Source organism: Ceratotherium simum, chromosome 13 (assembly GCF_057802395.1).
Source record: "Ceratotherium simum simum isolate JZ-2026a chromosome 13, ASM5780239v1, whole genome shotgun sequence".
Lineage (NCBI taxonomy): Eukaryota > Metazoa > Chordata > Mammalia > Perissodactyla > Rhinocerotidae > Ceratotherium > Ceratotherium simum.
In genome coordinates, this window is record NC_141912.1 from 22,681,866 (window position 1) to 22,940,430 (window position 258,565).

The 258,565-nt window shown below is 40.6% G+C and overlaps 6 protein-coding genes across 17 annotated transcripts in view; 3 read left to right on the forward strand and 3 right to left on the reverse strand.

Annotated features, from left to right (window-relative positions):
- Positions 1 to 5,309: 5,309 nt before the first annotated feature.
- ALDH5A1 (aldehyde dehydrogenase 5 family member A1) lies at positions 5,310 to 38,107 on the forward strand. Its single transcript, XM_004432074.3, has 10 exons — positions 5,310 to 5,686; positions 10,164 to 10,247; positions 10,959 to 11,129; positions 12,842 to 12,958; positions 19,889 to 20,032; positions 23,436 to 23,579; positions 25,328 to 25,486; positions 29,036 to 29,205; positions 32,446 to 32,504; positions 34,128 to 38,107. Exons 1-10 carry the CDS (start codon positions 5,333 to 5,335, stop codon positions 34,331 to 34,333), a joined length of 1,608 nt encoding a protein of 535 aa, XP_004432131.1. The 5' UTR covers positions 5,310 to 5,332; the 3' UTR covers positions 34,334 to 38,107.
- Positions 38,108 to 41,806: 3,699 nt separating this feature from the next.
- KIAA0319 (KIAA0319 ortholog) lies at positions 41,807 to 146,290 on the reverse strand. Of its 7 annotated transcripts, XM_087438091.1 has the most exons (22): positions 118,448 to 118,563; positions 113,824 to 113,989; positions 104,039 to 104,199; positions 97,776 to 98,554; positions 91,627 to 91,819; positions 88,369 to 88,467; positions 87,121 to 87,218; positions 86,066 to 86,153; positions 84,993 to 85,085; positions 83,247 to 83,379; positions 76,020 to 76,248; positions 72,962 to 73,085; positions 71,036 to 71,168; positions 69,910 to 70,058; positions 61,013 to 61,164; positions 59,210 to 59,348; positions 58,361 to 58,520; positions 53,935 to 54,077; positions 51,649 to 51,771; positions 50,049 to 50,139; positions 47,662 to 47,753; positions 41,808 to 44,807 (listed from the first exon to the last, which is right to left on the reverse strand). In XM_087438091.1, exons 3-22 carry the CDS (start codon positions 104,091 to 104,093, stop codon positions 44,629 to 44,631), a joined length of 3,252 nt encoding a protein of 1,083 aa, XP_087294217.1. In that variant the 5' UTR covers positions 104,094 to 104,199; positions 113,824 to 113,989; positions 118,448 to 118,563; the 3' UTR covers positions 41,808 to 44,628. The 7 variants fall into 7 exon arrangements, 6 of the variants coding, with proteins under 6 accessions (XP_087294221.1, XP_087294220.1, XP_087294217.1 ...); XM_087438095.1 differs by lacking the exons at positions 104,039 to 104,199; positions 113,824 to 113,989; positions 118,448 to 118,563 and adding exons at positions 145,906 to 146,047; positions 146,174 to 146,290 and having other exon boundaries at positions 41,807 to 44,807; XM_087438090.1 differs by lacking the exons at positions 113,824 to 113,989; positions 118,448 to 118,563 and adding an exon at positions 145,906 to 146,027.
- A 3,197-nt stretch (positions 146,291 to 149,487) lies between these two features.
- Positions 149,488 to 165,020, reverse strand: TDP2 (tyrosyl-DNA phosphodiesterase 2). Of its 2 annotated transcripts, none has more exons than XM_004432070.3 (7): positions 164,822 to 165,018; positions 164,660 to 164,745; positions 159,804 to 159,977; positions 158,993 to 159,084; positions 155,469 to 155,587; positions 153,598 to 153,768; positions 149,488 to 150,689 (listed from the first exon to the last, which is right to left on the reverse strand). In XM_004432070.3, exons 1-7 carry the CDS (start codon positions 164,984 to 164,986, stop codon positions 150,408 to 150,410), a joined length of 1,089 nt encoding a protein of 362 aa, XP_004432127.2. In that variant the 5' UTR covers positions 164,987 to 165,018; the 3' UTR covers positions 149,488 to 150,407. The 2 variants fall into 2 exon arrangements, with proteins under 2 accessions (XP_004432127.2, XP_087294222.1); XM_087438096.1 differs by having other exon boundaries at positions 150,466 to 150,689; positions 153,591 to 153,768; positions 164,822 to 165,020.
- ACOT13 (acyl-CoA thioesterase 13) lies at positions 164,992 to 183,676 on the forward strand. The gene is given in 4 exon segments (XM_087438099.1): positions 164,992 to 165,422; positions 181,438 to 181,622; positions 183,421 to 183,574; positions 183,577 to 183,676. Coding segments are annotated over 4 exon segments (471 nt in total). The 5' UTR covers positions 164,992 to 165,341; the 3' UTR covers positions 183,628 to 183,676.
- Positions 183,677 to 186,802: 3,126 nt separating this feature from the next.
- Positions 186,803 to 201,691, reverse strand: C13H6orf62 (chromosome 13 C6orf62 homolog). 4 transcript variants are annotated; one of them, XM_087438098.1, is made up of 6 exons: positions 200,692 to 201,691; positions 197,415 to 197,591; positions 196,388 to 196,510; positions 194,984 to 195,013; positions 191,416 to 191,550; positions 186,803 to 188,194 (listed from the first exon to the last, which is right to left on the reverse strand). In XM_087438098.1, exons 1-6 carry the CDS (start codon positions 200,731 to 200,733, stop codon positions 188,069 to 188,071), a joined length of 633 nt encoding a protein of 210 aa, XP_087294224.1. In that variant the 5' UTR covers positions 200,734 to 201,691; the 3' UTR covers positions 186,803 to 188,068. The 4 variants fall into 4 exon arrangements, with proteins under 4 accessions (XP_087294224.1, XP_087294223.1, XP_014644199.1 ...); XM_087438097.1 differs by lacking the exon at positions 200,692 to 201,691 and adding an exon at positions 199,341 to 200,648; XM_014788713.2 differs by lacking the exon at positions 194,984 to 195,013 and having other exon boundaries at positions 200,692 to 201,689.
- A 52,544-nt stretch (positions 201,692 to 254,235) lies between these two features.
- GMNN (geminin DNA replication inhibitor) overlaps positions 254,236 to 258,565 on the forward strand; it is a 9,429-nt gene continuing 5,099 nt past the window's right edge. Inside the window, exons 1-2 of one of the 2 annotated variants that reach the window (XM_087438100.1) lie at positions 254,236 to 254,399; positions 256,166 to 256,223. In XM_087438100.1, the coding sequence (XP_087294226.1) occupies positions 256,173 to 256,223 (51 nt within the window). In that variant the 5' untranslated portion in view covers positions 254,236 to 254,399; positions 256,166 to 256,172. Of the gene's footprint in view, positions 254,498 to 256,165; positions 256,224 to 258,565 lie in introns of both variants that reach the window. The other variant, XM_004432068.3, reaches the window with a different exon arrangement.

Here is a 258,565-nt window from a genome sequence, read left to right on the forward strand (position 1 = left end):
GCCTGTTGCACGAGCAGATTCCTGCAGCCCAAGCAACGATGCTGATTCCACTTGGCTGGCGGGGATGGAGGTGGGGGGGTGGTGGATTTACGACCAAGTAACAAGGATTCAGAAAACGCTAGGCTCAGAATATACCTGTTATGAAGTATCCAATTGATAGCACTTAATCCATGGGAAAAACTAAGTTAAGCTCTTCACAGAAATGATGGTGATCTTAAAGCTCGAATTATGCATATTCCATATTAAAAGCAAGAAAGGAGATCCTGAAAGAGTGGGAGGAAATGGTATTCATTGTCAGGTTAGCCAAATGGAAGAGAAGAATAGAAGAGGGGGTGATCTGAGACCCTTAGATGTCTGCCAAGTGTCACCCGTAACCTTAAGTCAGCCACCTGCAAAGCCCCAAGGAAAGGAACCCCCAGCTCTCCCTCAGCCCTCACTGCTTTTAGGCCAGAGCCCATAAACTTATGTGTTTTGTTTGGCTAACAGGGTGTTTTATAAACTTAGGCCAACTTCTTTTTAAATGGGAAAATCCTCATAGAAATCCAGATTTCTAGCTCTCTTTAAAAAAAAAAAACAAGAATGGGCTTCCTGAACTGACATTCCCATGTGATATGACAACCAGCTAGCGCCGAGGAGCCAGCTGCCCCCCAAGACAGAACGTGCCCTCCCCATGTCCCCCAGACCCCACCATCCACACCCTGTCTGCCGATTTCCACGCCCCTTCTGGCCAGCAGAGGCCATGGAGTTTGCCTCCTTCTCACTCTGGGCCTTCTAAAGCCTGCAAGTAAGGTGATGGTAATTATAGCTTGGGGCTTTGGTAAACCCAGAACATCCAGGAGTAGTCAGTCAATGGTAACCGTAAGAGGGATGCAGAGAGTCGACAGGGAAAAAACAATGCTGCCTGGAAATGATATCTAACCAGACTTAATAAAACAAACCCCTCCAAAAAGCACGAGGGAAGGAAACGGTTTCAGTAACTAAGCAATACTAAGCCCAAATTTTTCATTACGTATTTTGTGTTTAAGGTTCAGAATGACTTAATTTTATGCACGTAATAAAATAGGAGGGAATTATTTGCTTAGGGATCATAGTGTGATGGTCATGAATATGGTCTTTATGTGACAATATTGCTTGAATTTTTATGAAGTTTGTATTTTACAACCATGAAAACATCAAAGATAAGGCTTTTAACAGAAAATTAAAATATAGCTTGCAATATTAAGAAAACTACTTGACGAAAATAAGTATATAGAATTATTTTTCTTTCCACCCACACCCCCTTTCCTAATACAGGTGGCTTTGTTATAAAGGAGGCAGCATGATTCTACCACTTAGAGCTTTTCTGGAAATAGACACACAAGTTGAGAAGTAAATATGCAGTTACATTAAGGAGTGGGGTGGGGGATATTTGCTTGAGAGCTGTGGGGCCTCAGGCTCCATTTGGATCCCTGTTCTGCTACATTCTATCTGGATGACCTTGGGCAAGTTATTAAAAATTTCTTTGCTTCAGTTTCTTTACCTATAAAATTATCCATAAAAATAGGGACAATAATAGTCACCACCTTACAGGGTCGTTGTTGAGTCAGAGGATTAACACGTGTAAAATGCATAGAATAGAGAGTGGTATACAGTAAGTGTTCAATGCATGTTGATTATTATCATTCAAAAGAAATTTTCGCTTTCCAAAAGAGTCACCTTAGATTTCTATTGAGTAACTCTTTTCCTTACTGAATTTCAAAAGATTAAAAAAATTTTATACTCAGGCATTCAGTAATACATTTTATAACCATTTAGATGTGTATAAAGAAAAAGTGGATGGGATTTTTGAAGTGAAGGTGGATCTTATGTGCATAAATGAGATACCAATTATTTATTTATTTTTTTTGGTGAGGAAGACGGGCCCTGAGCTAACATCTGTTGCCTATCTTCCTCTTTTTGCTTGAGGAAGATTGCCTCTGAGCTACCATCTGTGCCAATCTTCCTCTATTTTTTGTATATATGGGAGGCTGCCACAGCACGTCTTGATGAGCGGTGTATAGGTCTGCTCCCAGGATCCAAACCGAAAACCCTAGGCAGCCGAAGCAGAGCATGCAAACTTAACCACTCCACCACTGGCCCAGTCCTGAGATACAATTTTAATGTCCAGAATCTTTTGAGATAAAACAGACAATTTCAGCTCACTTCTATACAAGTCTAATATGTTGCTGTCACCATAGTGCCCTTTTAGCAAATGGAGGATAAAACGGAGAAAGGTAAGAATTAGGAGAGGGAGGTGCCCAGGACAAGGGCAGGCTAAGAAGATAGGAAGAAAAGGTCCCTGTCGCGTAGTGGTGTTGTCCTCGAAGGCCCCGGTGAGCATACCCAGCCAGGCTCTGGGGGGCATCAGGGCAGCCTAGAAGCAAGACAGGAACCAGGAGAGAACTGTTCCCACTCTGAATGGGGGCTTGCAGAGGGCACAAACAGTGGGAAAGATGGCGAGGGCGACATCGTGAATTTCCTTGGCTCTAGGCATGTTTGCCTTTGTGGGTCCCTTCCTTCATTAAAATAAATAAATAAAAATCACACTTTACATCCGCATTGGTATAAATATTAATATACTTATATTCAACCTAAAAGTTCATTTTTTTCTTCTGATCTTAGAAGAAGTAAAACATTTTTGTGTGCCCCTAAAAATACTGTGGGCCCATTGTATCTACTGTGTGTAGTGAAGTCAGCTGGGAAAGGGAGTGGGCACCGTTTGAAACAGAACCTTAAAACGATAAGCAGACTAATTTAGTATCAAGAGGGGCACCCATAGTCGACTTCACTTTTCTGGGACTCGGTTTCCTCTAAAGAACTATTTCCCCCGAGCCTGTAGAAATCAGCTCTCAATAGAGCTCCTTCTGCAGGCAGTAGGTGGAAATACGCCAGCTCCCTAGTCCCGAGTGTGATACCCACTGGCAGCGGTCTCCCTATCAGGACTTCTCCTCTTTCCCCAGTTCCTCCAATAGAATACAGAACGAAAGAGTGAATCCACACAAAAGATTAAACTCCACTGTTCCCACTTCTGCCAGAAGTGACTGACTCAAGACTGAGTGATGCTGACTCAACCAAAAGCAAAGTGAAAATTTAAAGTATTGCCTCGGTGGGCCAGCCCTGTGGCACAAGCGGTTAAGTGTGGGAGTTCGCCGGGTTCAGATCCCGGGCGCCCACGGGAACACCGCTTGGCAAGCCATGCTGTGGTGGCGTCCCATACAAAGTGGAGGAAGATGGGCACGGATGTTAGCCCAGGGCCAGTCTTTCTCAGCAAAAAAAGAGGAGGATTGGCAGATGTTAGCACAGGGCTGACCTTCCTTACACACAAAAAAAATAAAAATAAAAAATAAAGTATTGCCTCAGCATTTTGCAAATAAAAATCCAGTGCCCTACAGAGGAAATGAACAGACACTTCTCCAAAGAAGATATAGGATGGCCAATAGGCACATGAAAAGATGTTCAACATCACTAATCATCAGGGAAATGCAAATCAAAACAACACTAAGATATCACCTCACACCCATTAGAATGGCTATAATCACCAAGACAAACAACAACAAATGTTGGAGAGGATGTGGAGAAACAGGAACCCTCATACACAGCTGGTGGGAATGCCAACTGGTGCAGCCTTTATGGAAAACGGTATGGAGATTCCTCAAAAAATTAAAACTAGAAATACCCTGATCCAGCTATCCTACTACTGGGAATCTATCCAACGCACCTGAAATCAACAATCCAAAGAGGCTTATGCACCCCTATGTTCATTGCAGCATTATTCCCTATAGCCAAGAAGTGGAAGCAACCTAAGTGTCCCTCGACTGATGATTGGATCAAGATGATGTGGTATACATGTACAATGGAATACTACTCAGCCATAAAAAAAGACAAAACCATCCTATTTGCAACAACATGGATGGGCCTGGAAGGTATTATGTTAAGTGAAATAAGCCAGAAAGAAAAAGACAAACACTGTATGATCTCACTCATATGTGGAATATAAACCAACACATGGACAGAGAAAACTGTATTGTGGTTACCAGGGGCAATGGCGGTGGGGGGTGGGCACAAGGGGTGAAGGGAGACATATGGTGATGGACAAACAAAAATGTACAACCCCAAATTTCACAATGTTGTAAACTATTAAAACATCCATAAAAAAAAAAAATCCAATGCCCTAGAAAAAGGTGAATAGCCCACAGTCTCCAGGAAAAGCCAGGAAGAGACTCTCAACTCAGTAGGAATGGAGAAGAGGAGATGTGTCGAGACTAGGGATCCTAAATCAATGCTTAGACTTGAGCTTCATTTGAACCCAAAAATTCGGAGTATAGGTCTGCTATTTTTATTTCTATCCTCATTCAAGTCGAAGCTTCCTTGCTGTTTCCAGAGTTTTAGGCCCAAGTCTCATTATGATTATACTTTGGTTAATTTAATTTTGACAAATGGTCCCATTGACTAGTTGGCGGCCTAACTTTAACCCCACTAGTGGCTTGACCTAGGGCAGCTAGTATGACTTGGAACGTCGCACTGAATTTAAGGTAGCTACTGTACTGAGCATTATTCTCTCACTGCAAACCCATGGGGTAGGCATGCTCCATTTTACGAAGGAGAGGACTGAAGTTAAGTAAAAATTTGTCGAAGGTTACAAAGCTTGTTGACAACAGATTCTGAGTTTGGATCCAAGTCTTTTTGTCTCCAAAGGCGCCGTTATGTATCAGGGGCACCCCTGCTCCCAATTAACGGAGAGAATACCTAGACACACACCCAGAAAAGCATCGAAGCAGACGCTGAGCTACACTTCACCCCCTTCGAGAACCCTCGTCCCAAATCGTAAGCGCGCACGAGCTGCGGCGATGAAGAAATGTGATCACGTCCTTAGCATCTGGGGCAGACACCAGCGCATCCACGGACCAAGCGCAAATTCCAGTGGTGGGGGCCCGGTTTGGAGGGATGACGTGGGGGAGGGAGCGGTTCTCCTGCAGCGGTTGGGAGGATAAGGAATAGTTACAGACAAATGAGCACCCGAGAAGGGGTAGGGTGACGGCAGCCTGCAGGTGCATCTCCCCGCGAGCCTTCCCCTCCCCTGCTCCAACCCTTCCCAGGTCGCGCAGGGAGCGAAGCCGCCCGGCGCTCAGGGCAAGGTCGCGAGTGTGGCGCGGCGGTGCGGCGCGAAGGGCGCGGGAGAGGGCGCTGCTCCGCGTCTCCCCAACCTGCAGCCTGCGTCCGCCGCCTCCTCGCTCCTCTCGTTGCCCGCGACCCCTGCACTCGAGGGAGGGCGCTCGCTTGCCTGCTTCCTGCTTCCGCTGCTGCCTCCCGGGCCATGGCGACCTGCTTGCGGCTGCCGACCTGCGGGGCCCCGCGCCTCCCGCCTGCGTCTCCCGGCCGCGGGCTCTGTCCCCGCGCCGACTGGTCGGTGCCCGCTGCGCGGCCCGCGCCCGGCCGGGCCTGGCTCCGTGGCTATGCCGGGGGCCCAGGGGGCCTTTCCGCCGCGCTGCTGCGCACAGATGGCTTCGTGGGTGGCCGCTGGCTCCCGGCCTCCGCCACCTTCCCCGTGCACGACCCAGCCAGCGGCGCCAACCTGGGCATGGTGGCCGACTGCGGGGTGTCCGAGGCCCGCGCCGCCGTGCGCGCCGCCTACGAGGCTTTCTGCAGGTGGAAGGGGGTCTCGGCCAAGGTGAGTGCGCACCGGGTTCAGGGGGCGAGGGGGCTCTGCCCCATGGTGAAACCAGCTGCGTCGCCTCGTCCCTCCCCAAGTCTGCGGGATACACCATGCGGAATGTCATAGAAACGAGATGATCAACAAATAAGTTTGGAGCGTCGGCTTTGTGCCAAGCACTGTGACAGGCGCTAGGGACACGGCCCCGCCTTCAAGCCTCAAAGTGTCCTGTAGGGGAGGTATGGTGAACAAATAGGCATGTCTGTGTCTGGGTGTGATGATGATGATGGCTGGAACTAGGGTGGTAGCAGTGGAGGTGGTAAGAGTGGTCCAACAAAGGATATATTTTGAAGGTAGAGGCACCCGGATTCCCTGACAATTGCGGGGTGTGAGAGAAAGAGAGGAGTCACGGATGACCCCAGGGCTTTTGGCTAGAGCAGTGGAAAGGAAGGAGTAACCATCCACTGAGATGGGGAAGGGTGTGAGGGAGCGGCATTGGGGTGAGAAATCAGAGCTCAGTTTGCACACGTTGAGTCTGAGATGTCTGTTAAGACACCCAAGTGAGGATGTTATGTAGGCACTTGGCTACCTGAGTCTGGAGGTTGAGAGGGAGGCCTGAGCTAGAGATGTAAGTGTGGGAGTCAGACGAGCAGGCACTGACAGCTGTGGGAATGATGAGATCCAGGAAGGCAGTGGATCAAGCACTGATTGCTGGGCCCTCTGGCATCATTTTGGAGTACCCACTAGCGCCCAGTGTCACGCCTGCCGTACAGGGGTGTTACAGCGCAGTCTCCAGAGCTCTTCCAGCCTTGTCTCTGGTTCAGTGGCTGTTGGGAGCCACAGGGCTGGTGTTGGGGCCTCTCGCTGATACTGGCACCATCACCTGTGTTCAGATCACAGCTCATGTATTCGTGTGTTCAGAGGTCTAGCTCGTGTATTACTTCTGCGATTGAGCCTGTCAGACCACACAGCCTTCCATTATCGTCCCTTCTCTGAACACACCTTGGGTCCATTGTCTGGCGTTTCCTGTTGACATCTTTTGCGTTGCCTCGTGTCTTTCTTTTCACGTGTTTTCTGACCTCCTTTTTCCCGCCTTGTGAACTCCTGGAGAAGCTCTTGGAAAGAAGGGAGTTGATATTTATTAACCACCTCATAAGCTAATGTATTAGTCTCCTATGACTACTGTTAACAAATTTCCACAACCGTAGCACCTCAAAACACAACACAAACTTATTCTCTTACAGCGCTGGAGGTCGGAAGTCCAAAATGGGTTGGCAGGGCTGCGTTCCTTCTTCGAGCTCTGGAGCTTTCTTGCCTGGTCCAGCTTCTGGAGGCTGCCCACAGCCCTTGGTCTGTGGCCCCACATCACTCCAATTTCTGCTCCTGTTGTCACACCACCTTCTCTGGCTCTGACTCTCCTGCCTCTCTCTTATAGTGATCCTTGGGATTACATCCGGCCCAGCTGGATAATTCAGGATCCTCTCCTCACCTCAAGATCCTCAACTTAATCATATCTGCAAAATCTCTCTTGCCATATGAGGTAACATACTCACAGGTTCCGGGGATTGGGATGAAGACGTCTTTGTGGGCCATTTTTGTGCCTACCACAGCTGAGTACTGTTTACACATGTTCTATTTAGTCCTTTCAAAGGCCCTGGGAGGTAGATACTTGATCCATGTTGTGGAGGAGGAGGAGGAGGCTGGCTGAGAGAGGCTCATAGTTCACCGTCCGTAACTTCACTCCTGCTCAAGTGGAGGGTCTGGGATTTGAGCCCCATGTGACTCCATCCACCGTGAGCCTCCCAGGACCCCTGGCTGGCTCTTGCACATTCACACAGCTCCTCATGAAGGCTGTAGTAGTTTCCTGAGGCTGCTGTAACAAAGTACTACAAACTTGGTAGTTTAAACAACAGAAATTTATTGTCTCAGTTCTGGAGGCTAGAAGTCCGAAATCAAGATGTTGGAAGGGTTGGTTCCTTCTGAGGGCTCTGAGGGAAGGATCTGTTCCACCCTTTCCCCTGGCCTTGTAGATGGCCGTCTGCTCCTTGTGTCTTCCACATCATCTTCCCTCTGTGTGTGTCTGTTTTTGTGTCCAAATTTCCTTTTTTTCTAAGGACACCAGTCTTATTGGATTAGGGCCCACCCTCACGAGCTCATTTTAACTTGATTACCTCTGTCAAGACCCTATCTCCAAATAAGGTCACATTCTGAGACAGAGAGTTAAGACTCTAACATATCTTTTTTGGGCGGACACAATTAACTGTAACACGGGCTCTGCGTACTTGAAGGTGATTCGTTGCCTCTGCTGGTTTCTCTGTTCAGCCTACACGTTGTTTTCTGTCAGCAAGCAGAATCTACTTTTTATTCTTCTGGTTCTCGTGCTGTTTCAGGTTCTTCTCTCATTCTCTCTCAGACTACGTATGTGCTTTCTTCCTAGCAGGCCATTTACTCAGATATTTACTTTCTTTCTGTGAGCCAGGCCTTCTAGATTTTCATCTGTCTCTCACCCAGAATAAACCACAGCACACTAGCCTGTAGTCATCAGATTCTTAACTGGGTAAACAAAATGAAATTACGGTGGTAATGTTGTTTGAAGAGCTGTCAATGCGTCGTCTCTGGGGGGCTGAGATATAGAAGCCGTCATCTCAACAACACCCCCAAGAGGTGAGAGACCACAGCTTGTTAGCCTCTCCGAAACAGAGAACGGAAAGTACCCAGAGAAAGACAGTTAGAGGTGTTTACGCAGGCTCAGGCTCTCTGCTCACGAGTGGAATGAGAAAATGATTAAAATCTTACACCTGCTGAATGGATTGGAATGTCAGAATGACAAACCAGGTTTGCTCATTACCCTGGGCAGCCCTTCCGGCAGGTAAGAGGAAACCAAAGATTTGTCTTTGCTTCAGATACACCTGTTCAGATGCAGGAGGTGGGAGCTCTGGGGCACATCTTTCTTTAGAGGACCTCTGTGTGTTAACCTGGACTGTCTGGGCCCTCTTTTTTTTTTTTTTTTTTTTGTGAGGAGATCAGCCCTGTGCTAACATCTGCCAATCCTCCTCATTTTTTTTTTTTTTTTTTTTTTTTTGCTGAGGAAGACTGGCCGTGGGCTAACATCCGTGCCCATCTTCCTCCACTTTATATGGGATGCCGCCACAGCATGGCTTGCCAAGCAGTGTGTCGGTGCGCACCCGGGATCCGAACTGGTGAACCCCGGGCCACCACAGCGGAGCACGCGCACTTAACTGCTTGCGCCACCAGTCCGGCCCCTCTTTTTTTTTTTTTTATGCTTTTATATAAACGAATTCCTTTGTTTTCTGTTTTTTTTTTTTTGCTGAGGAAGACTGGCCCTGGGCTAACATCTGTGCCCATCTTCTTCCACTTTATATGGGACGCTACGACAGCATGGCCTGCCACGAGGTGTGTTGGTACGCGCCCGGGATCTGAACCAGCAAACCTCGGGCCACCACAGCAGAGCACGCGCACTTAACCTCTTGCGCCACCAGCAGGCCCCTGAATTCCTTTTTGAAAAAAAAGTTTATTTATTTTTTTTTAAGAAACCCATAATATTCTTAATAGTCTTAATAATCCAATCCTTTTATCCATTTTTCATGATTTGGAAATTTTTTTAAATTGTAGTAAGATATGCATAACATAAAATTTACCATTTTAACCACTTGTAAGTATACAGTTCAGTAGCATTAAGTACATTCACAGTGTTGTGCCTGGGCCCTCTTTTTAAGTGTGTAAAACTCTTTCTTATGCCTCACACACCCCATAAACCCCACCCCAGTCTGTGGGAGGAATCAAACTTGCCAGTGAGCTGTTAAAATAAGGAACTATACTTGAGGACATTATGTTGAGTGAAGTAAGCCAGTCACAAAAGGACAAATACAGTATGATTCTGCTTACATGAGCTACCTTGAGTCGTCAGATGCATAGAAACAGAAAGTAGAATGGTGGTTGTCAGAAGCTGGGGGGAAGGGACCTATTTAACGGGTACAGAGTTTCAGTTTTGCAAGAAGGAAAGAGTTCTGGAGATGGATGGTGGTGATGGTTGCACAACAATGTGAAGGTAATTAATGCCACTGAAGTGCACACTTAAAAATGGTTAAGATGGTAAATTTTACATAATGTGTATTTTACCACAATTAAAATAATAATTTTTAAAAAGTAGGGAACTATCCCTTTGTGTAGTGAAATTAAAGTTATTCATATTTACCATAAACAATAACAGCTGTTCCATAATTTATGACTTGGTACACCCCTTTAGATGCAAGTTGAAATTGCATCTTTATTATTACTTATCAGAAAAAAGTCTGTATACCTGAAACTGATATAATGTTATATGTTAATTATATCTCAATAAAAAAAAGAAGGAAGGCCAATGTGTCTCCCTAAGAATGAGGCCACACAGCAAATATTTTAGGAAATTGAAGATTATTTGACAGTCTCTCTTATGCTTGGCATTTCACTATTTCTCTTTTTCTTTCTTTTTCAGGAGAGGAGCTCATTACTTCGGAAATGGTACGATTTAATGATACGAAATAAGGATGACCTTGCCAAGATAATTACAGCTGAAAATGTAAGTTCAGGGTCCTAACTTGCTACCCCACAAAATTGAGGAATTCTTAGAATTAAGAATTCTGAGCCTAAAGCTTGGGGAAGCCTCTAACTTCAGTGCTGTTCTGTAGCTAAAGAAAATGTGAATTCCTTGCCTAATGATCAGATATCAACTAATTATTGTGCCAGGTACAAACTTTTTCTAATGAAGCCAGGCACTCATATTTCCTAAAACAAAATTTTTATGTACTAATTTACTCTTTAATAATATGCAAGGAATAGATTTTGAGTGGAACTAAGTAAATCCTGCTTTTTCACCATTCCAGTTTTTCTTTTTCCTATGTGGCTATTTTGGTTGACTTTTCATGTTGTTTTTGTACATTTAAAAATGTACCAGTAGTTGCTCTGTAGCTACAGTAAATTACACCATGGTCACAACATTTAGAAGATATTAGGAGGAAAAACTAGAAGATACAGTTCTGGTTGTTCCCTCCTAATTTTTAAACGTTGACAGTGCAAATGATGATCAATTGTGGTCTAAGGTGGCACACGTGCCAATTAGTTGTAATTCTGCTTTCTAAAACTCACACTGCTTAGAAATTTCTCAACAACCCCGTGGGTTTGTAACGGGAGACTTTTCTACTCTGCTTGCAGCCTCGAAGAATTTAGAAACACCGAGTCATGCTCTCGTTATTGGAAAGTAATGAATGTGTCCTTTTTTGATTTAATTTAGGGAAAGCCCCTGAAGGAGGCACAGGGAGAAATTCTCTATTCTGCCTTTTTCCTCGAGTGGTTTTCAGAGGAAGCCCGTCGCATTTACGGAGACATTATCAGTGTGCCGGCAAAAGACAAGCGGGCCCTGGTCCTCAAGCAGCCCGTGGGTGTGGCTGCAATCATCACCCCGGTACGTGCGGGATCAGAAGATCCCAGAGGAGGAGCTTGAGTAGGGACTTGGGAAACACCTCATTCTTCCCTGTGAAGAGGTGTCCTCTGCCTGATAGCTGTGTCACCTGTTCTTGGTTTCCTGATTCCTTTGCTGGAGGTGGAGGTGTGTTTCCTGGTCCTCTGTGATAATGTGAGGTGTGGTGGTGGCGAGTGGGAAGACATGTTTTTTAATGCCTGCAGAAGTGGGACGACTCACAGGAGGACCCAGGGGCCTTTCTGACTTGGCATGAAGGCTTCTTGGCATTGCCTAGCACATCTGAAAAGATCTTCTGGTATTTATCATTTTTTTAAAAGACTTAAGATATGACACATTTTTTAATGTGCCATAGTTTTAGGAAAATTTGATGCTTAATTTATGGTTATCATCAACAGTAGAGGGTTTGTGTACCTACCAGCAGGCACTGGGTGGGGTTCTGGAGGTAAAAAGGCTGAAAAATAAGGTATTGTGTTTGCCTGGATGGGGCTGCAGTATACTTGTGGAGTGACCAGCCTTCCTTGGACCTACCTTCTACCAGGGCCATATTAACTTCTCTGCAGTGTCTGCCAGCTGATCTCAAGACTGCTGTTCTTTCCCTGCTCAGCATATTTATAGACATCCCTCCCTTTTACTGCCTAGACTACTAGGTTTGACTCAAAGCTCACTGTTTAGCTGTGTGATTTTGGGCAAGATACTTAACATCTCTGTCTCAGTTTCCCCAAATCTGCAAAGGAAGATAATAATACCAACCTCATTGGGTTGTAATGAGGATTTAATTAATTATAATTGAAAAGTGATTAGAACAGTGCCTGGTACAGAATAAGCATTATACAAGTATTTGTCAAAATAAAATACTGTTAATATACATAGATATCGATAGCTGTCTGCATGTCTATTAGTATATAGAGGGGGGAAGTAATAAACCATCTGCTATTTTCCAAATCTCGTTTGCTCATATTTTCTCCCAAAGGGTCAACAAACTGTGGCCCTCAGGCCAAATCCAGCCTGCTGCCTGTATCTGTAAATAAAGTTTTATTGGGACAGAGCCATGTCCATTCATATACATATTGGCTGTGGCAGCTTCCAGATTACAACCACAGAGTAGTTGCAACAGAAACTATATAACCCACGAAGCCTAAAATGCTTATTATCTGGCCCCTTACAGAAGAAGCTTGCAGACCCTTGGTGTAGATAATTTTGTACTGTTTTAAATTCTGAAAATATTTCCTGTCTTGATGAACCCTTGTCTCCTGAGTCCCTCAAGTTGACAAGTGTTGGGTGTTCTGAGAGCTCACCTGTGCAAGAGCCAGAGAACAGCTTTTTTTTTTTTTTTCTGTGAGGAAGATCAGCCCTGAGCTAACATCTGATGCCAATCCTCCTCCTTTTTTGCTGAGGAAGACTGGCCCTGGGCTAACATCCGTGCCCATCTTCCTCCACTTTATATGGGACGCTGCCACAGCATGGCTTGACAAGCGGTGCATCAGTGCGTGCCCGGGATCCGAACTGGCGAACCCTGGGCCGCCCCAGCAGAGTGCATGCACTTAACCGCTTGCGCCACCAGGCCGGCCCCCCAGAGAACAGCTTCACCAGGCAGTTGTGCAATGGAATTTGTTGACTGGCTTCCTGACCTATCTTGCTTTGAAGTATGGGGCAGTCCTTCCTCTCACCTACTTCTTCTGCTCTTCTGACCCCAGTGGAATTTTCCCAGCGCCATGATCACCAGGAAGGTGGGGGCCGCCCTGGCAGCCGGCTGCACTGTGGTGGTGAAACCTGCAGAAGACACGCCCTTCTCTGCCCTGGCCCTGGCCGAGGTGAGCCTCTCTCCCTGGGTTTGTGCAGAGCCGACAGAGTCTGAAAAACGATATTTATCTGGGACAGAAAGAAGCAATTTCGAAGCCTCTGTCTTTGCCTACATCTCATGCTGGATGGTGTTGTGTTCTAATTTACTAGCAATTATTTTAAGTCAGATGTTGGTTTTCTTAGAAAAAACAATGGATGGGAGATTTTCTGACATCTGTAGGCAGTGTATGTTTTAGGCTACCCTAAAAATGATCTCTCTCCATCATTTTTATTAAGTAGGCAGCCATAGCAACATGACTAAACTGGGAGCATTTCTCACATTTAGGGAACCTCATTTACCACTCCCTTCTCCAGTTCAATCTTAATTCAGTCAGATCTTGTCCTTCTGTTTAAAACCCTCTAATGGCTTCTCATGTCACTCAGAGTACAATCCAAACTTCCTGGGGCCGGCCCTGTGGCTTAGCGGTTAAGTGCACGCGCTCTGCTACTGGCGGCCCGGGTTTGGATCCCGGGCGGGCACCGACACACCGCTTGTCCAGCCATGCTGAGGCCGCCTCCCACATACAACAACTAGAAGGATGTGCAGCTATAACATACAACTATCTACTGGGGCTTTGGGGAGAAAAAAAAAAAAAGGAGGAGGATTGGCAATAGATGTTAGCTCAGAGCTGGTCTTCCTCAGCAAAAAGAGGAGGATTAGCATGGATGTTAGCTCAGGGCTGATCTTCCTCACAAAAAAATAAAAAAAATAAATAAATAAATAAATAAATTTCCTACAGTGGCCTTCAAGACCCTAGAAGATGCCACCTCCCTGGCCCCCAATGCCCCTCTGCCCTTAGCTATCACTCCATAGCTCTTTTCTTGTCTGCTCTGGCCACTCCGGCCCCTGCTGCTCCTCAGAGCACACCAAGCTCACCCCTGACTCAGCTTTACACTTGCTTTTCCTTCGGTCTGGAAAGTTCTCCCCCAGGGACGCCCATGATTTGCTTCTTCAAGTGTTACTCAAATGCCAGCTTCTCAGTGAGTCCTCCCCTGGCCACCCTATGTGAAGACCACAGCCTTGAACTCTTGTGCTCCTGGTCGGCGTCCTGGCTTTATTTTTCTTCCCATAGCACTTAGCAGCACCTAACCTACTAGATATTTTACTTAGTTGTTTTGATAATTATCTGCCCCCACCAGAATGTAAGCTCTGTGGAGACAGGCTCTTGGGTCTGTTTTGTTCACTGCTGTGTGCCAGGGCCTAGAACAGTGCCTGGGTATAGGAGACAGTCAGTATCTGTGGGAGGGAGGGAAGGAACCAGGGCAGGATGGAGAGAAGAAAGGGGGGAGGGAGGGAAGGGGAGAGGGAGGGGAGGCTTGGATTGGTGGGCCTCGTCCTCTTTTGGGTCCCTTTGCTGCTGTTTTTGCACTTTGCCCTGTGGTCAGATAAAGGAGCTTCTGAAAGACCAGACCTAACCATCCCCAGGGCAGTGGCAGTTACCACGCTTGCTGTTCTAGACTCTTAGGGACCCGGTGCTGCTCCAGACCCAGTGCCTAGAAGCTCCTGTCCTAGAGGGCACTTCACCAAACGGCACCTTATTTCAGAGGCAAATCAGTCGTTTTAGTCATACAGAAGCATAAACTGAATGGAAGGCTTTTTTTAGATGGGCTGTTATAGTTTTACCTGAAATCATTCTTAATCTGTGCGATGTGTGTAAGTTAACCTTAGACCCCAAGGCACAGATAGAATTAATGATGTATTTCCTACAGATTATAGTGTTTAGAGCCAGTACCAATGATTGTTAGACCCCACCTGCTTACAAAATTTGTCTGAAAGCACACATCTATATTGATTGGAAAGGTTAAGAACCACATTTTTTAAAACCTCTATAAACTGAGAGATTATCTCAAAGGAAAAATGCAGCTTCTTAGACCTACAGAAAATAATAGGTCCTTAGTGAAGGCCTAGAAACTCCAAGGATCTCTCTTTGCCCTGGACGAGGCAGTTTATCCTGCTTTGCCTGTGTCTTCGTTCAAAATAATCATAAAGTATTTGCATCCAGTCAGTGTTGTTTTCCGTTTTTTATTGTAAAATAAAGTAGATACAGAAAAACCATACAATACAAATTTACAGCTCCATGAATGATTCTAAATTGAATACCCTTGCAACCACCACCTAGGTAAGAAATAGAACTTTGCCAGCTGCCCCAGAAGGACTCTTTGTCCTGTCTGAATCCCACTGCCTCCTTCCCTCCCTCCCTCCAAGATAGCCTGTCTTGATTTTTATGGTAATAACTTTGTGGGTTTTTTTTTTCTTTTTTTGAGGAAGATTAGCCCTGAGCTAACATCTGTTGCCAATCCTCCTCTTTTTTGCTGAGGAAGATTGGCCCTGGGGCTAACATCCGTGCCCATCCTCCTCTACTTTATATGGGACGCCGCCACAGCGTGGCTTGACACGCGGTGCATATGTCCACCCCCGGGATCCGAACCTGGGAACCCCAGGATGCGGAAGTGGAACGCATGAACTTAACTGCTACGCCACCGGGCTGGCCCCAACTTCGTGTTTTTTATAGCTGTATCACCCAAGTGTGCATCCCAGGCACCATAGTCTTACTTTTTAATTTGGAACATCTTGTAAGTCTCTTTTAATCGGCAGGTTCCCCTCCATGCTTTTCTTTGCCTTACAATCTACCTTTTGAAGAAACTGGACATTTGACCGGTAGAGCTTCCCATAGTGTGGATTTTGGTGGCACACCACGTTCCTCTGTCCGCTGCACCCAGATGCTTCCTCAGACTTGGACTCAGTCCCTTTTTTGTGTCCTTTTGTCAGGAGGCACGTACGTCTGGTTGTCTCTGCTTTCATGATATCAGCCGTTGCTGCTCAATGCTGCTCAGTCTCTTAATTCATTAGGAGTTGTGAACGTGGTAATATTTGAATGCTTTCATTTCTGTTTCATTTATTCACTAGACTCCTTCTATAAAGCAAAGCATCCCATCATCTCCCATTTGGTTACCCAGTGGTCAGTTCATACAGGAAAGGCAGTACAAGTGCTCGATTCTTTCTCTTTATTTACCAGTTTTTCAAGTTAATGAAGCTATTCCTACCATCTGCCGAAGGTTACCAATTAGTTTTTTTAAGTATCATTATGTGCTAATAGATGTTAACATATTTGATGAGTTTCAGTGTGTTGTAATTATTATCCTTAATGAAGCTCAAATTGCCCTCATGTTTGGCCGATGGCAGCCCCTTCAAGTTGGCTCTTGTATCTTTTAACATAATTCAAACAGTCTTTGAGAAGTTCTTTGCTATCTAATATGACAAGATAGTTCAGGCTTATTATATATATTTCCTGCCCAGCACCTGGAATTAACCTTTTCTGCAGAAAAACCTTGTTTCCTTTAGCAGGAGATGATATTTTAGGTCTACACTTGGGGCTCTAAGAATGGTCATTGCTACTAGTTGGTCATTTTTTCTAGGCCTTTTCAGTGGGCAGGGCTAGGAAACATACATATTTGTGTACACATACACTAAAATACTGCATAAATTCATCCAGAAACTTCCAATTCAAATTTAGTGCTACAGATACTCCTACATTTTATTTGTATCTCCTCTTTTCCTGGGACCCAAGGACTCAGGCAGTGACTGTATTAGAGTACCCCACTGTTACTCATTTGCTTTGTCCCGCATTATACACACCACAGCTTCTGAATATTCATCCTAGTATCATCATCACCAGTATGCCTCCTGAAAATGGTTGAAGTTTTTTGTATTTCTATATCCATTCTTGTCATTTTTATTAATTAACCTTTTTATTTTAGAATAGTTTTACATTTACAGAAAAATTGAAGAGAGAATACAGGGACTTGCCACATACCCCCTATTATTAGCATCTCACCTTAGCATGGTGCATTTGTTACAATTAGTGAACCAACATTGATACGTCGTTATTAACAGAAGTCCATACCTTATTCACATTTCATTAGTTTTTGCCGAATGTCCTTTTCTGTTCCAGGATCCCATCTAGAACGGCACGTTACATGTAGTTGTCATGTCTCCATAGGCTCCTCTTGCCTATGATGGTGTCCCCGTATTTTGAAATAGTTAACACCGTCTGTCTCTACATTGTCAGGGCTGTAACCATTACATATACTGCATTGTCTCCCTTTCAACCCTCACTTAGACCTAGCTCACAAGCAGCTATCGTTTAATGCTTACCACCAGTGCTTCTGTCAGGCCTCTCCAGTCATTTTGTTCGTATGAACCTTGTTCCCTGGTAGATTCCTCAGGAAGGCCTCACGGAACAATATCCTCGTTCTTAAATGTTGACAACAGTCCATGCCCATTATGCTTGTGAATCAGGGCTGCTGGAAGTAAAATCCTTGGTTCACATTTTCTTTACTTGATTGTCTTCAATGTGTTCTCCATTTTCTTCTGATATAAAGTGTTGCTATTGAAAAGTCTGATGATGATCTAAGTTTCTTGCCTGTGTAAATCAGCTTATCGTTTCTGCTAGTTACCCCAAAGCGGGTTTTTTCACTTTATTTTTAAAGACCAGTAATATCACTAAAGTCTGTCTTTGTGATGATTTTCTTGGGTCAATACTCCAGGTATACAGGGGCTCTTTCAATGTGTAGGTTCAGATCTTTTTTTTAAATCTCTGGAAAGTTTTCAGAATTTGTTCTTTACCCTTGGTTTGGTTTTCTTCTTCAGGAACTCCTATTATCTATGTATTAAATCTTTTTTGTCACTTTCTCTTGTATCCATTTCATCTTTTCCCTCATTTTAAAAAATACCTTCTTTTCCACTGTCTATTTTTGTTAAGGTACTATCTGTTGTGTTTCTTCTTGTGTTTCTTCTAGTTTGCTTTTCATTTCTGAAATGATTTTATTCTTTTATTTCTAATTCTTTCCTATGTTCCTTCACCTCATTTCTAAATTTTTCTAATTCTGATTCATGTTGTTCTTTTGTGTACTGGTACAATTTTTCTATCATTTTTTCCCCTCATAGTAAGTTATAGTTGGATCTGTTTTGTGGGCATGTCTTTCTGTTAAGCTTTTGTTATCTATGAGGATGTTTTTCTGCTCTTTATTCTATTTTTTCCTTTTAATAACTTTGTGTGAGATTTGACTTTGGCATTTTTCTGAGAATTTAGTTTATTTTTATATGAAGTTCATTTTCCTAAACTTTTAGGAGGAAGTAGGGGTAGCGCTATCTTCTCTAATTTCACAGAGTGCCTTTGGGTTTCTTGCTTTCTGAGATTCCCCAGCTCCATTCCCTTCTCCACTTTTATCTGGGCCTTCTCCTCCTCCATCCCACAGTTCCCAGGTTCCCAGGGAATGTACCCTCCATGCCATTCAGTCCTCATCGCAGAGTCCCTTGCGCTCACCTACTATTGCGTTGGGCAATTATAGTTGCTGTTCCAAATTTGCCTGCCCTGTGTTGCATGAACACCTGTGGGCTATTTGGGGTTCTCTGTTATCAGGTGCATCAGACAGCCTATTACTTCCCTCTGTGTCTTCTTACGAAGGTGCTGGTGTTCCCCAGCTGTCAGTGGTATGTTCCCACCCACTTGTAATTTGCAGTTTGTGGAGTTGCCTTGTCATCCAGTGTTCTGTGCTGGTCTTGGTCTGTCAATAGCACTATCAGCTAGAAATGCCTGGGCGTGCTCACCTGGGCCCACAGCAAGCTGCTCACAGATATTTCTCCTTTTGGAACCAGCATTGTGGCTGGACCAGCCCTTGTGGTTCTTATGATTGTGAGACACCCTCAGCAATAACTGGGAGGAAATGTTGAAAGATAAAGTTCATTCCTCACATGTCCTTTTAGGTACATGGCACGCCTAAGGCCACACAGTGAGGCTGTGGGCAGAGGGAGAGAGAGAGAGAGCGCATGCATGGGCCTGGGGTTCTACTTTTATTGGGGTCCGGAATAGGGGCCCAGGGTTTTTCGGATTCAGTCTTTATTGGTGGATTTAAACCCTAAGAGCAGAATTAAACATAGGAAGGCAAAAACAAGTGGCCAAATGGTCAGTTATCTAAGCCAACCAGAGATCTCTAAAGCAAAAGGAAACTTCAGGGGGAGGATGGCCTGGCTCTCCACCTAGTCGTGTGGCTGGCAATGTGTTTGTGAGATGGCCGTCTTTGAAGTGGATGCAAGCAGAGCTAAGTCAGGCACTTGCGTTACAATTGGGGGGAAAAAAAACAATTCTCTGGCACTTACACTACATCCAGTCTTGCAAATGTGGTCTCTGATATTTTGGTTTGGCTATCTAATTGCTCTCTTTCTGTTTTTTTGAGGGGATACAGAGAGAGATTCGAAAACGGCTGCTCCCATTGTCTTCCCAGAATCCCCAGTCAGATTTGTGCAATAAGTTAATTGTTAGTGGGATTCAGAAGTCACAATAATTCAAGATATGCCTTATCCAGAGAGAATCGCCATGGAAAGAGCACAGGTTTCCAAGTCAGGCAGCTGTGGGTTAGCGTGCTGCTTCTGTTACTCTCTAGCATGTGGTCTTGGCATGATTCTTCCCTGCTGGGCCTCCCTTTCCTCTCCACTGCTCTGGAAATGACCTGTGGGAAGGCCTTGCCCACCGCCCTGCACCTCGTAGGTGCGCGGCAAATGCTTCTCTCCACTCACTCCCCTGATTCTGCAGGTGAATCAAATAACTTTTCTTGAGCTCCTCTGATTTTTTTTTGGGAAAGAAATCCAAGGTGTGGTTTTTTTTTGAACAGAAATTGGCATTGAAACTTATCCTTTAAAAAATTTTAAGTTGGTGTAACAACATTAATATCACTTTAGCACTATTAGGAATCTTATTTCAGTTCCAAATATATTCTTATTCTGTCCCCAAAGTCAGCTTAATTTTTTTCCATTCCTTTGTGGATTAAAACAAATATTTATTTCTTTTCCGTTTTTTCAGTTTGATCATTCGCTGCCACATGTTTGCTGTTTCTCTTTATAGCTGGCAAACCAGGCTGGAATCCCTCCAGGTGTGTACAATGTTGTGCCCTGCTCTCGAAAGAAGGCCAAGGAAGTAGGGGAAGCGCTTTGCACTGATCCTCTAGTGTCCAAAGTCTCCTTTACTGGCTCCACAGCTACTGGAAAGGTACGTGACTTAAATCTCAAAGCACACAAATGTCATTCTAACATTTTCTGTTCGTAGAGTCTAAAAATACGATTTCCTCTTGATCACCATTTGTAGCAAGATTTCCAGCAGAGTGTTAAAAGCTGTCGAATAAAGTCATGTCTAATCATCCTCTGGAAATATTTTGGATGGTGTTCCTTATTGTGACATGACAGAGGCTCGTATTCAACCATACTGAAGGAGTCAGGGCGGTGAAGCTTCCCATTTTTGTTGTATGTGAAGTGGCCGAAAGCTATCCATTGCATTCCCTCAATTCTGGAATGCATGTTTCTTCCAGAATCTAGAATTAAAGATTCCAGAAACACACAATTGATGTTGAAATGGATGTCTTAGAATTGAACGGAAATTGTATTTAGTATCAAGGTCCTGACAGAAACAGAAAGGTGTTTTGTTTTGTTTTTTTTTTAGATTTTTTCCTTAAATGTTTGAAAGTTGTTTCCCCAAAACTTCACGTGTGCGCCTGTGACTGGATTTTTATTTATCCTTTTAAATGTTCAAGAGACAAAAAAGGCAGAGTACAGCAAAAGTTTTTGTTTATGCTATTTCTCTCCAGATAATATACTTTTTTCTGCTGGTATATGTACACAGTTATACATATATGTATATGTACTCATGCTAGACACATACATAAACACATATCAGATAAAAATAAAATAAATCGGAAAGTTTTTGTGACGTTGTGGTCATTTTTAGTCACCATGAGAAGCAGGAAGGAATAAAGCAATTTTAATAATTCCCCACCATAATCACTTTTGTCGTGCCATAAACTCACACTCGGAGTGGCCCTTTGGGAGCCTTCCATTCGTTCATATCAGAAGCAGGGATTTTTAGATCCATAAACTGCTATAGCTCTCATCAGTGGATCTTACAATGCAAACTTACCCTCAGAGGGTTTCAGGCGTGACTATGAAGTAGTTAAGAAAAAGAGAAAAAGAAAAAGAGAGAGGCCTAGGAGAAAGGAATCTAAAACCTTTGCTGTTCAAGCCAGAGAAGTTCCCGGGATGCTGGGCAAAGGCCAGCAACTCACTGCTCTTCCTCACTTGGTTCAGCAAACTGTCACCATCTGACAGACCCCCAGGAAAATGCCAACCATGTTCCTGCCAAGTCCAACTTTGCCTCTTAAATTACCCAGGACAGTGATTCGCTTCAAGTGACTTAAAGGGAAGAGTGACAGGAATCACCAATAAAGGAATAACTACTCTGTATGTCAAGGGCCTCTTCTGAGCTGATCTTTCAGAGAATCGGTGGCTGAGCTCCTGATCTTCAGGCAGAGAATCTCGCCTCTGACTGAATGAACCCCATACAGTGAGCCTGTTCTGGAGATGCCTGCCCTGCCCTCCCCTGCTTCCGGGGGACCACCCCTCCTGGGGCCTGCTGGGGGGACAGCAACCATGTTTCATAGCACATAGCTGTTTTTCCCTTCCCACACAGAGAGTTGAACCATGAGTGAGCATTTGACCCAAGGTAAACAGACTCATAGGCTGGCCAATGACCTAGGGCAAGTGACCTGGCAGAGAAGGATGAATGGGACAGTCACGTTCCCTCTCTAGGGCTTTGGAAGCTGAGGTCCTGAGAAGGTCAGTGGTGGGAACCAGAGTGGAAAGGATTCCTTAAGGGTGACAGGAGTGCATGCAGTACTGCGGGGCCATGGCAGGCCAGTGCCAGTGTCAGGCCGTTGTCCTGAGGGCAGAGGGGGAAAAAGACGTGGTCAGAGGACAGGGCAAGTTCGCATGGAGGAAGGACACCATGAGACAGGTCCTGTGCCCAAGGCTGGGTGGATGAACGCAAGGGACCCAAGAGTGAGCAAATTCAGGAAAATCAATGGCCTGGCAGAATTTCTTAAAAATTCAAAATGGACATAGCTATCTTGAGTCCAATACAGAAATATGTGTAGTCTTAAAACTTGTGCTACCTTGTTGAATAGTAACATTTCAATGAGAAGATGGTTACTACTGTTTAATTGCTGGAATATTAACATCTTGGCATATAGAGAAGTACCGGCATAGAAGCATTTTTCCAGCTGTTCTGAATTTTGACCAAGAGCCCTAACACAAAACCCACAACCTCAGGGTGTATGGCACTGGGGGGCCATTCCTGGAGTGACCTTGAGCTTGTGAGTACTCTCTGTTTCAGTTGAACCATTCAAGTGGTTCCATCTACCTTGTAGCTATGACTGGACAGATACCTACTGTCCTGTGATAAAGCAGTTAAATGTCCCCGTGTAGCTTTTCTAGGCCATAAAAATTTCTTACGCGACATATAAAGCCTAATGGTTCTATGTATCAAAAAGCCTTCCAATCATGCATTGAGCTAACAATTCTACTTCTACAAATTTATACTGAGGGAATAATTGCAGCGTTATTTAAAATAGTAAGGAATTGGAAACAACTTAAATTTCCAACAGATAGAGGCTGAATAAAATTATGGGAGAGCCATGCAATAGAATACTATGCAGCCATCTAAATGAATGTTCTAGAAACAAATATGCTGACATGAGAGAATCTTCACATTGTAGTGTTACATTAAAGGAGCAAAGTATAAAGTGTCGTGAACATGTTAAGATCTTCCAGATATGTGATTAATTAGGAAGATAAAGCAGGTTATAAAACTGTATAATTCTACCATCCTGTTTTCTTCAAAAAAAAAAAAAAAGTACATATACATGAACCTGTGTGGCCAAATTCTGGATGGATATACCTTAAAAATTTTTTTTTTTTTGAGAGGTTTTGTTCTTTTTTCCCTTTTTCTCCACAAAGTCCCAATAGATAGTTGTATGTCATAGTTGCACATCCCTCTAGTTGCTGTATGTGGGACGCCGCCTCAGCATGGCCAGACAAGCAGTGCGTCGGTGTGCACCCAGGATCCGAACCCAGGCCGCCAGTAGCGGAGCGCATGCACTTAACCACTAAGCCATGAGGCCAGCCCCCATATACCTTAAAATTTTATTAGTGATAACCTATGGGTTGTGGGATTCTGGATGATTTTATTATCTTATCTCTATATTATGATTTTTAAGTCTATTATCACATGATTTTTTAAAATGGGCAGTACACTTATATGCTTCAAGGATCAAGACAGTATAAACAAGTTTACACGGGAGAGTCTCACCCTCACCCTGTCCCTGACTCCCTCCCTTCTATAAGTAATAACTTTTAGTTTCTTTTTATCGTCTCAATGGCTGTTTATCAAATACAGGCAAATATGAATGTATATTCTTGTTTTTCCCTTTTCTTATGCAAAGTATCAGCCCGTCTACACTCCTGGGCACCTGGCTGTTTTCACTGTTGGGTACTTTTTTGAAACAAAGGCTTCCAGTCCTGGTAGTTGTTTTGAGTGCTTACAGCCCTCTCTCCTCTGCCTGCAGATCCTCCTGCACCACGCGGCCGACTCTGTGAAAAGGGTCTCCATGGAGCTGGGCGGCCACGCCGCGTTCATTGTCTTTGACAGTGCCAACGTGGACCATGCTGTAGCAGGCGCCATGGCGTCTAAATTTAGGAACTCGGGGCAGGTGAGTCCTGGAGCATTGTTCAGGGGTTCTGTGTGTGTGTGTTTCACAAAGATCCCACCACCCTACTCATCCCCTGGAAGGTTCCTCCTATCGTTCATTCGCTCTTTCAGCAAATGTGTAGTGAGTGCCTTCTTTTGCTAGGACTATGCTAAGGTTGGAGGGTCCACAGAGAGAGAAGGTAGAGTCCCCGGCTTCAAGGAATTTCCTGAACAGCAATGTCTTTTAATAAAATTGTTCTCTCTTCTCTTCTTTCCCCTATTGTTTGAATCTGGTTATTTTCATAGTTTTCCCTCATTGGGCTTTTCTCTACTGAACAGCTATAATAAATCTCCTGAGGCACAAAACAGCCTTGAACAGCTAGGGTCTGAGGCCTCCAGTCTTAAGGAAAAGAAAGTGGGAAAAGGTTGAGATGGTGCCATGAAAAACTCAAAACCCTGCTGCCTGGGATTCACTCCTCCTGAGTTGGGAGGGCATCCTAGACACCCACCACAGGCTGCACGCCCAAGGACCAGCAGTGTTCCCACGGGTGTCCAGGTTGTCACTGAGAGTGTGACAGCCTCAGCTCACGCCTTCATAGGAAATCCTGGAATATTAGATCTGGCAGAGACCTTCAAAATTATCTGATACGAGTCTCACATTTTACAGACGAGGAAATGAAACTCTAGAAAGACTAACTGACTGGAGGTCACACATCCTAGGGTCCTGTCTCCCAAGGTCTATCCAAGCTGTTGCCAGGATCCTGGCTTCTTGCAAAATATTCTTAAGCACTTTGTGTTAAAGTACCATCAATAAGGAGTTTTAAATGCATTCCAGAAATGGAATAAAAACTCCTGAGAGGTTATATTATGAAAAAAAGGTGAAATGCTGTATAATATTCTATATTAAATAGTTTTCATCCTTGTGTTGGCCTTTGGTAATTAGTTTTCTCCCTTTCACATAACCTAAATAAGCTTGGTTATTTCAGAAATAGGTATGTTGCCATTTAGAAACACAAAATGCCAATGTTTGTAACCTTCAGAGTTATACAATAAAGCTACAACTTTGGAGTATGTTGCTTTAAGGCAATAAAAATGCATAGGACACAAAATTGACTATATACCCATTTCTATTAGAAAAATACACGATTAAGAAAAAAGACGAAGAAAATTTATCGATGTTAACTACATTTCCTGTAATGTGGTTATATTTTATAATTTAGAAAAGAATAAGCAAGGGTCTTTTCAATAATTTAGGCTGACATGGAAGAATGGTCTTTTGTCCATTTTCAAAATGTCAGATTCAGCCAAACCGTTGGAAGGTTTAATAACCTAAAGGATGTAAGTTAGCCTTTGACCGCACCCCTTCTAGCCCCTGCGCTCTGTCGCTGCAGCATCAGTCTAGCAGGGTTAGAGTTTTTTGTGTTGGTCTTTTCTTTCCCTCTTTGTTTCATAACGGCTTATTGAAGCCATTTGAAAAAACTTGGGTTAGTTGGCTTTTTTTTTTTTTTTGGCACACAGGTATTTATACTGGCTTACTTATTGAACCACAGAGGTGTGGCGGCTGTGCAGGGGGCTGGAGGAGAATGCGCACTTACTCAGTGCATTTATCTTTAGCGCCAAGTCCACATAGGAGGAAAACAGCAGGTTGGACACCTGATGAGAACCACCTGGGAAAGTGTTTTCACGTCCAGAGAGGCACCAGCAGTCACACATTTATTGGTTGGGTCAGTAGCTTCCAACAAACGTCTGCGTTTGTTTTCTTCTGTCTAGACTTGTGTTTGCTCAAACCGTTTCTTGGTGCAAAGGGGTATCCATGATTCCTTTGTGAAAAAATTTGCTGAGGCAATGAAAGCACACCTGCATGTGGGTAATGGATTTGAGGAGAGAACGACTCAAGGCCCACTGATTAATGAAAAAGCAGTAGAAAAGGTAAGTTCGTGTTATTATCTGTTAAAGCAGATTTCATGGTTTTGGTATCTGAAGCTTAATTAGCAAAAAACTTTGATGATGTCTCAGCAAGGCTATTTTGGAAACAATGAAGAAATCGGGAAAAAGTGAATTTCTGCAATTTGTATGCCTCGAGTGGCATCATCTGGTCATAACCTTTTCCAACTCTGTCATTACGCTGAGTCCCCAGGAGATCCGTCACTTCAGATCTTTTACCGCCCTCCCTAAATTTTCTCTTATGGTGGTGATAATTCTATCCCTCGCTCCCTCAGGAATTAGGATCTTGAAATACAAAGTTCTTTGATCTTTTGAACACCTAAAAGGAAAGAAAGACCGGTTTTGTTTTTGAAATTGTTTATATTTCAGCTGAAATGTTGGCTGACATTGACAACAAAATGCCCTTCCAGAAGAATCCTTGATGAAAGCATCCGGTAGGGAGACGTAGAATAGCAGAAGCCACCTTCAGGATTTAGACATGGCGAGAAATGGACACTGCCTTTAGGAAGGATTTGTTTGTTCAAAAAATATCACAATCTAGACTACTAGCTAGGTGAGCGTTCTCTCCTTGTTCTACTGTTTTAAAAAATAATCCTTTTTAGAGTTGCTTACAAGGAATATTCTTGTAATACCAAACATCCAGTATGTTCCCTAGATAAGTCTCTACTAGTAGAAAGGATTTTAATGGAATAATTTAAATCAGAAAATGGAGGCTGGAGATTGTGTGTGGGAAAGAAGGGAGAAGCGGTGGCCAGAAGGTGGGCACGGCCAGTCTCCTGGGTGTCACCTGAGGAACCACAGTGAAGTGAGAGCCAGGTCAGCACCCAGTGGGAAGCACAGCCTCACCGCTGTTCATCCGCCTCCTGAGGGCCACGCCCTGGAATGGCTTCCCTAACCCACTGGGCTGTCAGGTCTGCTGAACCCATGTCTGTTGCCTTCCCCAGTGGAAACCAAGGGAAGCATCGAGGTTTGACAGACCTGCACTTTTGAGGTGACGTTGGACCCTGGGGACTTGATTGGCCAGTGAAGACAATTTGGGTTTGTACCAGCTGTGGTTCAAGTCCCAGCATGGTGGTTCTTAACCCACCAGGTGCCTTGAACAACTACAGATGCCCAGGTCCCACCTGAGGAGACTGGGTGTGAATTTGTCTGGAGTAGGGTCTAGGCATTGGTATTTTTTAAGTGCCTCAGTTAGTGCTAGTTCGCCAGGCTGGGAAACCATTGTCCTAGAGATTTTCTGTGTCGTTGTTCTTGCCAAAGTGAAGATGCAGACATTGCTTTCTAGAGGGCGCTGTTTTCTAGGACTTCAAGCAGCTACGGTTGAAGGATTTCTTTCTTTGGAGAGTTTAGTAGAAAACGTCTTGTCTGAAAACAATCCATTGTGCTGGCTTTAGTATACACACAGTCATAGGGTAAATTCCAGGAAAAAAAATTTGCACATCACATTTAATATGACAAGAAAAGGGTAGAGCATAGTCTCTTTGGGTACAAAGAGGTAGGTCCTTGTTAAGTATGTTAAATATAATTATTTTTACGGATATAAATCATAGAAAGCAAGCATCCTGGCTAATGGGGATTTGTTGCAGACAGTGGACTATGAGAGTGTTGTAGGGGGTGAGGATTTAAAAAGGGTGAGTCAGGATGGCAGAATGTGCCCAGGCCTATATTTATCTCTTCTGAAGTCCTACAGAGCATTCAGCTGAGAATGGGAGGAGCAGGAGGACTCAATGGACCAAAGATCATGATGAGCTTCTGGAAGGCAGAAGGGATCATGTTAATAGAAAAGTCAAAGCAGCCGAGGTGCCCAGGGGAAGCCTGCAGAGAAATGGGTGCCAATTTTTAGGATGGAGGCTTATCTCGAATTGGCTGGGGTAGAGAGTAGGAATGGGAGTGAGGGAGAAATGGCGCTCATTGGTTATACTTTTCAGTTTTCTGGGTCATTCCCACACCGCTCCTTTCCATCACCATCACCACCAGTACGTATAAGACAGCAGAGGCATTTGCTCTGGGTAGGAAAATGCCTCTGAAGAGATATAGCAGCCTGCCTCGGAGGGTACAGCTTCGAGAGTAAGAGGAGGCGCACCAGAGTGGGTCTCCCCTGCCTTTGCCCTCTCGGGAAGGGGTTGCCCCTAAAGTGAAGTGTGCCAAGTCTGCATAAACCTGAGTTTGCAGTTGTCCCTCTCGTTCAGGGAAGAGACTGGAAACAGCAAAGGCCACCCATGCCACCCACCTAAGTTAATCAACCCAGTCCTTCATCAGAAAGTTGAACAACCAAGGATCATGACACCTTTGGGGCAAACCCTCAGCATATGAGAGGAAGGGTCAGGAAGAACAAACAGAACAGCCAGCCCTCAAGGAGGCAGGTGAATCTGGGAACAGAAAGGAATTTTCTAAGAATCTAATAGTATCCTCCTAGAGTTTTGAGAAGATAGTACATCTATGAAATAGAAGCAGTGTCTGTGAACATGAAGCAATGAGAACAAGAAAGAGTTTTTAGAAATGAAACACATGATGGTCAAAGTTTTTTTAAAAATCAGTAGGTGAAGATGGGAGACAGAATCAAGGAGAGCTCTTAGAATGGAAAGTAAAAGACAAAGATGAAAAATATGACAGAAATGCAAAAGAAATCAGAATCTAAGGTGAGGGGGCTATCCATTTTAGTAATAGTTCTAGAAAGAAAAATTGAGAAGCTGGAGGGAAATGGCATTATCAAATAAATAATAAAAACGTCTTAGAGCTGGAGGAAAATAATCCTTCAGATTGAAAGATTTCTCTAATTGTCAAGTAGAGTGAATGAAAAGAGAAACCCAGATATATTTTGCTAAAATTTTAGAATGTCAGGAACATTAAAGAAGATCCTAGAAGCTTCCAGAAGAGGAAAAAGCTACCCACAAAGGAGTGAGAACCATTTTTGAATCACACTTTTCATCAACAACACTAGCAGTGGAGAAGTGCACTCAAGGTTGTGAAGGAAAATTATTTTGGATCAAAATTCCATTGCCAACCAAATTGTCAATCACATAGAGGACAAAGTAAAACATCAGACACGAAGTGTCAGAAAATTCAGAGAGTAAACCACTCTCAGGGAACCTTTTTCGAAACAACTGCTTGAGGAGAATGTATTAGAACAAAATGAAAGCAAATTCCAGGAAAGAGGACAATGTGGGATTGAAGAACCTGGAAGTAACCCAGGAGTGCAGTGAGAGCAAATCCCAGGGAAACAGCTGAGCATCAGGCCTAGAAAGACACCAGTATATACGTATTAGACCATCCAGCCAATAGTGAGATCAGACAACTGAAAAGCAAAGAGCAGGGAGAAGGCAGCATTGCACACACCACGTGCCTCCTTAGTGCCTCTGTATCTCTGCATATTTGGTTCTTTCTACCTAAAAGGAACTAGGATACATTGTTTTTAACCTATTTTCTTTTTTAAAGTTATAGTTTTCTGCAGTTTAAACATTCAGCGAGATTGTGTCATTTCCAAAGTACCCTCAACCAACTTTCCCAAGGGCTCTTCTCGTTCTCTTCACACAGGTAGAAAAACACGTGAGTGATGCAGTCTCCAAAGGGGCCACCATTGTGACAGGTGGGAAGCGACATCAACTGGGAAAAAATTTCTTCGAGCCCACCCTGCTCAGCAACGTCACCCGGGACATGCTCTGCTCTCATGAAGAGACGTTTGGGCCTCTGGCACCAGTTATCAAGTAAGATCATGCAGCTGGTAGGAAGAGAGGAGAAAGAATAGAAAAGAAAAAGGAAACCTATAGAGAAATCCAGTTCATGTGCTGTTTTCTGGCCTGGGTGGGGAGGAGGCGGGCTGGAGAGGCAGAGAGCTGTGTTGTGTCAATGGAAGAGCCAAGTTCGATTTATGATTTAAGAAAATTTGTTTTTATCATTGCCTAGGTAGACCACAACATTTACCAGATTCTTGGCTTTCTTCTTGCTTTCTGCTGAACTCATTTTTCTTCTTCAGGGAGTACATCCTCAAAGAGTTCTCTCAAGGGAGTCTGTGGGACTGAGCTTTCTATGTTCTCGTGTGATCTTTTATCTCACGTTCACAAGTAAATAATAATTTCCCTGGATGAAATTCTAGGTTCCACACTTTGAAGATATCACTCCGCTGTCTGCTTATTTCCAGAGTTGTTACTGAGAAACTGCTCTCTGGTTCTTGTTCCTTTGAAAGGGATCTGCTTTTTCTCTTTGGAGACTTTTGAAATCACTCATGGTCTTGGACATTCTTACATGTTACTGCTGTGGCACTTGTGAGTTTTTTATTCTGAGGTCCTAATGTCTTCCTTTAATATCTAAAGGGTTTTGTTTAGTCCTGGGAAATTCTTGGTCATTATTTCTCCAAATATTTCTCTTCCCTCCACTGATCCTTTTCTACCCTTTTAAGAAGTCTATTGTAGTGATATTTCCACTGCCATCTTCCACTTCTCTTAACTCTTGTTTGTTCCTTCCATCTCTTCATCCATTCCTGATGCCCTCTAAGAAACTCCTTCCCCTCCATCTGCCAGCTCAGTAATTCATTCTTCAAATACATCCATTCTGCTATCCAACCCATCCACCAGGTTCTTTATCGCAACAATTATTTTTTTCATCCTTGATCTCTCCAGTTGGTTCTTGCCTATAACTGATTCTTCCTGCTTTATTATTCCCCCTTATTTTGCGTGGATGCTTTTCCTTTTCTTACGTTTTTATTCTGTTCCACTATTTTTGCCTCCTCTGGTACAGGTTGTTCTGTTTATCTTTCTTAGTCTTGGAGCCCTCAGATGTCTTGTCATTTTCCCTGTGAACTCATCTTTAGCCCCTTGAACTGCTGGCAGCCTTGGCTAGTAATGTCTGCCTTAGGATTGTAGTAAAAGGCTTAGATGGTAGTTTGTGCTCCCTCTGATACATTTGGAGGGCGGAGGGTTGAGCCTCAGGGAGGGAGCTTCTAGTATTAAAATCTGGTCTCAACACCACTCCCCTGCCCTAGGCATCCTTTGCCCCCAGGGCTGTTTTACGTATAGTAATGGGTGGGGAGAAGACGCGTCTGGTTCCTGGTGCTCCTACACTTGTTTTGGATCGCTCGCTTAGCCAGCTGGGCTTGAGCACTGCCTGGGCCCCCGCTGCCCTGAGTTGGCCCTGCTGCTTTTCTGCCCATAGCAACATAGCATTGGTCCAGGGATCCAGGTCTGTGGGCAGCAGCACCTGAAATGCCCCGGTGTGATGGGGGAGGTACAGCCCCACCTCCGCAGGCTCCGTAGAGCTCTGGCCCTTCCACCCCCTCCATGGGTGGCCCCCAGCTCCCCCCCTTGAGACTGTCATTCCCCCCCAGGATCCAACCACTTCTTGGCTTCCGGAAGTGTCTTGCCCTTTTGGCGTTAGTTGTTGATTGAGGTTTTTTGAGCCGTGATTCTCTGTCTCTCCTCTGGCATCTCCAGCATCGGATTGCCAGAGAGAGCCGGCAGCTCTCTGTGCTGCCTGTACCATCTTGTGCAGGACAGAAATCTTTCTTACATACTTTGCCGGCTTTGTTACCATCTTGCTAAGGAAGTTTACATGTTAGTCCACCACTGGGGAAATGAACCACTTGAAGGACTTTCATCTTCTTTGTTTTAATAAAACTTTTTTACCTAGACTGTGAACTTGATGTTTTCACAGGAAACGTCAAGGATGTAGTGGTTAGAAGGCAGGCTTGGGAGTTGAATGGGGTGTAAATTCAGGCTTTGCTACTTCATACCTTGTACCCTTGCACGTGTTAACTTCTCTGAGCCTCAGGGTCCTCATATGGGAAACAGGATAAGAACTAGTTCCTGCCTCACAGGGTAGTTATCAGGTTATATGATAGAATGTACATAAAGTGCTTAGCACATTGTCTCATAATATTATGGTGGTGGTGGTGGTGGTGGTGTAAATAAAATGTAAGTCAGGGAGGGGACCCAGTGGACTCCAGTGTCACCACTCTCTCCTTCTGGGGCACAGAGTGGTGGGAGCACAGCTCCGATGTTAGCAGATACAACGGAAAGGTGAAAATCCTTAATGATGTCACAACTGATGATGTGATTGCTATATTTTTAGGGCTAACTGGAGAGTAGGGACATTGGGGATGCCCTGTTTTTCTGTTCTCCTGTGGATAGCATGGCTTGCTTTGTATGTTCAAGTGGAGAGAGAAGCCCTAGGAGACACAACTGGTCATCCTCAGAACAACCGATTCTCTTGGGGTCACCATCCTTGACCTTCCCTCCCCCAAAGCTGCCTTCTTCTCTCCCAGTCTTCCGATTGTATTGACTGGGGCCCAGAGCAGCCCAGCCAGCTCTGCCTGGTGCCTCCAGAGAGATGCTGGTCCCCACTGCTGGCAGATCTCTGAATTTAGGAATTGGGGTGCTTAGAACCTTTTGTCCCGGTTACAACTCTGGGGCAACAGAAAAATGCCACTCAAATCTTGTTCCAGAAATAAAATGATAAAGCTAGAAGAGACTGCACAGGGCTTTGGTGCTAGCACTCTTTGATTCCAGAAAGGAACAGACTCCCAGCACCATCACTGTAAGTGGTAAAGCCGACATTAGAACCTTGGCCCCAATTTCCTCTGGACGGTCTTCATTCTACTACATTATGGTTGCTTCTAAACTATGCAGGTGTTATAATTGTTGTATATTCTCAGTAGGGAGCAAGAGCAGTAATCCTTTTCAAGGCATTTTGTTTGACATTCTGGGTATGCTGCAGTTCCCTGCACGTCAGCCTCCCAGTCTCCTGTTCCCTTAGAAGAGAGAAGGCCAGTCTTGAACGCTGAGTCATCGCAGCACGTGGTGCTGTTTTCCTCTGTACTCTGCCCTGCAATCTCTTTGCAAAACTCCCATTTGCCCCTTGCTGTTATTTGGAAACAAATTGGGAGAAAAGACAGCTGGGTTTATTTATTCTCCCTTACAGATTTTGCTGACGACCCATCTTGACTTTGGCAGGTTCGATACAGAGGAGGAGGCGGTGGCGATCGCTAACGCAGCTGACGTTGGGCTAGCAGGTAGGCAGGCGGTGGTCCCCCTCAGTGGCCATCATGATCATTTCTGGAGCTGGTGCTGGGGTCTGCCTTTTAAACATCGCCCTGGGTTTTGAGAAGGAAACTTCATTGGAGCAGATGTTTTGTCGCTTTCCCAGGGACAAGGGCAGATTTGTGCAAGTTCACGTTCCTTTCCCTTGTGCCCCATGATGCACTTTGTGAGCTCCTTGGTTACTGCTGGGTGAGCAGTGGGAGAAGACGCAGTGCAGATTGTTCTAGAATCACAGATACCCCATAATTCCCATGTTCTCAGAGGCTTGATGCCTGGAAATTCCAAGGGCTTTTCTCCCATTTTGCTTGGCTCCTGGAAGCCTGAAGAGAAGAGGGAGTGCTAGACTGAGGGCACCAGCAGAGAGCATCAGGGATGGTGAAAGGAGCAAAGACAGTGCATGCGGATGCAGCCTCACTGAGTGGCCGCCCTTCTTTTAGTTCGGAGATGGTCAAGGTGGCCACAGTATGTACCCTATTACCCTGACAAAATTATACGTGCGTAAATGCACTCAACAAAATTTATTTAGCATCCACAGTGAATGAAGTACTGAGAAAGCTACAGAGACATAAAGATAGAGCTGTAACTCTGTAGAAGCTTCCCCTCTGGGTGTAAGAGAACTGTTTATAACCAGAGGAAGGATAAGCTGCTGGGAATCTCTCCCCACGCTATCTACTCCAAGAGTTCTCATAAAGCCGGGGTAAGGTGTGTGCACAGGTGCCTCTGCAGTGCTGAGTCAGTGTTCCTTTCTTCCCTTCTCAATGGGATGATGGTGGAGGAAGCCCCACCCTGAACTAGGTCATAAGTGATGGGCAGGACTCTGACTGTGCAGAGATTGGAGGAGAGTGATTCTGGGCAGGGATCCAGAGAGTTTAGAAGTGAAGTAAGAAAGGGCGAGGAGAATTTGGAGAGGATGGTTGGTGATTGGAGTAATGGAAGGTAAAGCTGCAGATGTTGATTGAAACCACATTAGGAAGGGTTTGAATACCCACTAGGAATTTAACCTTATTTTGTAGATAACAAGGAGTCCCCGGAAGGTTTGGGCAAAAATATCACAAGAGGTGTGCAGGATGGGTGGAACAGTAGACAGCAGGAGCTGGGGAGGTTGTTGGTACAGTCCTGATGGGAGATGGTGAGAGCACTAGGAAGAGTGGAACAGAAGCAGAGGGATGCTTTCCAAAGGTTTGAGATAAAGAAACAGACAGGACCAACTCGGGGCTCTATATGCACAGGAGCAGGGAACATTCCAGGCCCGAGTGACTAGACAGACAGTCATTAATGGCATCCTCAGCTTCAGACCTGATTTCTTTTTTTTTTTTTTTTTTAATTTTTTTTTTTTTATTTTGTTTATTTATTGTTCCCCCAAAGCCCCAGTAGACAGTTGTAGGTCATAGCTGCACATCCTCCTAGTTGCTGTATGTGGGACTCGGCCTCAGCATGGCCAGAGAAGCAGTGTGTCGGTGCACGCCCGGGATCTGAACCCGGGCCGCCAGTAGCGGAGCGCGCACACCTAACCGCTAAGCCACGGGGCCGGCCCCAGACCTGATTTCTTTAATGACTATTCTACGAGCCATCTATGTCCTTTATCTCTATGACAGGTTATTTTTACTCTCAAGACCCGGCCCAGATCTGGAGGGTGGCAGAACAGCTGGAAGTTGGCATGGTTGGCGTTAACGAAGGCTTGATCTCCACTGTGGAGTGCCCGTTTGGTGGGGTGAAACAGTCTGGCCTTGGGCGAGAGGGGTCCAAGTATGGCATTGATGAGTATCTGGAACTCAAGTATGTGTGTTTGGGAGGCTTGTAGGATTCTTCGGTTCTTTAAAAAATAAAAAAAGAAAGCTTATCTACATATATGAGGACATGCCATCCATTATTTTAAGTAAACTTGTAGGTCACCTGAATTACGAATTTTTTAAAGCTCATCCGGTCCTCGTAATCTTAAGCAGATGCCCCTCCCCTTACCTCACTAGGGACCAATAGATGCCACGTGCCTGTGGCTGCAGAATTCCTGAAAACCAGCATTAGATTTATAGAATGAAGCCCTGGGACACCACCATAACCCCATCTGCCTCAGAGCAAGATGCAGCGTGAGGCAGGCTGGCCCCTGCAGCCTCATCACAAGGGCTTGATCAGTGCCCATGGGCACTGACACGACCATCTCCCACGTGGCTCTGGAGCTTAGACCCAGAGGGCTGCAGGGGAGACCCCTGAGTATGACTGACGGGCTGGTGAGGGGCACAGGATCCCTGGCAATCTGCCAGCTCAGCACTAAAGATGCTGTGTATTCAGAGGTGTTGCTGCAGAGGTTGAATTAATCATTTTTAAGACTTCTGAAATAGCACAGAATTGTCTGTGCTTCTGTGAGGAGTGAAGGGGCACTTCTCCCTTTTTCTGGATGATTTTTAATTTATTTTTAATTAATTTATTTTTTTTGCTGGGAAAGATTCACCCAGAGCTAACATCTATTACCAATCTATCTTCCTGTGTTCGTTTTTTTTTTTTCCCCTCCCCAAAGCCCCAGTGCATAGTTGTATATTCTAGTTGTAAGTCCTTCTAGTTCTTCTATGTGAGCCGCCACCACAGCATGGCTACTGATAGATGAGTGGTGTGGTTCCATGATGGGGAAATGAACCCAGGCCACTGAAGTGGTGAGAGCGCTGAACTTGAACCACTACGCCATCAGGACTGGCTCTGGACGATTTTTTAACCTGAAGTCTTCATTGTCCTAAATTTACTGCTTAAAGATTATATTTTCATTTCTGTCCTGTTTTCCATTTCATCTTGTTTCCTTTAGGAAACAAGCCCAAGTGTAAAGCAAAGAGCAGCAGAGGCAGCCTGGTAGAATGGCAGCCCACACAGGATGGCTCCTTCACTGAGTGGTAGCTTTGTTCTGTGGACATGCCGTTCAGCAGCTGCCCTCCCTCATGTCGAGTGGAGAGTCTGGATACCTTATATAGCTCGATGGGATACTGTGAGCCTAAGAAAAAGTACCAGTATTTGCAAAAAAATGAAAATTCAGTGTAAGTACAGGAGCCATTATTGTTATGAGCAGCACCACCCAGCCCTGCTTGGGCATCCAGCAGTGGCTTTGCCAAAAGAAAGGCCACCCGCCCACCCACCTGAGCCTGAGTAAGTGGTTGTCCCCTGCGGCCTACTCTTTCTGTCCTCATGAGGGGCTGCTGCTTCACCCCCAAAAGAGCAAAAGCGCTTTCCCCACCGTAATCTCAAAAGGAAAAAGGATTTCCATCGTGGCCAATTCACCTTGTGGGAGAGGCATGAAGCCTTGAATTTCAGGCATCTCTTATCCAGTACGAGTTTTTACAGTTCATCGTTTTAAAAAACAAAAAGAAAAACCCTATGACCGGTGTTTCCTGTCACTCCAAAGAAAAACTCTGATTAAGACAATTCTGGGCTTTTCTCATATGTCGCCCATCTGTCCTGATATACTGAGGAAGAGGAATAAAGGCTGTTCCAGGCTGAATAGGCAGAGACGAAGCTCCTTCCTTTCCTACTTTCTCATGTGCGGAATCTGTGACATTCTGTGATTATTCTGGGTAGTGGAAGGAAAACGTGAGAGAAAGTAGTGCTAGAGGCAATTGCTCCTGAACCCCACGCAGTACTTAGCACTCCTCCCTGAGCCGTGGGGCAGCTGTGGATGAGGAACTCAAGCTCTGGAATATCGCTGTGCACAGGAACAACAGCCAGTCCTGGAGCTGCCTGACCTGGATTATACCAGCCGGATCTCCGAGGCCCAAATCCACCTCCGAGTGACATACATTGCCCAGGCCCTGCCAAGAATCACATACATAGCATGTTGACAGTTAATTTCTACTTTTTGTTTTAGTTTTTAGGTTGTTTTATAACATTCTAATTACTTAAAATTTCAGTGTGTCCATCTGTTTTCTATTAACAATAAAAATGCTCTAACATATTTTAGAAGTCTGGAGTACTGATGTTTGGAGGTATTTGGAGGAATACATTCAAATAAGTTTGTAACTTTGTAAGCCAGTGGATTCCTTGGTCGGGTGGCAGATTTTCAGTTTTCTTGTATATTTGGCTCACTGGGTAGATAAATTGAAGGCCAGAGACTGTGCAATAGCTTTGATTAATTTTGTAATTAAAATAATTTGAAAAGGAAATAGCTTACTGTTTAGTAAAATTGTTCTGGGTTGGGGGAAGAAAGAGAAGTGTTGTTCAATGAGCATTTTTTTGGCTGTTTTTGAATAAGGTAACCATATGTGATGGAGGGGATTTTTTTTTTTTAAATATATTTTACAACATGAAAAGGACCATTAGACTGGGAGCTGGCAAACTACGACTTACAGGCCAAATCTGGCCTGCCACCTGTCTTTGTACAAGCCGGAACTAAGAATGGTTTTTATATGTCCAAGTGGTTGGAAAAAAATCAAAAGAATAATATTTCATGACACGTGAAAATTATATGAAATTCAGATTTCAGTGTCCATAAATAAAATTTTATCAGAACACAGCCACACCCATTCGTTTACTGTATGATCTGTGGCTACTTTCTTGGCAGAGTTGAGTATTTGCTATAGAGACAGGATGGCCCACGAAGCCTAAAATATTTACTCTTTGGCTCTTTACAGAAAACATTTGCCAACCCCTGATCTACACCAACAGGAAGAGACTGACCTTTCTGAGTTTGTCAGGCATTATTTCTTTTTATTGAACACCTGCTGTGTAAAAAGTACTTTTCTGGGCATTGTTCCAATGAGTTCTCACCGAGAATTTCCTAGCAATTATCACATAACTCAAGTGAAATTACCCAGATAATGTATCTATTGGCCTTGAAAAAGCACTTTCTCAATTTACTTCCCCAGCTAGGCAGTGATTCTTATTTAAAGAGCTCATCTGGGGCCGGCCCGGTGGCACAAGCGGTTAAGTGCACGCACTCTGCTGTGGCGGCCTGGGGTTCGCCGGTTCGGATCCCGGGCGTGCACCCACACACTGCTTGGCAAGCCATGCTGTGGTGGTGTCCCATATAAAGTGGAGGAAGATGGGCACGGATGTTAGCCCAGGACCAGTCTTCCTCAGCAAAAAAAGAGGAGGGTTGGCAGATGTTAGCACAGGGCTGATCTCCTCAAAAAAAAATAAATAAAGAGCTCGTCTGTTATCTTTATCCCTTTGAGTGGCTTTTAAATATGGTTTTAAGTCAACTGCTGTTTCTTCTACCTTTATTCTTATGGAAAGACTCAATGAAAATGATGATCAGAAGCACAATGCAAATAAATCTATTTTATTCTTAACTTACGTTAGTAACTTTAAATTGTGCCACGTGACTGCCTTCTCTGAAGGCTGGAGACCAGGGTTTTAATTAGTCAGGTACAGCTATTTTAGATGGCATCTTACTTGAATAATATTTATGCTGTGATTTTTTTTGTGCTATATTTTGTGAGATAAAACTTGAAAATAATTGTAGTGGGAAGCGTGTAAACATTTTTGCTTTTCAAACATGTGCCCATTACTCATTTAACAGTTTTTAATCATTGTGTACGTGTATTGGTGTCTTGTCAACAGAGTTGTGTGTGTGTGATTAATAAATGTTGAATTAACAGAATTTCTTGTTTCTGTGTTAAGGTTTCTGATTGTGGCTTTTTTCTTGCCAGTTCATCATTTGAGTTTGTATTGGATATTATTAGACCTATTCAGGTATGTGTGAAGGGTAGCAGAATATGCCACCCCCAATACGCCTCTTTGGCATAAGGATTATTGTGAGCCGAAGGCAATCGAGAAGAGGCAGAGACAAGAAAAGCTCTCTGCCCTCCCCCTATTTGCCTAAAAGCAGGACATAAATTTACAAAAGTGTCCCCCCACTCCCCAGGAGGGACAAAGTTTAATCACAGAGACAACTCTAGACCGTGTCAGGCTGGAAAGGGCACCAGAAGAATCTATATAACACATTTTACTAACTAGGCTTTATCTCCACCCCTGGAAGCCTACAACTGCTTTCCTTTGTCCTGTCATTTCTCCACAAATTTATTGTTCTTTGTTGAAGATGCTATATAAGCTGGAGTTTTAAACCACCTCTTTGAGTTACTCATTTTTCCCTGCATATCTTCCATGTATACATGAGGTATACATGTTCATAAACTTCTATTTGTTTTTCTCTTATTAATCTGTCTTTTATTACAGGGGTCTCAGCCAAGAACGCAGGCGGGCAGAGGGAAAATTACTTTTCCTCTCCTACATGTGTAAATGGTGCTCCCTCCCCTGAGAGCTGCTGGGCAGTGGGTGCCTTGGGCCAGGAGCCTGCATGTGAAATTTTGTACCTCGCATCTACAGGAGAGCCTCTCCCATGGTCATGCTCATTAAACGTTTGCTGAACTAAACTGAGAATTTACCTGGTTTGCAGATGTGGCTGCCTAAGAAAGGAGTATACCACAAATCTTTTAACTTTTTATTTTGAAATAATCATAAACTCACAGGAAGTTGCAAAAGTAGTAGATTCTTGTGTACCCTTCACCTAGCTTCCCCCAGTGGTTAACATCTTACATATCTAACAAAACATCAAAACCAGGAAATACATACTGTTAATACAGACTTTATGCCGATTTCAGCCGTTTTTACGTGCACTCATTTGTGTGTGTGTGTGTGTGTGTGGTTGTACCCAGTTTTATTACATCAGTAGGTAGATTTGTGTAGTCACCAGCACAATCAAGATACAGAGCTGTTTTATCACCACCAAGGAAATCCCATTATAGTTAGTTGGCTTTGAAAGTAAAGTCACTTGGCAAGGTTTTTTTTAACTTTTCATTTAAGTGTAACATACATGCAAAAAAGGGTACGTGAGTGCATAAGTGAACAGCTCACTGAATTTCCACAAACTGAACATACCCCAGAATCAGCACCCAGAGCAAGAAGCAGAACACTTCTGGAATGTGTTATGCCCGTTCTGGAATGGCTAGTTTGCTTTTCAGTGAAGTTTTTGGACTGCAGGTCTCTCTTGAGGGTAAGTGCTGGGAAACATCTCACTTTTCCCCCAAGATCAACAGGATAATACTTCAGCTTTGGGGAAACTTCCAAATAAGTTTTATGCTAAGTCTTAGGCTAACTCAGACATCAAAACTTTTTTTAAAAGTAATGGAAAGCCATCACTGTTGAGATTATAAAGCTTTGGTTCATTTACTTTAGAAAACACAGTTTTGGGGGCCGGCCCGGTGGCACAAGCGGTTAAGTGCGCGCGCTCCGCTGCAGCGGCCCGGGGTTCGCTGGTTCAGATCCCGGGCGCGCACTGACGCACCACTTGGCAAGCCATGCTGTGCCAGCCTCCCATATAAAGTGGAGGAAGATGGGCATGGATGTTAGCCCAGGGCCAGTCTTCCTCAGCAAAAAAAAAGAGGAGGACTGGCAGATGTTAGCTCTGGGCCAATCTTCCTCAAAAAAAAAAAAACACAGTTTTGGTCTCTCACTAAATGAATACAGAGCTCTTACAGGACTGAGAATGATCTAGGAGCCATTTAATTAGTTTTGCTAACTACAATAGTCCTACTCCCATTACCAGCATCTTTACCTCAACAAGTATTTACCTCATCAAAGTTGCTAACGGATTAGGTTAAATGACTTGGGAAGGAGGGAACTTGTTCAAGGGAGAAAAAAGTCTCCAAAAATGGATATATTGTATGATTCCATTTATATGAAACTCTAGAAAATTCAAGCTAACCTATAGTGACAGCAGATCAGTGATTGTCTGGGGAGGGAGAGATGACAAAGGATCCCAAGGAAATTTTATCTTGATTGTGGTCATAGTTTCACAGTTGTACATACTTCAAAACTTAATCAAATTGTACTCTAAGTATGCAGTTCATTATAAGTCAGTTATACCTCAATACACTATTTTTTTTTTAAGTCAACAAAGCTTCAATTCCAAGACTTTTAACCCAATCCGGTAGCTCTTTCTCTCCAATCAACCCCTACTAGCTGCATAACAGGGTGGCAGCACTTATAACAGCCAGGCATGGCTGTGAGGTTTTAGGGACTCAATAGCTAACACCTTACTCTTCCCAAGTTCAAAGCTGAGAAAGTGATGTAGGAGTCACACAGATGGAATACAAAATGTCACCCTGATTATTGATAGGCATTAGATTAGGGGATGTGACTTAAGCACGCACGCCTTTCAGTCTAATTTGCATTTCCCCCAACTGTGGGCCTTCTCCAGCAGGGGGCAGACTGCCCATTAATATCAGAGCGCCCTAGTATGTACCTACCGTCTCTGCAGAGAGAAGGCAGGCAGAGCTGAGCATACTCAGTTCCTCCCAAACCCCTGGCATCCCACGGGAAGAAGGGAGCCAGGGGTGTTACTCAAGGCTTCAGCAAATTTTTTCTATAAAGGGCCAGATTGTAGACATTTTGGGCTTAGGACACAGTCTCTGTTGATTGTAGCACAAAGCAACCATAGACAACACGCACTTACTTTCCTGTAAGTTCCACGTGTCACAAAATAGTCTTAAGATTTTTTTCAACCATTTGAAAATGTGAAAATTATTTTTAGCTCATGGGCCACCCAAAAACAGGTCATGGGCCAGTTTGCTGACTCCTACTCAAGGGAAATCCCACTACACGGAAGTGTGGGAGATCAAAATTGACCACCCTGAAATATATCTATCTCTTTACCTTGATTATTTTCTCTGACGGACATTTGGCCTCCCCCAAACTGCCTAAAGAATTTAACATAGAAGACCTGTTCCAGGAAGGAGTTACTATCATATGATGGCTGTAATATAATGTAAAATAGATGTTACAATAGTAAAGGCACCACAAACCCCCTTATCAAACATTCTGTCTGTCTCTGGCCACACTCTCTAGGTGGCCCTGCAAAGAGTTGCCAGACAAACATTTACATTTATAAGGGAAATCTCTATTTGTAAAGGTATTTCCGTCTCTGTACTAGGAAGAGGAGGGATGACTTCATCTCTAGAAACTTATCAGTACGGAAGGAGAGGACTTAAATTTGCATACCATTGATTACTGTGATTTCTGTCTCCCTTCTGTCTCCCTCCCCACCCCCAACATCCTCCTTTCTCTTTAGCCGAAGATGGTATTTAAGATGAAAATTGCTGCTATTGTGTTGAGAAACTCAGTTTCCCTGGTTTGTCCCATGTATAGATGTTATTAAACTTGGTACTATTTTCTCCTGCTAACCTATCTTTTAATTATTGGCCAGCCAGAAGAACCTTAAGGGAAAAGGCGGAAGAGGATTCTCCCTCTTCCCCAACAGAAGCATAAAGAAAAAGTATTTCCCCTCTAACAACTAGGAGTTACAGAAAATACAGACACCTTTATTTAGATTAGCACATATGTTTAATAGTGTCATATTAGAAATGATACATGGGGAAAAATAATACATTTAAAAAAATAAAGCCAAGCTTTAAGTCAAAGTCCATGATAGCTTGGTCACACACAAAAAGAATGGTGCTGCCCCCTCCTCCCTGCCCAAAAAGGAGGCATCATTGACGTGCTGCGTGGATGTTTTCTTACCTCCAGCATATTCTTTAGTCATAAACATGCTTGGGCTCTTAATGTGAGTTTGAATCCTCCTTCATTGATTTTTAACCAGCAACTAAGAGTCTTGTTAGCCTGTAAGCCCTACAAATGCCCTCTCCCACATTCTAGGGCCCTGCTTTTCTGTCTATCGAAAGCTCTTGATGAGATTTACCTTCCAAAGGCTCTTAATAATGAGCACACCAGACAAAGAATGCTGTCTGTCATTCTGTCTCGTGCTCTGCTCCTCTGATAAGTAAGTGGGATAACGAGAGAGGACCCACTTTCTGATCACTATTGTGTTTATTTTTGATTCACCGTAGCATCAAGATCCTTTTGTGTGGAAGGGTTAGACAGGCCAGTCTGGGAAGGCCAGGGGCAGAAAGGAGTGGCAGAAGCAGCACTTTGCAAACCAGGAGGGGTGGCCCAGGGCTGATCCCACAGAAGAGACAAAGAAGCTTCTCTCCCTTTGTCTTTTGTTCTCTTCACACATCAAAAGCAATTCCTCTTAGTCCTAGGAGCAGATGGTCCAAAAGGTCCACCAGAATTTGCCCTCCAACAGTTGAGGCCGGAGTTCTTTGTGTAGTGGAGGGAGGTGGGTGGAAAGCATGAACTTGGCAGCTTAAAAATTTGCATTCAATTCCCAGATCCACCACTTTTTGGCTGTGACCTTGGGCAAGTTACTTAACCTCTCTGGGCCTTTAGATCATTATCTGCAACAAGAGAACAATAACATCTCCTTTTCAAGGATGATTGTAAGGATCAATTGAGTATGTAAGATGCGTGTATTATGTACATAAAGCCCTTAACAAATGATGGCTCCCTTCTTCATTGTACTCTACTGACCTCATATTTGGGCTGCCATCCTCTATGCCAGAAATTTCGTTTTGCACAAAAATAACATAACCCTGGTCACTAGGTAGGACATATTTTAAGTTTATGAAGATAAATATTGTAAAAAGCATCACATTTTCCTCCTAACACCATAGGTAGTGTTAAACTGGCTAGCAATACAGAAAGTATCAGCATAAGCAAAGAAAATTATTTTAAAAATATATTACACTCCTATACTTTTTAGTTCTGCCATTCCCCATAAAGTACAACAATTGAAAACAAGATGGTCTCATGAGCATGAATATTACTGGAGAGAACAAAAGCACCTGAAAGCTTATTTTTTTCAAGGGCCCACAGGAACTATTTTCTTCTTGGCTCCAGCCCTGGTGATTTAAACCTGATGGTTTAGTCGCTTTGCTTCTTCACTTCACCATAGCAAAGGAATCTTAGTTTTTCCCTCATGTTCCAGAAACTTGTGCAAGAGAATATTGTTTAGGTGCGGTCATGCCGGACGCCACAACACTGGCTCTATCCGTGATGGGCCCCGCCTCTCGTCCCAGTCTTCTCACAAAGAATGCCAAGGGCACCACCCAGGCCACCAGCCTCAGGACCAGGGGTGGAGGGGGAACTATGATCAGCCAACCAACTTGTCAGGCTACAGTTAACTCCAGTTCATTGCTCTGGGGTGCTGCTTTGTGGTTGGGGATGGGTGTTTTTCATACATTTAAAATGACTTATTTAGTAGAAAAACTGTTTAATAAATATTTTAAACATATGAAGTGAATGTCTATGTCAAGTTGTTATTATGGAAAGTACCTGTAGGGGCCGAGGATCAGGAGCGTACCATCCTAATGAAGACATTGTATCTCCGAGGTGGGAATATATACAGAGTTGCTGAGTCCTTATCCCTACCTATGGCAATATGGTACATACTCAGTAAACGTTTAATGAATGGATAATCACTTTTATTGTGTTTCATGTAAACTGGGGCTAAGGGAGGCCTCAGTGTAGTTTGTTCTTCTAGGAGAAAGAAAAGGCAAAGGATGTTAAAATGCCAGTTCAACTTTCAACCTACAGGTCATTGAACCTCACCTCCCTTTCGATTGCCTCCAGTTCTCAGAATACAATTCTTATTGAGCTCTTGAACTTGCCGAGAACTGCTTTCTAGAAAGAGCACAGAAACGGCGGTTGGCCACAGCAAAGGAGCGAAAACAGGAGGGCTTTGCTCTGTGCAGGGGTCACGTTCAGCACAGAAACGCTGCTGCACGGAAGACAACCCGCACCTCTGATGAACTCTTTAGTACACACAGCCATCTGACTTTATGGGTCCTACCAAGGAAACCATGTTCAGAAAGTCGTCCTTAAAGGCAATCACAGCTCCTAGGAGAAATCAGCCCTACTTAAATTCATGTGTAACTAAGGGTCTGCGGATAGAAACAGGTATGAATCTTTACTTTAACATAGGCAGTATACTACTGTGCCAGCTACAGAAACACAAAACTCTTCTAAGTATATACCTTAGCGTCTTACTCAGCCTTTATTCCTATTAACAAGTGTCCCAGGTAAAAGAGCAAGGTTTTTGTTTTGTTTTGTGTCTCAAAAATCCCAAAACAGGTCTTTTTAAAATATGGGGACGCACACCGAGCCCAGCGTGAGAGGACGTTAATGCGCTGTTCTAACAAGAGTTAGCTTTGTGTTTTAACTCCTATCGACTGGTCCTGGATTGAAGGATTCCTGTGGCGGTCCTTCTGTTTCACAGCTGCTCCATTATCTGTCCTTTGAGCAACAGCTGAAGGAAGCTCCGTTTCTGAGGGAGCCATTCATGGAAACCTTTGGATTCCCTCTCTCCATCCTTTCTCGGCTGAAGATTGTGTCCTGATCACTGTCAAACTCAGACTCGGAGACCATCAGGCTGGAGTTGTGCTCTGTGCTTCGGTGCTTAATGCCTAGGGAGAAGCGGACAGACACAAAGGGCGTTTTTCACTCCCAGCTATCATCCTGGTTGAAGAGCACGGAGTTGTGCTCTCTGCACCTTCAAAGCAATTGCTCACAACACAGCAGGAGGTTTGGGTTTCCTAGTGAGTAATAACAGGGCTTTGGAATCACACTGGAGCTTGAGCCCAAGCTTTGACACATACCAGCTGTGTGACCCCGGGCATGATACAGATGTGTAACCTCTCTGGGCTTTCAGGCTTCTATTAAGTTGGGAGATGAAGCATCTACTCCATGGGTTTATGGTGAGTGGAGGGATTCAGAACAGGCATCCTCTAGATGTGCCACTCTGGCATGTGAAATATTTTGAGCTAACGGAGACCCTACGGGCTCAAGAGAAATTTTTACCTTTCCCTTGAATTTAAATTGGAGGCCTTGCCCATAATAAGAGTTATTACCAGAAATAACTTTTTATGACCTATCTGTATGGCAGGGCAAACCTCTAACTGTTACAGAACATCTGCTCTTCTTATCATCCTGTGAATTACCCTCCTTCCCTCTGAAGCCTCAGGCCCCTATCCCATTCCTTAGCTCAAGATGGCATATAGACCTCACTTTACCTTTCTGTCTCTCAACCTCTCGTGTATGTGGGGTTCCCATATGTATGAAATTAAATTTGATTTTCTCCCATTAATCTGTCTCATGTCAATTTAATTCTTAGACCAGCCAGAAGAAACTAGAGGGTAGAGGAAAATTTCTTCCTCCCCCACATAAGGAATAAGTGAGGTAGTGCGTAGAGAGCTCTTGGCCAGCATTTAGCACACACTAAGCACTCAGTAAATGAAAGCTGTTATAATTTTACTGTTTGGTTCAATTAAATATTTTTGGTAGAATATGTGATTGCAGGGGTCAAAATAAGAGACAGAACAGGTATAAGATATGATCTCTGCTCTCAACGAATTTATAATGTCTAAGCATTTAAGACAAAGACTCATGAGAAGATGCTTCATAACAGGCAAGACATTTTTAAAAATAAATCTTATATGAATCAAGAAGAGATAAGCACACACTTATCAGCGGGGGTTGCTTCAGTGATGGTTCACATAGGACAGGATTTGAAGATAGTAGATATGGACAGGAGAATAAGGGAAGGGCATAGAGTATACAGAGGCATCCAGAAATATTTGAAGAAAACAGTCTAGAGCCAATGATTCCTGGAGGAAATAATGAAAGAGAGGCTGGGACCTCACAGAAAAGCACATGAGTACAAGGTAAGCCGTGAAGTGTGGATTTTATTCTATAAGCAAAGGAGTAACGTGATTATAATGTGGTTTTAGGAAATTACTACATAGTGTGCAGGAGAAGGAAGACGGACAGTAAAATGGGGATAATCATAGCACATATCTCAGAGAGCTGTTCATAGGATTGGAATTAAATGGGTAAAGTGCTTAGAAGAGTACCTAGTACATATTAAACATTAAATACCTGTCGACTATTATAGTTAGTATTAATAGTCCAGAAGTGAGATTACAAGGATCTAAGCTAGGGTGGTGATGATGCGAATGGTGAGGAACGAGGGCAAGACTAGGCAAGATGGGATGGTTGAAGCTAGAACAACACACCCTGACCAAGTACTAATGACCGAGGTTTAGAACCTGGTAATAATAAGAATGGGGCTCTGTGGATAGAAACAGGAACATCAGAAGGATGAGTGTATTTTAGGAGGAAGATAGTTTGGATAACGCAACCTAAAGCACTTTGAGCTCTTAGGTATAAAGTCACTTTATAAAACCTCTGATATTAAATTATGTAAGGTAAATGGTGAGCCCTCAATAAATGTACGCAAATTTTTGTATTTCCTATGAAGCTTTTTCTGCCAAAGTCCCTAACTACACTCTCCATACACGATCAGTCATCCAGCCTGTGTGCCCACAGGATATCATCCCTGCTTCTGTAGGACTCCTGGGGCTCTGGTATAATTACCCTCCCCTGGGCTGTGAGCTCCCATGAAGGCAGGCATGTGCTCCATTCTCCTCTCCGCCTCCAGGGCTTAACCCCGAGTCAGGGCATAGGGTAGGCCCTCAGCATTTACTGTGGACACTGGTGTGCATCTCACAACGTTGAGAAAGTGATTATGGCCCTCTGTAAGAATTAATTTAGTTATAAATCCAGAATTATAACAAATCCATAGAATCAGTGCGAAGCAGCCTCAGAGGGCCAGAGAGGGTTTAATCAGTCTCCAACAGTTAATAAACGAGAATCAAAAAGTTAACTGAGGTGGACAAGGTGGTTCTAAGCATAGAGACCCATTCACTTTGTGAAGAATGTCAATTTTCTGTAAAAAGCCCTTTGTGTGCATCTATATAGACAGCTAATTGGCTAATGCAGGTGCTGGAAAATGTTGATTTTGAAGTCTAAATGTTCTTTTGCTGCGTTTCTGTGTAGCAGACCTAAAGGGAACAGCATTCAGATGAGCTGGGGTGAAACAGCATCACAGACCCCGCACCCTCCAGCCATGCATAGAGAAAAGCCAGGCCCTGGGACACCCGTTTGAAACGCAGTCTTTGTCTCGCAGTCATTGGTCGGTGCTCAGTTGATAATAGGCATTTCATATCCCTCACCCATTAACATCTCAAAGCTCTTTGCCAAAATGACATTAAATTTATAATACATCTACTCTCTCCCGGTGAGCATATCCTTGGAATTGACATAGGTTGTTTTCTTCACAGAAGCCCAGTCTCATTCTTCCTCCCCAGTTAAAGTCCTGACTACAGCCTGCTGCTCTCCCTTCACCCTGGAAACTCTCAGGGAAATGCCTGGATTAAGTCATTTCAAGATATCAGGAAATCATCTGGGCTATCGTCTTACCATATTTGGGCCTCAGCTCCATTCTTTCCTGGTCATCCATATTATCCAGGATGGTGTACTTTGTTTTTTTCCTTATTTTAGTCCTTTTTCGTCTGAAAGGAACAATGAAAAGCTCAACTCAGATTCTCAGAAAGGTAACTGGGATCCAGGATTTAAAACGTGGAGGACACCAAAGGAAACATTTTGCGTTCAGAATGTTAGTACATTCTATTGATAGGCATCTTTTACTAATGATATGCATACACGGCCAGGTCTGAGCTCAGTGGGACTGATATACATCATGCATCTTGAGGAAACACTTTCAGGAGTAGGAACGGCCACACCACCATGGCCCACTAACTGCAGGCTCTCAGCTCAGCCTCGGGCTGGGGCACCAGGGACCTCTACAGCAACCCTCAATCCCTGTGTGTCGGCCCAGCGAGCTTTTCTGCTTGAGTAAGTCTTTCCTCAGAGACACCTGGCTGAGCAAGTTTTCCCCTGAACCTATACTACCCTGGAATATCCAAAGATGCAGGAATGAAAAGATGACATCCACTAGCAGTCAGAAAAAAAAAAACAAAAAACAGAAATTGTAATAAATTCCCAAAATTACTTAGCAACAACTCAGTCTCTTATTTTTTCACAGCACATAAAACAACTGGGCTGGTTGTTTCATCCTATGTGCTTCATCCTATGCTTCAGAGGATTATTTGAAAATACACATCAAAACCATGGTAAGGTGTGTAGAGAACGAACAGTAGTTTCATAGCACAAAGGCAGTTTTCTGATAGCGTGGTGGGTCAGAGCACGGGCCTCTAACTCTGGGTGTAGCACTTACTAGCTGGGTGACTTGGAGATAATTTTTTGATATTTCCATGACTCCATGTTCCCACCTGTAAAATGGGAGTAGGAATAGTCCCTTTCTCATATGGTTGATGGGAGGACTAGATATTACATATAAAGAACTTAGAGCCATTAATCACAATGGCCAACTTAATAAATATTCACAGTCAAGCATTATCATCTCCTTGATACACATGTAACAAAGCTGCAGAATTTTTAAAGCCAAGCACAACAGCGTGACCAGCATCCCAGACGGTTCTAGGAAAACTTAATGGAATTTAGTCCTGTGAGGTCTGTGCCTGTGCTCTCCATCACCTACCTTTGGGAATGTAATCACAGAACTAAAATAATTTATAAGTGGTCTATGAAAACTAAGGATTAACTATGGTTTACCATTATTTTTTTTATCCTGTCTTCTTTGGAGAGAATTTTATAGTGTTTCATAAGTGGACCCAATGCTGTCTTCTAAGGACTTTGAAGGACTAATCACTATCCCTACGAATCTCCACACAGAGAGTTGGGCACAGAGTTCTGGAAGATTCCAACAATGAGGCAGCTCTGGGTCTCCTCAGAGGTCAGCTCCATGGAAAAAGGAAGAAGGAAAAACCTAAAGCAAACTTCTCTTTGGTGATGGTATCGCCTCGCTTAAAGTTTTACATTTATTAAATAGAACCAGGTAGATTCGATTATTGCCTCACACAGATAAAATAATCAAAATCTACAATTGGTATCAGCACACTTCTAGGACTCCTTTCTCACTGCGGGCAGATCAGTCAGGCCACTTAGTGTTCTAGTGAACATAATGTGAGACTGATAGAAAATAACATTAGATTTGATACCGAATCATTGAACCTTCTAGAAAATATGAGAGCTGCAATGAGAAAAAGCTGCCCCCAGTATTATTCCATTCTCTAGGCACATATACCTTGTGGGGAAGAATGCATTATAAAGTACTTTTTTCCCCAGTTTTATTGAGAAATAATTGGCATTCACCACTGTATAAGTTTAAGGCATACAGCATGATAGTTTGATTTACATATATTGTGAAATGATTACCACAATAGGTTCAGCTAACATCATCTTCTCATATAGATACAATAAAAAGAAAAGAAAAAAGGAAAAAAATGTTCTCCTTGTGATGAGAACTCAGGATTTACTCTCTTAACTTTCCTGTGTATCATACAGCAGTGTTAGTATAAAGTCCTTTTCAAGACTAGTATGGGGCTGGCCCGGTGGCGTAGTGGTTGCGTTTGTGCACTCTGCTTTGGCAGCCTGGGCTTCGCAGGTTCGGCTCCCGGGTGTGGATCTGCACACCGCTTATCAAGCCACGCTGGGGTGGCATCCCATATATAAAGTAGAGCAAGATTGGCACAGATGTTAGCTCAGGGCCAATCTTCCCCACAAAAGAAATAAAATAAAATAAACTAGTTTGTCTTCATAAAAAAAGTGATTGTCAAACAGTTCAGCAGTTTAACAAACCCAAGCAAAAGCCACTAAAGCTGTCACATCCCATTTAATGATGTGTCTTGATGTCAAGTAAGTAAATAAACAAGCCCACCAGGTACCTCTTGCAGCAGCAGATGCAAAGCCAAGTTAAGCCCCCTGTGAGCACGACGAGAGTGAGAGCCAGCACTGTCACATAGAATATACTCCACTCTGAAAAACAAAACCAGAGTGGACACAGTTACATACTTGCTGCAAAACAAGTTTATGTCAATGATTCACAATGCATATTTCTGAGTCCTTGCAACCAAAGGCCATCTGAGGTGTTGATCACACCTCCTTGGGCTGGCAGCAGAGGATAAGCAAGGTCACATACGGGTAATTGAAGAACAACCTAAAAGCAACCTATTTTTGTCCAGTTGGTTCACGGACCTCATGGAGCACATATTTATGCTGACTTGAGAACAGAACAGTCGGAAAAAACTAAAATTAATCACGTAAGAAGTAATGCCTCTGAGGGGCCGGCCCCGTGGCTTGGTGGTTAAGTGAGCGCGCTCCACTGCTGGCGACCCGGGTTCGGATCCCGGGCTCGCACCGACGCGCTGCTTCTCTGGCCATGCTGAGGCCGTGTCCCACATACAGCAACTAGAAGGATGTGCAGCTATGACACACAACTATCTACTGGGGCTTTGGGGGGAAGAAATAAATAAATAAAAAATCTTTAAAAAAAAAAAAAAAAAAAAAGAAGTAATGCCTCTGAAACACCCGTGAATGGCACATCAAAATATTTAATCCAAAATCACAAAAATCACAACCCTCCACCCCAAAATAGTTCTGGCTTGATTTTAATAAAGCAAATAAAGTATCTGTATGGCTGCATGAAGCCACTTTTCACAGAGCCAGAAGACACTTTTCACAGAGCCAGACAGCAATTCAGAAATGACCCAATCTTCATTCCTTCCACATCCTTGCGGAAATCCAGTGTAAAAAAGCTTCAGAGCAGCAATTCAGGAACAGAGAAATCCAAAGAGCAAAGACACAAGGTTTAACTCTATTAAATGTTATACATGCTCCTTGGAATAATGATCCAAGGGCTGGCTATCTTCACATTTTTATGGTAGTGAGTGGGAACATAATTTGGCAGTCAGCTCTTAACAATTTTTTCTGCAAATTATGCCCATCTGGGTCTCCAAGACAATAAATTTACTCTTAGAAATAGACTGGCATTGAAATAGTCTAGTCTTCCCCCCCAGAAGAGACCTAAGGGCACTAGCTTGGCCGGCTGAGGAGGTGGCTCCCATTTCTGGCGCCTGCCTGGGCAGACAGCCTGGAAGAGTGGGCCAATTCTCACGTTGATCTGATTCCAGCAGGCCCACACAGGGGCCACTTCACCAGAAGGCCACGCTGAGCCCGAGGCAAGGCAGGTGCAATCTGGACACGACCCACGTGACCCAAAGCAACTTTCTTAGCAATGCCAGCCATGGTTAGCCAAACCTGCTCTGCCAAAGGGAATTTCCTCATCAGCAAGTTTTACAGAAAAGCCTTAAACACACACCCAGAGGTGAATTGTGGGAGGATCTTAACTCACCGCCAAGTGAGCTGGTTCACTTGGCTCAGGTGAGAAAAGGGTTGAATGTTTACAGCTGCAAAGCTAGGCAGCTATGTCTGATATTTCAGAATGAGCTGTCTTAAAGCTCATGCCACCACCACACCAGGACTCACCGCAGTTGCTCTCGCCATCCTGGATATAGCGCTGTATCAGGTTCTCCATCCACAACTGAGAGCAGATGCAGCGCTTTGTGATGGGGTCACAGTGACCGTGGCCAGAACAATTCAGAAGGCAACCTGTGAGGGAGCAAGCGAGGCTATGGTTATCATGGAGGAAAGAGGAAGCCCTGGCTCCAGCTTGTGTATTTTCATAGCGTGGGCCCTGAATAGATGCATCTTGTTGAATCAAGAGCCTCTTATGGTGTGGACAGGGGTTCCAGGGATCATCTCTCAGTATTGACAATCTCATCAGGAAGCATCAAAATGCATCAGGTAACAAAAGTCTTAAAAATTTGGCAAAAACACCCTCTGGCCTAAGAAAGATGAATTCTAAGAATTTATCCAGTGAAAATAATTGGGGATATGAACAAAGATTTATCTACACTGTAGCATTATTTAAAATCAACTTCAAAGACTGAGTAGAAAACTGGTTGCATGAATTGTGGAACATATCCAGGATGGAGTACTTAGTGGCCCTAAGTATCTTATTGAGGGATAAATTTGAAAAGATTTGAGGGCCCGGCCCGATGGCACAGCGGTTAAGTGCGCACGCTCCACTTCAGTGGCCCGGGGTTGGCAGGTTTGGATCCCGGGTGTGCACCGACGCACGGCTTGTCAAGCCACGCTGTGGCGGTGTCCCATATAAAGTAGAGGAAGATGGGCATGGATGTTAGCCCAGGGCCCATCTTCCTCAGCAAAAAGAGGAGGATTGGCAACAGATGTTAGCTCAGGGCTAATCTTCCTCCCAAAAAAAAAAAAATTTAAATTTGAGAAAATGATCGTAATATGATTTGAAGTTAAAAAGCAGATTAAAAATATATATCAAATTATCCTGATTGTGTTAAATGTTTCTAGAGATGGGGAAACTGGAAGGAAATACATCAAAATATTAACAAAAGTTATCTTTGGATGGTGAGAATTCTAGACTCAAGAATCTAGAGGATTATTTTAACTTTTTTGCCTTTATGGATATCCCAAATTTCCTATAATAATTAAATATTACTTTTCTAGCTAGAAAAAAGGAGTTATTAAAAAATTAAGTTACTCCATATTACAGTTGAGAAAGTCAATTGTGGGTAGATACATATCTGAAACAAATTAAATTTTACTACCCAAACATTATCATATTCCTTGTAACTCTCACATTCCTCGGTGTCTATTAAAATAACCACTTTATGATAATAAGGGATTCATGTTACTCATAAGATGGGGACAGAGACCTTGGACAAAGACCACATTTCCACATTTGGTGCCAGGAAGGGGTGGCAAGCAAGGGGCTAAGAAAAGAGGTACAATGGAAGAACTTATAAGCTCTCTTAAATATTCAATAGTCTACACAACACCATCATCACAACCTAAGGCATGATGTCCAAGGTAAATAAATTATATAAATACAGCTTTTCCAGCCAATATTTATCTGTCTTTAAAACCGTTCTGACAGTTTAAGCATGAAATTTCTGACAATGACCATTATGTGAGAGTACAATTTTAAAAATTGACCCATGAGGGGCTGGCCCGGTGGCGTAGTGGTTAAGTTTGCGTGTTCTGCTTCGGTGGCCCAGGGTTCACAGGTTCGGATCCCTGGTGCGGACATATACACCATTTATCAAGCCATGCTGTGGCAGCGTCCCATATACAAAGTAGAGGAAGACTGGCACAGATGTTAGCTCAGGGACCACCTTCCTCAAGCAAAAAGAGGAATATTGGCAACAGATGTTAGCTCAGGGCCAATCTTCCACATCAAAAAAAAAAAAAATTTGACCGATGACTGTTGTTGCTCTCTAGTTTCCCTCAAAGACAAAGCATAGTTGGCAAACATGTGTTGCAGGGAGAAACAAATGCTAAAACAAGTCCCTGGATGCTAAAGTGAAAATCTTTCCCTGCCAGTAAAACTTAGCCATGATTAGCTAGTCTGAGTCTTTTAGAATATTTCCACAGGAATAATCCCATTGGAATACTCCCATGGGAATTAAGTTATATATTTAATTTCTAATCAAAAAAGTCTATGAGACCTGGCTACCGTCCTGCCATATTGGAACCAGATCACATTTCAGCTCGTCTCAGAAATCTTTCACTTTAAACTCAATGGGCAATTATTTATGTTTCTCTAAGGTTCTCATTGTACTTAATTTGATGGGATGTCTAGCTCAGTGGTATCCAGTTCTGAATATACAGCAATTAAATACTTACATTACTTGGGCTCTAAAAAATAAATAAATAATATTTCGGTAGGGGACAGACCTGCTGTGTCTATCCTCAAGACTTTGAAAAGCAAGAAATCGGTCTTCTCCTTTGAGAGCCGCCTGTGCAGATTTCGCGCTACTTCAGCAGCTTTGAGGACCTTGAAAGGTGGCCCACTTTGCACATAAAACACAATCACGGTGCTGCAGAGGAGACAATGAGAGAGGGCAGCCACATGGTCAGGCGGTGACTGACATGACGTGTCCACTCCGGCCAACCTGTGAAGTTGGCAAGGCAGACTGCCACAGCTCTGGGGCGAGGACACAAGGGGGTATCCTGTGGGCCAAGGAACTGATCTGTTTCTGTTCACCAATAAAGGCTCTTCAGTCTCAGAGTCCAGCTGATGACAGACAGACAGACCTTCAGAGAAAAGGAGCAGTGTGTATATGCGTGCAGACACAACCATACAAAGAATAACTTTCAGACATGTCTTTATTTTTACCTTCTTATTGAGATATAATTTAGCTACCATAAAACTCACCCTTCTAAAGTGTATAATTTCAGTAGGTTTTAGTATATTCACAAAGTTGTGCAACCATCACCACCATCTAACTACAGAACATTTTCATGACCTCGAAAAGAAACTCCATACTCTCCATTAGCAGCCATTCCCCAGGCCCCATAGTTCCTGACAACCACTAATCTACCTTCTGTCTCTACAGATTTGACTATTCTGGACATGTGATATAAACGGAATACACATGAGGCATTTTGTGTCTGGCTTCTTAGTATAATGTTTTCAAAGTTCACCCAAGTTGTAGCATGTATCAATACTTCCTTTTAATTGCCAAATAATATTCTCTTGTATGACTATATCTCATTATATGTACCCATTCATCAGTTGATGACTTTTGGATTGTATCCACTTTTTGGCTGTAGGAATAACGCCACTATGAATGTTTGTGTGCAAGTTTTTGTGTAGACATAAGTTTATCATTTCTCTTGGGTATATACCTAGGAGTGGAATTACTAGATCACGTGATAATTCTATGTTTAGCATTTTGTGGAACTGCCAAACAGTTTTCCATAGAGGCTACATCCTTTTACGTTCCCACCAGCAATGCATAAGTGTTCCAATTTTTCCACATACTTGCCAACATTTATTATGGTCTGTCTTTTGGATTATAGCCATCCTAGTGGGTGTGAAGTGGTATCTCAGTGTGGTTTTTTTTTGTTGTTTTTTTTTTTTATGAGGAGATCAGCCCTGTGCTAACATCTGCCAATCCTCCTCTTTTTGTGATGAGGAAGACTGGCCCTGGGCCAACATCTGTGCCATCTTCCTCTACTTTATATGGGACGCCGCCACAGCATGGCTTGCCAAGCAGTGCGTCGGTGCGTGCCCGGGATCCGAACCGGGGAACCCCAGGCCGCCGCAGCGGAGTGCGCACACTTAACTGCTTGCGCCACCAGGCTGGCCCTCAGTGTGGTTTTGATTTGCAATTCCCTAATAGCTAATGATGTTGAGCATCTTTTTATATGCTTATTGGCCATTTGTAAATCTTCTTTGGATAAATTTCTATTCAAATCTATACTAGTTTCCAAGGTTGCTATAGAAAATTACCACAAACCGGCTGTCTTAAAACAACAGAAATTTATTCTCTCACAGTTCTAGAGGCTAGAATTCCAAGATCAAGGTGATGGCAGGAACATTCTCTCTCTGAAGGCTCTGGGAGAGAATCTGTTCCATGCCTTTCTCTTAGCTTCCGGTGTTGCTGGCAATCCTTGGTGTGCTGTGGCTTGTAGAAATATCACTCCAATCTCCGCCTCTGTTATCACATGGCCTTCTCCCTGTGTGTCTGTCTTTGTATCTCTCCTCTTCTTACAAGGACACAGTCACACTGGATTAAGGGTTCACCCTACTCCAGTGTGACCTCATTTTAACTAATTGCATCTGCAACGACCCTATTTCCAAATAAGGTCACATTCATAGGTACTAGGGGTTAGGACTTGAACTTATCTTTTAGGGGGACACAATGCAACCTACAACAAGTGTTTTTATCATGAAAATTTTGTCAAATGCTTTTTCTGTGTATATTAAGATGATCATACAGTTTTTGTCCTTTTTCTATTAATATGGTTTACTACATGTATTGATTTTCATACGTTGACTCACTCTTGCATTCCTGGGATAAATCCCACTTGGCCATGGTGTATAATCCTTTCAATATGTTGCTGGATGGATCCAGCAATTCCACTCCTAGGTATATGTCCAAAGGAAATGGAAAACAGGATATCAAAGAGATATCTGCACTCCCATGTTTATTGCAGCATTATTCACAATAGCCAAGATATGGAAACAACCTAAGAGTCCATCAATGGATGAATAGATAAAGAAAACGTGGTGTGTATATATATATACACAGTGGAATATTATTCAGGTATGAGAAAGGGGAAATCCTGCCATTTGCGACAACATGGATGGACCCTGAGGGATTGTGTTAAGTGAGATTAAGCCAGACAGAGAAAGACAAATACTGTATGATCTCATTTACATGTGGAATCTAAAAAAGGTCAACTGTAAAAACAGAGAGTAGAATGGTGGTTACCAGGGGCTAGGGAGTGGGGGAATCAGGGAGATGTTGTTTTGGTGTACAAACTTGTAACCAGTAGGTAAATTGGTCCTGGAGATCTAATGCACAGCATAGTGATTACAGACAATACTGTATTATAAACTTCAAAGTTGCTCAGAAACTTGATCTTAATTGTTTCCACCACAAAAAAGAAATGATAATTATGTGACATGAAGGAAGTGTTAGCTAACGCTCTGGAGGTAATCATACTGCAATCTATAAATATATCAAATCAATATGTTGTACACCTTAAACTTACACAATGTTATATGTCAATTATATCTCAACAAAATAAATAAATAAAAATACATGCTGTTGGATGCAGTTTGCTAGTATTTTGTGGAAGATTTTTGCTTCTATATTCATAAGGCATATTGGTCTGTAGTTTTCTTTTCTTGCGATGTCTTTGTCTACGTTTGGGAATCAGAGTAAACTGTCCTCACAGAATGAGTTGGGAAGCGTTCCATCCTCTTCTGTTTTTTTGGAAGAGTTTGTGAAAGTGCTGTTAAATCTTTAAATGTTTTGTAGAATTCACCAGTGAAGCCATCTGGCCCGGGGCTTCAAGGGAAATTTTTTGATTACTGATTCAGTCTCTTTACTTGTTATAGGTCTATTAAAGTTTTTAATTTCTCCTTGAGTCAGTTTTTATAGTTGTGTCTTTCTAGGATTTTGTCCATTTCATCTAGGTTAACTAATTTGTTGACATACAATTATTCATAGTATAATCCTTTTCATTTCTATAAGGTTGGTAGTAATATCCCCTTTCATTCCTGATTTTAGCAATTTGAGTCTTCTCTCTTTTTTCTCTTGGTCAGTTTAGCTAAAGGTTTATCAGTCTCGTTGATCTTTAAAAGAAACGACTTTTTGAGCCAGCCCTGATGGCCTAGTGGTTAAAGTTCGGCATGCTCCGCTTTGGCAGCCAGGGTTCAGTTCCCAGGCACGGAACCACACAACTTGTCTGTCAGTAGCCATGCTGTGGCTATGGCTCACGTAGAAGAACTAGAAGGACTTCCAACCAAAATACACAACTATGTACTGGGGCTTTGGGGAGGAAAAAAAAAAAAAGGAAGATTGGCAACAGATGTTAGCTCAGTGGAAATCTTTCCCAACAAAAACAAAAACAAAAGCAAAAACCAAAGAAGCAACTTTCGGTTTTGTCGATTTTCAGACACGTTTGCTTCAGTGTTTGATATTTTATAAGTAAGGGAAATGTGTGATCCATTTTACAAAGAGTTCTATAAAAAATAACTAGAATTTGTTTTAATTTAGTACTTTTCTATGTAAACTTCTGTTATCGGGAAAATAAGCCTAAACAGAATAGCTGACAATAACTGGCAAATGGATTTACTATTAATGGTAGGTTTTCAATCCTATATTCTTTCTTTCTCTCTCCTCTCATCTCACCCTACTATTCATAAGTTGGATAAGAGTTTATAAATAAACACTCAATTAAATATATAAATGTTATAAGAAATAAAGGTAGAGGTTGAGCCTCATAGACTCCCAGAAGACAGCAATGGTAATCAATGATCCTCTCACACTGGGATAAGCCTCAGGCCCATGAACATGGGGCATGGATGAAGTCTGGCTGTGAAACGTCCTCTGTGCATGCCCCAGACCATTTGCATGCCCTCTGGAGATACCAGAGCTAAAAACTAGCTCCCTCTGATGTTTGCTAACTCCTTCATTCAGAACATTCTCAACCAGCAAACATTTACTGAGACTTATAGGAAGGACCCAGAATGATGTGGTCCTTACTGCCGTCCTTTGAGAAAAAAAGTATATGAATGAGAAAACAGTACAGAACAAGCAGAGGAAGTTAACAGCTTCATGCTGGGTTGGTGTGCAGCTCATACCTGAGGTCCGAGTGGGCCTGAATCTTCTGGACCTTAATGTCTGAGTCCAGCACGTTCAGCAGCACTGCCAGCTGCCTCACAACGGTGTCCTTCTGCTGCTCCGTCAGCTGCGCAATGCCAACCTGCAGGATGAGCTCCACCAGGCCACTCTTCCTGGGGTCTGGGAAAGAGAAGATACGGGATTTCCACTTGCAAATCACGGGCTTGACAAGATAAGGAGCAAGGCCTGTATGCAAGTTAGAGTTTTAAACAACCCCTGTGTAATGTATACATTTGGGTTTCAGGACTCAGATAAATTTTTCCAAATGCCACAGAGGCCCCTATCTGAGAGTACTTTTTCCTTGTTTTATCTCAGGTTGTTGTCTATTAATTATTTTCCCAGAAGATAATCAGGTGTGCCTAATCGGCCTCTGGGCTACCTTGAAATTTTGGCACCTCATACACCCTGGGAAGGGAACTCAGTCTCCGAGCTCTGTGGGCACTGCCCAGCCCAGTCTACACTGGGGGTCAATATGGCCGCCTCATTGGAGCTGCCCCCCTCAGCGCTCCCAGTAGTGAAGCCCTTGTGCCCATTTGACATTAGGTCCTTGTCTTCTGGCAGGAAAACAAAAGTGAAAAGAGATTCTTGTTGCCACATCCAGTTCTTAATGAGTTATGAGGCTGTATCTGTTTGAGGATATGCAACCACGTGCAGAGAAAGCCTCAAAGTGGGCCCAGCCAAGAGCTGAAGCAGCCACAGGAAGCCTCCCACACTGGGTTCCACCCGTGAACTGCAGAGAGCCCCAAAGGCTGACCACCCCCAGCACAGACCAGCACCACTAACCCGGGCACAGAAACCTGCGCGCACACCTGGCCGCACTTCCACAGTGGCAGTGTCCGTGTCTGAGGCCCCCTGACTGTCAGCAACTCGCAAGTGGAAAGTGTAGGCTCCCTCCACCAGATTGGTCAGCTGCAGGGCTGCACTGCGGTCAGAGCCGTCGATGACATCCTGTGAAATAACACGATTCGTGATTCAGTGCTCAGCTCTCAATTCTAGGCTTCTGTTGATCCCAAACCTCGGTGTCCCATCTTTTGAACGTATGCATGTTTTTAAGGGGCTAGCTGGAGAGGAACAGGGTGGTGGGTGAGCTGAAGATAGGAGCACTCCTTGGCGTCTCTTCCACATAAGCACCAGGAGAAACAAATTCCTCAGACAGTACTTCTGAGCTGAGATTCCCAAGGGCTTTCTAGCAATTACCAAATTATTAATTTCATCCAATAGAATGAAAATCATTGAAATTAGGGTGGAGAGCCCAAGGGTGAAGCATCCTCTCTGAAGAGTTTTCTGGGTCTTATTTTCAAACACAGTTTTACAATACTCTTCTCTTGGGTTCCCTCATACTGTATACCATGTTCACCTTCTCAAATGACCCAAGAGCCTGAATAGAGATGTCTCTGCTCTGTGGGGCTCAAAGCTCCAAAGAATTAGACAGGAACCTCCCAGACCCCTCCTCTGAACTTGCTAACTGGAAGCCGGTGGTAAAAAAAAAGGTGACAAGTGTGCTGATTAGAGAGATGTTATCATTACACTTAGAAGTTAATCCACTATCTGGCTGAATAGCATTCACTCTAGAGGTACTTTAGAAAGTATAAAGCATTTTCAGTTCCTTCCCTGTGACCACTCCTTTGGTACATCTCCAAGAGTATATTTGCATCTCTCAAGTCCTTAGCAACAGCAGGAATGAAGATGTACCAAATTTATAGCCTATGAGGCAGAGTGATCTAATGGGGGAAAATGCCTGCCAGGAACTAAAAACCAGTATCTATGTGGTTTGGTTAAGGATGAGTTAGTTGACCTTGGCCAAGTCACTTTCCATCTCTGCATCTCACTTTCTGTACTTGTGACATGGGAACAGCAATCCTTGACCTATTGACCTATCTGGTACAATGTGAGGAAAGGAAAGAATCCACTTGGACCAAAGACGATTGATTCCTATGGAAAGAATCAATCTTTCCATAGGAAAGATGATTCCTATGGAATGATTCCTATGGAAAGACTTGGCTTCAAAGTCCCTCCAGGCTATGGTTTCCTACCCCACCCAAAGTCTGGTCAGGGAAAAAGTCAGAAACGACTTCAGCTTTTGTTTAAACCCAACAGCAGCCTACTGCCTCCAGCCCTCAGAGGAAATCTAGAAGCATCAAGACCTTAGTGGGGAACATGGAAAGGGAGATGAGGTCATAATAGAACTTATGCTATGCTATGAACTTATCTGTGTCCCCTCCAAATTCATATGTTGAAGCCCTAACCCCCAATGTGACTGTATTTGAGACAGGGCCTATTAGGAAGTAATTAGGGTTAAATGAGTTCAGAAGAGTAGGGTCCTGATCCCATAGGATTAGTGTCCTTATAAGAAGAGACACCAAAGAGCTCTCCCTCTCCACCATGTGAAGACATAGTGAGAAGGCAGCTGTCTTTGAGCCACAAAGAGAGCTCTCACCAGGAACCAAATTGGCCAGCACCTTAATCTTGGACTTCCCAGCCTCCAGAACTGGGAGAAAATCAATGTCTTTTGTTTAAGCCACCTAGTCTGTGGTATTTTGTATGGCAGCCCTAGCAAACTAATGCAGATATAATGACAAGTGGTCCAGCGGCAATTCTTTTCAAGTACTCACTCCAGCTGCTGGACTCTGGCCATCCCGGATCCACAGATAGGACACAATTCCTTGGTCATCAGTAGACCTTGAACCATCCAAAGTAATGGAGTTATTGGGAAGCACAAGAACATGTCTGCCACCAGCCTGGGCTCTGGGAGGACTATTATTTTCTAAGTCAAATATAGCAAAAATGAAAGCAAAGAGATTGATTTAAAACACTGGTGATAGAAGTATGTCATAAAATACCCATGACTGTTCCAGCTTGCAGATATGTAGATTTAACATAACCAAAAGGCATTATTTTCTGCTCAAAATACCCATAAGATAATACATAGACTTTCTTAAAGCTCTGTTTATGCTTAGCTAGTTGTAATTTGGCAGCCTATACAGAGGAAATTTTTCTAATATCATTATGCTTTTTTTTCTTTTTAAAAAAGAGAAATAATGATTTTACTTATGTTCAGGGTCTAGAAAGTGAAAATATTTTGGCTTAAAACACACTCTGGATCATTTTCTACTTGTCTACACTATCTGGCCACAGAAATATTTTTATTTCAAGTAGTGCCAAATCTTGCCTAAGTAAAATAAAGAACTTAAGTCAAAAATAATTAGACCTTCACTCCGCTGACTGGGTGTTTAATATAAATGAACAATGTAAGAGCCATTTCTGATAAAACAGCCTCAGGAGAAAGGGGCCAGGGAGAATCTAGCCAGATTGGGATGTGGTGGGGAGACCATCAGACGACATGGTCCCAATTTGGGGATAAGGCTGCGATGAGGCAAACCCTGTGTGTTCAGATGGGTTTCTGGGACTCAATTTGACCCCTTGCAAATTCCCCTTAAAAACAAGGCATGCAATAGAAAATGGGATGAGGACAGTCAAATGTTGATCGAAGAAAGTAATTAACATCACAGTGGTCACCAGCCACTTTCATCCTGAGAAAAGACACTAGAGATTGGAGCAGAGACCATTGGTGCCATCACTAGCTTCTCCATTTTGTCCACCACACTCCCTTTTGGGTAGTACAGTGGGGAGAATCTGGTGTTAAGTTGGCTTAATTCAATTGTGGATCTAGAGAAAGGCTAGAAAGAATAGAAATAGACCAGCAATAAATTGAGTAGGCCCAAAAGTCCTTCTGTAAAAAACATTATCTAGACCCTATCTAGCTTCAAAACTGGGACTTAAGACAGCCACTCCCTTTTATGCCATGTCTCCACACTCTTGAACTTTAGTCACATTGCTCCCCTAGGTACCTTGCCCAAACACTCCATTATCACAAATTCAATATATCCAAATCTGAATTGAAGCCCTCCCCCAAACCTACTGCTGTTCTTCTGTGAACCCAAATCCAGATAATCACACCATCATCCATCCATACACTGAAGTCAAATTCTTGGCATCACTTTAGACACCATCTTTCTTCCCTCCAGACACATTAAATTACCAAGTCCTGAGAATTCAGGCTCTAAAACATCTTTCCAATCTATCTTTTTTTCCCCTATTCTCCCTGTGTTGGCCTCAAGTAGGACTCATATCATCTCTTATCCAGCCTATTGCAGTTGCCTTCCAACCATTCTCCCTGCTTTCAGTCTCTCTTCCCACCAATCTATTATCTTTTAAAAAATCCAAATCTTTCAGGTAAAATTGCATGATGCTAGGATTTGTTTTAAAATGCTCCAACCAAAATAAAAGAAAATACGACTTGATAGATGAAACAAGATTGGCAAATGTTAATAACTGTTGAAGCTGGGTGATGGGAACATGATGGTCCATTAAGGCTATTCTCTCTGCTTTTATATGTGGTTGAAAATTTCCACAATAAAATGTATGAAAAAATCCAAATCTATGTCAATTTGCTGATAAAATTGCTTCAGCCTCTCCCACATTCCAAACTCCTCAGCACAACACATGACACATACAGCCCTTCATGGCTGAGCTTCTGTCCCAGGCTCAGCCACTTTCCGCCATGTACCCACGCTCTTGCCAGTCCACAATACTTGAATTTTCCCATCTAGCTGTGTTCTTTTACACCTGTGAGCTTCAACACATTGTAATCATGCCTGCATTCATTCATCCAAGTAACCAACATTTACGATTTGCCACGAGTCTAGCACTGTGCCACATAGAGGATACAGAAATGTCTGAAACAAGGTTCTCAAGCAGCCACATGGAAAAGACAGACAAAGAGACATATCTAAAGCAGGATGGCACTAGACTAGACTACAAATTTCACATTAAGAAACAATATGGAGGAGTGACGTCAGCGTCATGGCGGAGTGAGCTTTCCCATAAACTCTTCCCCTGATAAGATACAACAAAAGGAACAGTCACAGACCAACAACGGAATCCCAGACAGTGATAAGCAAGATCGGAAAGATCCACACTACCGCACATCTGAGAGTGGAACGTGCTGGGCCCCCGGAGGAAGTGAGGAGAGGTAAGGAGAACTCCTCTCCCTCCCCATCAGATCAGCGATCCCGGTCCACGTGGCTCCCAGAGAGGGGGGACGGGCGGCCCTCTGCGGGGAAACCGTAGCTCTTCAGGCTTTCTCAGCCAGTGGGAAACTCCCACACGGGGGACTCAGAGCTGCTACGGGGTACCATCAACATCTGAACACCCCAGAGAGCGGATAATGAGGGGCGAATGAGAAGCCCCCCACGCCAGGGACCCAGCGGGCAAAAGACAGAGTGCCCCCCACCACCCCGGCAAACCGGACCCTGCAGCTCAGCGGACCAGACCAGACCAAGCAACCGGTGGATCCGGATGGCAGCAAACAGCTGTGCGGCAGAGCACAGAGGGCTCAGATTACACAGCCCTTTACCCCCACACAGTGGCAGCGAGTGGAAATTGCAACCAGAGATTTCCAGGGTGAGGAAAAACTAAGCCAATACAGGAACCACAATGCAAAGATACATCAAATCACCAGACTAGAAGGAAAATGACAAGCACCCAGAAACCAACCCTGAAGACACAGAAATCCATAACCTAAATGACAGAGATTTCAAAATAGCTATCATAAAAACACTCAACGAAATACGAGACAACACAGACAAACAATTCAATGAGATTAGGAGTTTCTTCACAAAAGAGATTGAAATCATAAAGAAAAACCAATCAGTGCTGATGGAGATGAAGAACACAATGGAGGAGATAAAGGAGAATCTGGAATCTTTAAAGAACAGAGCTGACAATATGGAGGAAAGAATTAGCGTTTTATAGGATAGGAATACAGATACGCTCCAGATGGAAGAGGAGAGAGAACTAAGACTAAAAAGAAATGAAGAAAGTCTCTGAAAAATATCTGACTCTATTAGGAAATGTAACAGAAGAATTATAGGTATTCCTGAGGGAGAAGAGAGGAAAAGAGGAACAGAGAGCCTATTCAAGGAAATAATAGCTAAGAATTTCCCAAATCTGGGGAAGGAGCAGGAAATACGAGTAAGTGAAGCCAACAGATCACCTAACTACGTCAACAGGCAAAGGCCCACTCCACGACACCTAGTGGTAAGGCTGGCCAAAGTCAACGACAAAGAAACAATATTAAGGGCAGCTAGACAAAAACAAAAAATAATGTACAAAAGAACTCCCATCAGGCTCTCAGCGGATTTCTCAACAGAACATTTACAGGCTAGGAGAGACTGGAATTATATATTCAAAATACCGAAAGAAAAACTTTCAGCCAAGAATACTCTATCCAGCAAAAATATCCTTCAAATATGATGGAGAAATAGTAACTTTCCCAGATAAACAAAAGCTAAGGGAGTTCACGAGACCCCACTACAAGAAATACTCAAGAAGGCCCTCAGGCTTGAAAAAAAGAAAAGAAAGGGACTACAAAGCTTGGAGCAAGGAGAAAAATAGGTAAACAAACTCAGAAAAATAGTAGATCTTTACCAGAATAGGTTAGCAACCACTTAAATACCAAAATCAAAGATCAAAGGAAGGAATTCACCAAAAATAAATTTAACCTCATCACTGTAAACACACAGCCACAACATAAGATAGAATAAGGTATAACAAGAACGACTTAGAAGGGGAAGAGGAAAGTGATTGAATTGACTTAGTATAAGGAAATAAGAGGCCATCAGATAATGGACTATCTCACACACAAGATTTTTTACACAAACCTCAAGGTAACCACTGAACAAATAATCAAAACAAAAACACATATGATAAACAAAGAGAAAACTAGAAGAGTCATAAGACAGAACAACCAAACTGAATTGGCAGTCCAAAACAAATGGGACAAGAAACAAAGGAAATGCAAGAGAACCAGAAAATAAGTGACAAAACAGCAACATTAAGCCCTCATATATCAATAATTACCCTAAATGTAAATGGATTGAACTCTCCAATCAAAGACAGAGTGGCAGGATGGATTAAAAAGCAAGACCCAACAATATGCTGCCTCCAGGAAACACATCTTAGCTCTAAAGACAAGCACAGGCTCAGAGTAAAAGGATGGAAGACAATACTCCAAGCTAATGGCAAACAAAAGAAAGCAGGTGTTGCCATACTCATATCAGACAAAGTAGACTTCAAGATGAAACAGGTTAAGAAAGACAAAGAAGGGAAATATATAATGATAAAAGGGACACTCTACCAAGAAGACATATCACTTATAAATATATATGCACCCAACATAGGAGCACCAATGTACATAAAGCAACTATTAACAAACCTAAAAGGAGACATTAACAACAACACAATAATAGTAGGGGATCTTAATACCCCACTTACATCAATGGATAGATCATCCAGACAAAAAGTCAATAAAGAAATAGTAGACTTAAATGAAAAACTGGACGAGATGGACCTAGTAGACATATACAGAGCACTCCATCCAAAAACAGCTGACTACACATTCTTCTCAAGCGCGCATGGAACATTCTCAAGGATAGACCATATGTTGGGAAACAAAGCAAGCCTCAGTAAATTTAAGAAGATTGAAATCATAACAAGCATCTTTTCAGACCATAATGCTATGAAAACCCATGAAAACAAAACTGGGAAAGTGACAAAAATGTGGAGATTAAACAACATGCTACTGGACAACCAAGGGATCATTGATGAAATTAAAGGAGAAATCAAAAACTATCTGGAAACAAACGAAAATGAAAATATGCCATATCAAACCATATGGGATGCAGCAAAAGCGGTCCTGAGAGGGAAACTCATAGCGATACAAGGCCAGCTTAACAAACAAGAAAAAGCCCAAATAAGCAACCTTAAATTACACCTAACAGAACTAGAAAAAGAAGAACAAACAAAGCCCAAAGTCAGCAGAAGGAGAGAAATAATAAAAATCAGAGCAGAAATAAATGAAATTGAGACCAAAAAACAGTGGAAAGGATTAATGAAACAAAGAGTTGGTTCTTTGAGAAGACAAACAAAATCGACAAACCCTTAGCGAGGCTTACTAAGAAAAAAAGAGAAAAGGCTCAAGTAAATAAAATTAGAAATGAAAGAGGAGAAATTACAATGCATACCACGGAAATACAGAGGATTATAAGAGAATACTATGAGAAATTATATGCCAACAAATTGGACAATCTACAAGAAATGGATAAATTCTTAGACTCATACAACCTCCCAAAACTGAACCAAGAAGAAATGGAGAATCTGAATAGACCAATCACAAATAAAGAGATTGAAATAGTAATCAAAAACCTCCCAAAAAATAAAAGTACAGGACCAGATGGCTTCTCCGGTGAATTTTACCAAACATTCAAAGATTTAATACCCATCCTTCTCAAACTATTCCAAAAAATAGAGGAAGATGGAACACTTCCTAAATCATTCTACGAGGCCAACATCACCCTGATACCAAAGCTAGACAAAGACAATACAAAGAAAGAAAATTACAGGCCAATATCACTGATGAACATAGATGCAAAAATCCTCAACAAAATATTGGCAAATCAAATACAGCAATGCATTAAAAAGATCATACACCATGATCAAGTGGGATTTATACCAGGGACGCAGGGATGGTTCAACATCCGCAAATCAATCAATGTGATACATCACATCAACAAAACAAAGAATAAAAACCACATGGTCATCTCAATAGACACAGAGAAGGCATTTGACAAGATACAACATCCATTTATGATAAAAACTCTCAACAAAATGGGAATAGAAGGAAAGTACCTCAACATAATAAAGCCTATTTATGACAAACCCACAGCCAACATCATACTCAACGGGGAAAGACTGAAAGCCATTCCTCTGAGAACAGGAATGAGGCAGGGCTGCCCAATCTCACCACTCCTGTTCAACACAGTACTGGAGGTTTTGGCCAGACCAATTCGGCAAGAAAAAGAAATAAAAGGAATCCAAATAGGTAACGAAGAAGTGAAACTCTCACTATTTGCAGATGACATGATTTTATATACAGAAAACCCTAAAGAATCCGTTGGAAAACTATTACAAATAATCAACAACTACAGCAAAGTTGCAGGGTACAAAATCAATCTACAAAAATCAGTGGCATTTAGGGGGCCGGCCTGGTGGCGCAAGCGGTTAAGTGCTTGCGCTCCACTGCGGTGGCCCGGGGTTCGCCGGTTCGGATCCCGGGCGTGCACAGATGCACTATCTGGCAAGCCACGCTGTGGCGGCATCCCATATAAAGTGGAGGAAGATGGGCACAGATGTTAGCCCAGGGCCAGTCTTCTCAGCAAAAAGAGGAAGGATTGGCAGATGTTAGCTCAGGGCTGATCTTCCTCACAAAAAAAAAAAAAAAAAATCAGTTGCATTTCTGTATGCTAATAATGAACTAACAGAAAGAGAGCTCAAAAAGATAATACCATTTACAATTGCATCAAAAAGAATAAAATACCTAGGAATAAATCTTACCAAGGAGGTGAATGAACTATACAATGAGAACTACAAGACACTATTGAAAGAAATCCATGATGACATAAAGAAATGGAAAGATATCCCATGCACGTGGATTGGAAGAATAAACATAGTTAAAATGTCTATATTACCTAAAGCAATCTACAGATTCAATGCAATCCCAATCAGAATCCCAATGACATTCTTCACGGAAATAGAAAAAAGAATACTAAAATTCATATGGGGCAACAAAAGACCCCAAATAGCTAAAGCCATCCTAAGAAAAAAGAACAAAGCAGGAGGCATCACAATCCCTGACTTCAAAACATACTACAAAGCAATAGTAATCAAAACAGCATGGTACTGGTACAAAAACAGACACACAGATCAATGGAACAGAATTGAAAGCCCAGAAATAAAACCACGCATATACGGACAGCTAATTTTCAACAAAGGAGCTAAGAACGTACAATGGAGAAAGGAAAGTCTCTTCAATAAATGGTGTTGGGAAAACTGGACAGCCACATGCAAAAGAATGAAAGTGGACCATGTGCTATCGCCATTCACAAAAATTAACTCAAAATGGATCAGAGACCTGAAGGTGAGACCTGAAACTATAAAACTCATAGAAGAAAATATAGGCAACACACTATTTGACATTGGTCATAAAGGAATCTTTTTGGATGACATGCCTACCCAGACTAGGGAAACTAAAGAAAAAATAAACAAGTGGGACTTTATCAGATTAAAGAGCTTCTGCAAGACAAACGAAACCAGAATCAAGATGAACAGACAACCCACCAGTTGGGAGAGAATATTTGCAAAACATACATCTGACAAGGGGTTGATCTCCATAATATATAAAGAACTCACACAACTGAACAACAAAAAAACAAACAACCCGATCAAAAATGGGCAGAGGAAATGAACAGACACTTCGCCAAAGAAGATATACAGATGGCCAATACGCACATGAAAAGATGTTCAACATCACTAATCATCAGGGAAATGCAAATCAAAACAACACTAAGATATCACCTCACGCCCATTAGAATGGCTATAATCACCAAGACAAAAAACAACAAATGTTGGAGGATGTGGAGAAACAGGAACCCTCATACACAGCTGGTGGGAATGCAAACTGGTGCAGCCTCTATGGAAAACGGTATGGAGATTCCTCAAAGAATTAAAAATAGAGATGCCCTATGATCCAGCCATCCCACTTCTAGGAGTCTATCCAACGAACCTGAAATCAACAATCCAAAGAGGCTTATGCACCCCTATGTTCATTGCAGCATTATTCACTATAGCCAAGAAGTGGAAGCAACCTAAGTGTCCCTTGACTGATGATTGGATCAAGAAGATGTGGTATATATATACGATGGAATACTACTCAGCCATAAAAAAGACAAAATCATCCCATTTGCAACAACATGGATGGGCCTGGAGGGTATTGTGTTAAGTAAAGTAAGCCAGAAGGAGAAAGACAAACACTGTATAATCTCACTCATATGTGGAATATAAACCAACACATGGACAGAGAAAACTGTATTGTGGTTACCAGGGGCAATGGGGGTGGGGAGTGGGCACAAGAGGTGAAGGGAGACATATATATGGTGATGGACAAACAAAAATGTACAACCCAAAATTTCACAATGTTAAAAACTATTAAAACATCAATAAAAAAAATAAAATAAAATAAACAATATGGAACTTGAAAACATCTCTGCTCTTAGATTCCCAAGGAAGAGAGGAAGCAAAGCATAATGGTGTCGCTTGGACATGGATCTTTAATTGCCAGTAGTCACAGAAGGAGAGCAAAGCCACTGGAAGATACACTCGACAAACAAAAGGAAACGCTGTTTCCTTGGAGAAGGAGATTGGAAAACAGCTAACGTGCACAGAAGAATGGCTTTTTCTTGGCCAACCAGAGTTTGGCATCTGCTGTGAACAAGTAAGCAAACACCATTTCTGAATCATCATGGCCTAGCTTAGGGTCCTATGAGACTGAAAAGGAGAACGAGCCCAGACACCCTCCACCAGCAGACCCACCCGCCAACGCGCTAGTACTCACCCTTCTTCACGGCCACAGTGAGGGTGGTCGTGCTGCCCAGTCCCTGCTGGTCTTTCACTGTTAAACGGAAGTGGTAGGTACCCACCTGAAGACCGGTTACAGTGGCTACAGCTTTGTCGGTATTTTCCATCTCCACTGCACTGGGGCCTCTATAAAACAGGAAAGTGATTAACAAAAGGCAGGGGGCGTGGGATTCTGATTATGGTAGGCACGATATTTATGTCCTTATAGATGCTTCTTTTTACAGCTATAATATATACACTCTAGAGCATTCTAAGATAACACTTTATTCTCTAGTTCAGTGTAAGAGTCATAAGATAAGCCTATTTCAGATAGAGCCCCCTGAATGCCTGGGAAGAGGATTTTTTTTAATTGAGCTGTCAGTGAAATGATCTATCTTTGGAAAATAGAGCCCTAGATACTACTCCTATTTCTTCTTTGAATAAAATTAGGTTAAATTTTCACCTATCCTTAGGGAGAGTATGGAGGAGGAGGGAATGAGCCAGATATCAATCTCCTAAGAGAGGAATTACAGGGTAGTCATTAAGGTTGTGGGCTTTGTGATCAGAAAGCCCAGGTTTGAGTTCCAGCTCTTTCTCTCCCTATCTGGGCAACCAAAGGCCATGTGATCTCACTAGCCTCTGACAGCCTCAGTTTCTTCAGCTTTAAAATGGGAATAATATTATTATTTACCTGTAAGAATTGATATAGGAATCTATGAGATTAAGCATGTAAGGCACAGAAAATGTTAGATAATACAGATATTCCCTTAAATTCTGTACTTCTGTTGTCCACACTCACTAGATAGTTTGAGTGAGTGTAGAAAGGAGGCCTCGTGAGGACCACACCCAGGTTTCCCTGCACCCCCCCTGTCATGAAGATCCCCTCCCACCAAGTCTGCTCTATCCACCTGCCCTGGCTCCACCTCTCTCCACCGCCAATGAAGTCTATCTTGTCAATCCACACTTGACATATTCTTCAATCAATAGTGCCCTGCTACTTCCAGGAACGTGCTTAAATCCTGACTCCTCAAGTTGGTGGTTTAATTTAGACCCTCCAGAGAAGAGGTAATATTAGCATTTAGCTGTGGACGTGAACCCAGCAGTTCAGTGATAAGAGTGACTACCTGACATGCTCCCAGTGGTAGAAAACAACGCCATGGTCATCACTGCTCCGGCTCCCATCCAGGGTGGTGCTCTCCACTGGGTAGACAAGTTCCTTATCGGGGCCGGCCACAGCTACCGGAGGCCTGTTGTCTTCTAGAATTGCAGAAACGGTGTGAAAAAGTATTATCTCTTTGCATTAAGTATGCTATCCCTTGGTTTCTTGATTTAAGCAAATTATTCATATTAGACCAGGTAGTTACTAGAGCATGTAGTGTCCTCTGAGAAACCTGAGGTGAAACACTGCAGTCTTCTAGCTGACCCAGGAGTTAAATATTCTGAGTTTGAGACTGGGGTTACAAGCAGCAAGAAATACTGTTCCCTAATATACACATCTTTAGTTTCTTTAACAGATCTTAAAAGTCAAGGAGTCAAGAGAGAAGGAAAGGGAAGAAGGATGGGAGGAGGGAAGGAAGGCCATGGGGAGATAGAGAGAGGGAGGGAGGGAGGAAGGAAGGAAGGAAAGGAAGCAGGCAGGAAGGAAGGGAGGAAGGAAGGAAGTTAGAGAGTTAGTTAGCTGACATCAACGTGAAGAGACCTACTTTGTTAGGTAAGGCTACTTCCTTTCACCTTGTGGCCCCAGTGCCGAATGTAATACCTGGTACATAATAAATGCTCAAAACATTTCAGTTAAATGTCGAACAAAAGTAAAACATATGAAGTATCACTGATATCAATATTGATATAAATAAACAAAATTTCTGATTAAAAAAAGTCATGTAGTCAAAAACCGAGACATATGTTTGGACCAGATCCCAGCCTCGCTGTCCTACTCGATAAAGCCCAGTGGTCTCCTACTGCCTTAGGATTAAGTACTTACGTGAACATACACTTACAAAGCCCTTGATGACCGAGCCCCTGCCTCTCTCTCCAGATCATCTGTTGTCATTCTAACCCCTGCCCCTCACACTCCCATATCCTCACCTCTTTTTCTCTCCCTCCAGTCACACTAAATTCCTTTTAATTCTTTGAACCACCAGATCCTCTTTCACCCCATGGCCTTCATGCATACCGTTCCCACCGCCTAAAAACTCTTCCTCTTGCCCTTCACTGCCCACCCTTCACCTTCTTCACCTGGCCAACTGCAACTCATGCTCCAACCCTTAGTTCACGGAAGAGCTCTTTGCAGACACCCCAAGCCCAGGTAGGTGTCCTTTCTGTGGGCTCTCCTAGTACCCTGTCCTTCCCCTAGAAATACACTGATCATGTGGTTTTATGTGTACTGGCCTAGGAGCCCTGTGAGGGCAGAGACCAAGTCTATTTTCTTTCATTCCACATCCCCAGGGTCTAACTAATAGCACTTATTACATATTAGCTGGATAAATAAATGAAAAGATAAATGCATTGTTTATAAGTTGAGTAGATTCTCAGTTGCCAGGACACTGGACAGTTTCTGGGACTAGCAGGCATGTTCTAGCAAAGTTGTAAAGCAAAGACCATTGTCAAGCAAAAGCCTAACTATCCTTAAGGTTATTTAAATCTGGAGGAAGGCAGAGTCCTGGGTTTTCAGGAAACCATTAATGGACTTTGAGCTGAACTATAGTCAATTCCCCCACGTCTGGCTACAAGCCACATGTAACTAGCAGCCTCTTCAAGAATCCCCTGGAGCTCTTCAGCAGAGTGGGACGAGGCATCAGAGCCCAAAAGTGAGTCTGTGGTCGCTCTCATTTTGTCCTTCAGGCTATGGTTTAGAGACACAGTCAAGACAGGAGTCAAAACCACAAAAGAAAATTAATTTTGTATTAAGATTCAGCTTCTGCAGCCCTGATTTCTCGACAGTTCAAAGATTTAGAGAATTTGCACCAAATTTGGCTTGTCTGAAGCCCAGAAGCCGAGGCGTCATTTCTGATTTCATCTCTGGGGCCAAATCCCTTTTCCATCTCACCTACCAGGCTGGACAATCACAGTGACCATAGCAGTGGACTGTTGCCTTGAAGAATCTGTCACCATCAGCTGAAATGTATAATCTCCTTCCTTCATTGCAGACAAATGAAGGTATGGGGTCTCTACTCCCTAAGTAATAGCAAATAGAAAAATGAAAAAGAAAAGAAAACATAATGTTAAAGAAGCATAAGTAATTAGTAGGACATAATGAAAAACTAATGATTTTACTAAATATAAAGATCCTGCTTGAAACAGAAATGTGTGTGCCCCAGGAAAATGCAATCCAAAGTTCACTGTGTATCCTCATACACTACTGAAGGAGGATAAATTAACACAGGCTTTTTAGAAACCAGTCTGGCAACACTCATTCAAATGTTAAATGAGCACACTCTTCAACCCAGCAATTCCACTTCTTAGTGTCTACACTAGAGAAATGCCCACATGCACAAGGAGGTTTGCACATGGATGCTGACTAAAGCATTGCCTAAAATAGCAAAAAATGAAAACAATCTAATTGCATCAACAGGAGAATGGCCAAATCCACCACAATACACTATGGGATGCTGGTTTAAAAGAATAGCGTAGATTTATAAAAAAATAAAATGGAAATATGTCAAAGACATATTATGAAGCAAGAAAAGAAAGTCATGGAACAATGCATACAGTGTGACAGATATTGCTACATGCACATACACACAAAGAAAAGATTCTGGAGGTATACACATCAAACTGAAAATAGTGATCATCTCCAATAAGGAGACTTGGATGAGGTCAAGATGTATTTTCACTTTGTCAGAATTTATTTGACTTTTTCTTTTTACTACAAGAAGCAATTCATGTATTACTTTTATAATCAAAAATAAATTTTTCAATAAGGCATTTTTTCAATTGAATATATAATAGTTAACTACTTGTTGCCTCCAGGTTAATATCCTTCCGTTTTGTTGCTGCTGTGTTGTTGGTAATATTTCCAATTGTTGCCTATGTTTGAAGTTCACAGCATCAGGAAAAGAATTTTTAATTTTAAGTCCCATTATAACTTATTTACTTTTATAGATCCCAAAATTGTCTAAAGATAAATGTATCTGCACGTATTTTTTAAAGATTTTAATGGAAAAAGAAAATTGATAGGAAATCAACTGTGCTGTCACAAGGGGAACTTCTGAAATTTGAAATGCATACTTTTATGAACTTTTTAAAAAAAGTGCTTTTACCTACTTTGATTAAATAGAGCAAGGCACTTTTTTCTGAAAAGTTCTATAGAAAAAGTATAATTTCCTATTTGTTGCCTCAAAATTAATACGGTTACATGAATGCTTATGCACATGATAAAAAGGAATGCTGTGGCAGATGGGAACTGAGCAGACTAATGTCTTGCTGAGCACCCCCAAAGCAGCCATATGTTCTAGGTAATTGCACAGGCTTCCATGACCTTCCCTAGCACAGAGCACAGCCTCAGAAGGCTGCCTTGCACATTTTTTAGACTATTGTAAATGGTCTGGTTTACAGAGTTCATCTTTGTGACTGCCCCGGTTAATAACAAGCATCACCCCTTTTGACATCTTAATCAATCACAAGGCAATAACATTGTTACTGGGGATAATCTTAGAGCGTCTGCAGCAGGTAGACAGGTGTGGAGAGCTGTCCACAGCTAGCTCTGTGGCCCAGCACCAGTGACTTCCTTTGGATACATGTCGATTAGACATGAATGAATTCTGGGGTACTAGATTTGGGCACATAATTCTCAATAATTAAGGGAAAGAAAATTTGGAATATTTTTTAACCAAGGAAATACAACACATCCTATCTTCCTGTTTTGTATCCAAAATCAGAATTTTCAACACAACAGAAGCAAACATAGCACTTGCCGCAACCCTTAGGTAAAGATGGACACTACACGGAGAGCTCTCCGAGGATATCTAGAGGACTCACGGCTCTTTCAAGTTCCATAAAAGCAATCAGTCATTTTTAATCCATCATAATTGCAAAGCACTTTCCAGAAATATCAGAAAGTAAAGTAGGTAAGTTTTCATGGAATGTCTGATTTCATCATAAATACTAATGAGAAATTATCTTGGACTGGTGAGATAAAGTTTTAAGGAGAAAAGGAGGGTGGCAATGTAAAGTCCTATCTTTTTTCCATTAAACTCTTAAAGAATAACATAACTTCAAAAATACCAAGAATGGTTAGCAACAAAAACAAATAGTTCTGGCCATCACCAAAAGATCAAGCAAACAGCTCATACACACTCACGCGCACACACACACACACACACACACACACAGAGCAAAGTTCCAAGGTTATTATGTCTTGAAACAAATATATTTAACATTTGAACAAATCAAAAGGCAAATACAAGAAGCTCTTAAAAAGAGACCACTGGAGGCCGGCCCCGTGGCTTGGTGGTTGAGTGCGCGGGCTCTGCTGCTGGCGGCCCGGGTTCGGATCCCGGGCGCGCACCAATGCACCGCTTCTCTGGCCATGCTGAGGCCGCATCCCACATACAGCAACTAGAAGGATGTGCAGCTATGACATACAACTATCTACTGGGGCTTTGGGGGAAAAAAATAAATAAATAAAATTAAAAAAAATAAAAGAGACCACTGGATCCAGAAAAGATAGCAAGGAGTTTCTAAAAACAGGAGAAACAAAATAAGGAAGAATTTTCTGATGATGAGGTTTAGGTTAGACTATTTCTAAGGTTACTCCGAATACTAAAATAATATTTCTGTAGTAATGTTGGGTCAGACTTTTCCCAAACTAACCTCAAGGTCAAGTTGTCAACACAGGACCTGCTTAGTTGCTATTCTGCACTTATATAGAGTGGATGAGGGGCAACGATGTAAACTTGGAGGATTTGTGCTGTTCTAATAGTTGTAATATATCAGACAACTTTATAAAACATATTTTCTGAATTTAACTGCCCCCCATGCACCAATACTTGATAGGTAGTTACCTATAGATATGTGGACAGACAGATAGATGGACGGACAAACGGATGGATGGAGGGACAGGCAGATAGACAGACAGACAAAAGTCTGAAGGCAGGATAGAGAACTTGCCTGCATGGCCACCTCTTTGCTCTCACTCCCAGGACCCAGGGACCACTCATAAAGGACAATGTGGTGATCATCACTGCTCTGGTTTCCATTCAAAGTGATGGAGTTTTGGGGCAAAGTTATGGTCTGATTTGGTCCCGCATTGGCAACTGGTGGATGGTCCACAGGATTGTTGACTATTAGGGCTGCAGTTGTGGAGTTAGTGGCTCCATCTGAGTCTGTAACAGTCAACCTACAAAAAGGAGAGGAAGCCATTACACTGCAAGAATATGCCAAATCTTAAGGCAAGTGGTCGATTTAGTCTGCCCATGGTACATTTCTCAGAACAACTCAGGACAAGAGTAAACAGAAATTTGAGTATGAAGCTGAGAAAAGAACAGAGATCTGAGGATATTTTTCTATTTGTTGCTGTTGATTTACTTTGTTTTTAGCTAGTAATATTGTCACATGATAGAGTTTTATCTCATATGGGTTTCTGATTAGTCTTTGAGATGCTGGATGAAGAAACCATCCTCAGCCAACATAGAAGCCTCTCTCTAATACCTGAGTCTGAGAACGCATCAAGTTTAAGTCCTGCCTTCAGGCCTGAGCATGTAGAGACAGTAAATCACTCATGAATTTTCAGCTACAAAGTCTTTTAATGTTTTGATTCTTTTCCAGAGGACTTAATATAATGAGTTTTTCAGGACACTCCTTGCAAAGCAATTTTAGGATTAAGCGCTTTCAAATACAAACAATACTCAACCTCCACAAGCAAACAACAAAGAGAAGTGGACTGACTCTCCTTAGTAAACTCATTCCTGATGTGGCAATTGGATCAGTGAAATGAGGTCACTCCATCCTTCCGGGGTAAAGATGTTAGTTCAGAGCAGAGATGGATGCTAACCGGGTGTAAACAGGAATATGAGAAGGAAGCTATGGAGCGATCACAGGCCTTATTTGTAGGTGAGGTACATATACAGGGGGGCCTATGTATTCTGAGCTTCCTTTCACACTACCCCACATACTCCACACAACCAAGATCCAAACTCCAGTCCTGGCTCTGACAGCAAACCAAACACCTAAGGTTCCCCCTCCTCAACCAGGCTGAGTCAGCACACATTCTGGGCCCTTAAGGGACTTTCTTCCTGGTAAAATGGGGATAGCAGCAGTAACCTGTGTCAACCAGACGGTGAAGAATAATTAAACAAAAATGAATCAAAAGCACCTTATAAAGTGACATTTCACTATATATAAATTTTACCCCAATAAGTAAGTCAAGTGCTATAGAAAGACTTGCAATAATAACTTTTCTGAAGTCCCCTTAGGTTTTTATATCATAAAGTTCCCACAAGTATACTTGAACAAACCCTCAGATAAAAAGTAGACAATAATTTGGCAACTTATATCAAACTCCTTAAAACATACAGGCTTCTGACCTAGAAATTTTACTTGTACTCCAAAATTTAACTATAAGGATGTTGACCCAAACAGTGAATAATGGGGCTGAATTAATAAACTACAATGTATCAGCACAGCACCAAACATGATGTTGCAGAATATTTAATGACATGGATATTCATGATAAATGGGGAATCCAGAAACAGACCCACACATCTATGAAAACTTGATATAGGAGAGATGTGGCCTTGCAGAAGGAAAGGATAGACTAGACAATAAATAGTACTGGGACAATTGGCTGATTATCCACATGAGGAAAAATAAAATTGGATCTAACCACAGTAGATATACAATCAATTCTAGATGGGTAAAAATTTAAAACACAAAACTTGTAAAATTTTAGAAGAAAATATAGAAAGCAGCTTGCAAAACATCCTATACTTTTTGATCCAAATGAGAAAAAAATGTTTTAAGTTTATGTATGTATAGAAAAAGGACCATAAATATAAATAGATATATCTGCTTAGATATATTCTGTTTTTTATTTTTATAGCAAACATGCATTATTCTTATTATAAGATGAAAATATTATTTTTTTAACTCCTGCATTGTTACTTGTCTCTTGAAACCTATATTTCTTCTGGATCAAGCTGTGGCTGCCAACGCGGTAAACCAAAAACAAAGACACAGACACCCCACCAAAGAAGATATACGGATGGCAAGTGAGCATATGGAAAGATGCTCCACACCATATGTCATCAGGGAAATGCAAATTAAAACAACGAGATACCACTACACACCTATGAGAATGGCCAAAATCCAAAACACTGACAACTCCAAATGCTGACAAGGATGTGGAGCAACAGGAACTCGCATTCATTACTGGTGGGAATGCAAAATGGTGCAGCCACTTTGGAAGAGTTTGGCAGTTTCTCAGAAAACATACTCTTACCATACAATCCAGCAATCATGCTCCTTGGTGTTTGCTCAAAGGGGTTGAAAACTTATATCCACACAAAAATCTGCACATGAATGTTTACAGCAACTTTATTCACAACTGCCAAAACTTGGAATCAACCGAGATGTCCTTCAGTAGGTGAATGGATAAATAAACTGTGTTATATCCAGACGATGGAATATTACTCAGCAGTAAAAAGAAATGAATTATCTTGAAAGCCATGAAAAGACATGAAGGAACCTTAAATGCACATTGCTAAGTGAAAGAAGCCAATCTTCAAAGGCTACATACTGTATGATTCCAACTATATGACATCTGGGAAAGGCAAAACTATGGAGACAGTAAAAAGATCAGTGGTTGTCAGGGGTTGTGAGGGAGGGAGAGATGAATAGGCAGAGCACAGAGGATTTTTAGGGTAGTGAAAATACTCTCTATGATATTATAATGAGGTATACATGTCATTATACATTTGTCCAAACCCATAGAATGTACGATACCAAGAATGAACCTTAAGATAAACTATAGACTTTGGGTGATTATGATGTGTCCATGTAGGTTCATCCTTTGTAAAAAAAAATGTACCACTCTGGTGGGTGATGTTGATAATGGGAGAGGCTATGGATGTGTGGGACCAGGGAGAGTATGGGAGATCTCTGTATCTTCCTCTAAATTTTGTTGTAAACATAAAATTGCTGTAAAAAAATAAAGTCTTAAAAAACAAACAAACACACATGAGCACTGAATGCCCCATATGGCTGTTCATTCTGCTTCCACAGAGCCTATAGATTCCCAGGGATCTACTCTTAATAACAAAATAAGCTTGCAGAGTTGGTAAATTTCTTTTTGTTTTTATTGTGGTGAAGTATACATAACATAAAACTTACCATTTTAACCACTTTTAAGTGTGCAATTCAGTGGCATAAAGTACATTCACATTGCTATGCAACCACCACAGCTATCCATCTCCAGAACTTTCTCATCATCCCAAATCGAAACTCTGTACCCATTAAACACTAACTTTCCATTTCTCCCCTCCCACCACCCCATAGCAACCACTATTCTGCTTTTTATCTCCATGAATTTGACTATTCTATGTACCTCATACAAGTGGAATCATACAATATTTGTCCTTTGGTGCGTGGCTTCATTTACTTAACGTAATGTCTTCAAGGTTTATTCACAGTGTAGTATGCATCAGAATTTCATTTTTTTTAAGGCTGAGTAATATTCCATTGTGTGTATACACCACATTCATCTGTTGATGGACATTTGGGTTGTTTCACCTCTTGGATATTATGACTAATGCTGCTGTGAACACTGGTGTATGCTATAGACAGAATGTTTGTGTCCCCCTAAAACTCATATGATGAAACCTAATCCCTAATGTGGTTGGTATTTGGAGGTGAGTCCTTTGGGAGGTGATTAGGTCACCAGGGCAGAGCCTCTCTGAATGGGATTAGTGCCCTTATAAAAGAGACCTCAGAGGGATCCCTCACCCCTTCTACCATGTGAAGACACAGTGAGAAGAGGGCTGGCCATAAACCAGGAAGTGGGCCTTCATCAGACACCAACTCTACCAATACCTTGACCTTGGACTGCCCAGCCTCCAGAACTATCAGAAATAAATTCTGTCATCTATAAGCCACTATAAGTTGTTATAGTAGCCTGAATGGACTAAGATAGTGTACAAATATCTGTTTGAGTCCCTGCTGTCAATTCTTTTGGGTGTATGTCTAGAAGTGGGATTGTAGATATGGTAATTCTATGTTTAACTTTTTGAGGACTTGCCAAACTTTTCTACAGCAGCTGCACCATTTTACATCCCTACCAGCAACGCACAAGGTTCCTATTTCTCCATATCCTCACCCAGACTTGTTACTTTCTATTTTTTAAAAAATAGCCATCTCAATAGGGTAAATTGCTTCTTAAGCTGAGATTTCAAATAAACCAAAACAGAAGTTTTTACAACCTGTGTAAAATCTAAAGCATTCTAGAGCACCTCCATGGACTTTTTAGTCAAAGATGAATCCAGTCAGATGCTTGAGAGTTTCTTAACCTCGCCAGACTTCAGAGGATTCATAAATACATATATACGGGCTCCTTCTCTGAAATCATGGGATTCTTAAAGGGGTACATGAGACCTTGAAATTATAATAAGCCAAAATGTGTGGGTTGCAGCTAAGCAGTACTTAAAGGAAAATTATAGCTTTAAAAGCTTTATAAGTTTTTAAGGAAGATCTAATATGAATGACCCAAGATTCTACTCTAAAAAATTAGAATAAGAAGAGCAAAGTAAATACGAGTAAAGAAATAATAAAGATAAGAGCAGAAATCAACAAATTAGAAAACAAACAAAATTAACATAGCTTTAGTAAGGGGTTCTTGGAAAAGATAAACAAAATTAACAAACTCGTTAATTAGACTGATCAAGAGCAAAAGAGGGCCGGCCCAGTGGCGCAAGCAGTTAAGTGCACGCGCTCCGCTGCGGCGGCCTGGGGTTCGCCAGTTCGGATCCCGGGCATGCACTGACGCGCTGCTTGGCAAGCCATGCTGTGGCGGTGTCCCATATAAAGTGGAGGAAGATGGGCACAGATGTTAGCCCAGGGCCAGTCTTCCTCAGCAAAAAAAGAGGAGGATTGGCAGATGTTAGTACAGTGCTGATCTCCTGACACACACACACACACACACACACACACACACAAAAAGAGCAAAAGAGAACACAAACTACTAGAAATGAAAAGGGGGTTATTACCACAGATCCTACAGACATGAAAGCATAATACGAAAATACTATGAACAACTTTATGCCAAAAAAATTAACAATTGAGATAGAATGGACAAATTTCTTGAAAAACACAACTTACCAAAACTGATGCAAGAAAAAAACAGAAAATCGCCTTATATCTATTAAAGAAATTTAATTTGATACCAAAAACTTTCCCCAAAGAAAACTCCAGGCCCAGATGATTTTACTGGTGAATTCTATCAAAACTTTCAAGAAAGAAATACCACCAGTTGTTCACAAATGTTTCAGAAAATAGGGAAGGATGGATCACTGGCCAACTTGTTTTATGAGGCCAGTATAATCCTCACACCAAAACTTGAAAAAGACATTGCAAAAAAGAAGAGAAAGGCATAGGCCAATATCTTTCATGAAGATAGACACAAAAATCCTTACCAAAATATTAGCAAGTTGAATCCAATGCTACATAAAAATGATATAATGACCAAATAGAGTTTATCCCATGAATGCAAGGTTGATTTAACACTCAAAAATCTCACATATAACATAAAAATAACTCAAAACAGATCTTAGATCTAAATATAAAACCTAGAACTATAAAACTTCTAGAAAAAAACATAGAAAAATCTTTGTAATGTTGGGATAGGCAAAGGTTACTTAGAACATAAAAAGCATGAAACATAAAAGAAAAAAATTGACAAATTAGACTTAATAAATATTTAAAACTTTTGTTCTTTGAAAGATACCATTTGTTGATTGATTTTTTTTTTCGGAGAGGAAGATTAGCACTGAGCTAACATCTGTTGCCAATCCTCCTCTTTTTGCTGAAAGATACCACTTGGAAAACAAAAAGTCATATACTGGGAAAAAATATCCATGACACATATACAAAATAAAAAACATTTCAAAACGTACAGAGACTCTTACAACTAAATAAGACAAACAATTGCAATTTTTAAAATAAGAAACAGATCTGAACAGATACTTCACAAAAGAAATTATATGAATGGCCAATAAGCATCTGAAAGTATTCTTAATATCATTAATATCATTAGTCATCAGGAAAATGCAAATTAAAACCATAATAAGATACCACCAAGTTAGATAAATTAGATAAAATTAAAAAGACTGACTACACCAAGTTTTGGTGAGGATGTGAAGACTGGAACTCTCACACGCCGCAGGTGGGAATGTAAAATAGTACACCCACTTGCGGAAAGAGTTTTCAATTTCTTGAAATGTTAAACATAAACTCACTATAGGACCTAGCCTTTCCACTCCTGGATATTTACCCCAGAAAAATGAAAATATATGTCCACACAAAGACTTGTACACAAATGTTCATGGCAGCTTTATTTGTAATAGTTCAAAGCTGTAAACAACCCAAACGTCCATATTAGATGAAAGGATAAATAAATGTGGTATATCCATACACTGGAACAATACTCAGCAATAAAAAGGAACAAACTATTGATACAGACAACAACATGGATGAATCTCAAAATCATCTGCTGAGTGAAAGAAGCCAGGCAAAAAGGAGGACATACTGTACTATTCCATTTATATAAAATTCTAGAAAGTGTAAAATAATTTAAAGTGACAGCAGGTCAGTGTTTGCCCAAGGACAGGCGTGGAGGGAGAGATGGATTGCAAAGGGGCATAAAGAAACTTTTGGGGATGATGGAAATGTCTACTATCTTGATTGTGATGAGGGTCTCGCAGGTGTACGCATATGCCAAAGCCCATCAAATTTTATACCTTAAATATGTGCAGTTTATTAGACTTCAGGTATATCTTAAAAAGTAGTAAAAAGAAAAAGATTAAGAAACAGATAAATCATACAACTCTGCCTTACTCTGACTCTGCGAAGATACAAACTTTCACATAACAGCAAAAAGATGCCGTCCTCACCCTATTCCTGACAACCAAACCATATGTTTCCAACAAACAGGCACTTATCGTTCATACTGATTGATTTAATTGATATCAGAGTCTAAAGTGGCTGCCAACCAAAACCCCCAAGGGAACTAACCCTGCCTTGCCTCTTGACCAAAATGAAAAGAAGCACAGTGTTTTATAGGCATCAATTTAAAGAAACAGTCAAAATATAAGTGCCGGAAAGCACCATAAAGGTGGGGAACCCACTTACCTGAAAGTATAGTTTCCAGGAACAAGGTTAGACAAATGTAAGACAGGAGAATCAGCGGAGGTCTTCTTTTCTCCTAAGGGCCCGTTAATTTCTTTCCAGTGATAACTCACTATGTTAGTATCATCTGTACTTTCTGGAAAGATTGAACAATAAATGAAAACTAGAATGAAATGCAAGAATATTAAAACATAAATTTTGTACTTGATAATTTTGCATATTTAAATGTTTTTTTGTGAAATTATATAATCACATAGATTTCAACAGATATGTATTATGTGTTAGAAGGAGGATTTCTTCTCTTCTCTAAATTATCATCACTATTTTTCTCCTGGATTTCCACCAGATTTGAGTGAGGTTGTCCCCACTCAGTTGTGAATTTAAAAAGCACAGTGACAGGTGTTATTGCGTTTTTAAAAACAGGGAGTCAACCATGTGCAGCACATTGAAATACTACTTCTACACACTCAACTACAGCATATGATATCCTACTGATAATTTTAAATAGATATCTGAACTGACAGATTCATAAAGAGCTAAGAGATACTTACATGTAATTTATAAAACACCTTCACCACTCTAATCATTAAGAGGTAAATCCAGAGAAAAGTAGTATCCTACGTAAAAACTTCCGTTTTCTACTTTAAAAGAGAGCAAACAAATGTACCATATAGAATCACAGAAATTTAGACCTGAAGGGAGCCAGTTTCTTCTAATTCATTTAAGAGAAGAACAAGTTCATGTGACAGATTAATAATTCTGAACAGTTTCCTCTACCTAAGGTATACTGAATTAGAGAAATCAAAATGTGATGCATTTTCTCATGTAAATATTTTCTTTTTTTTTGTTTCATTTTCATGCTGTTATGGGGGAAATGTGGACATGTATAGTTGAATAGATGTAAGTAATCATGTCAATGTAATTTCTGTATATCTGCAGACTTGCAAAATGGAGCAGCATTAGTGGCTGACAAGTATTCTTCTCCCAACAACCAAGACAACTATTCTTCACTCTACAGGATTTGGTGTTAACTTTGTGAATAAATGCACATAAATGCAAATACTGGTTACATTGCTATTGTTGAACATATTTTGTCATATATCTATACAAATATTAATATAGTGTCAAACATAGGGTATGTTTTCAATCTATTCTCCTTTGCATGGACAGCTGTAGTTACACTGGGTAACTATATATAAACAGTATATATATAAATAGTTACCCAGTGTATATAAACCCATATAAACCCAAATAGAAGCAATGAACTCTGAATTAAATTAATAAAACATTACCCACCCTCACTGAAGGCAACCTTCTAAAATTTGTTAAAAAAAAAAAAAAAAGAGGAGGGTTGGCATGGATGTTAGCTCAGGGCTGATCTTCCTCACACAAAAAATAATAATAAAAATAAACAAAAATAATAAAATTTGTTAAAAGTGATTTTCCAACTACTCATCATACATACTACATCAAAAAGAGATTCTTTAATAATTACTTTAATTCCAAATCAAGTAACTAGGCCCTAAAGAAATTTTTCAGACACATGAGACATTACTGAAGGGAGAGTGAGCACAGGACAGAGAAGTTGTGAGGAAGGAACTGAAGAACTTGAAGACACAAGACTAAAGAGGGAGATGCTCGTCTATCAGTGTATTAGTCCGTAAGTCCTCCCAGCCTTGATAGAAAGCACCCATTCAATCCCATAGTATGTAGAGCAAAAACCCCCCTAAAATATCACAGGATACACACGGCTGCCATCAATGAGGGCTGACGTCAAAGGCAGAGTGAGCTCTTGTATCTGGGGAGAAACGACTGCTACGGGCGGCAGGTTGACTCTTCTGGCTGTGTGACAGAAAAAAAGGACACTGCCTGAGGCCACATTATGTATGCATATGTCATTACCCAAATAAAATCATCTGCTTTTAAAAATTAGTTAAAAACTTGTCAAGAAGGTATTTATCCTACAGCCTCAACTATGGAGAATACTTTTTAAAGGTTTGGAACTTTCCTATAAATTTTAGGAGCTTGTCTGCAGGTTTGCGTTTGTACATAAGCTCAGGCTCAGTGAACATGTATCATCGTAACCAAGGGGTTAGTCACAGAATGTGAGCAGTAACTGCAGAAAAGGAGCAATGGAGTATATTCCAGCTCCTGTGATTAACTGGATCTTGAGTCTTTGACTGAAGGCCCTCACCGCTACCACCACGCTTCAGCTACAGTAATAACCAGGCAGAAGGAGCAAGAGGCAGAGCTGTCAGCCCCAGCGGGAAAGGCTGGGAGGTGGCGCCGGCACAGAGGTGGCCCACATCAAGCGCAGGTTGTTCCTGCAGCCCAGCTCGAGGCCAGCCCATGTGACGCTCCCTGAGCCAGACAAAGGGCCACCTGTTTCTAATTCACACACAGACACGGCCCTATGTGCTGGCAGTGGCCTGAGAGGACCAGTGGGCTTGACAGCCCACAACATACATTTTCCTTGACCCCTCGGTTGCTCCGTTGAATGCTCCTTCCCCTAAGGTAAAGCTGAGTCATGGGGAATGGAGGTAGAAGAATGCATAGAGTAAATGTCAGCAGGGAAGCTTAAGGGACAATTTGCCACCATTCAGAAACAGCAAGCAATAACCTTGTATAGAACCTTAAACAGCAGTGTCAAGCAAGTACTAAGAGTTACGCAGAAAGTAGAAAGAAAGCAAACATAATCCTTGCATGTTTTCTCTATAATAGAGACTAATGCAAAAATAAAAAATATATTACCATGTCATTCAGGCACTAAAAAATTGAGATACACCAGTTCAACAGGAGGCTGTTCTCTTACACAGGCTTACCTGGTTCAACAGTGACATTTACAAATCCTTCTCCAAAGGCATTGTCACTAGAAACCGCCACTTTGAAGGCATAAAATCCTACTGACAACTGCAACAGAAAGAAAGGTTACACAGGGAAACACGTGAAAGACTCACTAGGGTCATTGCCTAGAAAGTGTAAAATATTCCAGAAGCCACTCTCCTAAAGTCAGTATAGAGAAGGGAGAGTGTCTCATCTGTGGAGACAATGCCATATGTTTGAAGCCTGTGCTCTGGAACACTAAAGATCACCCAGAAAGACCTTTAGCTTAGTCACAGACGTTCATGGGCCTTACAGAGGCACGAGTGAGATGGACCAGCCAAGGGCAGCAGTTCTTAAACTTGTGTGTACGGGAACCACACATTTTCGGCCACTACCTATAGCTCTGGTGAGCCTGCTGTCTGTGGTCTGGGTACCACACTTTGAGAAATAGTGCTCAAGGACACGAGGGTGATGCACACTTGTATTGCACCATTACCTGTGCAGTCTCAGGAATAAAGACAATATAATTGCCTGGTGGGAAACCGGACCTTTAGTAGCTAAGTCAGCTTATTTATCTTTATGGGCCAGGAAGAAGGTGTGTTTCATCTCATGAGGTGCTTACATCTTGGAGAAATATTTGATAGTCAAAGCATTTGTGAACTGGAATGGAAGTATTGGCAACTCTAGAACTGTGCCTAATTGAGAAGTAGAGATAACCAGAATGTCTCTACCACTGTAAAGAGAGCAAAAGCTAGAACACTGACGTTTAACCTCACCACAGAGACCCTTGGACAGCCAGCCTCTTTGACCCGAGCTGATATGCCAAGTAACTCAAATAAAGAAAAGCTATCCAAAAGCTCCCTTATTTAACCTTCTGCCCATCTACTTACATGGTTGAAACTTGATTCATTTATATCCTTCTTTTGATCTTAATCATGAGAGAGACTTCTGGGTTCAACAGCTAAGAAGGTGTTAACTGAATTCTGTGGTATGCTGTCAAATACAACCACTATTTACCTGAGTTGGTGGTACCTAAGTACCTCCAGTTACTTACTTGAGAGAGATTAAGAGTTTGAGTGTGTCTTTGTTTTATTTCATCTTGGTAGTCTACAGGGTGGCTTATTAAACTCCATTCATAGTTATAGGTTGTTTCTGAGAGCAAAAAAGAAATATGAGTAGTTACAAATTCTGAAAAGTCACTACATATAACCTGGGCAGAGGAAAGGAGATGACAACCTTTAATCCACCAGTAGAGATTAATTTAGAAATACTGAACTCAAGTTCAACTATCACCCAAGTGAGGAATAACAAGGTTTCTATATCTTTTTAATGTAAAATTTCTTTTTATTTTAAGAACATAGAACCTACAGAAAATTTAGAAAAAAAAAAAACTCCCCTATCTCTGTTGGCATTTGATGACTTTCCTTCCAGAGTGCTATATCCGACTATAAATATAAGTTTTTACATAGTATAATCCACTGCACTTTTTCTCCTTTTAATAAAGTCAAGGAGATTTCAATTCATTTCATCTGTTGTAGGGGTTTGTTTAAGGATTAAACAAATGGATTAAACCTCTCTATAGTAAGATGAAGCTGTCTCTACCTTGAGATACTAGCAAAGTATGAGGTCCCTCAGTTGAAAGAATTAAATGCAAATGCCAAATATTATCATCTCTGCTTAAATTTAAATCCATATGTGATAGGGAGAAAATGAATAAAGGAACTAACCTGAATGAGAAATATTTAAGCACCTTAAGAATGGATATACCTTAAGAAAGAATGCATTGACAGGTCACAGGGATAGGTCAAATGTTTGCTGAATAGCAGAGCAGTGGACAAGCAGAAGAAAGAGCATTTTGAACAACACTTTTTAAACAGCTGGTGTGAGGAATCCTGAGAACCTCAGAGCCGTGTCATCAACACTGCAATTTCTGCAAACAGACCTTTGTGCACACACTACTTCCCTCTCCTAACAGTGGAACCTTCCTAGGCTCCATGGGTTATCACAAGTCAAAATCTGGTATGTGGAAACCTCTCCTGCTCTCATATGTCACTCTGCTGTGCATCATCAGAAATGTATGACTTTCCATCCTGACCAATTAAAGGATATGTACTGTATTTAATTTCCTATCCTCTTACTCCATTTTTAACTATTTCAATAAACTTTAACACTTATGATCATCAAAGCCTTGTCATCCACTCCAGAACCTTCATTTGTGACATTAATACAATGTTGTGAAAATGAATCAATGTTGTAAATAGTAACAGCCACTAGTGGTCACAGAGGAAAATCAGTCTCTCACCTGCAGGGGGCGCTGGCACAACAAAAGCCTTCAGTTCAATTTCAGTTTTCGGTAAAGTTATCACAAGGTTATCACCAGCAGACACCAGGAGCTCTTTCACTAAAAGTTAATTAGAAATAGTATGTTCCATTATATACTATAACGATGTTAAGTTACTTCCCTACAATAGATTTGTTTTTAGTATCCATAAAAGAACATATTTTTATAATAGTTCTTCATATGATTTTATCTAAGACACTTTTTTCCTCCAGCTAGTAACTGAACTGTGCCCCATATTATGCTGTAGGGTAGACTTCATAAATTTAAAACTGTCTATGTGAGGGGCTGGCCAGGTGGTGCAAGCGGTAAAGTGGACGCACTCCGCTGCGGCGGCCGGGGTTCGCCGGTTGGGATCCCGGGCGTGCACTGATGCACTGCTTGTTAAGCCATGCTGTGGTGGTGTCCCATATAAAGTGGAGGAAGATGGGCACGGATGTTAGCCCAGGGCCAGTCTTCCTCAGGAAAAAAGAGGAGGATTGGCATTGGATGTTAGCTCAGGGCTGGTCTTCCTCACCAAAAAAAAAAAAAAAAAGAGTAAAACTGTCTATGTGAGCGGGCACGGTGAAGAAATAATGATTCAGATTGAGCAAGCAAGGTGATGAGTGACAAGAGTTTGTGAAACAGGTGGGGTACTATGGATTGGGTCTATTTTCTCTCTTGCTGCCAGCTTTTCTTGACTCCTTGGTATGTGCTATTTTTAGTCATAAAGAGACTGAGTATAATTGTAAGTGTTTCTGTATCATTAGTCATACACAACTCAGTTCTTCTGATAGTAACCACATGAATTACCGCTAATGGCCTTGCTCTTGGAACTTTTCCAAGAGAAAATCTAGTTAACCTCAATATAAAAAGGCTATTTTAACTCAAGCAGCAGGAACATTCACTCTTATCAAAAGCACTTATCCACTAAATCAGCATTCAGAACAATGCTCGTTTACTTTCTATAACCAGGATTACAGTGATATATTCAATTGGCTTGACTCAACTGGACATTAGTTTCATTTGTAAAATACAATTGAGATATGTCAAGATATCACATAGAGAAAAGCAAAGATTAAAAAAAAAAAGCTGAGTGCTCTCGAGAGGTCTCAGCCGCTTGGAGATGTTAGAGAGACATGTGGCTCATTTAAATCTGCTCCTCTCAGTGAGTACTTGGTCCCTTGAGTGCCTTCTTAGACCAGCTGCAGAGGCTTCGCTGCCTTCTCTGGCTCCTCTTTCCTGTCACTTTCACAGACTTGGTCCCTGAAAGTGAGCAATCGTGCACCTGGAAGGGACACTGGACCAAACCTACCATGTTATAAGATGAGGAAATTGAGCTCTAGAAAGGCAAAGCAAGTCGCTCAAGGCTATATGGGTAATTAGGAATAGATCTACCAATATTTAACTAACTTAAATGTATTTATTTCAACAACCACTTATATATCAGATTAAACTGTGCCAGGCACTGTTCTAAGGGTTTTAAAATTATCAATTCATTTAATCCTCAAACAACTCTATGCAATAGGTACTATTAGAACCCAAGGATCCTAATTCCCAGGCCAGTTTCCTTTTCAATAGACTACACGGCTCCTCCTCCACCGTTATCCTTCTCTCTTCTGAAGCTCAGGATCAAAGTAAATAACCAAGGCAGAGAGGGTAATCCTCAAAGTACATTATGCACAGAAAGGCTCAGGAAACCTGACAAAAGTCTGAAAACTTCTTTATTAGTAAATCTAATGGGAGCTTTTTGGTCCTCCCCATGACCTCAGCAATACATGGCCCTTTCATTCCTCCTTCCTACTTGGAACTCTCTCCTCTCTTTCCTTCCCTCAGAACATGCTCTCCTCTTTATCTCCTACCATCTCTGTGGCACGGCCACTCAGTCAGCTCTGTAGGCCCCTTCTGCTCTCCTAGCTCTTAGTCTAATGATGTCTCCAAAGTTCCACCCCTCAGGCCTCTCCTCGGCTCATCCCACCACTCTCCCTGGATGGTCTCATATGCCCCCAAGTCTTCAACTATCACCTCTACACTGATGACTCCTAGTCCTTTATCTTCAGCCCAACTGCTCGTCTAATTTTCAGTTCCATATGTTGATTTATCTTAGGGTTCTTTTTCCTTCATCCTGACATTCAACCACTCATCAAATCCTAATGATTCTATTCTGTTAATATCTCTTGAATCTGGTTCCTTCTCTCCCTCCCTACAACCATTCACTACAGTCTTTTAACAGATCTTCTTGCCTCTGGTCAACTCTATACTATTTTCTTGATTGAAATCTGATCATTTCACTTTCCTGCTTAACATCATTTAGGGATTCTCCATACTCATCCAATAAAGCACAAATTCCTTAGCATAGAATACAGGATCCTTCAAAATCTTGCTCTGCTTACCACTCCAGACTCATAACTTGCCATTCTCAGTCCATTCACATGATCAGTTCCAGCCATATGAACTCCTTACAGCTCTCCCAAAATGTCACAGGAGCTCTTTTTTTCTTGTGAGCAAGATCAGCCTTGAGCTAACATCAATGCCAATCCTCCTCTTTTTGCTGAGGAAGACTGACCCTGAGCTAACATCTGTGCCCATCTTCCTCCACTTTAGGTGGGACGCCACCTCAGCATGGCCTGACAAGCGGTGCATCGGTGCGCGCCCGGGATCCGAACCTGGGCTGCCAGCAGCAGAGCGAGTGCACTTAACCACTACGCCACCGGGCCGGCCCCTGACATGAGCTCTTATACTTCTGTTCTCTTGCACAGGCAGTGAATGATATGACGCGTGGGAAGTGCCAAGCATGGTGCCTGGCACTCAGAAAGTGCTCAGTAAATATAATTATCATTATTGATACACGTTACTGCCTCGACCTGTACAACATACCAACCCCATTTTAGCTGGCTCACTCTACCTTAGCATTCTCACCTCTGGAAAGGCCTCTCTGGCCCCTCCATGTGGGTCAGGCGGGGTGCCCCTCTGCTCCCATAGCAGCCTCTCACAGCACTTACCATATTGTATCAAACCATCTATTTACCTGTCAGTCTCGTCTCCTGGACTATAGAGTCACTGAAGGAAAAGACAATGTCTATTTATCTTTTTATTCCCAGTGTGTAGCACCATTTCTGGCATATGACAAATGCTCAAAAACATGCCTGGAGGGAATGAGTGAACTTTAAAAGTTGTCACTACTATATTCTATAGCATATCTTCAGTACACTCTTTCCAGTTCTATTTTTTTTTTTAAGTTACCTGTCCTGGGAGCAGTGGTAGCAGATACTGGTTGCTCAGGTGTGGTGGACTCAGCGGCGATGATGCTAGTAGGAAGGGTTGGGATACTATGCTCTGTGCTCTGTGGGATGACAGTGAGAACTGGGCTTTTCTCCATGGTGGCTGGGCTGAACTCCAGGCTGGCCGGAGGAGGATTACGGGAAGGCATTAGAACCTAGGAAATCAATTACGAGGATAAGTTGTTACGGAAAAAAAAAAAGATTGAAGTCTTCAAGTCAACACAATGTCAGCGACCTTTTTCATAAATTAGATTCAGTAGCATTTGAAACACCATGTCTAATATCACAAAACTCTGGAACTCTAGACCATCTCTTTCAAATATTCTCTCTGCTATCTATTAAAAATGTAAGGCAACGGGGGTTGGACAATTATTACAGGCAAACACACACACAAAACATTCAAGATAAAGAGAGAGAAAATAATTACAGTAGCCCCCGAACCAATCAGTAAGACGATAATTGAAGACAATCAGATAATTCAACAGCAAACAGGCTTCTAGAGTAAACGGTCTCTCTTCATACCATCCATTGTGTATAAACTATAACTTGAAGTTATAGTTATAGAGTTAGCCAACTTAAAGTTTTCCAATTAAATATGTGCAAGAGGGCAAAGTCTCACAATACGAAAATAAAATGCTCTTCTGAGCCTCAACTACCAGTGCCTATGTGGAGCGAGGTAAAAAATACTCAGGCTAAGAAGATAGGAGACCCGAAGGGGAAGTTGCAGTGAGAAATCCACAGAAAGAAAAGCTGTAATTCAAATGTAAACTGGAGAGGTGGCCATTGGTGTTTACTGAAAATACAGCTACCCTTTCCTGCAGTTGACAAAGGAGAGTAAGGATATGGCAGATGTTTTTGTGGCTGGAGACCTGATAACTGACATCACAGATAATATTAACTGAATACCCACTGAGTTCCAGATATTTACTAGGAAACTGCTGAAACCTTCAGCAACAAATTTCAGGAGCCAAGGCAAAAAGAAGATGAAGCATTAAACTGAAAACATATTGATCAGACTAAGAGAAATCAATTGACCAACATTTTAAAAAATCAGGTAGTGAGTCTACCATAATTTTAACATGCTCGATTTCCTTGAAGTTTCAGGCATCTGAGTTTGTGAAGTGAGTGCTAATACATGAGGCTGTGCGTTGCATCCCTAGCAACTATAGTGGGGCCTCTGCAAATTCCACAGGATGAACTGGATTTTTTTTTTAGTCTTATGGAATCTTGAAAAAATATTGCCAAGTTGAAATAAAGAATGAAGTCTGTAGAAATTAAGACACTTCTGATCAAAGTCTCAAAGTCACCAGGAAATGGCTGAGAGAGAAGAAAATCCTACTCTTGCCTCCTCTCTAGAACATTCGCTTCCCCACCATGCTGCCTCTCGAGGCTGGAATCACATGCCAGTTCTTCACTTTCACTATTCAGTTATCTCTAAATGACCTCCACATAGAACTCTTTGCTAAGTTATCAGGATACAGGTTCCCTTTGATATACCCCACCCAAAGAAAATGGATCTTCTATGGAAGCAACTGAGCACCAGCATCCCCCATTTCAGCGTTTTGATTTAAAGCCTAGCCTGGTCAAGAAAAGTCTCAAATGGCTCTTGTTTCATTTCTCTACTCTTATTTACTTTGAAACAACTTTAGGTGAATCTGTCCAGTCTTGTCCACCTGAAAACAAAACTGCAGAAAATGTATCTTTGTCCTCTACAAATTCAATCTTGATTTGTTTCCAATTCCTTGAATTTGTCCTATTCAATTGCACTATTTTATGAATAATGCTGCTATGAACATTCATGTACAAGTTTTTGTGTATATATATGTTTCCATTTCTCTTGGGTAAACACTAAAAACTGGAATTGCTGTTATAGGCAGCAGAATTTGCTACCCCAAAATGTGACTCTTTGGCTTGATTATTTTTAAGAACAAATGACTTAGGAAGGAACTTTGACCTCCCCCCAACTGCCTAAAAGAATTTAAAATAGAAGGCCTATTCCAGAAAAGAGCTAATACTGTAAATAACTACAGTATAATACGAACCAGGTGTGGTAGACAGGGAGGAACCTAGCAAGGCCCATTTGATCAAAGTCCTCTCCATGTTCCATTGTCTTTGCAAGGCATGGCGAACATCTGTTTACCAAACATTTGCTTTTCCATCTCCATGTGAATTGCCTTCCTCCCCTCTGAAGTCCCAAACCACTACCCCCAACATCCTCCTTTGTCTTTAGCTGAAGATGGTATTTAAGATGAGAGCCTCCACCATTTTGGCGAGTTACACTGTTTTCCTGGGTCTCTCCCATGTATACATGTTATTAAATCTGTTTGATTTTCTCCTGTTATTCTGTCTCATGTCAATTTAATTCTTAGACCAGCCAGAAGGACCCAGAGGGTAGAGGATTTGTTTTCCTCCCCTACACTCCCTAGCAGAACACATTTTGAATTTCTACCTGAATCTGTGTCTTCCAAACTGCAATTCTAACCTGCTCTTTAAATTGTAGTGATTTTTCCTCTGTTGACAGGCCTAAATTCATTCTTTCGTATGGTAATATCGCATCGTCCCAGTACCATTTGTTTAAAAGACTATTCTTTCCCCCATCGAATTTTCTTAGCACATTTATCAAATACAATTGTACTATTTTAAACATTTTGGTGAGAGAAGAAATCTTTGTTTCTGTCATTATTCCAAACTTTGCACTTCATTAGAATAAAATTATAGTTCTTATTATGGTACCTATCTGTTTATCAACACTTGTTCAAGGATTATCTACAACTCAGTGCAGCTCGAAAAAATTTAATGTGACTGTAGGGGGAAATTTGTATTTCACTGGAAAATAAAACATTGTCTACAGGATATTCCTCCAGATTATCTGATTCTAGTCTTTCTTGTGTTTGAGCTATCTTACAACTCTATAAGTTGTAGATAACTGATAACAATGCAAAATAATTCTTGTCTATAGACATGTAGCTTTTACCCTGTTTGGTAGAAAATTGAAATTGAGCCCCCCCGCCCTGCTCCAAGGGAAAACCATTTTTGCTTCCATTTGCACATTTACTTCAATATTCTTGATCCATTAATGTGTTTATTCTTTGGGTTTTTTTGTGGAACAATTATAACATCTGCTTAGTTCCTTCATTGATTAGTGAATAGAACAAAATCTCTAACACATGTTCATTGTGTATCTATGCAATTCATGATTTTACCTTTTTTTGATAATTATCTTTTTATTTTTTTTATTTTTTACCCCAAAGCCCCAGTAGATAGTTGTATGTCATAGTTGCACATCCTTCTAGTTGCTGTATGTGGGATGCGGCCTCAGCATGGCCGGAGAAGTGGTACGTTGGTGCGCACCCGGGACCCGAACCCGGGCCGCCAGCAGCGGAGCGTGCGCACTTAACCACTAAGCCACCGGGCCGGCCCGATAATTATCTTTTAACATAACCAACCTAAAGAACTAATGAGCCAAAAGATTTTTTAGTAGAGCTTGATTTGAAACACTTCCATCCATAAAAGCTAGAAAGTAAATGACTTAGCAACATAAAAGACAGTAAGTTATGTTACTCTTTAGTGATATGAGAAAAGAACATGGTTAAGCTTTGATACTTTCAGACTATTTTTTAACTGAAAGTTTTTAAAATTTTAAGACAATTACAAGTATAGAAAAATACAGAAACTTTGAAAAGTACAGAAAAATATGGCAAAGCAGAAAAAAACTTCTGATAATCTCACCAGTAAAAAAGAATTTTTAGCAATTTGTTATGGTTGAGATTATAATGTATAGTCAATTCAATCCAGCTTTCTTCACTTATTCTAAGCTAAGCACTGATATCTTAAACTGTATTTTCCTTTAAAAAAAAAAACTTAGGGGCCCGACCCAGTGGCGTAGTGGTTAAGTTTGCATGCTCCGCTTCGGCAGCCCAGGTTTTGTGGGTTCGGATCCCGGGCGCAGACCTACGCACCGCTCATCAAGTCACGTTGTGGCAGGCATCCCATATAAAGCAGAGGAAGGTGGGCATGGATGTTAGCCCAGGGCCAATCTTCCTCAGCAAAAAAAGGAGGAGGATTGGCAACAGATGTTAGCTCAGGGCTAATCTTCCTCACACACATACAAAAAAACAAACAAAAAACAAACAAAACAAAGGGTATATTTAAAAAAGAAAAATCTTCATTGGTTTATGTCCCTTTACATTCTGATTGCCCTCTTGTATCTTGAAATACAATAGTTTCTCCCATGACCTGTCCTTTTGTCACTTCATTTCCAAATGCATTCAGCTTCCCCTGGTCAACATGCTCATCACATTCTCAAGTCCTGGCATTTCCCAAATGAGTAGCCTCTGAGCTCTCCAGCTACACTCTCCTCACAGCTCAGTCTCATTGTCCATCTCCCCGACCTTCTGCCTTAAACCTTAAACCTTCCCCCTGCTTTTGGGATGTCTACTTTCCCAAAGATTACCATGCTGTTTCACCTGGGTTTTTCATGGAAAGCTCTGGACAGATTACATTCGCTCCTTAGTATCTCTCTCCTCCTATCCAACTGATTCACGTCACTGATGAGTTTCTAGCAACCCAAGCACCTGTTGGGTCTTGAAGAAACTGTAGGGGTTCAGAATATGACACCCCAAAATATGGCACTTGACATGTTGATTATTTTGAATTAAAGGTACTTGAGAAATAATCTGGTGCAAGAAGGACACTCTGACCCCCCTCTGTCCCCCTGAAAGCAGAAGATAAATCTCCTATGTGAAAGGTACCCTCACTGTAACAGGAGGATAGAAGGCATCCTTATCACCAGAGATAGAGAATTTAGGGCCAAGGAGGCTATATAAACAAATCTTGTGTTAAAAAACAAGACAACAGGCCCAAAAGAGACTCATTTATGCTAAGCCCCATGTCACCAAACCAAGACATGCCTCAATTACAGTTTCAGCTCTCCCAGAAATGGAATCTTAAACCAGTCAATCAGAAATCATCTGACCAGCACTAGGTAAGTAATCTGCCTGATAGACCCCTATCATGCCCTAAAGAAAAGTGACCTGGCAATAACCAATTGGCTCTTCTGTCTAGTATAACTTCCTTGTTCCTACTCCCTTCTGGCTATAGAAGTTTTTCATTTTGTACAGTTCTTCAGAGCTCCTTTCTACCTGCTAGATTGGAGGCTGCCCGATTTGAATTAATTTTTGCTCAAATAAACTCTTAAAATTTGTAATATGCCTCAGTTTATCTTTTAACAGTTCTTACTTCCTTTTTTTCTTTTTGGTGAGGAAGATTCACGCTAAGCTAACACCTGTTGCCAATTCTCCTCATTTTTTGTTTCAGGAAGATCAGCCCTGAGCTAAGATCTGTACCAATCTTCCTCTATTTTGTATGTGGGATGCCTCCACAGCATGGCTGATGAGTGGAGTAGGTCCGCACCTTGGATCCAAACCTGTCTTGAACCACTTAGCCACAGGGCTGGCCCCCAGTTCTTACTTCTTCACCAAGCCCAAACCCCTTTGTCTTGTCAATTCTTCAAAAATTTATTGTTTCTTAGTCTAAAAGGTATAAAAGCTTCCTCCTTTGGTCACTTCTTTGAGTCTCATATTTTTACAGGGCTCCCCAACATCCAAAATTAAATTTGTTTTTCTCCTGTTAATCTGTCCTATGTCCATTTAATTATTAGACCAGCCAAAGAACCTAGAAGGGAAAATTTTTACACCCCTACAAAACCTACCATGATAGATTCTCAAAGCCCCTGGGTATATGTGCTGTGTATATGGGCTGGCTCCTGGGACTTCTATAAAATCCTCATTCACCTTAGACACTGGTAGAGGCATCTCCAGGGAGAAGTGCTAAATCATCGTTAGGTGACTCACTTGTGAAGGCAGAAAAACTATTTGTTCTTTTAAACAGTCTGGTCATGAAAGCATAGCAGAGGAACAAGATGTTTTGTTTCCAGGAAGGCTCTGAGTCATCTTTCTTGCTGACACCTGAGACAGGTGCTCCTAAGAGGAACCTACTGGCTCTGAAATGAGTGCCTGGCTCATTTCAGCATAACGAGTGCCCGGCTCTGAAAAGTAAACTCAGCCTCCTGAGCCCCTCCTACTCCCTCAAGCACATACCAATCACACCTACCTCTTTTCCAGAGCTGTTGTTGGATTGTTCCCGGAGCTGAAAAGTCTCTTTCTCCAATACTTCTCCTGAAGATGGAGTAGTCACCAAAGGAAGCAACACCCTTCTCTCAGGAGAGCGTTTTGGGGCTGGGGTCCACGCGGACTCATTCAGCTTATGGAGCTCCGGGTCCAGGGAATGGAGCTCAGAGACCTCTTGCTGCTTCTCCACTGACGCTGCTGGACTGTCTCCAGCAGAGGAGTTGAAACGTCCCTCGGGTCCCTCGCGACCTGGCAGCAAGCCCCAGTCAGTGTACTCGGCACTCCCTCTGGGCTCCTGCTTGCTGAGGGGCTGGAAGAGGTCCTGCTCCAGCTCCCGATAGTCATCCGAGTACTCAGACGTCTCCTCTAGGCCCCCGTCTTTGCCTAGAAAAGGCAAGTCCTTTCTGATATCCTCAGGTGAGTCCCCCCAGATTCCTGACGGGGCACCCCTGTTGAGCATCATCTCCCCAAAGTCCAGCAGCTGTGTGGGCCTCTGGGCAGGCCTGAGCACAAAGGTGAGATAAGACCTCATGGAGTCCATCTTCTTGGGCTCACAGTTCTCTTTGTGCGGGCAGCTCACCAGGTAGCAGCGGCCCTCAAACCACCAAGCCAGGTCACAGCTGGACAGGTCACAACAAGCGGCTGTGCAGTCTACCACCGGGGTGGGTTGAGGCACCCGCATGATTCTGGTAGTTTCCAAGTTCGGTAAAATGATTGCATTGGAATATGTCCTTCCTTCACTGCACTGCGTACAGGCGCACCCTGCAAACAAGGCAGATTCCAACAAGACGAAGAGGCATAATCACATCTGGGAAGCAAATAAACAACCGGCATTTCCCAGAGAAAGTCCATTGCGTTATCTTACAGTCCATCCATCAACACACCTCTCCATACGTTTCTCTTCCTGTTCTTCCACCCCCACCCAACCAGCCTTAGATCCTTCCACCTGTCCATCTCACCTTCCCTTCTCTCTCTTCACATAATGTTACTCTACTTAGTGAACAGAAGCATTCTTTTCCACATGGGTGTTGCTTTTATATTATTAATAATATTTTGCTCCTTACCCAAAATTCAGTTATAAAAGTTTACTTTAGGAACTATATCACATCGTTGCTGTTGTTATTTGAATTTTTTTTTAATCTCATAGGTTATTCCGATAATAGATCAATTGACAGGGAAATATCAAAGGAGACAAAAACTTGTCCTCAGTACAGGTCTATAACGACTAACTTGAATCTGATTCTAAATAATGAACTACAAATGTCTCCAATCAGCAAATACAGCAGGTATTAGAGTGCTGCTATGCAAGTGTGGGTCACAGACACAGTGGTGCAGGGCCACAAAATCTGTTACCAGTCCATGACAAAATAACAGAAACTGAGGCTTTTAGAAACTTCTGTAGCAACTTGTCATTGCCTGAAATCCAAGTGCAAAATTACTTTTCTTCTTTTTTGTTTATTGGTTTGTTGAGATTTTACAAAAGAATCAGTCTGTGTTGGATTGGAAATAAAAATAAATTGGTCCCTCACCACATATAGTTTGAGAAGCACTGTATTAGAGCTCTGCTGCAGAACTCAGAATGGCAAGAGAGGGGCCAGCCCGGTGGCATAGTGGTTAAGTGTGCACTCTGCTTCTGCGTCCTGGGGTTTGCGGGTTCGGGTCCTGGGCGCGGACACCGCTTATCAAGCCATGCTGTGCCAGGCTTCCCACATATAAAGTAGAGGAAGATGGGCACGGATGTTAGCCCAGGGCCAATCTTCCTCGGCAAAAAGAGGAGGGTTGGCAACAGATGTTAGCTCAGGGCTAATCTTCCTCATCAAAAAAAAAAAAAAAAAAAAAAGAATGGCAAGAGATCTTCCTAGTGAGGGCATATCACTGATAGTTCTTTTAATAACTGTTACTTTTGTCATGGTGACAGTCAGAGGTCACTGGAGGTAAGAGAAATGGTTAAATACAGTATAAGAATTATCTTTATTTTTACCTGTACACACGCCATTATTGTTATAAATTTTTAAGAATCATTCAGTGCCAAACATTGACTCTATAGGAAAGTCGAATCGGTCCAATTTAATAGGAATTAGATATAGTAGATAAGCATCTTTCCTAATGAATAAGCTAGCAACAAACTAATTCAACTGAAATGACATTTTCTCAAACACAAATCTCCTTTTTAAAAATCACCTTAATAGTTTTAGCCTTTTACTTTCTATGGAAAAGCTTAATCTCAGATATGAAGGAAAAAAAAAAAAACCCTCCAGCTGAACACAGCAAAATAGCATTTCTAATGAAGGTCAAGAGGTGATGCAGGGTGGAGAACAGAGAGATAGGTAACCCCCAACTCTCAACTCTACTCTCCAAAATATGGCCTTTATTTGTAAAGACACTGCTACATCCCTGAGTGGCCTTTAAATGAAGATCCAAGCTAGAAATTTCTTTCAAACACAAATGGCAAGATATGCTTTATTTCTCTTGAAAAACTGTTAGGTCATCTCCTTTGGGACAACGTGACTCATAGACGGTCCTGTTCCATTTCTGGCTTTGGCTATTAGCTCAAAAGCTAACTTGCAAAACTGTGTCACAGAAACGCTTGTACAGGAAAAAGGCTGTGATCCTAAAGCAAGCAAATTGTTACAGGTGGGTAAGGAGAACTTTCCATGGCAGAAGCCTTCAACACAAAGCTTAAAGCAATCTTCAGTCAGGTTGGAGGTAGAGACTGCCATATACCTCTGGGGCAGATCATCCCTTTGTTCTGCAAAAAATCACTGAATGGTGGGGCCGGCCGGTGGCGCAATGGTTAAGTGCACACGCTCCACTGCGGCGGCCCAGGGTTCGCCCGTTCTGGATCCTGGGCACACACCAACACACCACTTGGCAAGCCATGCTGTGACGGCATCCCATATAAAGCAGAGGAAGATGGGCACAGATGTTAGCCCAGGGCCAGTCTTCCTCAGCAAAAAAGAGGAGGATTGGCATTGGATGTTAGCTCAGGGCTGGTCTTCCTCACAAAAAAAAAAAAAAATCACTGATTGGGCTGTTTAGATATATATACTGTGGGAGATCAAAATTGGCCACCCTAAAATATATCTCTTCACCTTGATTGTTTTCTCTTATGGACATTTGACTTCCCCCAAACTGCCTAAAGGAATTTAACTCTGGGTGTAGACAGACTGGCAGGGTCCTGGCTAAGCCCATTCTTAACAAAGTTCTGTTTATCAAATATTTACATTCGTAAAGGTATCTCCCTCTGTGTAGTGGGAAGAGCGGGGGGATAGCCTTATCTGTGAAAACTCTTATCAGGACGGAAGAAGAAGACTTAAATGTACATACTCATGATTACTATAAGTCCTGTCTCTCTGGCCACATTCTCTATAAGTGGCCCTGCAAAGCATTGTCTGACAAACATTTACCTTTCTCTCTTCATGTAAATTGTCTTCTTCCCCTATGAAATCCCAAAACACCACCCACTCCCAACATCCTCCTGTGTCTTTAGCTGAAGATGGTATTTAAGACAAGAATCTCTGCTATTGTGTTGAGAAACACAGTGTCCTTGGTTTCTCCCATGTATACATGTTATTAAACTTGGTATTATTTTCTCCTGCTAACCTGTCTTGTTAATTATTTGGCCAGCCATAAGAACCTTAAGGGAAAGGGCAGAAGGGGATTCTCCCTCTTCCCCTACAATATCTTTTTTTTGTGTGTGAGGAAGATCAGCCCTGAGCTAACATCCATGCTAATCCTCCTCTTTTTGCTGAGGAAGACCGGCTCTGAGCCAACATCTATTGCCAATCCTCCTTTTTTTCCCCCAAATCCCCAGTAGATAGTTGTATGTCATAGTTGCACATCCTTCTAGTTGCTGTATGTGGAACGCGGCCTCAGCATGGCCGGAGAAGTGGTGCATTGGTGCATGTCCGGGATCCAAGCCCGGGCCGCCAGTAGCGGAGCGCGTGCACCTAACCCCGAAGCCACGGGGCCAGCCCAACCCCTACAATACCTTAACCAAAGATCTTAATGCTAAATAAAGAAGTTTGAGAAGGTGGGGTTCCCAGCAACCTAACCATTCTTCCTTTGGGCTAAGTTGCCATAATTACTTCAAAATCTATTAAACTCACTCAAGAAAGCTCTTGAAGAGACCAGAGAACACTCACCCGTGTCTATAACTTCTACACATTCCTAGCCCAATCCATGAACATAGTAGGCACTCCATGATTGTTGACATCAATAAAATCACTGGTTAGCGTTTTTCAAAAGTAAAGAGGACAGAGAGGGAAGACAAGCAAACTACAAATAATATTACTGGGGCTCAGTCATTCGAGGATTCTGAATTAATGGAAAACATCTCACAAGAAAAAGACAAAAAGGAATAAACAAGTGGGGATTTGAGAGGAAAAAAAATGAGTGCTCAAACATTACTGACAGTATTTTCCAGAGTACGGAGTACACTAAGCATGGAATAAAGGAACATTTTGTCACGCACACTAAACAGTGATGAATTTAATAAGATGGATGGATGGCCTGGGGAGACTAATCTACAGGGAATGACAGGGATTTTCCAACGGTAGCATTTTCTAAAGTGGCCCTTGTATAATCTAAAACGATGCTTATAAAAATCTAGATGCTTCAAAATCATATCCAAGTGCTTGTTGACTCCTGATCCACACCTACTAGGAGTTCTGATTACAGTCAGTCTGGATCGGTCTAGGAAATTACATTTTAACAAATGTTGCTCTCAGGTGACAAGATTTTCACATATTGAGGTATATGGGGTAACTATTCGGGTTCAAAACTGATACAGCTTGAACTAAAAAGCCTGACTTATGGCCTATCAAACATACATTGTACATCTGCTTAACTATTAAAGTAAAGAATACACTCTCTTAAGATAAAAATGCATACTTCCCCTCCTATGCACTATTGGTAACGCCCCATTGGTAACACCCAACGCCCTATTGGTAATGCCTGGATTAGGCCCTTTCCTGACATCAAGGTCACATTGACATGTTAATTTGCAATTGAATACCTCTTTGAAACTTTGACGAAAATGTATCCTGGGTGTATTTTTTTTTTTTTTTTTAAAGATTTTATTTATTTTATTTTTTCCCCCCAAAGCCCCAGTGGATAGTTGTGTGTCATAGCTGCACATCCTTCTAGTTGCAGCATGTGGGACTCGGCCTCAGGATGAACGGAGAAGTGGTGCCTCGATGCGCACCCGGGATCCGAACCCGGGCCGCCAGCATCGCAGCGCGCGCACTTAACCACCAAGCCACAGGGCCGGCCCTCCTGGGTGTGTTTAATGTATATTCTTTGTTCTAAAAAGATATAAGACTGGACTGTAAACCATGCTTCTCCGGAACGCTTTCTAAGGCCTTCCAGGGTTATAATCCTCACTCTGGCTCAAGTACACTTACCTTATTTCTCTTATCTATAGGACGGTTATTGGTTATTTTGCGTCGACACAGGTAAGCCTCATTATGGTTTCATCACACTTTGACAAACCCTGGACATAAAATCAGTTTCCCTGGCCATATCTCCACCCTCAGTCCTTGGTAAGTTCCAATGGGCTTGGCTGGCCTCACCCAGGCATGGATCACCAGAATTGATGCTCGCCAATGATTTTATGCCATAGGTCTGTCCTATGGCATAAATAAGCAAACAGAATATATAAAAGTAAAGATTTATGATAAAAGAGAGCCTGGTCATTTGCTTTCCAAAAAGACCTACTGTGCAATCCTTTTAAACAAATACATAAATAGAAAGTTTTCCTAGTATATATGAAATGTGATTTTATTTTCCCAAAAATAGTCATGATATTAAAAAACAATTTAGGGCCGGCCCCGTGGCTTAGCGGTTAAGTGCGCACGCTCCACTGCTGGCGGCCCGGGTTCGGATCCCGGGCGCACACCGACGCACCGCTTCTCCGGCCATGCTGAGGCTGTGTCCCACATACAGCAGCTAGACGGATGTGCAGCTATGACATACAACTATCTACTGGGGCTTTGGGGGAAAAATAAATAAATAAATAAAATTTAAAAATAATAATAATAAAAAATAAATAAATAAAAAACAATTTAAATTCCTGTTTCTAGAAGACCACTCATGCATGAGGTCTGCTTTTCATGCCTTTTATACATAAAATAATTCTGTTGGAAAGTAAACACACAGCACCCTCATTTCAGGTCGATCTGAGTTGCTTAAGCCAGACAGGAAGCTCAACTATGACACTGCTGTCTCCAGGGAATGGTTTCCTACCTGCAATGGTCACCAGCAGCAGCAATGAAGAAAGTGTACCTCTGGGGGCCGCCATTCTGCCTCACACAGTGCGGGGAGGCAGGCTTCTGAGATGGCCCTGAGAGGCCTTTGGTGCGGGGCTGCCTTTGGTGTTTCTTAGGAGCCAGATCTGGCCTCAAGAACTTTAAAGGAAAAACAGAAAGGAGACAGGAGGGAAGAAAAGAATAGGTAAATACGAAAACAAACCAAGTTAGTTCTATCATTTATTCATGTCAATGGGAACGCTGTCCTGTTAACAGCACAGGGCCATATCCCAGGCAAACCATCCAGCCAAAGTTTGGCTGCAAGTACAGTTCCTAAGAAGAAGCAAAGGGTCTCATGCTTTCTCCCCTTACAAGCCCAAACCTATGAAAAAAGATGGAATCAATCATACTACTATATGACATCAATTCTAACATGTACATATTTTCATACTTTACCATCTCTAAAATCAGGATATCTTAAGTTGGCCAAGCACTGGGCAGGAAATAGATGCCAATGCATGTGCGTCATATTGACTAAGTAGAACTGGCGTCAGAGGCTTGGAAGGAAGACAATCTGAAGCACTCTTTTAAGAAATGCTCCATCCCCTCTGCTTGTGATGGCACAGAAGCAATATTGTGTGGGAAAAAACACAGATATCACTAACTGCCTTGACAAGTGATTCAGCATAAATGGACTAAGATTGTGATGAAATTTAAAAATACATTAATTTATATTCACTTATAGTTCCTTTTTACATATGCACAAGAATGATTTATGATAAAAATGTGCCTAAAGAAATCTCTTTCATTGGGTAGAAATATTCCAAACAATAAGAAAGTAATGTACCATGGTATAATTGACAGGATTTTTTCTTCTTTAGTGGTATTTAAAATAATGATGCATCTTACAATCACTAGCATCTTAGATTCAATGAAATATAGTAACAGTAGCATTGTATTTTTGCCTGGCAATTTCTTTAGTGTGATCTTGACAACAACCCAGGCAATAATATTATCTCTGCCTTAAAGATGATGAAACTCAGGCTCAAAAAGGTTCACTGATTTGCCCAAGGCTGAAAAACCAGTACTAGAAGGTCTGGACTCCAAGTATTTGTTATTTCAAATCCATAACAAAGGCTCCCAGGATGAAGCACACCTAGGTAAGGGCTTCCTAATGAGTGTGTCAGAACCTTGCTGTGTGTTGCAAGTTGCTTTGTTACGGTAAACTAGATTTTAGTTCCAGTTCACACCACTCTCTCCACCCACCCCTTTGTTCCCTCCCCATCCACACTTACGCTCAGCCTTTGATGAGAGAACAAGACTCCTCACCTCCTCCCTCCTTTCCTGAAGCATCTCAGTACATTTAGAAATTTACAAGTGTACTAAGGATGACAAAGAGGGGGACACATCCCGATAGCGGCCTTCCAGATAGATTCAAGAATGATATGCCAATCTGGGGAAGGTGGGAAGTATCAAAAGACAAATCTAGAACAATTTAGTAATCAGTTTGGTGTCCTTTATTCAAGGGAAAACAATCTGCGGAGTGCAATCTTCACAGCAGTGGAGCACTGTTCCTGAGGGATTTTGAGCAAGAAGGAATTTATAGAGCATCAGAGGAGGCAACAGGGAAACAGGGCGTGATGGGCTAGGAGGTCAGGGATTTCCTGATAAGGCTCTCTGGTCCTGTTTCTAGGGTAAAGTGAGCTGGCTCAAGCTGAAGTGGAGGATTGGGATTGGTGTACGTTAGGTTTCCTTGACAGCTGTTTCCCATAAGTGCACGGTGACTTAGGTTTAGATTTGTGACATGGGCCTTGCCACTGGGGTGGCCTGCAGGTTGTGGGTCCTCATATACAAATTAACTTTATCAGAGGCAACTGGAAAGGACAAGGAGCCCACAAACAAAATCAAATACAGCATTCTGTGGAAGGGATGTTTTGGAACTGCCAGACCTCGCTTTCGAGTCTTCATCAAAAAAACAACTCAAATGACCAGAATGCCTCCTGTTGAACTGCACTGACGGCTCTGTCACTGACCACGTGGAACAGGGTCGCTGCCCACCCTACAACCATCACTGGTCAGTGCTCAGGGGAGGTCAAAGGGGGCCTCCAAGGGCCTAATGTTACTGAGCTGAGTTAGACCCAGAGACCGGAAAGGAACCAGAGTGAAGGTGACTTAAGGTAACGTCAGGAAGTGGGTACAACACTTCTCACCGTCAGGATGACAAAGCCCATCAGAACACCAGCTTCAATAAGGTAAAGTGGAGAATGTAAACGTTCAGTAAGTGTCCCATCAGCTTCATGCCTAAAACCAGAACACCTGGTGGTGCAGTTTGCCACCAATAACTTCTTTTGCTCCAACGAGGAAAGTGTGGTCTGAGATGGGAAGAGGGAAGAAGGGAAGATTGGCCAACTCCCGTCTACAGTAGTTGACCACTCCCTACGCAAAAGAAAGAGAAGAGCAAGTGGCCCTCCAGTAATGCGGTTCAGCCAGCTGCCCAAGACACTGCCCCAGAAAAGCAATGTTGCTGTCGGCCAGAGACAATTGGTCAAGAATCCCAAGGATAAAGACTGGGCCTCTACCTACCATAGGGTACCTTTGGGCAAAGTAAGAAAAGGCGCCTCTCTGGGCAGACACCACTCCAAAGGCACACAGCTTGGCAAATGGACTGTGGGCCATTTCCCACCCCTTGACCCTTTGGCAGATGCCCTTGTGCAATGTACCTTCACAACCATATTGAACCTGAAATGCTTTGGAAAGCAATTCATTGTCATTATCTCAGTGCAAACTTACAGTGCTCAGCAACAAAAGCATTTCCTATCCTCAATATCATACTTAAGGTTCTTCAATTCAGTACATTAATACAAGCAAACAATGGATCTCCATTTCCTCAACATTAAAAGGCACATGGACTAGATGTTATCAAAAGTCTTTTCAGCTCTAATAATTTACAGGCTTTGCTTTTTTAAATACACATTTAGTATCTCATGGGTTAAATTATGTTTTGACATATATTATCTTATTTGATCCTTATAACAACTCTCTCTGAGGTAGGAGTTCTTATTATTCCCATATTACATGGAAGGAAACCGAGTTTCAGAGTCAGTCATTACACTCTAGATCTCGAGTTCTCCCTGTCACAGCCCCAATCCTCCTCTAGGGTTCTGGAAGCACATTCCACTCTGGATTACTTAAGAGGACCTTCCTTACTTATCATTCAGTCTCTGAATTGACCAATTCTCTTGACAGAGTTATGCTTTCTCCTGCTGCTTGCCTTTTGCCACCTTCCTGATGTTTCATGTCCTCATTAAAGAGGAAGAAAAATATTAAAGAATTCACATAGAAAGCCTGTCTAGTTTTCTAAAAATTTTGATCAAAGGTAAAGTTAAATCTGAGTGGTAAAATAGGGCTTTAAAAATAAGGCTTAAGTTCAAAACGTTATAAATAGCACAAATCTGTATAGCCGTACATAAACTCTGCTCGGATCAACTTTATACATGGAAAGATCTGAAAGAGATGCTCCTCCCAAGGTGAAAACTGGTGAGTATAATTTATCTCTTCCATTTAATGATTTTTTTCTCTTCCTTTTTTTCTTCCTTTCTTATCTGTTTCCTACTTTTTAAAAAACTGAACACATCTTACCTTTGTATTAATAAAATACAATTATAATTTTTATATTTAAAGAAGGCTTAGATATTTTGACATGGTCATTTAACACAGCAACTTTTAAAAAAATTACCAAGTGGTGTGTAGAATGGATATTTCTGACTCCTGATATTTCTGGCCTGATCTTGTTCCTAAATCTCACTCCATCTCTGAGCTGCCTATCATGCATGACCTCTAGATCATTCTAGAAGGCTCACCCCAATTGCATTCTTTCTCTTTGGATGGGAGTGATGCCATCACTGATTGAGAGATGGGGTAAGTAAGGCTCAGGGATGGGGTCAGAGAATGAATGAGATATAGGAATGGGGTGAGCCCGGAGACGCACAAAGCACAAAAATGTATTCAACAAGTCATGACGGAGCACTTCTTGTGCCAGGACCTGGACAAGAAAGGGGTGAGGGTCAAGGATGCAGAGAGAATGAGGCTCTAGAATGAGGTGAGGGTGACTGTGGCAGATTGCTGATTGTGTATTCAGTGCACATTCTCCCCTTATTCCTTAGTAATGAGACTCAGATAATTATTTGGGGCACCAGGGTACCCAGCTAAAAGACTGTATTTCCCAACCCCCCTGCAGCTTAGTGAGGTCATGTGATTAAGCTCTGGTCAATGAAATATAAAGGAACTATTGCATAGGACTTCTAGGCAAAAGCAAAGCAAAGAAGCTCTTTTTGGTCTCCTCCTTTTTCCGTCTTCCTGCTGCCTAGAACAGGCACAAGGGCTAGTGTCCCAGCAGCCATCTTCGACTATGCAGACGCTTTGAGAATGCAAGTCAATGCTAGAAAGATGGGAGGTCCCCGATGACGTGGAGCTGCCATACCTGCCCTGGACTGCCAACCTTTCAGTTTTTCTGAGGAGAAAATAAACTTTTATCTCATTTAAGCCACTACTTGTCTTAAACTTTTTACTATAAGGAGCCAGTTGTCATTTTAATTGATAAATGACATTACTTAGTCCTTTTTTTTTTTTTTCAGTGTATAGGTTGTAAAATGCCTAGGTTCAGGTAAACTCACAGCAGAAACATATAGTGAGTAACAGTTGCTTTATGGAGATCTCAAATACTATAAAAGGCCAAAACTTTATGATAACTTAGTTATTTTTTAAAGTGGCAGATATGTCCATGAATTCTGAAACCACTTATATGATAGCTAGCATATGCTTTCTTATAGGAGCAATTAATTTTTTCTGTATATGTGTACATATATTTTCTCTCCAACCAAACTGTAAACTTCTTGAGGAAAGAGATCAATCTTAAAACATATATTGTTTTATTGATATCAATATATTGATATATATATATCAATATATAAAATAGAATGACTTCTATTTTACTCATTTCTCACCTACTAGTATTAACAATTTTAGGTTTTAAAAAGCTAATGTTGGGCCGGCCCCGTGGCTTAGCGGTTAAGTGCGTGCGCTCCACTGCCGGCGGCCCGGGTTCGGATCCCGGGTGCGCACCGAGGCACCACTCCTCCAGCCATGCTGAGGCCGCGTCCCACATACAGCAACTAGAAGGATGTGCAGCTATGACAGACAACTATGTACTGGGGCTTTGGGGGAAAAATAAATAAATAAAATCTTTAAAAAAAAAAAAAAAAAAAAAGCTAATGTTTAACACAAGTACACAATTTAAATAAAAATGTTTCTTTAATTAAAAACATTATTTTAAGTGACAGATGATTTCAAAATTGCTGGTATGGATAACAAAGAACTTTGCAGTCCCTAACTGTGAACAAAGTGACCGTGTAGTAGAAAGAAGTCACCTAAATGTCTATTTTTAAACTTCGAGGAGCAAATTATTTTTTTTTAAAAAGTAGAAGTGGTGCTGGCCCAGTGGCGCAAGCGGTTAAGTGTGCAAAGTGCACGCACTCCACTGCAGCGGCCCAGGGTTTGCCAGTTCGGATCCCAGGCGCGCACCAACACACCACTTGTCAAACCATGCTGCGGCGGCGTCCCATATAAAGTGGAGGAAGATGGGCATGGATGTTAGCCCAGGGCCAGTCTTCCTCAGCAAAAAGAGGAGGATTGGCAGATGTTAGCTCAGGGCAGATGTTAGATCTTCCTCATAAAAAAAAAAAAAGTAGAAGATTAAGTTCTACCTAGTTTTTCTTAAAATTTTTACCATTAACAACCACCAGTTAGAAGAAATAATGGAAGACTATAGCAACAAACAAAGAGCATAGATGATATAATAGGAGAGCATAGCAAAAACAGCAAACAAAAAAATAAAGAATAGGGGCCAGCCCCATGGCATAGTGGTTGGGTTCACGCACTCTGCTTCAGTGGCACGGGGTTTGCAGGTTTGGATCCTGGACGCACACCAACACACTGCTTATCAAGCCATGCTGGGGCAGGTGTCCCACATATAAAGTAGAGGAAGATAGGCATGTATGTTAGCCCAGCGCCAATCTTCCTCACCAAAAAAATAATAAAATAAAATAAAGAATAGAAAATCTAAGAATGAATTCAACAAGATATTTGCCTATCTATTTTAAGACAACTTTAAAATGCTACTGAGAAACACAAAGAAATTTAAATAAATGGAGAAAAACATGAGTAAATGTTCTTGGACAGAAAGACCCAACATCAGAAATATGTCAATTTTTCTTAAATTAACCTATAAATTTCTATGTTCCCAATAAAAATGATACTGGCAGTAATTATATACGGGGAAATGGGAAATGAGACGAAACTGATTCTAAAGTTCACATGGAAGAATAAATAAGAAAGGAAGGCCAAACAATTTTTGAAAGAGAAGAGAATTAAGGAGAAACTAGTTCTACCAGGCAGTGAAACATATTATAAAGTAATAAGCATTAAAATAGATGATACAGGTGCAAAAATAGATCACTGAATGGAACAGACATTCAATAAATGAATCCAAATATTTACAAAACTACAGGACATGATTAAATATGGCATCTCAAATTGGTGGAGGAAAAATAGATTATTAAATAAATGATATTGGAAAAATGAGTGGCCATTTGAAAAAAACGATGTTTTATCCCTACCTCACACCTTACACCAAGATAAATACCTAATGTAAAAAAACCCAGGACTATAAAAGCACTAGAAGAAACTGTGGGATTGATGTTCAACAGAGATGCTGGGACAATTTAATGGGAAAAGAACAGCATTCCCAACAAACAGTACTGCAACAACCAGACATCAACAGGCAAAAGAAAGCAATTTGACCCCTACCACACACCATATACAAAAATTAAGTCAAACTGGACCAAAGACCCAAATGTAAGAGCTAAAACTATAAAACTATTAGAAGAAAACATAGGCGTAAATCTTCGTGACCTTGGATTAGGCAATAGTTTCTTAGATATGACACCAAAAGCACAGACAACAAAAGAAAAAACAAATAATGGACATCATCAAAATTTTAAATCTTTTGTGATTTGAAGGATACCATCAAGAAAGTAAAAAGACAATCCACAGAATGGGATAAAATTTTTGCCAATCATTTATCTAGTAGGCGACTTGAATCTACAATATATAAATAACTATCACAACTCAATAATAAAAAGACAAATAATTTTTCAAATGGGCAAGGATCTGAATAGACAGTTGTCCACAGAAAATATACAAATGGCCAATAAGCACATGAAACTATGCTTAACATTATTAGCTATCAGGGAAATGCAAATCAAAAAGACAATGAGATACTCCTCGCACCCACTGGCACAGCTAATATCAAAAATGCAAACAATAAAAAATGTTGTCAAGGATATGGAGAAAGTGGAACCTTCATACACTGCTGGTGGGAATGTAAAATGATACAGCCACTTTGGAAAACAATTTGGCGGTTCCTCAAACAGTTAAACATACTTACCATATGATCTTGCATTTCTACTCCTGTGTATATATCCAAAAGAAACAAAAATATACATCAATATAAAAATTTGTACATGAGTGTTCATAGCAGCATTATTCATAATAGCCCAAAAGTAGAAACAACCCAATGTCCATCAACTGAAAAATGGATAAACATAATGTGATATTTCCATATGTAGACTATTATTCAGCAATAAAAAGAAATGAAGTATTGATACATGCTATAATATGGATGAACCTTGATAACATTATACAAAAAACTTAAAACATTATACTAAGTGAAAGAAGCCAATCAGAAAGGACCACATTTTATATGATTCCATTTATATGAAATATGAGGAACAGGCAAATCCATACAGACAGAAAGTAAATCAGTGGTTGCCTAGGATTGGGAGATTAGAGAAAAATGGAGAGTGAATTCTAATGTGTATAGGATTTCCTTTGAGATAATAAAAAAGTTCTAAAATAGATTGTGGTAATAGTTGTACAACTCTGAATATACTAAAAGCCATTGAATTGTACAATTTAAACTGGTGAATTGTTTGATATGTGAAGTACAACTCAAGAAAACTTTTTTAAAAAAAGAAAAAAAACTATGGGAGATTATAGTCTTCAAGTGGGAAAGGCCTAAGCATGATATGAACTCAGAAATCATAATAGAAAAAAATGAATAAATTGTATCCATTAATAAAAGATATAAATAAATAAAATTTTTCATGGAAATATCACCATATGTAAAGTCAAATTGTCAACAACAAAGTGGGAAAAATATTTGCCATTCACATGCAGACAAAGGATAATTTCCCTAATATGTAAGAGTGCCCTCAAATCAATAACCATCCAATAGAAAGAGTCCATCAACAGACAGAATACAGAAGAGAAAATATAAACGCATTTTCAGTAACTCAAAAGATGCTCAAAGTCAGTCAAAAAAAGAAGAACACAAAAAAAACTAAGAGATACCATTTTTTTACCTATGAGATTGTCATATATGAAACATCTTTCGCATTTTGCTGTGTTGGTGAGAGTATGGCTCCTCAGGCATTCCCACTGCTTTCTGATGGGAGTGTAGATTGGTCCAACCTCCATGGAGAGCAGGGTGGCACTATGAACATTTCAGCAATTCCACTTCTAGGAATTTAATCTACAGATATACTCAAGCATTTATGCAATGCTGTGCACACTAGTTTATTCCTGCGTGCAATATTGGTATTAGCAAACAGACTGGAAACAACCAAATTTTTATCAGCAGGAATTGGTTAAATAAATTACAATCTGCCCATATCATGAAATACCCTGCATTTGTGGAGAAGAAAGAGGAAGCTCTCTGCATGCTGGTATGTACCAAGAGTTATGGTTATGTGAAGAAAGCAGAGTGCAGAATAGTATAAGTGGTATTCACCATTTGTGGGAAAAGGGAATGGGGTGGGGAAAAATATAAATACGAATTTGCTTGAAAATGCATTAAATATTTCTGGAAGAATAAACAAGAAATCGTTCATGTCTGTTATGACGAGGGAGAAGGCTGGAAGACAGACTTTTTATTTTTTAACAAATAGCCTTTCGTACCTTTTGAATCATGTGAATGTCTTTAATATTTTATAAATAAATTAATTAATATTCTTGCCATTATCTTGGTCACTGGAGGCTTAGATCTACTGAGCATCAAGAGCTTCAGTAAATAACATGAGAGCGATAGAGAGCCCACATGAGGTCACACTCAGGAACAGAATCCCTCTGCATATAACACAGAGGGGGATGGGGTATGAGTAGGGTGGCCAGATTTAGCAAAGAAAGATACAGGATTCCCAATTAAATGTGAATTTCAGACAAGTAAGAAATAATTTTTTTATTATGCAATATTTAGGACATATTTATTACTATATCTTGTCAGGCAACCCTAGCTCTGAGAAAATGCCCAGGCTGCCCTGGGCAGCTAGTTAGAACTAGAACTAGTATATGTCTCTCCCCGGAAGAAGGTCTACACACAACACTATTGAGAGAAAGAGCTGACATTTACACTTCACTCATAGAAGTAACAGTTGGACCCAGATTCAGTCGATATGCTGAATCCCCACTGATTTATGAAATCATTTCATGTAAGCATGAACAACTTGTTAAGAGAAAGAACACAAGGAGTTACCATCATTCAAGTGAAAGAAAGAACCAGAGAGGGACAGACCTAGAAAACAAGTCACTGAAAAACAGAGATGTATTTGTATTTTAATTTTCAATTTTTAAATTCAGTAAACCCTTATTTCAAAGAGATAGAATTACCGTGGTTCTCTGAAACAAATTATTTTTCAAAGCCAGCTGACAACTTTCATCTCAGCTGGAGCTGAGTGTATGAAAAAAAATCCTGTAGGTGACAGCCAGAATCCAACATTTCTGATATTTACTTCTTAACTGCCTTGTTTTTTGATAAGGTTTGCCGAGAACTATCCTGTGGAGAATAGGAGGAAATAATAATATTACTCATGTATTTCTCTTTGCATTTCACTGCAGTCGAGTTCACTTTTGATCTTAGAAAAAGTCACTGTAGTAGCTGCGACCAGTAAACTCAGGCCAAGTAAGTAAGAACAGCCCCCTTGCCCCATGGCAGGTCTCCTAGGACTATGGTGAATCGAGTTGCACAGATGGATTCAAGTGATGACAGGAGTCAGTGATAAAAATTTCTGAAATATGCCAGGACAGACACCTCAAGAGAGGAGAGCAAATTCGTCACACCAATCTCCATACCCTCCTCCTCCCAGCCTTCTTTCTAACACCCACCAATCTCCCTGCACTCTCTCCCCTGCTCTGCCAATATCCAGCTCAAAAGCCAGTTCTTCTAAAGAAGGCTTCCTCACTTCCCAAACATAGCCTCCAAGCTGAAGTTATTGCTCTCTCCTCTGGAGATGTCCCAAGGCTAGATTATCACCACAAGTATAAGATTGTATTAAAAGTACAATTAACATTTGTAAAAATTACCATTTATTTCATAACGTACCCAACACTTTGCATGCACTAGTTTTAATCCTCTGAAGCCCACTCCCAATTACATTATGTCCCCATTTTACAGATGATGAAGCTAAGGCTCAGACAGGCTAAGATGTCCAAGAATTAGAACCCAACCCAGTGTGTCTGACACCAGAGAATATGTTCTTTCCACTATTCTGTGCTGCCTTATGTGTCTGCCTCCATTAAAAAAAAGTTAATTGGGTTTTCTTCTAATTTACAAGTAATAAATGTTTATTATAGAAAATCCAAGCAATCAGGTATAGCAGAATGAATGACCTTGTTTTACCAGCCAGTCCCTCCCAGCCACTCTTCTTCTCTGCCAAGTGACCTCACAATGCCATCATCCCTCAGCATCTCAAAGCCTAGTTCCCACACAAAACCATGTTGTGAACCACGAGGGCAGGGACTGGTTGCAATGCCATCCCCAGCAACTAGAAGATGGGTTGCTACATGATAGGAGCTCGAATTTATTGGATGAATGCATACATGAATAAGTGAATGATAAATCTCCCTTTGAATACATAAAAGTTAACTGTGATACATAATTTTTATATTCAAGTTATTATGAATTTTTGACACTAACTACTTTACATTATACATCTTTTTTACTTTGGTCTTATTTGCATACATGCAAAATGATATATTTACATTGCAGCATTGTTAATAATAACAAAAGATTGGAAACAACCCAAATGTCAATGTCAATTGACAGGAGACTGGTTGAACAAATTATGATATATCTTACTTGGAATACTATGCAGCTTTAAAAAAGAATTTTGTATACACACACATATACTTATATATGTATATATACATATATACTATATATACACACACATACTATATGGATACATATATGTATATTTATAAATATTCATATAGTATACATATATAATATATAATATATATGCATGGATAAATATGTATATATGTACTTGTATTATATATGCATATATACAATATATAATACATATATAATTATATATATATACACATATACATATATATACATTATACACACACACTGATAATATTGAAAGATCTTTAGATATTAAGTGAAAAAAGCAAACAGGGGCAGTGTTTATAGTATGACACCTTTGAGAAGAAGATGGGATTCCTATTTGCTTGCATGTATTTGCAAAAAGAGATCATGGAAGAATATACAATAAACTGAGAGAAGTGGTATATGTGGAGGGGAGGACAGGGGAAATTGAGCAGGCGGGAGACAAGGCTAGGAGCAAGACCTCTGACGGAGTATGTTTCTATATATTTTTATTCTAGATGATGTGACGTTGCCTCTTAATATTTTTAAGTTAATCAGTTTTAACGGCAAATAGTGCTACAAAACAACAGTTTCCTGCCCACCCTCCCCATCCTCAAGGCCTACTCTGAAGGTACAACCAGCTACTTTTAACACTTCCAGCTCTTCTCTCTGGTACTTGCCTTCAGCTTTGTAAAATACTGTTTATATTATTATTTCTTGAGTTTTCCATTTCAAACTCTCTCTTCGGCGTCTTTACGCAGACACACATGCACTTTCCCTTCTCTGTATTCTCCCTCTTGGCTACCTCACAATTTTTTATTCCATTTATATTCAGTGTGTCAGAGAGGTAGGCCCTCTTAATGCAAAAAAGAATATGATAGAAAATACGAGTTTCTCCTGTAAATATGATGCACAGCTTCTTAAGCATGACAGTGCTTTCTAGGTGGACCAAAAGTCCAAGAAAATATTGTCAAAGCAAATAATTTCCCAGACTCTTGCACAGAAGACATTATTTGCTATTGTGAATGTTACTGACCCTTTGTCTTATGTTGTGTTATACTCCTTTGAAATATTGTTCGGATACAAGGCTTTACAAAAATGATTGGTATGAAAATCAAGGACATTTGAAAAATCCTATCAGTTAATACAAAAGATTCAGCATGATCCTCTCCAGGTATTCTTAAAAATTCATTGTATTCAAACACCATGGAAGCTCACTTTATCTTGATGTTTTTAAGATGAATAATTTAGTTGATAATGTCTTACTGCAGTAGAATTTTTAATAAGGTTATTTATGACAGCTTATTTTCTAAAAACCCGTACACAACGCAAAGTAGACTTTTTAAATAACTTTTATTTTTCACAAGTGTTTACTTTATTATAAGTATTTAAATAGTCTTCACTAACGAATCACATATAATCATACATATTTCTTTTAAAAAACTTTTGTCCTTCTCGTGGTTATTAAACGTCTCAATTGGTTGCTTGCTTAGTTTTCTATATATTATCACTATTTTTTCCCAAATGTAATGACAAAACTATAAAATGTTTCTCAGTAACTGAAACTTACCATTCATATTATGAAGAAATAAATAAAATGCCAAAGGAAAAAGGACCTTAGGGGCTGCCCGGTGGCGTAGTAGTTAAGTGCACGTGCTCCGCTGTGGCCGCCTGGGGTTTGCAGGTTCGGATCCCGGGCGCAGACTGACGCACTGCTTGTCAAGCCATGCTGTGGCGGCTTCCCACATAAAGTGCAGGAAGATGGGCACGGATGTTGGCCCAGGGCCAATCTTCCTCAGCAAAAAGAGGAGGATTGGCCATGGATGTTAGCTCAGGGCTAATTTTCCTCACAAAAAAAAAAAAAAAGGGACCTTAATAATTAGGGGCTACTTGGGCCGGCCCAGTGGCTTAGCGGTTAAGCGCGCACACTCCTGACTGGCGGCCCGGGTTCGGATCCCGGGCGTGCACCGACACACTGCTTCTCTGGCCATGCTGAGGCGGCGTCCCACATACAGCAACTAGAAGGATGTGCAACTATGACATACAACTATCTACTGGGGCTTTGGGACAAAAAAGGAGGAGGACTGGCAATAGATGTTAGCTCAGAGCCGGTCTTCCTCAGCAAAAAGAGGAGGATTAGCATGGGTGTTAGCTCTGGGCTGATTTTCCTCATTAAAAAAAAAAAAATTAGGGGATACTTGAAAGGATGGTCAAGTAAAGATATTTAAACAACTAAATCAAAAACCCAGTTTACCATCATTTCCATAAAAAAATTGATATTTTAGTAGCATAAAAGTAGGAAGGATATAATCTCATAATGAACAATCTTTTAAATTGAATACATTTAGTATTATTAATAATTAAAAATATAATACTATTAATAATAAATTGGAATCCCAAATGTCCAATGTTAGGGTATGATTAAATAGTATTGTACATCCCACAGATCTATAACATCCGTGTATTACCGTGAAGTCCATGATTCAGTATTACCTGAAAGATGCAGATTACAATCAGAAAATGCAGTATTACAGATGTGAGGGAAAAGCCTGGGTTTCTGTGTCTAGCAAAATGGCAACACAGTAACATATTGAGATTGTTGAAGAGAATATAATAAACACCTTTCTAAATAGGAGGAAGTCAAGATGGCGGTGTAGGCAGACTCTGAACTCACCTCCTCCCGCGGACACAGCCAATTTACAACTACTCGTGGAAAAATTACCCCTGAGACAGAACTGAAAACTGGATAAGAGGAACTCCTGCAACAACGGACAATCCTAACTGAGGCAGAAGAGGCAGAGACTCCCTTCTGGAGAGGAAAACGCCGCCCTCACAAACCGCCAGCTTCACGGCCGCGGGAGCAGCTCACAGGTACGCAGCCTCCCTGGAGGCGCGGGGCCCTGAGCCGGGGAGCGCCCCCGCTGTGGGCATTTTTTGGACCCAGCACAATCGGAGGAGTGGCATAATATCTGACTTTGCCTGCTACTAAAACATTGGGGAGCACCCCCAGAAAAGCTGGCTCACAAAGAAACTAAAACCGGCTCTTAAACGGCCCGCACGCAAACTCACCCATTTCAGAAAGCATCCTAAAATCACCAGAAAGAAAGGTGCACAGTGCTGTGGTGAAAAGACACTCACCTAATAGGCCCTGAGTGCATCCCGGTGAGGGGTGAGACCTCTCCAGGGACTGGGACATTGGCGGTGGCCATTGTTGTGGCCTGGTGTGAGCGTGCTGACATAGACGCCATTGGAGTTCTCCCTGAGGCCTGCTAGCCCAGGGTCTGCCCCACCCGCTAGAGCACCGATTTAATCCAGCTCAGCCAGGGCAGGCAGCCCACCCTAGAGACTGGCCCCACCCAACAACAAGCCCTCAGGCAACTTGTGGGCCTGCATAGATTGGAGACTGGATTCTCTGCAGCCTGGCAACTGAGCCGACTTCAGTGGGGCAGGGCGGGAACAAGGAGTGGGTGGAGAGTGTGGGGCGGCAGTGGGTGTGTGGGGCTCCCGCCGTGGAGAGACTGGGTCTGCTTCGGGAGGTCGGGGCGCGCACACGGGGCAGGACTGTGTTGACTGTGTGTGTGGACCTGTGGGCGACAGGGCTTGTCAGCTGCAGAACACTTGTGCTTCTCAAAGACCCACATAGGGGGTTTGCCCCACCTTCCAAAGCCTGAAACAATTGGGTGCTCCTGTGCCTGAGGCCAGCCCCACCCAGCTGCAATCCTCAGAGAGCTGACAAGAGACCTAATAGGCTAGAGGCTTACAGCAATTGTAAAGCCCTGAGCCTAACAACCTGCCACGCTGGGGGCCTACTCACTTAAAAGAAATACTGCAACACAAATGTGGTATTAGAACTTACAGCCAACTGTGCTGGGGCTCCCCACACCTGATAAAGAGACTGAAGGGCCCACAACAACTAGAAGCAGCTGAGCATAACAACAGCTGGCCAGGAGCATAACTCAGCCTCCCTGGGCGCCTATAGGGAGAGCTAACAGGCCACAATAGAAGGACACACATAGCCCACATAGGGGTCACCCCTGGAACATTGAGAACTGAGGGAAGCACACTGGAAGCCTCCTAAGTCATCGCTTACATAAGGTCACCTATCCAAGAGCAGGAGACGTAGCTGACCTACCTAATATGTAGACACAAGCACAGGGAAAGAGGCAAAATGAGGAGGCAAAAGAATACATTCCAAGTAAGGGAACAGGACAAAACCCCAGAAAAGGAACTAAGTGAAACAGAAATGAGCAACCTACCTGACAGAGAGTTCAAACTAAGAGTGTTAAGGATGCTCGCTGATCTGGGGAGAAGAATAGATGAACTCAGTGAGAATGTCAACAAAGAAATGGAAGATATAAAAAAGAACCAATCAGAAATGAAGAATACAATACTGGAAATGAAAAATTCACTAGAGGGACTCAAAAGCAGCGTAGAGGATACAGAAGAACGGATCTGTGAGCTGGACGAAAGACTAGAAGAAATTACACAAGCTGAACAGGTAAAAGAGAAAAGAATTAAAAAGAGTGAGGACAGTCTAAGGGACCTCTGGGACAACATCAAGTGCACTAACATCCGTGTTATAGGTGTCCTGGAAGGAGAAGAGCAAGACAAAGGGGCAGAGAATCTATTTCAAGAAATAATAGATGAAAACTTCCCTAACCTAAGGAAGGGAACAGACATCCAGGCACAGGAAGCACAGAGAGCCCCAAACAAGATAAACCCAAAGAGGCCCACACCAAGACACATCATAATCAAAATGTCCAGAATTAAAGATAAAGAGAGAATCCTAAAAGCCGCAAGAGAAAGTCAAGTTACATACAAAGGAAACCGCATAAGGCTATCAGCTGACTTCTCAGCAGAAACCTTACAGGCTAGAAGAGAATGGCATGATATATTTAAAGTGCTAAAAGGAAAAAACTTACAGCCAAGAATACTCTACCTAGCAAGATTATCATTCAAAATGGAAGGAGAGATCAAAAATTTCCCAGACAAGCAAAAATTAAAGGAGTTTGTCACCAAGAAACCAGTGCTACAAGAAATGTTAAAGGGACTGATTTAAGGGGAAAAGAGAAGACCACAAACAGGAAAAATTATCTATTTCCATGATAAGAACGTAATGGATACAAATGCACATAAAAGAGGTTAGATATGATATCAAAAACATAAAATGAGGGAGGAGGGGAGTTAAAGAGTAGAGCTTCCAGACAGAGGTCAAACTAAAGAGACCATCAATTCTGTATAGAAGAAGGAAGGAACAGAGAAGGACTACTAAAACACTGAGGGAAAAAAGTTAAAAAATGGCAGTAAGTGCATACTTATCAATAGCTACTTTAAACATCAATGGACTAAATGCTCCAATTAAAAGGCATAGGGTGGCTTATTGGATAAAAAAACAAGACCCATATATATGCTGCATACAAGAGACACACTTAAGACCTAAAGACACTCACAAACTGAAAGTGAAGGGATGGAAAAAGATACTCCATGCAAATGGCAATGAAAAGAAAGCTGGGGTAGCAGTACTCATATCAGACAAAATAGACTTTAAAAAAAAAACTGTAAAAAGAGACAAGGTCATTACATAATGATCAAGGGAACAATCCAACAAGAGGATATAACACTTGTAAATATCTACGCACCCAATGTAGGTGCACCTAAATATATAAAGCAATTATTGACAGACATAAAAACAGAACTAGACAGTAACACAATAATAGTAGGGGACTTGAACACTCCACTTACACCAACGGATAGATCATCCAAACAGAAGATCAATAAGGAAACATTGGCTTTACATGATACACTGGAAGAGATGGACCTAGTAGATATATAGAGCATTCCATCCAAAAACCGAAGAATACACGTTCTTTTCAAATGCACATGGAACATTCTCCAGGATTGATCACATATTAGGCCACAAAACAAGTCTCCATAAATTTAAGAAGATTGAAATAATACCAAGCATCTTTTCTGACCACAATGCTTTGAAACTAGAAATCAACTATAGGAAGAAAATCAGAAAAGCCACAAATACGTGGAGATTAAACAAAATGCTACTGAACAATGACTGGGTCAATGAAGAAATCAAAGAAGAAATCAAAAAATACCTGGAGACAAATGAAAATGAAAATACGACATGCCAGAATTTATGGGATACAGCAAAAGCAGTTCTAAGAGGGAAGTTTATAGCAATACAGGCCTATCTCAACAAACAAGAAAAATCTCAAATAAACAATCTAACAATGCACCTGAAGGAACTGGAAAAAGAAGAACAAACCAAGCCGAAAATCAGTAGAAGAAGGGAAATAATACAAATCAGAGCAGAAATAAATGAAATAGAGAAAAAAAATAGCAAAAATTAATAAAACCAAGAGCTGGTTCTTTGAAAAGATCAACAAAATTGACAAACATTTAGCTAGACTCACCAAGAAAAAAAGAGAGAAGGTACAAATAAGTAAAATCAGAAATGAAAGAGGAGAAATTACAACAGACACCTCAGAAATACAAAAGATTATAAGAGAATACTATGAAAAGCTATATGCCAACCAATTTGACAATCTGGAAGAAATGGATAAATTCTTAGAATCATACAACCTTCCAAAACTGGATCAAGAAGAAGTAGAGAATTTGAATAGACCAATCACCAGTAAGGAGATTGAAACAGTAATCAAAAACCTCTCCAAAAATAAAAGTCCAGGACCAGACGGCTCCCCTGGTGAATTCTACCAAACATTCAAAGAAGACTTAATACCTATCCTTCTCAAACTCTTCCAAAAAATTGAGGAGGGGGGAAGCTCCCTAACTCATTTTATGAAACCGACATTATCCTAATACCAAAACCAGACAAGGACAACACAAAAAAAGAAAACTACTGGCCGATATCACTGATGAACATTGATGCAAAAATCCTCAACAAAATACTAGCAAATCGCATACAACAATATGTTAAAAAGATTATACACCATGATCAAGTGGGATTTATTCCAGGTATGCAGGGATGGTTTAACATTCGCAAATCAACCAACGTGATACACCACATTAATAAAATGAAGAATAAAAATCACATGATCATCTCAATAGATGCAGAGAAAGCATTTGACAAGATACAGCATCCATTTATGATAAAAACTCTGAAGAAAATGGGGATAGAAGGAAAGTACCTCAACATAATAAAGACCATATATGACAAACCCACAGCTAATATCATCCTCAATGGTGAAAAACTGAAAGCTATCCCTCTAAGAACAGGAACCAGACAAGGATGCCCACTGTCACCACTCCTATTTAACATAGTACTGGAAGTCCTAGCCAGGGCAATCAGGCAAGAGAAAGAAATAAAAGGGATCCAAATTGGAAAGGAAGAAGTGAAACTGTCACTATTTGCAGGTGACATGATTTTATATATAGAAAACCCTAAAGAATCCACCAGAAAACTTTTAGAAGTAATAAACGAATATGGTAAAGTTGCAGGATACAAAATCAACATACAAAAATCTGTTGCATTTCTATACACTGACAACGAAGTAGGAGAAAGAGAAATTAAGAACACCATTCCATTTGCAGTTGCAACAAAACGAATAAAATACCTAGAAATAAACTTAACCAAAGAGGTGAAAGAGCTATAGACCGAAAACTATAAAACATTGCTGAAAGAAATTGAAGAAGACACAAAGAAATGGAAAGATATTCCGTGCTCTTGGATTGGAAGAATTAACATAGTTAAGATGTCCATACTTCCTAAAGCCATCTATAGATTCAATGCAATCCCTATCAAAGTTCCAACAACATTTTTCACAGAAATCAAACAAAGAATCCTAAAATTTATTTGGAACAACAAAAGACCCCGAATAAGTAAAGGAATCCTGAGAAAAAAGAACAAAGCTGTAGGTATCACGCTCCGTGATTTCAAAATATACTACAAAGCTATAGTAACCAAAACAGCATGGTACTGGCACAAAAACAGACACACAGATCAATGGAATAGAATCAAAAGCCCAGAAATAAACCCACACATCTATGGACAGCTAATCTTTGACAAAGGAGCCAAGAACATACAATGGAGAAAAGAAAGTCTCTTCAACAAATGGTGTTGGGAAAACTGGACAGCCACATGCAAAAAAATGAAAGTAGACCCTTACCTTACACCATACACAAAAATTAACTCAAAATGGATTAAAGACTTGAATGTAAGACCTGAAACTATGAAACTTCTAGAAGAAAACATAGGCAGTATGCTCTTCAACATCGGTCTTAGCAACATATTTTCATGCACTATGTCTGACCGGGCAAGAGAAACAATAGAAAAAATAAACAAATGGGACTACATCAAACTAAAAAGCTTCTGCACAGCAAAGGAAACCATCAACAAAACGAAAAGACAACCTAACAACTGGGAGAAGATATTTGCAAACCATACATCTGATAAGGGCTTAATCTCCAAAATATACAAAGAACTCATGCATCTCAACAACAAAAAAAACTAATAACCCAATTAAAAAATGGGCAAAAGACCTGAACAGACATTTTTCCAAAGAAGATATACAGATGGCCAACAGGCACATGAAAAGATGTTCAAAATCATTAACTATCAGCGAAATGCAAATCAAAACTACAATGAGATATCACCTCACACCCGTCAGAATGCCTATAATTAACAAGACAGGAAACAACATGTGTTGGAGAGGATGTGGAGAGAAGGGAACACTCATACACTGCTGGTGGGAGTGCAAACTGGTGCAGCCACTATGGAAAACAGTATGGAGATTCCTCAAAAAATCAAGGATAGAACTACCATATGATCCAGCTATTCCACTGCTGGGTATTTATCCAAAGAACTTGAAAACACCAATGCATAAAGATACATGCACCCCTGTGTTCATTGCAGCGTTATTCACAATAGCCAAGACTTGGAAGCAACCTAAGTGCCCATCAAGGGACGAATGGATAAAGAAGCTGTGCTATATATACACAATGGAATACTACTCAGCCATAAGAAACGATGAAATCCAGCCATTTGTGACAACATGGATGGACATTGAGGGTATTATGCAAAGTGAAATAAGTCAGAGGGAGAAGGTCAAATACCGTATGATTTCCTTCATTAAGTAGTAGATAACAACAACAATAAACAAACACATAGAGACAGAGATTGGATTGGTGGTTACCAGAGGGGAAGGGGGGAGGGAGGAGGGTGAAAGGGATAATTCGGCACAGGTGTGTGGTGATGGGTTGTAATTAGTATTTGGGTGGTGAACATGATGTAATCTATGCAGAAATAGAAGTATAATGATGTACACCTGAAATTTATACAATGTTATAAACCAATGTTACTGCAATAAACAAAAAATTAAAAAGAGAAATGAAAAAATAAATACATAAATAAATAAATAAATAGCTGCACTCACAAGATAAGAAGGGAAACCCCCTAAGGCTGGAAACAAACAGGAAGCTGGGAAGCTGATGCTGAAGTGGCAGCTGCTAGAGATATCTGCAGATTTCTAGAACCCAGAGATGTGAGTTTGAAAGATACAGTGAGGACAGAAGTTAGAGCCTTGGGTCCATTCACGTTGAGGGGTTGGAACTAAAGTGCCTCGTAAAGCAAGGGACCTTTAAGAGAGAGATCCTTGTGGGTGAAAGGGTGAACTAGAAAAAAATTGGGGACACTAGGCTCTGAGTGGAGAAAAATTTCTCCCTTGGGAACTGGCAACCACAGGTTTGCTTCTCACAGGTTTGGGGTCAACTGTTCATTACAAGTTTGGTCCAGTAAACCCCAACGGGAGAAATTAACTTAAAGTGGTTCTGGGTCGGTAGTAACCACAGGTACCTGGCAGAGGCAATTATAAATCCTTTCTGGAAGAACTCTCCTTAACTCCCAGAGGGAACCCCGACAAACCTGAGCTTAGAATTCAAAATTACAAAACACAGAGGCATCATGAAGAAAGGCAACAGAAAAGATAGACAAGGGAATTAGGTCCCTAAGATTTTCAGATAATGAAATTCTGGCATACAAATATAAAATAAGATGCTTAAAATGTTTAAGGAAATAAAAGAAATAATAAGGTTTAAGATTCGTATAAAAAAAAAAAGACCCTGGCAGATTTGAAAAATAACCAAGCACACCTTCCAAAAGTAAAAAGACAACACTTTTGCTATCAAACACTCAATGGATGGGTTAAATAGCAGATTAGACACTGCTGAAGAAGTAATAACCTTGGAAGGTCACATTTGAACAAAGACTTAAAAGAGATGAGAGAATGAATCGTGTGGACGTCTGAAAGAAAGGAGTTCCAGGCAGACAGAATAAGAAATGCAAAGGCTTTGAGGAGGGAATGTGCCCGTGTATTCCAGGAACAGCAAGGCCAGCATGGCTAGAGAGGGGAAAGCACCAGAAGGTAAGGTTAGGGAAGCAATGGGAGGCCACACCGTAGGGTGTGGGTCAATATCAGTGATCTTCCGCTTCCCTCTGAGATGGGAAGTGTTGCAGGATTAGCTCCCTCGGCTTGCATGTTGAGAAGACAGTGTGGGGGGCAAGCGCCGAGGCAGAGAGACAAGGCAGGAGCCCCTGCAGGAATCGAGTGGGAGGAGGGTGTCTTGCACCATGGTGGTAGCAGTGAAGGTCTTGAGAAGGAGTCAGATTCTTGATGTATTCTGAAGGTAGAGCCTACAGGATTTGCTGATGGATAGGATGTCGGGTCTGAGACAAAGACAAGAATCCACGATGACTGAGCAGCTGGAAGAATGGGGGTGCCATGACCAAAAATGGGGAATAATGCAAGACATCCAAGTGGAGCTGCCGAGCAGGCCACAGGATCAACATATCTAGAGCTCAGAGGAGAGAGGAGCTGGAGATGTAACCTGGGAGTCATGATCATATACGTAGTTAGTATTCAAAGCCACAAGACTGGGAGTAAGCCACCACCAAGGGAGTAAGTGTAAACAGAAAGGAAAGAGAAGAGAGGGGAGAATCGCCTGAGGGATGAACTAGAGCAGGAGAGAGGGGATGTGTGTAAGGGGAGGGACTGGCCTATCTTCAAACAATTCTATAAACAACATTTCTCACCTAGTCAGATGGACTTGTGGGGAGGCCTTAACGTGCAAGGAGGAAAAACTTAAAATAAAATTATGCCTTCTGACCTTGAGAGTGCCACATTTTGCTGTCAGTAGGGTTGCAAATCACACTAGATAGGTAGCAATTTCCCAGCTGCTTCAGCCAGAGCAAACCAAACACAGTTCCGGCCTGATTCACAGTAGCAACCGACTAAAACAGTAAATAAGTGGATTCCAATAACTGTTAATTCTAACACTGCCAGATTAATTGGTTTAAAATCCTGTTCTGTATTTCCTTGGTTAATAATATACCACTGGGGGAAAAAAGCTAGCAATTTATTTTCAATATAATTTATCAACGCTGTGGTAGGGAGCAGGAGAGTCAAGCTTCTTGAACTCAACATTCAGACATGCAAAAATATGCAATTCTACTTCGGAAATTTTTTTAAAAAGTCATTTTCGTAACCAGGGCTGCAGCACTCCAGAGCTTGGTTTTAATCTTAGCTAGGAAGATTCCAAATATGAGGGCCTCCTCAGTTTTACCCTGAAGGAAATGCTGACAATCCATAATTGTGTTTTCGCTTTTTCTATCCTCAACCTATCCCTGAAGAACTGCTATCCATTATGCCTGTGCGGGCAAAGAACTTACTTCCTACTGCCAATTCTCGTTGGTATTTCATTTCAGAGCAAGAAACAGAAGCAATATGATACCAGCCAGAACTGACACATAGAAAAACTGAGAAGCATATAATTATGCCTATCTCCCCTTTTAGAGAGTCTCAGTTGGGTCCTCTGCATCTCCTCCATTGATTCCCTTCTTTCAGGTTTCAGTAAACCTAAGCTTCCAGGCAAAGCTGTTGGCTGCTATCAATTTATTTAAGTCTTAAGGTCTTATTCTTTCTGAGGATGCTAGCATTTTCATATGGAGATCCCTGATGATCAAAGGGTATTCTAGGCACCTTTGACAGATGGTGTGATGGGAGATATTTGGGGACAGATGCTTGTCTTTATGGTTCTCTAATCATAGCTACTTAACACACCTACTTTATCATCAAAGCTTGAGAGAAGCAGGATGCTTTAGTAATAGACCAAGCCCCCAGGTGTTCATTGAAGAGGGACGGTTCTATCCTTGCCGTTCAAAGTATCTGAGCTCTCCAAAGAAGCAGATCCTGGAGACAAGGGTCACCATTATCCCAAGGACTGTCCAGAGACACAGCCCACCCAGCAAATATATTCACATTAATCTTTCTGGTGAAAATTAGCTTCATTAATAGAATTTTGGCAAGCTAAGAATAAAAAGAAAACTTTCTAGTTCAAGATGGCAGACTGGTCATTCTCTTTACTGTCTTTGCCATATTCCCAATGAAAAATAAAAAGTAAAAGAAAGGGGGAAGGCAGGCAGGACTATGAACAGATGAAAGAAAATAAACTATAGCACTAGAAAAATAAGAATGACAACTACTAATAGACTAGAAATCTCAAAGAATTTCTGGAAGATTGAAAGCAGATGGCACGGAACTGATGGAGAGAGAGGAAATCCATTCCCTAGAAACTGAGGGAGCACGGGACTATCAGAGGGAACACTGGAGACACTCCAAGCCCTGAGCCAACGAATGCAGAGATGGAATGGGCCTACACACAATCTTTGGAGAGATGCCTTAAAAGAAAAACAGATCTTAAGTAAAGCCAGAGAACTTCTCTCTTAAGAGATAGAGAGATCTGCCTGCATAGAGTCTTAGTGGCAGTACTGGGCATCTAAAACGTGGAGAGCCAACAGAATCTGAGGACACACAGCTCTGTGCTGGAAGGAAACATCCTCTATTCCAAAGCACTGTATCTCTAAAGCTGAGCCCTCCAGCGACCTGGAGAGTCCCCACCCACCCACACCAGAGGGAAACCTGCCCAGACACTGCTCACCCATGTACTCAGATGCCACAGTTAACCTCCCATTCAATCAGTGAGAGCACAGCTACAGAGGAAAACAGCAAAATATCCTAATCAGCAGAGTCCTTCATAAATCAAAAAGAATAGACAACCAAGGATTGCCAGACATTTGAGAAATAAAAGAACAAAGCATGAAAGAGAAGGACCATGATAAATAAACAGGTCAGTTTAAAGAACAAAGAAAAATTTTACACATTGTAATTAATAACTTCAGAAAGAGTTGAAAGGATACTGCCCCCATAAAATAAAAATAGGCTGCTACAAAAGAGGCAAAAAAATCAGAGAATAATAAAAAGTTCTTGGAAGTTCAAAATAGGATTGTTAAAATGAAAACTTAATGAGCAGGTGGAATAATTGCTGATAATACTAACAGGTAATATATATTGAGTAGTTCCTATGTGCCAGGCCCAGGCTGTTCTTAGCACTTTAAATCTACTAACATACTCAATCATCAAACCAACCTGGTGAGGTAGATATTCTTGCCATTTTACAGACGAGGAAACAGAGCCAAAGACAGTAAGTCACCTGCTCAAAGTGAAACAGCTGGAAAGTGGCAGAGTCAGTATTCAAACCCAGGCAATCCGGTTCCAGAGCGCCTGCTCTACATGGCTGAAGGCACGTTAAACATCTGATAGGTAGAGTGGAAGAAATTCCCCTAGTGTACAAACACACACACACACACACACACACACACACACACACACACAATGACAAAGTGGTAGAAAATATGGGAAAAGTTAGAAAGCATGCAGGCAAGTCTGGAATTTCTACCATCTAGCTAAGAGGCATTCTGGGAAAAAAGAACAGAGACAATAGAGGGAAAGAAGTAAAGAAATAACAGAACAAAATTTCCTTGAAATGAAAAAAAGTCTTCAGATTAAAAGGGCCCACAGAGTATAAGCAGGATATGACCCAAGACATCTTGACAAAATCTAAGAACTCTAAAATCTTCCATAGAGAGAAAAATAGGTTATCTTCAAAAAAAAAAAAAAAAGAATTCAGAGTAACATCATATTTCTCATAGATGAACCTTGAGTGCAATGAAGGAATTCAAAATTCTACGGAAAAACTATTTTGAATCTCTTTATTGCACAAAACTGTCAAATGTGAAAGCAAAATAGATATATTTTTGGACATTCAAAAACTCAGAATGTTATCACCTTTATACCCATGAAAAAATTTCTTGAGGAGAAACTCCAGCAAAATGAAAGGAGAATCGGAGAAAGATGAATGACATGATATATAAGAAACAGTGGCAGCTAAGTGTAAGGCAGAAAGGGGAAAGGTTGGAAAGAAAATAGAAATTGACCCATTAGAAGATAATTGGAAGAATCTTGACACTCAGAATCCGTTTGCACATCTTCAAATATATCCCTTACCCTCACCCCTCATACAGTAGCGATGGAAAGGTAAAACTTATATTTCTCAGAGTTCCTTGCACTTAGGGTTCTGGATTCAATTTAGAACCAATGAAATACTCTCAAGTGAGATTCGGAAGTTGGAAGTGAAGCTTTGAGTCCCTTTTGATTTCCTTCTATGTGCAATGCACTGTGGAGTGGACAATGGAACCTGCGGTAGTTCGCCACATGGTCCTGTCCTATTCAAAGTTTCTGCTCGGTCCTAAGGTTTATACATTGTGGCATCCTGTAAGAATTCCTGTTTTCTTTTTATGTTTCTATCAAATCGTCCACCAAGTAGAATGAGAATTAAAATGGCGCTGGGAAAATTCATACCACATACAACCCCACACCATATACAAAATTTTAGATGAATTAAAGACCTAAGTGTGAAATGCAAAGTTTTAAAACAATTAAAAGAAAATGTAGCAGGAGTATCTTTGTAACTTGTGATTAGGGTTGGATTTATTAACAAGTCCCAAAAAGCAAAAAGTGTAAAGAATATATAAATGACTATATAAAAATTTATTCATTCTCAACTATTTATTGCTTCCTCAACCTGATAAACAGAATCTATGAAAACACAGATCTAACACCATACTTAATTGCAAAAGAGTGAAGGCTTTTCCCCTAAGATCAGGAACAAGACAAGGATGTCCACTCTCTCCATTTCTGTTCAACATTGTATTGGAGTTTCTAGCTAGGACAACTAGGCAAGAAAGTGAAATGAAAGCATGCAGTTTGGAAAGAAAGAAGTAAAACTATTTCTATTTGCAGATGACATGATCTTGTATATAGAAAATCCTAAGGGTCCCCAAAAATACTGTTAGAATTCAGCAAGGTTGTAAGATATAAGATCAATATATGAAAGTTAATTGTATTTCTATAGCAATGAACAAGCAAAAATAAAATTAAGAGAACAATTCTATTTACAATAGCATCATAATTAATAAATACTTAGAAATAAATTTGACAAAGGAAGTATAAGACAAGGACAATGAAAAGTATAAAACACTGTTGAAAGAAATTAAAGACCTAAATGAATGGAAAGATATCCCATATTTATGGATTGAAGTACTTACTATGATTAAGATAGCAATAGTCCCCAAACTGATCTACAGATTCAACATAATTCCTCTCAAAATCATGACTGCCTTTCTTGCAGAGATTGACAAGCTGATCCTAACATTGATATGAAAATGCAAGGTAACCAGAATAGCCAAAACAATCTTAAAAAAAAGAACAAAGTTGAAAGATTCACATTTCCCAATTTCAAAACTCACTACAAAGCTACTAATCAAGACTGTGGCCCTGGCATAAGGATAGACAAATAGATCGACAGAATAGAATTGAGAGTCCAGAAATAAACCCTTACACTTACGGTCAACTGATTTTCAAGAAGGGTGCCAGAACAATTCAATGGGGAAGGAATAGTCTTTTCAACAAACAGTTCTGGGAAAACTGGATATCCACATGCAAAAGATGAAGTTGAACCTCTACCTCAGTATACACGAAAATTAACCCAAAATGAATCAGAGACCTAAATGTAAAAGCTAAACCTATAAAACTCTTAGAAGAAAACAGTTGTATATCTTGTGACCTTGGATTAGGCGACGATTTCTTAGACATAGCATCAAGAGCACGTTAAAAAAAAAGGAAAACTAGATAAAATAGACATCACCAAAATTTTAAACCTTTATGCTTCAAAACACATTATCAAGAAAGTGAAAACACAACTGACAGAATGGCAGAAAATAGTTACAAATCATATAGCGGATAAAGATAAAGGACTTGTATCCAGAATTACAACTCAACAACAAAAAGACAAACAGCCCCATTAAAAAATGGGTAAAGGGTCTGAATAGACATTTCTTCAAAAAAGATATATAATTGACCAATGAACACATGAAAAGATGCTCAACATAATCAGTAACTGGAGAAATGCAAACCAAAACAACAATGACATACTATTTCACACCCATCAAGATGGCTATAATCAAATGTCTAAAAAAGACAGACAATAACAATTGTGGAGGATGTGGAAAGACTGAAACACTTGTACGTTGCTGGTGAGAATGTAAAATGGTATAGCCACTTTGGAAAACATTTTGGTAGTTCTTCAAATGGTTAAACATAGAGTTACCAATTCCACTTCTAGGTATGTACTCAAGAGAACTGGAAATATATGTCCACACAAAAACCTGTAAACGAATGTTCATAGCAGCATTATTCACAGGAGCCAGAAAGTGGAAATAACCCAAATGTCTGTCTACTTAAGAAGGAATAAACATATTGGGTTTTAATGGAATGTAAACATTCCATTCATACAATGGAATGTTATTTGGCAATTTTAAAAAATAAGGTACATGCTACAACATAGATGAACCTTGACAACATTATGTCAAGTGAAAGAAGCCAGTCACAAAAGGCCACACACGTATTGTACTATTCCATTTATATTAAATGTCCAGAATGGGCAAATCCATAGAAACAGATAGTAAATTAGTGGTGCCAACGACTGATGGGAAGGATTGCTTAGTGGGTACAAGGTTTTTTAATGAGGTGATGAGGATTTCTGAAATTAGATAGAGTGATGGTTGCATAACTCTGTGAATATACTAAAAACCACTGAATGGTATAACTTAAAAGGGTGAATTTTGTGGTATATGAATTGTATCTCAATAAAGCTGTTATTTAAAAAATAGAATATTGAGCACCTACACATGCAAGGCAGTATTCTGGGTTCTGGGAATATAGTAGGGAACAGAAACCTCTCTTGAAAAGCTCATATTCCAGTGGGAGGCCCAGATAAAGTAGGTCCCAAGATCCACAAAGAATTTGCAGGTTTGACTGTACAATTAGTCTTAGTAAACTGTGTAGAATTATAGAAAAAAAAGGAGAGGTTCTAGGAGGAAAAAAGAGGTTCTAGGGAGGCTTCTGGGACAAAAGTTCTGATTTTTAGGAAAAGAATAAAGGTAATTTCTAGAAATTGCAGATTGAAACCTGGATGCCAAACTCCAGCAACATTCTAGAGTGAGTTATTGAACAGATAACTCATATGAGCACTTCAAAAAGGAAGCAATGACCAATTCATTGCGCGGTCTTTCAAAGAGCAGGGCAGGCCAGAAGAACTCAATTGTTTTTCTCCTTTCTACTTGCCTGTGTTTTCCAAATTCTCTATAATGATAATATGTAATATATCTTTAGCAACAAAAGAGGACTTCCTCTTCTTTTTAGGTAGCTACTGTTATGATGCTGTTAGATCAACAGAATGCTATAAGCATCATAAGCTGACAGGCTCTCCCAAGATATTCTGATGTGTGCAACGGAGAAATGCACCATGGATAATATAACAACTAGAGATCACTGTCAACTGGAGGTAGTGATTTCCTGTTCAAAATTTCTGCTGAGGACTTAGAGCTCAGTCATAGCCATGGAGAGAACTACATTGAGAACAAACTGGGAGGGAGGGTGGTTAGGTCTTGATGAACATATTTCCCTCCCTCCCACCCTCCCTCCCTTCCTTCCTTCTTTTCTCCCAGAAGACATAATCATTGTCTGATAAACAGAGATCAGAATGAGGCAATGAATGATAGAGTGAGGGATCCACAGCAAAGTGCCTACCTAGGTCATGAGCTGTGGCCCTGGTAGAATGAAGAAATCAACAGGATATGTAGCCTGAAAACTGGGGTTTACATCAAGGAGCATAATAAGCTTGGTTGCTCTGTAACTGGAGGAAGAGGCCAGGACTTTGAGCAATCTACCTGCTAGTTCCAGTTCAGGGACCAACACCATGGTCTTAAAAATACACACCATGAGGGGCTGGCCCAGTGGCATAGTGGTTAAGTTCGCGCGCTCCACTTTGGTAGCCCAGGGTTCGCAGGTTCGGATTCCAGGCATGGACCTACGCACCGCTTATCAAGCCATGCTGTGGCAGGCATCCCACATATAAAGTAGAGGAAGATGGGCACAGAAGTTAGCTCAGGGCCAATCTTCCTCAGCAAAAAGAGGAGGATTGGCAACAGATGTTAGCTCAGGGCCAATCTTCCTCTCACACACACACACACAGAAAATACATACAATGATCTAACAAACTGTTAGTTAATACCTACAGAAGATCTGGAAGAGGAACATTTAATTGTGTAGGTCATTTATATTCACAATTCAAAAATTATTAAAGACCACAAATAACAGCATAAAATGTTCACCAGTAGACTACTGAAGAGGTACTTTCAGTGTAGGAGCCTTCCAAATACAGCTTATACTATAGTGAAATGAACTAATTGTCCTACTGAAAAATTAGACAGTCATCATTGTGCAATTCTAGCACATGTAGTGCTGGAAAGCATGTCCCAATGACTGGAAAACACAGACAATAAAAATATCATACAATGGCATCTAGCTTCCTAAAAAACAATATTTTCAAAAATCTAAATTTCGTATATAAATAAATTAGTGGGTTTTTGCTTTTATAAAATCTAACTTGTTTTAGAGTAAGTACTGGTTAGAAATGTCCTGTATTGTAATTTTCTAAATTTTCCCACTTTTTATTCTTTTGGTTTTAACGCAATAATTTTTCTAAGTAACCTTATGTTTCCCTGTTTCCTAGCCTGTAAGTTCTCTTCTTCAAATTGTTTTAATTTTAATGTCACATTTGATTCATACAAAAATTTTGAAGCATAATTATCCTTCAGGTTCTTAAAAGCCTGACTAGGTCCAAAATGTCCTGTCCATTTCTATGCCCCCATCAGGTGCTCATCAAAGTGCTTCTTTATTGAGTACAATTCCTGCATTAACCATCTGTACTGGTTTCCTGGAGCTGCTGTAACCAAGTACCACAATTGGGTAGCTTAAAAACAACAGAAACTTATTCTCTCATAGTTCTGGAGGCTAGAAGTCTGAAATTAAGGCATCAGCAGAGGGCATTCCTTGGCTTGCAGCTACACCACCCCAGTCTCTGCCTCTGTTGACACAAGGCATTCTCTCTGTATGCCGCTATGTCCAAATTTCCCTCTTCTTATAAGGACATCAGTCACATGGGATTAAGGGCCCACCCTAATGACCGCATCTTAAATTGATTACATCTGCAAAGACCCTATTTCCAAATAAGGTCACATTCACAAGTATGGGGGGATTAGGACTTCACCATATCTTTTAGGCGGGACACTATTCAACCCACAACACCATCCTTTGTACATTTCAAAAGAAGGACTTTCTGAAATGTGCCCACCTTGTCGCATTACTGACCCCATGGAGTACCTAGAGCAGGGGGCATTTTTTAAGTTTAAGGGTGAGAAAAGCCAACCATATTACAGTGAGAAGAAAGAATAACCCAGGCCTTCAGATACTGGGGATTTTCTTTCATCGGCCCAAAGGAAGCCAGCCAAGTCAGAACCAAGGTGGAATCAACGACAAAGGACCAGAACATGTGAAACCTCCATCCCAGGATATGGTACGTTGTAGCCAGAATTTATAGATGTTGAACGCTTTATCATGGCTGCTACTAGTTTTTGAACTAAAAAGCCAAAATGAGCTATGCAAGACAAAACTTGTGACTGAAACTTTGCTGTCCCTTGGCTGCTGCATTATATCTGAGCTAAAATTTGTGATCAAGGGAATAAGTATGATTTTTAATATTATATATTGCAAAACCCTGGAGCGGTACACCCCAGAAGAACCACCTTTTATTGGTTATATCTGTGTCCCCAACCTCTGGCACGCTGCCTGGATGGAATCTGAGTGAATGAAATACATCATTCTTTAAATAGCATGAAAAAATGTACACTAAAAAAATTACAATCAAATCATACTAATGAATGGCTATTTTCTTCTTTTAGGTTCTCCTTCAACTTATTCAATATGTATACAAATACTTTAGCAAAGCTATCATCTTAGAATAACATAGTTCTTATTTTCATTTAATATTCTATCATAAAAATTATCCTTCATTATTACACTTTTCTTTAGTACTCTTTTTAGTTATTTTGCAATCTCCCATTGAGGTTATTATTATAATTTACTTCACCATTTCCTTATTGTTAGACAATTAGGTTGTTTCAATATTTCGCTTTTATAAATAATGCTGGAGTGAAATGCTTCTGCAGCCTCAGAAAAGAGCAAGTTGCCACTTTCTTGTCTGAAGGAAATGAAAATAATTCAAAGGGAGCCTAATTTCAAAGACCCAATGGAGCTTCTTCTGGACTGCATTTCCTGTAGGCTATTAAGAACAGGCTGTATTTATGGTTTGTCCTGTTTGTGGTTAACTGACTAACAAAACTAAGTTGGCATGGGCCAGCCCCGTGGCTTAGCGGTTAAGTGCGCACACTCCGCTACTGGCAGCCCAGGTTCGGATCCCAGGCACGCACTGACACACCACTTCTCCGGCCATGCTGAGGCCGAGTCCCACATACAGCAACTAGAAGGATGTGCAACTATGACGTACAACTATCTACTGGGGGGCTTTGGGGGAAAAAAAAAAGAGGATTGGCAATAGATGTTAGCTCAGAGCCGGTCTTCCTCAGCAAAAAGAGGAGGATTAGCATGGATGTTAGCTCAGGGCTGATCTTCCTCACACACACACACAAAAAAAACTAAGTTGGCAAACTCCTGCTTTTCAGAGCAAGTGAACTCAAACAAGACAGCTGTATTTCTATTTCAACTTGGCCACTAGGCTTGCCAGGGATGTTCTCTTCTTTTTATGATTCTTCCTTCCTTGCTTTATCAGCCACTACTTTGACAACAACTGTCTTTGCTGAGGCAGCCTTCAACCTCAGGGGTGACTGTAGGCCACGAGTGTACCATCTGAGCATCTTGGACTCAAGGAGTCAAGGAAACTGCTAGAAAGGAACATGGTGATTTTCTGTTCATTTTGGGGGTAAGTGGATAAAACAGACAAGAGAACAATTCAAAGGATGGATAGACAGCATTTAGTGAAAGGGTACGTGCTGGGAGGAAAAAAAGGTAAAGGACATTTACATTTATATTTATTTATGCACCAATTGCTAGAGTAAATATTTTACCATCTTTTCTAAACTCCCGCAAATTAAGACACCGTCTCACAGCCCTTGTACTATAAATAACACCCACGGTTTATACTCCTGGAGACACTGTTCCTACATTAAGAAGAAAAATTTCAGAAGGTGAAATCTTGAGTGTACATTGTGGGGCTGTAAATAGTCTCCTTAATTATGGGAATAGCTTAGCTTTCAATTGGCTCAGCACTTTTATTTCTCCCTAAATTCAATTCTTACCTAATAGGGAATGAAGCCTAACTGCTTTGTCCTGCACCATAATAACTAAATTATCACCTTTAGAAAACACGCGAAAGGGAAGGCCAGTGAGAGTGTAGACGCTGTCCACCATCTGTGTGGGAGAGCCCAGTCAGTGCCAGAGGCCAGATGCATTGTGTGTCAATGAAAGTGAACCTGCTTTGTGCCAAATTCTGAAGACAGCTGGTAATTACTAAACTTCCAAATCAGGCAAACGTTCGTCAATTCTGAGACTGCTCAATCTTTCCATTCTATTTATCAGCAGGCCTATGATAGGCTGGTCAAAAAGTTTTCCTTTAGAATTTAACTTTCTGGCATTAAGTAAATAACTGTTCACTTATTCCCCACGAAGGAAAAGGACAAAATGGAAAGCAGGTAGAATATTGTCAGTAAATAATCTATCCTACTAATAACAAGGAAATAAATGGTTTTTGATATTCATCATCGCCATCATCAACATAATAGCCATTTATAATAGTCCTTTTATTCACAAGGCAATTTTATGTATTTCATATTATTTGAGCCTCCCAATAATAATTTGAGAGAGGTAAGACAGATATTGTTATCCCCAACAGGTATACAGAATATTCCGGTTGAATCGGTTGAAGTTCTGTGGCTCATCAATCAGAAGTTAGTTTCCAGTTTCTCCAAAACAAACCTCTAAGTTTCAATGGGTAAGGAATTTAAAGGTGATGAGTCAGGGTTGCTTTTTCCTGATCTTTCTCACTTTCAGCACTTTCTCTTGTCAAAGCGATTGATAAACTATTCACAGGTCAAACTCCTTCTCCCTCAACCTGCCTAGCCTGGAGAGCGGTGTTGAAAGGAAAGCAGCTCAGAAAGTACCTGTAGGAGAGACTTAGACCTGCTGCTCCTGCATCTACGAAGGCCTCTCAAGCTCCAAAATCCTCACCAACAAACGAAGGAGGTAAGGCGAAGGAAAGCTGGACAATGCATTTAACTAGGTGTCAAGCCAAGAATGTAAAAATCTGGCAATCTTTCAGTCCCATATTCTGTGCTTTGACTTTCTCCACTGAAAGCTGATGAAGTAAAATAAGTTCTAGAAAACCTGTGCCAATCAACACAGACTACCCAGGAATTTACTGGCAACAGAAAGCACTGGCCTTACAATTAGAGTGTAAAATGACTCCCTATGAGGAGATCAAGCAGAATTAAGGGAAACACGATCCAGCAGTGGTTTTTAAACACAGAGAGGGCATTCGTGTGGAATGGGGAGTAAGTAGATTCTGTGAGGCTCCAAAGGGTGGATCAGGGAACAACTAGGAGAAAATACAGGCCAGGAAAAAGTGCCAAATCCCTCCTTTATCAACTTTCTAAGAATCACATTATTAGAAAGATGATGGAGAGAGTAACACAAGATGTTTCCTCAACATCAAACCATCAAGCTAATGAAAGAAACATCAGCATTAGGGTTCGTTCACTTGGCTAGTGAAGACTAGCCAAGTTCTTAGAAGCAACAGCATCACTGTATATAGCAGGCAAATATACAGATAGAAAGTGCACTAATGAGAGACAGCTCATTCCCAGGCATGGCCAGAAGCATTACAAATATGCAAAATGACCTAAATATGACAGAGAATCTCTTTTTAAATACAATTATAAAACTGCATTGGTAGAGATAATGGAAGATATGAATAAATGGAGAGTGAAGGCTTGTTTAACCTGGAAGGACAATAGAGATTAAAGATAACAATATGTTAGGTTAATAAAGAAACAAAGAATGAATTAAAACTCAACAGAATGCTTTAAAGTACTTAAAATTCGTTTGCAAAAAGTATGTAAGGATATTTGGGAAATGAGGAAAAAAGGCAATAATAGATTCTAAAACTCATTATAAGGCAAAAATCGTCTAAAATATAAAAACTAAAATGACTTTTTATTAGGGCTTACTCTGTAACAAAGTAGGAGTAACAAAACAATGGGATGGGAATTACTAAATAAATACCAACTAGGAGGAAATTTTACTTGGATGTTCAAAAGACAAACAAAATGTGAACAGTAAAAACAAATGAGAGAGAAGGAGGGAAAACACAATATTAGTTTCAAATGCAGGGACAAAATTAATTTGGGTCAAGGATTAGGTATTAACAAAGACAAGGTAGATAAACACAAACATATTCAAATTCCACACAGAGAAAAAGAGTGTTCTCCAAAAAATATTTATTTAACACCTATTATAAATGAATTCAGTACTAAATGCAAGGATACAAAGATGAATAAAGCAGGTTTGACTGGGACCAGCCTGGCCGACTAACACAGGGACCCTCCTTCCAACAGACTAATGGGCGTGCAGGATACAACACACCCACACCTTGTAACACACACTTCTCTGAGTCAAGTGAGTTCTACAACACATTTTGTTTAATTTGCCATAACCTCTTTTTCTGTGGTGTATTCTGTGTTCTAGGGAACAGTTTTGACCCATAAAGGATGACAAAAGATATACAAGTAATATTTCCAGACCTATTGAAACCAAAGAAAGAGCATTACAATGACTGTCAAAATGCAAGTTTTACTGAGGTTCAAGGTGCAGTCAGGAAAATGGTCAAGGAAACAAACAATAATCGGCAAGTGTGACAGGCAGAACTCTAAGATGGCGCCATGACCTTCATCCCTGGGTGTTACTCCCATGATTATGCTATGTTTCACGGCAAAAAGAATTTTGCAGATATAATTAAGGTTACTCATCAGTTGGTCTTAAGATAAGGAGATCATCCAAGAAGTATTAACCTATCTCATGAGCCCTTTAAAACAGAGTTTTCTCCACCTGGTAACAAAAAGGAAAGTCAGAGAGAAGATATTGGACACGACAGAAATATTCCATTGCTGGTTTTGACCATGGAAGGTGCCACATGGATAGAACCTCTAGGAGCTGAGAGCAACCCCCTGAGACAGCCCGAGATCGCAGTCCTACAACTGCAAGGGACTGGATTTTGCCAACAACCTGAGTGAGCTGGGAAGCAAACTCTTCCCCAGAGCCTCCAGATGAGAATGCACTCAACTGACAACTTGATTTGGGTCTAGTGAGACCCTAATAAATGCTAATAAATGGGTATTGTTTTAAGCCACTAAGTCTGTGGTATTTTGTTTTGCAGCAATAGCAAACTAATGCAGCGGGAAAGTAGGTGGACATCTATGACATTATAAAATATTATGAAGAGCCTCACCAACACCACTGCAGCCTAGAAGAACTAATGAATCATATGAATTGAGGCTAGAAAAAACCAGAGGCATGTCATGATGAGATTGAAAAGAAACAGAGGAAGGATTGCCAAGGTATGCCTCTTTATGGGGACTTTGCTTTAACAACCCAGTACGGTGCTAATTTCTAACTTCCGTTTCCAGGCTAAATGGAGCATATGTATATTTACAAAAAAAAATTTATTAACATATAGCTAAGCTCTAGGCAGAAGCAATGCAAAATTTGTCTAGAGAAACAGTTTCCTGACACAGAACATACAACTCTAACAGAAAAACAATTTCTACTGAAGATGAGTCACCCTAAAATAATGTAACACACACCAAGGAGCAAACTAGTACAACGGAGAGGTGGCAGAAGTAACAAATGGGAGCAAGAACTGAACATAAAAGCATACCTAAGAGACACTACAAAATAAGTACAGCCGTGCACTGCATAACAATGTTTCGGTCAACGGCAGACCACATATACGACAGTAGTCCCATAAAATTAATACCGTATAGCCTCGGTGTGTAATAGGCTACACCATCTAGGCTTGTGTAAGTACACGCTATGATGTTCACACAACGATGAAATCACCTAACGACATATTTCTCAGAACATATCCTCATGGTTAGGCAACAAATGACTGTATGTTTGAAGCAGTGAAAGATTAAAGTGAGGAGAAGAGACAAAAATCACAATAAAATAATAGTACGGTAAGATTTTTCTAAAAGGGCATAGTTTAAAAGACCCAAATCAGAAGTTGTGTAATTAAAATAAAGCCATTGAATTGTCAAATTAAGTAAACTGAAATGGAAGCAATATCTGAGGAAATAATCCAAAATGCAATTCAAAGAAATAAAAAGTTGGAAATGGAAAAGAGAGGCTAACAGTTATGAAGTAACAAATGGTTGAATGTACATCTCCAGATGGCTCCAAAAGGAAAGAATTGGGAAGAGGGCAAGACATAATGGCCAAGAATTTTCCAGAATTGATGAAAGACAAAAATCCTCAAATCCAGGAAGTACCAGAAGTTCTGAGCAGGTAAAAATAAATCAATTCCTATACCCACTGAAATAAAACTGCACAACACCAAAGACAAAGAGCAGATCTTATAAAGAACCAGAGACAAAAGACAGATTATCTTAACAGGAACAAGAATTAGACTGACAATATGATTTTCTTTTTTGTGTGTGTGAGGAAGATCAGCTCTGAGCTAACATCTGCCAATCTTCCTCTTTTTGCTGAGGAAGACCAGCCCGGGGCTAACATCCGTGCCCATCTTCCTCCACTTTATATGGGACGCTGCCACAGCACGGCCTGACAAGCGGTGCATCTGTGCGCACCCAGGATCCGAACCGGCGAACGCTGGGCCACCGCAGCAGAGCACGCGCACTTAACCGCTTGTGCCACTGGGCCAGCCCGACAATATGATTTTCATCAGCAATAACAGATGACAGAGCATACTGGAAATAAAATCTTCAGAGTACTGAGAGACAAAAACTGCCAACTTAGAACTTTATACTCACTAAACTATCATTCAACAGTAACAACGAAATAAGGGTTTTTTAGATAAACATTGAGGATACCACCTATAGACCCTCACTAAAAGAGTTGTGAAAGGAAAATTGACCAGAGGGGATGGAAGAAGCATTGGTAAGCTAGAAATTGACCAATATATTGGTAAATAATAATAAAAATCTTATCCAAACTAAAGTGCTAAAGAACAATAATGTGAAAGATGAGAGAGGGGGAAATTGAAATTAAAGTACACTAAGGTCTTACATAGTTTTGGAGAAGAATGGAAAAATTTATTAACTTTAGGTTTTTTTAAAGTAAATATGCATTTTTAGAATAAAACTAGTCCCTGCTCTATAAAAGCTTATACTGTACGGTAATGGGTTAAGTGGTATCACAGAGGCACACTCACAGAGCTAGATTCTCATCAAGGAAGGAGAGACTGAGGACATTAGGGAAGACTTCAGAAATGTGACATTTAAGCTCTAGCCTGAGGGATGAGCAGTTGCTTGGTGAAGAAAGAAAGGCATTCCAGGCTGTGGGGATGGAATGCACATAGAAAGCATGGAGTCTTGCAAGAGGTGGCTTATTTTGAGTGGTTCCATATGGCTAGAATGTAAGGAATATGTGTGGAGAACGATGACATAAGAGGATGAAAATGTAAACTCAGAAGAAACAGTAAAGGACTATTTAGGTCACACCAAGAGGTCTGCACTTCATTTAGTAGGCAGTGGGGAGGCATTGAAGATTTTTTTGTGTATGAGGGAGACCAGCCCTGAGCTAACATCCATGCCAATCCTCCTCTTTTTGCTGAGGAATACTGGCCCTGAGCTAACATCCGTGCCCATCTTCCTCCACTTTATGTGGGATGCTGCCACAGCATGGCCTGACAAGCAGTGCGTTGGCCCATGCCAGGGATCAGAACCACGGGACGCCAGCAGCGGAGCGTGAGCACTTAACCACTACGCCACGGGGCTGGCCCCATGCATTGAAGACTTTTAAAAAAATTTTTTACTGTGGTAAAATATGTATAACATAAAATCTGCCATTTTAACCATTTTTAAGTGTACAATTCAGGGCATTACGTACATTGACATTGTTGTGCAACCACCATCACTATCTATCTCCAGAACTTTTTTGCCATTCCAAACTGAAACTCCAGACCCATTAAACAATAACATGCTCCCTCCCCCCAGTTCCTGGTATTCACTATTCTAGATATTTCATATTAGCAGAATCATACAATACTGTCCTTTTGTATCTGGCATATTTTGCTTAGCATCATGTCTTTAAGATTCATCCATGTTGTAGCATATGTCAAAATTTCCTTCCTCTTTAAGGTTGAATAATATTCCGTTATATGTATACACCGCATTTTCTTTATCCATTCATCCATTGATAGACATGACATTGAAGATTTTTAAGCAGAGGTGTGACATTCATATATCTGCTTTAGAAAGACAGCCCTAGAAGAAGATTGAAGGATGGTACTTGGGAACCAAGAGAGGAACTTGTTTCAAGAAAGTAAGAATGGTCAACTGGGTGGAAGAAGTCTGATAAAATGAGGTAGACAAAGTTTCTCCAGATGTGGGAAGAGCAGCTGCAGCACAGCAGTGGATAGGAAAGCCCGATGTAAGGGGGTGAGGACTAGTTAGCCAGTAGCATACTCCTAAACATGTATGTGTACGGGAAGAAGTCCTTTCCCATACTTACAATAAAATGTTAAGCATCTGGCACCTAGAATTTGGATGTTTTCTTGCTTTAAGACAAGGAGCTTGAAGATACTGAATTAATAAAATATTTCAACCTCCTGATAAATATAAATATACTGAGAGAGATGGTAAAGATAACGGCTTTATTGAAGATAAGTCATCTGAAGACGTTATTTTGAAAAAATTTTGAAGAAAGACAACTATGTTATATTGACCCGCAGACGGTGCAGCTACACATGCTACTCTTCATTTCAATGATGAAAGCAAAAAAAATGGTTAGGTATGCTGATAATCACGGTCTGAAAATAACAGGATGCTTACCCTAGAAAGGAGCAACCCATACTTCCGCATCACCACATGGAAAAACGTACTACAAACTGTAATGCTTAAAATTTGTGGGTGGCAACACTGCAGTTAACTTACCCTCAATACTCATAATTCTGGTGCTTTAAATTATAGCATGGAATGACCCCAGCTTTGAAAATTCATTTTAGGGTCTGAGTTATCCTCTTACTCTAGCTACATTGCTTAAATTAAATAGATGTTTACTAGAATCTCTTGCTTTTTTGAACTTAAGGAAAAGAACGCACAGCAGGTTGGATGTACTAAAACTTTCCAACAGGTAACATAATTCTACCAATGTTATTTGGAAGGGAACAGAGCTAAAACTCCAACACCATATCTTTATCTACGTGTGTGTCATTTCTGTAAGAAGCCTTACTTTGAAACTCAAATACCAATTGTTAAAAAACTCTGCCAAATGATGCAAAAACAGATGTTATTTTGGTCTAACCATTTTTACTGCTTAATAGAAATAAATAAGAAAATTTCTCACTATTGAATTCACATGAATAGTGTGTAAAAATACAGATTTAAAAAAACAAATAGAACAATAACCTACCCACTATTCTAGGCCTGTTGTAAATATGCTGCAAGGAAAAATTTATGCATTTTATGATGATTTGACATTATAAATCAGAACAAGTTTTGGTCACATCAAAATAATTGTATTTTTAATGCCAAATTATTTTGAAGATATAGAAAATATTTCCTGAAAAGAAATTTATCTCAAGAATAATAACTAACTTGTATTGAAGTGTTACTACATGCTAGGCAATGGGCAAAGAGCTCTTATATGTATTATTTTACTTAATTCTTATAGGAATTCCATTAAATAGGTCCCATTTTATTATCCCTATTTTACAGATGAAGAAACAGAGGCTTAGCAGGGTTGAGGCATTTGCCAAATGTGACAGAGCCACTAAGTGGCAGAGCCACAGGCCTTCTGACCTGGTAATCTACATCACTGCCCCAGAAACAGTCGTGCCTGGTTCTACATATAAAGAGAATGCTTCTTCTCTGTTTGGTTATAAAAAAAATTAAGTCAAGAAAATTTAACAGCAAATCCATTGTTTTACATTAATAAATCACTGAAGCTGTCTTTTGACTTTTTAATACACAAAGATTTTGGCTGAATTATTTTTGTAATTCTGAAAGGAAATTAAGTTTCTCCCTTGGCATTTTACACAGCAAAGGTGTGATGGTCTATCATCTGTAGTTCTAAAAAGTCTTGATACAGAAATGAAAACATTTCTGTTTTTCAAATTACAGAGGAATTCAGCTTTCTCTATGACTCCTAAGTGTATAAACTAAACTGGTATCTCCAGTTTTCCTCATTTGTATGTAAAATAATAAGCACAAAATAAAATTTTACATTTGGCATAACTTCAGTAGTCTCCACGAATGTGATGTCCTTATAATAAACAATTCAAAGCATCTGGACAGTGAACACGAATTTCAGGAATAAAGAAATAAGAACTAACACTCACTTCAAAAATTCTTGGTTTTGGGGGGAGGAGTTGTCTACAATTTACTTTTTCTATTATTATCAAAAACATCATTCAACTTTTCTATTTAAGCACTGGAAAACCACTAACATTTAACCCACAAACAAAAATGTTTGGATGAGCAAACTAGCAATAAAAATGGACATGACTGTATATCATATTCTTTTCTCTCTCCATATAATTAAGAGAACGAATGATCGAAAGAATGATGACTTGCATAATTTCAGGTTTATGCTCTTGATTAATAATATCTTATTAATATCCATTTCATGAAGGAAGTTCAAAGGGAATAAGAGAAAAGCCATTAAAAGGCTTTAAGCTTCAGATTATGGTAAGGTAGAGAGACAAAATGAATTTAGCAAATGGCAGCAAGATCACTTAAATATTACTAAACGAAGTTTAAAGAAAACGATTCTACAGGTCTAAGAAATGCCATTCATAAGGTTGGGAAAATATGCAAATTTCCCCGACCCCACCCTACTAAGAAACAATCAATCAATGCAGCAATCAGGAAATGCCCTTTCCTAGATGTCCAGAAGAACCTTCAGAAACTCACCTCCTAAACTCAGGCGTCCTGATTCTATTTTTCTTTGGCATAACCTGCCTGCTTGCTGCCCTCCCTTCCCATCACTCCGCCAGCCGGGCTGGGAGGTAGGATACTGTACCTGGGGTCGCTGCTGGCGACACTGAAGCTCGCCCCAGTCGATGCAGCTGGCTCGGAGCTTCACCGCCGTCCCACCTGCTCTTCGTCGTCGTCATCTCCCGGCCTCACACACACCCACATTCACACACTGGCGCGCGCATCTGCTGTTAGAGAGGAGGTTACCGCCCCATCCGAGCAAAACCCTCGCTTTCTCTTCCCCAGGACGTAGCCCCGGAGGAGCGACTCTAGCTCAAAGCCGAGACAGGTGGAGGCTACTGCTGCGCTCTTACCTCCAGCAGTGACAGCGATCGCGGCCACCGCTCCCGCGCCCGGCTCTGCGCCGGGCAGGTCAGGCCCGCCGGGGTCAGCCTGGGTCTAGTAAGGATGCAACCCCGGAGGACCCCCGCGCGCCCCCCGCGGCAGCTTCTGCAGGAGCTGGAAAAGCGCGCGCCGGTGATTCAGCGCCTTTCCGCCGCCGCGGTTACCACAGCGACGCGCGCGCACGCGCAAATACGCCCCCGGGGGTGGGGGGCAGCAGTCCCTGCCCAGCTCCCAGCTCCCAGCTCGAGCTCTAAAGATGGGCACCCGGGCGACACCTGTCCCGCAGGGGACCAAGCAGAAGGCTTTCGGGAAGCAGGGCGGCCTGCTTGCCCCACCTTCTTTCCTTCATCAACCTCTTCCCTATCACCACGGTCCTAAACAGCCTGGGGGATGAGCGCCCCTCCCAAATGCCCGGGCCAGAGTGGCTCAAGGGAGCCGGGAGCGCACTACCTGGGCCAAAGACCCTTTGCGAAGGTGTCCCCAGAAGCTAAGTCATCCCACATGCACAGGTCCCACTTTTTATGCCCTACTATGTTTTGAGCACGTGCTGCTTGCTGACTGAGGATGGAAACCGGTGCCTGGAGAAGCCCAGATCAACTCCATGCTTTTCAGGTTAACTAGGTGCCCAATGTATTTCATTTAGACTACATTTGCGTCTATGGGAAGGTGATAATTTGAACCACAGAAAACTCACGCGAAAGACTCTTCCTTGCATTTATACTGTCTTCTTACAATAAAGATGCTCAAGCAACTAGGTATGGTACCATAGGGCAGAAAAAGGAAGCCAGGGCATTCCTTGCACATTCCCACGACTATGAAAGTATAGTGCAGTGCTGAGGACTGAGTCACACAGACCTGATGAACAAGCCCGTGAGGCTGTTCACTAGCTATGGATGGGCCTTGCACGAGTTACATAATCCTGCTAAACCCCAGTTTCCTGAATTATAAAATAGAGATAATAGCACTCATATAGGATAACCGTGGGAATTAAATTAGATAATGCACATTAAAAGACTAAAAACCTGTCCAGGACGGAAAGAGAAAAAATCAATTTGGACTAAAAAGAAAAAGGCAACCCTGCCAATTGATCAAGCTGGGAGGGCAGACACAGATAAAACCAGATGCAAAGTTAATAGGAAATATTGTTTCTCCCAAGGTCATGCAGCTGTAAAATTACATAACCACCCCCTTTGACTGACTACAGCTTTCTTACCACTGATCCCCCCTTTGCTTTGCTATTCTCATCTGTAACTGGTGATACCCAATTGCTGAACTCTCCTCCCCTCAAGACAGCACCCAATCCCTAGTTAATCCCTGCTTCTCCCAATCTGCCTCCGAAACAGGAACCCATCTGCAATTCCAAAACCCTCCTTAGACTCCTTCAACCAGAACCCAAACCTTACGAAGGACACTTCCCTCCTTTCTCTTCTCACGTGGCTGTCCACAGTACCCTCAGAGTGCCCTCTGACCACATCAATAAATCTGATTTAGGGCCAGCCCCGTGGCTTAGCGGTTAAGTGCGCGCGCTCCGCTGCTGGCGGCCCGGGTTCGGATCCCGGGCGGGCACCAACGCACCGCTTCTCCGGCCACGATGAGGCCGCGTCCCACATACAGCAACTAGGAGGCTGTGCAACTATGACATACAACTATCTACTGGGGCTTTGGGGGGAAAAAAAATTAAACAAAAATTTTAAAAATTAATAAATCTGATTTAGTCAGACAACAGGCCTGTTCCCAGTGGTCTTTAAATATAGTACATATGGGCTTAGTCCAGAATGTTAAACCATAACATCTTTGTTAACTTGGAGCCATTACAAGGAATACCTATTTTGATACATATAATGAATATATCTATTTTGGTACTGAATGAAAATGTTAGCAAAAATGTGAGGCTGCTCTCTTCCACTTCTCTTCAGCATTCAAAGGGCATGTATTGAGCTCCCGCTACACGCCAGATACTGTAATAGACACTAAGGATAAAATGATGTATCCTTAGTAGAGTTTTTCTGACTTCCTCTGCTCTTGTTAATATGCTGTTGGTTTGGGGCATTTGTCTTATTAAGCTGCACAATAAAAGACAAAGAACTATCCTATTTTGAAGGTGGGAGAAACTGACGTCTAGCAAGGTTCAAGTACATTCCACATCAGTGGCCAAGATGGTGTGTAGCTTATTGAAATTGAAGATTTCTTAGTTAGATTTAACCAAGAAGAGAGGTAAGGTATGCAAAACTATACTGGAAGAGCTTGAGATTCAAAGTAAAAAATTCAAGATATTGCAAATTAGTAGGTTCTTAGAGAACTACTGCCCATGAAAGCAGACTAAAAGTGATTTGACTGTCCCTATTCACTTCACTTATACCTTGTTTCCTAGATTTTGACACTATAAGCAGTCAATGGGAAAGTATTTTACTTGGGTGCTCTGAGTCATATAAAGGAAATGATACTCCTTTCATGGTTTTAAAACAATTTGATAATTTTTTATTTAATCTAATACACACTATGACATATTCTATTTTTTATATTTAGCCTTTCACTCATCTAGATATTTTTTGTAATGTGATGTGAGGTGGGGTTCTTCCAGCTTATTCTTCCAAATGAATAAGCAAGTTATGCCTGAAACATCCTTTTTCACAAAAATGAACTATTGCCTCCATAATTTATAACGTATTAGCATTATTTCTCATCTTATTTTTAATTATTAAAATTATGATTAACATATAAAACTCCTTTCCATTGTCACTACAAAGGGAATATTATGTATAAATTCAGCTTGTCTTTTTTTTAGGTGTTTTAGTTGTTATCTTTGACACCCCTGATGAAAATAAAGTTCTGCTACTTCTCATTCTAATTATTCCCACTGGCTTTCCTTATATATTTATTTTTGCTGAGGAAGATTGGCCCTGAGCTAACATCTGTTGCCAATCCTCCTCTTTGCTTGAGCAAGATTCACCCTGAGCTACCTTCTGTGCCAATCTTCCTCTATTTTGTATGTGGGTCACTGCCACAGCATGGCCACCGACGAGTGGTGTAGGTCCGTGCCCAGGAACCGAACCAGTCTGCCGAAGTGGAGTGCGCTGAACTCAACCACCTGGCCATGGGGCTGGCTGCAGCTTTCCTTTTTTTATACTGAGGATGTCAATATATTCTTGGTAATTCTTGGCAGAGTGAGAAGCAACGTGGAAAGCTGTTTTCTTCCACACAGAGGTGAAGCAACAGCGGTAGAGCCAGAAACAGGAAGCAGGTAAAAACTTCAATCCTATCATGAGCACTAAAACAAACTATAAACAAGTAAAATTCTTTATTTAAAGTACATTTCTCTGAGGAAAAATTCTTTATCTAAAGTACATTTCTCTGAGAAAAAAATGTTTCCTTAAAGCACATGTAAAAGTGTTCCTTATTCACCTCTTGTAAAATAATTCAATTGTAAAATAATTCAATTTTGTAAGTAGCAAAACTAGAAGGCTATTTCTCTTTACACATTTATTTTTCTCTTAGGAAAAAAGTCCAATGTCACCATAAAACTGACTTTAATCATTATCAAGCCTAATTTGCCTCTACTGGTGACATAACTACAAACATGAATCTTAAAAAGATAAGGAATTTTAAATCACAAGAGTTCATTTATAGCTTACTAATTATGTTGTTAGCTGACAGAAATAAAGTCTGATATAGGATAGTTGTCATCCACTTAAATGCAGATGATCATGGCTTTTTCATTTAAGATTATCTGAATTTGTAAAATATTATTAAAAGATCCAGTTCCAAGGACTCAGTAACTTATTTTTTTATTTGAAGACTTATGTAAGGTATTAACTATTTCGGTTCCTGATGTAAAAAATAAATCAAATACAAAGGCTAGCCCAAATACAAAGGCTAGCCCAAAGACAATGTGGCCCAGCTTGAAATCCAGCTGGCACCTATGAGCACTATTAAAAGCTCCAATAGCCTTTTGTTCCCTTTCATTAAGAGGCCTCATACTCTGAACACAGGTATGCTTTAGTCTAAATAAACATTAATATTTAGTTCTGAAATCTGAGGATGCAATCCACAAAAGAAAATCACAGTAGCTTTTTCTTTTGTTACAATTATCCAGCATATTAATTTCTCCTATTAAACCTACCTTTCTAGGCAGCTACAAATTGTATTTGCAAAAGTCCAGAACAAAATTACTCAGAACACTGAAACTCGGATTTGAAAAGCATTTCACAATATTACATCTAAGTTACACAGAAGACCCCAGTGATCACTAGGAAATCTACCACAGTCCAGTTTTTCCAACCCAAGGAGGTCCAAACTTCGGGGAATAACGTGGCCACCTTCTGCTGCTGCTCTGAAAAATATTCGATCAAAACGAAGCTTACAAGTAGCAGGTATTCCAAGATTAGAGTTCATTTGTGTATCCCATGTATACTGGCAATGCTTAGGTTTGCCCAAAAACTCCCAGACATCTAAAATGTTGTTGGGTAAACCACCACATTTGGTAACCTGAAAAGAAAAAGAAAGAAAACTGTAAAAGTCACAGTCTTTTTTCCTTTAATTTGAAAAGCTGTCTTTAGTACTATCACATCGAAGTGCAACACTTCAAATCAGAATGTCATGAATTATTTATTAATGCACAAATGCAAAACTAGCTATGTTAGTTATAACCAGATATACTGTAAAAACTATTTTGCTGCATGGTAATAAATAATATTAAAATATCAAGGTAGCCAAGGAAGTCTGGAATCTGCCATTTCTCTTCTGCCATAAACAGTTCCTGAGTGTCAGATAAAACTTAGAAGGCTGAAAATCCAAGGCCTCAGTTATTGCTTTTAGTAGTTTGTAAAAAAAGGAACACAAGTGAAAAGGCGGCAAAACTGTTAGTCTATAAATTTACAAGTATACCGTTTATGTATCCAATAATGTCAACTGCCTTCAGTTTTATCTGAAATTTACTAATATTAATCCTTCCTTCTGCCATTCACTCTCCAGGATTTTTTTAAAAATTTTATTGTGGTAAATATACATAACATAAAATTTACCATTTTAATGTGTACAGTTCTACGGCATTAAGTACATCCACATTATCGTGCAACCACCACCACCATCCATCTCTAGAACCATTTTTTCCACGTTCCCAAACTGAAACTATATATCCAATAAATACTAACTCCCCATTCCACCCTCCCCTCATCCCCTAGCAACTACCATTCTATTTTCTAACTGTATGAATTTGACTATTTTAGGAAACTCATTTAAGAGGAATCATGAAATATTTGTCCTTCTGTGACTGGCTTATTTCACTTAGCATAAGGTCTTCAGGGTTCATCTATGTTGCAGCATGTGGAGGTATTTTCTTCCTTTTTAAGGCTGAATAATATTCCACTGCATGTCAGTGGAATATTTTGTTATCCATTCATCTGTCAGTGGGCACTTGGGTTGCTTCTATATTTTAGCTATTGCAAATAATGGTGCTATGAATATAGGGGTAGAAATATCTTTTTGAGACTCTGCTTTTATTTGTTTTGGGTATACACCCAGAAGTGGAATTGTGGAAATTATGGAAATTCTATGTTTAAATTTTAGAGGAATCCCCACACCACAATAGCTGCACCATTTTATATTCCCACCAGCCTTGCATGAGGGTTCCAATTTCTCCACATCCTCACCACACTTATTTTCTGTTTTTCTGATAATAATGACACTAATGGATATGAAGTGGTATCTCGTGGTTTTGATTTGTATTTCTCTAATAATCAGCAATGCTGAGCATCTTTTCATGTACCTATTGGCCATCTGTCTATCTTCTTCAGAGAAATGTCTATTTAAATCTTTTGCTCACTTTTTAACCAAGTTTTTTTTTTTATTGTAGGAGCTCTTTATATATTCTGAATATTAACTGCTTGTCAGGTGATTTGCAAATATTTTCTCCCATTCCACGGGTTGCCTTTTCACTCCATTGATAGTATCCTTTGATGCACAAAAGTTTTTAGTTTTGATGAAGTCCACCTTACCTATTTTTTCTTTTGTTCTCTGTGCTACTGGTGTCATATCCAAGAAATCACTGGCAAATCTGATGTCATGAAGCTTTTCCCCTGTTTTCTTCTAAGAGTTTTATAGTTTTAGCTCTTACCTTTAGGTCTTTGATCTATTTTGAGTAAACTTTTGTTGTAAAGTTACAAACTTTAGGTTGTAAAGTTAGGATCCAACTTCATTTCTCTGCATGTGGACATCCAGTTTTCCCAACACTATTTGTTGAAAAGCAGGATTTTGTTTTTAACTTTTTTTTTTTGGTGAGGAAGATCGGCCCTGAGCTAACACCTGTTGCCAAGCCTCCTCTTTTCGCTGAGGAAGATTAGCCCTGAGCTAACATCAGTGCCCATTACCCTCTATTTTGTATATGGGCTGCCGCAACAGCACTGCTTGATAAGCAGTACGTAGGTCCACGCCCAGGATCCGAACCTGCGAACCCCAGGCCACTGAAGCGGAGTGCACAAACACAACCACTGCATGACTGGCCCGACCCCTGAAAAGCAGGATATTTTTTTAAGTAGGTAAGTTAGTCAACCAGGTACTAAGAAACATAGCTGCCATAAAGTTACTGATTTGCAAATAGTCCAATCGAAAGCTTGACTTTTTAAAATAATCTGTGTACAAATACACAAAGTCACTGAGGTAAATAGAGCACCATTTCCTTGATTTGGGATACTGCCTTCATTCTGGCAGTAAGTCTTGTCACGCTTTCACTTTCCATTTCACTTTTTCCTCCAGTCCTGGACCTTATAGCAGTGAAAATAAACAGAATCTCCATTTCAATTCACTTTACTCTGATATGAACTCAGCCAGAACGAGGAGAAAAGGCAAGGCAGGCTTACCATTTAATATGTTCTAAATAAAAGCCCTGAAAAATCCCAACACGTCTCAACCGAACTAAGAGGAAAGACTTTGTTGTTTCAGACCTGGACATGGTGGTAGCAGGAAAAAAAGCTAAAAAAGGTTGAAAAAAGAAAACTCGAGAAGGAAGTGAGAGTTAGGGACAACTATGATGGTCAAATCTTTCTGTTCTTTTCACCTTTTGCAACTAGAGAAACTGCAAATAAACCTGACCTTTTCTAAACTCTTCCAATCATTATTTTCTTTCTACCTCTCGTTAATCAACATCTACTGTTTTGTGTTGTCTGTTTCACGTGCAGTACTTGTTTTCCCCAGTAATGTAAGAGCCCCTCCTGCCTCTGCTTCCCCTAGGCACATTGCATGGGCTAAACAGATATTTGCTCAATTGCATCCACAAGGTCACTTACACATTTTGAGTGAATTAAGGTCCTACTTTTAACAGCTTTGGTCAAAAGGAACCTAAATTAGTTTCCACAGCAATAATCTGCCCATAAACATTTGAAGTGACTTTACCACTCACTTCTTGATCCCTTAAATTTGTATCTCCAGCAAATATAATGGTAGCTGACTCTGGAGCCTCTTGTATTTTCTTCAAAACAATTTTTAACTGATTTATTCGTTCCTTAGCATGCCCTCTGGTGCTCTCCAAATGGGAAGTCATAAGGCAAAGTTCATTTCCTGACACATTCACCTGCAACAGGATAAATAATAATACTTGTTACAATTATCCTCTAACCACTAATGCTTAACTTTGAAAACAGAATCAGCAATTATTCAACTGAAACTAAAGCAAAAACTATATAATCAGCACTGTGCTTATCCTTCTAGGTCAAAGAAGTATAAAGCACTAACCCTGCTCCCCAAGAAGACTACTTAGCAAGCACCCACTAATACTTCAAGATCTATCTCAAATATCACCTTCATTGAGAGCCTTCCCCAATGTCCCCAGGCAGTCAGTGGCTCCCTCCTCTATACTCCTATAACATGCTGGAAAGACTGTTTTGAAAGTCCCCTAGACTGAATTACAGCACCATTATTTCTCTCCTACAAAGCCATGAGTCATTTGAAAGGAAAGATGCTTCTTTTACTTACTGCTATATTATCAAGAGCCTGGCACTGATCCTACATTGTTGGTATCTTAATTGCAAATGGTAAATGATTCTCATTCATTAATTTAACTGACCTTTTTTTGACTAATTGCCTACAGAATCAAGTCCAAATTCTTTCATATTGGGCACTCATGATCTTCTATAATCTGGATCCAATCTACTCTACCTACTTCCTGTCACACACCCCTCTTTGTGCCCTCTACACCCAACTGAACAGAATGCTCATTTACACCCATTTATGCCCAGTTTGATTTATACATACCTTGCCACTTGCAATTTGCAAGTATGCTCATGGTGGTTCTGCCGTCTGGACTGTTCTTAATGTCCACATCTTACACATTTTTCAGGGCCGAATTCAAATACAACTTCCTTCATGAAATTTTCACTAAACAACCTAGCTAATCTCATCATAGGAAAAAAAAATTTCTATGTATGGTGACAGATGTTAACTAGACTTATTGTGGTGATCATTTTGCAATATACACAAATATCGAATCATTACGTTGTATACCTGAAACTAATATGGTATGTCAATTATACCGCAATTTAGAAAAAAACAAAAAAAAAATCTAGCTAAGTCACCTCTCCTTTCTCTAAACTTCCATGGCACATCATTATACCTCTCCTGTGGCATTTATGCCTTTCCTTTATTTTAGTAACTACATATATAATCTTTCCCTTGCTACTCTATGAGAGCAAGTTCAATCTGACTCATTTTTGTAAGCCTCACAGAGTGTACAACACAGTACTATGTACAGTGCATTTAGTAAAAAGACTACCTTAGGAAGGAAATGTGGAATGTTAGCAAACTCTTAAATATTCTTAGGAAAACATCTAATGGATCAAGGATTTTATTTTTACAAATTTTGTCTGTATTTGAAATTTATGTAAAAACAGTTTACAAAGCTCTTCAAGACTATTTTTAAAAATCTATGAGTGTGAGGGGCGGCCCCGTGGCTTGGCGGTTAGGTGCGTGCGCTCTGCTGCTGGCGGCCCGGGTTCGGATCCCGGGCGCGCACCAACGCACCGCTTCTCTGGCCGTGCTGGGGCTGCGTCCCACATGCAGCAACTGGAAGGATGTGCAACTATGACATATGACTATCTACTGGGGCTTTGGGGAAATAAATAAATAAAATTATAAAAAAAAAAAAAAAAAATCTATGAGTGTGGAGCAAATTTTTCTCTACAGGAAATGGTTTTTTAAAAAAGACATCACCATGTAACTATAAAAAACAGCGCATTCTTTTTTTAAAAAAACAATCAATTTAAAAAAATCACTTACATGCACACACAAAAGATTTCTCATCATCTTTGTATCTGGAAAAGGTATAATCTCTTGGCTTTTAAATTTCACTCTCGATTTCTTCAACATTATAGCTGTGAAATATCCTTCTTCATTACCTTCAAATGTTTGTGGAAAAGAATTTAGGCTGAGAGGTCAAGGGCATTTTGCAGTTTATCACAAGTTCCCCTGAAGATTTTACAACAAACAGGTATAGATATTTAAATGGATCTAAATCTTAAAAGTAAATTATTATTTCAAAATAGTTGAAGATGGTCAACCATGTCCTTATGTTTACCTGCTCCTTCCCAAATGTAACTAGAAGTATGGAAGGAATATAAAAATAAAAATGAGGGCCGGCCCCGTGGCTTGGTGGTTAAGTGAGCGCGCTCCACTGCTGGCGACCCGGGTTCGGGTCCCAGGCTCGCACCGACGTGCTGCTTCTCTGGCCATGCTGAGGCCGCGTCCCACATACAGCAACTAGAAGGATGTGCAGCTATGACACACAACTATCTACTGGGGCTTTGGGGGGAAAAAATAAATAAATAAAATCTTTAAAAAAAAACAAAAAATAAAAAAATAAATAAAAATGAATTCACACAGTGCCAAAAATAGTTAACGTTGCCAATACCAAACAAGAAAATTTGAGAAATTTCTGAAAAACAGAGTAGACAAGACTTAAACTGACGCAAATTGACGTGCATTTACCTCTCACTCTGGAAGCACCAGAAAAATTATAGTAAATGAATAAAAAATTTAGAAGAGTATAAACCCGCAAGAAGGAAAGAGAATAGAAGTGGAGGGGCAGTGAATGAAAGCTTCCAACAGTTTGTCAGAAAACAAAGTAGACGGAGAAGTAGTGACTGGTTTATCACAACAGAGGGAAACGGCTTGGGTGCCGGTAGCAGAGAACCACAGACAGGAAGCAAGCAGATTTGTTCCACCAAAGCCTGGAAACTAAGTACTTGAACACAAAGGTAAGGTACTAAAACAGGAGGGCTAGTTCAAGGTTCAACACACCCCAGGTCTCTTCCCCAACCCCTGACAGCCAAGTGATCACCGCTCTGCTAAGAGCAGACTACAGGTTTAAAGAGAAATGGAATCTTAGAGGCCTCAGAGTCACCAGTCACTGGAAGGCGAGATAGAGAAAAGGCCTGAGGTGTGAGACTGAACACAGAGATCAAGTGAAAGTGTGCCTCCTCGAGAGAGGACACCTCAGCTCCCTTCTTCTACCCTCTTCCAGCCGGCAGGCTAAACAAGCACGCCACCCCCGCCCCACATCCAGAAGATGGAAAGCTAGAGAGGTTTTTTTTTAGAGAAACGGAAAGGCCTCAGATTAAAAGGCTTTTTTATCCTGCCAGACTGACACTTGGGGGTCTCTCCCGAATGAACAAGCAGTTTGCTCCACAATCAATCCCTCACCCAGCTGTGGTGAGGGCACTGCATCCACCGCCCTGGGATACTGAACTGTAATTGGCTTTTTAATACCTGGAGTATACAGGTGAACCAAGAACTAAGAACCCCTATACATTTAGGGAACAGCTCTAATATGAAGGACAGACACTAAAACAAACAAAAAGAAAGATTGAAAACAATGCAGGGAAAGAGATTAAAACCTAAAACAAACAAAAACACTAAATTAAAAAAGCCTGATATCCTCAGAGATAAGATGCTGCACCCATAAATCAAGAATAGAAAGTTCTAAAAAAGAGACATTTGGTGAACATGAGCACTGGGAAGTCAAAATAATGATATCTAAAATCAAGACAGTTGCCAAGAAAGTAGAACAGATAGATAGTCAAGAGATGGGAAAATAAGAGAGAAATATATGAAAATTCAAGGATCAACCAAGGAGGTCTACCATTTGACAAAGAGGGATTCCAGAAAAAGGGAAGGGGTAAAGAGAGAATAACGAAGGGAAGAAGGGAGGAAGAGAGAGGGAGAGAAAGAAAGAGGAAAAGGAAGAGAAGGGAGGAAGGAAAAAGGAGAGGAAAGGAGAAAAGAATGAAAGGCAAAGGGAAGGAGGCAGGGAAACTAGAAAGATGGTAGGTGGGCCAGAAGGGGAGAGGAATTTGGGAGAGGGGAGGGAAGGGGAGAGAGAGGAGGCAGAAAGGGAAGAAGGAAGGAGAAGGAAGAGGGAGAGGGAGGGAGGAAAGGAGAGAGAGAGAGAGAAAAAGAAGTTTCCAGAAGTGAAGGTCACAAAATCCAAACTGAAAGTCTCTACCAAGCATTCAGCACAATAAATAAAAAAAGACCCAAAGAACACTAGGGTTAAAAAGAAGACCCTCAAGGTTTCTGGATGGGAGGGGGGAAGAACAGGAATTAGAATGGCATCAGACTTATGATCATCAATAATGGAAACTAGAACACTGAAATAATGCCTTCAAAATTCTGAGGGAAAATGACTTGCTACCTAGAAATCTACGTCCAGCCAAACTATCAACCAACGATGAGGATACAACACAAGCATTTTTAAAAATGCTAGGACTTAAAAACTTCATTCTCCAAGCACTATTTCTTGGAAAGTGATTAGAGAATGTGCTCCAATAAAATGAGGAAGTAAACCAAGAAAAATGAAAGCATGGGATTCAAAAAACAAGAAATCCAAAACAGAAGAGAGGCAAAAAGAATCCCTAAGAGAATGCACAAAAGTCCTACAAAGAAAGAGAAAGGGAGACAGAGACTGAGAGAGAACCTTCTCCTTAGCAATTCTGGATTAAAGAATAAATCAAAATTAAAATCACATATTATGTAAAAGAAGTGAAAGTCCAAGAAAGGATGAGATTTAGCCAAAAACCATGAAATGTAGCCAAAGTGGTATGTTAAATGCACTTTAAAAACAAAGTAGATGGAAAATCAAAAAACTAAATTATTCAGGGCAAAAAGCTGGAAAAATAACAAAATAAAAAGGGATTTTTTAAAGATAAAGACTTGTTGAAAAAGCATAACTGCAATGCAATTATCATGCTTAAAATTTTTAACAATTTAACTTCACCAAAAAGCTACTCAGTGTCTCAAATTTTGGCAATTTATATTTTCCTGAAAAATCATCCATTTCAACCACTTTTTCACATACATTAACATTAAGCTGGGGCCGGCCCGGTGGCTTAGTGGTTAAGTGCGCGTGCTCCACTGCTGGCGACCCGGGTTCGGATCCCGGGCTCCCACCGACGCACTGCTTCTCCGGCCATGCTGAGGCCGCATCCCACATACAGCAACTAGAAGGATGTGCAGCTATGACACACAACTATCTACTGGGGCTTTGGGGGGAAAAATAAATAAATAAAATCTTAAAAAAAAAAAAAAAAAAGTGGTTGCACCATTAAAAAAAAAAAAAAAAACATTAAGCTGTATAACATATTCTCCTACAGTTTTTTTAGTATCCTGTGTCTGGCTTATCGTTCTCAAATTTCTTTTATCTGTGCTTTTTCTCATCTATGCTCCAACAGGCTAACTTTGATTTATCTTTTTCACTGACTTCTTTTTCAAGAAAAAGACAAGTTAAATAACAGGAAAAATGTTACCTGTAACAATCTCATAACTACTTGCTTTCTTCTTTAGGTAGCTATAATATGGAGGAATAACTTCTTGTAGAAATATCACATCTGGGCTGTACCTAATTAAAAACATCAATTTATGATAAACACCAGGTATACTATTTGTAACTACCTAGATTAGGAAAATATCACAACATAAGAGAAACAAAACTATTACTCTCTAGGACACTTAATATTCAATGTTTATACCAATCTTTGATAACTATAAAATGAGAAATCTGTGCTATTTAACAGATATTGTAAAGATCAAATTTTTAAAAAAACATATACATGACAACACTTTAAAATTAAAAGAAGTGGAATCATTGACAATCAAAACCAGTAACATTGAGAGCCTACAATGGTCCTACATCTAAATACATGCTTTAAATGTTATGATCTCTTTCAATTCTCTTGAAACAGTTGTTATCCGTGATGAAGAAAAGTGAGCTCCAGAGAACTTAAGTGGCTCACAAGTGATTACACAAGGTCAGAGTCATTATATGGCGGATACAAATTTTTTTGGTAATTTTATTTTCATGGCAATGATTATATACAAAGTTTAATTAGTAAAATAGTACTAGAAGGTTTCCAACAAAAATTAGTGTTCTCTCTCCACCACAACCCACAATCCTGCGCTCAGAGGCAATGACTCTCCATTCTTTCTGAGATGTTTCTTCTGAGAGCTGGACTGTCAACTCAGGTCTGATTCGAAAGCCCAAAACCTTGAACTGTTACCCTCTTTGTAGATAGGTAAGACATTATCATGCTACCATCAAACAGAAGTAATAATACTTACAAAGATAAATAGGAACACACTCCTTGAGCCCTCTCTTGCAGATTGTTTGAATCCAATCCATCAACATTCCAGGTAATGAAAGAGAACATGCTGCCATCTTCTTGCTGAATATTTTCAGCTGTGCTGGTTTTAGAACTAACGGACTCAGTTGTTTCCTCATTGGTTAGGTCAACACTGGCAAGATCAGAATGAAACACAACTTTCCAAATAATCTATAAACTGATTAATTTAAAAATTATTTTGTTGGGGGCCGGCCCTGTGGCATAGCGGTTAAGTGTGCACGCTCTGCTGCTGGCGGCCCGGGGTTCGGATCCCGGGCGTGCACCGACGCACCGCTTGTCAGGCCATGCTGTGGCGGCATCCCATATAAAGTGGAGGAAGATGGGCATGGATGTTAGCCCAGGGCCAGTCTTCCTCAGCAAAAAAAGAGGAGGATAGGCATGGATGTTAGCTCAGGGATGATCTTCCTCACAAAAAAATAAATAAATAAAAATAAAAATTATTTTGTAAGTATTTGTAGCCCTCATCTTACAGATAAATTTTAAAAGAGCCCTAAAAGCATCTGCCTATAGAAAAGCAAAAGTCACATGACTGAGGAAAAAGATTCTTACTGTATTTTCCAAATGTTTGCTCACTTACACAGTTAGAGCCAACTCAATATCCTTTACTGACATGTGTTGTTAAAATGATTTCATAAACTACAACCCCAAATTAGACTAAGTATGTAAGATTTCCAAATTTATTTGGAAATCATACTAATCATTTTAAATATTTGAAATAAGATCTCATTGTGGCAGATAAAATAATGACTGCAACTTCTTTGTTATTTCCCTCATTGAGAGGTGAAGTCTAACATCGCTCCCCTTGAATTTGGGCCTTAGTGACTTGCCTGACAAGTAGAATATGGTGAAAAGAATATTCTGGGACTTCTGAGGCTTCATCCTAAGAAGGCTTGCAGCTTTCACTCAAGCCTTTTGGAACACTCTCTCCAGGAACCCTGAGCTGCCACGTAAGAAGCCCGACTACCCTGAGACTGCCAGGCTGGAGAGGCCACATCTATGTGCTGCAGTCCACAGTCTTACCTGACCCCGCCTTCCCCTATCCCCACCAAGGCCCAGACATTTGAATGCAGGGACAAAATATTGTCAAAAGGTGACTGCTAAGCATTTATAAACTTACATAAATTTAAGAAATAGGTTTTTGCATTTATAATTTTAATAAATTTAAGGCCAACATTTTAACTTCTTTTTTAAGTTATTTTTTAATTGAGGTATGATTGACATAGAACATTATATCAGTTTCAGGTTACAACATAATGGTTTGATATTTGTATACATTGCAAAATGATCACCACAATAAGTCTAGTTAACTTATCATTTTGAAATAATTTCAGACTTTCAGAATTGCAAAAGCAGTAAAAAGAACTCTACTCACCATTCAACCAGATAAATGTTAACATTTTACTTACTTTAACATTTACTTGCTCTATTCTTTTATTCTGAAACGTTTGCATAAATACTTCTGTATATATTTCCTAAAAACAAGGACAGGCTTACATATACACCCTAGTAGGGTTATTGAAAGTCAGGAAATTATCACTGATACATTACTATATAACTTAAAGACCTATTCAAATTTCGCCAATTATGCCACTAATGTCCTAATCCAGGATCACACGTTGCATTGAGCTGGCATGTCTTTTTCAATCCCCTCTAATCCAAATAGTTGTTCAGTCTTTGTCTCTCATGACTTTGGTATTTTTGAAGAATACAGACCATTTATTTTGTAGAATGCCCTTCAGTTTGGGTTTATTCGATGTTTTCTTACGATTAGATTCAGATTTTGCATTTTTTGGCAGGAATGACACAGAAGTGATAGTGTGGCATCCTCAGTGCATCATATTAGGTGGCACCTGATATGGATTTGCCCCCAGGACTGCTCATGTTAACCTTGATCATTTGGTTAAGGCACTATCTACTAGATTTCTCCACCGCTAAATTTTTTTCTACTAGATTTCTTCCCTTTGTAATAAGTATTTTGTGGGTAGGCACTTTGAGACTACATGAATATCTTGTTTCTCATTAACATTCACCTTTTAGTTTTAGTATCCATTGATGATTCCTGTCTGAAATAATTATTACTATGGTGGTTCCCAAATGATGATTTTTCTCTAATTCCTTTATACCTCTACTTTGAGTAGTTGGAATTCTACTGTAAGCAAAAGCGCTCCCTTCTCTCCTCGGCCAATGTATTTATATCAGTATAAATCCTTATTTTATTCTATAGATAAAGCCTCACTCTCACTTGATCTGAGTTCCAAGAGAAAACAGACCACGGCCTAATCGACCACTTTGCTTGTTTTTGCCAATTTATGATTCTAGGGTAGGGGACTCCTAATGGGCCTCCATCCCACTACTACTCAGCTCGATCCACACTTTTTCTGAGGCACTACTTCAAGGAATCCACCTCTTTGTTGCAATGTCTTTATTGGTTACAATTTAGGTTGCAGCTAACAGACACCAACTCAGGCTAGTTTTAGCAAAACAGGAATTATAAGAAAACAGAAACACGGCACAGAGCCAGGTACAAGAACACAGCTATGCGTAAGGAACTGCAATCAAGGCTTTCTCTCAATCCTACTCAACTTTCCTCAGATTCATTCTCTCTCTGCGGACCAGCATTCTCAGCTTCCTCATACACAAAAAAGGATGGGTACAGATCCCAAAAGGTACTAAGTTAACAGGTTACAGTTCCAGCTCCGCAGGAAGAGTCAGACTTAACTGTCTTGGTCCTAATCTCAAAATCCTAGGAGAGAGGATCTAACTGGCCAGCCTGGGCTAGGTGAATACCTACTAATCTAACTGGCTCTAGCTATTACAACATGGGAGCCAGAGATACATCACTGTGGGTGAGTGGACAATTCCCCAGTAAGAGGCTAGGCAGATGGAGAAAGGAGCCTAATGAAATGATCTTGATAGGCCAGTGCAAGTGAAAAGAGCAAAGAAAGGAAAAGAGTCTCCACTACGAACAGTTACTATACAGGCTGCCCATATAGCTGTAAGAACTTTACACATTCAATACATATTTATTGAGAGTTTATTACATGCTGAATATCATATTACACTCTGGAAAATCAACAATGTATAAAACAGAGACCATCTTCACCAAATGTGTAATCCAGTGAGAGATATAAAATATTAAACAGCAATTATAATATGAACTAAGTTATTATGACAGGTGTCATGCAGGATGCTATAAGAGCATCATGTCTAAACTGGGCCTTTAAAGTTAATATTACTTAGTAAGGAAGGAGGAAAAAAAATTCTAGGCAGAGGAAATAAACAGGCTAAATGAATACGTTTACAAAAGTTGAAAGGGAAGCGAAAATGGCCCACTGGAGAAAGTGAAAAGTCTGATATGCCTGGAACTTTTTCTGGGGTAGGAAAGAGAGGGTGACAGGTGAGGAACATGTAAAGACAGGCAGTGAGTGGTCAAACCATGGAGGGACTTGTAAAACATCTGGACTTTAAGAACAGCAGCGCTTGGGCCAGCCCTGGGGCTTAGCAGTTAAGTGCGCGCGCTCCGCTACTGGCGGCCTGGGTTCGGATCCCGGGCGCACACCGACGCACCGCTTCTCCGGCCATGTTGAGGCCACGTCCCACATACAGCAACTAGAAGGATGTGCAACTATGACATACAACTATCTGCTGGGGCTTTGGAGGGGGGGAAAAAAAAAAGAAGGAGGATTGGCAATAGATGTTAGCTCAGAGCCGGTCTTCCTCAGCAAAAAGAGAAGGATTAGCATGGATGTTAGCTCAGGGCTGATCTTCCTCACCAAAAAAAAAAAAAAAAAAAGAGCAGCAATGCAGGAAATGGGGAGGGAGCGTTGGAATTGTCAAAATTAAATACAAAATGGACATAGGTCTTGAGAACTTCCTGAGCAGACAAAACCATTTAACCCAGGAAAGCAAAACTACATCCAGCTTACTTCATGAATATAAGTGAAACTTAGATTATTTCTTATAAATACCTCTGAAAACTAACAAAAGAAACTTAGGTCATCTTCCTAAAATGGTATGAGATAATCACTTTTAACCAAACCCCTGCCTTGCAGGATATTTGGTCCTGTCCAAAACCATTTGGCGTGGACCCAATACGCTCATGGACGTTTTGGACAGGACCAAATGTCTGATGGACGTTTTGGAAGGACCAAACGTCTGCTAATAATCCCTTGCGGTCTGGAAATCCTCATTGTAATAAGCAATCATTGTAAACATTAAACAACTTCCCCGTTTTTACTTTATAAGCCAATCTATAACTTCATGCCCCTGAGCTTCATATCAGTCTTTGAATTTGGAAGCTCCAAGTTCGTGAACTGTTGTTACACGCACAATAAATTCCCATTAAATACTATTTATTGATTGGTGGCTTTAATTTTGCTGTTTCGGGGTTTTTGACAGAACAACAGAGGTGGGTGTGCATTTCACAAAATTATTCTGGCTGACTAGCAGACAGTAAAGAACATAGGAAGCAAAGAGACTTCCATGTTACCATTCCTCAATAGAGGTTTTTCCCTTATTCGTTTCGAACCTCTTCCTTACATAATTCCTATAATTCGAGGCAAAAATTACATTTCCGATTGTTCCTCCTTGAGCTCCAAATTACGTCCGGACCTCGGGAGAGAGGCGTGAGCCCTGCGGCACCAGCACAAACCCTCCGCCTCTGGTTACTGGGCCGGGAGACCTGCCTCTCCTCAGCATCCCCGCCCAACGCCACGGCCAGTCCCAGGATGCGCGAGGCAACCCGCCAGTAACCCGCCTCCGCCCGGATGGCTCCCGGGCCCCGTCACCACTTACCAGGACTCGGGCGCAGCCGGGGGCTCCGGGGGGCTCTCTAAGGCGCTCTCGTCCACCGGCGGCTCGAAGTAGGAGTTCAGCGCTCTCTGAAAAACAAAGACCCAGGGATGGAACTCGTGCGCTCCACGGCCCAAGCGGGAGGAGAGAACAGCGAAAGCGTACTTCCATCTCCCAGTCGTTCTCGGCCAGGTAGCACTGCGCCACGGCGGCGTCGCAACTCGCCACCGAGGCAAACTCCACACACAGAAGCCGCCGCTTCTTCACCGCGGGCTCCCCTTCCTCCCGCTCCGCCTCCGGCCCAGCCTCCAGACCGCTGCTCGGCTCCATCGGCTCCCGGCCGGCTGACCGCCCCCTGGCACCGGCCCGGCAGCCGACGCCCGGCTCTGCGCAGGCGCCCGCTGCCCCGGCGCTCCCGCCTTAACAGCCCGGCCAGGAAACGTGCTGGGCTCTCGCAGCGTGATCCGCCAGCGCGGGCACAACGGGGCGCGGAACGTCAGTGAGCGAGCCGCGGGGGACGGTGGCGGCGGGTGCGCGCGACGTCTCACCTGGAGCGCGCCGCGGGGCGGAGAGGCGTGCCGGGTCTTTGCCCTCTGCGTCCTTGTTGTCTTCTTAACTTCTGGGCTTCCCGCCTCTTCCGAGGTTCGTTCTTGCGTAGGTTCCAGGAGCCGGCGAACGGTCCACGATGAGCTGCATGACAAAGAATCTGCAGGAGTTGGTGAAGGCCCTCGGCGATGTTCGCGGTTTTGATAGACTTTTGCAAAAGGTATGGGAGGCGAAGCGGCGGCTTGTAATGAAGGGAAAGAAAGCCCCGTGCTTGGTGCGCGGTGAGCGGGGAATAGTATTTCCCGCTCGATTCTGTGGGACTGCGCTCGTGAGTTCACCTCAGTAACTGTGATTACCACTGTAATGGAGCTCCATTTATGTGCGGGTCGAGTGCATGGCTTATCCCATTTAAACGTATGTAAATACGGTTATCATTCCTGGCGACAGAATTGCTCGGGTCTAGAGCTAGAAAGGACTGGAGAGTTCGATCCTTCAACAGACAAGCGCCTGCAGTGGTCCAGAGAAAAGAGTAAGATGCAGCCTCTGCGTTGAAGGCGCCCTTGCAGCCTAGAAGATTAAAAGATAAATGATTGCAGTAAGGTAGGAAAGCCAAGTGCTAGGTAGAGTGGTGCTCGAGTTAGGTAGCGCCAGTCGCTGCCCCTTTTGCGCGTGAAAAAACTAGCTCTGACTTGTAGCTTTCAGTGTCTTTGCAGAAGAACGTCATGTTACGTAGGAAGCCTTTATAAATAAGCATGAATAACAAGAGCCCTTGGTTAGGTCAGATTTGGAAGACATTTAACAACCTAAGAACTTTCAGGTTTTTCTCTAAATGTTTTAATGCATGCGTGCCTGTTTTCCTTCTGATTAGGATAGAATATTGGGAAATCTGGAAGTAATTTCGAAGTGGAGTTTAAAGGCGGATCAGCTGCGGCTTTTGTAGAAAGAATGTAGGACTTGGGAGCAAGGTCTCCCTCTTGGAATGCAGCATTTGGGCTGTATTTTCAAAATGTGAATAACTTTCCCTAATTATCTCTGAGAGCTTTTGTGAAAAACAGAGGAAATAATACTTAGACAAATGTATTTAATGTTTTCAAATAGCAAATACTACAAAATCCAAGGACACACTACTATTGAATAGTAACTTTTTTTTTTTGTTTTTTTGCGGGGAGGGAGATCAGCCCTGAGCTAACATCCAGGCCAATCCTCCTCTTTTTGCTGAGGAAGACTGGCCCTGGGCTAACATCTGTGCCCATCTTCCTCCACTTTACATGGCACGCCGCCACAGCATGGCCTGCCAAGCGGTGCGTCGGTGGCTGGCTGGGATCCAAACCCAGCTGCCAGCAGCAGAGCGCAGGCTTAACCGCTTCGCCACCAGGCCGCCCCTTAACAGTAACTTTTTGAAAGATGTATTATCCAAAAAAAGAAGTATTGGTCTAAGAGGAAGTTTGAATTCCTTGAAGAATCTGGAGCCATTTTCATTGTTAAGCTTGCAGCACCCTATAGGCTTGTGTCTTCTCATGATAATCTTGCCACTGGTTGTTATTTGCCTTTGAGTGTCTAATTACAATTCTCATACCTTGAACAGACTTACTGGAACTGCCATGGACTACATGCATGCCTGAGTTGGCATTAGTGGTAGCTTCCCTTCCAAAAAGATAAGCCTGTTAAACCAGATGTATAGTTTGGCAGAAGTTGCAGTAAGATTGAATAGTGTCATAACCTGTGTCTAGACCAGAGCTGTCCAGTAGAGATACAATGCAAGCTACATGTGTAATTATAAATTTTATATTAGCCACTTTTTAAAAAGTAAAAAGAAATAGGTGCGGTTAATTTTAGTGATATATTTTAAATTACTCATTATATCCAAAATATTATTTTAACATGTAATCAATACAAAAAGTATTAATTTTTTTGTACTTAATGTTTGAAATCCAGTGTGAATTTTACATTTACAAAACATCTCAGTTCAGACTAGCCATGTTTTAAGTGCTCAATACTGACATGTGGCTAGTTGCTACTGTATTAACTGCATAGGTCAACACCATAGTAGGTGCTGTGTGTTTGTTAATTTGATCTAAAATGTTTTGTGGTTGTTTATGTTTTGTGGGCAGAGTTGCTAGGGCCAAAGTATATGTTTATGCATAGTGATCCGTAAATCCAGTTGTGGACATGGTTCCTTTCCTTTCACTGTAAATTTTAAGGTGACATGACCTAGACCAGTGGTTCTCAGTTGAGGGTGATTTTGCTCCCCGTGGGACATTTGGCAATGTCTGGAGACATTTTTGATCATCACAGCTGGAGCTGGGTGGTTAGAGGCCAGGGATGCTGCTAAATATCCTACAGTGCACAGGTTCCCTCCCCTTTGTCCCCACAAGAAAGAATCGTCCAGTCCAAATGTCAACAGTGCTGAGGTTGAGAGACTTTGACTTTGACCATCTTCTTAATCACTTACTTTGTCTTGAGTCAAAACTAGTTAAATTGCTACTCTCTGTTCTTTCTAAATATAAACCACATCTTTCCACTGAACTTTGAGTTGGTTGTTCAAATCACATGGGACTTCCACATGTCTTGGCATGGAACAGAAGGTGGTCTTTCCCTAATCTCTGGTTCACAATTCTTTATATTAACCTCCCTCTGTTACAATAACTAGTGTCTTTTTTGTTGCCTGATTGGACCTTGACTGACAGAATTATTTTATGTCAAGTAGTTGTCCCTCTGGTTATTTAAATACAACACCAGAGATTTTTCAAGGCAAGAAATGCTCATTTTTCGATGCCGGATTTTTAAACACGAGAACATTGCTAAAACTAAATTGAAGTGAGGATGTATATGGTCTCCCAGACCCACCTGTGCTCTTACTTCATTGCTTTTGCAAAGAAGAGGAAGCATAATGTTTCTGAGTGTAAGAAGCGAGTGAGATGTCCGGTACTGTCACTTCAAGTCTGCCCCATTACCCTCTCCCATAGTGGCCCTACTGGCTGACTTTATACCCTGATAGAACCATCTCACCAAAACAGCTGCTTTTTCTTCTTGGTTGTATAAGAAAGACAATTCTATCCTGAGCACTAACCTCTGATTCTTTTAATGATTGTTTTTGAGTCAGTGAGTCAAGTAGAATAACACTTGAAAATTTGGCTGATAATATTCCAATGGGGGTTTTGTTTTTTGGACAGATGTTTTGACTCACCATATAGAATCTGGTAAATGATGGTGACTATCTAGTCCTCCAAAAATGATCTGTTGAAGAAGGCACTTTCCAATCAGTCCTGGTACAGATGTCGCGTTAGTGCATGAGATCTTACAGTGGAACTTTTTATTTTAGCCTGTTCTCTTTTTAAAACCTCTGTTTTTATCAGTGTTTATAGATACCCACAAAACCTCTCTTTTATAAAACACTGATACAGAAAAACTAACACTCAACACAAATGTTCTGTTCTTGCTATAAGGTCACTTTAAAATCAGTCAACAAATTAAGTACTGTGAAATTATAAAGAAACACCAACCACAGTTCCCTGCCCTTTAGGAGTTTATCATCTAGGAGAGGAGAAAAGTGGATTCCAAGGAACCGTTCCATTAGATGTGCCCTGAGAAAAAAAGAATAAGTTCAGGAAACATTGAGGTTTTACCCCTCTTTTTTTTTTTTTTTTTGGTTTCGAAGATCAGCCCTGAGCTAACATCCACGCCAATCTTCCTCTTTTTGCTGAGGAAGACCGGCCCTGAGCTAACATCTATTGCCAATCCTCCTCCTTTTTTTTTCCCCTTTTTCTCCCCAAAGCCCTAGTAGATAGTTGTATGTCATAGTTGCACATCCTTCTAGGTGCTGTATGTGGGACGCTGCCTCAGCATGGCTGGACAAGTGGTGCGTCGGTGCGCGCCCAGGATCCGAACCCGGGCTGCCAGCAGCGGAGCACGCGCACTTAACCGCTAAGCCATGGGGCAGGCCCCACCCCTCTTTTTTTTAATTGTTGTAAAATACACATAACAGAATTCACCATCTTAACCATTTTAAAGTATACAATTCAGTAGTATTTATTGCATTCACATTGTTGTGCAACCATCACCACCATCCATCTCCACAACTCTCTTCATCTTGCAGAACTGGAACTCTGTACCCATTAAATAGTAACTCCTCATCCCCCTTTTCCTCCAGCCCTGGCAGCCACCTTCTCCTGTCTGTCTCTATGAATTTGACTACTCTACCTACCTCATATAAGTGGAGACGGTCTATTCCTTTTGCATATTAAAACTTTTGACTAGTTCTGCAATAAATAAACATGTTTCACTTTATCATGTTTAAGTTGTTTGCCAATGGAACTTTTCCCCCACAATAATACATGTGGAGGAATATACCTTGGGACTCTGAAGTGACAGGCACTGTGCTAGGATCTGGAAATACTATGTGGAATCCAACACACAAAGAAATAAGGGAGTGGAGTTCATAAGCTAGGTAAAATTGTGTAGAGTCATCCTTATGGAAATGAGAAATGAAGATATGTAAGTGAATGAGATGTCTTAAGAGGAAGAACACAGACAAGGAGAAACATTAAGGATTTAGGACTGAACCTGGAGCACGTACAGGATTGAGAAAGGCGAGGAGTCTTTGAAGATGCTAGAAATGGTTAGGAAGGTAAGATTAGACCTTATACTTTCTAGAAGAACTTTGAAGATTTGGATTGACCACAGAAGGGCAGTAATATTATTTAAAATTTATTAACGTGATATGCTAACAGATTTTTCCAAATTCATTATTGGCCATTAAAATTGCCTAGGGACAAGAAATGCACAAGAAAATAATAAAGCAAGATTTGTTCAAAGACTTATGTACAAAAATATTGATTGTAGCATGATTTGTGATATCAAAAATGGGAAATAACCTAAATGTCCAGCCATAGGGACACTGGTAGAAGAAATCACTGGAGCTCCGTGTGAAGGAGTCATGCCTTAAAAAATGATTTACTAACATAGGAACATGTTGTTAGATGATGTGTACAACTTTATAAAATTAGAAATTTTTTTTTTTTTTTTCTCCCCCAAAGCCCCAGTAGATAGTTGTATGTCATGGCTGCACATCCTTCTAGTTGCTGTATGTGGGACTCGGCCTCAGCATGGCCGGAGAAGTGGTGCCTCGGTGTGCGCCCGGGATCCGAACCCAGGCCGCCAGCAGCGGAGTGCTCGCACTTAACCACTAAGCTATGGGACCGGCCCATAAAATTAGAAATTTTTATGTTTAAAAGTTTACATAGCATTTACTCTGTGTCAGGCACTGTGCATTTTGCTAATGTGAATTCATCTTTTTATGGTAAAAGAATGAAAGTCAAAAACAATAATCTGGAAGAGAATGTCACTATTTGACTAGGTGTTAAAATCTGATGTGGTAAGAAGAGCTGTGGAGACAGTCTCATAGGTAAGTGGGCACAAAGGATATAAACAGGCTGTTCACAGAAATGTAGACAGCCAATAAACATGAAAGGATGCTCAGTAATGCCCATAGTCTGGCTATCTCATTTAAACCATGAGATACCATCAGATTTTGCCCATCATATTGTAAAATTAAGAGTAATAATATGCATTACTGATGAAGAATTAGGGAATGAGGCACTCTTATTCATTGCTTTTGGAAAGTAATCTGGCAGATTTGTTAAAAATGTACATACCTTTTACCTAGCTATCTAATTTTGCCAATCTATACAAATGAAAGCACCTTTGTTTATAATGATAAAAAACATGAAAAGAACACGTATATCAAGAAAATAGTTTAATAAATCTAGTATATTTAATACCAAGGAATACCACGCAGCTATTAGAAGAGATCTACAGTCAGGTGCCACATAATGATGTTTTAGTCGATGACAGACCACATATATAATCGTGGTCCCCTAAGATTATAACGGATCTGAAAAATTCCTATCGCCTAGTGCATCCAGAAGAAAACACTCAAGAGGTTTGTCCAAGACTTCAAAGGATTTGCCAAGGATGAGGAGGTTGCAGAAATCAACAAGGCTGTGGTTGAGATGGCAAACAACTTTAACCTGAGTGTGGATGAGGATGACATTGAGGAGCTCCTAGAGGTGGTTCCTGAGGAATTGACCAACGAGGAGCTGTTGGAACAGGAACAGGAACGCATACCTGAAGAATAGACAAGAGAAAAGGAAACTGAGGGAGGAAAAAAAGAAGAACCCCCAAGAAAATTCACAGTGAAGGGTCTCACAGGACCTTTTGCAGACCTCAACAAGCCCGTTAAAAAGTTTGAAAACGTGAACCCCAACACCAAAAGGTTTTCATTAACAGAGAGGAATGTTCGTGGTGCATCATCTGCTTACAAGGAAATCTATGATGAACAAAAGAACCAAGCAAACAACCATGGACATATTTCTGAAAAGAGTGACACCTCCTCAAGAAGAGCCTTAGGTAGGTCCTTCAGGAGGTATTCCAGAAGAAGGCATTGTTATCGTAGGAGATGACAGCTCCCTGCACATTACTGCCCCTGAAAACCTCCCAGTGGGACAAGATATGGAGGTGGAAGACAGTAATATTGATGATCCTAACCCTGTGTAGGCCTAGGCTAATGTGTCTGTGTCTTAGTTTTTAACAAAAAAAGTTAAAAAGTAAAAGAAAATTAAAAATAGAAAAAAGTTTAAAGAATAAGGATATGAAGAAAGAAAATACCCTTGTATAGCTGTACAATGTGTTTGTATTTTAAGCTGTGTTATTACAAAAGAGTCAAAAAGTTTTAAAAAATTAAAAAATTTATAAAGTAAAAAAGTTATAGTAAGCTAAGGTTAATTTATTATTGAAGAAAGAAAATTTTTTTTTTATAAATTTAGTGGAGCCTAAGTGTACAGTGTTTTTAAAGTCTACAGTAGTGTACAGTTATGTTCTAGGCCTTCACCTTCACTCCCCACTCACTCACTCACTCACCCAGAGCAACTTCCAGTCCTGCAAGATCCATTCATGGTAAGTGCCCTATACAGGTGTACCATTTTTTATGTTTTATATCATATTTTTACTTTATGTAACTTTCTTATGTTTAGATACACAAATACCATTGTGTTACAATTGCCTACAATATTCAGTACAGTAAGATGCTGTACAGGTTTGTAGCCAAGGAGCTGCCTATACTATGTAGCCTAGGTGTGTAGTAGGTTTGTGTGAGTACACTCTATGATGTTTGCAGAAAGACGAAATTGCCAAATGAGGCATTTCTTAGAATGTATCCCCGTTGTTAAGCAATACATGCTTCTATATGAATTGAGCTGGAGGAATAGATGTGATATACTGGGAAGAGAAAAATGAACATTGCAAAGTAATGTGTATAATATGGTTCCATTTTTATAATTTTATAAAAGGAAAGGAGAAAAACCCTATATATGTGTACATGTTTGAGCCTTGAGAATGATATTGAATGATATACAGCACTGAAGGATAGTAGGCAGGAAATTGCATCTCTGTACTGTTTGATTTATTTATTCATATAAGAATTTATTTTTGTAATTAAATATCTAATGAAGAGAAGTGATATGGCAATTTAAATGGCTCAGAAATAGGATTTAAGGAATCAAGATATGATTAGTGAAATAATGAATTCAAGTCGAGTTATTGGTGTTGTAGAGGAAATGGGTTTGGCATCAACTCAGTAACTATAAATATTTGGGAAAATTAGTAATTTTAGCGGTGGGGAATGGATGACCAATGTCAAGGGAAATGATGATGAATTCACATTGCTTCTGCCATGGAAGCTCTCTCTGTGTACACACTCTGAAATGAAGTGCTGCTGAACTGTTACAGCACCTGTGTGAGTAGCCCTTTTAGTCAAGTCCTGAGGTTTGTGAAGATCTCAGAAAGTTATAATCTGAGAGCTTTAATAGAAATTAAATGTATGTATTTTAAAAATTTAGAACAGAACACTAAACAAAAGCAGTGTAATTTTTACCCAGCCACCCTAGGAGTTCCAGGAATTTCTGGCATACTGTTCCTCAGTGAACAGAGATTATTTAAACTTCTTTGTTGCTATTTGATTTGTGGTTTTATGTGACAACTAAGCTATTCCTCTGACCTTGGCTCACCATGTTTGCATTCCTGCAGGGCATCATCCCTTCCTGGGAACGACTGTATTCAGGTACTAGATTCCAAACTGTAGATCAATTGCAAATATTCTACACAAGTTTGTGCTTTCCCACTTGAGAGGAGAACTGGAGGTGTGAATAGACGTTGTCCAAATCCTGAGTCTGTAGGGGATGAGGAAGCTCCTTCCCTGTCAGCCTCTCTTTTCCAGGTTTAAAGCAGCAAAGAACCTGTGTATGACAGAAATCTTGCCAGTGTGATTAATGTGATAGAGGCCTTCATAGTATCCACCTTTACAAGCATTCCAGAATGATTCAATAAAATCTTCCATTTACCAGCCTTTGGGAAAAGGTCCAGTGATTGCTTATATTCCTTCATAGCACATCTCTCATCACCACCACTCCAATGAACAAGAGTAGAATGTTACCTCAGCTGGTTAAATCTTCAAGGAATATTTAATTAAATTCCTCTTTGCTCTTCCCCAGGGCTTTGTTTTACCTCCCATGTCACTCATTTGCTGACTTATGTTATGTTTGGCCTTCTCTTATAACTTCTACTGGTTTGTATACTCCCTGAGGACTAGACAACATCTTACTCCTTTTTGGATCCTCTGCCCTTGCCCCAGTTGCCCCCCATTTACACTCCTATCCTTCCAAGTCCTTTTCAGATGGCATCCACTGTCCGTGAAAAGCCTTCCCTGACATCCCCTACTGTCTTCCTCTGATCCACTTCTATACCTTGGCTAACTTTTGCTATAGGACTTAGTGTATAGTGTTAAAAATATCTGTTGATTTATCTACCTTCTCTCTCCATACTGATAGTTCTTTGGGAGTAAGTCCATAGTAGATGCTTAATAAGCATTTGTCAGTGCCTTGTGGAAGGTGCCTATAGAATGCCTTTCACATAGAAGATGCTCCCTGTAGTTTGTTCTGTCAGTTGCTGAAGCCCTAAATGTTAGGCATATTGTTATAGAATGCTCCTAGTTGACCTTCAGATTTGAATGTATTCATTCATTCAACAAACATTTGAATGCCTACTGTGTGCCAGGCACCATTCTAGGCACCGGAGATATACCAGTGAACAAGACTGACAAAAGTCCTCCCACTCATGGAACTTATATTTCAGTGTAGTAAATCAAACACTAAACAAAAGAAGTAAATAAAATATATCGTATGTTAGATGGTGATAAGTGCTATAAAAGCAAATAAAGCAGAGACCAAGGATAGAGAGTATTAGGATAGGAGAGTTTAAATATTTTTTCCCTCAAGTTTTTATTCTTGTGGAGTTCTTTTTTGAAAGCTCAATTTTAAATAATGTGATAGTCAAAGGCGAGGAGTGTTCCCCTTCAAGGCCCTAGAGAAGAGCAAAGAGGAATTTAATTAAATATTCTCTGAAGACTTAACCTGCCCCTTCAAGGCAGGGGAACAGCAAATGTGAAGGCCCTGAGACTTACCACACTGCGTGCTTGTGGGATTTGAGGGGGAACCCCAAGGGAGCGAGTTAGGAGGTGACCATTAGAGGGTTTTGAACAGAAGAGTGACATAATTTGACTTGTATTCTTTTTTTTTTTTTAAAGATTTTATTTATTTTATTTTTTCCCCCCAAAGCCCCAGTAGATAGTTGTATGTCATAGCTGCACATCCTTCTAGTTGCTGTATGTGGGACTCGGCCTCAGGATGGACGAAGAAGTGGTGCCTCGATGCGCACCCGGGATCCGAACCCGGGCCACCAGCATCGCAGCGCGCGCACTTAACCACCAAGCCACAGGGCCGGCCCTTGACTTGTATTCTTAAAGGAGCATTCTTGTTGCTAATATTGAGAATAGATATTAGGTGGGTAAGGGCAGAAGTAGGGAGATAAGTTGGGGGGCAATTGTAACAACTGCAGAGAAATGATGGTGGCTTGGACCAGAGTGGAAGTATCCTGAGTAGGTGGATGGGGGCTAGGGAAGTGACTGGGATTCTGGAAATATTTGAAGGTAGAGCTGACAGGACTTACTGATGGATTGGATAGTGAGATATGAGAGGAAGAAGAGTGATGACTTCAGGGTTTGGGGCAGTTTTACATATTAGGCTGTTTGCCCTGAGAAGACCTTTTACGCAGTCATTTTAAATTGGTCACGACTTGCATCACCCGTTAGATACATCCCTCTCCCTCTCCCCGCCTAGAGCTGCTTTATACTACATCCATCTTGAGCACTAATATTAGGGGACTTTGCTGTTTATCTGGTAGCTGGGATTTGTACAATCAGGTACACGGGGGTATGCTCAGAGAGAAACTGAACCAAAGAGTGGAAGGCAGGGATCTGACAGGATCATATTCACCTTCAGAAAAGCACCTGGATATCCAGTGTTTCCTCAAGCCTGTAAAGCAGAGTGAAAGTTCTGATTGCAAGAAGAAAAGCAGGTGGGCAGGAGTCACTTGCACAGTTTTGGCATTTTCAGTAATAACTAACATTTATTGAGCACTTTGAGCCAGACACTACACTAATACTTTATTTTACCTAGATTATTTCATTTAATCCTCACAAAACCCGATGAGGTAGGTACTATTATTATCCCCACTTTACACGTGAGAAAATTGAAGCTTAACTTTCTAAGGTCTGATAGCTGGTAAGTGGGATCTAAACCCAAGTTATCTGCTCCAAAGTCCATGCTGGTAACCCTACATTATAATGCCTAACTGTAGAGAACCTGACCTCTACGCTTCTGAGTGAAAGGACACAGAATGTGGCCTTTGGTCGTCTTGCGAGTCTGAATGATTAGTTGCCCCTAAGACTCCTGGTGGGCATCGCGGAGTAAGAGCCAGCAAAGGAGACTGTGGAGGCAGAGGAAAACCAGGAGAAGGTGTCGACATGGGAGTTAAGGAAAAATCAGGAAAAGGTTTAGATGTCATGAAATGCTGAGAGGTCAAGTAAGGGAAGGGCTGAAAAGTATCTGATAAATTTAGTAATTTTGGGTCATCATTGACCTTGACAATAGAAACCGTTCGACTTGGGCAATTTTAAGAAAACCCAGGGCAAATCAACTTTCAGTTTGATGGTTGTGTTCTAGAGTCACAGCTTTGATAAGGATGAGAGTTAAAATGTTTTGATTGCCTATGATACACCAGGTCTCATTCTAACTTCTGAATTTGAATTTTATCTTAATCTTTACAAAACCCTATGAGGGCAGCGCTATTACCTCCACTTTGCAGAGGGGGAAGCCTCTTTTAAGGATCTTGCCTAGGCCGGGCTCCAGAGCTAATGCTCTTAACCATTGGTCTGTAGCCACCTGTGTAATGAAACTGCTAAAACACACATTTATTATGAAACCGAAATGTTGGACTGATACAGCAACATGCTTGAACCACAGTACTTCTATAGCATATGCCCCTTTCCAGCCCCTTAACATAATTTTCATCTTTTTGTGTTGCTGTTTCCACCCCATTACACTGCACTTCCTGTCTTCTTGCTCTTTTCACCTCCTTTCCTGCTTATATGAAGGTGCGCATTCATACGCTGTCCTTCTGGTATCTGCCCTGTGTCGTAGATGATGTCAGCAATGTGCGTGCGTTGTCAGGGCAAATTGCTTGAAAACAGCCTCTTTCACAAATACACAGTTCTCATCCACTAATAATTGTCTGTTCTCTGGGCTTTTGTATATATGTATGGTCTTTCATATTCCGTCTCCTTTCTTGGTTGGCTCACTTTTTTTTTTTTTTTTTTTGGTGAGGAAGATTAGCCCTGAGCTAACATCCGTTGCCAATCCTCCTCTTTTTGTTGAAGAAGATTGGCCCTGGGCTAACATCCATGCCCATCTCCCTCTAGTTTATATGGGACGCCACCACAGCATGGCTTGACAAGCAGTGTGTCAGTCCACGCCCGGGATCCAAACCTGTGACCCCCGGCCTGCCCAGCAGAGCGTGCAAACCCAACCACTATGCCACCGGGCTGGCCCAACTCACTTTTTTTTTAGATTTTATTTATTTTTTTCCCCCCAAAACCCCAGTAGATAGTTGTATGTCATAGCTGCACTTCCTTCTAGTTGCTGTATGTGGGACTCGGCCTCAGCATGGCCGGAGAAGCGGTGCCTTGGTGCGCACCCGGGATCCGAACCCAGGCCACCAGCAGCAGAGCGCGCGCACTTAACTGCCAAGCCACGGGGCTGGCCCCCAACTCACATTTTTATATACAAACATTTTCTCATGCCATGTGCCACTCCTGCCCCTTAGACCCATTACAGACAGACACCCTTACTGAGCCAGAGACATACATTTCTTTATCTGTTAGCAGAGGCAGTGTGGTGAGCTGCACGGCAATCAGCAGCAGTCACAGTAAGGGTGATGATTCTTAAAGACCAGAATGATCTGAAACATTAAGGCCTAGGGAGAATTCTGGGTTCTGGACAGAGCTTCCTATTAGGGACCATCTTCTTCATTGCTGTTTATTATTAGGCATCCCTTCTCACTGTCTTTACTTTTCAGTAAATTGAGGAAAGGGGAGACTGTGTGTTTGTCACCTGAAGTACGTCTGTCTGTGATGGAATTTAAGCCTAGATATGTGGGGTTGGAGAGTAAGGTGCTGTGGTAGCATGAGTGATATAAACTCATGTGAATGCATGAGGTGCAGGGAAGAGACAGCACATTGCAGGCCATATAGAAAAGGGACAGATGATTGTGTGTGTGTGCACATGTAACACAATTTTTATGATAAACTGAGGAGCCCACTGTGTCGGGCTGGGCTGAGCCATAAAAGTTCTTGCCAATCTACTGCAGTCACCCAACCTGTAGGATCCTGGGAATGGAATGTATCTAGGCAATTCTCTGTATTCTTGGGGCCATGGCAGATATATTTCTGGCCCCATGGCATCATAAAATGTTACACACCCATCTTCCCACAAGACACTTAATGAATCAGGGCCTAGTTGTCTGCAGCAGTCCAGGTGAGATGTGAGGGGAGGCTGTTTTGCATAGTGGTTAAATCTGAGACCTCTGAGTCAAATGGAGATAGTAATAGTATCCACTTCAAAGATTTGTGAAGATTGAGACAGTGCTTGTCAAGTTGCTGAGCATGGTCTCTAACACAAAGTTAGCTAAAGTTAATAACCAAATAAACAAGTGTGCCCCCTGTGGCCCATATCTTGACTGAGACTCTTGGATTCCTGGACCCAGTTCCAACATGGGGCAGGGAGCATTCCCCACACCTGCAAACCAATGCTTCAGGTACCACTTGGGTATCCTAACAATTCAGCTCAATTCTGACGCTATCTGAGACAGCATCAGATTCCGCAGGTTAGGGGTTCAGTCCTACAAGACTACCTGCCCCCTTCAGATGCCAGTCCCAAGTCCAGATTGTTACCTGTACTTCTGACCAATTGGCTATAAATCGAAAATTCCCATGACCTCCTCTCCTTGGGTTTGATTAATTTGCTAGAGCGGCTCACAGAACTCAGAGAGGCATTTTACTTACTAGATCACCAGTTTATTATAAAAGGATGTAACTCAGGATCAGCCAGGTGGAAGAGATGCATAGGGCAAAGTATGGGGAAAGGGCGCAGAGCTTCCATGCCCTCTCTGGATGGGTGGGCCACTCTCCCAGACCTGCATATGTCCACGAACCTGGAAGCTCTCCAAACCCCATCCATTTGGGGTTTTTTTGAGGCTTCATTACATAGGCATGGTTGATTAAATCATTGGCCATTTTGGGGATGGAGCTCAATGTCCAGCCCCTCTCCCCTCCCTGGAGGTCAAGGGGGTGGGACTGAAAGTTCCAACCCTCTAATCACATGGTTGGCTCCACTGGCAACAAGCCACCATCATTAGGTGCTTTCCAAAGTCACCTCATTAACATGCAAAGGACACCTTTGTCACTCTCAACAATTAGGAAATTCCAAGGGTTTTGGGAGCTATGAGCCAGGAACTGTGGACTAAGGCCAAATATATGTGAGAAATATATTTTGATCATCTGAATGATCAAACATATTTCTTATAAGTCACAATATTGCAGAGGCTAAGATCTATTTTCCTTTTTACAGTGTTCTTCCCCCTACCCGCCTTCTTCATCAAAGAGAGCTTAGCTCTGCATTGGCCTCTTCACCCACAAGAGTATTTATTAGTTCTGGGAGGTTGGGTAGGACATTCCTTTATCTTTATCTTCCATTGGCTTAATTCCTTTATTTTCTTAGGGAGACAAGAATTGGCAACATGTGAAGGCATTTCTCTTGCCATATCAGGCTGACCAGTATGAAATTATCTCTATTCCAATGTACATTTTAAACCAATTTTGTATATTAGTATGTCCTTTGGCCTTTCGAATTGGGAAAACGAAAAATAAAAACAATTAAAAACAGTATTCTGCAGTAGAAGATCCAATTGACCTTTGTTTTACTTTTTGTCATCCCAGCCAAAGTTAGATGATCAAATGAAACTTTAAGAACTGACCTCTACTAAACACACCGTGCCTTAAAATTACACTAAACTCCCTTTGGTGTCTATGAGGCTTTCATATTTGATTCTATTTCCTGAACTGCCTGGTTTTTTTCCTGCCTGTCCTTCAAGACTTGAATGTCATTCCCCAGGAAGCTGCTCCTAATGTCTCGTCCCTGACAATATATACTTTTCTAAAGTTAGATAGCCTCACTTGAAGCACCCGGTATTTATCCTATCTGTAGTAATTCCCTGCACTTCAGTAGTGTGTGTATGTCTCTTCCTTTAGACTGTGGACCCCTTAAGAGCAGGGAGTCAATCTCATTCATCTTTACATTGTCAATGCTTGATATGCTCACGCAAACGCCTCAGTTAGGTGAGTTAAGCCTTAGGGCTGCTTGGTGTGTGTTATTAGTTTATGAGGACATCTTGTGGCTAAATCATTTATTGTATAAATAGATTTGATCCTGTTCTAACATTTATTTTTCCGTTGATTTATCTGTTAGGCAAAACATAACCTGATATTGTTTAGGATGGTTTATATCATATGGTTCAGTTTCTGTTTTATTTCAGGGCCTTCTAGGGGAAAACAATAGCAAAACCACTGAAGTTGTGGTTTGTGAAACTGAAATGTGTTCGTGGTGGGTGACTACAGACTTTATAGTTAGCGACTAGGGAAACGTGAAGGTAGACAGACCTAGATCTAAATCTCAGTTCTGTCACATCCTGGGTGACCTTGAGAATAAACCACTCTGAATTTGAGTCACCTACAAAGTGGAAATTGTCCCTTCCTTATTATATAGTATGTGTAAAGTGTTTGGCACAGTGCCTGGCATATGAAAGTGCTCAATAAATGGTAGTTACCTAGAATCTAACTACCCATTTAACGCTTGAGACATTGCACCACCCCCAAATACAACAGACACACCAAATATTCATCCATGTTCTGCCTGAACACCTCTAGTGATGGCGACAATTACTGTTGCTGGACACAGCACATTCCATTCATAGTTCAGCTCCAGCTTCTAAATACACTATGATGTTTTCTCCTAGTAATTTAGATAGGATGTAAGGAACACATTTCTATTCTTTTTCTATAAATGTCCTTTTTAAAGATGTTTGATACAGAATTTTAAATTCAGTGTTCCACGTTTTATCTTTCATGTAATTCTTTTCATTATGATACTCTAAATGGGGCAGGACCTTAAAAACAGCAATTTAACTTTGCTGGATTCTGCTGTTAAACTTTTTATTTTATATTAAAATGGATTTATGGTATAAGCATATTAATTCTGGTAACTCATTGAATTACTGAATGTCTTCCAGTCTGTTTTTAAAATTGTTTTAAACCATTCAGTATGGAAGTTATTTTAAAAAGTACTCTGTGCAAAAACTTAGGAACCTGCAAATTAAAGCTGTGATGACTTAACAGATCACAGGGACCGGCTGGTTTTGTGGGTGCAAAATTTCTAAGGAGACGTTAAGAAATGCCAAGTTGTTGTACATAAGGCCGAAAAGCTCAGATGAAAGGTTTGATTTCTGCAGAGGAGTGGCGATTAGTAAAAACTACTATTTTTCCCTAAATATTCCTTAAACAATTTACATAAGTGTTAGTTTCTACTATAGAGAGATTGGTAACATACTTGAATTTCTGAATCAGTTTTTTTGAGGTAACTCAGTTTAATCCAATGATAGTTCTTGATGGGCTGTTTGGGCTTTTCTAATACCACAGAATGTTCAAAATTCTTTTTTTTTTTTTTTCGTTCTAGATAACTGTTGTCTCTGCTACTCCTGGGAAAGTGATTTGTGAAATGAAAGTAGAAGAGGCGCATACCAATAAAATGGGCACTCTCCATGGGGGTATGATAGCCACCTTAGTGGATAACATATCAACAATGGCTCTGCTATTCACAGAGAGGGGAGTCCCTGGAGTCAGTGTCGACATGAACATAGCGTATGTATCCAAACTGTACTCCAAGTAACTCTTTTTAATGTGATAACTCATTTCAAACAACTGAGACTAAACACATATATAACATAAGGCATGAGGCGCCCTTAGTTGGTCATCCTGAAGTGTGGCTATAGATTTGCCCTGAAATATTCCATGGCCTTAGAATTTAGAACCAGAAGAACTAATTTCCAAGTGTAGTATATATCAGTAGTAAAGGGGGGAATGATCTAAACATTCAAAAAAGCAAACATTCAGCTTCTAATATGTACATGGGTGGGGAAAAAAATCATCACAAACTCATGCCTCGTCACTCTTAAAAGTGCCACTTGTACAGATGTCTTATGAGGGTTGTGTTGAGTACATATAGAGAAAAGCCTGAATAAAATTCACAGAAAAGTTGGAGAAACCTTCATATATATGTTGTCATCTCCTTGTGACAAGGTGAACACAAATGTCCAGTTAGTTTTGCAATTCTGCATCTCTCCCTGCAACTGCACAGACATGCTCTGTAGGTTTAAACTACATGATCAGAGAGCAGAACCCCAGAAGTCAGGGTGTCACTGTTGTAAAAATGCCTGCATGGGTCTGACGTTTCCAAATGTACAAAATTCAATTCCAACGTTAACTAGTACTGTTGCCAGTCCTGTTCATTAAAGAGTGCAGGGCCCAGGAATTTAGTTTCAAGACAATTGCTTTTTCCACCTAAGCAACAGAAAAATGATTTTTGTTGAGGGGACAGGCAGGGGTTAGGGTGGGAAAGCCAGTTATGTGACATAAGGGCAATGTAAATAATGTCAGTTATCAGGTTTTTAAACAATCTAAATCTTTTATTAGTTTAACTTAAGAAACATTCAGTCCCTCTTTACTATGGAAATAAATTGAGGGTTGCAATAAGCAAATCACAGGACAAGATGCAAGTGTTCTTTTGAAATTAAAATGTACAAAAAGGAAAGGGTCTGCTTGTCCTGGTGAGCATATTCAGCAGTCCTTATGGCATGTGATGAAGGGTAAGACCAGAGGATGACTCTGCTTTGCCACAAGAGCCTCAGTTAAGAGCAGAGAGATCTTCAAACCTCACGCTGCATTTCATGATCTTCTAAGATACTGCTGGTTTCACAACCCTAAGAATTTTTAATAAGCCAAACATAGTTTAGGCCTTTCAAAGTATGTGTTGCCAAAAGTACTGGTCACCATCAAGAGCTGCCTGAGCTGCAAAAATCAATTCACTTGAACAGAAACTAGGACATAGTCTCAAAGATTTACTAGAGATATTTCAAAAGTAAATGAATGAAAGCTTATTACAAGTGGGTAGGAAGTGGATATAACATATGCATGTATATATGTATGTACAATTCATCACCAGGATTGTAAGGAAGGAGCTCATATTAATTCCCTATAATTCTTATATTAAGCCATTTTGGAGTTAAGTAAATTCTAAATATTGATATGACAAGATGTAGACATCAAGTAATACTTCACCTAGGAAGTAAAGCAGATTAAAATGAAAGCTAGAGGAAATCTTTCACCAGCCCCAAATAAATATGAAGTGGGAAACTTAAAAGAAAAAAAGGGGGGTGAAAATCCTTTCTCATATTTATGGGAAAAGAAACTTGTGTGGATAAGGAATGGGTAAGATGGAACTTGGTCAGGACCAGCCATTCAAATTTGAATATCAGAAAGCTTACTGAAATTAAATGCTTTTTAGGAGTAGAATACGTAACATAAGAAGCCTGTTCTGTGATGCACACAACTTTCCCTTTTAAAAGTTATTTGCTGTTAACTGTATTTGTTTCCTTTCAAGGTACATGTCACCTGCTAAACTAGGAGAAGATATACTGATTACAGCACATATTCTGAAGCAAGGAAAAACCCTTGCATTTACCTCTGTGGATCTGACGAACAAGGTCACAGGAAAAATAATTGCACAAGGCAGACACACAAAACACCTTGGAAACTGAGAGAACAGCAATGTCACCTGAAGAAACCCAACAATGAATATCAAGTGTAAATTTGACTTGAACAAATGTAATTTTCAAAATAAATTAGCACAACCAGAAGTACCTAATCCTTTCTTTGGGGAAAAGGACATAGAGACCATGTGAGATACAGGGTGAGGGTGTCTGTTTTTTCATTTTAAGCCTCTTCAGTTTGTTTTTTGGTTTGTTTTTTTCTGTGTGAGGAAAATCAGCCCTGAGCTAACATCTAATGCCAATCCTCCTCTTTTTGCTGAGGAAGATTGGCCCTGAGCTAACATCCGTGCCCATTTTCCTCTACTTTATATGGGACGCCGCCACAGCATGGCTTGACAAGCTGTGTGTCGGTCCGTGCCTGGGATCCGAACCTGCAAATCCTGGGCGGCCACAGCAGAGCATGCAAACTTAACCGCTAGGCCACCAGGCCAGTCCCTCTTCAGTTTGTTTATGATACTTACATGAAAAAAATTCTTAGCTGAGTGTTTTAAAAACTTAGGTAAAGCAAAGAAGCAGGCAGGGCCGTTTTGAGATAAGACTACCTTAAAACTCAAGCCTATTATTAAGCTAAAGGAGAAATATAAATTAATGATCAATCCTTAATGAATTTTAGGCCCCCTTAGCTCTAAAATGCCATGCTACATTTCCATTTTTTTAACCCAATTTCAAGATTATGGAACTTCAAAACAGATGAACCATAGCCCATATTGGAAAATAAAATAGAGCCATATGACCTAAAATTGTCAAGAAAGTTTGAGGCAAAGCACATTAGTGCTATAGGAGAGTCCAATGGGTGTGCTGCTTTTCTGATAGAGAACTTATCACAGGACTGGTATATTTTATATTAATGGAAGCAGAAAAGCATACTCTTATTAGCCACTTTTCTAGTACCCAGAATAAAACCAGGCAGATCTTGAACCTCCCAGTCTACAGTATGGAAGAGACCACGTTCACAAATTGTTTAGTCCATTTCTCCAAGTTCTCGTGACCACAGCGTTAATATTTGATTTCTGCATCAGGGAGTCTTAGTGAACATTCTGTGACTAAACATCAAACAGGAAGCAACTTTAAATAATGTGGAAACACAGTCAGTAGTTAAAGGTTGATTTTCCTTTGCTTGTATTAGAATACATGCTGATCTGTGCTGGATGGACAGAAGCAGACTTCACAGGAGTAGTGAGCACAGAGGGGACCAGGATCTTCATTTCTAATGTTTCCCACTGAAAGGAACCTGGGCTCCTTGGAGCAATAGCTGATTCCAGGGCTGGAAGCTAGGATAGGGAAGTTACAAGATGAACGTGTCTTGTGCTGGGAAGTAAGGAAGTGCTCAAGAAAATCACAGAGGCATGCAAATTATGCAGCATTGGAAACAAAAGGAATTGTTGAGTCTGTACTGTTCGGGTAGATAATAAATGGCAGAGACAGGATGCTCTTCCTTATAAATGAATGCTAATAACGTGGAGGAAGGGATAGACGTGGAAAATTACCATTTTGCACCATCATAGTGCCAACTGATTATGGCAAAAATCAACAATGGTGGAGCCAGCCCTGTGGCTGAGCAGTTACGTGCTCGCGCTCCGTTGCTGGCGGCCTGGGTTCGGATCCCAGGCGCGCACCAAGGCACTGTTTGTCAGGGCATGCTGTGGCAGTGTCCCACATGAAGTGGAGGAAGATCGGCACAGAGATGTTAGCTCAGGGCCAGTCTTCCTCAGCAAAAGGGATTGGCATGGATGTTAGCTCAGGGCTGATCTTCCTCACACAAACACACAGACAAAAATGGTGCTCTTGATAAAGAGCAAGTTATCTGCATGTTGTTTCCCACAGATTGCTTCTTAGTTGCCAGGGGTAAACTATACGATGCAGAAACGGGATACCACTTTGACGAATCAAAATTAACAACAAAGCAAACCAACAGTGTGCTCCTGGATAAACCTGAGAAGAGCGTAAGGTCACTTTGGGCGATGGCTAGAATACGTAATCCAAGTCTAACCATGAAGAAACATCGCTCAAATGCAAAATGAGGAACACTTGATATTTTTAAAAATTGGCCTGTACTCTTCAAAAATGTCAAGGTCACTAATCAAGGCTGAGGAACCATTCCAGATTAAAGGAGACTAGAGCCATGACAACTAAATGCAATGATCCTGTACTGACTGCAGGAGGATAAAAAAATACTACCAAGGATATTATTAGGACAATTAACAAAACTGGAACAAGGATGGTAAAGTATATCAGTGTTACATTTCCTGAGTTTTATAACTTTACTGTGGTTATATAAGAATATTCTTATATTTGGGATATATGCCAAAGTACTAAGGAGTAAGGAATCAAGATGTATGCAAACTCAAATGGTTCAGACAATATGTAGAAAGACAATGAAAACAAATGTGCAAAAATGTTAAAGACTAAATGTGGGTAAAGGTTTATACAGCTTTCTATATTACTCTTAAAACTTTTCTAAATTTATTCTAAAATAAAAACCTAGGGCCGGCCCCGTGGCTTAGCGGTTAAGTGCTCGCGCTCTGCTGCTGGCGGCCCGGGTTCGGATCCTGGGCACGCACCGACGCGCCACTTCTCCGGCTATGCTGGGGCCGCGTCCCACATACAGCAACTAGAAGGATGTGCAGCTGTGACATACAACTATCTACTGGGGCTTTGGGGGGGAAAAAAAATAAAATCTTTAAAAAATAAAATAAAATAAAAACCTAAAATCAAACCAATGGCTGCTGAAATGCCCAACTTGTTGAATATAACAGTGTAATTAATTCAAAATAGTAAAACAGCTAAGAGTTTGGAATCTAGCCTGGTTTAAATCCTCTCCTACTCATGATGTGAGCTTGGGTAAATTATACTAAACTTCTGCATCGGTTTCCACTCAGGATTGTTAGATAAATTAAAAGCTTAGAACAGTACCTAGCCATGATAAACATTCCCAGTGTCATTTCAAATAAATTCTAATTGGTCAGAAAATATGTGCAAGTATTTTGAAATTAAGAGTATCTTTTTTCTTTTCCATGAAGGCAAAAGGCCAAGCTGGTTACCTATTAAAAAATGACAGAATGTCCTTGATTCCTGTTCTTGTTGAAATTACAAATCCAACTGCCAGGTTTCTGCTTCTCAATTTACTTTTTAGCCATGGAATATAAAATAAGCCCCTAAGGTCATCAGAGACACCTATGCAGTGACTTGGGGAAAAAAAGTAACCACTTCAAGTTTTGTGTATTCACCTGAATAGTCAGGGAACTTTCACCTATTTTATTTAGGTTTTCATTTTTTCAAATTCCAACCAGAAGCTAAATACAATTGGAAACTGGTAAGTACTAAGTTTTACTCCAAAGGAGTAGGATCAATCAAATTTACCCCAATAAAAGTACGCAAACCCTTAAGCAAAGCTTTTCTTCACTTAAAAGAAAAAAAAAAAAAAAAAATACTATACAGTAGTCTTTCCTTATGTTCATTGCACAAAATGAGTTCTGCTTTTAGAACTTTGACACTCAATGGTTTTGTCTTTTTTTGTTTTTACAATTTAAGATCCCAACTTTAATAACTTTTTCTACTCCAAAAAAACCTTCTTTAGAATGGTACAAAAACCATTAATTCTGCACAATTCACTGGAATTATTTTCTTTGTAATAAAAATCTCTTTAAAACCCAAAAAACAAAACAGAAACCAAAAAGGAAAGTCCTCTACCTATCATGGTTTCTGCAGCTATGAATGTATTTCTCTGTTTGATAGCTGCTTTAGCTACTTCAGACTCAGATCTGCTTTAATGTGTAAAATTATACCCACACTCAGCAGAATACTCTTTTATAACAGCAACTTGGGGAAAGAGATCTGGAAATAAAATACATATATTTATGAGTACCAGGAAACAAACATGGCCCAGTAAAATATGAGGCAAGAATGCCTACAATGAGATGCTTTTTTCACTTAAGATTTCTTTCCCACGGTTGTATTTTCTTTCTTTTTTAACAACCACTTCTGGTCGTTAAAATGAATCTGATAGTGCTCTGGAACAACGGTGATTACAGCAAAGCTATTTAGTTTTTTAAAATGTTATTTATACCTGTTACATTCACTTCTCACCCTCTAAATACTGATGACAGATGTCAAAGAGGCAAAAACCAGCACAAATGGAAAGACCATCAAAAATGAGTATCACCTTGTGCTTTCAGATACATTTAAGCATTTCAGTGTACAAGAGTCCTTTCATTTCACATTTTTAGTAAGATGCTGATGCAGTGCAGCAAATATGCAAAGCATCTTCTTTCACACAGTCCGTGCAGAAGACATCTAATTTTTTTAAAGTTCTGAGATACAAATGATTAAAAAAAAAATCCAGGATGAATAAGTTTCAAAATGCATAGTGTTCTGTGCATGAGTCCATTTTCTTTAAACTCTGAAAGAATAAAGTGGTAAGAAAACAAGAAAAAACTGCTGCTGCACTCTCTGATCTTCTCCATTTTGCTGGTCAGTACTCTATTCTGGCATATAAGGATGGAGGTGATCCTCTATGGTGCCAACTGCCCAGTGGGTAAGCTGTTCCTGTGGCAGGTAGAGGCAGATGCTGCATAACTTGAAGATTGTAGCTTTGTTTTTTGGAGTCTGGAAGGGGAAAATTTTAATATTCTTAGTAAATAAGACTTTAACATAACTGACCAATTGTTACATGAAGTCAATCTCCCACACTTTTTAAGCACTTATGGACACAGTAACAAACCACGTAGAGTAAGGGAATAAATTATGGTCCCTACCCATAGGGACCTTAGTCTGGTTAGGAATACAGAATCTTGCCATGCAAAATACAGAAAAACAGAGTAAACATAATTAGAAACTAAAATGTTTAGAGAATTTATGCAGAATAAAAAACAGGCAAGTCAACCATAGACTACTTGCTAAAAGAAATTAGGGATAAAGGCATTTCATGGAGACAGATTTGAATAGAAGTTTGAAGTCATGTTTGTATATACAAAGATAGCAGATGTGATGACACTAGAAGCTAAGAGAAAATTAGAAGTAAAAAAAAGATTTAAGCATATCCTGGGGTAAAGGACTAGAAGAAAGCCAAAGCATTACCAGATAAATCAAACTCTAAGTATCATTATTAAAAAGTAGTTACTATTTTAATATCTAACTTATGGCAAACATGCGCTAGGCACTTTCACAAATAACCACTACTAGAAAATGGGAGACGGTGGGGCCAGCCGGGTGGCGTAGTGGTTAAGTTCTTGCACTCTGCTTCGGTGGTCCTGGGTTCGCAGGTCTGGATCCCAGGCACACACCTACACACCACGTCAAGCCATGCTGTGGCAGCCTCCCTATACGAAATAGAGGAAGATTGGCACGGATGTTAGCTCAGGGCTAATCTTCCTCAAGCAAAAATAGGAGGATTGGCAACAGATATTAGCTCAAGACCAATCTTCCTCATCAGAAAAAAAGAAAATGGGAGATGGAATCTGAACCCAGACCTGCCTTCAAAGTTCATCTTCTTTTCACTATAGCAATCTACAATAAAGGCAAGAGAACAAAAGACTGCCAATGCCTGAAGCAGTCTATATATGTAAATTAATCCATACATATGCACATTTTTTTTTCATTTTAAATGTTACAACAACCTTATCAATATCATTTACTCAATTTAACAAAAAGAACATGCTCACAGAAGTTACTTGTCTAAGATCTCATAGCCAGTTAGTGGCTACATGTATATCAGAATTCAGACTTGAGGCATGTGCCTCTATACCATTTGCCCATCCAAAATTATCCTCGGGTGTAGCCCTTATCCTCTATCTTATCTTATGATAAAGGGCACAAGATTTCCAGTAAATGATTTTGATCAAGTAAGTCAATTGACTTCCTTAGCTATAAAATGGGAGTAATAAGATCTACACCTCAGAGGACTGTTGTGAGGATTTAATGAGCTCATACATGTAAAGTTCTTAGTATATAGTCTGGTACATAATATACTATACATGTTGGCCACTATCCTATCAATCCCCCCCATGAACTAATAATAGAGGTTGATTCTTCTATATAATGCAAATATGGCAACACATCTATAACTTACAGAGATCAAGAACAAAACCTGAGTGGAAGGAGACTATGAGCAATGAAGACCAAATTCATCTACAACTAGGGTGACCAACCATCCCAGTTTGCCCAGAACTGAGGGGTTCCTCGGACTTGGGACTTCCAGTGCTAAAACCAGAACATTTCAGACTAACTGAGACTTTGCGCACCCTACCTACAAAACCAAATTTAGCTTATGACCTGTAATTTTCTTTTCATTAAAAGGATTCAAGCTGTTTGCTTCATAAAGCATAGAAAACATCTGACCTTGACACATAACAGGACATGATTTACTGTTTTTTTAGTGAAGTAACTTCTTCAAATCCCTAGTCATTTCTATACAGAATTAATGATCTCATAGATATTCACATGAAAATGAAATCTCTACACTAGTAAACTAGTCATTAAATCATCTGTGACTAAAAATCTCTTTGTGTTGTGGATTCTCTAAGAGCCTGCTATATAGTTTTTTCACAACAAATAACTCAAATAAAAGTACACTATAAGCAGTTAAAAAGGAAAAATAAGTCAACCTAAAAATATCCACTACAGGAGAGCTAAGGCAAAGGAGAAACCGAAAATAAAAAAAAAAACAAAAAAACCCACCTAAGTTACATGGTTTTTCTAATAGTTTTATCAAATACCTCCAGTGAAATTAACTTTCTTCTGTAATTCCCACAGTTCTTTTACTCGTACCTATACATAATTACTTAACTTTCTACAAGATAGAAAGCAAATACATAATCTTCCCAAGTAGTCTATCAGCTCCTCGATTCACCTTTGTATTTTTTAGTACCTTGCATAGGCTCTCTTAAATAAAAATAAACATATGTTACATAATGCAATTAACATAATAAATACTTTTTTTTTTTGTCTTTACATAAACCACCTTCTCAATGAGGCATTCTCTGGTGACATCATCTAAGAATTCCTACCCAACAGTTTATATCTCCCCCCTTTTCTCTTAACACTTATCATTATCTAACTATATATTTTACTGATCTACTGCTGGCTCCACCACAATGGAATATGAATCCACGAGGACAGGAATTTTTGTTTATCTTGTTCATTGCTGTATAGTGCCTGGCACTTAGTAGGCACTCATTTGTTGAATGAATGATAAATAAATTTAAATGATGCTATTTTTAAAGATTAATAACAAAGTATTATAAATTCTAAGTGATGATATTCAGGTTTAGGTTGATCAGAATAAATAGCATTTTATATAATAACAATTAATTTGGAATACCTGGATTGCTACTTAAATTATTTAAAACACATGTGGATCTTTTAAACCCAGATGTGCCTCATCCCTTCAGATTTTTATTTAAAAGGTCAGTGCTTTTCAAATTATGTGTTTCCAATCATCTGAGGATTGTGTTCAGAATGCAGATTCTGATTAAGTTGGACTGGAGTAGGGCCTGGGAGTCTATATATTTAAGCAGTTTTCAGGTGATGTTGATCTGTCCACCATACTTTAGGTAGATAAGCTCTAGGGCAGTGTTTCTCAAACTCTACTGTACACTGGAATCATGACTTTTAAAAGCTCCCCAAGTAGTTCTAATATGCAGCAAAGTTCGGGAACCACCACTCTAGGATAAACCCCAGGATATCTGTTTCTTGTTTTTTAAATAACTTCAAAAAGAATGCAGTGTTGAGAGGGCAAAACAGAATTAAGTAACTTATATAGAAAACAGCTTGCTAACCAAAAAGCTTTCTAAATAAGCCCTTCAATGATTTAAAAAAAAAAAGTTTACCTGCAAGTGCTGTCTGTCAATGAAGAGAAACACTGACTGGTTAGGATTGTTGACAACAATTCCAGTCTTGTCCTTGCGGCTCAGTACATGCAGAAACTGTTTTTCATAGTCACCGTGATGAAACTCAAATTTGGCCTAATTAAGAAATACAAACATTTATATGTAACTACAAACAAGTTACACTACTTAAAACATCTACTGCACCCATATGCATATAGCTGTGCTGTCCAATATGGCAGCCCGGAGTGGCTACTATTTAAATTAATTAAATGCAATTTAAAATTCAGTTCTTCAGTAACACATTTCAAAAGCTCAAGAGTCACATGTGCTAGTGGCCACCATTTTGAATAGTCTCTTGAGATGTAGAGCACTTCCTTCATCACAGAAAGTTCTATTGGATAGCACTCCATTATATAATTTGACCTTCAAGAAAAACTCTGCACCAAAGTGACTAAATCCTAATACTCAATTTTAAGCCAAATTTCACAAAATAAGATTTTCAAACCTACTCAGCTCAAGACTCCTACCTTAGTACTTTAATTAACCCCAACAGCACCTCCCTTCTTTCCATCATAACAAAGAAACACTAGATGACTCTTGGAAAGAAATCTATTCCAATCCCAGCGGCACATCTCACTACTTGTGTGACCTATGCAAGCAAATTCTTTAACTTTTCTAAATTTCAGCTTCCTCAATTATAAAATAGACAGGCTCTAACCCATCAGGTCAGTTAAGAGGATTAAAAGAAATATAAAGCCCATACCTCAAATATAGTTGCAATCCTCACAGATTGGGCTTCTGAGAATGAATTCCTCAAAATTTTTAAAAACATGTTTTCATGTGCATTTTTTCAGATTCTTAGAAAAAATTTAAGTTATGAAAGATTGTTATCAATTAAGTTAAAACATTCTTTTAATCTTTGTTTTTTTTTTTTGAGGAAGATTGGCCCTGCTCTACCATCTGTTGCCAATCTTCCTCTTTTTTTCTCCCCAAAGCCCCAGTACGTAGTTGTGTGTCACAGTTGTAGAGCTGTAGCTCTTCTATGCGGGACGCCACCTCACCATGACTTCATGAGTGGTGAGTAGGTCCACGCCCAAGATCCAAACCAGTGAACCCCGGGCAGCCAAAGTGGAACGCGCAAAGCTAACTGCTACACCACCAGGCCAGCCCCTCTTTTACTCTTTTACCATGAGGAAGATCAGCTCCAACCTCCCACAAAATGTCTGTGAAGAGGCCAAATGCTGGGTGAAAAGACCAGGCTAACAGAGAACTCAAGAAACCTAGAAACTTTAATCTGATATTTAGAAAATACTGAATTGTAAAATGATTGTTTAGTCCATTTGGTTCAAACAATCTTTATTCTCTTACTACATCAAAGACAGCAGGAAATACTAACATGGAAAAACCATCAGTTCCTGTTATCTAGGATTTTACCACCCAGAAGCTTTTCTTATCAAGTCATAACATAAAATATGATATGGTATCCCTACATACTCTTGTATGTAAAACATGAAATTGAATTGTACCTCTGCACAATTCAAATACTTACTGAACTCTTAGTATATGAAAAGCATATTATTAGATACTGAAAAATATGAATAAGATTATCTCAATCTTAAGGAGCTCACACACTGCTGAAAAGGACAAGCACATGCAAATATAAAACTTAACTTGCTTTAAATCTTTCCTAGAATAAGATGTGGTTATTTCTAAATCCTAAACTGAGTTCTTAATGTCAAAGTGCTATGGGAGGAAGGAAGAAAAAATAACAGAGTGGGAAATAATTAACAAAGAGGGCAATGTGGGCAGCATTAGCAGGTGACTTTGGATTGAGCCTTGAAAGATAAGGATAATTTTCCCTGGGGAAAGTAGTAATGTCAATAATTTGGCAAATGCCATTCTAGGAAACAGAACCTACACCAACACAAATGTGTCAAAATCAAGATACTGTTCAACCAAGAAAGCTTCAAATATTTCAATATGGCAAATACCAGGGTGGATGGGAGAGGCCAGTGGAGTACCACACTGAAGAGAGATTTGAGTGAGACTAAAAAGGGCCTTCCATATAATTCTATGGCATTTCAATTCTACCCTATTGAATAACCAAAGATTTGAGAAAGAATGATCCACACCAAATAGAAAACTCTAATACGCAGCATGAAAGAAGCAATTCCCAGAAGAAAAGTAATGAAATATTTTAATAGTGTGATGAAGAGCTAACCTGCAGCAGTAGCATTAGGGATGAAGAGGAAAGAAGACACACTTTAATAGTACCTCCCAGTACTTCACAGTACTCTGAATACAGCGGGAACTTAACACTGAAAAACAATCTTTACTCTGGTTCCTATTAAATCTCACTACTGAAGTATTCAGATTTTAAAGTGCTTCAAGAGTCAAAAAAAGAAAGTTTGAAAGTTCAAGTTTACCTGTCCTTTTCTCATTCACCTTAAGAACAAAGTTATTTTTATTCAAGGCTTCTCATTCAGGATATTCATATATTTTAATACATCAGGGAAGTAAATTCGTTTGTACAATGTTAACTTACTTCTGTAGTTGAATTTTATTTTTTTAAAATATTTTTTAATTTTATTTATTTATTCTTCCCCCCAAAGCCCCAGTAGATAGTTGTATGTCATAGTTGCACATCCTTCTAGTTGCTGTATGTGGGACGCGGCCTCAGCATGGCCGGAGAAGCGGTGCGTCAGTGCACGCCCGGGGTCCAAACCCGGGCCGCCAGCAGCGGAGCGTGCGCACTTAACTGCTAAGCCACAGGGCCGGCCCTGTAGTTGAATTTTATAATTACAAGACATTACACCTATATCCTACTGCTTATATTCAGTTCCTGATTTAAGGTTTTATAACACAGGGAACTTCCCAGAGAACAGGTTAGTCAGTTAGGAGCACATAAGATTTACAGTCAGCTCAGACTTATCTCTTGACTGCCACTGAAACTACAGGACCTCGGGCTGGTTATTCACCTAATCTGTAACTGCCTCAGTTTCTTTCTTTGCAAAAGGAGATTCATATCTACTAGTTATTTTAAGGACTGAGATTAAATGTACATTAAGTATTTAGGACACAACTTAACACAGTCAACACTCAATAAACAGCCATGATTTCAAAGAAAACTAACACTTGAATCAAGACTATTTTAACACAATTATTCCAAATAAGGTCTCAGAGGGAAAGACAGGGTACCAGAAATTCAAAAACATACCATGATAAGTGGACCTAAATTTTTCCAATGGGAACTTCTGAATTGGGAAAAAAAAAAAAACAAACAGGGCCACCAAGTGGTGCAAGCGGTTAAGTGCGCGTGCTCCGCTGCGGCAGCCCGGGGTTCCCCGGTTCCGATCCCGGGCGTGCACCGACGCACTGCTTGTCGAGGCATGCTGTGGCGGCATCCCATATAAAGTGGAGGAAGATGGGCACAGATGTTAGCCCAGGGCTGATCTTCCTCACAAAAAAAAATAAAAGAAAAAATCAAAGAAAACAAAAACCCTAACAGTGCTTCTGGAGAGCAGTTACAGTTGAAGTGTAAAACCTGTTCCGAAAACTATAAACATACCTTTTCCACTGTCTTCTTGCCTTTTATATTCTCCAGCACATTCATGTTAAATATCATCCATTAAAAGAAGACAAAATATATCATATCATACTTTTACCTATATTTAGCCTATGCGTTATCTTTACAACTTGTTACTGTCAAACAAATCTTAGAGAAAGGAATGATACTTTATTAGAGCTGATGTGTAGGAACATAACCAGGGAGAAAAGAGGAGTATACCAATTTGTCTATCACATACAAAAGCACCATCAAGATACTTCATAGTAACAGATAAATGCAAATTTTTTCAATGACAATTTTCATATTCTTAAGCATTAGCTGAAAATAAGCCTCCTAATATTTAGTTTAGTATACTTAAAATGCATCTTTAAATGTCATTTTTTTCTGATTGTAAAATAAAAGTATGCTTATTGTAGAAAATTATACTATAAATAAAACTAGAATCATCAACACCTGGGTAAATGCCCTTAAATAAACACTAGAAATGGTCAAGTACATCAAATGACAAGTTAAAAGTTATCAAGACCTCAAGGAAGGTGATAAGAACCACTACTAATTTTACTTCTCTCCTATACAGTTTTATATGCAAATCAACTTCTAGAAAAGGATTTTTTAGATCAGATTCCTCTGAGAACCAGGATAGTTAGGTATACTACAGTCATGCATTGCTTAAGGACGAGAACACGTTGTGAGAAATGAATCATTACGCGATTTCATCACTGTGAGAACATTATAGACTGTACTTACACAAACCTACCATACACCTAGGTTATACGGTACTAATCTTATGGGACCACTGCTGTGTACGTGGTCCATAGTTTACTGAAACGTTGTTATGTGGTACATGATTATATTTCAGGAGTGTGTGTGGTGCAGGAGAAGAGATCTTCTGAAGTTCATCTAGGGGCCCCTCTATAAATCAACAAATGTCTACCTTAAAAGATTTTCTCTGGCCGTAATTTTAAAGACACATGGGGTAGTTAGAACCACCTCCTTCTCAAGAGATTCTATAATCCAAATGCTTTCTCTTCTTGTATTACAATATTCAAAAGGATGGGGGGTACTCATGAAATAAAACTTATCAGAAAGCATATTCACAACAACAACAAACACATAGATACAGAGATTAGACCGGTGCGGGGAGCAAAAGGAGTAATACAGCACATGTATATGGTGACCAATGGTAATTAGTCTTTGGGTGGTGAACATGATGTAGTCTACACAGAAATCGAAATATGATGCACACCTGAGATTCATATAATGTTATAAACCCATGTTACCGCAATAAAAAATAAACTTTAAAAAAAAAGAAGCATACTCCCAAAGAAGTTCTTAATATAGAGACTATTTCAAGGAGTTCTCACTTATTTAAGCACTCAGCATACTTATTTTAGAATACGATACCTGAACAGGCCTAAAAGGCTCATCAGATTCCTTCCACCTAGAAAATAGGAGACAGACAATTTTTTCAATATCATTCCGAGGCCAAAGAATGAAATCCATCTCCTGAGTACAGCCAATCACATCCTATAAAATGATAAAAAAAAAATTTTACTTTCAAAGAAACAAAGCTGTAACAAGCAATGTCACAAATTATAGGGTTTAACTATAGAAACATTTTACAAATGCAAAAGGTTCACTATATATCATTAAAAGGTAATAGTAATAGGACTGTATACAATCTGACTAGCTCATGACCTAAGTCTAACTTTTATCTTGTAGAGTCCACTCAGTCCAATGTCCCTCACATCAGGACCTAAATTCATCAGTGTACAGTGAAAACTCCAACTAAAGCTCTGATTTTTCTTTTTTTTTTTTTTTTTTTTTAAGTCCATGCACCTTTATTTCCACTTTTCAAAACCAGAACCTGTTTAAGCAAAGGTGTCTTCGAACTTCTAATATGAATCACTACCTTCTTATGATAGCTGAAATGTTATTTTTGTTATATGCTGACAGAAAACTACTTTTCTCCATTCTTGTTCCTCTTATTATCACAGTCCAGCATATTAATTTTCAAATGACCATAAACCTCTTCCACACCAGTACATGGTTATCTCCAATCTTCACCCAACCCACTAATTGTGGGGATCTCTTACTCAAGTACGCCAAGATTAACTTCCAATGAGTTGCAGAAGTTTAGAAGGTTGGCAGCAATAATACCCTCTACTTTATTAAGTTTCTTATTTATAAGGGGCACGATGTTCTCCCCCTAAAAAGGAAAACCCAATAAACAGTAATATAAAACATTACCCATGGCAATAACATACACCATTATCAGCAAAATACCACATAAGAAAAGTTATCTATATGTTTTATTTGAAGTCAACTTTTAAAGAGAATCATAACCATAATAACTACCCATTCTTAGGGAGAAAAAAAGAAGCTTAACTCACAAAAACTTACTAAATCAACACTTAAAAACAGAACTTACTCTTCTCATAGACTGGTATCGAGGAGCATGGAGCTGTACCACATCCTTCTGTAAAAGCTCTATGGAACTTTCCAAGGAATAGCTGGAATCTCTCACACCTTTCAGGATATTTTCTTCATAATTATTTGTCATGACTGGTATAACCTCAGACACTTCAAAAAGTGCTGATTTTTTCTTCTAAAAGACAAAAAAGGTGTATTAACTCACAGGTAGCACACTGTCTTCTAATATCCAGTTCATATTACAACGTCACGTATCTTCATCCTTACTTCTGTTAAGAATTTTGGTGAGTTATTTTTGTACCGAAAACACAGATTTTCAAATCCGTGGATCCTTCTGTTCTTCCCCCAACTCCTTTTTCGCCCAACCAAATACAACCAAGCCATTATCAGACTGTTTTACTGCCCGATTTTGTAGCATTATGGTGTCCATAGCAAGTACTTATTTTAGACAATAACATTTCTTAAATGCTGTGAGAAACAAACAGTAGAGACCCCTAACATTTGGAACAAAAAAAAGTGATTTACTCGATGTAATTTCATTTAACTGGTTCTATATAACGCAAAATTAAAATCTCAGCAGCTTAAAAACAAAGCCATTCAGACAAATTAACTGTTACTCCTTAAAAGGATCAATTTCCATTACTCCTTCTGGGTATTATATAACTACAATATTTGAAAGAAAAAGTGTCTAACAAATTGAGTTTCAAATTTAGTTAAGACTAAGTACTCATCAATTTAGGTTATAAAATTCATGAACTACTCTGGACAATTGCCTGGATGCTGTCCATTCCCTGAATAAAAACAGGTTTTCATCGATGTTAACGAACTAGATGGTAGAACTTGAGGCATCTTACAGATTAAATACAAAGACCTATTTTCACCACTTATATCTTGCATTTATTTCTAGTGAACCTACATTATAATATCTTCAACTAAAATCTGATCTCATCAATTCTGTAGCCAACTTTTTGGGAGAAAACAGAGAAGTAAACTCACGGTACTACCCAATCTCGGGACAATCACTTCTAAACAAATCACTTTTGAAACAACTTGACAATGCTATACTCTAGCAGCAATAAGAGCATTCTTAAATACTAACAACCTTTAAGAGTTGAGAGTGGGGGTACCTGGGAAACTTCCAAATATTAAATAGATACCACACCAAGATTCTATTTCTAAGCTGAAATCAGCTCACAATTTACATACAAAAAATCAAAGTACTTCCTTACATTCATAACCTAATCTCATATGTCAAAGAGTATCAAAGACACTGTCCATTTTTTAAGTTGCAAAAAAATACTGCTTTTATCATGTTCTCCTTCACTACTCACAGTCATCATTTGCTGTTTACCTGTAGAATTAATTCTGATTAAGACCAAAACCAAAATTTAAACTTCCTCTTTAGGTCATTTTGAATTGCAATAAATTGCACTTCTAAACACAAATTAACCATTACAGAATTTATTGCTCCTAAAAATTAAAGTGTATTCTATTTCATTAAATGTACCATAAGAAAAGGTACTTACAGCATGGAGTTGAAGCAAGACTGCTTTTAGCCCATAAACTTTTTGATTCTAACACTACTTTCATACATTCTACTTCTACTTTAGATGATTTTTAAATTTATGAAGTTCTCTATATAACTCCACATAAATGAAATTTATTATAAAACGTAAACAAAAGTTTCACGATGTTGCCCACCCCATGTTAACTAAAAGTGAACCCTACTAAGCTTTAGAATATTTCCAAACCAGTGAGTACTGAAGGCTTCCATTCAGTTATTACCCATAAGGGTGCAAGTTCGCATATAACGTAGACTTAGGTCAACCACTCTTTACTATTCAATTATTTAAGGCTAACAAATAAGTTAATACACACTTACAAAAATCACTTGTGCTAATTCACATTAAGAACTTTAAATTACCTTCTCCTTGAACACAAAGGCAATATACATCTTGAAGTCAAACTGGTCAGCTAGAGATTCTTTTTTCTTTCTAAGCTGAGCACGTAGTCTGTTCAGAGCTTGTTTCTTCCGGGAGTTTGGGTCCCCCATTTTGAAATACAGGTGGTACTAAAGCCTTTGGAAATTGTCACTAAACTATGGGCACTTTTTCTTAAGACTCAAGTACAACAGAAACAAGTCATTTTTTTCCTGCTAATATGATTGAATAGCTAAAATCACGACTGTAACCCAAAAACTGCACCTTCTGGCAATATTAGCAGACTGTCATATTACAGGGTCAAGAAACAAAAGCTGCTGTCCAGTCATGTTTAGACAATAACGTTTGGGATGGATGGGAAAAAGGAAGGGAAGGAAAGAAAGAAAGAGGAGAAAATACCTGAACTAACTTTTTGGAAAACACATTTGGCTTAATTGCCAAAATAAAGGTTGGGGGGATGAAAAGCCTATTATCAGGATTTAGGTGTGCAATAAAACACAGCTGATGCCAGTTCAATCTTTAGAATCCATTCGGATTTTTTTCCCCCTCTTTTTTAGAAAAGGGACTATGAAAAGGAACGGGGAGGGGGAAGTGTGATCCTCGCTTTCCAAATACCAAAAAGGAAAGAAAGAAAGAAAAAAAAAAGGAAACCACCAAACAAAAACCCCAAAAACACCAAATCAGGGTAGGTGAATGAAACTGAAATATCCAATTGGATTTTACCCAGCCAGACCCATGGCTGTAGTACCTAATTACTTCTTAGTTATTTCAGATTTCACTATTGCTATGTATTGTCAGTGCTTGTTATTGATTACACTTGGTGGTGAGCAAAGAGAAAAGTGCAAAATCGGTAGAGAAGGACGGGGAGAGGTACAGGGTTTCCCTGCAATCAACTACAGTGTATACCGGGGGCGGACAGCTGTTGCCCAAAGGAGCCATGAGAAAAAATAGCGGAGTCATTACCAACTTCCCCATTACCCACGTTTTCACCCTCAGGCGGCTGCTAATGCTGCTGCCAAGGAAAATCATGATGGCAGAGGGAAAGGGGGTATATAATACGATATAATTATTTCGGCTCTGTGGTTAGACCTGATTAATGCCCGGGATCCCAACACCCTCAGCTGCATGCAATGAGTTCTACATTCCCCAAGGGAGCCTTCCCTATGAATCTACTCCCGTTCAAGATCGTGGGGAGAGCAACTTATTTTCTTACAAGCATTGCTGAGGCAAAGGTGGCGGGTTCTTCTCCCAAATCCCAGGCAGTGCCCGGGGACCACCTGCCTTCCACCCCCCACGTCCCACCCCCACCCCTTGCCTTCAGCGGCAGCGACTCACTCGCACCACGGGAGACACAGGATCACTCAGGTTCTCACTCATTTCATCGTGGAAAGAACTCCCGCCCGGGTAGAGTAGGCGGGAAGGGTAAATGGGAAGGATCAGCGGGAAAAAAGAAAACAGTTGTGTTAATATTACTTTTCAAAGTATGCCCACCCAAACGCTCCAAAAAAAATTAAGTTCCCGGATTCCGGATTAGCTCTCGCTCAGGTTGAACAGACCATGTTTCCGAGTTTGGACTGTTTAGGGCGGGGTCGTTAGTTGGTTTCCCGAGGGAGCCAAAGGGATGGAATTGAGGCAGCTGGGGCGGGGCTGGGTGCCGGGGAAATCCCCTCCCTGTCCCCGCGGAGACCGGGACTCACGGACCGACTCTCGGGCGGGGTTCGGGCCCTCTAGCCGCAGCCTGCGGGCGGAGCGGTGGCGGCGGCGGAAGAGGAGGCGGCGGCGGGGGCGCTGCTCGCAGCACGGGCAGGAGCCATGTCAAGAGAAAACCACCAGCCAACTGAGCCCCTCCATCCCCGCTGCAGTGCGCACTGTGACCGGACCGCCCGCGCTGCTGCCGCCGCTCAGCCCCCACCTGGGACCCATAGTCTGGCTCGGCGCCCCGGGCGGCGGCGGAGGGAAAGACGCGGAGACAGAGGCGACGACGAGAGAGAGAGAAAAGGAGGAAAAACGAGGAGAAAGAGGGGTAGGATCGGTACTGGCGGCGGAGGGGGAGGGGAAGAAGGGGAGGGGAGCCCTGCGCTAAGGGATCTGTCAGCGAAGTAAACCCCCCAAAATAAAGTTATTTCAGTTCAAGCATCTGCTCTTGAGTCTTTCTTCCCCCCACGGGCGGGTTCCGGCTCTCAAGAAAGAAGGTCGAGGAGACTCGGAGGCGAGAAAAGCCGAAGCGGAAGGTGAACGTCCGCGGTGGCTCAGCCTCGTTCCCCCCCACCGGTGGCTGCGGAAGCGGCGGCGGCCTCGGGCGCCTCCCGGGTCCGGGGCAGAGTCGCGTTTGAGAAAAGAAGCGAGAACAAACAACTTAAAATGGCAGCGACGGCCGCTGCGTCACCCGCCCCTCACCGGCACCGCCCCAAATTCTCTGCGGCTGCGCACCCCGTGGGCCTCTACCATATGCACGGAAATAAGGGGGGAGAAAAGACTGGAGCCGGGAACGTTTTCAGGGTTATCAAGGAGAGAGGAGAAAAGAGCAGGAGGAGATGGTGTGAACAAGATCTTAAAAGGGTGAGTCTTTGAAATTAAACGTTTTAGTTGGTATTTCCGCCTCAAAGAGAGTTTAAGAATAAACACTCCCCTCTTGTCCAGTATGGACTTTCCATGGGGCGTGGAAAGAGGCAACCCATACTCCCTCCGCCCCCCTCCGTCTGGAGGTTCCAGTCTCCTGAGTTGGCTCCTCGCCCCTCCCCCACGGGCGTCATAAAACCACGCCCTTATGCCCTCGCGGACAAAGCACCCGGATGGAATCCCTCTGCCCGGGGCTCCTCAGCCTCTCAGACTCCTGCTGGGCGCGGGACGGGGCGGAGCCAGCGCGCGGAGAGTGGGCGGAGAGAAGGAGAAAAAGGAAAGTGTGTTGGAAGGTTGGGGGGAGAGTCTCGTTTCACTTTATTGTGGTGTTATTTCTAACCCGCTGATTGGTAATCCTTCTGGGGTCTGCCTCGCGGTATCTTGCAGCGACAAGCCGAGAATTCATTTCCGACACTTGGACTTGAAACAGCGTGCAGCAGAAAGAGTGTCACGTTGGTCCCGCGTGGCTCTCTGGCCCTCACCTCGCCACGTGCGCAGGTAGGGAGGGCGGTCCTCAGGCTCTGAAGGAGATCGGAGGCCGTTGGAGCGTTGCTGCTGTGACTTAGGAGAAAAACAGCCGAACCAGCCCCGTGGATTTTTCCCCCCTCAACTTGCAGAATATAATTGCTATTGGGATCCCTTAGGACCTCAGACCTAGGTCCTGTCCCATAGCTCTAATGTGCTGATAAAAACGCAATTATATAAGTGACTAATCAGCCAAAGGTCAACTCGACAAAAGCAAAGCTTAATGTCCTTTATGAGCCTCTCTGGGATGAAATTTTAGAAGTCAGTTGGGTCCCCAAATTACTGCTCTTCACTTAGTAAAATCAAAATAGGTTACCTGTAATAATGTTTTTTTCACCCGTGAGCCAAAAGAATAATTGGGACCCACCCTTCAACATAAATTGTTGTCCAGAAGTAAAGGATGAGATTCCTGAGGTTTCCAAATTATTGATAACCTTGAAAGATAAAGCTAGCGTTTTACTATTTCTTCCCTGATTGATTTTCACAATCACGTAATGATAATTGTGTGGAAAATTCATAAGGGTAAAATTGAAGATTTCAGGTGTTTATGACATTGGTTTAAAAAAAGATATAAAAAATTAGCAGTGGTTCATATCTTTTTGATCCAGTCTTAATTTGTATCCATCATATCCATGGAGGAGTTTTTTTGTTTTTTGTTTTGGTACCAGCTTTATTAGAAATATAATTCACAAAACAAAATTTACCTACTTAAAGTGTACAATTCAGTGGCTTTTAGTGTATTCACAGAGTTGTGCAACCATCACTACAATTTGAGAACATTTTCATTACCCAAACAAGAAACCTTGTATCCATTAGCAGTCACTCTTCTTCCTCTTTCCCAGCATTGGGCAACCACTAATGTGTTCTGTCTCTATAGATTTGCCTTTTCTGAACATTTCATATAAATGGAATCATACAATACTGGTATTTGTGACTGGCTTCCTAGCATAATATATTTAAGGTTTATCCATGTTGTAGCATGTTTTAGTACTTAATTCTTTTTTATTGCTGAATAATATTACATTGTATGGATTTTCTGTATTTTGTTTATCGATTCATCAGTTGATGGACATTTAGATTGTTTCTGCTTTTTGGCTATTACCAATAATACTGCTGTGAGCAGTTGTATAAAAGTTTTTGTGCAGATGTATGTTTTCAATTCTCTTGGGTGAGAATTGAATTGAACCTAGGAGTGGAATTAGAGACAAAAATGTTAACTCTACCTTTAACCATTTGAGAAACTACCAGACTGTTTTCCAAAGTGGTGACACCATTTTACATTCCCACCAGCAATGTATGAAGGCTCTAGTTTCTCTACATCTTTGTTATTATCTGTCATTTTGATTATATTCATCCTAGTGGGTGTGAAGTATCTCATGGTGGTTTTGATTTGCTGTACCCTAATGATTAATAGTCAAGCATTTATTGTAGGTACACGTCTCTTATCAGATATATGATTTCCAACTATTCTCTCCCATTCTGTCTGTGGGTTGTCATTTTGTTACTGAACCAAGTGGGTTTGCCTCCTGGTGAGTTAAATAAGACTCTGCACCAGTGGAAGTTGTCTCACAAAATCAAGTGTATTTGCAGCAAACAAGGAGTCATTTCCAAAGTCATGGCATCCCTGAACATAGGAAAGCAGGAACTTTTATTTGGTTGAGGAATGAATATTCAAAGAGGTGAATACCCACCTCTCCCTTTTGGGTGGGTATTTGCTTGCACAGGCTCAGTTGGAGAACATGCTTCCACATAATGAGGCCTAAGCTCCTCCTGGAGAGATCTTTGTATTAAAAATAAGGCAAAGGTCATGGTTGTAGCTCTTGTGGTGAGGCTTGGTCAGTTTCAGGATGGCTGGTGGTTACATCTCCTTAACACAAAAGGAACAGAAACAACTTGGAAAAACAGTTAATTGCTTCCAAACCCACCCTTAATTTCCTCTGGGCACTAGTTGGTGACATTTTCACTTTCCTAGTGGTGTTATTTGCAGCACAAAAGTTTTTAATTTTGATGTAGTCCAATTTATCTTTTTTTTCTTTTGTTGCTTGTGCTTTTGGTGTCTTGTTTAAGAAACCAATGAAAAATTTTTACATTACTATAATAATCATGAAAAAACAGGATGGAGCAGATGTTGAGGTAAAAAATGAAGTTTTCAGTTTTAGCTACTATGAAACAGAGTTGGAGATCCCTGGTCACAAGCTGAACAAATCCTATAACAATGTGTGCTGTGGGTCTGTAAGAGGTCTTAGTGAGATGAGCCAAGAAATAGCAGCAATGTGCCTTAGAGGAAAAAAACACTTCTAGCTCAATTTTCTCTGCAAATGGAGGGGCTGTAAAATGGGAAGGATAATCAAAAGCAATGACCATAAGGTTCCTCTGAAATTCAGATAAAAGTCATATAGAACTTACTTAACATTTAGCTTTGTTAACTATGGAAAAAGTCCACTTAATTATGTTAGAAATGACTTCTTTGGAGTCAGGCTGCTTCAAACACAATGAGATTTGTGAAGTGATGATGGTGGCACCCTGACTAAAAATGCCTGCTTAATTTCCCCTTATGGGTTTAAATGGCACCATTAGATACATTGTGTGTCATTTTCTTTCTTGAAATGCAGATACCACCAAAGTTTACATTTTTAATAAAATAACACGCTATGAAGGTTCTGTGCCAACTTCCTCCCTGAAGAAACAGAATCCAGACAGCTCCAAGGTTAACCTCCCAACCTCTAGGCAAACCAACTCTTCTGCATTTGTTCCAAGTTAAGAAATGATTACTCAAGCGTATGCTTACATAGTGTAACTGAATGAGAATAAGATAGCCAATAAAGTATTTGACCATTGTTCTTCACTATTCTAAAAAGAACCAGCCTTCTCTCTTACCTTTGAAATATACCTTGTCTGAATACACATTCTCTTTCAAAAATCTAGTTTTCTCAACACCACTGCCCCTTATATTTATGGCCAGCAAGCATACTAGATTTTTCAGGAATTCGCAAATATTTTATCCCTTCTTTAGTTTACCCGACGGTCTTGATTTTTGGTCATATTCATGGTTTATAGTTTAATAAGCAGATAAACATCTACACAGAATAAGTTTATGCTTAGACTATACAAGCCTGGAGAACTAGTTCTGATACTCTATAGTTGGAGCCTAAAAGCAGCAGCACCAGAGGCCTGGTTCTCCAGATTTCAGCCTTACAGGTTTACCATGTAAAACAACTATGATAATATAGGTGATAAAGTTTTCACAGTCCAATAGGGATTATTCATAGCATATACTCTAGCACACACAGACCTCCCAGGCACAACAGAGTCACATGGTTACTAAACGAAAAGGATATAAAAAGGAGAAGCTATATTTGTTTTGACAGCTTTGCTTAGCCTTTTGGGGGGAGGGGGTGCAAGGAGATAGTTTGTTAATTTCTCCTCTAGTCTTACCCTAATTTCATATAGGCCCAAACTGTGGAGGTCAGTCCCTTTGCAGGCTGATAGTTGAATATTTACTGAAGCCCTAAAGCAAGTTATAGGCTTGGAAAAATGAGATTTGCCAAGGTAACCAGCATTGTCCCCCAGTTTGGAACACAGTTAAGAATCAGAGAAATATGCAGGTGAGTACTTAAACCCGGCTGTGTATTTTCTTTATTTTTTAACCTCTTCTTTCCCTGCTTCCTTTCTTTCTCCTAACTTTCCTTTTTTCTTTTCCACTTAATGCTTTATGCCTACCGGCATTATCCAAAAATTTTACTTAGCCTCCTTCTGTTTACACTTTGGGTTTACAGATGCATAGCCTGCTGTCCGAATAAATCTGTTGATACCATTTGAGAAGGAATTTTTACCTGTTATCTTTGCCTAGTAGTCTCGATTTGTAAAAGAAAAAGCAAATGCCATCAAAAACATTTTCATTTAGTTTTCCTTGACCCCTGGTTGCCACTGACTTTTGCTTCTTGACTTTCTTAATTTCATTTCAAAGATCTTTCTTGATTCCATGATACTCCCACAATTCAAAATGTTATTACTAACTATTCCATTTAATGTATCTAGGAAGGTTATAGTAGTCAATTGGAAAAATCTGGCTTCTGACACTTTTGTTAGAAATACATTGTCACCATTAGAAATAAAATGTTAAAATATTAAGGAATTTGCTTCATTCATTCTACCCTACTCCCACATACAAAGAAGGCAAATTTGAGTAGTTAATATATCAAGGAAAATTTAAATATTTGGGGAATTTTTTTCCTTCTTTCTCAGAACACATTTCACCCTCTATTCCACAAAAATTAGGTGTTGAAAAGGGAATGAGAAAGATATATACATGTATAATAATTTTTTTCCCAGGTAGAGAGTATATTCACACAAGTATACTCTAATTATGGAAGTACATAAATTCTTTTTTTTTTCTTTTTCTTTCTTTTTTTTTTTTTTTGGTGAGGAAGATTGGCCCTGAGCTAGCATCTGTTCCCAATCTTCCTCTTTTTGCTTGAGGAAGATTGTCCCTGACTTAACTTCTTTGCCAGTCTTCCTCTATTTTCTATATGGGACACCGCCACGGCATGGATTTATGAACAGTGTGTAGATCCACACCTGGGATCCAAACCCATGAACCCCAGGCTACTGAAGCAGGGCATGGGAACCTAACCACTACACCACTGGGCTGGCCTGGAAGTACATAAATTCTTTGTCCTGTAATAAAATAAAATAATGCATGTTCGTGTGTGTGTATATAAATCCTATGTGCAAATACATATACAGATAAACATACAGAGTAGTATTGGTACATTTTTTCATTTGAACATTGCATTATCTATTTCTGCATAATAAATTACCTCAAAACTGAGTGGTTTATTTTTTTTAATTTATTTATTTTTTTGTGAGGAAGATCAGCCCTGAGCTAACATCCATGCCAATCCTCTTCTTTTTGCTGAGGAAGACTGGCCCTGCGCTAACATCTGTGCCCATCTTCCTCCACTTTACACGGGACGCTGCCACAGCATGGCCTCACAAGCGGTGCCTGGGTGCGCGCCTGGGATCCGAACCTGGGCTGCCAGCAGTGGAGTGCATATACTTAACCGCTACGCCACGGGACTGGCCCCTCAAAGCTGAGTGGTTTAAAACAGCAAACATTTATTATCTCATAATTTCTGTGGGTCAGGAATTGAGGAGCAGCTTAACTGGGTGATTTGGGCTCATGAATGTCGCAGTCAAGATGTCGGCCAAGGCTGAAGTCATCTGAAGTCACCTGAAGTCATATGACTGGTGGCAGGAAGCCTTGGTTTCTCACCACATGGGCTTCTACATAGGGCTTCTTGAGTGTCCTCAGAACATGGTAGCTGGCTTCCCCCAGAGTGAGTGATCTCAGAGAGAGGGAGATGGAAGCCACAAGGTCTTTTATGACCTAGGCTTGGAAGTCACACTCCATCACTTCCACATTGGTTATACAAGTCAGCCCTATTCAGTGTGGGAAGGAACTGCAGAAGGGTGTGAATACCAAGAAATGGGAATCATTGGGGCCACCTTGGAGGCTGGCTACTATAAACATCTTTTGTGTGTGTACACAACAGAAAGTGGCCATATAAGGGCACTTATCAAAGACCTCTAGTTCTATCATAAGGATAGATTAGCTCTGAGATCGACAAACTTCTTCTTAAAGAGCGATAGTAAATATTTTTGGCTAGCAGGACATACAGTCTCTGTTGCAACTAGTCAACTCAGTTGTAGAATGAAAGCAGCCATAGACAACACATAAATAAATGTGCACGGCTGTGTTCCAATAAAACTTTACCAAACAGGCACTTGGCTGCAGGCTGTATTTGGTGACAATGGACAGCAATAATTTACAGTCAGTGGCTTAAACAACAAAGATTTCTGTCTAACCCACACTGTGTTTCCACCACAGGTCTGCAGGGAGACTGCCTCATGATGGACTTTCAGGAATTCAGAATTATGGAGTATCACATGCTTCCATGATCACTGAAGCAGAAAACAGGAATATGGCAAATCCCTCACTGGCTTTTAAAGCTTCCACCTGGAAGTGACATCACTCCCACTCTCATTTCTTTGGCCAAAGCAAGTCACATGGCTACTAACTTTACTGGATCAAGGCAGTACAAACTTACCATGTGCCCAGAAGGGTGGTGAAGCCGATATATTTGGCGAACAGCACTAATAACTACCAGAAGCATATTACTTCTAATTCTTCTGCTCTTATTCTACCACTAGACCTCTTTCCTTTTTTATTGAAGATTACACTGTTAGTAATGTAGCAAGAACTCACCATTAGCAATGTTGTGGAAGTTCTAAACTATAAAGTCTATTTTTTAATCACATTTTGCCACTTTGCTTTTTCCCAAACACCTCTTGCCTCAATTGCTTCATCTCTGTCTATTGCCATTGCCATCTGTCTATTGCCATTGCTTTCCGCAGAGGTTTATGCTATATAACTTGTTTTTTCATTAGTGTAGAAGAATCATCAGGGCCAGCCCCGTGGCTTAGCGGTTAAGTGCACGCACTCCGTTACTGGCAGCTCGGGTTCGGATCCCGGGCGCACACGGACACACAGCTTGTCCAGCCATGCTGAGGCGACGTCCCACATACAGCAACTAGAAGGATGTGCAACTATGACATACAACTATCTACTGGGGCTTTGGGGGGAAAAAAAGGGGGAGGATTGGCAATAGATGTTAGCTCAGGGCCGGTCTTCCTCAGCAAAAAGAGGAGGATTGGCATGGATGTTAGCTCAGGGCTGATCTTCCTCACAAAAAAGAAGAAGAAGAATCAGCATTTCTTCTGCCTGAAACAGAGCATCTCCAGCTTCCAATTCAAAGATAAGCTTCCTACTGTTCCCAGAAAAAAGAAATATAAGCTGTTATATACCTCCTTTCTCGCAAATAGTAGGGAAGTTAATCAATTACAAATATTTATCGAATATTTACTATATATGTATACTGTGCTCTGTGTTTTGAAGGATAGAGAAAAATAAATATACTTGTCCCCAAAGAGTTTTTCATAGTTACCAACATAATAATAAACATCTGAAACAAGAGTGAGCAATACTACACAGTATAATTAAGAGCTGAATTGGGAATCGTAGGTGTTGAGTTGGATAGTAATAAGACAAAACAGAGGTCAATGAAGCCTAGATAAAACAGATGGGATTCACGGAGGAAGTCTGCTCAAGTTAGTTTCAAAAGTTGGGAAGAATTTCACTAGCTTCAGTTGGGAGAAGAGAAGGAAGAGAAGAAGGAATTTTCCGGAAAAGAGAACACCATAACTGAGGGCATGAAGGTGGATGCTAGTGGGCGTATCCATGAGACAGTAAAGAAATCAACGTAAATACAATGGAAGATGCCCATTTAGAAAGAGCAGGAAATAGTTTAGAAAAGAGAGAATAAGCTCTGGTTCAAAATGGCAGCCTGAGCCCAAGCATTCTTCTCCCCTCCCTTATAATACACCATTAAAAAGAGCAGTAGATAATTTTTTAAATGAGTAAAGCCATAACAGCTAAGAGAAATGGGAAGAAAACTATCAACAGACAACAGCTTTTAAGTAAATACTGATAAACTGATGCTAGGGCGAGTGTAGCAGCCCAGTCAAAGCCCTCCTCTCTCTGGCACCCTATCCTTTCATTGTAATGGGAAGCTCCCTGTTTAGCAAGCTCTACTGATGAACACAGAACTTCCTGTCAGCCTCTTCTGCTTTCTGGGCAATTAACTAGCAGGAAAACAGACCTATATATAATAGTAGAGGAAACACATCTAGAAAAAAAATCAATCTAATTCCTCTTTTTTAAATATAAAACACCCCCACATCACTGGACACACAAAGGAAATCAGCTACATAAAATAGAAGAAAACCAGAAGAAGCAAAAATAAAAGCTGACCTCACAAGAACCAATTTAGGTAACAAAAAAAGAATTTTTCAAACCTTTAATTAATATTCTCAGAGATATTCTAGAAGACAATATGTACCTAAAGTAAAAACAAGATGCTATAAAGAAGGAACAATTAGAGAATAAGAAAGAGCACCTGGAAATTAAAAATATGCTTGCCAAACTTAAATTTTTTCTAAAAAGGGGGAAATATGACATTAGAAAAAAGAGACAGATAAAAAATAAAGAGAAAATATAAAAGACCTAGAGGTCAATTCAGGTTCAAGATCTGACCTATAGGAGTTCCAGAAAGAGACCCAGAGAAAATGCAAGGATAGAAGTTATTATAGAAATCATTGAAGAAAATATGCCAAAGCTAAGATAGCCATAAATCTTCAGATTGAAAGAGTATATTGAAAGATAAGCAAGATAAAATTAGATGCACTAAGGAGAAAAGATACAGAAAGCACTCAAAGAGGGGGAAAATAGGTCACCCTCAAAGGAATAAAAATCAGACTGGCAACAGGCTATTTGCTATGATCAGGTATCAGAAAACATCAGAATCTTTTTTTAAATGGTGCTAAAACAACTGGATATCCATATGGGGGGAAAAAGACTCTCAATTCTCTCTCAAACCGCACACAAAAATTGAGATGAATCCTTGACCTAAGTGTAATAATTAAAACAAAAAGATGGAAGAAAACACAAGAGAATATCTTTATGACCTGAAGGTAGGAAGGACACTGAAAACAAAAACCATAAAAGAAAGAATTGATAAATTAAATTCATCAAGTTTTAAAACTTCTGTTCATCAAAAGGATTGTTAAGAAAATGAGTAGTCAATCCACAAACTGGGAAAAAATATTTCCAAAACATATATTTGACAAAGGTGTAGAATCCAGAATATATACAGAACCCTTAATTCATAAAAAGATAATCCATGTTTTTAAATGAGCCAAAAATTTGATCAGACACTACCTAAAAAAAATACACAAATTGCACTTGAAAAAGTGCTCAAAATCTGTAGATATTAGGGAATGAAAACAAAATCAAAACCACTACAAACTCAGGAATATGGCCAAAATTGAAAAGACTGACCACAACAAATGTTGGCAAGGATTGTGGAGGAACCAAAACTCTCATACATTGTTCGTAGACTATAAAATGGTCTGACCACTTTGGAAAAAGATCTGGCAGGTCCTTATAAAATGAAACCTATAGCTAGTCTATGACTTAGCAACTCCACTCCTAGATATGTATTCAAGAAAAATGAGAACTATGCCCACAAAAAGATGCGTACAAGAATCTGTATAGCAGCTTTATTCACAATGGTTGAAAACTGGAAACAGCCCCATGTGTCCATCAATAGGGGAATGGATAAATAAACTGTGGTATATTCATACAATGGAACAGACACAGACTACAACGTGGATGAATATCAAAAACCTTATGCTGAATAAAAGAATCCTTACACAAAACAGTGAATACTGTATGAGTCCATCTAGTTGAAATCCTAAATAGGCATAATTAATCTATGATGGAAAAAAAATCAGAATAATGGGTGCCTCTGCAGGGGGTAGGTACAGAGATTTACTGGAAAGGAACATGAGAGAACATCTGATGTTCTGTATCTTGATATGGGTTTGGGTTGTAGCGTCAAAACTCATTGAATGGTACACTTAAAGTTGTCGTATTTTGTTGTATATAAATTTTAGCTCAAAAAAATTATAAACAAATATCGAACTCTAGGTAATATTATGCGTGCTAAAGTGTTTGGGAGTAAAGCCTAGTGATGTCTGCAACTCATTTTGAAATGCATAAAAAATAAGATGGATCAATAGATGAATAGAAGGATGGATAGATGGATAGATATTTAATAAAGCAAATATAATGTTAAATGTAGAATCTAGGTGATAGGTATATGGGTGTTCACTGTAAAATTCTTTCAATTTTTCTGTACTTTTGAACTTTTTCATAATAAAATGTTGGAGAAAAAGAAAACAATGAAGTATTACTTTCAACATTTGGGAAGAAAATTATCATAAACCTAGAATTTTACATACAGCTAAACTATCAATGAAGCTAGTAATAAAGCTATTTTCAGTTTTGCAAGGAATAAGGTGTTCTTTGCCCAACAAGAATCTCTTAGGGCACCATCCCTACCCCACTTGTAGTCCCTGTGGTTTAGGTAGGGTCATCCTAACTCCCACTTTAGGGGTGGGCCTGTGACCCAGGTTTGGCCAAGTAAGCTTACTTCATGCCCCTGGCCACCATGATTGGTTCAGAGATAGTTAGCAAGGTCTATCAGAGACTTCCTTAGGTATGTTGCTGGAGCTATCAGGAAAGTAGTTTTTACTTTTGCTAGGATCACAATCTGTGAAGAGGACATGAGCCTAGAGAGATGCTGGAACTTATCTTTGTGGGCATATGAGGTAAGCTTGCTTGAGAATGAAGCTGACGTAGAAGAAAACAAAGCCAGAGTATGGAGAGAAAGAAACAAGGCAGTGATGACATTCTTTGAGCTCCTGGATTCATTTTGGATCATAATTCCCTCTTTCCTTAAATTAGTTAGAGTGGGGAAAATATTAATGATATAGTGAGCAAATCATGTGTTTTCCTTGTAGTGGGTTGAATAGTGTCCCCCCAAAATTCATGTTCATATGGAACCTCAAATTATGACCTTATTTGGACATAGGGTCTTTGTGGATGTAATTAGCTAAGAATCTCAAGATGAAATCATCCTGTATTTAGGGTGGTCCCTAAATCCAATAACTGATGTCCTTATAAAAAGAGGAGAGGAGGGGCCAGCCCCATGGCGTAGCGGTTAAGTGCACGTGCTCCGCTGCTGGTGGCCCAAGTTCGGATCCCGGGCACGCGCCGTCACACTGTTTGTCAGGCCATGCTGTGGCAGCGTCCCACGTAAAGTGGCGGAAGATGGGCATGGATGTTAGCTCAGGGCCAGTCTTCCTCAGCAAAAAGAGGAGGACTGGCATGGATGTTAGCTCAGGGCTGATCTTCCTCACAAAAAAAAAAAAAAGAGAGGACATATACAGCATCACAGGGAAGAAGGCTATGCGAAGATGGAGGCAGAGATTAGAGTAATAAAGCTACAAATCAAAGAATCCCAAGGATTGCCAGTGCCACCAGAAGCTAGAAAGAAGCAAGGAAGCATTCTTCCCTAGATCCCGGAGAAAGCATTGCCCTCCCAACACCTTGATTTCAGACTTCTAGCTTCCAGAGCTGTGAGAGAATAAATTTATGTTGCTTTAAACCATCTAGTTTGTGATAATTTGTTATAGCAGCCCTAGGAAACTAATATACCTCTCAATAAGAAAAAAATGATTAGAAACTCTAAGAGAAAAATGTCCAAATATGAAGCAAACTAAAATGTGGCAACTGGTAGAGTGAAAGAAAAGAGGATGTATTTGCATGGATGTTAACAGTACTTTATTTTGAATGGCCCAGGGATTGTTTTTTTTTTGTTATTTTGTTTTTTGTTTTTGTGAGGAAGATCAGCCCTGAGCTAACATCCATGCTAATCCTCCTCTTTTTGCTGAGGAAGACCGGCTCTGAGCTAACATCCACCGCCAATCCTCCTCCGTTTTACCCCCAAGGCCCCAGTAGATAGTTGTATGTCATAGTTGCACATCCTTCTAGTTGCTGTATGTGGGTCGCGGCCTCAGCATGGCCGGAGAAGCGGTGTGTCGGTGCGCGCCCGGGATCTGAACCCGGGCCGCCAGTAGCGGAGCGCACGCACTTAACCTTTAAGCCACAGGGCCAGCCCCCAGGGATTGTTAACAATGGATCTTAGGGGGAAAATTTACTCCTAGCACAATATTTGGCTCTACAGTGAACAATATTTACATAGTCATAATAATGTAAGCCTCATGTATTAACATTATGCTTTTAGAATAAAACTATAAACATATAGTTCTTAAATATTGTCATGCACAGATTATAATGCTATCATCCTTGACAATGTGAAACTAAAGATATATCTGACAGAAGTTGAAAAGTAGAAGGAGAAGGAGAAATGGAAGGAAGAGTGAGGGCACTAGTAGTCTCATTTTACTTTGTAAGGAGTTAAGAAAGACTCTCAAATGTTGATGGCAAGAAAAAGTTCAGAAGAACTAAAAATAATTTGTAACTATCAAAAACTGGGAGGACAGATGAGGCAAGGTGGTATGCGGGTAGTGTTTCTGAGCCTAATTCTTTCTCATAAGTAGAAGATCGAAGTTGATAAATTAATAAATAGATGCAATTTATTATTTTTTTTAATTTATTTTTTTCTGAGGATGATCAGCCCTGAGCTAACATCCATGCTAATCCTCCTCTTTTTGCTGAGGAAGACCGGCTCTGAGCTAACATCTATTGCCAATTCTCCTCCTTTTTTTTTTCCCCCCCAAAGCCCCAGTAGATAGTTGTATGTCATAGTTGCACATCCTTCTAGTTGCTGTATGTGGGACGTGGCCTCAGCATGGCCGGAGAAGCGGTGCGTCGGTGCACGCCCAGGATTTGAGCCCAGCCACCAGTAGCGGAGCGTGTGCACTTAACCGCTAAGCCACGGGGCCGGCTCAATAGATGCAATTTAAAAATGCTTGTATAATAATATTATTTAGAGTTATAGAGTCAACCATGATGGCAAATAAAAAGAGATATGGTTGAAAGTTATTTCTTCAAGTATATGCCAGATCAAAGAAACTGTATGAAGGCTGCATCTGGGCAATGGGCTTGGGGTTAGGGCAGAGGACTGTTCCTTTTCATTATTAGCATTTATATTTCTTACACACGTGAATGGCTTTGATAAAAATACCAAAAGAAAACATAAGGTGGGTCAGATTATAGAGGGTCTTATAAAGGCTAGTCGGGGAAATTTAGACTTGATTAAGGCCTGAGAACAGCACTGGGAATGGTGGTAAAGAAATGGATTTTGACATTTAATAGAAAAAGCCTAGAAGGCTAAATGTCTGGATAGAAGATGATGGAGATAAGTAAAGAGGACAACAAAGTTTTTTGGCCTAGGTGACTGTAAAGGATTGAATTATGTCCCCCTCAAATTCATATGTTGAAGTCCTAACTCCCAGCACACCTCAAAATGTGACTGCATTTGGAGATAAGGTCTTTAAAGATATAATTAAGGTTAAATGAGGTCATTAGGGTGGGCCCTAATCCAATATGACTGGTGTCCTTATAAGAAGTGGGAGAGACACCAGGGATGTGTGCGGATAAAGAAAAGGCCATATGAAGACATAGAGAGAAGGTGGCCATCAGCAAACCAAAGAGAGAGGCCTCAGGAGAAACCAAACCTGCCCACACCTTAATCTTGGACTTCTATCCCCCAGAACTGCGAGCAAATAAATTTCTGCTGCTTAAGCCACCTTAAGTTTTTATTGTTTCTGTGGTATTTTGTTATGGCAGCCCTAACAAACTAATACAGTAACTGAGAAATTGACCATGCCATGACCAGAGGCAGGAAAACGGGAAGGGGGAGCCAGTTTGAGGAGGGAGATAGATTCAAATTGCAGTACCAGTGAAATATCCAGGAGTAAATAAATAATAAGCAGTGAGGGACTAAAGCTTAAGTGAGAAAGTGGCGCAGGCCTTTTTTAGCACAGGCTGTAGGGAAGGTGATGTGACCTTGGGGTGAAAAAATAGAGTGTAGGAAGCCAAGGACTGAGGAAAGGGAATATCCAGTAAAGGGCTGGCAAGAGGAATGAATAGAAGGCAACAAAAGGAGAAGGAACTGCTAGCAAATAGAATGGAAACCAAGGAAGAGAGCATTGAGGTAGAAGAAATCATTTTTTTTTAATGCAATAGAGAGATCAACAGTATGAGAAACCAGAAAAGAATAATGGATTTAGCTAAAAAGAAGTCACTGTTGACCTTTAAGAGAATAGCTTCAGTGTAGCTGTGGGGAAGGAAACCGGATTGCCAAGTATGCAGTGGATGAGAGTATGGACAGAGAGGGAATGGAACTCCAGGGCGTGTGTCTCGCATTTAAGAGGTCAGGTAGCACTAGGGAGAAACAGCATGGTGGGAGGGGGAGTGACTATCCATAGAGACCTGCTGCATATAAGTGGGGACAGAACCAATGAAGGGGGAAAAAGAAAGAAGTCTGTGCAGAGGTGAAGACCTCCAGGGTTGCATTGGGTGGGTGGGAGCATTATGGATGAATTTATTTTAGAAAGCAGGGAAGATAAGCCTCCCAGGGAGGTAGGAGGGAAGATGGCTGTGAAGATATATGGAAGTAGGAATTAGAATAATTGTAGGAGCTTGAGACTTATTAGGAAGTCAATGAATGTGAGGGTAAGGGAGTGGAGAGGGAGACTGGGGAAAGAAAGTTGATTAGAAATATTATGAATTTAACAGAAGTCAATAAGAAATCAGTAAAAGATACCAAGCAGTAGTCATACCCAATGACTAACAGGAGCTTAAGCATTTATAAGAATAAAGAATTAAGGGCTGTCTGGAGCAGTTTATGTAACTCATGTGTATGACCTCAAAAAACTCCTTCATGAATCATTTTCTGTTATTGCATTGCCATTTCCAGTGTTCTGGAATTCTATGCCACAAGCTAAAGGCCATTTATATAATCCAAAGCCAGGAAGATTCTCTGCTAGGAAGACTTTTAGTACAAAATCAACTATTCTCTGCTCCAAGTGAAATATTCAGATGGTCTACAAAGGCAAATGATTAAAAGCTTTGGAGACAAATATCTTGCTAAGCAAGATTAATCATGACCTCTTTGTATTATAGGCCTGAAGAAAGAAATGAAAGTTGGAAGTCAAGATATGACTCACTCTGCAACTTGGTAGCTGGCACTCATTCAGCAGCTCAACAATGTCGTCAGATCACAGGCTCCCTCCTTCTGCTCTGTCAGTCCTTATTCTTGTTGATTCATGAACTCAAAATGGCTCCCACAGCTCCCAACATCACAGGTACCTTCAAAGGCAGAAAACAAAGGGTAGTCAGGTAAAATCTTTATCCTCCTGGGGCTACTCTTATCAGGGGAAAAATTATATTTCCCAGTAACCCTGCAGTAGGTGGCCCCTCAGATCTCATTGGCCATACAAATGGATCACATGCCTGCTTACTCTTCCATGTAAGGGAGGCTGACAAAAGGACAGAGTACCTACGCCTGTCCTAGTACATAGTGACTCATCCCACAGGGCTGGGTACATCCCCCAAACAAAAGCAGGGAAAAGCCAGGAGGATGGCTGTTGGCTAGGCACCAGTGTCTGTCAGAGTGAATTTAGCCCATATAGATATGTATGTTTGGTCTTAATTCTGCATCACATTTTGTATAATGTTTTCTGGATTTTGTTTTTGTTTTTGTTTTGTAGGGGAGGAAGACTATCCTCTACCCACTCTGAGTCCTTTCTGGCTGGACCACAAATTAACTGACATGAGACCAAATAGCAGGAGAAAATCAAACAAAGCTTTATAACATGTATACATGGGAGAGACCAGAAAACTGACTAACTCGACAAAATGGTGGAGGTTCCCATCTTAAATAGCATATTCAGGTAAAGGCAAAGGAGGATGTTAGGGGCAGGGGGAGTCAGCTATGGGAGATTACCAGAAAAGCACAGTAAGCAAGAGTAAGGTTATTATGCAGATTTAAGTCCTTGCCTTCCACACTGATAAAAGTTTCCAGAGATAAAGTCATCCCCCCTTCTTCCTGGTATGGAGAGGGAGACATCTTTACAAATGGAGATTTCCCTTATAAATGTAAATATCTCTTACAAAGCATAACTTCTACTTTTACTTGGTTTTCAGAACTTTGATAAGAACGGGCTTAGCAAGGACCCTCCCAGTCTATCCATACCCAGAGTTACCTATAGTGATGGCCTGTTCTGGGGACAGGACTTCTATCTTAAATTCTTTTAGGAAGTTGGTGTGGTGTAGGTGCGGGAGGCCAAAGTTTCTTTCAGAGAAAATAATCAAGGTAAAGAGATATATTTTGAGACAGCCAATTCTGATCCCCCACGGTTACTTTTTAAGTCTTTCACTATATAGACTGTATTTTCTTCTGTGGATGTGAGTGTAGGTATAGTGTATATGGGTGTTTTTCCTAATAAGTTATAAGGAAATGTATACTTGTATTTTGTATACTAGAACAAGAACCACTTGTTCTAGTGGTTAGCTTTATAAATATAAATTCATATAATATACTTAATCGTCTATTTCTTTACACAGAACCAATTGACTCCATACAATGAATACTGATACAGTTAGTATTTTACCACTTCTTACCTCTTTCTGCTCTTTTTGGTATTTATCGTTACATTTTTAAATATACTTATTCGGGCCGGCTCCGTGGCTTAGCGGTTAAGTGCGCGCGCTCTGATGCTGGCGGCCCGGGTTTGGATCCCGGGCGCGCCCCGAGGCACCACTTCTCCGTCCAGCGCGAGGCCGAGTCCCACGTACAGCAACTAGAAGGATGTGAACCTATGACATACAACTATCTGCTGGGGCTTTGGGGGGAAAAAATGAATAAATAAAATCTTTAAAAAAAAAAAAAATAAATAAATAAATAAATAAATATACTTATTCTACTATACTTGATTTATCAGTTTTAAATGATCTATTTTTATTCCTGGCTATTAAAAATGATTGAATCAACACAATTTAAATGACCTCTCTCTTTTTGTCACTTTTCCTCTCCCAACTGTTATTCATTATATACTTTCTGTAAAGTCAGATGGCAATTAGGATAAATGTAGGCACTTGGGACTTCTAATGACATACATGGGAGATTTTCTTGCCTGGGAGATTGGTAAGAAAATGGCTTTCACTTTGATAATGGAACTAGATACACAGCCTAATCATGAAGGAAAGACAAGCTTCTGCCCCAAGGTTATTTTGTTGAGATACAAAAGTAAAAATATCTTGTAATCAGTAGTGCATGGAACTGAATATTAATGAAAATCTAGTAGTAGAGGGATATACAGCTTTTCTCCAGCATCCATCACGGGAGTTAAATCTGCAAGAAGATGGGGTCACCCTCAGGTCCTTAATTTTCTTCTGAATGTCATTAGTAGTTTTGGACCTACGGCTGTGCAACCCCAGAGAGCAGTGTAAAATAGGACAATCACCTTTGCCCTAAGATTAGAACTTGGGTTTGGTTCCACCCTGTTCTTTATGCAGCTCCTGCAAACTGTGACCTTTAGACTCTGCCTTGACCACTTATACCTCATGTCTCTTATTCCTGTCTCCTATTCCTTGGCTGACCTCCCTTCTGTCAGATCAGCAGGACCTGCTTAGCCTCTTCAGCCATATATTAGCTCTTCTGGTATTTGACATCTTATCTTCCTGACTATTAGTGTCTGCCAGACCCCTCCTAGTAAGCCACACTCCTAGTTATGTCCTTACCAGACCAATCCTGTCCTGTGGCTGGTTAAATCCCAGAGTGGCAGTTAGTTGGAAAGCCAAATGAGAACATTACTCTGAAAACCAACAGGAAGGTGTGTGTGTATGGGGGAATTTGTCTATAACAGGATCAACAAACTTTTTCTCTAAAGGACTAGATAGTAAATATTTTAGACTTTGTGAGCAATATAGCCTCTGTCGCAACTACTCAGCTCTGCCTGTGTAGCAGGCAAGTACCCACTGTTTTATTGGTGTGTGCCAAAAAAACTTTATTTATGTTTTATTTATTTATTTTTTTTGTGAGGAAGATCAGCCCTGAGCTAACATCCATGCCAATCCTACCCTTTTTTGCTGAGGAAGACTGGCCCTGGGCTAACATCCGTGCTCATCTTCCTCTACTTTATATGGGATGCCGCCACAGCATGGCCTGACAAGTGGTGTGATGGTGCACGCCCGGGATCCGAACCCGGGTTGCCAGCAGCGGAGGGCGCGCACTTAACTGCTAAGCCACGGGGCCGGCCCGATGTTCTTAAGTTTTGTTTGTTTGTTTGTTTAATGAGAAGGCATGTGAACTCTTAATGAGCTCTACATAATTATTTATTGAAAGAGCCCTATCTTACAGGTTTTTAGATCTTACCAATTGCCCTAACTTCAGGAATATATGAATACCAGAAAATGGATAAAGAAGGAATATATGGGCATCTGGTCCCTTGCTCAGTTCTTTGTTTTGCTTTGTTTCTTTGTTCTTTGTTTTTTCTTTCCAAAATAACCAGAAATGCAGGAGAAATGGCAAATAATGGCTTTCTTTTGTTCAAATGGCCTTATCCAACTTATTTTGGACTTAAGAAAGACAGTATTTCTGGGTAGTCTAGTATGCAAAATATTAGAGAACTCTTCTTAGTCTCATCATCCTTTATTGGTTACTTGTTAGTTTAGAACTGATAACCTTAGCTGAATTTTTAAACAAGGATTTTATTTGGAAACTGCCAAAATTTTAATTAACAAGCTTTTTTTATGTATAATTTTCATGATTATAGTAATCATCTTGATAACGTTGAGTAAGTCTTTATCCATACAGCCATTGTTACAATCATCACTGCGTGCTAGGCTTGTTTACTCTAAATAAACTTTTTATTTTATTTTATTTATTTATTTATTTTTGGTGAGGAAGATTGTCCCTGAGCTAACATCTGTGCCAGTCTTCCTCTAGTTTGTATGTGGGATGCTGCCACAGCATGGCTTGATGAGTGGTGTGTGGGTCTGCACGCGGATCGGAACCCGCAAACTCTGGCTGCCAAAGTGGAGAGCGCAAGCTTAACCACTACGCGCCACTGGGCAGCCCCCAACTGTTTTATTTTTAAAAGCCAGCAAAGACCAAAACCAATGTATTTTTGACTTCCTAATCACATCAGTTGTTTTACTTCTGTTAAATCTGTAGCTGCTACAGTTTTACCATATTTGGAAAATAAAAGAAAACTAAAAATGAAACTATCTTGCTTTAAACTAGTTCCTTTTTTCAAACTTTTCTTTTCCAATAATAAACATATGTTGCTTATTAATACCCATCTTACACATTAATTTATTTTCTGCATTTTGTTGATTTAAATATCCAATTTTTTACTCCATTTAAAAAAAACACAGAAAACCTTACTAAAGGACTCAGCTTGCCTTCTTTCTTGTTCCTTATCTGACACATCGGCGTTGTTTTCTGGTTCTTTTTCTCCTCTAGTCTCAAGGTCCACTTCAGCTCAGCTCAGGCTTAATTCTCAGCATAGGCGTTGTCTCCTCAATAGCGACAAACTCCTAAAGGGAACATTCACCTATCATTCAGGTATTACAGGGAGTTGAACATGCTTTTCTCTTTTGCTTATGGATTAGCAATCCATCCTCTAATGCTTAAAGGATTAGATGGAGTCCTTTCAAGCAAACCAGATTGCTTAGCCCTGTGAAGCATTAAGACCAAAAATCAATGTGTACTGTGTGTATTTGGGGTTACAATGTGTACTGTATTAATGGGGTTTACATAGTCAACTTTAAATTATCTGTAAAGATGGGAGAGACAGGACCTTATCGTGGATAAATGAGATCCCACAACTTTATAATTGAGAAAGATGATATTCTGCTTCATTCTCCATCAAATCTTTTCCCTAAGTCTGTAACATCAAAATCATCTTTGCTTTTTAGCTACAATCCTTGCTCTGAATAGCTTCTGGGAATTGCTTTTTAGTAAACATGCAAAGGCTGGAAGACATAACTGGAAGATCAAAAGGAAGGAATATTTCACCAACCAGACATTCTCATGGGTTCTCCCACATAAACTGGTTCCTATCCATTTTCTTACCGATGCCTGATATTCCTTTAATAAGGCAAAATGTTTTAGTTCTTATTTGAGATAAAGGATGGAGCTGGAAATATTTAGAATGCCCAGGTTCAAGGGGTGAGCAGAAGGGGAGTTGGTGAAGGGTTCTGAGCAGGAACAATGAAAAACTCAGGAGGAAGAGGAAGAACTAGAGAAGCAAAAGTGTCATGAAGACTTTCAAATGGTTCAGTTAAAAAAAAGTACATGCAGGGGGCCGGCCCTGTGGCTTAGCGGTTAAGTGCGTGCGCTCCGCTATTGGTGGCCTGGGTTCGGATCCCGGGCGCGCACCGACACACCACTTCTCCAACCATGCTGAGGCCGCGTCCCACATACAGCAACTAGAAGGATGTGCAACTATGACATGCAACTACCTACTGGGCCTTTGAGGGAAAAAAAGAAGAGGATTGGCAATAGATGTTAGCTCAGAGCCGGTCTTCCTCAGCAAAAAGGGGAGGATTGGCATGGATGTTAGCTCAGGGCTGATCTTCCTCACAAAAAAAATAAATAAATAAGTATATGCAGAAAGATAAACAAATGTGACAGGATGTTGACAGTTGTTGAATCTCAGTAGAGGGTGTACAGGCTTTCATAGTACCATTCTCTCAATTTTCATGTATATTTGAAATTTTTCAAAATAAAAAGAGTATGAGAAATCAGTGGACAGGCCATATATATTTTAAAATTTTCTTTTAAAAATATTTGGAGAGGGCCAGCCCCATGGCTTAGCGGTTAAGTGCACGCGCTCCGCTGCTGGCGGCCCGGGTTTGGATCCCGGGCGTGCACCAAGGCCCCACTTCTCCGGCCATGCTGAGGCCATGTCCCACATACAGCAACTAGAAGGATGTGCAGCTTTGACATACAACTATCTACTGCAGCTTTGGGGGAAAAAAATAAATAAATAAAATTATAAAAAAAAATATTTGGAGATATGCAAATGTAATGTGAACATAAACTTACAACTGTAAAGTTATGATGAAATGTTCATAGTCATACCTAATGGAATGCACATCATATTGTGGTATGGACCTACTGAAATTGTTCCACTTGATTTTTTTCCCACTTATCTTGGCATTTGTTTAAACTAAGAGAAAAGATCATGTTTTCTTGCAATATATACTTGGTTCTTTAAATAACAATTGTGACAAATAGCAGAAAGAATTAATGAGTGCTGCACCTGTAATCCATTCAAAACACCAACATTTTGGGTCGTACATAATGTCAGATTAATAAACAGAAACCTCATTAAATTGGAGTGGGGAGGCCAAAAGGGGGAGCTCTTATGCCCTATGTCAACAGCGGAGTCCAACAGGAAGAAGAAACACTTCCTCTTCTTGACCAGCAAGAAGCTCAGCCAACGAGAGACTGTCACAATGCAGCCAATGAAAAGCCACTACACCTCTGAACTCTTTGTTTACAACAGCCCTCCCAACTTCCTCTTCCCCTCTATAGAAGACTTTCCTCTTCCCTTGTTGGGAGGGCTCCCCATGTGGCTTGCCATGGTTGCAGACCCTGAATTGCAATTCTTTGCTGATCCCAAATAAACCCATTTTTTCTGGAGAAATAACTGGCTGTCTATTTGTTTAAGGTAAACATTAATTAAAGAAATGTCTCAAACACTTTTCAAAATACTGTAGTAGCCAATGCATAGAGGCATGCCTTCGATGGGCACAGGAATGCAGCTTAGAAAAGAAAAAAAAAAAATCACATTAACTATTACAATTTCTTTAAAAACACTGAGCAAGAAAAGCAAGACTGAACTTCACATACTAATTTTACACAACTTCTATACAATACCTTGACTTAAATTCGAGAGCAAAAGTTAAGACTCTCCGCTGCCATTTTGGGTAAATGACTGCATGGTAAACTTAGATGACTTTTCCCTCTGCATTTTACCTGAGAGTAGCCTTTTAAATTGTTTACCTAAAAGGAGGCAGGTTTGGCACTTCTATACTTATATCACCAATGTTAATATTTCTTGGGATTGCAGGAAGATTGATATTCTTTACAGCTGATACATACCACACGGGTTGGAGCACCTGCTATGCCAACCTCAGATTTCTTTGATTTATTTTGTGTATCAATTTATGTAACAATCTCATTCATGTTGGTCTCCAATACCATTCCTTCTATCACCATTTCTGCAAGAATATTGTGGACCTTGTCTACATGGAAAATTAAATCCAGTTCACAGACACTTTCAAAAACACTTGTCTAATGTTTCCAAGAATACTTGCATTAGATCTAAAACGTCAAGTTCATTCTCTGAAGAATGCACACGGAAGACAAAATATAATGTTGTGTAATGTCTACAAGTCAGTTTGCTGTCAGATCCTCCAGTTAATAATCCTCCTTCCAGGAAATTACAAATATTTTCATTTTTCTTAGATACCAAATGGAAAGTCTCCCTGATGATTTGCTGTTGTGTCTTCACTGCAGGGCTGGTAGAACTTGGAGAGCCTTGGCTTCCCATGGTTGTTGAGAATGAGGATTGCCTTGATCACGGCTGGGCCAGGCAGGGCTGACTCAGTAGACGTTAGGGGCCAGGGCTGGGGCAGTGAGAGAGCCTCCCCTTGGGATCCTGCTGGCCATCCTTTCCACTACTTGAATTTTTTAGTTGTCTTTTTGTTTGTTTACTTCTTATTTTGGAAATTTTTCAAACAATTGCAAGAGTGAAGATAATGGATGGATATAGAATGGAAAAGAGTGGATATAATGAAACACCCCCTACCCATCACCTACTTTCAACAACTATCAACATTTTCCCAGTCTTGTTCCTTTTCTCCCCACACTATTTTTTATTTTTCTGGAGTATCTTAAATCACATCTAAGATATCATATCATTTTACTTATAAGTATTTCAGAGGATCTCTCTAAAGATAAGGGCTTTTTCTTTTTTTAACATGCCAACAATGCCATCATCACACCTAGCAAAATTTATAATGATTCCTTAATAGCATATAATATTTTTGAGTAAAGTTTTAAAAGCCTCCAATAATTCTTAATAGAATTTTGTTTGAATTTTCTGATATTCTTAATTGGCCTTCTCAAGACTCAACTAATAGAATATTGAGAAAATAAGTGTCTATACTTGCTATAGACTGAATGTTTGTGTCCCCCCAGAATTCATAGGTTGAAACCTAATCCCCAAAGTGATGGTATTAGGAGGTGGGACCTCTGGTAGGTGCTTAGGTCTTGAGGGTGAAGCCCTCATAAATGGGATTAGTGCACTTATAAAAGAGACCATGGAGAGCTCCCTTGTCCCTTCCACCACATGAGGATGCACATGAACCAGGAAGCAGGTTCTCACCTGACACTGTATGTGCCAACACCTTGATCTTGGGCTTCCCAGCCTCCAGAACTGTGAGAAATAAATTTCTATTGTTTATAAACCATCCAGTCTATGGTATTTTGTTATAGCAGCCTGACAGAATTAAGACAATACTTATGCAAAGGCCTTTAAGAAATTGAAATTCAACAGAAAACACTATCTGTGATAAAAAGATAAATAATGGCACTGGTGCCCAGAAAAAATAAAGAATTCAAGGAGAATTTTAGGTAAAATCTCACAAAACGTTTGACGTGACAATATTGTCAAAAGTATGGGAAAACAAGTATTCTGGTAGCTTATTAGTGGGAGTGTAAATTGGTTAGTGTACAACATTGCCAAAAGTACAGGAGAACAGGTATTCTCATAGTTTATTAGTGGGAGTGCAATTGGTTAGTCAGATGGCATGTTAAAAGGGTAACTGATGGGCCGGCCCCGTGGCTTAGCGGTTGAGTGCGCACGCTCTGCTGCTGGCGGCCCAGGTTGGGATCCCAGGCGTGCACCGGGGCACCGCTTCTCCGGCCATGCTGGGGCCGAGTCCCACATACGGCGGCTGGAAGGATGTGCAACTATGACATACAACTATCTACTGGGGCTTTGGGGGGAAAAAAATAAATAAATAAAATCTTTAAAAGAAAAAAAGGGTAACTGAAGGAAGTTTAACGAAAAGATTATTTATAGAGATGTGCTCCAGGTTAAGGGAACCTTCAAGGGTTGGTGAAGCAGCCAAGGACAAGCAGCTGCAGGAAGTGGTTGCTCCACCTGGCCTGATAGGGCAAGAGGAAGGAGCTTTTACTGAAATGTAGAGGGAGTTGGGGAGAGGCTGCACAACAGGCTTCTGGGAAAGGGATGCAGCTACTGCCAGAGGCTTGGGGCTCCTTCCTCCCACCCTCTCATCTTGCGCCTGTGTTTCTCACAGGGAACCTGATTAGAAGTCGGTGGGAAAAGACACTGGCTGATACAGTTCTATAGAGGTCAGCCTCTCGGGGTACAGAGCTGAGTGGAGAAGGTAGTGAATATCTACAGGAGCAAATGGACTATCCAACACAGAGACAAGTTAACATTATCTATCAATTTTCAATGAACACTCTTGGATCTAGTAATTTGACTGCTAAGAATTCACCCTACAGAGAAACTCAAATGTACTAAAGTAAGAAAATAAAAAAATAGGAGTATTTTATGTTTGTTAAGAGCTTACTATGTACGAGTCACCAAGCAAGGCACTTTACATTCAATCCTGACAGGAACCCTATGAGTGTGACACTATTATTATCACCATTTTACACTTAAGGAAATTAAAGTTGGTAAAGCTAAGACACGGCCACAGAGTTAATAAGTGACAGCACAGGGATTTAAATTCAGACAATCTGACTCCAGTGTCTGAGCTATAAGGAAATCCACAGCAGCATAGTTTGTAAAAACAAAAGACTGAATACAAATCTAGATGACTCTGATTTGGGGACAGGGTAAATAAATTATGGTACATCTACACAACGGAATACTATTCAGCTTAAAAAAGAATGGAGTAAATCTACCTGTGCTGATATGGAAAGGTCGCTAAGATAATTTGCATGTGGGGAAAAAAGCAAAGATACAGAAAATTGTGCATTCTATATATCCATTTGTACACAAAAATGAAAGGTACACAAGAAACTCTGAACAATGGTCATCTCTGGGATGAAGGATAATCAAGGGAGAATTTTTCAGTGTAAACTTTTTAGTCCTGTTTTAATATTTTATTTTTATTTTTTTATTTTTTTATTTTTTTTAAAGATTTTATTTATTTTTTGCCCCCAAAGCCCCAGTAGATAGTTGTATGTCACAGCTGCACATCCTTCTAGTTGCTGTATGTGGGACTCGGCCTCAGGCTGGACAGAGAAGTGGTGCCTCGCTGCGCACCCAGGACCCGAACCCGGGCCGCCAGCATCGCAGCGCGCGCACTTAACCACCAAGCCACAGGGCCGGCCCTGTTTTAATATTTTAATATATGTATTATTTTTCAATAAATACATGTAATTAAATAGTCACACACACACATGCAAACACATATAAAGTGCTCAGAACAGAACAATAACAGCTAACGTTGATAGAGCACTATTCTAAATGTTTTACATGTATTATCTCTGAATATTCAAAAGAACTCTATTAAGTGGATATTATTCTTACCTTCATTTTTAAAATGGAGGAACGTGGATACAAACAGACTAAGTAATTTGTCCAAGGTCACTCAATGTATCTGTGGGGAGAGAGGGAGAATCCCCCTCTGCCCTTTCCCTTAAGGTTCTTATGGCTGGCCAAATAATCAACAAGACAGGTTAGCAGGAGAAAATAATACCAAGTTTAATAACATGTATACATGGGAGAAACTCAGAAATGAGCAACTCTTCCCTCTGTCTAAGCTGCTTGCTTAAGTATTGTAGCTAAAGGAGAGGAAGGTGTTGGGGGTGGGTAGCAGTCTGGGACTTCAGAGGGCAAGAAGACAATTCTTTTCAGGGTCATCTATAGATAATGTGGTCAGGGAGAGACAGAGTTTTTTTGATAAAAGGGGCTTGCTGCCCCTCCCATTGTAACATCTATTTTACATTATCATTACAGCCATCATGATAGAAGATCTGTTCCAGGAAGGAGCCACCATGTCAAATTCTTTAGGCAGTTAGTGGGGGAGGTCAAATGTCCCTCAGAGAAAACAATCAAGGTAAAGAGATATATTTCAGGGTGGCCAAATCTTGATCTCCCACATAGCCCAGCTGGTATCTGAACACTGACAGTCTAGCTCCAGTCGGTGCTCATAACTCCTTCTCAATAAATGATTATTGTTGTTTCTGATAATTTGGCCAAAAGCAGTATTAGCTTTTTCAACAGCTACATTGTAGTTGTAGAGGTGGTTCGTTTTAACTCATAATCAGTCAAAACTTCTACGCTTTTTGTTTTCTTTTATGAGTTGTTACCAAGCCTGGTCTCCTCCTTCCTGTATTTGTATAATTTTTTTAAAACCTAAAAACATCTCTTTACATTTATTCTACTTAAAATGTTAACCTGTTAGCTTGGGATCAAGATTCCAGCCTGTGGAGATAGTTGTGAATCTTTAGTTAAGTCATTGTGTTTGCTGTCCTTCCTTGTCTTGAAACTTGATAAGCACATCTTTTGTGTCAACATGTAAATTACTGATAAAGATGTCAAACTGGAGGGATGGACAGACCTTAGCCAGCCGCCTATGCCATCTGGACAAGCTGACTCTGATGTATTCATTTATCAACACTGGATGGTTCAAACTGCTGATTCATCTGCAGCCATTTCTTCATCTTGTCCCCAAGGACAGCATGATAGGTTTTGCTCATCATTTTGCTTGAATTATTTGTTTTATTCCATCGATTTACCAATTTAAGAGAAGGGACTAGATTGAAAGGACTTGTTTACAGAACACATAATAGGGTTTCCATTGTCATCTCATTCTTAAAGAAGTGTTTGCAAGCTATTTGTATAGTGGTGCTTGTTCACAATTTTACCAACAATTTAAATTTCAAAAATTTATTAGCCATGGGCCGGCCCCGTGGCTTAGCGATTAAGTGCGCGCACTCCGCTGCTGGCGGCCAGGGTTCGGATCCCAGGTGTGCACCGATGCACCGCGTCTCTGGCCATGCTGAGGCCGCGTCCCACATACAGCAACTAGAAGGATGTGCAACTGTGACATACAACTATCTACTGGGGCTTTGGGGGAAAAATAAATAAATAAAATTATAAAAAATACATATATATTTATTAGCCCCTATTTTGAGAATTAAACTTCTCTTTTTTCAAAATTTGAGATTTTTTCCCCCCAGTCTTTTGGTTTCTCTTCACGTGTCCTATGATTTTTCAAAGAGTAATTACAAAGACTCAGAGCACATGTACCAATTCCTACAGTAGTATCCTAGGGATGTATTTTGTATAGTTCTAGACACAAATTCATTTAAAACATCTGCATTATTATCTGATGCTCTTACACACTCTTATTGGGCTTCAATTTTTTCTTTGTTAAAACTTTGCAGATTACTAAACATTGCTTTACAAAGAAGGTGAAGAAAAATAGTTGGTTATTTTCCTCGCTCGCTGCTATCTCTCAGCATTTATGCTAACTCCATCAAAGCAGCAGAGAATACTGCTTTTCCTGTTTCTTTTTCAATTCAAATGTACTTCTAAGAGCCCTTTCCCTCCCGATGGGGTGAGGGGACCGAGAAAGTCTTCTTTTTCTCACCTCCATCTTTGTTCCCCCCCTAGAGGAGGCTACTAACCTGATTGGATTCTAAAAATAGTGACTGGAATACTTCTACTTGAGGGAGAGGTCACTACAGCGAGCTTTTCTCTTCTACTTCTCCTAGCTTCGTTGCTGCCCTCTAGGCAGGTCAGCCATTTGCTCTTTTTCTCTTCTCTATTTACATAAACCCTCAGGCGTTCTCAGTTCCTGCTTCACAGAAAGACACATGTCTAGAGCCTAAATTGTGTCCTGCAGCTGAGTTTGCCAGAGAGCCCTGCAGAGGCAGTTACAGGAACCCACTTAAAAATGAAGGGTACCTGGTTTAGTATCCTATATGTTGTTGTATCTTGCATATCTCCCTTGAGAACCTTAAAGGAAGCAGAAATGGCTGGATGGAGGCAGGGTTTGGGCAGTCTTGAGTCCTCAGCCCAGTGGCTGCTTCATAAACGTGCACCTGAGCAGTTGCTCAAAGAAGGACCCTGTGCTTGGTTTACTGCTCTGCTGTCACCATCTTAAAATTTTGAATAGTTTTTTAACAAGGTGACTCACATTTTCATTTTCCACTGGGGCCCGCAAATTATGCAGCTGGTCCTGACCCAGCCCTAATAACTAACTGCACTCCATCCCACCATTACTTCTAACAAAAACCTTCAGCTTCTACGGGGGAGGAGATAATTTTCAGTTTATTCTGGCTTTTAGTTTTTCCAGCCCTGTTCCTCTAGGCTTTTGCTAATGTTGCATTCATTTTGAGGAAGGAACTCCCTCTTTCATCTTTTGTATAAAGCTTTAAATATTCTGAACTAAGAAAACTCTGTACTCACATTGGTTCTTTAGATGCATCTCTCCTCTTTTCATTCTCACAGATTATACACAACTTAGACTGGAGCTTGTTTTTCTAATTTTCTTAAATACGTTTGGAGTCTTAAATCCAAAATAAATACATTTTGGGATATATTTTGCTTCTTTTCATTGAATTTTTTTCAATCTATTTTCCAAAAATCTATTATATATCTAACCCATAAATTCCTCAAACAGAAAAAGTCGCATTGAGCAAATCTATAACACAAATAAGACATCATTTAACTTCCCCTACTTCTTTCATCCGAGGGCACCTGCCTTAGCTCTTGTCATAGGCCTGATACTGAACTGCTTAATCTCAAATTCGTGTGCCTGACGCACAGGAAGCCAAACACTGAGACATCAGTGCTTAGAAATGGAGAAAGATTTATTCGAATTGGCCAAAATGAGTAGGCGGGAGTCTGAGTTCACTCAAATCTGCCTCCCCAAGAACAGAAAGCAGGGCGTTTTATAGAGCTAAGGGGCTTGGCAGGGGAAGCTTTGGAGAAACAAAGGGGTCACTCCCAATAAGCCCCTGGCAATCTGACTTCTGGGCTTCAGGACTGCTGAGGGCGGTAATGTCCCCGAAGGCATTCTCTTTCTTCTGCAAAACAAGCTCACAAATCCTCTGGACAACAAGCTCACAAATCCTTGAGACCCCTGAGTCACCTCTCAAGTTAAACAGGAAAAACAGCAAATTGGTTTAATATCTACAGTACCCCTCAGGTAGCTGGCTTCAGGCCTCTTGAGTAGCACCTTACTTGCCCACTAGAATACCCTTTTCTTTTTCACTCAAGTAGGAAGAAAATGATTCTTTCACACATCCACTTCAAGATTATTTATCAAGTCTCTTGCAAAAAAATAGCCTTTCTTGGAATGGTAGAAGGTAACTTCACTATCTCTAATAGATTGATTCCTTGTGATTTCTCTTTAGTTTAAGAATGTGTCAACTTATCTAGAGTAAAGGTCAGCAAAATACGGTCCTCAGGCCAAATTCATTTCAAGGCCTATTTTTCTTCTGCCTGAGAAAAGATGGTTTTTATATTTTTTAAGGGTTGTAAAAACAAAAGAGTATGCAATAGAGAAAGCTCAAAATATTAACTATCTTGGCCCTTTACAGAAAAAAGCTTCCCAGGCCTTGATTTAGAGAACAGTAACTACATTCCCTCCCCACTGATGTCATAATAGAAAAAATTACTCTAAGCTTTAGCAAAAGGAACTTGTGGTCTTCAGCCTCCGCTGGGTCCTTCATCTTGTACTTCCTTTTGGTTCTTTCTCCCTCTCCACAGCAGCTATTTCAAACCACTTCTCCTGTGCTTAAGAGCATTCCATTAAACTGTCGGGGGAAGAGGGAGAATCACCCTCTGCCCTTTTCCTTAAGGTTCTTATGGCTGGCCGAATAATCGACAGACAGGTTAGCAGGAGAAAATAATACCAAGTTTAATAACATGTATACATGGGAGAAAGCAGGGACACTGCGTTTCTCAACACAATAGCAGAAATTCTCGTCTTAAATATCATTTTCAGCCAATGACAAAGGAGGATTTTGGGGGTGGGGGGAGTCAGTTACAGGAGATTACCACTAAAGCACAGTAAACAAGAGTAAGGTTTATTATACAGCCCCAAGGCCTCACCTTCCACATTGATAAGTTACTAGAAATGAGCTCACCCCCCCCTTTTCCCAATACAGAGAGGGAGATACCTTTATAAGTGGAGACTTCCCTTGTAAATGATTGTCTGACAACTCCTCACAGGGCCATCCAAAGAATGTGGCCAGAGAGACAAAACTCCCGATAAGATGGGCTTGTTGGTGCCTTTTCTATTGTAACCTCTATCCTAAATTATCTTTTATAGCAGTCATCATAATAACCCCTTCCTAAAACAGATTTTTTGGTTTTAAATTCTTTAGACAGTTTGAGAGGGGAAACTCAAATATTTTTCCTGAGCTCTCTGAGTCCTTATTGTCTTCAGCTCGAAATAATCCGCATACCAGAGTGGTGCTTCCTGGGGCAGCTTGGCCTGAGCACCATCAGAGCTCTACGCTTTTGGCAAGCCCACAGACCTTTCTGAGGAAAGTAGTCTCATAGACCTTTCTGAGGAGTAGTCCCAAGTGATAGTGAACCAAGTGAGCTCACCTCCTGGTGAGTTAAATAAGACTCTACACCAGTGGAAGTTGTCTCACAAAGTAAAGTGTATTTGCAGCAAATAGGAGGCCATGAGGAGTCATGTCCAAAGGCGTGGCATCCCCAAACAAATGAAAGCAGGAACTTTTATTTGGTTGGGGAATGAATATTCAAAAGGGAGAGGCGGGTATTCGCTTGCACAGGCTCAATTGGGGAACATGCTTCCGCATAATGAGGCCTAAGCTCCTCCTGGAGAGCTCTTTGTATTAAAAATAAGGGAAAAGTCATGGGCATAGCTCTTGTGGTGAGGCTTGGTCAGTTTCAGGATGGCTGGTGGTTACATCTCCTTAACATACAAAAGCAAAAGAAACAACTTGGAAAAACAGTTAATTGCTTCCAAACCCACCCTTGAGTTTCTTGAGGCATCTAGTCGGAACACAAGCACAACGCTTTCCCTGTAAAAAGTCTGTGATTTGTGCCTTTTGCCAGAAGCCAACCCTGCTGCTCAGCCAGGAGTCAAAGGTGGCCAGGGTAAAGGGAGAATCACTCCCTCGGAGAGGTACAGTGGATCTCTTCTCAATGGGGATGCTCGTTATAGTGAATATTGGCAAACCCACCCATCGGATGCTCTTTTAGTGCGTAAATATGCTTAGGTGAACTTGGAAAAGAAGAGCCCTCAAAAACTCAGGTTATTCATCCAATCCACTGAGGCTGTTAATCTTGGTTTCAGAACTACTGGGACTCAGAGTAAGTGGTCAGCTGCTGAGGTGGTCTCCTATGCTGTTTCTGGGCCCTGAGCCTCCAGGCAACATAATCTCACATGTGTCTCTTTCTTGCAGTTTAGGGGAGCCTTCATAAATGCACTCTCCGCCACAATCGAGACCCAGCATACGCTTCGCCTGATCTAACAGCTGGTCTTGTTCCTACCACCTCCCTTCAGCTTCAAGCTTGCGCTTGCTAAGCTCTCCTTCTGGCTTCCCTTCTGCCACAAGGGAAGCATGTCTCAGCGGCCCACGCGGGGCGGGGGTGGGGGGGGGGGTGGCACAGTCCACGCAGGTGCAGGCAATGAGGGCTATGTTGTCTGTAGCTATTTGAAAACAAAACTGGTTAGATGGTCTGCTTTTAACCATCACCATCCGCTGGCAAGTCTAAACAACGTCAGATAAAATACTCCTTCCTGAAAACAATCTTTTGCTGGTCAGTTCTAAACAATTGTAGCGGTTACTGAGTTTTCATAATACATGTATAAGCTTGAAATGAGCACATTTTTATTATTCCCCCTTTAATAAACATGGTATTCTACATGGAAGGAAGTTCAGAGAATTCCCAGTTATACAGTCGGCATTCAACACACTCAGCCTCAGCCACACAGATGGATTGGAGAGCACATTTCCAACGGAATCATTGAAGTTCACTTTGGGTACAGTTCCTGTCTCCAGTCCCTGGGGTACTATATTTTTGCTTTTAAACCCTAGATTCGAAATAAATGATGGCACAGTGATTACAAAGATGGAGAAACAGAACTTGAGTTATTTCAATTCTGTCATCATATATGTGACTGCTTGGAATTTTTATCTGTTTAAAACTTAAAACAGTGAAACAGTGCAAACTGAGAAGTGTGGTATTTTGTTTGATAACTACAAATTTTAGTTCATACTTGAAATATTTTACTGAATTTGAGTAAAATCTGTAAAGTTGACATTTCTTCTTTCTTTTTTTTGCTGAGGAAGATTCACCCTGAGCTAACACGTGTGCCAATCTTCCTCTATTTTGTATGTGGCTTGCCGCCACAGCACGGCCGCCAAAGAGTGATGTAGTTCTGCGCCCGGGAACCAAAGCTGGGCCACCAAAGTGGAGCATGCTGAACTTAACCACTAGGTCACATGGCTGGCCTGACATTTCTTCTTTTTTAATTAATTGTACGCAGGGATGGTTCAACATCCGCAAATCAATCAACGTGATACATCACATCAACAAAACAAAGAATAAAAACCACATGATCATCTCAATAGACGCAGAGAAGGCATTTGACAAGATACAACATCCATTTATGATAAAAACTCTCAATAAAATGGGAATAGAAGGAAAATACCTCAACATAATAAAGGCCATATATGACAAACCCACAGCCAACATCATACTCAACGGGGAAAGACTGAAAGCCATTCCTCTGAGAACAGGAACGAGGCAGGGCTGCCCACTCTCACCACTCCTGTTCAACATAGTACTGGAGGTTTTGGCCGAGCAATTAGGCAAGAAAAAGGAATAAAAGGAATCCAAATAGGTAACGAAGAAGTGAAACTCTCACTATTTGCAGATGACATGATTGTATATATAGAAAACCCTAAAGAATCTGTTGGAAAACTATTAGAAACAATCAACAACTACAGCAAAGTTGCAGGGTACAAAATCAATCTACAAAAATCAGTTGCATTTCTGTATGCTAATAATGAACTAACAGAAAGAGAGCTCAAAAAGATAATACCATTTACAATTGCATCAAAAAGAATAAAATACCTAGGAATAAATCTTACCAAGGAGGTGAAGGACCTATACAATGAGAACTACAAGACATTATTGAAAGAAATCCATGATGACATCAAGAAATGGAAAGATATCCCATGCACGTGGATTGGAAGAATAAACATAGTTAAAATGTCTATATTACCTAAAGCAATCTACAGATTCAATGCAATCCCAATCAGAATCCCAATGACATTCTTCACAGAAATAGAAAAAAGAATACTAAAATTTATATGGTGCAACAAAAGACCCGAATAGCTAAAGAAATCCTAAGAAAAAGAACAAAGCAGGAGGCATCACAATCCCTGACTTCAAAACATACTACAAAGCAATAGTAATCAAAACAGCATGGTACTGGTACAAAAACAGACACACAGATCAATGGAACAGAATTGAAAGCCCAGAAATAAAACCACACATATACGGACAGCTAATTTTTGACAAAGGTGCTAAGAACATGCAATGGAGAAAGGAAAGTCTCTTCAATAAATGGTGTTGGGAAAACTGGACAGCCACATGCAAAAGAATGAAAGTGGACCATGTGCTATCGCCATTCACAAAAATTAACTCAAAATGGATCAAAGACCTGAAGGTGAGACCTGAAACTATAAAACTCATAGAAGAAAATATAGGCAACACACTATTTGACATTGGTTTTAAAGGAATCTTTTCAGATGACATGCCTACCCAGACTAGGGAAACTAAAGAAAAAATAAACAAGTGGGACTTTATCAGATTAAAGAGCTTTTATAAGACTAATGAAACCAGAATCAAGATGAACAGACAACCAACCAGCTGGGAGAGAATATTTGCAAAACATACATCTGACAAGGGGTTGATCTCCATAATATATAAAGAACTCACACAACTGAACAACAAAAAAACAAACAACCCGATCAAAAAATGGGCAGAGGAAATGAACAGACACTTCTCCAAGGAAGATATACAGATGGCCAATAGGCACATGAAAAGATGCTCAACATCACTAATCATCAGGGAAATGCAAATCAAAACAACACTAAGATACCACCTCACACCCGTTAGAATGGCTATAATCACCAAGACAAAAAACAACAAATGTTGGAGAGGATGCAGAGAAACAGGAACCCTCATACACAGCTCGTGGGAATGCAAATTGGTGCAGCCTCTATGGAAAACGGTATGGAGATTCCTCAAAGAATTAAAAATAGAGATGCCTTATGATCCAGCCATCCCACTACTGGGAATCTATCCAACGAACCTGAAATCAACAATCCAAAGAGGCTTATGCACCCCTATGTTCATTGCAGCATTATTCACCGTAGCCAAGAAGTGGAAGCAACCTAAGTGTCCCTCGACTGACGATTGGATTAGGAAAATGTGGTATATATATACAACGGAATACTACTCAGCCATAAAAAAAGACAAAATCGTCCCATTTGCAACAACATGGATGGGCCTGGAGCGTATTATGTTAAGTGAAATAAGCCAGAAAGAGAAAGACACACACTGTATGATCTCACTCATATGTGGAATATAAACCAACACATGGACCAAAACTGGACTGTGGTTACCAGGGGCAGTGGGGGTGGGGGGTGGGCACAAGGGGTGAAGGGAGTCATATATATGGTGATGGACAAACAAAAATGTACAACCCAAAAATTTCACAATGTTAGAAACCATTAAAACATCAATTAAAAAAAAAAAAAAACTGGAGAATGACTCAAGAACATATCCACATCAGTGGTACAATTTAGTATTTTCCCCTAAATTGTATCTTTTGCATGCAATACAAAAGTATTAATGCATTACTTTTTCCTTTTTTTGTGCTGTAATTTTTTCATTAAAAACTTTTTTTTTACTCACAGATGTACAAAGTTCAGTAACAGAACATTTTCACTTTCTGCATTTACTTTCTGGCCATTTTATTTATTTATTTATTTATTTATTTTTATTTTTTATTTTTTTAAAGATTTTATTTTGTCCCCCCAAAGCCCCAGTGGATAGTTGTATGTCGTAGCTGCACATCCTTCTAGTTGCTGTATGTGGGACTCGGCCTCAGGATGAACGGAGAAGTGGTGCCTCGATGCGCACCCGGGATCCGAACCCGGGCCACCAGCATCGCAGTGCGCGCACTTAACCACCAAGCCACAGGGCCGGCCCTCTGGCCATTTTATTATTCACTTTATTACACGATTCCTGAAAATAATGTATGTTAAAAATGATCCACACTAAATAAACTGTGGTACATCCAGACAGTGGAATATTTTTTAGCACTGAAAAGAAATGTGCAATCTAGTGATGAAAAGACATGGAGTGAACCTAAAATACATATTACCAAATGACAGAGCCAATCTGAAAGGGCTACATATTGTATGATTCCAACTATATGACATCTGGAAAATGCAAAACTATGGAGAAAGTAAAAAGATCAGTGGTTGCCAGGGATTGTGCAGAGGGGAGGAAGGGATGAACAGGCGGAGCACAGAGGACTTTTAGGGCAGTAAAAATACTCTGTATGACATTGTAATGTCATACATTACACGTATACATGTCGTTATACGTGTCCAAACCCATAGAATGTACACTACCAAGAGTGAACTCTAATTTAAACAACTGTAGACTTTGAGTGATAAAGATGTGTCAATGTAGGTGCATGAATTGTAACAAAAGTACCACTCTGATGGGAGATGTTGATAATGGAGGAGGCTGTGCCCGTTTGGAGGTAGGGAGTATATGGGAAATCTCTGCACCTTTGGCTCAATTTTGCTATAAATTTTAAACTGCTCTAAAAAAATAATAAAGTCTTAAAAAAAAGAGATAGATAACTCTGGTTATCTAATAAGCTCAGTACACCTCTGGGCGTCCTCTTCCAGCCCACAAGTTTTGAGCTCCCATGTTGTCCCACCTGGCTGGGTGCCACACCTGCTCTACAGCCTCACCTGTCTCTCCCTCACCATCTGCCACCTTTCCCCGTCTCCTGGCTCCTTTCCAGCAGCATTTAAACCTGCTCAAGCGTTTTCCTGTCTCGATCTTCCCTTCACTGCTAGATCACTTTAAGGAGTTTTCTGCACTTGTTGGCTCCCCAGGTTCACCTGCTACTCTATCCTCAACCCGCTGCAGTGTGACGGCTGCACCTGCCATGCCACTGAATCTTCTCTTACCAAGCCCAACTGCAACTTCTTATCGATAAATTAAGTCACTTCTGAATATTTCTGAAGTTACTTGACTTTGACAGTTGATCAATGCTTAGTTCTTCACATGCTCACCTCCACAATCCCACGCTGGCCTGGTTTCTCCCGCCTCTTGGGTCGCTGCCCCCCAGCCTCTCTTACTAGCTCTGTTTTCTCCACCTGTTTTAGAGGTCCTCAGGGTTAAGTCCTGAGCCCTCTTGTCTCCCTCTCCACAATCTCTCTGAACGATCTCATTGACCTTCAGAGTGAGGACACCTAGGCTTAAAGAAGTGCAGTGATCTGTCCAAGGACATACTGTGTGATGGCATCAGAGTGAAGGACGTGTTTAATCCAAATCTGTTGTGTGCTAGACATTGTGTGCACATTGGGGATACAGATTGAGTAAGATACTATCCTTTCTCCTCTAAGTTTTGCAACCTGCATAGCCCTTCCCCTTTCCTCCCATTCCATCTGGCTCCTGCTATCCTTCAGGTGTCAGTTTAGATGCCCTTCATCTGGGAAGCTTTTCCTCACTACTCCTAAGACCGGCTGTGCCCTTTCCCCATCCTGTGAGCTTCATAGCACCCTCTACCTACTCCCTTGCATTTCTCACATTGCCTTGTAATTGTTTGTCTGTTCTTCCCCACTGTGCCTCCACTTCTTATAGTTGTAAGATCTTTTCTCTGCTTGAGCTGAGAAGAGCAGAGCAAGCCATGCTACTAGGAGCCACACCAACTCTTCCATTTTTCCAGAAAGGCCAACTGCCAGGGCAATGGACAGTAAGCTTACTGAGGGCAGCATGCCTGTGTCTGTGGGCACCATCACATTCCCAGTACCTAGCACCCAATACCTGGCATATGGTAATTACTCAGAAATTGTTTGCTTTATGAAGAAGGAATGAATAAATGAATGAATGAACCACTTGACTTTATGCTAAATGTTGGACTAGAATTTGGAGAAATGTGCCAGGCAGAGAAAAGATAATAGAGTAGGAGAGTTATTCTGTTTGGAGGTAGACAAAGGGACTAGCTGACCTCTGGAAGTCTTACCAATCCAGTGATTCTGAATTTGATTTAATATGGTCTCTGTGTGGGGAAATGGGATCTATTTTTCTTTGTTATTAAAATTCTGAAGAATGTTACTTTGCATAGATATTAATGAAAGTCTAGTTTGCTCAAATGCTAAGAAAATCAATGTAGTACACAGGTTGTTAGATGAATGAGTCTTTCAAATTCAAGTTCTGCTTTTAATTAGATTAGATAGCATTGCCACCTAGTGGGTAGTAAAAAATTCTTCCTGGAACTATATGCCATTGTTTGGTAAATTATTGTGAATAAGGTTATTAACATTCTGAAACTAAATCTAAACAGGCTACTTGAGGAAGAATTCTGTTGGCCTGGCATTTACTGTAACTTAGGAGATCTGACTGACTGCTTATTGTGAAGTCAACAAAGATTTACAATAAGAGAAATTCAAGACTGAAATTTTTTGTCCTTAGAATACATCCCACTAAGAGAGTACAGAGTACTGTGTTCAAAATGTACTTGAGTTAATTCTTTTCTCTATGTGGTTACATTATCAATACACAGTTAGGATTGCTTTAGGGTTTGCTTGTGTTCATCCATTTTCATTTAATTTTTTCCCACATTTCATTATAAAATTTTCAAATATAGGGGCTGGCCTGGTTGTGTAGTAGTTAAGTTTGCGCACTCTGCTTTGGTGGCCCAGGGTTCGTGGGTTCGGATCTCGGGTGTGGACATACACACTGCTAATCAAGCCATGCTGTGGCAGGTCCCACATACAAAATGGAGGAAGATTGGCATAGATGTTAGCTGAGGGCAAATCTTCCTCAAGCAGACAGAGGAGGATTGGCCACAGATGTTAGCTCAGGGCCAATTTTCCTCACCAAAAAAAAAAAAACAACCCAAATTTCAAACATAAAGTGAAGCTGAAAAAATTTTACAGTGAACACCTATATCCTCACTACCTAGATTCTACCACTAACATTTGACTATATTTGCTTTATCATATCCATCTAAACATCCCTGTATCTATCCATCCATCTTATGTTTTTGAAGCATTTCAAAATAAACTACATTTCTCTCTAAATACTACTTTAAGCTGTATATCTTTAATAGCGTTTTTGATTTAATTTTTTTGTATTTGTAAAACATTTACAGAGTTCAAAAGTAAAAAAGTATATGCTCAAAAGTTTCACTCCCATCCTGTTTCCCACTCCCATGAATAACCATTTTCCATTTCCAGTAGTTTCTGGTTTAGCCTTTACGTGTTTTTTAAAAAAGAAGCAAATACATACATACATATATTCTTATTTCTTTCTTTTCTAAAGGTGGAATGCTGTAAATGCTCTTTCACTTCACTCTTTTCATTTAGTGATATAGCCTAGGAATTCTCCATCTCAGAGATCTTCCTAATTTTTTTTGTATGGCTTCATAGTACCACATTGTACTAAATAAACCATGGTACGACATAAACCGAAATTTGTTCAACCTATCTCCTGTGGATGTACAATTAGGTCATTTCTAATATTAGGCATTATAAATAATGCTATAGTGAAAAGCCCTGAGCATCTGTTATTTTAAATTTATGGTGGTGTATCTTCAGAGTAAATTCTCAGAAGTGGAATTGCTAGGTCAAAAGTGAATGTGCACGGGGCCGGCCAGGTGGCACAAGTGGTTAAGTGTGCGTGCTCCCATGCGGCGGCCCGGGGTTTGCCGGCCCGGATCCCGGGCGTGCACCTACGCACCGCTTGTCAAGTCCCATATAAAGTGGAGGAAGATGGGCATGGATGTTAGCCCAGGGCCAGTCTTCCTCAGCAAAAAGAGGAGGATTGGCAGATGTTAGCTCAGGGCTGATCTTCCTCACAGAAAAAAAAAAAAAGTGAATGTGCACATGGAAATGATAGAAACGCATGGTCACATATGGCCAAATTGCTTAACATTTAGTGCTCCCATTAGCCTTGCATGAGAGTCCTTGTTTTCTCCCAGCCTCACCTATAGAGTATTTTATTAGCTTTCTGTTGCTGTGTAGCAAATTGCCACACTCCTAATGGCTTAAAACAAAACACATTTATTATCTCACAGATTCTGTGCGTCAGAAGTCTGAGCCCAGCTAAGCCCGGCTCTGTGCTCTGGGTCTGACAAGGCTGTAAATGAGGTGTTGGCCAGGCTGTGTTCTCATCTGGAGGCTCCACTGGGGGAGAATTTGCCTCTAACCTCATTCAGGTTGTCGGCAGAATTCATTTCTTTGGGGCTATAAAACTCATGGCAGCTTGCTTCTTCAAGGCCAGTAGGAGCATGTCTTGGACCTCAGGAAAGGTCCAAGTGCCCTGTTGAAGGGCATCCCACTAATTAAGTCAGGGCTGCCAGGATAGTCTCCCTTCTGATTAATTTAAAGTCAACTGGTTTGGGACCTTAATTACACTAACAAAATGCAATTGCCTTTGCCATATAACATAAGCTTTTCAAGGGCATAACTCCAGAGATCAGACATCATGGAGGACACTTTAGAATTCTGCCTACCGGAAGTATGTTGTCAAGCTTTTGAATATTTGCTAATTTGATAGGTGAGAAACAGCTTCTCAGGGTTTTAATTTGCCTATCTCTTACTATGAGTAAAGTTGAGCATTGTTTCATATGTTTAAGGACCATTTGTATATCTTTTTCTGTAAACTCTCTGTTTCTGTCTTTTGCCCATTTTTCTATTGAGTTGGTGCTTTTTTGCCTCTCAGTGTTTTACGGCTCTTTATAAATTAGGGAAATTAGCCCTTTATCTCTGAAATACATTGCATATATTTTCTCTCAGCTTGTCATTCGTCTTTAGCCTCTGCTTATCGAAATCATCTGATTTTTTAAATGTTGACAATAAATTCAGTTTTTAAAGACAACTTGTAGGCCACCACTACATAGGCTGAACAAAACATATCTAAAGGCTCGCATACAGCCCATGGGCCACTATCTATATCATCCTCAATCCTTTAAGTAATTCTGCACCAAAATTGTCTCCTAAAGATAGCTGACTATATCATTTTTAACATCATTTGAGTCATAAATTCCAAAACCTCCACTGGTGATGTGTTCACCATCTCACATCTCTTAACTGTGTTTATACTACATCAAACAAATGGTTTGTCAAAAAGTAAATTGATGCAAATATTTGTGGCTGCCAAGGTTTTTATGGCCAAACATTTTCCAATATTTCTACCTCCTCACTCCTCATTTAATCCTTTTTAATATTTTTAAAAATTTTATTATTGAAAGTTTCAAATGTATATAAAAGTAGAGGGGATAGAAAAACGTATCCTCATGTATTCATATACACTAACTTCAACAGTTATCAACACAATGCCAATCTTGTTTTATTTATACCAGTGGCTCTCAACTGGGGGTGATTTTGCCTCACAGGGGATATTTGTCAATGTCTGTAGACATTTTTGATCATTACAACTAGGGAGCGCTCCTGGTAGCTAGTGGGTAGAGGCCAGGGATGCTGCTAAACAGCATACAATGCACAGGACAGCCCCCGCAATAAAGACTTATCCACCCCAAAATGTCAATAGTGCCCATGTTGAGAAAGTCTGATTTATACCTTTATGCTTCCTTCCCACAATAATTATTTCAAAGCAAATATCATATATATCATTTCATCTGTAAATAATATTTACAGATTAAACCATTAGAGTAAAAACCACAATACGATTATTACACCTAATACCTTAACATCTTAAAATATCCAGTCAGTGTTCAGATTTCCCTTACTATTTTTTTTTTCAGTTGGTTAGTTCAAACAAGATCCATACTTAGCATTTGTTATTATGTCTCTTTTTGGACTCTATAAATCATTCCTTCTGCTTTTTTTTTTTTCATCTTGCCATTTAGTTGTTGAAGAAACCAGGTTATTTGTCCTGTAGAATTTCCTATATTTTGGATTTTGCTGATGACATTCCCATGGCGTTTAACATACTGCTCTGTCTCCAGTATTTTTTTAAAGATTTTATTTATTTTATTTTTTCCCCCCAAAGCCCCAGTAGATAGTTGTATGTCATAGCTGCACATCCTTCTAGTTGCTGTATGTGGGACTCGGCCTCAGGATGGCCGGAGAAGTGGTGCCTCGATGCGCACCCGGGATCCGAACCCGGGCCACCAGCATTGCAGCGCGCGCACTTAACCACCAAGCCACAGGGCCGGCCCTCCAGTATTTTTTTAAACTGGAAGTAGACTTCCAATTCAGATTCAATTTTTGGGCAGGAATACTTCATAGGTAGTATATTTATCATTAAAGAGATTTCCAGGAAAAAGCCAGTGAGTCTTCGTTTCTAAATATAACCTTAGTCATTTGGAAAATAAATTCTGAACTTTTTTCCCCCATAAAAAAAATCTTATTTAATTTTTAAATTGAGGTATAATTGACATATAACATCATATTAGTTCAGGTGTATAACATAATGATTCAATATTTGTATGCGTTGCAAAATGACCATCACAATAAGTCTAGTAAACATCCATCACCATACACAGTTATAGAATTTTTTTCTTGTGATGAGAACTTTGAAGATTTACTCTCTTAGCAACTTTCAAATGTGCAATACTGTATTATTAACTAGAGTTGCCATGCTGCACATTACATCTGTATGACTTATTTATTTTATATCTGGAAGTTTGTACTTTTGGGACCCTCTTCACCCATTTTGCCCAGCCCCCACCCTCCTGCCTCTGGTGACCACCAATCTATCCTGTGTCTATGAGCTCGGTTTTTTTTTTTTTAGATTCCACATACAAGTGAGATCATACGGTATTTTTCTTTTTCTATCTGACATTTCACTTAGCATAATGCCCTCAAGGTCCATCCATGTTGCGCAAATGGCAAGATTTCATTATTTTTATGGCTGAATAATATTCCATTGTGTATATATACCATATTTTCTTCATCTGTTCATCTGTTGATGGACTTAGGTTGTTTCCATATCTTGGCTATTGTAAATAATGCTGCAGTAAACAAGAAGATGCATATATCTTGACATTCTCATATTAGAAGATTTAGGAACAGAGAGTCTTTTTTAAAAAATTAATTAAATTTTTTTTCTCTGCAAAGCCCCAGTGTATAGTCTAGATGTAAGTCCTTTGAGTTCTGTGTGAGCCGCCACCACAACATGGCAACTGAGAGACAGGTGGTGTGGTCCTGCGACCAGGAAATGAACCCAGGCCACCGAAGCAGCGAGAGCACCGAACTTTAACCACTAGACCATCAGAGCTGGCCCCAGAGAGAGCTTTAGAGCTCATACTCTTAGCAGTTTTCTCAGATGGCAGCTTCACCTGGAATGATGGCCCTTCTGGGTGCTTACCCAAGTCTAGAGAGTCCCATGTATCTTTCCTACTTACACCCCAGTACCTAAATGAGATAACCTGAGACTAAGATGAATGACTTCTAATTCCCTGACAGCCTCTGAACAATTTGAATCTAGTTTCTTGGGGATAAAATAATAAACTCCACCCTAGGGAGACTGAAAGGACAATCTGATTTAAAACAAGGAAGATTTTCCTCTTCTCAGATCCAGACCTCACTGGAGAGGAGGTGACAGCGGCAAAAAAGGGGTGCTATGCTGGTGGAACTTGTGGGAAACCTTCCCTCTGGAACTTGCCAGTCAATTTGGAGCTAAGAGGCAATAAATCCAGACCTGGCACCCGTCCTGACTGCAGCCCTATTCCTCACGGTTTCTTTGTCTATGGAATACAGAGATAATATTGACATTGTTCACTGAGCAGGCTTTTGTGCTGATCAAAGTGAAATGGCATATGTGAAACATTTTACCAAAGAAACAAATGTTAAGAAAGGATTAAAAATTATTTGGCTTTCAGGATGCTTTTCCTTGGTTTCAGGCTCTCTGATGCTAACCTTGTTGACTTTTCTCAGGCTCTCGGCCACTTGAAGTTTTCCCTTAGCCCAAGCTCTGTTTCCTCTCTGATTTGTATTTGCTGGAGCACAGTCACTTGGTGGCTGATAAGATGGGCTCCTGCCTTCCACACAGGAGGGGGTTCTATCTAGATTCCCCTTTAGCATCCAGGTAGTTTCTCCCAGGGACTTGCTGGTACTACCTCATCTTCATTTCTAGCTTTATTGAGATACAATTCACATACAATAAAATTCACCTATTTTAAGCGTACAGTTTAATGAGTTTTGGTAATTATATACAGTCTTATTACTACCACCACAATCAAGATTTAGAACATTTCCTTGACCCCAAAAAGTTACCCCAAAAAGTTTCCCCGGCTTCAGCTACTTTCGATAGCTTGAATTTGGTCTTTGTATTTTCTACTTTCAATACTCAGGGTCACTTCTGTGCTGGTCACCAAGTTTTATTTTTCTGAGAAACATCTCTTTTTTTTAAATAATTTTATTTATTTATTTTTCCCCCAAAGCCCCAGTAGATAGTTGTATGTCACAGTTGCACATCCTTCTAGTTGCCGTATGTGGGACGCAGCCTCAGCATGGCCGGAGAAGCGGTGTGTTGGTGTGCGCCCGGGATCCGGCCTGGGCCGCCAGCAGCGGAGCGCACGCACTTAACCGCTAAGCCACGGGGCCGGCCCTGAGAAACATCTCTGTTTTCATCTACTTTGCAGAGTAGAAGTAACTAATGGGTTTAGAGCTCAATAACTAAAGAATCTTTTCCTGGCTCAACTAAAAAGGTCCACCCTAAAGTTTTTCTGAGTCATTTTATCCTTGAGTTTTTCCTTGGTCATTTTACCTCCACCCTCCAAGTGTGGTCATCTTTAGTGACCTTGTTATATTTTTAATGCCTGAAGGAGACTTCTTAGGGTGGCAGGCATCCACTTTTCTCCAGGAGCAGCCCCTATACTTGGGATGGGGGTGGGGGGAAATTGCATGTCTGTGGGACAGTGCAGTGCATCCCCCCCCATATACACATCTCAGCCAGAGTTTATTGGACCATCTGACCCAACCTGAGCCAATCAGATTCTCTTCCCTAGGAATTTGAAATGTGGACCATAGGGGCACAGAAACTATCATGGGAGCTCATCACACTAATGGCAGGATCCTGGAGACACAGTCTAAGGACTCCCGCTGTTGAAGTCCCCAGAAGTGTCCCCACGGTTTCTTCCCTTCCCATCTCACAAACTTTCCCTTTTTTCTTAAGTTAACCAGTTTATGTCTGCTGTGGGCAACTTGAGATACTTTACTAAACTGAAACCTATAATAACTGATATAATTTCTCCCAAAAGGTAGAATAGAATTGTTCTCTTACTGGCTGCTGGAAACCTATTCCCAAGAGCTATTGAGAGTGGAAAATTTAATATAACTTACTTGCTTCTTCCTGTATTGGGAAGCCATATACCCAGAGGTCTCCTTCCCCTCCCTGAACACAAGTCTGGCCACTTTCTTTTCAGCCAGTCTTAAGCCTTTCCTCTACCTCAAGATTTTTTTTTTTATACATACTATTATTTTCGTTCATATTTCATGATCTTCCTCCTTTTCTCTAACGTCCAAGAATAAAATTCTATGTCACCTGTATTATTTCTACATTCACCAAAAACTATTCTGATGAATTTGTTATTGGAACACATCTTGTATGTTCACAAACATATTACTATAGAGGATAGACCTTCTTGAGATTGGTGATGTAAAAAATGTCTGAAGTTTAAATTCTGGGCCTCATATATCAAAACTTACTCAGAAATTACTCTTTTCATTAAGGACAAGATTAACAGATTTTCAAAGAAAGAGGTTTTTCTCCTCTTGAGAGCCCTTTTAAAATGTAGGAGCTCGGGCCAGCCCCGTGGCTTAGCGGTTGAGTGTGCGCGCTCCGCTACTGGCAGCCCGGGTTCGGATCCCGGGCGCGCACCGACGCACCGCTTCTCCGGCCATGCTGAGGCCGCGTCCCACATACAGCAACTAGAAGGATGTGCAACTATGACATACAACTATCTACTGGGGCTTTGGGGGAGAAAAAAAAGGAGGAGCACTGGCAATAGATGTTGGCTCAGAGCCGGTCTTCCTCGGCAAAAAGAGGAGGATTAGTATGGATGTTAGCTCAGCTGATCTTCCTCACAAAATAAAATAAAATAAAAAAATCTAACACTAAAATGTAGGCGCTGCTTAGCATTGCTTCAAATACATTTCAGTTGAAACGAAACGACCATAAAAAGAAAAAGATCACACAAATTGCAGAACCCCTTAGGCAGCTGCTTTGTGGCTGTCCCAGAATTTACGCTGGCTACTCCCACTTCGCAGCGAGGAGCGAGCAGTTGAAGAGTAGAATGGGAAAGCTGAAAAGCTTTCTGTTATGGGTTGAATTGTGTTCCCCCAAAATTCACATGCTGAAGTCCTAACTCCCAGTACCTCACAATGTGACCTTATTTGGAGACAGGGTCTTTACAAAGATAATCAAGTTAAAATGAGATAATTAGGGTGGAACCTGTCTTACTCAATTCAGGCTGCTATATCAAAAATACCAGAGGCTGGGTAGTTTAAACAACAAACACTTATGTCTCACAGTTCTGGAGGCTGGGAAGTCCAAGATCAAGGTGCTAGCAGAATCTGTCTGGTGAGGGCTCGCTTCTTGGTTCACAGATGGCCATCTTCTCACTGTGTCCTTACACGGTGGAAGGGGTGAGGGAGCTCTCTGGGGTCTCTTTTTTATAAGGTCACTAATTCCATTTATGAGAGCTCCACCTTCATGATCTAATTACTGCACAAAGGCCCCACTTCCAAAGACTATCCTATTGGGGATTAGGTTTCAACATTTTGGAGGGACACAAACATTCATTCTATAGCAGATCCTAATCCAATATGATGGATATCCTTACAAAAAAGGGAAACTTGGACACAGAGACACATATAGAAGGAAGGTAATGGGAAGAGGCATAGGGAAAAGATAGCCAACTATAAGCCAAGGAGACAGGCCTGGAACAGATCCTTCTGTTATAGCCCTCAGAAGGAACCCACATCTGCTGTTAGAAAACAGAGCTGAAATCATTCATCTAACCATAAAGCTTAACAATTTTTGGTTCTTTTGACACTAATAAGACATAAGACATAATTTGCTCTCTCCTTCATATAAGATGTTCCTACTAACCCATCAGCTGATCATGGACTGTAGGGTACTCCTAGGCTTTTCCATTCTAAGGAAATCCAAGGACATCCTCAATCAATGTTCAGGCAAGGCTTTCTTTCCCATTGTGTTGGCTAATTTTATTTTATTTATTTATTTATTTTGCTGAGGAAGCTAACATCTGTTGCCAACCTTCCTCTATTTTTTGTATGTGGGTCACTGCTACAGCATGGCCACTGATAGACGAGTGGCGTAGGTCCATGCCCAAGAACCAAACCTGGGCCGCAAAAACTGAGCACACCAAACTCAACCACTAGGCCACTGGGGCTGGCCCCTGTGATGGCTAATTTTATGTGTCAACTTGACTGGGCCACGGGTTGTGTAGATATCTGGTCAAACATTATTCTGAGTGTTTCTGTGAGGGTGTTTTCGGATGAGATTAATATTTATTTATTTATTATAATTTTATTTATTTATTTATTTTTCCCCCAAAGCTCCAGTAGATAGTTGTATGTCATAGCTGCACATCCTTCCAGTTGCTGTATGTGGGACACGGCCTCAGCATGGCTGGAGAAGCGGTGCGTCGGTGCACACCCGGGATCTGAACCCGGGCCGCCAGTAGCGGAGCGCACGCACTCAACGGCTAAGCCACGGGGCTGGCCCAAGATTAATATTTAAATCAGTAAACTGACTAAACCAGACTGCCCTCCATAATGTGGGTGGGCCCCACCCAATCAAATGAAGGGCTGATCTTGTCCTCCTCAGGCAGTAAGAGAGAACTCTCCTGCCTGAAGGCCTTTGAACTTGGACAATGGCTCTTCCTGGTTCTACAGCCCCTTCAGGCCTTTGGACTCAAACCCAGACATTGGCTTTACAGATTGTGGACTTGCAAGCTTCTGTAATCATGTGGGCAAATTCCTTATAATATCTATATCTATATCTATATCTATATCTGTATCTGTATCTGTATCTATATCTATACCTATACATACCTCCTATTGGTTCTGTTTCTCTGGAGAACCCTGACTGATATACCCATCCTTTCTTATAGAGCCAGCAATTCATTCTCATCATATAAATTTACTCAACAACTAACTTTTGTAAAATTACCACTGTGAATTTTGTGAAAATTTTCTCCATGACTAAATCCTTTCAGAAATGGTCTGGGTTTAAGAAATAAAATATAAATAAATATCAAATAAAAGAGAGATTAAGAAGAAAATTTCTGCTTGGAATACACTTGTTTCGAAACAGGAACACTGACAGGCCATTGTGAAAATTCAACGCTTTCTTTATACAAATGACAACTAGCAGACTGAAATAGGTCTTTTGTAAATAACAAACGTGAAACTTGAAAATGAAAACACACCTTTAAAATACAAAAACAATGAGAAAAGAAACGATAATGGCTTAAGTAAAAGGTTTATGTTCATCATAGACTGCATTCATTGTGTGTTTTATTTTTCATTTCCTTGGTACTTTATAATTGCCTGTTCACTATCTTTTATCTTAAAGCTGATTTATCTGTGGCCGGCCCCATGGCGTAGCGGTTAAGTGTGCGCGCTCTGCTGCTGGCAGTCCGGATTCCGATCCTGGGCGCGCACTGAGGCACTGCTTGTCAGGCCATGCTGTGGCGGCATGCCATATAAAGTGGAGGAAGATAGGCACACGTGTTAGCACAGGGCCAGTCTTCCTCAGCAAAAAGAGGAGGATTGGCATGGATATTAGCTCAGGGCTGATCTTCCTCACACACACACAAAAAAAGCTGATTTATCATCATTAAAATTACTATATGTCTCATTTTATCTATTATTAAAATGTTACCTTAAAAATAAAAACCATAATTCTGATACATTGTCTGAATTTGGACATTTTTTACTGCTCTCATTTTTTTTTTTTCACTTTATGTATGTCACAGGTAACCAAAAACCTAAGTTAAACGATTTGAATATAATTCAGAGCTGGGGAACTGGGTAAAATGGATCACTCTACAAATGATCCTATATGACCTTTTGGAATAAGTATGTAATGAATTGTTATTTGTTCCCCTGGGGCAGTTTTCAGAAGAACAGAGATCATGTAATAGTCAGGCAATTTCTGCACTCTAGCTGAAAACCTTGGGAATTTAGTTTAGCCCTAATAAGTGACAACAAATTTTAAAAAGGTACATGTCATCTCAGTTGGTTCTATTGCCTTTCATTAACATTTTAATTTATCATTATTCTTTTTTTACTGAGGTATAGTTGACATAACATCATATTTTTAGTCTCAGGTGTACAACATAATCATTCAATGTTTGTATATATAGCAAAATGATCATCACGATAAGTCCATATCATTATTTTTTATACCATGCTAAATGATTTGGTCTTATTTTTCTATTATGGTACATTATTGTGTTTCTTTCCTCCCTTCTCTTTTCACAAACTGATTACAAGTGCTATTGGGTAAGATACGAACAAACAGCTCTATCATGCACAGCAATGGAGTTTGTGCTTAGCTAGAAGTAGCTAATAGAAAGATTATAGAAAAATACCCATAAATTTTTTAAAAGTTGTATAGTGTAGGGGCCAGCCCGGTGGTGCAAGTGGTTAAGTGCGCGCGCTCCACTGCGGTGGCCCGGGGTTCGCTGGTTCGGATCCCGGGCGTGCACCGACGCACTGCTTGGCGAGCCATGCTGTGGCGGCGTCCCATATAAAGTCGAGGAAGATGGGCACAGATGTTAGCCCAGGGCCGTCTTCCTCAGCAAAAAAAGAGGAGGATTGGCGGATGTTAGCACAGGGCTGATCTCCTCACAAAAAAAAAAAAAAAAAAAAAGTTGTATAGTGTAAGACTGTACTTAATTAAAGGATTATACCTGAGCCAATATTACTGCATAAACATAATCCTATTAATACCCATGGTTTCTTTACTGCAGATAAGACTACAGTATATTTGGACGCCTAGAAAAAAATTCTGATTAAATGACAACTACTTATAACTTTTTTCCAGATCCCTACAATTTGTTTTCCCTATAAATTTGTTCTTCAAAAGCAGTATGAAAGCATACATTTTGGAGACATTCCCAGTAGTTTGGGGCTTGAGGATCTTCTGTCTCTTAAGAGAGGAATATTTTCAGAAGCTTGCTTTTATTTTGGGTGAGGAAGATTGGCCCTGAGCCAACATCCATGCCCATCCTCCTCTATTTTGTATGTGGGATGCCACCACAGCAGGGCTCCATGAGTGGTGCATAGGTCCCTGCCCAGGATCCGAACCTGTGAACCCTGGGCCACCGAAGTGGAGCACGAGAACTTAACCACTACGCCACTGGGCTGGCCCCTAGAACCTCACTTTTTCCACACATGAACTTTGAGTGAGAAGATCTGAAGTCTCAGTCTGCCACTGCCTAGCTGTGTGAGATCTTGGGCCTGTAATCTAGCCTCTCAGTTTGTAAAAAAGGGAGTAAAAAAATTTACCTCACAGAGGTACTGAGAGGATTCAGTGGGACAATGTACGTTATGATAGTTTAGAGCAGCCATGTCCCATTGAAATATAATGCAACAAACAAATGTGAGCAGCCATGGCCCATTGAAATATTATGCAACACACAAATGTGAGCCACAGCTGTAATTAAAATTTTTTCTGGTAGCCATATTAAAAAAAGTAAAAAGAAACAAATGAAATTAATTCTAACAATGTTTGTATTTAACTCAGTATATCCAAAGTATCATTTCAACATACAATCAATACAAAAAATTCTGGAAGTGTTTTGCATTCTTCTTTTTGCGCTAAACCTTTGAAATCCAGCATGTATTTTACATTACATCACATTTCAACAAAGACTAGGCACGTTTCAAGTGCTCAATAGACATTATGTGGCTAGTAGCCACCGAATTGGTATAGATCTGAATTAATTTGTCACATAAACTAGTTGATCACTTAGCAGGCAAAGCAGAAGGGCTCTAACCTAAACTGGTGAAAAGGGGGCTTCATAACTTTTTGTAAGTAGGCATCATCTCTTTTGGTATGCTGAATTTTAAAAAAGTCAAACAATACTGAAATGTATAAAGGAACAGTCTCCCCACAGTATTCCAAAACTAACCAATACTATTAGCAACTACAGATAACATTTGGGTAAGTGGGCTCATGATATGTCTGGAAAATCACCAATTCTCTTATTGGCTCCGTAGGTTTTTAAGTATGGTAACCTCTAGATTCTACTCATCTGGTTTGCTTATCATTTTCATATGGAAGACATTTTTATTTTCTAGCTTTTTAGTTCTGGAAAGAAATAACATCAACTTTACTTTATAGTTTACCTAGTACAGACTACCTGAATATAACTTTTTACACATTTTTGAATATATACTTACCCGTTTTGGCTCTTTTCAGTGATTCCTTTTTATGATGTGGCTGAATGAAGAAACGCAAGTCAGATTTACTATTTTAACTCGCTGGTGTTTCAAAGTCAAATGACACAAGGCTTATACCTATCACTGATCATCAGAATTCTTACTCTGGAAACCCAGTCTTCTACTGATAGTTTTCCAATTAACAGATTGTTTCTTTCATGAATTTAGATCTTATATATTTCCCCCAAACAAAGCTAGAACCAATGTGATTATGCTTTGTACATTTTGAGCTCTGTCAAAAAGAAATCTGGTGAGAGAGGTAGCAGGTGGCAGGAGATGGGGACGCAGTGTCGCCAAGTATACAGATGAGAAAGCATTTTTACAAAATGGTGCCGTAGAGTTAGATATTTCCTTCTCTCTGAGAACGATAATCTCATGAACAGTTAAGAAACGGTAAAACAGACGTGTATTAATATTTATGGTTTGTTGTCAGTGCCCTCAATCTACTCCTAGACACCCTGTGTACAGCAGATGGCAACCCTGCCTGGTCTTTTTGCATCATCCTCTCACCTTCTGGTGCTATATCAGCCAACGCTCTCCTGCTATTCATACGGTTTTCACCTGCAATTTTCTATCCTTCTTCCTAGTCTGTCTCAGTCTGAAAGCTCCACTGAAACCTGTCCACCATGGGTGACCCTGCTGGTATTTGAAATAGTCATAGCAACACACAGCCACCGCAGTCTGACAATCCACAGATGGGCAGTGTGGTTCCCTGAGCCAGAAACGAACCCAGGCCACAGTGGCGACAGAGCCGAATCTTAACCACTAGAGCACCGCGGCTGGCTAATATCCGTGGTAGGTGTAAACAAAAGATTTGACAAGACTCCGTTAAGCCCAAATGTATTATGTCCACAAAGAAAGTTATTTGAGAATTTTGCAGAGTAATAATTAAAAAAAAAAGCCTGGCGTATTGCTAAGGTTTCCCTGCTCCTTCAAATCGCAACGGCAGTTGTATTCTCAGCGCCCAGAACAGTGCTTGGTACGTATTAGGCGCTCAACGAGTAGTTTCAGGGTTAATTGATCGCCCAATTAAGCCTTCCGGAACTCCTTCCGAATCACAACATAGTCAAAATACAAAAGGCCAAAATATAAAATACTCTGGGAGTCCGCGGAAGGAGAGCTTTACAAAAGTATCACAAGTTGTGTTACTATATGCGTACACAATATTTTGTTCTCCCGGTGTTTACGTCTAGTGGGAGCAGATCTTTTCCTCCGCTTTGTAAAGGGCAGACATTACATTCCACTCTGAAGGGAGGTTCCGAGTGCAAGGTCGGAACACAGGACCCCAGGGGACCAAACTCCCAACAAGAAGAACCCTCCGGACGACCTTACCCAACTACACGCCACGCCCACTGCGCAGGCGCAGGAAGGGGCGGGGCCAACCGGGCGGAGGCGAGAGGCGATTCGCCGGATTCGGGTGGCCCCGCCCCTCGTCTCGCGTCACGTGATTACGCGGCAGTCTGGGACCAGCGAGGGGAGTTCGCGAGCTCTCACAGCAGCGCGCGCCGGGCACTCCACCGGCTGTGTGGTCCGAGCGCGGGTTAGCTGTGGGCCTTGTGCGAAGCGCCGCTGTCACGGCTACCTGTGTTCCCTACGAGGATTGAGGGTTTCCATCAAGTGTGAGAGAGGCGGCAAGAGGTGGGTACGCAGGGGCTGCTAGCCAAGCCGCTTTTCGCTCCTGCCAGCCAGGAGTCGCGTACGCCTGTGACAGCTGCCGGGCCGGTGCCGGGGTGAGGGTGAGTGGATTGTTGAACGGTTGCGGGAACCGGGGCGGGGGAGGGAGGCGAGGCGAGGGGCTGCCCCATTGGTTGGGTCGGTTTTGGCGCGCTCTCCCTTCCGCGCTCCCTATTGGCTGGCGGGCGCCGTCCCCGAAGCGCGGGCGCGCGGCGCCGGACGGACCGCCCCCTTGTTGATAGCTGGGTCTTGGTGTCCGGAGGGCGAGCTGGCTGGGCTCGTGGGGGCGGTTTGTGTGCCGCTGGTTGATGTGAGACTCAGCCTGGGCGTGCCTGGCTGTTTTGATGAGACGGAACGGCCACCCTCTTGACCAGTACTAACTGGCGGTGATCCGAGGGGTTCCGCAAACTGGGCTCATGGAGAGGGTCGCTGAATCCTGCGTCTCCATTAAAAAACCGATAGTAGTGTTGGTGACACTGGGTTCACCCGTTTATCAGCATTTCCTTTGGACCCAGTCGTATGCTAGAGTTTTTAGTTGCTTAAAAGAACTAGAGAATAAAAAGTAAGGGTGCAAGGTTGCTAAGAGGTGTGTGATAAACTTGTGAAGGATTAGACAACTTGATAGTGGCTTTCCACTTTTTAAATCGTGACACGTACTCCAGTATATTTTACATCACAATTTAGGACGCAGCCATTCAACTAAATGAGAAGTTTCACGAAGCAGTACTTATTCCTCACATGCCGTGCACTCTCATGTTTTCTCGTCTTTTCAATTCCGTTCTGTTCAGTTACATTTTTCTAAGCAATGTTCATGACCCACTAAATGGTTTCAGGATCCCGGGCTGCGACCTGCAGTTTGAAAAACATTGCCCTGGGTCAATTTAGTGACCCCCGACCAGCATTTGCTTAACATAGAATAGAAAATAGGGTGCATCGTACAGTTAGATTAAGTTTTGTTTCGTCAACTCTGCGTGTGCGCGCTAGGGCACAGTGTGAAATGTATTAACTTGAGATGAAAAGTGTGCGAGTCACTGCACTGAGTTAAGGCATGGCCACAAGAATCGGGGAGATCTGTTTGGGACACACAGACATGGCTGGGGGGTTCAAACGTTGGGTTTGGAGGGAGTCTGGCCCAGTGATCTGGTTCACCACCTTGCATATCCTTTATCTCCTGCTCCCTCTTCCTTGTTTCATCAGTGTCTCAGTTCACGGTGGTGGTTAAACATTCCCTACAGAAGTAAATGCATAATCTCATTTGATTGGATATTAAGTCGCTATTAAGTTATTGCTGGTTACCAGAGCCCAGTTGATTATAGCTTAAATCTGCCTTTGAAACAACAAAGTTAGGATGCTATTCTTTAAGATAAACTTGGGCATATCTAGATATCTGTTTCGCTTTCCCTGGTGACCATTTCTCAGATCTTTGAGAGCCCTGTATTTAATCCAGAACACCAACATGTTTTGTAAATTTGTTTAGAATATGTAATTTTCTTTTTGTAACAAGATTTTTTACAACCAGAGTTATTGTGTATGTATATATAGAATATAGAGTCACTAATTTTAGTCATTCATTGACAGGGCTGAGTTGGGTACATTGAACAAAGATAGTAGTTCTACCATACAGTAGTATGATTTTTATGATTACAAGTACTTTCAACAAAAATTAGACTCCAACTTCAGGTGCAAACCATATCCTGTTTTTGAATTACTAGTCTTTTGTCCTTCACCAGGTGTATAATGAATCCCAGTATGAAGCAGAAACAAGAAGGAATCCAAGAGAATGTAAAGGTATGTGATAGAATTACTTTAATCTGTTGTAAAAAGCATATGGTCGGAAGTATTTTGACATAATTTAGCCAAATTTAATCTGACTGTAGTTTCCATAAACCTTGAATTACTGACTTTTTAGCCAGAGGACAAGTAACAACACAGAACTTTTAAAAAATTAATTATGATTGAATATTAAGTTTTCTGATCCACAGATGTGAGATGTCTTTCCACTTATTTAGGTCTTTAATTTCTTTCAACAATGTTTTGTAGTTTTCAGAGTATTGAGTTTCACACTCCTTTTGTTAAATTTTTTCCTAAGTATTATATTTTTAATGTTATTATAGATGGAATTGTTTCCTTAATCAGATTTTTGGTGTGCTCATTGCTAGTGTTAGAAATACAATTGATTTTTGTATCTTGATCTTGTATCCTGCAGCCTTGCTGAATTTATTTATTAGTTCTAATTGTTTTTTGGTAGACTCTTTAGCATCTTCTGTAAACAAGGTTATTACTTTCTTTCTATTCTTACATTTCACGAAATAATTTTATTAAAATCCTTTGTGTGTATCTTCAGAATTAGTGTCTTTGACCACAGAGACACATTGTACATTATGTGTTGCACATATTTCTGGGGAACATCATACTCATTATCATCTAACCTGCTCGTTTGGCCATACTTTTTGAATTCCTGTATGGTACTGTCGCTGGAAATCTTATCCCAAATATTTATTCTTATAGCAATAAAGACAGAGTTTGTTTAATTTTGAATTTGTAATTTTGACTGGCTCCACTTCTAAGGTTCTAAATGAATGTATAGCTTAATTAGATTCTACCACACAACTTAGACAATATGACGATTCCTAGGAATGATACCACCTCTTCAAGAAAACCATATCAGTTTGCAGATTTAAATTAAATAGAGGAAATAAAAGCCTATTTCATAAGTGATAGCAGGTGCTTTTTGATAGGTTGTTTTGTTTGTCTTGCCTTACTCAGTATCCTCTTTACATTATTTTTCTTGAATAATACTTTGCGTTGATACTTTGTGAATCTGAGTTTCCATTTAGGATGATGACATTTTTCCATTGTGCTTTGTGTATGTGTGTGTGTTTAAATTTTTTATTATGAAAATTTTCAAATATTCGAAAATAGAGTCAATAGTATAATAATCTCAATTAACTTCCCCATTTTCGACAATTATCCATCTTGTTTCATCTGCATCTCCATTCACTCCCTTTGCCCCCACCTAATTATTTTGAAGCAAATCTCAGACAAATAATTTATATAATTTCAACAGATCCTTACATTTAAAGAAAAGTCTAATGTTTCCTAGCTAGATTAAAACTATCTTGGATATGAGAGGACCTGAGTTCTGTTTGGTTCTGGTTCTGCCTTCAAAACTGTGACCTTCGGTGAGTTATTTAGCATCTCTGTCTCAGTTTACTCATCTGTAAAATGAGGAAATTTAACCAAAACTAGATCTGTAAGAGTGAATTTTAGGAGTTCATGGATTTCTTGCCAATTTTATGTAAAATTCTATGTTAGTAAGCTCTTGTGTGCATTTTTTTTTTTTTTTCAGAGAGGGCTCACGGAATCTTAAATTGTTTTTCTGAAAAGATTAAGACCCATTAATAGATAAGAACCATTTTGGCTCTAAAGAGTCTATTATTCCAATGCACGGTCTGTATAAAGAAAATGATAATAGCAATATTACATTTTTGGGGCCGGATGCCAGAAAGCTTACATATATAAAGTTAAATCTTGGAAGTTGTCATCTTTTTGTGACAGTAATTTAGCTGGCTTCTTGATCATTATTAGTAGCAGCATTTAAATAAACACCTATCATTAAGGTTCCAAAGTTATATTTTCTTCTCTTTGTCTGGAGACTGTTGACTAATCTATAATCTAAATTATATCTGAAATGTTGATGTAATATTTGTTCTCACAGTAGCTGGCATTTGTTCTTCAGTTAAATAGTGAGATAATAATCAGCAGCAGAAACTTGACCGTGGGAAAGGTGAACTCTTGTCATGTGAAGTACAGTGGGGAATCAGTAACTTTCTCACGCTGCTTTGGTGTCATGTTCTTGGCTGACCTTGTTTGAGTATTCACCATTGTTTGCTGTCCCATGGTGGCAGTATAACTAATGATTTTTTGCAAAAGTAGAGAGAGCTTTCAGATCAGGAGATCTACGGGAAGGTATTTCAAGGAAGGCAATAGTTTTTCCAAAGCAATAGGCTTGGCATTTTACAGTATTTTAGTATGCCTCAAGCACTGACATTTTAGCTGTCTCCTAATGAATGGGCTTGAAACAAAACTGCTTCTACAAACAGGTAAAGGTTTTGGGGGGAGGATGTCCT

Bases quoted from the DNA above. Each gene is read 5' to 3' on its own strand.
- ALDH5A1 (XM_004432074.3), top strand. From the start codon at position 5,333: ATGGCGACCTGCTTGCGGCTGCCGACCTGCGGGGCCCCGCGCCTCCCG. The intron at 5,687-10,163 runs GTGAGTGCGCAC...TTTCTTTTTCAG, and splicing joins GGAAGGGGGTCTCGGCCAAG to GAGAGGAGCTCATTACTTCG. The intron at 32,505-34,127 runs GTAGGCAGGCGG...TCTCTATGACAG, and splicing joins AGCTGACGTTGGGCTAGCAG to GTTATTTTTACTCTCAAGAC.
- KIAA0319 (XM_087438095.1), bottom strand. From the start codon at position 145,999: ATGACGACGACGAAGAGCAGGTGGGACGGCGGTGAAGCTCCGAGCCAG. The intron at 71,169-72,961 runs GTAGGTGAGATG...CTGCAATTCTAG, and splicing joins CACTGTGATTGTCCAGCCTG to AAGACAACAGGCCTCCGGTA. The intron at 44,808-47,661 runs GTAAGACGATAG...GCTTCTCCCTAG, and splicing joins GGAGCTGAGGCCCAAATATG to GCATTAAGCACCGAAGCACA.
- TDP2 (XM_004432070.3), bottom strand. From the start codon at position 164,986: ATGGAGCCGAGCAGCGGTCTGGAGGCTGGGCCGGAGGCGGAGCGGGAG. The intron at 159,978-164,659 runs GTAAGTGGTGAC...TGATCTTGCCAG, and splicing joins CCGGCTGCGCCCGAGTCCTG to TGTTGACCTAACCAATGAGG. The intron at 155,588-158,992 runs GTAACATTTTTC...AAACATTTGAAG, and splicing joins TAGTTATGAGATTGTTACAG to GTAATGAAGAAGGATATTTC.
- C13H6orf62 (XM_087438097.1), bottom strand. From the start codon at position 199,469: ATGGGGGACCCAAACTCCCGGAAGAAACAAGCTCTGAACAGACTACGT. The intron at 191,551-194,983 runs GTATGTTTATAG...TTTCTTAATTAG, and splicing joins GCAAGAAGACAGTGGAAAAG to GCCAAATTTGAGTTTCATCA. The intron at 188,195-191,415 runs GTAAACTTTTTT...TTCCCCTTCCAG, and splicing joins TTGACAGACAGCACTTGCAG to ACTCCAAAAAACAAAGCTAC.